Genomic DNA, 288,358 nt, shown 5'->3' on the forward strand with positions numbered 1-288,358 from the left:
TCTACATTTTTCTCTGTGGACAAAGGAAGTTAAGGCTGCTGACCATATCATGATGACACCTATGAGATTTCTGAGTCTTGATGGAGTGGCTAATGTTTTGTGTTAGTCTCTCAGTCATATTCGATTCTTTGAGACCACATGGACTATAGCCCTCCAGGCTCCTCTGTCCATGGGATTCTCCAGGCAAGAATACTGGAGTGGGTAGCCATTCCCTTCTCCAGAGAATCTTCCCAACCTAGGGATTGAACCTGGGTCTTCTGCATTGCAGGTTGATTCTTTACTGTCTGAGACAGCAGGGAAGCTGTCATAGTGACCTAGTATTTGGTTCTCAGCTTTCTATGTCAAAGATTTCAATATAGCACTGCTATAGTATGGTTTGGAGAAGTCAATGGCACCCCACTCCAGTACTCTTGCCTGGAAAATCCCATGGACGGAGGAGCCTGGTAGGCTGCAGTCCATGGGGTCGGTAAGAGTCGGACACAACTGAGTGACTTCACTGAGCGACTTTCACTTTTCACTTTCATGCATTGGAGAAGGAAATGGCAACCCACTCCAGTATTCTTGCCTAGAGAATCCCAGGGATGGGGGAGCCTGGTGGGCTGCTGTCTATGGGGTCACACAGAGTCGGACACAACTGAAGCGACTTAGCAGCAGCAGCAGCAGTGTGGTTTGGGAAATTTGTGAATTTTATTATATGTGTGTCAGAAGTACATTTACAGAGCAAATTTTAGATATACGTATTTATTTTAGAGCACATCTTTCCAGTAATCAAAAAGATTGTTTCTACTATACAAGAGACCCCACTCCCTATATCAAAGTACTCAGAATGAAATTAGCCAAGAGATTGTATGTAGGGGCTGTGCAGACTTGCAGAAGGACTGGAGTAGGAGCGAAGGTTTCTTTGAACACTGTTGCTCCACAGATTGTTTCTTTCTGAGGACCAGGATATTTTATTTAAATCTTTTCTACACAGTCAACCTCTCTTACATGCTCTCTTGTTCTCTCTTTTTTTTTTCTCTCTCTCTCTCTACCTTTCAAAAGTTGTTCTGATTAACCACTAGTAACTTTTTTCTCACAAGGTCTCTTTGTCTCACATTCCATTATAACTGCCTTTATTTCCACTGCAATAACACCTTTCTTCATGTCAACATACTTTCATACTATGTTACAATCCACAAGGGCATACATTTTTCTTAAAATTTCCCAGCAGGATTACTGTTCGCCATTTTAAAAAGGATTAGTCCTATCAATAAGCCATCTTAAACTACTTCTTTTTGTCTTGAATAATTTTGAGAAAGTATTCCCATCCACGCATGGTGTACATAGTCTTCTTAGCTTCTCTCACAATTACTGACATTTGATGGGGGATCCATCTATCTTGTAGACTTTGGGCTTTATGCATCTCCTAAACATATTTCCCCAAATGGCCCTTTTACAAGAGTCATTTAGATTAGAAGTGGTATCTGCAGTGAAACTGCATGAGAAAATAAACTAGCTTTGGCTCCCTTAGCCATAACCAACACTCATATCGAAGAAGGAATAGATTAGAGGGGCAGTATCGTGTCCACTTCAGAAATCGGATTTTCTTGTCAGAGATTAGGATTCAAACCCTAGCTCCACTGTTACTTCAGCTGTAGGACCATTGGTCAGTTCCTTCTCTTGGCTTTAGTTTTCTTATAAAATATAGAAATAAAACTCTCTCTCTCCCCCCTACTGCCTCCATCTCACACTGCCACTGGGATTGTTTAAGGGCTTCAGTGAGAAAACACATGTGAAATATGGAGCTCATTGCCTGCTGCAGTGGGTCATCAATGAATGTTGGCCAACATGCCTGTGTGTGAAACAAGGTAAGGATGCTGAAGTGGATTGTCTGCTATCAACTCAGCATTACACCCACACCCTCCTAAGGTCTGGGAAATTGCATCCCCCAAACTCCCCTTTCCTATTTCATCCTGGATAGAATTTCCCTTTGAGAGAAAGTTACATGAGGTTTGGACAGCAGAAGAGAAGTTAAGGTCATTATTTTCTGATGTGGTGGCAACCAGACCTGTAGGCAGGCATGAGAATCACAGCAGCATCTCAAGCGAGCACGTGAGAGCCATCCAAATCATTGCTGCAGATGGCAGACGTCTTCACAAACTTCCCTAGCTTAGCTTCAGTACCCTTGATTTTCCATGGCAATTCTCTGATCTTCCCTCCCCAATTTCTAAGTGAAATATAGAGACTATTTGGGGGGTAAATATAGTAGGCTTAATTTCCCCAAGTGATCCCAGGCTGACAAGGCTAGTTGTGGTCAGGTTCAGAGAGCTGCCTGAGAGTGGAACTCACCTGGAATAGGGCAACTGCTCCTGTCCTCCTTTGAGAGGGCTTATGTGTAGATGATTTGAATAATTCTCCTAGACTGTGGCACCAGTGCAGTGCTGGGCACATTGCAGGAACTCCATAGACGTTTACTGGAAAGCAGCATGCCTGTATGACTACTTCTGTTTGCCCACACCACTCATTCCCCTTCATCTCAAATATGTTCTTTCTTCCTCTCCCCCCACTGTATGTTTAAACAAGACCCACAATCATCTTAGACGCTACTCTTCTGATCACATTTCATGGTTCCTAGGTTCACCTGGCTAATCAAAGTCTTTCTGAAGAGATTGTCAAGTGAAAACAAATAGAAGAGCCTCTTACTGTATCATCATAGCCCGGAAGCTAGCTGTAGCCATTGTTTCAACACGGTGGAGGAAATCTGTCTGAAAGACTGTGATGAACATGGAAATAGCAGACCTGAGAGATGGTGATAGAATCCTCCTGCAGTAGTCTCCAATGAGTGGCACAATCCTTACCATTGCAGTTTGGTCATGAAGGATAATCCATCACCTTTCTTGCCTAATCAAGTTTGAGTTGAGTCTCTGTCATCACACTGAAAGAGTAATGTCTGATGTCTTTGCTTGTACCCCAGGAGTTTATGATGCCCCTACTCCTGCCTTCACTGCTGGTTACATCCTTAACCATCTGCTTTTGGGTGGAGAAAATGATAGAGGCAAAAGTTAAAGAACTGAATTAGGAGAGAAAATATGGACACCTATACAGGGAAGGCAGGAAGAGTGCTCCTGAGTGGTCTTCAAAGGCTTAGATGTGAGGCATCAAAATTACTATTAATTTTTACAAAGTGTTTAAAATAAAAACATCCTATTCTGGGTAAAAGAGCCAAGGGCTAATGTTAGGACAACCCTTCAATTTCACATAGTGATTAGTCACCTCATCCTCTGCGTTCATGCTAACTTATAATCCTGTTGAGTCACATGCTTACCTCGTTATATCACAATTTATAATCCTGTTGAGTCACATGCTTACCTCATTATATCACAATTTATCTACCTAGTAGTCATTGCACTTCATTACCCTGTAATCTTTAGGAAAGCAGAGGTCTTATTTTATCTATAGTCACATGTTCAGGATCTAGCATATAGCTTACCCCACAGTTGGTGGTTAATAATTTTATGTTCAGTGAATAAAATGTGTTCACACAAAGTATATAACCAAGCAGTATCGCTGTTTTGACACAATTTTTAAAAAGGCACCAAATGGAACATTCATTAAAGAAGTATTGGACACATTGTAGTTTAATGAAATAAGGAATTTGGACACTTCCTGGACATTTTGATTATGTGAGGAAAAATATATATGCATATACATATGTGTATGTATGAGGTGATTTCTTGGTGTCTCTTCCTTATCGCCTTCTCTTTCTCCTTTCTGAGTACCAGGTCATATGCTATCAGAGCTAGAGATAATAAGATGTAGAAGCTCTCAGTTCTTACCCTGATGATAAAACCTAGCAGTAGAAATAGACACACTGGCATCAATCTATCTAGCTGTCTATCTAACATGCTTAAGAGTTATGTTAAATTGTTAAATTTAATGACTTAAAAGTGGAACAAATATATTGAAAAGAGTACTCAAAGTGACTACTTTGGAATAAGAGTAATAGTGATAACAATAGTGTCTAATATCTGTAGTGTTTACCAAGTGCCACGAACTCTACTAATTACATAAGGTGGCCATACTAGTCTTTACCGACAATAGTCATATGAGGTAGATATAAATTATCATATATTTTGAAGATGAAGAAAATTATGCTTATAGGTGTTCAGTAGTTTCCCAGGTCATGTAGCTAACATGTGGTGCACCCAACAGTCAAATTCAGGTGTCTGTCTGCAGAGCCAGCGTTCTTCCCTAAAATAGAGAATTGGTATTCAAGAACCACACTTGACAATGAGGAAGACCATACAGTTATCACTGTATGGAAACATTAATGGAAAAATCATACTGTTACCATGGAGTGTAGGCCGTAAGGATGTAGCAGAAGCCTGGGATGGACACTATGCATTCAAGAGAGTTGCAGATGAGATTTAAATACAGTAAAGATGATCTTAGCAGGTAAGGCAAAGATTCACAAGGTCAGAGGTGGAAAAAGGCTTCAATAAATATTTAGCTGAAAAGCAGCATAAATATGCAACTGTAAAATGAATGATAATCTTCAATAGGTCAGATCTGAGAGCATCCAATGTTAAAATAGAAAAAACTCTTTTATCCACTTTGAAATTTGTAAAACTCTAGGGCAATAAACTTAGAAATATACATACTAGCAACACGGTTACTCCATTTAAGCTGTAACGGCTAAGAGTCAGGAAGATAGAATTCATTGAGCAAAATTGGAGTTCTGTTGTCAAAGACAGTGGTGCTAGAAAGGACACAATAAAAGCAGATGTTTACTTCGTGTAGCATTTGAAATATATATCTAAATTTTGTCCTGAATATTTAGCTCGAGTTTTGTGTCTACATTTGCTCCTCAGAACTTTGCCTCCACTACCCTTTTCTTTCTACCTTGGGTTTTGTGTGTGCTTTGTCACTACTGGCTTTAATACAGGAGATCAGTCTTTTATATAGGAGATCAGGTGTTGTGGTCCAAAGAATTCCAGATTGAGAGTCCTGAATTCCAAGCAAGACTCTACAGATGCTTTGATGTAGCTACAGTTTGTGAAACATCAATTGAATTTATTCTAAATCAAAAGAGATAGGTGACTCCAAGGACCCCTTCAGTTCTAATATTCTATTACCCTTTGCTGGTCCTCATCCCTTAAATTGTAAAATCTGTTTCTTAAGGCACTAGTCCTCCAAACCATCCTGAGTTGGTGCTTCTTTTTCATATACACATTGACATATAAACCTGTGGTCTCTGCCAATAGGTTTTGTCATGGTTGCAGCATTTTTTAAAATTTTAGCGTTAATGTGTCAAGTTGGCTCTGAATTATTTTTAAGTGCTTTGAACATTGTCAGTTCAGTTCAGGTGCTCAGTCATGTCCGACTCTTTGTGACCCCATGAACCATAGTGCGCCAGGCCTCCCTGTACACTGTGACAAATATGTATTAAAGATTCAATACATAATAGTTTAACTGATTAGAAACTGCTACACCACTTCATTTCTTTTATGATGACAAACAAAAGTAATCCACCTCTAAGAATTCTTTTGACGTTAGAAATTATTTCAGTTCAGTTCAGTCGCTCAGTCGTGTCCGACTCTTTGCAACCCCATGAATCGCAGCACGCCAGGCCTCCCTGTGCATCACCAACTCCCAGAGTTCACTCAGACTCACGTCCATCGAGTCGGTGATGCCATCCAGCCATCTCATCCTCTGTCGTCCCCTTCTCCTCCTGCCCCCAATCCCTCCCAGCATCAGAGTCTTTTCCAATGAGTCAACTCTTCGCATGAGGTGGCCAAAGTACTGGAGTTCCAGCTTTAGCATCATTCCTTCCAAAGAAATCCCAGGGCTGATTTCCTTCAGAATGGACTGGTTGGATCTCCTTGCAGTTCAAGGGACTCTCCAGAGTCTTCTCCAACACCACAGTTCAAAAGCATCAATTCTTCAGCACTCAGCTTTCTTCACAGTCCAACTCTCACATCCATACATGACCACTGGAAAAACCATAGCCTCGACTAGATGAACCTTTGTTGGCAAAGTAATGTCTCTCCTTTTCAATATGCTATCTAGATTGGTCATAACTTTTCTTCCAAGGAGTAAGCGTCTTTTAATTATTTAGTACACTTTTATTTTACAGAGGAGTAAACTGAAATAAGAGCAAGTTAAGATTCTTGCCCGGGCCACAACTCATTTCTTTCTGATTTTAAACCTGTGTTTCTTTGATATATGCCACATGACTGAAATTAGTGGTCGAGCAAGCTGATTTTTCTTCTAAGAGCCCATCCAATTTATTCATCTGTCATGTGTTTCATACTTACTATATATTAGGCTCTGTGCTTGACAAAGGCAATAGAAAAGTAGAATCCAGTGATTGCTATAAACTGGCTTATGAAGTGGTGGTGGAATGCATGAAACAGCAAAATGGCAATAACAATGTAGTGTGAGAAGTAGGAGATAGATGTCTCATACTTTTGGACAATAGCAGGTGGTCAGCTTGACCAGGACCAGGGGCCTCAAGAATAATCTACATAAGTTATTCTTTTATAAAATAATTAAACAGACATACTTAAAAAAAACTTACAGTTAATCACAAAGTAAAGATGGATTAAAAAAAAAAAAAAAGAGGTGACAATAATAAAAAGCCTGAAAGAACAGGATCAATCCCAGAAGGAAGGAAAATGAGGACGAGAACATGAAAATAGCTTGACCTCTGCTTGCTGGGAAGCAGAAGAAAGTCTCTCTGTGGTCCCCTGAGCACAAATCACGTCAGCCAAGGTGAAAGTCACCTGAAGAAACAGATATAAGTCACTGGGTACGTTTATTTTCCCTACCACAATCCAGAAGGAGGACCAAATACAGTCAGGATCCCAGAATCCGTGGCTTTGCCCGCATGAGTGATAGCAGGTCATTTTCAGTGGGCCAACTCCAGCACTGTATTTATTCAGTACTGAAATGTAGTGAGAGAACAGAAAATTGGTTGACTTCCAGAATTATGAAATAAAACATTTGATCACAAAATTAACCAAATGAACAAATGTCTTTTGAGGTTTGCTGTGGTAGCTGCATTTTGCATCAAGCCTACTTTGGGATATATAGCATTTTCATCTTATACTACATCAATGTGCCTCAGTCAATGAACATCATAAATGTCAGAATACATATGATATTGTATATTATGAAATCCCCATCTTTTCTCTGAAGCCCAACAGAAATCCATACCTGGATCCTTAATAAGGAAATTTGCTCTCAACACAGACCATCTAGCCAGGGAGATAAGTCTTTAATTTTTTTTTTTAATTCCCCCAAGCTAATACTAACACATACACTGAAGTTCTGTTCATTTAAATTATGCAAGTTTTCTTTGCAGCTGAGGTTGAAATTGGTTATCCAACTAGACATAATTAGGTTATATTCTCTCAGCTCTGGATTTTGTTGCTTTTCAATAAATGGTTGATAAAATGGAATGGGTCCACCAACTCTATCAAAATCTCCAAGTTTGGAAGGAATACAGTAAGTTAAGTATTCTTTGTCTGCCATTGTGAATTGCAAAGTATAGCTCTGAAGCACAATTTTGAATAAGAGCTATAAATTACCATTTCACAATGGCAAAAGTAACTTCTTGTTTTGTATAGTAGGAGTAATGCTGTAAGATCAGAAGACCTGTTTATTTGTCCCCTAGATCTGGAACTAACTATACTTTTTATATTAGACAAGTCAAACCTCCCTGTTTTTTAGATTCTTCCAGTGTAATACAATGTAATGGGCTAGATGGCCTCTATGAGTCTTTCCTATGATTTTCTGAATGTTGAAAACAAATTTAGTTCATTCAAGGCTTCTATTTAAAGAAAAATCTAGAGGCAAAACATGTCTTACCATGAAGTCACAGCATCAAATCATTTTTGAGTAGGCTTCATAATTGCTATAATAATGATAGCCACAACTATCATTATATAGCATTTATCAAATATCTGCATGCTCACATCACCATGCTAGACTAAAAAATATATATGTTAAAAAAAAAAAAAAAGCAGATGTGGTCCTGGCTAGACTCTTAGGAGCATAGTGAATAAAAAGAGAAAATGATTTCCCACATTCAACTGCTCCCTCAAAGGAATTATTCTTCAGGTTTTTCCTTCAACATTATTCATGATGTGTAGTATTCTGTTTACTTTCAAGTTACAAAAGAATAACCAAGAACAGAACTGACAAATTAAGTCAGTCAGTGCCACCTGTAGTTGGAACATTGACACAAATCCTACCACTTTTTACAGGAAAATTTAATGAAAACTGTTCAGAAGAAAATCAATGAAGCCATCAAATATTGGGTACCTGTTAGATATAGTTTTCAGAAACAGAGGGTGTGGAGTATAAGATGAAAATCAGTACCTTAGTGCATTTATATCCTTAATTCCAGAAATTAGTCATCATCTTCTTAAAATAGTTGTAGTCTATACACAGAAATATAAGTGAACACAAGACCTAATGGTTGGCATAAACAGAAAATAGTCTACAGGCTGAGCATAGAATGACTGCTATGATCTTTCTGAAGCTCAGCTGTGCCTTGAATGAGGTGGGGACATGGGATATCTTTCCATTTATCTGTATCTTCTTCAAATTCTTTCATCAGTGTCTTACAGTTTTTAGCTACAGAACTTTTACCTCTTCAGTTAAATTTATTTCCAAGTGTTTTATTATTGTTGATGCTTTTATAAGTTGGATTATTTTCTTAATTTCCTTTTCAGATAATTCACTGCTAGTATATAGAAATGAAACTGAGTTTGATTTTGTATCCTGCAACATACATGAATTTATTTGGTCTAGAAGCTTTTGATTAAGTCTTTAGAATTTTCTGTGTACAATATCATGTCATCTGCAAACAGAGACAGCTTTACTTCTTCCTTTATGATTTGGATGCTTTTTATTTTTCTTGCTTAAGTGCTCTAGCAAGACCTTTCAGTGCTAACTAGAATAAAAGTGATGAAAGTGGGCACCTTTGTCTTGCTCTTGATGGAAGGAAAACTTTCAGCATGTAACCATTAAGTATGATGTTAACTGTGGACTTGTCACAGATGGCCGTTATTATGCCATATGTGGCATAATTATGGTAAATTTCTTCTATTCCCAGTTTGTTGAGAGTTTTTATTATCAAAGGATGTTGAATTTTGTCAGATAATTCTTCTGTACCTATTTAATTGATTGTACGTTTTTCTCCTTTACCTTATTAATGTTGTGTATCACATTTATTGATTTGATTTATACTGAACCATCCTCTAAGCCTTCAAATAAATGTTACTTGATTGTATGTATGGTCCTTTTAATGTTGAATTTTGTTTGCTAGTATTTTGTTAAGCGTTGTTGCATCTGTGTTCACTGAGAATTTCACCTACAGTTTCCTTTTCTCATAATGTCCTTGTCTGCTTTGGTATCAGAGAAATGCTACTCTCTAAAGTGAGTTTGGAAGTATTCCCTCTGTCCTCTTTGATATTTTTGGAATAATTCGAGAAAAACTAGTATAAATTTTATTTTAAATGTTTGGTACAATTTACCAGTAAAGCCATATGGTTATGAAATTTTCTTTGTTAGGAGACTTTTTGATTACTGCTTCTATCTCTTAGTAATAATCAATCTATTCAGATTTTCTGTTTCTTCATCATTCAGTCTTGGTTGATTGTATGTTTATAGGAATTTATCTCTTCTTCCCAGGTTATCAAATTTGTTGAAGTACTGTTATTCTTAGTAACTTCTTGTGATACCTTTGTATTGGTATCAACTGTAATATTGCCCTTTCATTCATAACTTTGACTACTCTCTTTTTTCTTGTTTAGTGAGCTATAGGTGTGTCAATTATGTTTATCTTTAAAAAAAAAAGAAAACAACACTAGTTTCATTGATATTTTCCTTTGTTGTCTCTAGTTCATTTATTAATATATCAGCTCTAATCTCTATTATATCCTCCCTTCTGCTAATCTTGAGTTTAGTTTGTTCTTTTTCTAATTCCTTGAAGTGTAAAGTTGGGTTGTTGAGAACTGTCTTTTTCTTTTTCATAGGCATTTATTGCTATAAATTTGCTTAAAACGTTGGCTTTGCAGCTTTGGCTGCATCCCATATGGTTTGGTATATTGTATTTTTATTTTTGTTTATCTCAAGATACTTTCTGATTTCCTTTTTCATATCTTTTTTGACCCACTGGTTGTTCACTAATGTGCTTGATTTCCACATATTTGTAATTTTTAAAATTTTCCTATTTGATTTCCAGTTTTATATCATTGTGATCAGAAAATATGCATGGTATGATTTCAGTCTTCTGAAACTTGTTGAGTTGCTTTGTGGCCTAATATATGATCTATCCTGGAGAATGTTCTGTGGGCACTTGAGAAGAATGTGTATTCTGCTGTGGATGGGTGGCATGTTCTATATGTGTCTGTTGTATCCATTTGATCTATATTGTTATTCAAGTTTGAGGTTCCTTATTAGGTTTCTGTCTGAACGATAAAGCGTAGGGAAAACTGAATGTCCATTTGCAAAGGAATGAAATTGATTTGCAGTAGTGCCACACTGTGTTTTTGATTTATGTTCCCCTGTTCATTATTGAGGTTGAGCACCTTTTCATATATATGTTGACCATTTGTATGTCTTCTTTGGAAGAATGTCTGTTCGTGTCATTTGTCCATTTTTAATTTTTTTCTTTTTTTGCTGTTGACTTGTATGAATTTTTAATATATTTTGAATATTTGCCTCACCAGATAAGATTTGCAATTTTTTCTCCCATTTCATAAATTTCATTGTCATTTTGTTCTTTGTTGCCTTTGCTGTGAAGAGGTTTTTAGTTTTATGTAGCCCAACTTTTATTTTTTTGTTTTTGTTTCTTATACATTTATTCTCATATCTAAGAAATTATTGCCAAGATCATCTTGGTTAAAAAAAATTGTTAGTCACATATCTTCCCTATGATCTAGCAATCCCACTCTTACATATTCATTCCAGAGAAGATAAAGCATGCATCTGCATAAAAAACAATGAGAAACAAACAAACAAACAAAAATGTCAAAAGGATTTTTCCCTATCTTTTTTCTAGGAGTTTTATGGTTTTAGGGTTTAAATTTAAGTCCTTAACCAAGTTTGAGTTTTTTCCTGCATGTCTGGTGTCAGATTGAGAGTCCAGTTTCATTCTGTAGGGAAATGAAAAATGCTGCACAGAACATTTTGGCAGTTCCTCAAAAGGCTAAATATAGCATTACATAGGACCCAGTAATTTCACTTGGAATATACCTAAAAGAATTGAAAACAGGGGCTCAGATTTTTGTATGCCAGTTTCTATTGCATACATTCCATTCCATTCCATTGTTTGCAGTACCCAAAAGGTGGAAACAATTCAAGCGTGCATCAGTGGATGAAAGAATAAATAAAATGTTTCTAAATAAAATGTGGTAACATTTTATTTGATAACATTTTGGTTACCATATTGTTTATTTATATAAACATGATGAGATATTATCCAGCCATAAAAAGAATGACATTCTGATATATGGTGCAACATGCATGAACCTTCAAAGCATTATGCTAAGTAAAAGAAGCCAGACACAAAAGGTCACATATGATATGATGCCTTGTGTATGAAATATGCATAAAATAGGCAAACTCATATGCATAGAAAGCAAGTCAGCGATTTTCTCAGGACAGTGGGAGAAGACAATGGGAAATGATTACTTAATAGGTACAGGGTGCTCTGTGGTGATAGAATTTTTGAAACTGAGATAGATGGTAGTTGAACAACACTGAAAACATTAAATGCCACTAAATTTAAATTAAATGTAATATATGTTACATAAATTACACCACTGTAAAAAAAATCTGTTGGACTAAACATAAAATTCTTTAGTTCCTTACCACTCTGCAGTCATAAAAAGAAAAATTAACTCCAGTTATGAAAGAATTGCGTTCAATGTCATCTTTCTCTTCCCAAATTTGCTTTTGTCTACCATTAGTGTTTAATCTGGATCCATATACATACTGAGGGCTTCCCTAGTGGCTCAGATGATAAAGAATCCACCAGTAATGTGGGCGACCTGAATTCAATCCCTGGGTTGGGAAGATCCCCTGGAGGAGGACATGGCAACCCACTCTAGTATTCTTACCTGGAGAATCCCCATGGACAGAGGAACCTGGCAAGGTACAACCCATGGGGTCACAAAGAGTCAGACATGACTAAGCAAATAAACACACACACACAGTATACATACTGTAGATGAAGTGGGGAGCTAAAAAATGTCTTTTTTCTTTTTTATATCTAATGTTCAAAATTTGAAATATTTCAAAAACATAGATATGTCTGAATGGGGTTCTGAAGTATTTACACTCATCATTTCAAGTGGTCTCCTGATGTGAGACGTGAGCCACTGGATATTATTTAAGCATGCTTTCCTCATTTTCTTACATGTGTCATTTGTGTTTGTACTATATCTGTGTTGCTGCCCAATCAGAGCTCCTGCTATTACTATTGAGTAAAAAATAAGGGAGATCAGGCAGAGAGATTTCATAGAGATATAGTTTTATCACTGTCAAATCCATCAAAATTGCCCAAGGGGCCTCAGCTTTCAGATTCATTTTCTGTGCTTCCTCTGAGTTAAAAGCAGCATTGAGTTGATGAAAGGAGACTACTTTGTACTTCAGGTAGGAATTACTTGATGTCAGTAAATTAAGTTTGTTTTAGAAAGTCACAGCTCCAGCATGACGATTCTAAAGCAATTTAGTTGGACAGCCATATTTTCAAATTAGTACAACCTAATTCAGTATTTTGAACACAAACCATGTTGTTATTCAGTCACCCAGTCGTGTTCAACTCTTTGCAACCCCATAGACTACAGCACACCAGGCTTCACTGTCCTTCACCATCTCCCAGATCATGCTCAAGTTCACGTCCATTGAGTCAGTGATGCCATCCAACCATCTCATCCTCTTTGATCGCTTTCTTCTCCTGCCTTCCATCTTGCCCAGCATCAGGTACTTTTCTAATGAGTTGGTTTTTCAAACCACGTGGCCAAAGTACTGGAGCTTCAGTTTCAGCATTAATCCTCCAATGAATATTCAGGGTGGATTTCCTTTAGAAATGACTGGTTGATCTCCTTGTAGTCCAAAGGACTCTCAAGAGTCTTCTCCAACACCATAGTTCAAAAGCATCAGTTCTTTGGTGCTCAGCTTTCTTCACAGTCCAGCTTTCATATCCATACATGACTACTGGAAAAACCATAGCTTTGACCATATGGACCTTTGTTGAGGAAGTAATGTCTCTGCTTTTTTAATATGCTGTCTAGGTTTGTCGTAGCTTTTCTTCCAAAAAGCAAGCATCTTCATTTCATGGATGCTGTCACCATCTGCAGTGACTTAGGAGCCCAAGAAAATAAACTCTGTCACTGTTTCCTTTGTTTCCCCATCTGTTTGCCATAAAGTGATGGGACTGGATGTCATGATCTTAGTTTTTTGAATGTTGAGTTTTAAGCCAGCTTTTTCACCCTTTTCTTTCACCTTCTTAAAGAGGCTCTTTCAGTTCCTCATTGCTTTCTGCCATAACGGTGGTATCATCTGCATATATGAGGTTAATATTTCTCCTGGCAATCTTGATTCCAGCTTGTGCTTCATCGAGCCCGGCATTTCTCATGATGCACTCTGCATATAAGTTAAATAAGCAGGGCGACAACGTAGTCTTGACATACTGCTTTCCCAATTTGGACCCAGTACATTGTTCCATGTCCAGTTCTAACTGTTGCTTCTTGACCTGCATACAGGTTTCTCAGGAGGCAGGTAAGGTAGTCTGGTATTCCTATCTTTTTAAGAATTTCCCACAGTTTTTTGTGATCCACTCAAAGGCTTTAGCATAGTCAGTGAAGCAGAAGTAGGTATTTTTCTGGCATCTGCTTGCTTTTTCTATGATCCAATAGGTGTTGGCAACTTGATCTCTGGTTCCTCTGCCTTTTCTACATCCATATTCAACATCTGGAATTTCTTGTTTCACATACTATTGAAGCCTATCTTGGAGAATTTTGAGCATTACTTTGATAACATGCGAAATGAGTGAAATTGTGCCATAGTTTGAACATTCTTTAGCATTGCCTTTTTGGGGGATTGGAGTGAAAACTGACCTTTTCCAGTCCTGTGGCCACTGCTGAGTTTTCCACATTTGCTGGCATATTGAGTGAAATACTTTAACAGCATCATCTTTTAGGAATTGAAATAGGTCATCTTGAATTCCATCACCTCGACTAGCTTAGTTCATAGTGATGCTTCTTAAGGCCCACTTGACTTCACACTGCAAGACGTATGGCTCTAGTTGAGTGATCATACCATTGGGTTTACCTGGGTCAATAAGATCTTTTTTGTATAGTTATATGTATTCTTGCCACCTCTTCTTAATATCTTTTGCTTCTGTTATATCCATACCATTTCTGTCCCTTACTGTGCCCATCTTTGCATGAAATGTTCCCTTGCTATCTTTAATTTTCTTGAAGTGATCTCTAGTCTTTCCCATTTTATTGTTTCCCTCTGTTTCTTTGCATTGTTCACTTAGGACAACTTTCTTATCACTCCTTGATATTTTTGGAACTCTGCATTCAAATGGTTATATCTTTCCTTGTCTCCTTTCCCTTTTGCTTCACTTCTTTTCTCAGCTCTTTGTAAGGCCTCCTCAGCCAGCCATTTTGCCTTTTTGCATTTAGATGATCACAATTAATTCATATATGAAGTGAAGTGTTAGTGGCTCAGTTGTGTCAGACTCTTTGCAACCCCATGGACTATAGTTTGCCCAGCTCCTCTATCCATGGAATTCTCTAGGCAAGAATACTGGGGTAGGTTGCCATTCCCTTCTCCAGGGGATCTTCCTGACTCAGGGATTGAACCCAGGTCTCCCACATTGTAGGCAGTTTCTTTACCATCTGAGCCACCAGGGAAGCCCATACAATACTTATATACAACATATAAATCAGTCGTTGAAACAGTAGACTATGCCATGACTGCTACCTTTGAAGGAAAAGCATACACAATTACATGAAAATTAAATACCATTTCAAGACTTTGTGTCATAAAATCTCCACAGGATTGGAATAGATTTTTTTGCTTTCTTCTGTTGGGGACCACTGAATATTAATTTTTTCTTAATTATACCTGAGTAGCAATTCAAAGGAGTTGGATAGTGTTCAAATTTTAGAACCCCAATTTTACCTTCACTAAAACCCTACTTCATAGTTATCTACATAACAGAATGAATCTAGTTAGGAATGCATGGTAGTAAAAACAGGTCCCATATTTAAAGCGATACACCACCCTGTGGTAGAATATGAAAAATGCAGACAATTTTTCTACAACAAATAAATGATTATAAATTTATTGACTCTGAAATAAGCCTTTTTTTTTTTTTTTTTTTTTACTTTTTTTCTCTTTGGGAAAATACCAGAAGATATAGGGTTTTTTATTAGTGATTTCTCCAAAAGTGATCATTCAAAAGCAAATTTCAGGTTAATTTTGAGAAAACAGACCTTAGAGAAGAATAAAACACATTATGTGATATTATTGGCTAATTTTAATATACATATATTGATAAAAATATTTACATTTATATTTAGAATTGAAGTGCAGAGTTAGTGTTCTCTAATGGCAAAGCAAGGCCAAGAGTTTTAAGAATCATAAGAAATTCAAAACTAAAAACAAAAATCAATACCTATATATATTCTATATGTTTGTTATATATATGATTTTATAAATTATAGTTATACAATAAGGGAAAGCATACTTGATAACAAAAGCATAGTTTATGTTGAAAAGAAACCCAGTGTTTAAAGAACTCTGTAAAAAAAGATTAGTGTGAAAATTTTAAAGCCAATACAGTTTTTAATTTAAAATCTTATCCTTTTGAAGTTTAGTAGCAAAAGTATTTTATCTTGAGATTTTTAAGGGTATATTTTTCAATATGGCAATTTTTTGTTTGTTTTGCTTTTTAAGGAAGAAAATCTCTAAAATATGTAAATACATATTGCGAGAACAAACTTTTCTTTTATAATAGACCAAACAACATCTATTAAGAAGGCCAAGTTCTCTTTTGGGGAAAAGAAAAAAACAAATATCGGCAACAGAAGTCATTGATGTTTCTCATAGTCACTGTTAGTTGTGGACAAGCCATTGCCAACCAGTGGGCCAAGTTTTTTTCCTGTAACATCCCTGCAAGACAAATCTTATTATCCCCACCGGAAAGATGAGGAAACAGACATTCAGAGTTAAGTGATTGAACCAAATATTTGGACCTAAGTCTGCCAGGGTTCAAGCCCTTACACTGCCCGGAATAACCTTTCTGTTTGTATGCCAAGGGAAAAGTGTTCTTTTAAGAAGCAAAGTTTCACAAGTTATGTGAGAAGGGCTAACTTTTTCTTTTACAAACAAGTGAGAAACAGAATTAAACTTATATAATATAAACGATTATGAATATATTGCTCTTGTCAAAGAAGTTTTCAAAACTTGGGCTGTATTCATACATACATGATGATATGAGTCAAACATGAATGTATGTGTAAGTTAACAATTCAAGAATCCAAGGATAAATTTCACCTTTTGGTCAGAACAAATTAGCCTTTTATTAAAAAGTAAGATCTGTTTGGTTTTTTTTTAGTTTATTTATTTTAATTGGAGGCTAATTAGTTTACGACACTGTGGTGGTTTTTGCCATACATTGATATGAATCAGCTACGGGTATATCTGTGTCCTATATCATGTATGGAACATGTATTTAAGTATCATGATGAAAACCAAAGGAAGAGGTTAACAACATATTTATTGAATTGTCAAACCTATAAAAACTATGATAATAGAATAAAGAAAATATCCTCTGGGGATGGCATCATGATTCCTTGATTTCCCCAAAGCAGTTACTTGTAAGAAAACTGAAAGAAATATGCTTTGGGGATGTTCTTGGAGATTTCCTATACAGTTTGGAAAAAGCTACCTGAATTTATGTGCCATCTCTGCATTAAAGGTGTTTTTCCAAATAGAATCCTCTTATAAACAAAGAAATCAGCAATTTTGGGGTCTTCTTGGTTCTTCCTCAAAGAGCTGGTGTCCTAAGCCCTCTATTAATTAGCAATGTATTTGTATAGAATATAAAATCATTCATTTTCCTAGTAAAATGCCAATAACCAACAAGTCACTTGAATTAATAACATAAAAATCAGCCTTTAAAATTCAAAATGAAAGAGAATGTAAATATCTTTTTGTAAGAGTTCAAATTAAACATCAGGAAATAAATAAATTGTTTTGAAAATATGTTTTAAAAAATTTAACTCAAGTGAAAATTCTCCTAAATCTAGATAAATTTAATACAATGTTATACTTTGCTAAGTCTATTCAGTCACGTCCGACTCTGTGCGGACTCCATGGACTACAGCCTGCCAGGCTCCTCTATCTGTGGGATTCTCCAGCCAAGAATACTAAATTACTTTATTTAAGTGATTACAGGGGTTGGACCCATAGAATTAGGCAATAGATTTTAACCACATTTCTTTGAGCACACAGTGGTGCAGAAGAGTCACAGGAATTGCGAGAAGTTACCATATTTTATGTATTTTATACACAAACACAAGCAATGTATTCATTAATTCTTTCACTGATAGAGAATTTGGTTGTGTTAAAATACTGTATGTAATTTTCTAATTTAAAACAGTGCATGCAGAGAGGAAGAGAATAAAACTTATGAGAATGATATACTGCATTGTAATATTTCCAACCATAGAATTTTAGGACCTTTATATTTTCAAATTAAGTACCCTCTCTCCCCAATTTTTCTTTTTTTAAAAATATTTTTTAATGTTTAATTTTGTTTTTTTCTGATTGCAGTGGGTCTTTGTTTCTGTGTGGGCTTCCTCTAGCTGTAATGAGTCGAGGCTACTCTGCTGCAGTGTGCGGGTTTCTCACTGCAGGGGCTTCTCTTGCGGAGCACAGGCCCTAGGTGTGCAGGCTCAGTAGTTATGGTCTGTGGCTCTGGGGCGCATGGGCTTCAGTAGTTGTGGCCCACAGGCTCTAGGGTTCAGGTTTAGTAGTTGTGGTACACAGGCTTAGTTGCTCCACAGCATGTGAATCTTCCCGAACCAGTGATTAAACCTGTGTCCCCTGCATTGGCAGGCAGATTCCTATCCACTGCACCACCAGGGAAGTCTCCTAAATTTTTTCATGTTGTCTATTTGTAGTCAAACTGTCCCCTCATGACTCAGCCCTGGCCACCTCTGATCTTATCTTTGTCTCTATAGTTTTACCTTTTCCAGAAAGTCATATAAAGTCATATACAGTATGTAACTGTTGAGATTGCCTTCTTTCACTGAAAACAGTGCCTTGGACATTCATCCATATTGTTGCACATTCTAATGATGCATTTCTTTTTATGCCTGAGTAGCATTCCATTGTATGAATGTACTGCATTTGGTTTGATTGATTTATTGGTTGAGGAACATTTGGACTATTCAGTTTCAGGTGGTTTTAGTAAAGGCTGTCATAAACAAACGAGTTTGTGGTTTTTCAGTCGTTAAGTCTTATCTCACTCTTTGCAACCCCATTAACTACAGCACATTAGGCTCTTCTGTCCTGTAGCATCTACAGAGTTTTGCGCAAATTCATTTTCATTGAGTTGATGATGCTATCTAACCATCTCAACCTCTGCTGCCCCCTCCTCCTTTTGCCTTCAGTCTCTCCCATCATTAGAGTCTTTTCTAATAAATTAGCTCTTTGCATCAGGTAGTAAAGTATTGGAGAAGGAAATGGCAACCCACTCCAGTGTTCTTGCCTGGAGAGTCCCAGGGATCGGGGAGCCTGGTGGGCTGCCGTCTCTGTGATCGCACAAAGTCGAACACAACTGAAGCGACTTAGCAGAAGCAGTAGCAGCTAAAGTATTTGAGTTTCAGCATCAGTACTTCCAATCAACATTCATGATTGATTTCCTATAGGTCTTGGTTCGATCTCCTTGCTGTCCAAGGGACTCTCAAGAGTCTTATCCAGTAGCACAGAATGAAAGCATCAGTTATTCAGTGCTCAGCCTTTTTTGTGGTCCAACCCTAACATCTATACATGACTACTGAAAAAACCATAGCTTTGACTATACAGACCTTTGTTAGCAAGTGATGTCTCTGCTTTTTAATATGCTGTCTAGGTTTATCCACAGGACTGGAAAAGGTCAGTTTTCATTCCAGTCCCAAAGAAAGGCAATGCCAAAGAATGCTCAAACTACCACACAATTGCACTCATCTCACATGCTAGTAAAGTAATGCTCAAAATTCTCCAAGCCAGGCTTCGACAATACATGAAACGTGAACTTCCAGATGTTCAAGCTGGATTTAGAAAAGGCAGAGGAACCAGAGATCAAATTGCCAACATCCGCTGGATCATGGAAAAAGCAAGAGAGTTCCAGAAAAACATCTATTTCTGCTTTATTGACTATGCCAAAGCCTTCGACTGTGTGGATCACAAGAAACTGAAATACAAAAAACCTCGAATAGCCAAAGCAATCTTGAGAAAGAAAAATGGAACTGGAGGAATCAACCTACCTGACTTCAGGCTCTACTACAAAGCCACAGTTATCAAGACAGTATGGTACTGGCACAAAGACAGAAATAGATCAGTGGAACAAAATAGAAAGCCCAGAGATAAATCCACGCACATATGGACACCTTATCTTTGACAAAGGAGGCAAGAATATACAATGGATTAAAGACAATCTCTTTAACAAGTGGTGCTGGGAAATCTGGTTAACCACTTGTAAAAGAATGAAACTAGAACACTTTCTAACACCATATACAAAAATAAACTCAAAATGGATTAAAGATCTCAACATAAGACCAGAAACTATAAAACTCCTAGAGGAGAACATAGGCAAAACACTCTCTGACATACATCACAGCAGGATCCTCTATGACCCACTCCCAGAATATTGGAAATAAAAGCAAAAATAAACAAATGGGACCTAATTAAACTTAAAAGCTTCTGCATCAAAGGAAACTATTAGCAAGGTGAAAAGACAGCCTTCAGAATGGGAGAAAATAATAGCAAATGAAGCAACCGACAAACAACTAATCTCAAAATATACAAGCAACTCCTACAGCTCAACTCCAGAAAAATAAATGACCCAATCAAAAAATGGGCCAAAGATCTAAATAGACATTTCTCCAAAGAAGACATACAGATGGCTAACAAACACATGAAAAGATGCTCAACATCACTCATTATCAGAGAAATGCAAATCAAAACCACTATGAGATACCATTTCACACCAGTCAGAATGGCTGCGATCCAAAAGTCTACAAATAATAAATGCAGGAGAGGGTGTGGAGAAAAGGGAACCCTTACACTGTTGGTGGGAATGCAAACTAGTACAGCCACTATGGAGAACAGTGTGGAGACTCCTTAAAAAACTGGAAATAGAACTGCCTTATGATCCAGCAATTCCACCGCTGGGCATACACACTGAGGAAACCAGAAGGGAAAGAGACACGTGTACCCCAATGTTCATCGCAGCACTGTTTATAATAGCCAGGACATGGAAGCAACCTAGATGTCCATCAGCAGATGAATGGATAAGAAACTGTGGTACATATACACAATGGAGTATTACTCAGCCATTAAAAAGAATACATTTGAATCAGTTCTAATGAGGTGGATGAAACTGGAGCCTATTATACAGAGTGAAGTAAGCCAGAAGGAAAACACCAATACAGTATACTAATGCATATATATGGAATTTAGAAAGATGGTAACGATAACCCTGTATACGAGACAGCAAAAGAGACACTGATGTATAGAACAGGCTTATGGACTCTGTGGGAGAGGGAGAGGGTGGGAAGATTTGGGAGAATGGCATTGAAACATGTGAAATGTCATGTACGAAACGAGATGCCAGTCCAGGTTCAATGCACGATGCTGGATGCTTGGGGCTGGTGCACTGGGATGACCCAGAGGATGGTATGTTCAGGATGGGGAACACATGAGAAATAAAGGAATAAAAAATTAAAAAAAAAAAAAGAAACTGTCGAAAATTCTGAAAGACATGGGAATACGAGACCACCTGACCTGCCTCTTGAGAAACCTATATGCAGGTCAGGAAGCAACAGTTAGAACTGGACATGGAACAACAGACTGGATCCAAATAGGAAAAGGAGTACATCAAGGCTATATATTGTTACCCTGCTTATTTAACTTCTATGCAGAATACATCATGAGAAACGCTGGGCTGGAAGAAGCACAAGCTGGAATCAAGATTGCCAGGAGAAATATCAATAACCTTAGATATGCAGATGACACCACCCTTATGGCAGAAAGTGAAGAGGAACTCAAAAGCCTCTTGATGAAAGTGAAAGAGGAGAGTGAAAAAGTTGGCTTAAAGCTCAACATTCAGAAAACAAAGATCATGGCATCTGGTCCCATCACTTCATGGGAAATAGATGGGGAAACAGTGGAAACAGTGTCAGACTTTATTTTGGGGGGCTCCAAAATCATTGCAGATGGTGACTGCAGCCATGAAATTAAAAGATGCTTACTCCTTGGAAGGAAATTTATGACCAACCATCTAGGTAGCATATTGAAAAGCAGAGACATTACTTTGCCAACAAAGGTCCGTCTAGTCAAGGCTATGGTTTTTCCAGTGGTCATGTATGAATGTGAGAGTTGGACTGTGAATAAAACTGAGTGCTGAAGAATTGATGCTTTTGAACTGTGGTGTTGGAGAAGACTCTTGAGAGTCCCTTGGACTGCAAGGAGATCCAACCCGTCCATTCTAAAGGAGATCAGCCCTGGGTGTTCTTTGGAAGGACTGATGCTAAAGCTGAAACTCCAGTACTTTGGCCACCTCATGTGAAGAGCTGACTCATTGGAAAAGACTGATGCTGGGAGGGATTGGGGGCAGGAGGAGAAGGGAACAACAGAGGATGAGATGGCTGGATGGCATCACCGACTCGATGGACATGAGTTTGAGTGAACTCTGGGAGTTGGTGACGGACAGGGAGGCCTGGCGTGCTACAACTCATGGGGTCGCAAAGAGTCGGACACGACTGAGCAACTGAACTGAGGTTTGTCATAGCTTTCCTTCCAAGGAGCAAGCTATTTACATTTCAATATATCTAAGATAAATAACTAGGAATAGGATTACTGAGTTATACTGCAAGTACATTTTTAAGTTTATAGGAAACTGACAACCAGTTTTCCAGAGTAGCTGCATGTTTTTCTTTTCCACCTGCAATGTATGAGATATTTACTTCTACGTTCTTTGAAGCATTTGGTATCATCTATTTATTTTATAGCATTTGTTTTAGCTGTTCTAACAGATGTGTTCTGGTAGCTCATTGTGCTTTTAATTGTCATTTCTCTAGTGCTAATACAATGTCGAGTGTCTTTTCATGTGCTTATTTGCCATTCCTCTATCCTCTGATGGAATAGCTCTTCAAAACTCTTTCCTCCACTCCTTTTTAATCAAAATTTTGATTTTTTATTATTGAGTTTAGAGTTTCTTCTATAACTGGGATATAAGTCTTTCTCTGGATATGTGATTTTTAAAATCCTCATTATTTGTACATTTGTCTATTCACTTAAACTTAATTTGAACTTCCAAATCAATACATACCATCTTCTTATGTCACTTACAGACATTCAAAATGGTGAAAAATGTGAATTGCCTGACATACACATTCCCAGCTGAGGTCAAACACAGCAATGCTCTGGCTTTTGATGTCAGCTCTCATACTATAAAAACTGTCCTTTTCTCAGTATATAAAGTGCCACATATTTTCATTTGTGCCTATTTTTCAGTAATTTCACCCTTTAAAATGGCCCCCAAGCATAATGCTGAAGTGCCTGGAAGTAGATGCACACTCATAGAGTCAACTGGTTTTTGGAGAATATACAAAGCAATCCAAAAGGGAAAAAAAGATATCCCTTTTTTAAACAAGTGGTGATGAAATCATTGGATGTCCATAAGCAAAAAATACATACCTAGATATAGACTTTATACCTTACATAAAATTAACTCAAAATAGATCATTGACAGAAAGGTAAAACACAAAAGTATAAAATCTATAGGAAAAAACACAGAAGAAAATCTTTGAGCTTTAGTTTGGTGATGAGATTTCAGATGTATTACCAAAAGCATGATCAGCAGAGAAAAAAAACTGAATTGTATTAAAGCTAAAACTTTCTGCTCTGTGAAAAATAATTAAGACAATGAAAACATAAGCCACAAACTGGGAGAAAAATGCAAATTATATGCAGTTGATGACAAATTGAAATTATAGTGAAGTAATCATAGTTCAGTAGTGATGTCATGTTGACGATATGTACTATTGATATGATGATGAGAATGGCACTTTACTTTTTAGTCATCCTCAAAAAAAACCATTGCAATGGGCCAATATGGAAAAATCCCAGCTGAGGGATATCCCATAAACTCTCTAACCAGTACTCCTCAAAATTGTCAAGGTCATCAGAAATAAGGAAGATTTGAAAAATTGTCAACAAGTTGAAATGAGCATAAGGGGACATGATCACTATCCGGAAGGGAATCCTGGAACAGAAAAAGAATGTTATATAAAAACTAAGAAAATCTGAAGAAAGTGTGGACTTTAGTTGATAATAATGATTGATATTGGTTCATTAATTGTGACAACTATACCATAACATTAATGATGGGAAAAACAATGTGGGTTTATTTCTGCTCCTCCATTGTTACTGCACTGACCTGGACTTCCAGTACTATATTCACTAGGAGTGTTCACAGTGAATATCTTTATTCCCAAGCTTTGGAGAAAAGCATACTGCCTTTCATGGTTATATGAGATGTTCACTATGGGTATTTTGTAGATTCCATTTATCAGGAAAAGGAGACTTCCTTTTCCTAGTTTGCTGAGATTGTTTTTCAAATCATGCTGCTGCTGCTGCTAAGTTGCCTCAGTCGTATCTGACTCTTTGCAACCCCATAGACAGCAGCCCACCAGGCTCCACCATCCCTGGGATTCTCCAGGCAAGAACATTGGAGTGGGTTGCCATTTCCTTCTCCAATGCATGAAAGTGAAAAGTGAAAGTGAAGTCATTCAGTCGTGTCAGACTCTTCACGACCCCATGGGCTGAAGCTTGCCAGGCTCCTCCGTCCATGCGATTTTCCAGGCAAGAGTACTGCAGTGGGTTGCCATTGCCTTCTCCGTTTAAATCCTGAATGGAGTTTTAATTTTGTCAAATGATTTTTCTGTATCAGTTAATAAGATACTGTGTCTTTTCTTAGTGTGATGAATTACACTTTATTTTTTGAATACTGAAATCACCTTGCATTCCTGGTATCAACCCCACTTGATCATGGACTCAGACTTCCTATATATTGCTAGAGTCACTTTGTTTGTATGTTCAAACTAAACCAAACCAAAGAATGTTCAAAGTACCGCACAATTGCACTCATCTCACACACTAGTAAAGTAATGCTCAAAATTCTCCAAGCCAGGCTTCAACACTACATGAACCGTGAACTTCCAGATGTTCAAGCTGGATTTAGAAAAGGCAGAGGAACCAAAGATAAAATGCCAACATCTGCTGGATCATCAAAAAAGCAAGAGAGTTCCAGAAATACATCTACTTTTGCTGTATTGACTATGCCAAAGCCTTTGGGGGGATCACAACCAACTGTGGAAAATTCTGAAAGAGATGGGAATACCAGACCACCTGACCTGCCTCTTGAGAAATCTGTATGCAGGTCAAGAAGCAATAGTTAGAACTGGACATGGAACAACATATTGGTTCCAAATTGGGAAAGGAGTATGTCAAAGCTGTATTTTGGCACCCTGCTTATATAACTTATATGCAAGGTATACTATGCGAAATGTCGAGCTGGATAAAGCACAAGCTGGAATCAAAATTGCTGGGAGAAATATCAATAATCTCAGATATGCAGATGATACCACCCTTATGGCAGAAAGCAAAGAAGAACTAAAGAGCCTCTTGATGAAGGTGAAAGAGGAGAGTGAAAAAGTTAGTTTAAAGATCAACATTCAGAAAATTAGGGTCATGGCAACTGGTCCCATCACTTCATGGCAAATACATGGGGAAAAAATGGAAACAGTGACAGACTTTTGGGGGGGAGCTCCAAAATCACTGCAGATGGTGATTGCAGCCATGAAATTAAAAGATGCTTGCTCCTTGGAATAAAAGCTATGACCAACCTAAACAGCATATTCAAAAACAGAGACATTACTTTGCCAACAAAGGTCCATCTAGTCAAAGCTATGGTTTTTCCAGTAGTCATGTATGAATGTGAGAGTTGGACTGTAAAGGAAGTTGAGTGCTGAAGAATTGATGCTTTTGAACTGTGGTGTTGGAGAAGACTCTTGAGAGTCCCTTGGACTGCAAGGAGATCCAACCAGTCCATTCTGAAGGAGATCAGCCCTGGGTGTTCTTTGGAAGGAATGATGCTAAAGCTGAAACTCCAGTACTTTGGCCACCTCATGCGAAGAGTTGACTCATTGGAAAAGACTCTGATGCTGGGAGGGATTGGGGGCAGGAGGAGAAGGGGACGACAGAGGATGAGATGGCTGGATGGCATCACCGACTCGATGGACGTGAGTCTGAGTGAACTCCGGGAGTTGGTGATGGACAGGGAGGCCTGGTGTGCTGCAATTCATGGGGTCACAAAGAGTCGGACACGACTGAGTGACTGATCTGATCTGATGCTAATCTCAGTGCCAATCTCATCTGAAACATTAATAAATAAAGCAATGATAAGTTAATTCAGCTATGAATTTTAGGTGGAGAGCCTAATCCAAACAAAATAATATCAAAAATGAAGAACTGGAGTTGTTTTTCAATTCTCCAAGTGAGAACAGCAGAGGAAGGTAGAGAGCTCTCATCAAAATACATTATCACTTATGTTTAGTGACCTTCTTCCTTTACAAGTATTAATTTTTAAAGGGTCTTATTTTCCTAGTGAAGTTTAAGATCCACAGCAAAATTGAGGGGAAGTTATAGAGATTTCCCATATATTCCCCACCCATTATCTACATCATCTACTAAAATGGTACACTTGTTAAAACTAATGAACATACATTGATACATCATCACCCAAAGTCCATAGCTTACCTTAGAGTTCACTTTTGATATTGTACATTCTATGGTTGTGGACAAATGTATAATATGTATCCATTATCATGTTGTCATTGTTGTTCAGCCACTCAGTTGTGTCTGACTCCTTGCGACCCCATGCACTGCAGCACACTAGGCTTGCCTGTCCTTCACTGTCTCCCAGAGTTTGCTCAAACTCTTGTCCATTCAGTTCGTGATGCCATCCAACCATCCCATCCTCTGTCGCCCCCTTCTCCTCCTGCCCTCAGTCTTTCCCAGCATCAGGGTCTTTTCCAGTGAGTTGGCTCTTTGCACCACATGGCCAAAGTATTAAAACTTCAGCTTCAGCATCAGTCCTTCCAATGAATACTCAAGACTGATTTCCTTTAGGATGGACTGGTTGGATCTCCTTGCTGTCCATGGGACTCTGAAGAGTCTTCTGCTTCACCACAGTTCAAAAGCATCATTTTTTCAGTGCTCACCCTTCTTTATGGTCCAACTCTCACATCTGTACATGACTAATGGAAAATCCATAGCTTTGAGTGTATGGACCTTTGTTGGCAAAGTGATATGCTCCTTTTTATGATCCATCATCATAGTATCATGCAAAGTATTTTCACTGCTCTGAAAATTTCTGCTCCCATCTTAAACCTTGTCAACCACTGATCTTATTACTCTCTCCATAGTTTTTCTTTTTTCAAAATGTCATATAGTTGAAATCACACAAAAAAATGTGGCCTTTTCATGTTGAATTCTTTAGCTTAGTAATATGCATTTAAGGTTCCTTTGTGTCTTTTCATGGTTTGATAATTTATTTCTTTTTAGCACTGAATAATAAAGACATCATTATTTCTTCCATATTTTGACAATTATGAACAAAACTACTGTAAATGTCCATGTGCAAGTTTTGTGTGGATAATTTTCAGCTTCTTTGGATAATAAGTACCATGGAGCTTGATTGATATACCATATTGTAAAAGCATGTTTAGTTTGATAAGAAATCTTTTCTAGTTTATTTATTCCATGCTATAAATTTCCCTTAAGGAACACTTTTTACTGTATCCCACAAATTTTGATAAGTTGTGTTTCATTTAGTTCAAAATACTTTTAAATTGCTCTCAATATTTCTCCTTTGAGCCATGTGTACTTAGAAGGGTGTTGTTTAATCTCGGCATGTTTGGGGATTCTCCAGTTATCTTTTCTGTTAGTGATTTCTACTTTAATTCCACTGTGATCCGAGAGCAGACACTGAATGATTTGTGTTCCTTTAAATTTGTTAACATGTGTTTTATGGGTCAGAATGTGGTTGATCTTGGTGAATATGCTATGTGAGCCTAAGAAAAATGGGTATTTTGGTGTTGTTGAGTGAAATTGTCTATGGATGCCCATTATATCCCGTTGACTAACGGCATTGTTGAGTTCAACTATGTCCTTTTTTGTCTGTTTCAAATGGAGGCATGTTGAAGTTTCCAAGTATGATAAAGAGTTATTTATTTCTCTTTGGAGTCGTATTGGCTTTTGCCTCATATACTTTGATGCTGTGTTGTTTCGCACTGTTAAGTTTTATCTTGTTGGAGGATTGACCCCTTCATCATAATGTGCTGCTGCTAAGTGGCTTTAGTCGTGTCCGACTCTGTGCGACCCCATAGATGGCAGCCCACCAGGCTCCTAATGTAATCCCCTACTTTATATCTGATAACTTTTCTTGCTTTGAAGTCAGCTCTGTGTGAAATTAATTTAACTACTTCTGCTTTTTTTTTTTTTTGGTTGGCATTAGCATGGTATATTTTCCTCCATCCATTTACTTTTAATTGATATATGTCTTAATATTTTAAGTGTATTTGTTATAGACAATATACAGTTTGGTCTTGTTTTTGATACCCTCTGACAATCTCTGTTCTTGAATTGGTACTTTTAAACCATTGGCATTCACAGTGATTGGTGATGTAGTTGGATTAATATCTAGCATATTTGTTACTGTTTCCTCTTTGTTGCCCTTGCTCTTTGTTCCTGTCTTTGTCTTCTACTCTTTTTACGCTTTTTGTGCTTGTAACTGAGCATTTTATATGCTTTCATTTTTGCATCTGTATTAGATATTGGATAAACTTCTCTTTTTACTTTTCTTTAGTGGCTACTCTAGAATTTGCTTCCCTTGTGGCTCAGATGGTAAAGAATCTGCCTGCAATGCCAGAGACCCGGGTTCAATCCCTGAGTCAGGAAGATCCACTGGAGAAAGGACTGGCAGCCCACTACAGCAATCTAGCCTGGAGAACCCCATGGACAGAGGAGCCTGGCCGGCTACAGTCTATGGAGTCATAAAGAGTTGGACACTACTGAGTGACTAACACTAGAATTTGCAATATACACTTAGAACTAATTGAAATCCACTTTCAAATAACACTAGACAGGCACATGGATAAGTGCGTACCTTATAATAATAAAATAATTCTATAAATTCTACTTCCTATCTCTTGTATTATTATTTTCATTTTATTTGTATATAAGCATATGTATGTGTGTATATCAAATCGGATCAGATCAGTCGCTCAGTTGTGTCTGACTCTTTGTGACCCCATGAATCGCAGCACGCCAGGCCTCCCTGTCCATCACCAACTCCCGGAGTTCACTGAGACTCACGTCCATCGAGTCGATGATGCCATCCAGCCATCTCATCCTCTGTTGTCCCCTTCTCCTCCTGCCCCCAATCCCTCCCAGCATCAGAGTCTTTTCCAATGAGTCAACTCTTCGCATGAGGTGGCCAAAGTACTGGAGTTCCAGCTTTAGCATCATTCCTTCCAAAGAACACCCAGGGCTGATCTCCTTCAGAATGGACTGGTTGGATCTCCTTGCAGTCCAAGGGACTCTCAAGAGTCTTCTCCAACACCACAGTTCAAAAGCATCAATTCTTCGGCGCTCAGCCTTCTTCACAGTCCAACTCTCACATGCATACATGACCACAGGAAAAACCATAGCCTTGACTAGATGAACCTTTGTTGGCAAAGTAATGTCTCTGCTTTTGAATATGCTATCTAGGTTGGTCATAACGTTCCTTCCAAGGAGTAAGCATCTTTTAATTTCATGGCTGCAGTCACCATCTGTAGTGATTTTGGAGCCCAGAAAAATAAAGTCTGACACTGTTTCCACTGTTTCCCCATCTATTTCCCATGAAGTGATGGGACTAGATGCCATGATCTTCGTTTTCTGAATGTTGAGCTTTAAGCCAACTTTTTCACTCTCCACTTTCACTTTCATCAAGAGGCTTTTGAGTTCCTCTTCACTTTCTGCCATAAGGGTGGTGTCATCTGCATATCTGAGGTTATTGATATTTCTCCCGGCGATCTTGATTCCAGCTTGTGTTTCTTCCAGTCCAGCGTTTCTCATGATGTACTCTGCATATAAGTTAAATAAACAGGGTGACAATATACAGCCTTGACGAACTCCTTTTCCTATTTGGAACCAGTCTGTTGTTCCATGTCAAAAATAATAAAATAATAATGTATTCGATTAGGCATGCTTATGTATTATATATTGTGTATAGTACTTAAACATGTATATATATGCTTGTAAATATAATATCTAAAAATGTACATACATAATATACAATAATAATACCTAATCAGATACATTGTGGCTATTATTGTTTTGAACAATCTGTTAGATCAAATAAGAATAAGTAAAATAATAGTTTAATTTTACTTTCACTTATTCCTTCTTCAGTGTTCTTTTATTTATGTATATCTTAGTGTCTGTTATATATTATTTTCCTTTTTTCTGAAGAACTTTTCACATTTCTGTAAGACAGGTCTACTGACAATAAATTTCACCAATTTTTGTCTGAGAAAGTCATTATGTCTCCTTTACTTCTGAAAGATAATTCAACAGGGTACAAAATTCTAGACTGGTGGTATTTTTCTCTCAACACTTCAAATGTATAACTCCACTCTCTTCTCATTTGCATGGTTTCTTAGGAGAAATTGAATATAATTCTTCTATTTGTTCCCCCATAGGTAAGGTGTTTTTCCCTCTGGATTGTTTCAGGATGTTTTCTTTGTCTTTGACGTTCTGTAATTTCACAGTGATGGGCATAGGTGTTTTTTGGCATTTGCCCTGCTTTGTGTTCTCTGACTTTCCTGGATCTGTGATGGTGTCTGGTATTAATCTGGGCAAATTCTCAGTTACTATTGTTTCTAATAGTTCTATATTTTTTTTTCCTTCTTCTGGTATTCCCATTATGTGTATGGTACACCTTTTGTAACTGTCCCACAGTCCTGAGATATTTTGTTGTTTTGTTCAGTCTTTTTCTCTTTGATTTTCAGTTTTGGAAGTTTCTCCTGTGAGATCCTCAAGTTCAGAGATCCTTTTTTCATCCATGCATGATCTAATAAGCCCCTCAAAAGGCATTCTTCCTTTTTTTACAGTGTTCTTGATCTCCAGCAATTTTTTTGTTGTTGTTCTTCCTTTGGATTTCTATCTCTCTGCTCGCATTGCCCATCAGTTCTTGCATGCTATCTGCCTTACCATCAAAACTCTTAGCATAGTCCTATAGTTGTTTAAAATCCAAGTTCAATAATCCTTACATCCCTGCTGTGTCTGGTTCAGTCTCAGTTCTGGTGAATCTGTGCCTCTGTGAACCTTACAAGTTTCTCTAAATCTCCCCCTCCCTCCCTCCCACCCTCTTTCTTCCCCTCCCCCTATGTGGAACAAGATAACTAGAGTGGGCTGGACTTGGGTATTTCCCTTTTCTTACATGGAAGGTTATAGTGGACTACTGTTGGTTATTTTCCTTCCTGATCAGTTGGGTTCTGACTGTACTCCAGCAGGTTAGAGTCTGGTGATTTAGTTTCCCCTAAGGTCAGGCCTTGTTCAGAAGAACAAAGGTGCTCTGGCCTGTTTCAAAATGGCTCCTGTTTGCCTCCCTGTCAGAAGTGTGAGGGAGTTTTTCTCCAGTACTTCCTGTGGGAACATGGTCAAGCTCCTGAAGGTAAGTCTTACAGTTTTGTGGGCACCTCCCCATGACTGGGTCCCCCTGGAGCTTTTAAATTTCAGACTTGTATACACTAAGCCTCCAGTAACTTCTCAATTATAGTTGATGATTTTCTACTGGTTCCCTTCCTCTCGCCAGTGGTTTCCATGTGTGAGTTTAAGCTCTAGGAAGCCCTGTATTCCATTGTCTGTCTCTCCAGTCTTGAGGTCAACAGTTTGCCTGATGTCCTACCTTCCCTTATCAATCCAAGAAAAGTGGTGGATTTTTCAGTGTCTTCAGCTTTTTAATTATTGTTAGCATAGAATGGTGACTTCCAAGCTCCTCATATGTGGAACCAGTAAACATCCAAATGTTTACTGATTTTTAAGATTCTTTTGATTATTTAAGTTTCTCATAATTTTGGTACATTTATGAGAAGGAATAAATTAATGGGAAGGGTAATATGAAAACATAATTATATTGTAGGTTTAGTAACTGGAGGGAATTTGAAGGGATTATCAGCAACGGGAATATTTATTTCCAAATATACAAAGATCAAGTGAGGAAAAATGAAGGAAAATATGGGGAGAGGTGAGGAAGTTGACATGACAAGAGAGAGTAACAGTGAAAAGATATGATGAGAGAAGAGAGTAACGGTGAAAGGATATGATGAGAGAGGAGTTAATAGACACGAAAAATGAGAAAGATGTTATGATTGCTTTCTGGAAATTCTACAGTGTTTACTTAAATTCTCTACAAATTAAAACAAAAATAATGGGATGCATTCTCTCAAGTACAAATATGATAAGCTAAAGATCTCAATATTCTCTCATCTTCTCTTACTGATATTGTTGAGAGGGCTCAATATATAATTCTCTTTCCTTGGCCTCATTCTATTCACAGAAAACCTGAGCTGTTAGGATTTTTTTTTTTTTATGATTACTCAAGAAAAATTATATGGTGTTTATTAAGTTTATTTCAGATCTTAAAAGTGATAAAAATGCAATAGTCTTCATATAAATAAAATCACTTCTCCTAAAAGGATTATCAGTCTAGTTAAATTTATCATTGTATTTTTACCTAATATTACATATAAGATTTTTGTCCAAATTTATACTATTGTAATCAATTTGCTTCTGCCTTAATTTGTCATGTTTTTGTTATTTTAGTGAATATTTTGTCATCCACTTAAGTGTAATTAATTGCTATTTTTAAGTTATTAAATTATCATGCTGCTGCTACTGCTGCTAAGTCGCTTCAGTCATGTCCGACTCTGTGCGACCCCATAGACGCCAGCCCACCAAGCTCCCCCATCCCTGGGATTCTCCAGGCAAGAACACTGGAGTGGGTTGCCATTTCCTTCTCCAATGCATAAAAGTGAAAAGTGAAAATGAAGTCGATCAGTCATGTCTGACTCTTAGTGACCGCATGGACTGCAGCCTACCAGGCTCCTCCGTCCCTGGGATTTTCCAGGCAAGAGTACTGGAGTGGGGTGCCGTTGCCTTCTCCGATTAAATTATCATAATTTTGCATAAAATCTGTCTCATCTGTGACTACTTCTATTCTTCTCAAAATACCTTCAACTTGTTAGCTGTGTCCAAATATTTGATATATATGTGCATATCATAATATGTAAGGCTTTTTTTGAACCTCATCCTGGGGTATCATTTTTTTTTATTGCAATATAGTTGATTTACAGTCTTTTAGGTACACAGCAAAGTGATGTATTTATATACATGTATATATGTGTGAGTGAGTGTGTGTATATATACATACACACACACTTATATAAAGAATCTTTCTCAGATTCATTGCCATTATAGGTTATTACCAGATACTGAATATACATAAGTGTGCTATACAGTGTAGTGTTTATCTGTTTTGTACATAGTGGTGTGTAACTATTAATCCCAAATTCCTAATTTATCCCTCTCCCACTTTCCCCTTTGGTAACTAAATTTGTTTTCTGCATCTGTGAGTATATGTCTGTTTTGTAAATAAATTCATTTCTATCATTTTTTTTTAGATTCCACATATAGGTAATATTATATATTTGTCTTTCTGTCTCTGACTTTACTTGGTATGATAATCTCTAGGTTCATCCATGTGAGTACAAGTGGAGTCATTTCATTCTTTTTTATGGCTGAGTAATATTCCATTGTGTATATGCCCCACATTTCCTCTATATATCCCTCTGTCGATGGATATTTAAGGTGCTTCCATGGCCTGGCTGTTGTAAATGGTGACACTAAGAACACTGGGATGCATGTATCTTTGAGGTACAGTTTTCATCTTGGCCAGATATATGCCCAGAAGTGGTATTGTTGGGTCATATGGTGATTGTGTTTAATTTTTAAGAAACCTCAATACTGCTCTCCAAAGTGGCTACCCCAATTTACATTTCCAGTAACAGTGTATAAGGGTTCCCTTACCTCCACACCCTCTCCAGCATTTACTATTTGTAGACTTTTGATGATAGCCATTCTGACTGCTGTAAGGTGATACCTCATTGTAATTTTGGTGTGCATTTCTTTAATAACTAGCAGTGCTGAGCCACTTTTCATGGGCCAGGTGCCCATCTGTATGTCTTCTTGGTAGAAATGTCTGTTTAGGTCTTCTGCCCATTTTTTTTATTGGGTTGGTTGTGTTTTTGATATTGAGTTGTGTGAGCTATTTGTTGCTGTGGGTGATGTTGTCATTTTAACAATACTGATTCTTCCAATCCAAGAACATGGTATATCTTTCCATCTGTTTGTGTCATCCTCAGTTTCTTTCATCAGTGTCTTATAGTTTTCAGAATATAAGTCTTTTGCCTCTTGAGGCAGATTTGTTCCTGGCTACTTTATGACATGATGGTTAGATGGTTAATGGGATTTTTTCCTTAATCTCTCTGATCTTTTGTTGTTAGTGTGTATAAATGCAGTCAATTTCTGTATATTGATTTTGAATCCTGAAACTTTTCCATATTGATTGATGAACACAGTTTCCTGGTTGCATTTTTAGGATTTTCTATTTATGGTATCATGTCATCTGCAAACAATGACAATTTTGCTTCTTCCTTTCCAATTTCCATTTCTTTTCCTTTTTTCTTTCTCATTGCTATAGCTAGGACTTCCAAAACTATGTTGAATAGAAGTTGCAAGAGTGGACATCCTTGTCTTGTTCCTGATCTCACAGAAGATGCTTTCAGCTTTCACTACCAAGAATGATGTTAGCTGTGGGTTTGTCACATATAGCCTTTATTATGTCGAGGTATAGTCCCTCTATACCTGCTTTCTGGGGAGTTTTTACCATAAAGAGATGTAGGATTTTGTCAAAAGTTGTTTCTGGTTTTATTGACATGATCATATGGTTTTTACCCTTAAACTTGTTAATGTAGTGTATTACAGATTAGTGGATCTTAAAAACTCCTTGCATCTCTGGGATAAATCCTACTTGACCAGAGTGTGTGATCTTATTTTTTTTTAAATTCTTGCTGCACTGGAAAGCTTGTGGAATCCTGTTAATATATTGTTGGATTTGGTTTGTTAGTATTTTGCTAAGAATTTTTGCTCTAAGTTCATCACTGATATTAGCCTGTACTTTTCTTTTTCTGTGATATCTTTGTCTGATTTTGGTATCAGGTGGTGGCTTCATAGGATGCATTCAGAAGTGTTCCTTCCTCTGCAGCTTTTTGGAATAATTCCAGAAGGATAGATATTAAGTTTTCTCTATATGTTTAGTGGAATTCACCTATGAAGACATCTGGTCCCAGACTTTAGTTTGTTGGGATTTAAGATCCTTTTCATATTTTCTTTTAAAGTTGGACCTAAGTTATAACAGAAAAAAATCTATAGAGATATGCAGTATGGCACGTGGCTCCTTAGGTTCTGCATCCCCAGGGTCAACTATCTGTGGATCCATCCAGCTGTACATTCATCCCCAGAATCCATCCTCCTGGAACTAATCCCCTGCAGATCCCGAGAGCACTGCAGTTGCCAAAAAAATCTTCCCCTCCCACATTCACCATATCATAGATTTGCAACCTGAGCAGCAAAAATTGAGGACAGAATTTTAATAATGTCACAGGTAATAAAAAGTGAGAGTAACTATTAGTGTAAACATTGCTTTATCTTACAAAGTAACTCATTTATCCTTCGCTTCAGAAAACATACTGTATTTCTGCAATATTATTTACTAATAGTTGATTGATTGACTGACTGATCGATGAATAAGAATATTGTTAGTTTCCTCTCCCTGTCCCATATGCATGTTTTATGTTTTTTCAGCTTTGTTCTCTGAAAGACTATCCTATATCCTGCTATCAGGTGAAGAGTTTCTACAGTTCTTTAAGAAATGTATTAAATATTTTATAAAAATGATATTATGACTTTTGAATTTACTGTACACATCTTGCCCATTTTGTGAGAAAGGTGGCAAGATCAGCTTTCCATACCAAAAAAAAAGAAAATGGGTTACCACCATAAATGAATGTTAACTGATCTGCATTATTTGGCCATCATAGTGAACAAAGTTTGAATTACAGTCACACAAATCAGAATGAGGACCTTTCCTTTTCAGATTTCTTTAGTTCAAAAGTACTCTATAAGCAAAGGTACAATGTAGATACCACCTATTAATCACATTTGTAGTCCTGTTTGTACTTAAAGCTGCAAATATTAAGCTTTTAATACACTGCTTTTAAAGGTTTAAAAATGTAGCACAAACTTTTTCTCTCATCATTGTTTTCCCCATACTTTGGTCTCTCTGTTATCATACAATGGGGAAGAAAGGGGGAAGAGGAGGTAGTTTGAAGCAAAGTTGTTGTATTTTCAAATTACTGAAAAAATGTAACCCATTCACATCCAGATGAGGGTAGTTACAAGTCTAGATATTTCCCCTAAATAGTGACTGTACTACACACTCTCAAGTGTAGCTTTGCAGTGTCTAGACATAGCAAGGTAGTCAGTAAATTTTGTTCAAATGAAGAAGATGCCTTACTCATTTCTGTTATGGATATCTATAAGAAATCTGAGTATGTTTCTATTGTTGTCGATCAGGGTTCTTGACCTTCTTTGATCAATAAAAATTGATGAGACCAGATGAGACATTCAGGCAAGACTTTATTGGGGTCCCTGATGCAGCTGGGGGGAACAAAAACAAGTAACAAGTTCCCTTGCTTATTCCCCAAGAAGGGGCAAGTTGGTTCATTATAGGAAAGAGGGGGTCCAGGTGTTGGACTGGAGGGGTGGCTTAAGTGGTCTGCCCACCCTTTGATGGTGTTGGGTATAAGGGGCTTGTGCAAATACACTGCTTTTGTTTCCAATACCCTGTCTTTGCTCCCAGTTCTTCAGAAGTAACAGTTGGATTTGTTTTTTAAAGGATTTTGTTTTTTGGATTTTTTATATTGTATCCATAATTTGCTCCAACTGCACATGCACACAGTAATTTTTAGTCTCTTATACTTTCTTTATATTTGTTGCTTGAGGAGCCATGTGTCCAGGTGCAAGCACTGCAGCAAAGAGTCCCAAGTCCCCAGCCTGTCTCACTATCATACTTAGTATTTTAAAGGCCTGGTTAGACAATGCAACAAGCCTACTTAATTAATTTACATTCAGTCCTTACAGTAACCAGACCCTAACAATAGTAAAGGGCTCTTTGGTTGCAAGAAACAAAACCCCCTCAAAAGATTTCAAATTAAAAGGATGTTTATCATAAAGAGGATACTCTCATGGAAAGCCAACAGCAGGAAGTACAGCCAGGCCTTACATGAAATAGAAATTTGGCTGGCAGCCAGTCTGTTAAACTCTATCTTTCTGGGGACATACTATCTATCTTCTTCTCACAGAAACCCAGCTCTCTTTGCGAGGTTCTAATTTTTCTGGTCAGTTATTTTAGTTTGCACCAGAATCGACTGGTTCTTTTCCTGACATTATCTCTACTCTTCTAAGAATTTATGGCCCCAATCTCTGTGTGCTATGCTGATCCAGTCTCTGTTTCTCTGTCCACATTTCTTCAAAAAAAGAACGTGATTATTTCAGCTTGGATCACTGTCCATCGATTGTTAATGAAATTAACAAGGCTACAGAACTGCAGGTATATGATACAAAGGCTGCCTTTACTGGGGCTATGGGCCAGACTTGCTGGGGTTAAAGATGGGATACATGGAATAGAGCAACTTAATTTCTACCTATCCCTAAACTGCTTTTCTTGTAACACTTACTTATGATAAGAATATTAAATTACATACTCACTTCTTTAGGCTATTAAGTCATATGGTGACATTGCAATACTCTCTATCAGACTATGTATTTTATGTATTTTTAAGATATTTTATATATCCATACATATGAGGAAAGCATACCTGAATCAATTATTTAAACTTAGTGAAAGATAATATAGCCAAAATGACACCTGGAAGCTACTACATCATCTGTGAAACAGGAGTAATTCTGTTTGATCTAATTATGATAAACAAATTAAAAACCCGTGAGTATAGATTTTCTTAGTTTTACAATTTGAAGTCTTGTATACCATATACCTGGACAATCCCATGGACAGAGGAGCCTGGTGGGCTGCAGTCCATGGGATCGCTGAGAGTTGGCCACGACTGAGTGACTTCACTTTCACTTTTCACTTTCATGCATTGGAGAAGGAGATGGCAACCCACTCCAGTATTCTTGCCTGGAGAATCCCAGGGATGGGGGAGCTTGGTGGGATGCCATCTATGGGATCACACAGAGTCGGACACGACTGAAGCGACTTAGCAGCAGCAGCATACCATATACCATATAAGGTATATTTCATCTAACATTTTAAATACATATGTTTTTACAATTACCTTTTCCAGTTATCTTTGATATAATGGATGTTAGAATAATTATTTGGCAAACACCATTAATTCCTTCAAAGTAGCTTATTTAGACTGTTGGCCACATTTAAATGATGTCAAAAGTACAAAGACTTAAAGTGAAAAATTATCTTTCTCTGCACTCATTACGTCTCATTCTCTACCTTGTTCACTCTGGGATAGCCACTCAGGCATCTGTGGTTTGGAAATCTTCCAGAAATCTGCAACTCAGGACACTCACCCCATCTTGGGGCTCTTGTTTGGCTATGCCCTAACTCAAATTCTCTGCCTCCAGAGTCCATCTCCATTGGTAGTTGCTCTCATTTCATCTTCTAAGGAGTCCTGTATTCAATGTGCTATTTTAAATTGTCATTGTAACTCTCACCACACTGACATGGCTTCTGCTTTATTTGTCTCCATAATATTTCTCATCATCTGACATACTCCCTATTTACCTGTCAATGGAGGATACGTTAGAAATGCCCTCCTCCACTAACAAGTAATTTTGTCTGTTTTGTTCTCTGATATAATTCCAGTGCCTAAGTCAGTGTCTGTCACATAGTAGCATATACTAACTACCAGCTGTATGAATGAATGGCTCAGAGAGAAAAAAAATGATCTGAATATAACAAAGCAAATGGCCTTTTAAGGCGAGAGTATATTCAAATTCAGCCTCATCAAATAACTCGGGGCCCCCAGAGACTACTAAGTGTAGGCCTTGATGTATAACCTCTTATGGTATCAAATAGGATAAGTAGGCTGCAATTAACAGAAAATGGATTTGTTAGTTTAAAAATACATGTTTACACGATAAGTATAAAATTCTTCAGTTTTACTAGGATTATAAATATGCTTCTAAGAGAAATTGATACAAACTCTTCTCTGGTGATTTGTAGAACCATACTGATCTTTACTGAAGATTAGAGCAGTCACTTTAATGATTTGAGCTCTCTTGGTCAACAAATTCTTTTTGGAAAACATTCAAAGTCTACTTTAAAATGTAGGTGGAGGAGTCTTATTTATTACTCCCATCTTCTTTCTTCTCTTTAAATCCTAAGTGATGTTCTTATAGCCAGTGGAATGGATTGAGAATGCAATACATACACAGAAAATACATTTTAAAAACTTTTCTTGCTCCATTACAAAAAACTGTCCAAAAGAAAGTTGGTCAAAATCTTTACTTTTTTCTCTTTATTTTTTCCTTTTATTTATTTATTTATTTTTTTAGCTTTAGTTATGTCTACTCCAAGTTTGCCTCTAAAGTGTTCTTTGGACATTTTGGCGACCAAGAAGAAGTTTTTAGCATTTGCCTTTTAAATGTGTTGGCAGTACAGGTTTTCCAAGTTTTGAAATGAATCAAACTCAAATGTAGAGACAGTTAACAAAGGAACTTAAATCTAGGCTGTGAGCACATACGGTCTCTCTCCTTGTCACATGTGGATTGATTAAATACACAGAATATCCAACATTTGGCTTTTCCTGAATCTGCTGATACGCCCACAAAGGCACTTTGGCAGCCCTTTTTATGTTTTCATTTGTTTTCCTTGCAGAGAGCAATGAGCTCTGTGCCAGCGTCACAGACCGCAGCCTCCAGGGCAATGAAGGCGGATTCAGACAGTTGAATGGGAAGACGAATAAGTTGTTCCGCCCCAGAGCTGACTCTAATGAGTGATTTTAAAAATGGCTTCTTTCCCATTTTTAAAAAAATCATTGTTTTTGAAAGTAGGAAATGGATGAGCCATGTATTTCATACAGTAAAATACAAACTTCACTACTATAGCTTAATACATTTATAAATACCTCTCTTAATCCTCCCACCACTTATGGCCCCTTGTGATGACATAGGCATATTGCCTCTGGGTTATAACAGGACATACATCTTCTCCAAGCTGTTGGTTCCCAGCTTGACTGATTCAGTTAGCAATAGCCTGAAACTGCAATTTTCTGATTGACTCACATGCTAATAATGTATGATTAGAATGATTCTTCATGGCTCTATAATGTTGCCCCTTCCTTCTCATGTCTTTTTCACTGAACAGAAGATGCAGCTCAGTTAAGAACTTTATAGAAAAAGAAAAAACAGAAAGAAAATCTCACCATTTCAAAATGCTTATTAAGATGAAAATGCTTTTTGGATACCAGGTGTGGATGTCACCCTTGGGAGTATCTGCCAGATAACAATGACCAATCTTTTCGGGAGAGCTTGTTCTTTAAAGCCCACATCAGTTCAGTTCAGTTGCTCAGTCATGTCCGATTCTTTGTGACCCCATGGACTGCAGCACGCCAGGCATCCCTGTCCATCACCAACTCCTGGAGACTACTCAAACTCATGTCCATTGAGTCAGTGACGTCATCCAACCATCTCATTCTCTGTCATCCCCTTCTCCTCCTGCCTTCAATCTTTCCCAGCATCAGGGTCATTTCCAATGAGTCAGTTCTTTGCATCAGGTGGCCAAAATATTGGAGTTTCAGCTTCAGCATCAGTCCTTCCAATGAATATTCAGGACGGATTTCCTTTAGGATGGACTGGTTTGATCTCCTTTCAGTCCAAGGAGGCCTTCTGATCGCCAGCTACAAGAGGCTCAAAAAAAGACTCTGATAGGGCCGTAACTCCTGCAGCAGAGGCAGTGTATGTCCCTGCACACTTGGCTCCACCAGGGTCCCTGCAAGCCAAGCAGCTGCGCCATCTTCACGTTCAACCCTCACTGGGGCAGAGCTGCCATAGGCAAAAAAATTCTTGCGTCTATGCACACACGGTTGCTTCGGTTGTGTCCAACTCTTTGCGACCCTGTGGACTGTGGCCTGCCAGGCTTCTCTTTCAGAGAGGGGCTTCTCCAGGCAAGACTACTAGAGTGAACTGGCCAATACTGGTTGCCATGCTCTTCTAGAGCACTGTATTTCCTGCTGCCCTGGCTATCAGCCCCTCTGAAGTACCTGGTGCTGCCAGAATCCCTGAGACCCAAGCAGCTGCAACACCTCCACACCTGGCCCTCACAGGACTAAACCCAAGCCCTCAGGGAAGCCTCAGGAGTTAAACCCTAGTGGACAACTGACAAGTAGAGGTGGAAATAAAACCACAATTGAAACCCGGGGCAGTGTGGCTAAGGAAGAAGATCCAAAATCTTCCCATTGACTGTACAAGCTAAAGATTAAATCCACATGATCAACTAAGCAGACTCTGTGTCAATGGAAATATAAAAGGCCATTGAGAGCTCCCACAAAAGAAAACGCACAAGCTCTGATAGCTGTGGACCCTGGAGGCAAGACACATAGGAGTAGGAGCAGATTAGAATCTGAGCAGCCCCCACAGCAGGCCCAGAGATCAGCACAGTGTCAGAGGGCATCCTAGGGAGGTGAGGCGGACTGTGACTCCCAGCGAGGGAAAGGGCTCTGACAGCAGAGACTCAAGAAAAGCATTTGTTACTCTTATCTTTTGACTTATTCTGTAGATTCTTTTGTTTTTTCCGTTTTTCCCCCTTACCCGCTCACCTCTGTTGTAGTTGTCGATTTTATGGGCACTAAGAAATCCAGTTAAGCTTTTAAACTTTTTTTTTTTTTCCTCAGTCACATTTTTTTGTTGTTGCCATAAACCTCTGCCTCTACATTTGGCTTTTGCAATTCTTCGGCAGTTTCCGCTTTTTGTGTGTGTGTGTGTGTGCTTTTCTCTCTTTTTTTTAATTTTAATTTTTAAACCTGTTCCCCCCCCATTTATTCCTTTGTTTGCTTTTCCTACTGTTCTTTTCCCCTTGCAGTTAATTTTAATGTATATAAATCTTTTTTATCTACCTCCATTTAACTCTGTGTACCTATTCTTTCTTTTCTTCCTCTCCTTTCCTCTCAACATATTTGTTAGTTCTATTTTCATTGCTTTATTCCCCAATTGGCACCTTGCTTTAGTTTTTTTTCCAGTTTGTGCTTTAATTAGTTTTGTTCAGGTAGATATAACTTCTGGTTTCCTTTGTTCACCAGGTCAACATATTATACTTTATTTTTGCTGGACTGTTTTGATTTTGCTTATGGGTGTACATGTATACATGTATATTCAGTCACACTTCCTATTGTTGTTATAAACCTCTGCCTCTACATTGGGCTTTTGCAGTTCTGTGTTTTCCTGTTTTTCCTATTTTCTTTCTCCTCTGTTTTGCTTCTTTTCTCTTTTTTATAATTTTAATTTTTAATTTTTTTAAACTTATTATATTTTTTCTAAATTTATTCCTTTGTTTGATTTTCCCCTTGCAGTTAATCTTTAATGTATATAAATCTTCTTCATCTACCTCTGTTTAACTTTGTGTATCTATTCTTTCTTTCTTTTCTTTCTTTCCTTTCCTCTCAAAGTATTTGTTAGTTTTCTTTTCATTGCTTTATTCCCCACTTGGCACCTTGGTTTAGTTTTGTTTTCCAATTTGTGCTTAAGTTAGTTTTGTTATTAACTGTTATTATTAACTATCTTTGATTTCCTTTGTTTGCTAGGTCAATCTATGGCATTTTATTTTTGTTTGACTGTTTTCACTTTGCTCATGGGTGTCCCCTGATAGCTCAATTGGTAAAGAATCCACGTGCAATGCAGGAGACCCCAGTTCCTGGGTTGGGAAGATCTACTGGAGAAGGGAAAAAACTACCCAAACCAGTATTTTGGCCTGGAGAATTCCATGGACTGTATAGTCCATGGGATCGCAAAAAGTCGGACAGGACTGAGTGACTTTCACTTTCATGTTTTGGGCTTCCCTGGCAGCTCACATGGTAAAGAATCCACATGTAATGTAGGAGATCATGGTATGATTCCTGGGTCAGGAAGATTCCCCTGGAGAAGGGATAGACTACCCAACCCAGTTTTCATGGGTTTCCCTGGTGTCTCAGCTGGTAAAGAATCTGCCTGCAATGTGGAAGACCTGGGTTCGATCCCTGGGTTGGGAAGATCCCCTGGAGAAGGGAAAGGCTACCCAAGCCAGTATTCTGGCCTGGAGAACTGCATGGACTGTATAGACCATGGGGTCACAAAGAGTCGGACATGACTGAGCAACTTTCACTTTTCACATGTGTATATATGTATATGTGTATATTCCATTATTTTAATTATTATTTGCCTGATTTTGTAGCTGCCATTTGGGGTTCATCTTTGTTTTTTTTGTTTGTTTGTTTTTGGATGTTTGTTTTAATCTCACTTAAAACATAACAAACTACTTGAGGAATCTTCGTTCCTGACCAGAGATCAAGCCCTGAGCCTTTAGCGTGGGAGCACTGGCTCCAAGACCCTAGACTACCAGAGAACTAACCCTAGGGAGTATCAGATAGTGAGAAATCATACAAAGGAAACCACCTGAATACGAGACCTGGTGTCAGTCAACCACCAGTAGCACCCTGAGTAGCACCCTGTAAACAACAAACAAGACAAAAATACAAACCCAGTCATCAGCAGACAGGATTACTCCTCACTCAGCCTTGCCCATCAGAGGAAAAACAAACAAACAAAACTCAGCACAAATCTCACCCTATAGGAAGCTCACACAAACCACTTGACCAAACTTAGGAGGGCAGAATCCAAAAGGAAGAAAAAGAAATAAAAGGCATCAGATCAGAAAAGAGGAAGAAAAGCTCTCACTGTTTGCAGATGACATGATACTGTACATAGAAAACCCTAAAGATAGTATCAGAAAATTACTAGAGCTAATCAGTGAATTTAGCAAAGTTGTATGATACAAAATCAAAACAAAGAAATCACTTGACATTTCAATATACTAACAATGAAACATCAGAAAGAGAAATTAAGGAATCAATCCCATTCACCATTGCAACAACAACAACAACAAAATTAAATATCTAGGAATAAACTTACCTAAGGAGAGAAAATAACTGTACACAGAAAATTATAACACACTTATAAAAGAAATCAAAGATGACATAAACATGTCATCTTTGGAGAGATATTCTGTGTTCCTGGGTAGGAAGAATCAATACTGTGAAAATAACTATACTACCAAACGCAATCTACAGATTCAATGTGATCCCTATCAAATTACCAATGGCATTTTTCACAGAACTAGAATAAAAAATTTCACAATTCAGATGGAAACACAAAAGACCCCGAATAGCCAAAGCAGTCTTGAGAAAGAAGAATGGAGCTGGAGGAATCAACCTTCCTGACTTCAGACTATACTACAAAGCTATAGTTATCAAAACAGTATGGTGCTGGCACAAAAACAGAAATATAGACCAATGGATCAAGATGGAAAGCCCAGAAATAAACCCATGCACCTATGGGTACCTTATTTTTGACAAAGGAGGCAAGAATATACAATGGGACAAAGACAGCCTCTTCAGTAAATGGTGCTGGGAAAACTGGACAGCTGCATGTAAAGGAATTAAATTAGAACACTTCCTAACACCATACACAAAGATAAACTCAGAATGGATTAAAGACCTAAATGTAAGGCCTGAAACTATAAAACTCTTAGAGGAAAACATAAGCAGAACACTTGATGACATAAATCAAAGCAAGATCTTTTATGACCCTCCTCCTAGAGTAATGGAAATAAAAACAAAAGTAAACAAGTGGGACCTGATTAAACTTTAAAGCTTTTGAACAGCAAAGGAATCTATAAGCAAGGTGAAAAGACAATCCTCAGAATGGGAGAAAATAATAGCAAATGAAACTTCTGATAAAGGATTAATTTCCAAAATATACAAGCAGCTCATACCTCAATATCAGAAAAACAAACAATCCAATCAAAAAGTGGGAAAAAGACCTAAACAGACATTTTCCCAAAGAAGACATACAGCTGGCTAACAAACACACGAAAAGATGCTCAGTGTCACTCATTATTAGAGAAATGCAAATCAAAACTACAATGAGTTATCACCTCACACCAATCAGAACAGCCCTCATCAAAAAGTCTACAAACAATAAATGCTGGAGAGGGTGTGAGGAAAAGGGAACACTCTTGCACTGTTGGTGGGAATGTAAATTGATACAGCCAGTACGGAAGATGGTATGGAGATTCCTTTAAAAACTAGGAATAAAGCCACCTTATGACCCAACAATCCCACTCCTAGTCAAATAACCTGAGGAAACCAAAACTGAAAGAGACACATGTATCCCATTGTTCATTGCAGCACTATTTACAATAGCTAGAACATGGCAGCAACCTAGATGTCCATAGACAGATGAATGGATAAAGAAGTCATGGTACATATACACAATGGGATATTACTCAGCCATAGAAAGAAACTCATTTGAGTCAGTTCTAATGAGGTGGATGAACCTAAAACCTATTATACAGAGTGAAGTGAGTCAGAAAGAGAAGGATAAATACTGTATTCAAACACATGTGTATGGAATCTAGAAAAATGGGACTGAAGAGTTTATTTACAGGGCAACAGTGGAGAAGCAGACATAGAGAATAGACTTATGGACACGGGGAGCGGGGAGGAGAGCGGGAGATGTATCAAAAGAGTAACATGGGAACTTACATTACCATATGTAAAATAGATAGCCAACAGGAATTTGCTGTATGGCTTAGGAAACTCAATCAGGGGCTCTGTATCAACCTAGAGTGGTGGGATGGGGAGGGAGATGGGAGGGAGTTTAAAAAGGAAGGAGATATATGTATACCTATGGCTGATTCATATTGAGGTTTGACAGAAAACAGCAAAATTCTGTAAAACAAGTAAGTATCCTTCAATAAAAAATAAATTAATTTAAAAAATTTGAATGTAATGAATAAAGTGGCTATGAATATCTTAGAATATGAGGTATTGAAATATTTTTATATAATCATTCATTTTGGGTGATTAGTATTTTTTCAGGGTTCCTTGCACAAACATGTGAATACTCACCCAAAATATGCATTTGGCTGTCAGAATCTTGCTTGGTGATCTGGCCTGCAAGCAACCAAATTTGAAAGACACTGGACTGTAACAAAACATGATGGGATAGAGGATGAACAGGAACTTCCTTTAGTGTCCTAAAGACATTGTGTTTAGATTTCTTTCCTTTCTTGTTCATGATCTCATAAATATATAGGTAATTTTATTTACTAATACATTCTAATTTTAAATTCTAATTTATGGTCCTTTTTAATGGATGAATTACCTTGTATTTCCAATTGCTTACTAAGGCAAGAATTGGTAAAATATTTCATTTGTCCTGGTTTCTCCTTGAGTTAATAAGTACCAAAGCATATCTAATAATTACCTACAGCTATTGAGACTGCAGTTTATTTGCTATTGAAATCCTGGTTGCAAATTTATATTTGCTGATTTTGCTTCTTAATTATTGTCTTAATTCTTAATTATTGTCTCTTATGATGTACTAAATTTTTGCATTATAAAAACTTTCAAATAAGTTCAAGGCAAGTTCAAAAATTAATATAAATGGGAACGAGTTTATCAGTCTAATGTCTGAGAAAAAGCATGTGGGCTTTAAGATGATCCAGTGTACAAATTATTTATTTGAAAATAGAGGAAAAACAATACCATGAGGTCATTTACTGCTGCCAAGTCAAATGTTTGAGAGAGAAAACAGTTTAGATCAAATATTTGAGCATTTTTTTAGTGTCTGTTATTTTTATTTAAAAAATTTTAGAGATAAAATTCATATAACTAAAATCATCATTTAAAATAATACAAATAAGTGGGTATTTTTGTATGTTCATACATTGTGTAACCATGACATTGTCTAGAACATTTCCATTACCCCAAAAAGAAATTTTGCACCCATTAGCTGTCAGTGGCAGTTGCTTCCTCTTCCACATCCTGGCAACCACTAGGCTGCTTTCTGTCTCTGTGGCTTTGCCTACTGGGAACATTTTGCATAACTGGGATCATACAACATACACCTTTTTGTGTCTGGCTTCTTCCACTTAGTATAATGTTTTGAGGTTCATCCATGTTGTAGCCTGAATCGGTACATCATTCCTGTTAATGGCTGAACAATATTTTACTATATGAAGCACGACAGGTAGTGTTTCAGAAAACATAGAGCAAAAAACATCAGGATGATCTTATTGCAATTTCTAAAGATCTTATAATAAATGTGGACATTTATGATTTACAAATATTTCATTGTATGCATACACAACTCATCATTTGATAGACATCTGGATGGCTTCCACTTTTTGGCTATTGTGAATGGTGCTCCTGTTAGCATTCATGTACATTTTTGTATGGACATATGTTTTCACTTCTCTTGGGTATATATATATGTAAGAGTGGAATTGCAGGGACTTCGAGCAACTATGTTCCTCTGTCCATGAGATTTCCCAGGCAGGAATACTGAAGCGGGTTGCCATTTCCTTCTCCAGGGGCTCTTCCTGACCCAGGGATTGAACCTGGGTTTCCTGCATTGCAGGCAGATTCATTTCTATCATACTTCCACATGTAAATTATATCATCTGATATTTTCTTCTTTCTGACTTAATTCACTTATCTTGATAATCTCTAAGCCCCTCCATGTTGCTGCAGATGGCATTATTTCATTATTTTTATTGCTGAGTAGTATTCTATTATATATATATATGTATATATGTATACCACATCATTATCCATTCATCTGTCAACGGACACTTAGCTTGCTTCGATATCTTGGCTATTGTGAATGGTGCAGCAAAGAATGTTGGGGTGCAGGTGTCATTTACAGTTATAGCTTTCTCCAGATGCACATTCAGGAGTAGGATTTCTGGGTCATATGGTACCTGTGTTTTTAGGTTGAGGTACCTCCACAGTGGCTGTTACCCATTTATATTGCCCCAAGTGGCAAAGGAGGGTTCCCTTTTCTCCAGACCCTCTCCACCATTGACTATTTGTAGCCTTTCTGATGATGCTCACTCCGAGTGGTGGGAGCTGATCCCTCATTTAGTTTTGATTTGCATTCATCTAATAATGTGCTATGGTGAGGAACTTTGTATGTGCATTTTCCCCAAACAATCTGAGTAAAATGTACCTGTTGAAATTGGCTTCTTGAAAGCCTACCCTGTTTCCAGGTTCTATCCAGTTACCTACCCCAGGGCTTTTCTTAAAGGCAGGTGTCATTTACAGCCCCTCAGGCCTTGTCAGCATTGTTTCCATAAGCACTGGTTTTAAAATTGTTGTTATGGGAAATGGCCACAGGGAGCAGACTTCAATTCCAACTCTTATTCCAGCACCACAGCCTTCCTGAAAGCCCGGTTCCTAGATTGTCAGTGAGAGTGGAATAGGCATAACATCCAAGGGCTTGTGTACCATGCCTTCCTCCCCTTTACTATCACCGCCCCAAAGCAATCTCCCCACACAACAAAACCCAAGCCCTGCAAATCCGCAACGCGGAGGGTACTGTCTTCCACATGTGCAGGACTCTCAGGAAACAGGCTGGAGCTGGGAACCACATCACCTGGACAGGTGAAGACCAAGTGACTTTTCACCTCTTCCATCCCAAAGGTCCTGCATTTTTGATTGCAAGAGGGTTGGTATAGACCTGCACAGTTGAAGTGGATTTGGAGGTTGTGGTTTCATCCCGAGGGGAAAAACACTACAGTTCAGCAGGGGGTCAACAGACTGGTTCCAAATTGGGAAAGGAGTACGTCAAGGCTGTTTATTGTCAGCCTGCTTATTTAACTTATATGCAGAGTACATCTTGAAAAATGCCAGACTGGATGAAGCAGAAGCTGGAGAATGCCAGGAGAAATATAAATAACCTCAGATATGCAGATGACACCACCCTTATGGCAGAAAAGCAAAGAGGAACTTAAAGGGTCTCTTGATGAATGTAAAAGAGGAAAGTGAAAAAGCTGGCTTAAAATTCAACATTCAAAAAACTAAGATCATGTCATCTGGTCCCATTACTTCATGGCAAATATATGGGGAAACAATGGAAACACTGACAGACTTAATTTTCTTGGGCTCCAAAATCACTGCAGATGGCGACTGCAACCATGAAACTGAAAAATATGCTCCTTGGAAGGAAATCTATGACAAACCTAGACAGCATATTAAAAAAGCAGAGATGTTCCTTTCCCAACAAAGGTCCGTATAGTCAAAGCTATGGTTTTTCCAGCAGTCATGTACAGATGTGAGAGTTGGACCATAAAGAAGGCTGAGCACCGAAGAATTGATGCTTTTGAACTGTGGTGTTGGAGAAGACTCTTTAGAATCCCTTGGAAATCAACCCTGAATAGTCATTGGAAGTACTGATGCTGAAGCTCCAATACTTTGGCCACCTGATGTGAAGAGGCGACTCGTTAGGAAAGACCCTGATGCTGGAAAAGATTGAAGGTAGGAGAATAAGGGGATGACAGAGTGTGAGATGGTTGGATGGCATCCCTGACTCAATGGACATGAGTTTGAGCAAGCTCCGAGAGATGGCCAAGGACAGGGAAGCCTGGTGTGCTGCAGTCCACGGGGTCGCCAACAGTCACACACAACTGAGTGACTGAACACAGCAGCAGTGGTGTCTCATTTGTTGTACAACCTTCTCAACTCCCTCAAACCCAGGACAATCCAGACTTAGGCCCCAAGGCTCCTCAGGCTCCAGAGATGTGACAGGAGCCCGGGTCACCAAGGTCTGAAGGGAATATAACAGTTATTTAATTGGCAAATTAATGTTTAATTCTATTGGAGAATACTTGATTCCCAGTGTTGAGTTTGCCATAGGTGTCTAGCAATTTGATTCAGGTATATATAGATAATATCAAGTCTTTACTGGGGGCTTTGCCCCCATAGGGTTTTCGGGGTGTTGACTATGGTTCCCAGTGCTAGATGGTAGGTCCTTGTTGCTGGTCTAGGTTCATATACTGAAGACTGCATGTGTTAATCCCGTGCATGCTGCATGCTAAATTGCTTCAGTCCTGCCTAGCTCTGTGCAACTCTTTGGACTGTAGCCCACCAGGCTCTCTGTCAGTGGGATTCTCTAGGCAAGAATACTAGAGTGGGTCACCATGCCTTCCTCCAGAGCATCTTCCCCACCCAGGATTTAACCTGCATCTCTTACATCTCCTGCACTGGCAGGCAGGTTCTTTACCATTAGCACCAGCTGTTAATCCCAAGGTCCTTATTTAACCCTTCTTCCCAATGTGACCCCTTCCATAATACTAAGTGACTTTTCTTAGTCTGTATCTGCATTGGAAATAAGTCCTTGTATATCACTTTTTAAACTTTCACCTATTACTGATATTATATGGTATTTGATTCCTCTGTCTGAATTATGTCATGTACTATCATCATGGCTAGGTCCTTCTTTGCTGCTGAAAAGGCATAATTTCATACTTTTGGATGGCGGAGTAACATTCTCTTGAATATTTGTACCACATCCTCCTTTTCCTTTCATAACTCCAGGGACATTTTGGTTGCTTCTGTGTCTTAGCTCCTGGAAACAGAGCTGCAAAGAAAGCTGGGTGCATGTATCTTTTCCAACTACTGTTTGATCTGGATGTATACCCCAGTGTGGGAGTGCTGGATGATGGCATATCTGCATCTTTAGGTTTTTAAGAAACCTCCATGCTGTGCTCCACAGAGACTGTTAGCTATCTGCATCCCCCACATTGCAGGAGAAGGGTTCCTGTTTTGCAGGCCCTCTCCAGCACTGACTGTAGACTTTTTGATGATGGTCATTCTGGTGGATGGAAGGTGATACACCTCTTAGTTTTCATTTTCTTTTACTAATAATGTGCAGTATGAGCATTTTTTGTATGCACATTTTTTTTCTTTTTTAACAGTGTGAGTAAAATTTACCTGCTGAAATTGGCTTCTTAAAAGCCTGCCCAGTTTCAAATTCTTATTTGGTTACTCACCCCAGGCTGTTTCTAGATGGCAAGAGTCATTTACCACACTGAAGGCCCTGGGAACTTTATATGTATACCCATGAACTCTGATTTTACACTTGGTACAAGAAACAGCCGCAAGGCAGCAGCATTTCTGCATGCCACACACTGGTTTCTGGGCAAGGAAGCTGAGTGCAAGTCCTGTTCCTGAGTTGTAAATGGGCATGGGTTGTGCCAGAACAGACACCCATTGGTTTGTATTTCAGTACTTCTTCCTGATCATTCTTCACTTCCCCACCCCAGACAAATCCCAAGCCCTCCAAAACTGCCCTGCTAGGGTGCTGTCATCTGCAAGTGGGAAGGAGGCTGGTGGTATGAACCCCAACAATAGGAGATGTGCAGATTCAATGCCTTTTTAAGGTCTTTTAGCCCAAGGGAACACCCTCCTTTGTGTTCAGTAGGCTTGCTGTAGCTATGCAGGGCCAGCCCAGATCTGGAGAATGAGGTTTGATCCAGAGGGGACACACTTCAGGGCCAAAGGGGGCTCATTTGCTGGCACTTCCTTCTCAGCTCCCTCAGATGCAGGATGATCTAGCCTTGGGTTCCAAGGCTGCTCAGGCTCCAGGTTTGTGACAGCAGCCTGGGTGACCGAGGTCTGAGGTGAATACAGCAGTTATTTCATTTTATTTGTCAAATTATTTTTTTATTTTCTTTTTGAGTATAGTTGATGTCCAAGGTCGAGTTTGTTACAGGTGTCCAGCAACTTGATTCCGGTATATATAGATGATTATCCATTCTTTATTGGGGGCTTTGCCCCTATAGCATTTTACATTGCATTTTACAACAGCTTCCCCAGTGGCTCAGTGGAAAAGAATCCACCTGGCAATGCGGGAGACGCAGGAGATGTGGGCTCAATCCCTGGGTCAGGAAGATCCCCTGGAGTAGAAAATGTCAACCCACTCCAGTATTCTTGCCTGGAAAATGCCATGAACGGAGGATCCTGGTGCGCTACCGTCCATGGGGTCACAGAGAGTTGGACACGACTAAGCAACTGAACAGCATCGTGTTGAGTCAGGTTCCCTCTGCTATATAATAGGTTCTTGTCGATGCTCTAGGTTTCTGATAAAGAGTGTATATGTTAATCTCAGCTTCCTGATCCAACTCTTCCTCATGATGTGACCCCTTCTGTAGCCCTAAGTGACTTGTCAAAGTCTGTGAATCTATTTCCTTTTTGGAAATGAGTTCCTTTCTGGCACTCTTTAGATTCCACCTATCAGTGATACTATACGGTATTTGTCCTCCTCTGTCTGACTTAATTCACCTGCCATGATCATGGCTAGGTCCGTCTTTGTTGCTGCAAATGGCATTGTTCCCTTCTGTTCGGTGGCTGAGGAACATTCCTTTGCTTATGTGCACCACAGCTACTTTTCCCTTTCATCTCTCCAAGAACTTTATGGCTGCCTTCAAGTTTGGCTCTAAAATAGTGCTGCAGTGAAGGCTGGGGTTCACGTGGCTTCTCCAATTACAGTTTGATCCGGATGTAGCCCTAGTGTGGGATTGCTGGGTCACAGGATATCTGCATCTTCAGGATTTTAAGGAACCTCCATTCTGTGCTCCTCAGTGCCTGTAGCAATTTCCATCCCCAGCACTAGCAGAGGAGGCTTCCCTTTTCTGCAGGCCCTCTGCAGCATTGACTATTTGTAGACTTTTTGATGATGATCACTGTGGTGGGTAGGAGGGAACATAGCTTGTAGATTTCATTTTCCTGCCTGTAATAACGTACGATATGAGGAAACCTGAACGTGCAGTTTTTGTTTTTCACGAGTGTGAGTAAAATGTACCTGCCGAAACTGTCTTCTTGAAAGCCTGACCTTCTCCAATTCTTTTGCAATTCCTGCCCCCTCCCCCAGGACATTTCCTGAGGGCAGGAGATTTTACAGTCCACGGGCCTTGGGAGTTTTCAGCTTCCCCGAACCCTCCTAGTTTTATAGTTGTTACATAACATGGCCACAAGGCGGCAGCATTTCTTCGTGCCTCACTGTTTCTTGGGGAACCACAGCGGAGTGCAAGTCCTGTTCCTGGGCTGTAACTGGACATGGAACGTGAATCTGTTTGCTTTTTGGAAATGAGTTACTTCCTGGCACATTTTAGATTCCACCTATCAGGGATACTATAAATTTATCTTCCTCTGTCTGACTTAATTCACCTACTATGATCATGGCTATGTCTTTCTATGTTGCTACAAATGGCATTATTTCATGGTTTTGATGGCTGACTAACCTTCCATTGCATATGTGCACCACATCTACTTTTTCCTTTTAACTCTCCAAAACATTCTGGTTGCTTCCAAGTCTTGGATCTTGGAAACTGTGCTACAGAAGGTTTGGGTTCATGTGTCTTCTCCAACAATAGTCTGATCTGGATGTAGCCCTAGTGTGGGAATCCTGGGGCATAGGATATCTGCGTCTTCGGGGTTTTAAAGAACCTCCATGCTGTGCTCCACAGTGTCTGTAGTAACTTCTATTCTCAGTACTGTTGGGAGAGGATTCCCTTTTCTGAAGGCCCTCTCCATCATTGACTGTTTGCAGACCTTTTGGTGATGGCCACTGTGATGGGTGGAAGGGCATATGTCTCATTGTAGATTTCATTTTCCTTTCTCTAATAATGTGCAATATGAAGAATTTTGTATGTGCATTATTTGTTTTTAAAGAGTGTGTGTAAAATGTACCTGATGAAATGGCTCTCTGAAGGCCTGCTTGTTTTCATATTCTTATTCGATTTTCACCCCAAAATTGTTTCTTGAGGGCAGGAGTCATTTACAATCCCTAGGGCCTTGTGAGTGTGAAGTTCAGCCTCTGAGCCCTAGTTTTAGAGTTGTTACACAAAATGGCCACAAGGCGGCAGCATTTCTGCGTGCCCCACTGGCTCTTGGAGCAACAAAGCTGAGTGCAAGTCCTGTTCTTGGGTTGTAAATGGTCGTGGAATGTGCCAGAACAGACTCCTGGGGCTTGTGCCTCATTACCTCTCATCATTCTTCACTTCCCCACCTCAAACAAATCCCAAGCCTTCCAAATCAGCCCTTCCTGGGATGCTATTATCTGCAAGTGGGGTGACTCTAAGGAAGGAGGGTGAAGGTAAGCACCCAGCACCGGGAGATGCGCAAGCCCATGCCTATTCAAAGACCTTCCAGCCCACAGTGTCCACCCTCCTGTGTGCACTAGGCCTGCAGCAGCTGGACGGGGACAGCCAGGTTCTCAAGAATGTGGTTTCAACCAGAGGGGACAAACACTTCAGGTCCAGTGGGGGACCATCTGCTGGCACCTCCTTTGCAGCTCACTCATCCCAGGAGATTTCAGCCATGGGCTTCAAGACTGCTCAGGCTCCAGTTTGCAACAGGAGCTTGGGTCACTGAGAGCAGATGGTGATATAGCAGTTCTTTCACTTTATTTGAAAAATTAATGTTTATTTTCTAGTGGCATATAGTTGATTTCCAATGTTGAGTTTGTTGCATGGATCCAGCAACTTGGTTCAGGTATATATAGATGAATATCCAATCTTTATCGGGAGCTTTGCCCCTGTAGGATTTTACGGAGTTGAGTAGCGTTCCCTGTGCTCTGCACTAGGTCCTTGTTGATGGTGTAGGTTTATACTGAACAGTGCACATGTTAATCCCAGTGTTCTCATTGAACACTTCCTTCCTCCTGATATGACCTCTTTTGTAATACAAAGTGGCTTTTCATTGTCTGAGATTGTTTTGTTTTGGAAATGAGTTCCCTTGTGTCACTACCTGGATTCAAGTTATTGGTGATCCTATATTTCTCTTATTCTGTCTGACTTACTTCCCTTAGTATGATCATGGCTAGGTCCTTTTATCTTGCTACAAATGACATCATTTTATGCTTTTTGATGGCTGAGTAACATTCCCTTCAATATGTGTACCTTGTTTTCCTTTCATCTCTCCAGGGACATTCTGGTTGTTTCCATATCTTGGCTCTTAGAAACAGTGCTTCAGTGAAGGTTGGGGTGCATATGTCTTTCCCACTATTGTTTGATCTGGATGTGTGCCCTTGAGTGGGATTTCTGGATCACAGGGTAATGCATCTTCAGGTTTTAAAGGAATCTCCATGCTCAACTCCAGCTGGCTATTAGCAATTCCTTGACCAGCACCTGCACGGGACGATTTCCTTCTCTGTAGCATTGACTGTTTCTATACTTTTTGATTATGACCACTGTGATGGGTGGAGGATGCTATATCTTGTAGATTTCATTTTCCATTCTATAAAATGTACGATAAGAGTATCTTTGTAAGAAGGTTCTTGTTTTTAAAGAGTATGAGTAAAAGGTACCTTCTGAAATGGTTTTGTGGAAGTCTGTCTGTTTTCAGTTTCTTATTCTATTCCCCAGCCCAAGGCTATTTCCTGAGGGCAGAGGTCATCTACAGCCCCCCCTCCCACCCCAACCCGGCCTTGTGAGTGTTAATTTCTTCTGAGCCTGTTTTACAGTTGTTGTTACATGAAACAGCCAAAAAGCAGCAGCATTTCTGTATGCCCCACTCTGGTTCTTTGGGCAACAAAGCTAGGTGCAGTTCCTGTTCCTGGGTTGTAAATGGGCATGGTATGTGCCAGAATAGGCCCATGGACTTGTGTCTCAATACTTCTTCCCCAACATTCTTCCGTTTCCCACCGGAAAAAACCCCAAGCCCTCCATATCTGCCCTAACGAGGGTGCTCTCATCTGCAAGTGTTGTTCAGTCTCTAAGTCATACCCAACTCAATGTGACCTAATGAACCACAGCACACCAGGCTTCCCTGTCCTTCATTTCTCTCCCAGAGTTTGCTCAGGCTTATGTCCATTGAGTCAGTGCTGCCATCCAACTGTCTTATCCTGTTACCTGCTTCTCCTCCTGCCCTCAGTCTTTCCAGCATCAGGGTCTTTTCCAGTGAGTCAGCTCTTCACATCAGGTGGCCAAACTATTGGACCTTCAGCTTCAGCATCAGTCCTTCCAGTGAATATCCATGGTTGGTTTCCTTTAGGATGGACTGGTTTGATCTCCTTGAAGTCCAAGGGACTCTCAAGAGTCTTCTCCAGCACTACAGTTCAAAAGCATCAGTTCTGTACATGACTACTAGAAAAACCATAGAGTTGACTATATGGACCTTTGTCTGAAACGTGATGTCTCTGCTTTTTAATATGCCACCTAGGTTTGCCATAGCTTCCCTTCCAAGGAACGAGTATCTTTCAACTTGATGACTGCAGTCACTATAGTGATTTTGGAGCAAAGTAAAATCTGTCACTGCTTCCACTTTTTCCCTTCTATTTGCCACAAAGTGATGAAACGGATGCAATGATCTTAGTTTTTTGAATGTTGAGTTTTAGGCCAGCTGTTTCACTCTCCTCTTTCACCCTCATAAAAAGGCTCTTTGCTTCCTGCCATTGGAGTTGCATCAGCTGCATATCTGAGGTTGTTAATATTTCTCCCAGCAATCTTGACTATAGCTGGTGAGTCATCCAGCCTGGCATTTTGCATGATGCTCTCTGCATATAAGTTAAATTAGCAGAGTGACAATATACGACCTTGATATCCTACTTTCCAAATTTTGAACCAGTTCATTGTTCTATGTCTAGTTCTAACTGTTGCTTCTTATCCTGCATTCAGGTTTCTCAGGAGATAGGTAAGGTGGTCTGGTATTCCAATCTCTTTAAGAATTTTCCATAGTTTGTTGTGATCCAAACAGAGGCTTTAGCATAGTCAATGAAGCAGAAATAGATATATTTTTGGAATTCTCTTGCTTTTCTATGATCCAGCAGATGTTGGCACTTTGATCTCTGGTTCCTCTGCCTTTTCTAAATCCAGCTAAGGTTATATATTTGAAAGTTCTGGGTTCAGTCTTGAGGCTAGCCTGAAATATTTTGAACATTACCTTGTTGGCATGTGAAATGAGTGCAGTTGTACAGTAGTTTGAACATTCTTTGACATTGCCTTTCTTTGGGATTGTAACGCAAACTTAACCTTTTCCAGTCTTGTGCCACTACTGAGTTTTCCAAATTTGCTGGCATATTGAGTGCAACACTTTCACAGCATCATCTTTTAGGATTTTAAATAGATCAGCTGGAATTCCATTACCTGCACTAGCTTTATTCATAGTGATGCTTCCTAAGGCCCAGTTGACTTCACACTCCAGGATGTCTGGCTCTAGGTGAGTGACCACACCATCGTGGTTATCTGGGTCATGAAGACCTTTTTCATACAGCTCTTCTGTGTATTCTTGTGGCCACCTCTTCTTAGTCTCTTCTGCTTCTGTTGGGTTCTTGAACCCTGTTTATCCTTTATTGTGCACATCTTTATATGAAATACCTCTAATTTTCTTGGACAGATTTCTATCTTTCCAATTCTATTGTTTTCCTGTTTCTCTGCATTGTTCACTTAAGAACGCTTTCTTATCTCTCCTTGCTAATCTCAGAAAGTCTGCATTAGTTGGGTATATCTTTCCCTTTCTCCTTTTGCCTTTCACTTCTCCTCTTTTCTCAACTATTTGTAAGGCCCTCCTCAGACAACCACTTTGCCTTGCACTTATTTTTCTTGAGGATGGTTTTGGTCACCACCTCCTGTACAATGTTATGAATGTCTGTCCATAGTTCTTCAGGCACTCTGTCTACCAGATCTAATCCCTTGAATCTCTTCATCATCTCCACTATATAATCATAAGGGATTTGATTTAGGTCATATCTGAATGGTCTCATGGTTTTCCCTACTTTGTTCAATTTAAGCCTGAATTTTGCAATAAGGAGATCATGTTTGAGCCACAGTCAGCCCCAGGTCTTGTTTTTGTGACTGTATAGAGCTTCTCCATCTTTGGCTGCAAAAAATATAATCAATCTGATTTTGGTATTGACCATCTGGTGATGTCCATGTGTAGAGTCATCTCTTGTGTTGTTGGAAGAGGGTTTGACTGCTATGACCAGTGCATACTCTTGGCAACACTTTGTTAGCCTTTGCTCTGCTTCATTTTGTACTCAACGGCCAAACTTGCCTATTACTCCAGGTATTTCTTGACTTCCTATTTTTGCATCCAATCCAAGATGATGAAAAGGACATCTTTTTTGGTGTTAGTTCTAGCAGGTCTTGTAGGTCTTCATAGAATCCTTCAACTTCAGCTTCTTCAGCATTACTGGTTGGGGCATTGATTTGGATTACTGTGATAGTGAATGCTTTGCCTTGGAAACCAATGGAGATCATTCTGTTCCTTTTGAGATTGCACCCAAGTACTGCATGGCAACCCACTCCAGTATTCTTGCCTGGAGAATCCCTTGGACAGAGGTGCCTGGCAGGCTACAGTCCATGGGGTTGCAAGAGTTGGACATGACTTAGAGGGTAAACCACCACTGCATTTTAGAGTTTTTTGTTGACTATGAGGGCTACTCCATGTCTTCTAAGGGATTCTTGCCCACAGTAGTAGATATAATGGTCATCTGAATTAAATTCACCCACTGCCATACATTTAAGTTCACTGATTCCTAAAATGTCAATGTTCCCTCTTGCCATATCTTGCTTGACCACTTCCAATTTACCTTGATTCATGGACCTAACATTCCAGGTTCCTATGCAGTGTTGTCCTTTATAGCATCAGATTTTACTTTTACCACCAGATATATCCACAACTGGGCTTCATTTTCGTTTTGGCTCAACCTCTTCATTCCTTCTAGAGCTATTTCTCTGCTCTTCCCCAGTAGCATTTGGACACACTGACCTGGGGGGGGGGGTCATCTTTCAGTGTCATATCTTTTTGCCTTTTAATACTGTGCATGGGGTTTTTGAGGCAGGAATACTGAAGTGGTTTGTCATTCCCTTCTCCTGTGGATGTTTTGTCAGATGGGCAACTCTAAAAATCAGGTCTAGAGGTAAGCAACCCAGCACTGGGAGACATGCAGATATGATGGCTTTTCACAGGTCCTCCAGCCCAAAGGGAACCCCTCCTTGTGAGCACCAGGCTTGCTGTGGCTCTGCAGGGATGGCCAGGGTGTCAAGAATATGGTTGATCCACAGGGGACAAATACTCCAGGTCCCGTGGAGGCCCACCTGCTGGCACATCTTCTTAGCTCCCTCATCCCCATGACAATCCAGCTATGGGGCCCAAGGCTCCAGTTTGCAAGAGGAGTCCCAGTCACTGAGCACAGAAGGGAATATAGCAGTTATTTCATTTGGAAAATTAATGTTTGTTTTCTATTAGTGTAGAGCAGACTTCCAATGTTGAGTTTGTTACAGGTGTCCAGCTACTTGATTCAGGCATGTGTAGCTGAATATCCAGTCTTTATGGGGGCTTTACCTCTATAGGGCTTTACAGAGTGTTTAGTGGGTTTCCTATGCTATACAGAAGGTCCATTTTGATGCTCCAGTTTTCGGTATTGAGGAATGTATATGTAAGCTGCAGCTCCTGAGTTACCCATTTCTGTTGCTGTACCCCTTCTCTAACACCAAGTGGCTCTTCTAAATCCGTGAGTCTCTTACCGTTCTGGAAATGAGTTCCTTTGTGTCCCTTTTATTTTCCATCTAAAATCTGTGTTACTTTTTATATTCTACTTATCACTGATATTACATATTTGTCTTCTTCTGACTTACTTCACCTAATACAATCACGGCTAGGTCCCTCTATGTTCCTGCAAATGGAATCATTTGCTGCTTTTTGATGACTGAGTAACATTCTCTTCAATATTCCCTTCAAAAGGTGTACCTCATCTACTTTTTCCTCTCAGCTTTCTCTGGACATTCTGGTTTCTTCCATGTCTTGGCTCTTGGAAACTGTGATACATGTTTGTGTACCTGTGTCTTCTCCAACAATAGTCAGATTTGGGTGTAACCCTAGTGTGGGACTGCTGGGTCACAGGATATCTGCATCTTTAGGGTTTTAAGGAACCTCCATGCTGTGCTCCACAGTGTCTTCAGTAACTTCTATTCTCTACTGTTGGGGGAGGATTCCCTTTTCTGAATTTCATTGACTGTTTGTTGACCATTTGATGATGGCCATTGTGATGTGTGAGGGTGATACGCTGTAAATTTCATTTCCATTTCTCTAATAACATGTGATATGAGGCTCTTTGTATATGTATTTTTTTGTATTTTAAAGAATGTGTACACAATGTACCTGCTGAAACTGATGACTGGAAAGCTTGCCTGATTTCAAATTCATATTAAATTACCCACTCCAAGGTTATTTCTTGGAGGCAGGAGTCATTTCCAGACTAATGGGCCTTGTGAGTTTGAAGCTCCCCTGAACACCAGTTTTACAGCTGTTGTTACATAAACGGCCATGAGACAGCAGCATTTCCGTATATCCCACTCTGGTTTTGAGGGCAAAAAGCTGAGTGGAAGTCGTTTCCTTGGGTTGTAAATGGGCCTGGAATGTGCCAGAACAGACACCTGTAGGCTTGTCTCAATATTTCTTCCCCATCTTTCTTCACTTCTCCACCCCAGACAAATCCCAGGCAGCCCTCCAAATCAATCATGCCTTGGTCATCTGCAGGTAGGCGACTCTAAGGAAGGAGACGGGAAGTAAGCACCCCCGCATCAGGAGGCCTGCAGGATCCCAGGACTTTTCAAGGATCTTCCAGCCAAAAGGGAACCCCCTCCTCGTGTGCATGACGCTTGCAGTAGCTGTGCAGGAGCAGCCAGGCTCTCGAGACTGTGGTTTGATCCAGGGGGGACAGACACTTCAGGTCCAGTGGGGATCATCTGCTGGCACATCCTTCTCAGCTCCTCATCCCTCAGACAATCCAGCCATGGTCCCCAAGGCTGCTCAGTCTCCAGGTTTGCAACAGTAATGTCTCTGCTTTTGAATATGCTATCTAGGTTGGTCATTACTCTCCTTCCAAGGAGTAAGCGTCGTTTAATTTCATGGCTGCAGTCACCATCTGTAGTGATTTTGGAGCCCAGAAAAATAAAGTCTGACACTGTTTCCACTGTTTCCCCATCTATTTCCCATGAAGTGGTGGGACCGGATGCCATGATCTTCGTTTTCTGAATGTTGAGCTTTAAGCCAACTTTTTCACTCTCCACTTTCACTTTCATCAAGAGGCTTTTGAGTTCCTCTTCACTTTCTGCCATAAGGGTGGTGTCATCTGCATATCTGAGGTTATTGATATTTCTCCTGGCAATCTTGATTCCAGCTTGTGCTTCTTCCAGCCCAGCGTTTCTCATGATGTACTCTGCATATAAGTTAAATAAGCAGAGTGACGATATACAGCCTTGACGTACTCCTTTTCCTATTTGGAACCAGTCTGTTGTTCCATGTCCAGTTCTAACTGTTGCTTCATGACCTGCATACAGGTTTCTCAAGAGGCAGGTCAGGTGGTCTGGTATTCACATCTTCAGAATTATCCACAGTTTATTGTGATCCACACAGTCAAAGCCTTTGGCATAGTCAATAATGCAGAAATAGATGTTTTTCTGGAACTCTCTTGCTTTTTTTTGATGATCCAGCCGATGTTGGCAATTTGATCTCTGGTTCCTCTGCCTTTTCTGAAACCAGCTTGAACATCTGGAATTTCATGGTTCACGTATTACTGAAGCCTGGCTTGGATAATTTTGAGCATTACTTTACTAGCGTGTGAGATGACTGCAATTGTGCAGTAGTTTGAGCAATCTTTGGCATTGCCTTTCTTTGAGATTGGAATGAAAACTGACCTTTTCCAGTCCTCTCAGCTGTGTTCAACTCTTTGTGACCCCATGGACTATACAGTCCATGGAATTCTCCAGGCCAGAATACTAGAGTGGGTAGCCTTTCCCTTCTCTAGGGGATCTTCCCAACCCAGGGCTCAAACCTAGGTCTCCCACATTGCAGGAGGATTATTTACCAGCTGAGCCACAAGGGAAGCCCAAGAATACTGGAATGGGCAATCTTTCCCTTCTCCGACCCAGGAATCGAACCGGGGTCTCCTGCATTGCAGGTGGATTCTTGATTCCCTGAGCTATCACGGAAGCCCAAAGTTCCTCTGAACCCCAGTTTAAGAGTTGTTGTTACACAGAATGACCACAAGGCGGCAGCATTTCTGTATGCCCCACTCTGATTCTTGGGGCAACAAAGCTGAGTGCAAGTCCTGTGCCTGGATTGTAAATGGGTATGGAATCTGCCAGAACAGACACCCAGGGCTTGTGTCTCATTATTCCTTCATCATTCTTCACTTCCCCACCCCAAACAAATCCCAAGTCCTCCAAATCAGCCCTCCCTTGGGTGCTGTCATCTGCAAGTGGGTCAAATCTAAGGCAGGAGGCTGGAGGTAAGCGCCGCAGCACTGGGAGACCTGCAGGATCCCACGACTCTTCAAATGTCTTCCAGTCCATAGTGGCCATCCTCCTTGTGTGCACTAGACTTGCTGTAGCTGTGTGGGAATGGCCAGGGTCTCGAGAATGTGCTTTGATCCAGAGGGGACAAACACTTCAGGTCCTGTGGGGGCCCATCTGCTGGCACATCCTTCTCAATTCCCTAAGACTGAGGATAATCCAGCTGTGGGCTCCAAGGCTGCTTAGGCTCAGAATTTGCGACAGTAGCCCAGGTCACCAAGTGCAAAGGGGAATATAGCAGTTATTTCATTTTATTTGGAAAATTAATGTTTATTTTCTATTGATGTAGTTGGTTTCCAATGTTGAGTTTGTTGCAGGGGTCCAGGAACTTGTTTCAGGCATATTTAGGTGAATATCCAGTCTTTTGTGGGAGCTTTGCAGCTATAGGGTTTTACAGAGTGTTGAGTAGGCTTCCCTGTGCTATACACGAGGTCCTTGTTGATGCTATAGGTTCGTATATTCAAGACTGCTTAGTGCTCACTTCAGCAGCACATATACTAGATAAGTGTGCTTATGTCAATCTTGGAAAAAGCGTGTGAAAGTGTCAGTTGCTCAGTCATGTCCCATTTTTTGCAACTCCAAGGAAGACAGACCACGAGGCTGCTCTGTCCATGGGATTCTCCAGGCAAGAGTACTGGAGTGGGTTGCCATTTCCTCCTCCAGGGGATCTTCCCCAGGGATTGAACCCGGGTCTCCTGCACTGCAGTTGGGTTCTTTACTGTCTGCCCACCAGGGATGCCCATGTTAATCCCAGTGTCCTGATTTAATCCTTCTTTACAGTGTGACCCCTTTTGTAAAACCAGGTGCCTTTTCAAAGTCTGAGATTCTGTGTCTGTTATAGAAATGAGTTCCTTTGTGTCACTTTTTAGAATTAACTTATCAGTGATCTCATATGTCTTCCTCTGACTTACTTTCCCTAGTATAATCATGGTTAGTCCCTTCTATGTTGCTGTAAATGGCATTATTTCCTACTTTTTGATGGCTGAGTAACATTCCCTTCAATATGTGTACCATACCTTTTTCATCTCTCAATGAATATTCTGGTTTTTCCACATTTTGGCTCTTGGAAACAATGCTGCAGTGAAGGCTGGGCTGCGTGTGTCTTTCCCAACTACAGTTTAATCCGGATGCACGCCCAAGTGTGGCATTTCAGATCACGGACCTGCATCTTCAAGTTTTTAAGGAACCTCCATACTGAAGTCCAGTTGGCTGTCAGCAGTTTCCATTCCCAGCATCAGCGTAGGAGGATTCCCTTTTCTGCAGGCCCTCTGCAGCATTGACTGTACACTTTTTGATGATGGCCATTATGATGGGTGGAGGTGATACCTCTCATAGATTTCATTTTCCATTCTCTAATGTTTCATACCAGGATCTTTGTAGGTATGATTGTCTTTAAAGAGTGTGTATAAAGTATACTTGTCCTTTTTTGAATTCTTATTCGATTACCTACTCCAAGGCTACTTCTTGAGGGCAGGAGTCATTTACAGGCCCTCGCATCTTGTGAGCATGAAGTTTTTCTCAGACCCAGTTTTACAGTTGTTGTTAAACAAAATGGCCACAAGGCGGCAGCATTTCTGTGTGCCCCACTCTGGTTCTTAGGGCAAAAAAGCTGAGTGCAGGTTCTGCTCCTGGGTTATAAATGGACATGGAACGTAGCTGTGCACAGGTGGGAATGTGTCTGAGTTTGTGACAGGAGCCTGGATCACAGAGGGCAGAGGGGAATACAGCTGTTATTTTCACTTATTTGACAATTAACGTTTGTTTTCTATTGGGATATAGTTGATATCCAGTGTTGAGTTTGTTACAAGTGTCCAGCAACTTGATTCAGGTATACATAGGTGAATATCCAGTCTGTGTTAGGAGCTTTGCCCCTATAAGGTTTTATGCGATGTTGAATAGGGTTCCTGGTGCTATATACTAAGTACTTTTTGATGCTCTAGGTTCATATGTTAATCTCAGGGTCCTCGTCGACCCCTTCCTCCTGATGTGACCTCTTTTGTAACACACGGTGGCTTTTTACAGTCTGAGATTCTGTTGCTTTGGAAATGAGTTCGTGTCACATTTTAGATTCCACCTAACAGTGATCCCATATGATATTTCTCTTCCTCTCTGACTTACTTCCCCTAGTATCATCATGGCTAGGTCCTTCTGTGTTGCTGCAAATGGCATTCTTTTTTTTGGATGGCTGAGTAACATTCCTTTGAATATATGTACCATATCTTCTTTTTCATCTCTCCATGGACATTCTGATTGCTTCTGTCTTGGTTCGTGAAAACAGTACTGTAGTGTAGGTTGGGGTGGATGTCTTTTCCAACTATAGTTTGATCTGGATGTATGGCCAAGAGTAAGATTTCTGGATCACACAATATCTACATCTTCAGATTTTTAAGGAACCTCCATGCTCAATTCCATATGGCTGTTGGCAATTTCCATTCCCAGTCTGGCATAGGATTCCCTTCTCTGCAGGCCCTCTGCAGCACTGACTGTACACTTTTTGATGACCATCTGATGGGTGGAGGGGGATATATCTCCTTGTAGGCTTCCTTTCCCTTTCTCTAATAATGTGTGACAAGAGGATCTTTGTACCTTTTTTGTTAAAGTGTTGTGAGTAAATTTACCTGCCGCAATTGGCTTCTTGAAAGGCTGTCCGTTTTCTGATTCTTACTCAATTACCCATCCCAAGACTGTTTCTTAAGGACAAGAGTCATTTATAGCCCCTAGGGCCTTCTGAGTGCAAAGCCCTGGTGGCTCAGAGGTTAAAGCATCTGCCCGCAATGCGGGAGACCTGGGTTCAATCCCTGGGTTGGGAAGATCCCCTGGAGAAGGAAATGGCAACACGCTCCAGTATTCCTGCCTGGAGAATCCCATGGACGGAGCAGCCTGGTGGGCTACAGCCCACAGGGCTGCAAAGAGTCGGACACACTGAGCGACTTCACTTTCACTTTTCAGGGCCTTCTGTGTGCAAAGCCCTAGTTTTAGAGTTGTTACACAAAATGGCCACAAGGCGGCAGCATTTCTATATGCCCCACTCTGCTGCCTGGTGCAGCAAAGCTAAGGGCAAGTCCTGTTCCTGCACTGTAAGTGGGTGTGGAGTGTCAGAACACACACCCAGGGCTTGTGTCTCATTGCTTCATCATTCTTCACTTCCTCACCCAAGGCAGATCCCAAGCCTTCCCACATGTGCTCTGCCTAGAGTGCTATCATCTACAAATGGGTGACTCTACGATGCTGGAGTTAAGAACCCCAGCACCCGGAGGCATGGCTATCAGATGACCTTTCCAAGCTATTCAGCACAATTGGTCTCCCGTATCTGTGTGCTAGAATTGTTTTAGTCATGGATGACCGGCCCTCATCTGGAGAGGGCTGTTTCTTCTAGAACGGACAAACACTAGAGGACCTTAGGGGCCTCATTTCTTTGTCATCACCCTCAGCTCCCTCAGCCCCAAGAGGGTCCAGCCTTGGCAGGCAAGGCTGTTCAAACTCCGGCAATGTGTCACCATCCCGGGTCAATGAGGCCTGAGGGGACTATGGTAGGCATTTCCTCCAGTTGTCAGATTTATGTGTATTTCGTCTTGGAGTACAGTTGATGTACAATGCTTGTTGGAGGTGCACAACACCTTGAACTAGATGTATATAGAGGTACATGTCCACTCTGATCCTGGTGCTTTGGCCATACAGGTTTCTACAGTGTGCTGCTGAGTAGGGTTCCCTGTGCTGCACAGGAGCTCCTTGCTGGTGACCCAGTTTTATATATGTAAGTGTGTATACGTTAAGGCCAACCTCCTGACATATTCCCTCCCCTGGTGTCGTCCCTTCTGTAACACTCAGTGGGTTTCTGAAGTGAGTCTGTTCTTTTGTGAGTCCCTGCATCTCGGTTGCTGATCCCACCTATCAGCTATCAGTGATACCGGGGTCTTTCTCTGCTTCGTTCACTTAGTTGTCACTGGTTCATTCCCTGTTGCTGCAAACGGTATTATTTCAACCTTATCTATTGATCACTCAGTAACATTCCCTTGTGTACAGGTATAGCAGCTCCTTTATCCATTCACAGATGTGGATGGACGTCTAGGATGCTTCCCTATCTTGGGTATTGTGTACAATACTGCACTGAACGTGTTGCCTTTTTGATTTATGGTTTTCTCTGGGCATCTGCCCAGTAGCGGGATTCCTGGGTCATACGGTAGTTTCGGTTTTTTAAGGAATCTCCATACTGTTCTCCACAGCAGCTGCACCAATTTAAATCCTTACTAACAGTGCAGGGGTTTTCTTTTTTCTCCACACTTTCTCAGCATTTATCATTTCTAGACTTCTTAACGATGACCTCTATGAAGTGACACCTCACTGTCATTTTGATCTGCACTTCACCTGTATGCCTTGTTTGGAGAAATGTCTAGTAGGTCTTCTACCCATATTTTGATTATGTTGTTTGGCTTTTTTTCATATTGAGTTGTATGAAGTGTTTGTATGATGGCAGGTGTGACTGGGGTTGTGGGAAGCATAGCCCTAAATACATTTCAAACTTCTATTTCCAGTGATTATAAGGAACTGAAGCGAGGGTAAGAGGTTTAGGTTAGGCTAGAGGGTTTTAATGAGCAAATTCCAAGACAGAAAAGGAAAAAACCTAGATTGGTGTAGCATGTAAGAAAAGTTTTGAAGGATATATGGGTGAGACCATAATCAGAGGTTTCTGCATCAGGTACAGCCTGTCACTGTTGCTGTTAGAGGCAAGGCAAATGACCAGTTCTGCTGCTCTCACTGTGAGAAACCATGGGTAAATGCAGTTTCAAGTTCAGCATACTTTTTTCTTAACAAATGTAAAAATATGTGGGAATTTATTTTGGTAAGCCAGGATGTATTTTGATATGAATAGCATTAATTTAACAGCTTGCTTGGCCATTACCATCAGGAATTTAGAATTGTTTCACTAAACGTTAACTTTTAATATTAAGTCAGACATTATAATTATGTATTCAAATTTAAAAATTTTAAGGAAGCATTCAAAAAACATTTTCTAGGTATGGCACTACAGAAACCCTGTAGTTAACCCTGAGAACATGATTGGATTATTTTAAATTTTTTTCAACTCATCCTTCAAACCAGTGCACTACAAAACAAAGATAATACAGGCCTCAGATACAATTTTTAAATTAAAAAGCAAAAAAAAAAAAAACGAAAAAGCCAATTTAGTATTTACTCCACTATACCAAAATATTATAATCTCATCAATATACAAAACTGAGGTATTTCGCATTCTTTGTACATCTTCCAAGTCTGATGTGTGTTTTATACTGACACCTCATCTCAATTTGGACCAGCTTCATAGTGAGGACTAAATACCTACATGACCTTAATGATAAGGAAGGACACCGGCTCACCCGTTCCCACTGGCTGGCACACCTGTTTACAAACTCACACCATGAACGACCCTCCCATTCCATCTTCTGTCGGTGCAGACAGTGAACCGTAAGGGCAGTACTGCGTCTGACATGAGATAAATGGCAACTGACGGGCTGCCATGCATCACAGCAGTGGGGAAAGAGAACCTGCCTTTCCTTTTTAGAACTTTCAGGATCAGCCATTCTCTGTCTGTCTTTCTTGCGTCGTGTGTGCGCACCCGCTTCTCCAGTGGTGCTCCATGAGGGAGGAACACTTCTGCCTTGTCTGCCATTATGAGTGACGGTCTACCACGTGTGACACAAATACACGGAATTCTGTTGAACGAATGGACACAACCTTGCACTGATTATCAGGCCGAACTCGCTGGTCAGTTCATTCTTCAGTGTCTTCCAATAGTTAAGACATATTCCACATTTTCTCAGGGAAAGCAGTGTGTAACTGTTTTCATAATAGTTCCTAGTAGCTTAACTCAGTTACTAAAAATAGGGAAATTCCCCACTAGTCAGAATCACCTTTTCCTGTCTTCATCAGACTCTTCCTCCAACACACAACAAAAGCAGAATGGTTGAGACTGAGAGAGAAAAGAAACCACCACACATGCAGAGGAGGAAAGAACAGTCAGCACTGTTTCCTAACTCATGATGCACAGGGAGGGCTAGGTTCTAAAGAGCGCAGTTTCTAAAGAGCTCTGAAAACTTCAGAAATACCTCTGACAAACCATCCCAAGGTAAACAACAAAACTACTGCAGTGGCCATGATTAAAACAAACAAAAAACCTAAACTGGTAAATGACTTAAATTTTAAACAGCCTAATGGCATGGCATGTAACATTATGCCTAAATTTAAAACCTGTAACCACCACCCCCCAAGCTCAAAACTAGTTCTGTATGATATACATTATGTCACTGTATTACAGAAGTCCTTTTGTTAGTCTCAGGCCTGTGGAAACCATTTTATTTAGAACACATCCCCTGGAAGAATGAAGGCAGTTCTTACCTTTCTATTCTGTATACAGTAAGCGGCACTTTAATAATACTGGTATTTTCCACATTAATTTTAGTACCAAAAACTCAACTAATCAAAACGTTCCCTGTTATGCAAAATACTGCAATACAAAACATTTCTTAATTTAAACTTTCGTCATGTACTGTGTATAAATCTTTAAAAAACCAAATCCTGTTTAAAACGCACAAAAGAAAGTTACTTCTCCCTTTTCTTTTTAGGTGTGCGTTCCACAAGTGGCGTAAACTCAGCCTCCTCACTCTTTCGTTTCTTTTTTTTCTTTGTATGGTCACTTTGATAACCACTGGAGTCACTGCCTTGGAAAACAGGCTCTTGGTCCTGATGTTCCTGCTTCTTCTTCTTCTTCTTCTTCTTCGGCTCTTCCTCCCAGAGGCCATTCACACTGTTACTGACGTGCAGGTCTGCCTCGTCCTTCGTGGCAACTTCTGCAAAGTCTTCCGGCTCTGTGGCACCGCCTTCCACTTCACATGGCTCTCGGTCTTTCTTCTTTTTCTTTTTCTTCTTGGGAGGTTTTTCGACAGGTTCATCAGCGCCAGTTTCTGGTGCTTCTTCAGGAACTGCGGAGCACTTGGTTTGTAAACTGTAAGAATTAAAAACATTTATAGGCCATTAAGCAAAAATAAAAGAACAAAGTAAGATCAAGAATATTCCAACATGGTAAGGTCTTTCTAAATTATGACAGCAGTACAAAATAACACGACTGTGACACAGATTATCTCCCAGAACATTGACAGTCTTAGAAATGTTAAATTTTTTGTTTCCTGAGTATTTTTCCCAGACTGTTTCACACATTAAAAATGACATAAAAGTTTTGTCAAAACAGGGTTTCTGAATTTTAATATGGTTCAGAAAATGCTGAACCCTAAACATCACCATTCAGCTTTATTAGCCAAACCAGTAACATCTGATAGGAAGAAAACATACTTCTGGTATTTATCACAATGTTGGAGTTCCCCATCTACTCTCCCAATCCTTGTTCCATTGTTTTTCTGAAACTGCTGAAGCCGTATTAGCTTCCCAGGCGGCACTAGTTGTAAAGACTCCGCCTGCCAACGCAGGAGGCCGTAAGGGACCTAGATTTGATCCCCGGGTCGGGAAGCTCCCCTGGAGGAGGGCCTAGCAGCCCACTCCAGGATTCTTGCCTGGAGAACCCCACGGACAGAGGAGTTTCATGGGCCAAGTCTGTGGGGTTGCAAAGAGTCGACACGACTGAGTGAGCACGCACGAAGCAGTATGATGCTGCAAAGCTCTAATAAAAACAAAGATCAGTGAAGTAGCTCTCTATAGAACTGCTGTCCCTTGAATTAGCAATAGCCACACAGAACTATTTAAATTTAAGTAATTTCAATAAGGTAACGTTAAAAACCCACTTCCTCAGTGACATACTAGTCACACATTTCAATTCCTCAAGAGTGAGGCTACTATTCTGCACGCACACAGCACACTTCTATCATTACAGAAAGTTCTGTTGGACAGCTGCTCTAAAACTTTAACCCATATTCTCATTTCTTAGCAACTTTTTCTAGATTCTGCCTTGATAACAGAGGAAGTATGACCCCTCAACCAGGCCCTGCCATAAAACCAGGGTCAGGATCAGAGTATTTCCTAAAAGAATTCCAAACAAGAAAAATACAAAAATTAAATGATCTACCTGGTATAATGACAATAATCAAATAATTTTTGTTTCAACTGGGTAAAAACAAAACACTAATGGTTATGTTAATAAAATTACGCTTCTAGTAGTCCCGAGTTCAAGGATTAACTTTGATTAGCAACATACTAGTTGTTAATGTTAACATTAACAACAACATGACAAGACTTTGAAAAACTGAATTATTACGATGTAGACCACTGAGATGCAAAGCTTTAGAATATTCAATGCACTGCCATAATACTTAAGATTCATATTTACATTGACTCTGTGGTTTGGAAGTACAAACAGTCTAATAAATTAACTTTTAAAAGAGGGACTTAGGTTTCCTAAATTTAGAATTAAGTAGAAATGATTAAGTATCAAAATGGTAATAATGTGCTTAGGAACTGACCTAGCGATACTTAGTTTTCCCCGAATGCAGAATACTCCAGCAGCATCTGAGTCTAAACGAAATACTTCAAATTCCAGTTCATCACCCACGTTTATCTGTAGCGTCTGCCACTGGTCAGCTGGCATCTGCTCAGGTTTAGGGATGGAGGCGTTGAAGCACCCATGAACCAAGCAGCCAATGTGGCTCGAGGACACTTTATTCACTGTGCCCTGAGAAGAGGAAAAATGAGTATTACATCAAGAAGAGCGCCAAAAAGATGAAATGAACCTTACAGTCTTTAAACTGATCTTCAGAGAACACACCAAAATAATGGTACGATGTGACACCAAAAAAGCTGATCTTCATTTAAAGCTTGCCACACGTTACACTAAAATATCAATGTAGGAACGCTAGAATGTTTTAGAAAGCTCACCTTGAGCATGCTATTTTAACTAAATCATAACGCTATTAGAAGCTTTAAAAGTAAAATAACAATACATTCTATATGATTTTAATGTTAAAATTAAAATTTCCAAGTTTCCTGTTCCCTTAAGAATCAACAAATATAAACTAGATGAATGAAAACCTGAAGCTTTTTTAAAAAATCACCTTTTGAATTACAGAACTATAAATAACATATATATACACAATGTGGTTTAATATCAGCACCTCCTTCCACATGTGACAGTAAAACCTGTCTGTCAACATAAGGAGTCCGGAGTCCAGAATGGTACCTTCCAGGTGGTCGGTACAAACTGGTACATCTATACAAGGGACTACTATTCCGCAACAAAAATGAGCATCAAGAAAAAGACACGGAGGAGCCTTAAACATACAGTGCCAAGTAAAGGGACCATTCTGGAAAAGTTCCACACTCTGTGATTCCACCACATGATATTCTGGAAAAGGCAAAACTATGCAGACAATTAAAAAAAAAGTAGTTGCCATGGTTTCCAGGGGAGAGAGGGAGCAACGAATAGGCAGAACACACAGGATTTTTAGAGCAGTGACCAGTTATTCCATAGGGATACTATAATGTTGGATTCATGTCATTATACCTTTGTCAAAACCCATAGAAGGCACAACAGAAGCAGTGAACTCTACTATAAACCACAGACTTTACTTAATGTATCAATATTGGCTCAACAATTAAAATGCACCACATCTTATCAATAATAAGAGAAACATTATGTGTGGTTTTTTGGGGGTGGGTAGAGTGAGATGTGTATGAGAACACTATACTTTCCATTCAATTTTTCTCTAAAACTGCTGTAAAAGACAAAGTTTATGAATTAAATATTCAATGAGGAAAGGAAAACTATCAAAATTTTAGAATCATCTAGAATAATATCTTCACAACCAAGAGGGAGCCAAGTTTCTTCGGTGGGATCTAGAAAGCAGTAAGTATGAGAGTATATTATGATAAATTAGAGAAAAGTACCAATACAAAATAGCAGCAATGCTTTTGCAATGAAAAGACCAGTAACCTAAAACAATGTTGCACATATATAGACATACAGAAGTCAAAAGGCCCACGAAAAGACGCTCAACGTGGCTTATTACTAGAAAAATGCACAGACGCCAAGGCGACTGTCACTGCACAGGTATCAGAACAGCCCTCACCAAGAAGTCCACAAACAACAAATGCTGGAGAGGACATGGAGAAAAGGGAACCCTCCTACCCTGTCGCTGGGAATATAAACTGGTGCAACCACTATGGAGAACAGTATGCAGGTTCCTTAAAAAATTAAAAACAGAGTCCCACATGATCCAGCAATTCCACTCCTGGGCATCTATCTAGGAAAGACAAAAACTCTACTTGAAAAAGATACAAGCTTCCAATGTTCACAGCAGCATAATAACCAAGACATGGAAGCAACTGAAGTGTCCATCCACAGATGAATGGATAAAGATGTGTGATACATGCTGAAATATCACTCAGCCATGAAATGCCATTGACAGCCACATGCCTGGACCTAGAGATTATCATCCTACGTGAAGTTAAGTGAGACAGAGAAGAACGGATAAACATACGATATCACTTACATGTGGAATTTAAAAACACGATACAAATAAGCTTATTTATAAAACAGAAATAGATTCACAAAGGACAAACTTATGGTTACCAAAGGGGAAGGGGACAGGGGATAAATTAGGAGGTTAGGATTAACAGAATAACAACCAGGATCTACTATGTAGCAAAGGGAACTATATTCAGTATCTTGTAATAATCTATAACAGAAAAGAAATTGAAAAATATATATACACACGTATCTAAACTGAATCACTTTCCACTTGAAACAGAACAATGCAAATCAACTACACTTCAATAAAAATTAAAAACCTAAACTGAAAAATTTTCTTTAAAAATGATTTTTAGTTACCTGAAATAACAATCCTTGTAAAATCCCAAAGTGTACAGTCTCTTAAATTTTTCCAAATTACATAATTTAATAATTGTACAAAGAACAATAGGAAAAAAGATACATACCATAAGTTTTTGCCCTGGTTCAGGGCAGAAAATAACAAAATCTGCTTCAATGTTAAGATGAATGTGTCCTTGATCATCATAAATATCTCCTAATTCACCCACTACTTTGATGTTATCATAAGCAATGGGTACACCTAAAAGGCTATTAAAAAAAAAAAAAAGGAAAGGAAGATGTTATTTATCCTCTTTTCCAACTAGGCCATTATACGGATTCCGAGTCCAGAAAGTATACATCTCCTAATATAATCACACCCATGTGAAAATATATACATATACAATAATATATGATTAGCCTGTAACAACTTTAGTGGTTCAATTTCATGCAAGGGTTCCAAAATAATGGTTAACTTAAAAATAATTATTCAAGGTGAATACCCAGAAACAAAATGTCCATTATACAAGAGCAATAAGTTGATCCTTCTTCCCTATTTGCTATCCATTTGAATTCTAGTTATGCTAGAATGAGAGGTAAAAAATGAGACTTAGTAAGAAAAATGTCATTCTGTGACTATTACTGAATCAAGGCAATTTTGGTATTACCCACCATCACTGAGTATCTGTACTAGATGGCAGGTAGCAGAAGTGTTAGGATTCAAGTGAAGCCCTGAATATTAAGGCCAATAACTTGAGGGAGAAAAATCCCCGAACTGCCACTGTGGCTAGTGTAAGGAAGTAAGAAATACACTCATATTAGCTTTTGAGAACTGACTCTGACGCTGTAATCTGTAGCTTGACAGTCAGGATTAGGGGGCAACTACTATTTCCAAAGACAGGGAGGCCTGATGTGCTGCAGTCCACGGGCTCGCAGGGAGTCTGACACGACTGAGGGACTGAACAACTATTTCCAAATGTCATTTCCAAGTTATTAAAAATTATAACTAATTAAGGAGCCAAAGCCTTTGACTGTGTGGATCACAATAAACTGTGGGAAATTCTGAAAGAGATGGGAATACCAGACCACCTGATCTGCCTCTTGAGAAATTTGCATGCAGGTCAGGAAGCAACAGTTAGAACTGGACATGGAACAACAGACTGGTTCCAAATCGGAAAAGGAGTATGTCAAGGCTGTATATTGTCACCCTGTTTATTTAACTTATATGCAGAGTACATCATGAGAAATGCTGGGCTGGAAGAAACACAAGCTGGAATCAAGACTGCCGGGAGAAATATCAATAACCTCAGATATGCAGATGACACCACCCTTATGGCAGAAAGTGAAGAGGAACTCAAAAGCCTCTTGATGAAAGTGAAAGAGGAGAGTGAAAAAGTTGGCTTAAAACTCAACATTCAGAAAACAAAGATCATGGCATCTGGTCCCATCACTTCATGGGAAATAGATGGGGAAACAGTGTCAGACTTTATTTTTGGGGGCTCCAAAATCACTGCAGATGGTGACTGCAGCCATGAAATTAAAAGACACTTACTCCTTGGAAGGAAAGTTATAACTAACCTAGATAGCATATTCAAAAGCAGAGACATTACTTTGCCAACAAAGGTTCGTCTAGTCAAGGCTATGGTTTTTCCTGTGGTCATGTATGGATGTGAGAGTTGGACTGTGAAGAAAGCTGAGTGCCGAAGAATTGATGCTTTTGAACTGTGGTGTTGGAGAAGTCCCTTGGACTGCAAGGAGATCCAACCAGTCCATTCTAAAGGAGATCAGTCCTGGGTGTTCTTTGGAAGGACTGATGCTAAAGCTGAAACTCCAGTACTTTGGCCACCTCATGCGAAGGCTTGACTCACTGGAAAAGACCCTGATGCTGGGAGGGACTGGGGACAGGAGGAGAAGGGGATGACAGAGGATGAGATGGCTGGATGGCATCACCGACTCGATGGATGTGAGTTTGAGTGAACTCTGGGAGTTGGTGATGGATAGGGAGGCCTGGCGTGCTGCGATTCATGGGGTTGCAAAGAGTCAGACACGACTGAAGGACTGATCTGAACTGAAGGAGGCTGAGCTGGTGGCTTCACCGCCACAGCCATTACCTGTTTCGGCAAGCTTCCCTGACTCCCAGGCAAAGCTGAAGCCATGCTGCCTCTACTCCTACAGGGCTCTGAGGAATGCGTGCATGCCAAGTCACTTCAGTCATGTCGGACTCTGCGACCCCATGGACAGTAGCCTACCAGGCCTATAACAGTCTGTCCATGGGATTCTCCAGGCAAGAATACTGCAGGGGGTTGCCATACACTCCTCCAGGGCATCTGTCCTGACCCAGGGGTCAAACTTGCATCTCTGTCTACTGCATTGGCAGGTGGGTTCTTTGCCACTAGAGCCACCTGGGAAGCCTGAGAAAGCTTATCACTGTGCTTATTTATCTTTGCCTATGTGTTTGGATTCTAGAGAGGACTCTTAGGCTTTTGAGAGCAGAGAACATTTTTGGTCAACTCCAACTTCTTGAATGGTTCACCCAGAATAAAAGAAAGAATTTATACCTAGGAGCAGTTGTTTTAAAACAGCCAGGAGTCACTAGAATGCAACTTAATTACCCAATTAGGAAATCCATAAACACTGAGATTTACTCCAGAAAGCCTTTCTTTGAATAACTAATTTCTGCATGTAGCTTTCCTAAACAGAACTATACCATCACTAAGACAATATTAGAGGCCCAGAAAACAGAGAGCAAGGAGGGGTTAAAAATAACTGCCATATCAGTTAAAAAACAAAAACAAGATTTTGTTTACCCAAATCAACTTTGTTTCCCCAAATCAGTTTCCAGTGGGGGGATACTGCTGTCCCGTTGGTGGCATTTGGGAGTTTGTGGGATAAATCATAGTTGTCACACCTGTGAAAGCCAGGGATGGGAGACATCCTGCCAGGTAAAAACAGCCCTACGCAATGAAAACTGTCCCCGGATCTGCATGATTTAAATGAGCGGACAAGCGTCATTTTATAAATATTTATAAATAGTGGATTATAGTACCTAACTTAATGTGTGCACATATGAACATAAAATGATCTTTGCATGGTTTCAATATCAATTAAAATTTTCAGAAATACAATATATAAATTCAAGAGTAGATTGTTTTGTGTGGCACTTTACTGAGAATTACATGATTTCTGAAGAGCATTTTACCACCATAGACACTGTATGTGATGTGAGTTGTCAACTCAAAACCCCGGCATCACTCTATATTTGCAGCTAATACTTTCACAATGATTCCAGATATAGCTTCAGGAGGCATCTAACTACTTTCTTCTTTCCGGGTAGCCATGCTTGAACGCTGCTGAAATACATTTTATTGTTTTAGAGTTCTAAATGAATTTTTCCCCCCTATTGTGTTGGTAGATCACTACTGGGTTGACCAGAAGGTTCGTTTGGGTTTTTACATGAATCTTGTGGTCAATCCAATATTATCTTTAAGTTTAATTTCAGAATAGTAAAATATGTTTCAAGAGAGCGAATGGAGTTCTGCAGGGTTCAGAACTGCTACCTACGGCTTGGGGTTTTTGGGAAACACCTCATTGCATAAAATATAGTAAAAATCATCAGAGAGACAAATACCTCAACAGTATATCTTTTCCTCTTTTGCTTTTCTGAAACCATCCTAAGTATGTTTCCAGGCAGAGTGGTAGCCTCACTTGAGGTATTGAGAGAACAATCATATCAAGTTTAAGGGCTCAGTAGATTGCATGCACGCTTAAGACTTTTATATATTATACATGAGAATAAAGGTTGCCTCTGTACTGAAGATGGAGAAGGAAATGGTAACCCTCTCCAGTATTCTTGCCTGGAGAATCCCACGGACAGAGGAACCTGGCAGGCTACAGGCCATGGGGTCACAAGAGTCAGACATGACTTAGCAACTAAACTACCACCTATGCTGAAAAAGTTGAGTAAACACTGACTCTTCATGGAAACTGGTAGTTCATTTGTTCTTTGAGACATTTTGAATTAATAAACTGGAACTACTGGGAGGGAACATATTTGCCATTTTCAAATAACTCATGAGCTGTCATTAATGACCTCTCAAAGATAGAAATTTTAATGTGATTTTTAGAAAACTACTTTCTCTAAGCAGATTTTTCAAAACTGAAATGCGATCATCTTTTAAAAAATTGTCACTGGGGAAAAAAAGGTGGACAATCTGTCAAAATAGGGCGCTGCTGAGATGACTAATGTAAGAGCCATTCTCAACTCTTTCCTTTCCTCATTTCTTAAACGGAGAGGCAGGTCCTCTCTGATGGTACAAGATGGCCCCAAAGTCTGGAAACAAACTATATATGATAAATGGTTGATCAGTATTACAATTACTGATATGTTCAAATGTTTTGTCCCTCATTATTAATCTATGATACCCCTTTTGCACAGAATAAACTGGAGTTTTCAGCACACCCCAAAAATAATGGGGTCAGGAGGGGAGTTCAGATCTGTTCAGAGTGCAATTGAGGCCACAGGGTCACACTATGCCAATTCTGTTACAGAAATTATCATTATCCAATCAGCTCTTCATCTCTCTGGGGGTAATGGCTCCTATTTCCCTAACCTGTCAAGTGGAGCCATTAATTGGTTACAGATCAAAGATTTGTTTATGTTTCCAGATTTTATGACTACCTTACATATCCTTAAGTCTCCCAAATGCAAACTCTCTCATCAGTTTTCTCTACACTTTATTACAGTCTCTTAATTATAAACATGTTCTCCATGCTTACTGTCTCACTCTCCTTAAACCACCACCTAACTCTATCAAGTGGTTTCTTAAACTACAAATCTGATTATATGCCAGAGATACCACTGTCTCAAGAGTGTGTCAAGTCTTTTCTGAATTGAAGGCTACCTAGAGGATGAAGTCGGAGAAGGCAATGGCAACCCACTCCAGTACTCTTGCCTGGAAAATCCCACGGACGGAGGAGCCTGGTAGGCTGCCGTCCATGGGGTCGCTAAGAGTCAGGCATGACTAAGCAACTTCACTTTCACTTTTCACTTTCATGCACTGGAGAAGGAAATGGCAACCCACTCCAGTATTCTTGCCTGGAGAATCCCAGGGACAGAGGAGCCTAGTGAGCTGCCGTCTATGGGGTCGCACAGAGTCGGACAGGACTGAAGCGACTTAGCAGCAGCAAGCAGCAGCAGAGGATGAAGTGGTAACCCGGTTTCTGGCTTAAGCAAACAGAAAAACAAGCAAAAAACCCAAAACACCTGGCAAAGGCAGGAAAGAAAGAACAAAATACATCCTCTGAATTATCCCCCACCCCATCTCTGATCCATTCCACCCCTAACTGCCCAGCTTTTCAGCTGTATCCAATGTTTTTCTCCTGATATATAAACTTGAGTTACAAAGTGCCCACAATTATCTGGTCAAAGTATTTTATTTCACAACCAGTATCCGTTTGTTTATGCCACTCTTTTTGCCCAGAATGCTACTATCTCAGAAGTACCCTCCTATCAAGTTGTTCTCAAAGGTCCGAAGATCCAATTCACCACTCTTGACTATAACTTAGATTTGTCAGATTTTAACATTTCATTGGATTTATCTGGCCTACATCTCTTTTACTAGCGCGTATAGCTCCTGAAATAAGGGTCTTGTTTGTTTCTTTGGTTTTATTCCGCAGTTCTCCAGTATTCAAAATAGACCCACAAGTGCAAGTGTGTGCCCCTGCCTGGAGGAAGCTGTAAATTCTAAATCCTTAATCTATGTAGGATTCAGGATCCCTTGAGAAACTTTGCCCAAGTCATTTTCCAATATCTTACTTTAAATGCACTAGGTTTTTTGTTTTTTTTTTTTTTCAACTTCAAAAGCAACAGGCTTTCCTATTCTTAAAAAGGAAACAAGGTTAATAGTATTTCTTCATCCCTGACCAGGTCCAAGAGAAAAAAACACTGGGAAAGAACAAGGATCAAAACAAAACCTTTCCCGAGGTGGACTGCGACTCCAGAATGCCCCGGGGCTAAACTCGGGGCAGCTGGTGCGACCTCGTTCTGTTGCCACTAAACGTCCCCCTGTTGCCCCATCCCGTGCCCCAAAGGAGCAGCAGGCAACGTTAAGATTATTAACGTTAATATTATGTCCGCCCTGGTAACAAAAAACATAAGAGACCAGTACCTCTCGGAATAGCGCAGGAGCTCTGCATTGAGCTGTTCTCGAATACCGGTGCGTTTCTTGTTAAGATAGCGCGGCGACAGAGCGATGTGTCTTCGGTGCGGCCCCGCCACCAGGCAGGAGTAGCGGCTATTCACAAGCGCACAAGCAGCCGCGTAGGTAGGCAATTCTAGGCAAGGCAAGACGCCGGCTGGCCCTTCTGAGGCCGCCTTCGGCCGCGGAGCCACTGAGCAACCCGCAGCCATGCGGCTAGCTAGGTTCCCCACGGCGCGCACTAATGACGCAGTCAATAACCGCCTATCTCCGGACGCCTCCTTTTACGTCATCCACCAGCTACCACGCCCCTAGGAAGTTTCCTCTCCTGGGGCTGCAGTATTCAGTTTTTACCAGCAGGGGGCAACCATTCCCCCCAACTTGAACCACTGTGAAGCTAGGAATCTGTGGTTAAGGATTGAGTATTCTCTGAAGCCAACCATCACCTCATCTCTTCAGGGAGCACAAGCCTATGTTTTAGCTAACGCCCCTACTAGATTTAGAATGTAGATTTAATAGGGGTTCACACTTTGATCATATCCAGTAGTGAGGCGGTTTGGTAGATTTACAAGGTTAGACTGTACAATTATAAATTTAAAAATATTTATGGAATGTATTTCTTGCAGAGAATCCAATCCTAAAAAACAGTCCAGATGTCTCAAATGCAACCCTTCTGAAAACGAACCCTCTGTCTCTCTCCAGATCAGTTTCTCTCCTCATTCTGTAATCACTAATTCGGGAAATAATACATACCCCTCTTTTCAAAGGGCTCTGTCCAGCTGTCATCCTTGGGCCTCTCTGGCCTCTCCAAACATCACATCAGCCCGAACACCTGTGGGACCCAAAGATGAAACGTCCCTCTATTCGGACATTTCTCTCAGTCCGTGCTTCCAAAACTACAGAGTTGCGTGTGGAAGCTTACTTTCATGGCCAAGAAGTTTAACCAGATCTCTGAAACACAAATATGACCATGACTTGCCTTATTTAAAGCCCCACACAGGCGCCTCGTTTTCCAGAGGATAACCCAAACTCCTTAATCTGGCTATTAAATTACCAAGCCATTTTATGATTTGCACCCAGCATTTTCATTACCCACTCCTCGCTTTACACACTCAGCTAGCCACACCCATGTTCAGTGACCCACTTTCAAACCACCTCGGCCTCTCCCGACTACCTCTCTCATCCCCCCCCCACTACCTCTCTCATCTCCCCCGCCCCCCCCCCCCCCTTCCTCTCCTGCTCTTCAGACTGATGCTGCTCCTTCTATCTGAGAATAGGGTAGCTTCTCTCATATGGGAAATTTCAGCTTAGATTTTACATTCATTTCCTCTGCATAGTTTTTTGTTTTTGTTGTGTTGCTAACCGCATGGACTGTAGCCCTTCAGGCTCCTCTCTCCATGGGATTTCCCAGGCAAGAATACTGGAGTGGGTTGCCATTCCCTTCTCCAGGGAATCTTCCCAACTTCCCAACCCAGGGATCCAACTGGAGTCGCCAACATTGGCAGGAGATTTCCTTAACCACTGAGCCACCAGGGAAACAGCAACACCCCACCCCACCCCACCCCCAACCCCCTGCATAGTTAACTACCACGCTATTTCTCTTCCCCACCTAAAGATAAGGTAGCTCTCCATCTTTGTAAATTACCGCCTTCTTGTTTTATGTTAATTTTATGTTAATTGCCTGGTCTTCCTCCTGTGCCTTCCACGGACCCCAGCTCACTAAGATTGGGACCCTGATATCAGTCTAGTTCACCACTGCAGCCCGTTATGACTCAAAAAAAAAAAAAAAAAAACCGAAAGAAAATTCATACTTTATTGGCAAGACAAGAAAAATTTAAACATAAGGATTTTGTCTGCTGGTCCCCCTCCCCTTTAGTGTGTATTGTGCCTGCACAGTAACCAGACCTCTTTAGGAGATAACCTTCCACCGCAATCCTGTAAGGGGCCACGATGACTCCCTACTCACTTTGAAAGCGCATATCTGGACTGTATAAACTGTCAATGCATCATTTGATGTATAACCCTTTGTCTCAAAAACGTATAGTATATAACTGTGCTTTGCCCTCAACAGGGAGACCACTCCTCATGTTGTGGAATCCAGAGTCGCAAAACACAGTGGAGTACAGTTTATTACGCCAGTGAGTCCAAGGGGAATCAGTTCCCAACAAGGACCCTGATGTTTCTGAGGGGCCCAGTTTTATACACCCCCACCCTGCCCACGTGACTTGTTACTTGTTAGCAACCTCTTTGTTGTATAGGACTGAGTTTTACAACAAGTAGGTGCTAGGAGAACAAACAATTAAGGTTAAAGAGAGGGGAACAATGATTATACATCAAAGGGGGATGTCTCCATGATGAATCTAACAGGGGCAGCCTGACCTCAACTACAATCTCCCTTTGCCATCTGCAGGGAAGGAAGTCTCCAGGAGACCTGGTTTTCACTAGCAAGTTTCCTCACTCCTGGGCAGGGTTCAGGCCCAGTTCACATCCTGTCTGTAAGACGCATGACACGATTCAGTATGGAGTCTCTCCTGCTTCCCTCTCATTGGCCCCAACACTCAGAGCTTTCCCCAGGTTTATAAACCTCAAATTGGCCTGAAAACAATTTTCCATTTCTTCCTTAGATTGACTATTAATTTCTTGTCGACACGATACATGAATGAATGTATAAATACATAAACGAATGATTAAAATAACAGGTGATGAAGAGCTTACAGTCTAAGTGATGAAATATGCATCTAATAGATGTTTATGCCTAGATCCTAAGTGCCAAGAGAAATGTATATCAATTAGTGGTATGAGTATAACACCCTCCCATGTGCCCTAGGTACTGTGAAAATGCCTAATCTCTCTATACCTGTTTTCCACTTGTAAAATCAGTGTACTATAGACATTATAGAAGGTTTAAATAAGGTAAATAAAAAGCGTTTTCTTTAGTACTTTTTAACTGACTCCAAATTTAGCATGAGATGAGAATGGGATAAAACTGCTCCCAAAGCCCAATGGTAAATATGTTACGTTTACAAATGATTACCTTGCCTTTACCTTGATTTTGCTGCAAAGCCCTGTAGCCTCTCAGTGTTAGACTCTGTAGTCCAGTATTCTCAACCTGGCAGAACCTTAAAATCCCCTGATGCCTAGGGGGCATTCCAGAGCAATTTGGTCAAAATCTATCTTTGAAGTGAAGATGTATCTAGATTGTCTGCAGATGATAAAACATGAATAAAAACAATTTTTCCAAACACAATTTAGTGAAACAATAACAATAACCAAAAACAAACAAACAAAAACAACAGTTGGACATCAGAACAATTAAGTTAAAACAAAACTTACCTGAAATCAACTAACTCAGGTAATGATTTTACACAAATGTAAAATATGAAGTAATTTTGTAACTCTTTGGATTTTTAAAGGCAATTTTCTTGTTTGACTTTGAAAACTTTTTAAGTTTTTAGTGCCTTACATCTGCTTTGACTGTTAGCCACTAACCACATGTGCCATGATTTCAAGGGATAAAAGAGTGATTCAGCCTGCATGTAAATGATGACCATCATGGAGTGACTTACCCAATACCCAGGGAAGAAAAAAAAAACAAGTACCATGAGATCCCTCCTGTTGTTGAAGATTTTGGTTATTACAGTTCAGTTCAGTTGCTCAGTCGTGTCCGACTCTTTGTGACCCCATGAATCGCAGCACGCCAGGCCTCCCTGTCCATCACCAACTCCCTGAGTTCACCCAAACTCATGTGCATCCAGTCAGTGATGCCATCCAGCCATCTCATCCTCTGTCATCCCCTTCTCCTCCTGCCCCCAGTCCTTCCTAGCATCAGGGTCTTTTCCAATGAGTCAACTCTTCACATGAAGTGGCCAAAGTATTGGAGTTTCAGGCTCAGCATCAGTCCTTCCAATGAACACCCAGGACTGATCTCCTTTAGGATAGACTGGTTGGATCTCCTTGCAGTCCAAGGGACGTTCAAGAGTCTTCTCCAACACCACAGTTCAAAAGCATCAATTCTTCAGTGCTCAGCTTTCTTCACAGTCCAACTCTCGCATCCATACATGACCACTGGAAAAAACATAGCCTTGACTAGACAGACCTTTGTTGGCAAAGTAATGTCTCTGCTTTTTAATATGCTGTCTAGGTTGGTCATAACTTTCCTTCCAAAGAGTAAGCATCTTTTAATTTCATGGCTGAAATCACCATCTGCAGTGATTTTGGAGCCCAGAAAAATAAAGTCTGACACTGTTTCCACTGTTTCCCCATCTATTTCCCATGAAGTGATGGGACCAGATGCCACGATCTTTATTTTCTGAACGTTGAGCTTTAAGCCAACTTTTTCACTCTCCTCTTTCACTTTCGTCAAGAGGCTCTTTAGTGCCTCTTCACTTTCTGCCATAAGGGTTGTGTCATCTGCATATCTGAGGTTATTGATATTTCTTCCGGCAATCTTGATTCCAGCTTGTGCTTCTTCCAGCCCAATGTTTCTCATGATGCCCTCTGCATATAAATTAAATAAGCAGGGTGACAATATACAGCCTTGACTTACTCCTTTTCCTATTTGGAAGCAGTCTGTTGTTCCATGTCCAGTTCTAACTGTTGCTTCCTGACCTGCATACAGGTTTCTCAAGAGGCAGGTCAGGTGGTCTGGTATTCCCATCTCCTTCAGAATTTTCCACAGTTTATAGTGATCCACACAGCCAAAGGCTTTGGCATAGTCAATAAAGCAGAAATAGATGTTTTTCTGGAACTCTCTTGCTTTTTCGATGATCCAGTGGATGTTGGCAATTTGACCTCTGGTTCCTCTGCCTTTTCTAAAACCAGCTTGACCATCTGGAAGTTCACAGTTTACGTATTGCTGAAGCCTGTCTTGGAGAATTTTGAGCATTACTTTACTAGCGTGTGAGATGAGTGCAACTGTGCAGTAGTTTGAGCATTCTTTGGTTATTACAAGAAACCCTTTATTTTTAGATGTTTTAATATAGTGCAAGGTGAAAAGCCTGGGTGCTAAATGTTTCTTTCTTTTTTAAAGGAAGTCGGACTGACTGCTTAGAATGTATTTCTTGAGTGAATGATTCACTTTACTAAGGAGACAGAAATGTTAATCAGTTAAGGACTCTAACTGAAGCATGACTTATTTCACAACTCATGTTTTGAATTACTAAAAATCCTCACTTTTCGTAGACACATGACCAATGCTGATAAAGGAAGAAATTGTGAGTCAGTAAAATGGGTTGCTTATTTTACTTATCCTCTGCCTGAAACCATCAAAGTGGTAAACACTACCATTTTAACAGACCTGGGAAGATGTCAAAGGGGCACTGGTCTTGGCCAAAGTATTGGGACTGGTAGTCTGGCAGAAAATAATTCAGGCAAAACGGTCTGGCTTGCAGGAGCCAGATGCCACAGTCGGGCTGTTTTAGATATCAGTCTTCCCTCTGAGACCTTTGACAACTTGTCTAGCTTTCGTAAACTTCAGCTTCATAATTTGTACTGTTCTGTTCGGTTCAGTCACTCAGTCATGTCCGACTCTTTGCATGAATTCCCATGAATTGCAGCACACCAGGCCTCCCTGTCCATCACCAACTCCTGGAGTTCACTCAAACTCAGGTCCATCGAGTCGGTGATGCCATCCAGCCATCTCATCCTCTGTTGTCCCCTTCTCCTCCTGCCCCCAATCCCTCCCAGCATCAGAGTCTTTTCCAATGAGTCAACTCGTTGCATGAGGTAGCCAAAGTTTTATACTGTAAAGGTACAGAAAGTTGTGCGGATTAAAGGAGATGACAGTGAAGCACAAAAAGTGTTTATACTAAGTGATTCTTTCTTGAGTCCTTGACTGACACTTCAGTTTAATATGCTTGATTCAGTTTCATTAAGATTGTAAAGTTGAACATGGGAGCAGAAGCTTATGATCTTTTTGAATGAATAGCAATGCAAAGCCCAGCACTAAAGAGGAAAATTTGGAAAAGATTATGACTAAAAACTGGAAAATGCCTTGGCTCCACTGATAGGAATACATATATATATATTATATATATATATAGGTGTTAGCATGATTAATTTCAGCTCCTCTTCAATTTACTGCCATTGTAAGCAATCTAATTACATAAACATTTGATTCAGGGTAAAGCAATTAAAGATTTAAATATATCCTCTTAAAATAAAAAATCTATTGATAAAATTCACTCTAGATATGAACTATGTATACTGAGATGACAAATTTATAATTTCACTTTGTTAATAGGAAAAATTAAAATAGTTTCAGTACAGACTAGCTGTTTGAAATAAATGTGTTCAATTTGTTAAACAGTTTTATTTTAGTTGTTCAATAAATTGTGAAATACATTACTTTTAGGGAAAATACATGTATAAAGTCAGACATAAAATTTACCTAATGGGTTTTGGAAAGGAAGATACAAAACCCCCAAATCTGAACACAATATATACCAACCATGCAAACTACTTGTAATTCACAAATGTGCCAGCAGATGTCAATCATGAGCTTTAAATTTATAAAGTTTTGCTTTAGCCCAAAGTACTGTAGGAATGGCAAAACCAAGGCAACTATTTATTGACAGCTGGTTTTTATGTGTAATCCTTCAATAAAGGATGTAAGGTCAAGTTTTGACTCTGAAAGCCCTTCCTACTGGCTTCTTAGATTGTTGAACTAACCAATCTACACTGTGCTTGCAGTGAAGAAAAAGAAATAAAGCACATTTCATTACTTTTTATTGAATATAATAGATTTTATATTTTGCAAGCTATAGCTATTACTGAAATATATAGAAATACAATGACTCAAATACACCTGCCTAAAAGGTAAGACCTGACTGTTTTAATGAGGTTACATTTTATTGGTGGCCCTCAAAGTTAGGTCCCTGGCCCAGCAACAGCTCCATCCCCTGAGAGGTAGGTGTGCAGGTTCTTAGGCCGCATGCAGGCCTACGTAATATCACAATTCTGGGATGAAGCCCAGGTGATCAAATACCTGCTGAAGTATGAGAAGCAAAGCCTCTAAAGCAGCTTGAAATACAGAAGAGAGGCTCTGAATCTATGACTTTTGTTCAGGTATAACTGATGTAAATACAGTAATAATCAACAATGTAGTTGATGATTTCTTTATTATTATTTAGTGCTCAAACACAGTATAGTCTGTCAAATAAAGAACATGACTCAGAAGGTTAGAAGCCATGACTTAATTTCCAAGCATTTCTTATACCAAAAGAATTTCAGGTTTATGTTCCCCTTTGCATTATACTGAAAGGGATAACATTATGGTACATTTTGCATTACAACCTAATGAAACAAATACAAACTAAGTCAAGACAGGATTATTTCCAAGGAGTAAAGAACAATCTTCATGAAGGAAAATAATTTTCTACAAAACATGTATTATTCTTATTTGCATCAATACATGTGTATGTTCTATTTTCTCTAAGGCAAAGCCAAATTTTCCTGCAATTTTGTCCCTGAGATAAGAGTCATTTTAAATTAACAACAAATATACCCAGGCACAATTTTTTTTTTAAAAAGAGAAGATATACAAAATTGTTTATTGGTGTGATAATTTTATCCTAAACACTACTATTACTACTATGTTTCAATTCTCTTACTATTTGAATTTTTATTAATTCAAAATTTCTCAAAGAATACATAAACTACCAGTTTCCATGAAGAATCAGCGTTTACTCAACTCCTTCAGTACAGAGACAACTTTTTTCTCATCTGTAATATATAAATACAGATATATTTATAGTTTTAATAAATAGACTATTTGTAAATCATATTAGGTGCTTATGAGGGTAATAAAAAGAGCAAAAATCATAAGTATTCATTGTATTTTCACTCTCTAGAAAATGTAATTATTTGTGTCTGACTTTTGTGGTAACAGATATAATAGTGTTGAAACATCCTGATCTTTATGCTTAATCTCCTGGCCATAGTTCAGATATTCTGACTATTATCTAGGGACATGTGTGTTAGAATTTCCTCTCTGTATACATGTGTGTAATATGTACGTGTGTATTTGTTTAAATGTGAACTTTAAAATATGGACTTGGATAAAATGATAAAATCAAGTAAATCTTTTAGCTTCACCTACCTGAGGTTGCAAGTATCTATCTAGGTATCTATCAGTGATTACCAGGAAGGCTAGATGAAACATTCTAGTTGAAAAGGATTGGCTTAAATAATTAACTCGGGGCATGCGTTTGTGCATGTGGGTGTACACGTGTAGCTGTGTGCACTGCTGACCACTGGGAAGAGGTTACAAAGGTATCAGAAAGGCTGGGTTACCTACTGAGGATTTGGTGCCTTCTTTCTATAACTTACTATCCTTTGATGAAAAGGAGAGTCAGTACTTCTCTTAAGGCTCTATTTCCTTCTTAATTAGATGTTACCGTGACAGTTTCAACACCCCTCTTTCAAGGCTTTCAAATCTGAGGAATCTGGCCAATAAAATTAATCATGGTGACTGCAAGGGTGTCCATGGAAATTATCTACTTCCATCTGTCTTTAGCTCCCTGCAGAACATAAAGAAAACAGTTTCCCTTTCTGTTTTGTGAGTGGTACCTTAAAGCTGTAGTTTAATAAACCACTTGCTGGCTGCAGAGTTTGTGTAGGTGAGAACTTGCAGATCTTAGACATTAAATATATTCCAAAGAACATGGTGTGGAAGTTTGAGAGTGGAATGTAGATAAAATGAAATTTAAACACAGTGCATTTTAATGTAGAATATACTCTCAAGTCATTACCCAAAATGCATACTAACGGATCATATTCTCTACTTCCTCTTATGACTACAAGATGCTCTTGATACTTTTGTGCTCTTTACAGATTATTAAAGTAGTGAATCTATCTTTATCCAGTGACAAAGTGGACTTTCCCACTTGTGGAAAAATGCAACAGTGTGCAGAATTTACAAGGGAATACAGTACATAAAAGCCACATTTGTCAGTAAAATAAAACTCTGAAACTCCAAAATTCACACTGAAATGGGTATTTTCAGGTGAGGAGGATAAAGGACTTACTGAAAGCAACTCTCTCCCCTTGTGTCTCACTTTGCTTTGACATTGCTTTTTGTGATTCCTATTGTCATGCACCATATTGGCTTTAGAATGATACTTGCTGATAGTGTTAGCTCTGCTTGAATAAAACTTCTTGATATTTTTTGGTGCAGATGAGTAGGCCAAACTAGAGACTGAAAAAGAAAAAGAAAGTACAAGAAATGAACAGAACTAACATATAAAAGCAGACTTTTGTTCATTTTCAAATTCGTTTTCCTTATAGACTACTGGTCCAATGCCCTTACGAAGCTTGGGGATGGTGGGGCGGAGCAGAAATGATCTCGCCTTGGTTTCTCACTTACAGCTAGCTCCCTGCCTGTCTCTGATGACCACCTAGATTTTTCAACCTTTTTACATTCAAGGTATAGAGAACTCAAGCTTTCCCTTTATTTACCTGAGATCCTTCCTCTGAATTCCTGTTTTCAGTTTGAGCACATGCTTGTTTGCCAGGAACCTAGTTTGTTGAAGGCCTGTTTGCTGAGAGTGAAGTCAAAGCTTGACAACCAGAGAGAGAAAGTCTCGAGGCCTAGGGCAGGAGCCAGAAACTGAAATCACCACAGCACCACAGAGCAGATACTTGGATCGAAGCAGCAGAACAAGTCAAGGGGAGTGGTTCATATGGGGTGGACTTGTGGTTTGGATTTTAGACCTCAGTGTATATAAGTTGCATGATTTGGTTGAATGACTACGATTCATGGGTATAGCCAGATATGACCTCACCTTTCAGGTGAAATATTGATGTCTTCCCACCTTTTCCTTATTTTAAATAGAATAAATACTGCTAGGACGATAGAGGAATATTCACATTTATAGACAATGGACAGTATAATAGCACTTCAGAAATGCTGCAGCACCACAGGTTTTACTCACAGACAGCAATATGCTAACATCGCCTATTAGGACTTCAAAACTTTCCTGCAATTTGTTGTACTATAAAGGACACAGCGCCTTTCTTTCATTCTTTTCTATTTTTCTCAGATATTTATGTGAAAGTATGAATATACCTAGGACAGAAAAAAGACATGTCCCAATCATAAAAAACGTTGGGATGGTGATGGGGGCAGGGGACCTCTAGCAGCTTGGAGCACTTCGAGTTCATTGAAGGGAACAAGATTCAGTGTTACCTCTTTCCTTGGCTGACTGACCATTACGGACAGAGTGAGGCACAGCGCTGGCTGATCCAGCCACCCACAGAGGAAACTGTGGTTCTTCTTTCCTGGGCAGCAAGCTTGGAGGCCCCAAGGGATTTCTTCCAGCCCCAGCTCCAGATGTTGTTGAAGGACAATTGAGGTCCTCTGTCTTAGTGAGTAGGTGGGGACAAATATCCTGATGGATTAATAAGAATAAAATAATCAACAAGAGACAATGCAAATTTGACAAGATTTGGGGTTTTTCTGTGAAGCTCCCCGAGTCTCTCTAGCAATTTTTAGTAACACAATACATTTTGGCTTCGGGGGGCAGGATTTGCAGCACCTTGTGTGGCAAAAGAAGCAGAGTCTTTGGATGTTAAGGTAGGAAAACCTTTGAAATCACTAAGTCTTCAACTCATGAAAAGGAAAGTGAAAAATGTTCCTAGTTTTAAAGATTCCTAATTAAATGAATGTGACCTACCTACAATTAGTTGATGCAGATAATTCTAAACTATTAAAATAGTGCAACACATTTTTTTAGATCTAGAATTTGACTTTTCACAATATATTTCTTGGGAAATACATCCCTAATAAGAGATTATGTATTCAGTAGATAATTTTCCTGGCAAAAAAGAGTTTTAAAAAATACTTTACTAGGCATCCACATTTCCAGCAATTTCTGAATTAGTTTCCTCTGCTATGAGTAACTGACAACCTGTGATTTATGGACTTGGAATAATTGAATTTCTTGGCTGTCAGATACTTTGAGTAAGAAATATTACATATGTTTCCAGAAAAATGATTTAAGGGAGAAAAAGAGTGAAGTGATGCCAAGTTCTGAAACTGTATTTGGAAACTGTGTTCTAACCAAATGGTACTTAAGATGCTCTCTCTAAGTTTCTGAAATGTGTTCGCTAAATAATGTTTGAAAATGCAGTTCTAATCATGCTGCTTTCCAGTGAAGTCAATGAAAACAGTGGAGAGCAACTTATTGTTCTCACCTTCTCAAGCCCAAGAAATGCAGAATTTGTCAGTGACGCATGGTGAGGAGCTGAGTCAATTTCTTCAAGAACAGGAGTTACACAATATTTTATCTGTCAAATATAAAATATTGACTGATTTAGTGGCATCATTGCACAAACAGATTTTTTTTAAATGTTACATCTCTACCACAACTTCTCAACTTGACTATGTGTTTGACTTACACTGGAGTCCGTATGTAGCTGTTCAGCACTTGGACCGTGACTAGCTCAACTGAGAAAATGAATATTTGATTCTGTTTTAACTAATTTATATTTAAATTTAAATACTCATGTGGATAGGATTGTGGCTACTGTATCAGATAACACAGTAGACCTTAGAACAGTGCATTTATGACCCTGAGCAATTCAAGTCTACACTTGTGGGTAGCACTAACATTGGTTGCTTGGGATCATATTCATGGTGTTCCTCAGTGGTTCTAAATTAAGGGGTAATACTTCCCTAATTTGGGGCTTCCCTGGTGGCTCAGAGGGTAAAGCATCTGCCTGCAATGCAGGAGACCCAGGTTCGATCCCTGGGTTGGAAAGACCCCCTGGAGAAGGCAATGGCAACCCATTCCAGTATTCTTGCTTGCAAAATCCATGGACTGAGGAGCCTGGTAGGCTACAGACCATTGTGTCACAAAGAGTCAGACACGACTGAGTGACTTCACTTTCACTTCCCTGATTTAGAGAGGTGTAAATTTGTTAGGCTATTTTTTATTGTTACAATTGAAGTGTCCTCCTGGGTGGTGGCCCAAGATGCTTAATGGCTTGAAATGTATAGCACAGTCTGCACCATGAATTACTGCTGCTGCTGCTGCTAAGTCGCTTCAGTCGTGTCTGACTCTGTGCGACCCCATAGACGGCAGCCCACCAGGCTCGCCCGTCCCTGGGATTCTCCAGGCAAGAACACTGGAGTGGGTGGCCATTTCCTTCTCCAATGCATGAAAGTGAAAAGTGAAAGTGAAGACGCTCAGTCGTGTCTGACTCTTAGCGACCCCTTGGACCGCAGCCCACCAGGCTGCTCCATCCATGGGATTGTCCAGGCAAGAGCACTGGAGTGGGGTGCCATTGCCTTCTCCGACAATGAATTACTGTCCACCCCAAATGCCAGTAGGAACCAATGTGACAAATCCAAATAGGTCAGCCAATTCTCTGAATATTTCAGCTGAAGGATTCATTTGTGAGATCTGCAATTTCAGTGCTATCTATAGTTAATTCTATCTCCTATGATCTGTATCTTATTTCCTCCTGCCTCCTCAAGGTTCTTTTATCATGCTCATTTTGTTCTGTATCCTCAACCACTTCCTGTTTATATTTGAACATACTTTAATCTTTCCAAATTATGTCAACTAGGAAAAACTAAATACCATTTCTTATTTCACGTCCTCTAGCTGGGACTCTGCCTCATTCACAGCATCCTGTCCCCTGCCAGTCTGAGAACTGTACATTTATTCATCTAGCTATAGGGAGAAGGGACTATTTCTTGTATTGTGATGGAAAGAATGTTCACACCATATGTAAGTTTCAAAACACACCATTTATTACACAGACAAATCAATAGAGTTTTCATACCATGTTCCACTTCTAAACAACTATATATATGTATGTGTAGAGACACACACATATGCTGAAAAATTTTAAACAGAGTTCACTTCTTTTATGCTTATAATTACTGGACCTTTTAGTATCTAGTCTCCATGGCACACTACCATATTAGTGTCACATTTTTTTTTTTCTAATTTAGTATCACATTACTTTTTCCCAAGGGTAGGCTCATACTAAAACTGTAATGTAGTCACTTAAAATATTCTAGTTCAAAGTTTTTTGAAAATTTAGTTTTCAAATACTTGACAAATATCTTCCTAACTTCCCCTACTTACCTCAAAAAGAATCACTGCACATCCCAAATAAATGATTCTAAATAACTGAGTCCTGAAAATGCTGGGCTAGATATTAAAATAATTAAAGATCTATCTATACTTGGTTAAATACATTGTAGATTACTTGGATAACTGTGATGATGGCATCTCTTCTTAACTCTATGTCAAAGCAGTCATGTGCCTGCTTTTGTCCTTTATGGGTGATTTCTTTATTATTTCAAAAGGCATTAAAACATCTTACTGATATATTATAACTCTGTATTGTGCAAACATGTCTACAAAGAAATGCCACCTAAAATGAGAGTTGGTAGTTATTCTTTCAGTACAAAACTACATCCTTGCATAAATTCAGCAGAACCGTATATACACAAAATACCTGTATTATATAATTCAGATTTTCAGTGTTTAAAAATCATTCATAATTATGGCATCAAATAAACAGAAATGAATTGCCACAAGTTATATTCTCATAAATATTTTCAAAGACCATGCTGTTTTCTCTCCGATATATAGTATCATAGGTTAGTATTTTAACATTCCTTTATGGAAGTGAAGGACTGAATCTAGCTATTTAAACATAAGCCTATCCTTTGGCTTCCTTCTACAGAGATCTCTTTCAGGTTCTTTGGGTATAGGCATTCTTGAGAATGATCTGTCTGTATTTTTCCATGTGAATTGTAAAACAAAACAAAAATCCTAAATTAAATTCTAACAAAGCTAACTGTAACTTCATCTTTTGGGCATACATCATCTGTCCTTTTATATAACTTTAATTGGGCTATAATGTATTTGAAATATAAGTGTTGTAATTGCAAGTAATTCTATCTGTATTTAGAAACATGGAAGTATCTGAATTAAAACTGTTATGTTTATAAATCAATAATAATTGTCCTTTTATATAATTTTAATTGGGCTATAATGTATTTGAAATATAAGTGTCGTAATTGCAAGTAATTCTATCTATATTTATAAACATGGAAGTATCTGAATTAAATTATGTTTATAAATCAATACTAATTGTTCTTACATAAATACCAAAATAATAGATTGCCAAATATTTAAGCAGTTTGTCTTGATACTATTCAGACCACTCCACCCCATAAATTTCAGCCACAGTGATATTTACACATAACAGACATAATGAAAGAAATAAAACTAAGAAAATTTAGTAGAAATTAAATGTGACTCTGTGGGCAGAGAAAAGTCTTGAAAAACCACTTTCCCATTTCTATGGGAATAGAATCTTGATAATACTCCCACAGTATCACAATTTCTTTTCTACTACATATTTACATCCATGAATGTTATAAATATGAGCTATATAATATTTTCTATATTTACAAATATACACATACACACAAAGATACTTTATTCTTAGGCTCATTCACGAACATGCATGTCAATCTGCACAGTATAATCAAAAGTTACTTCTTTTCCTTAAGTGATATTCATTTATAACTCTCTGTTCTTTTGTGCAAAAATACCATACAGATTAGTATTCTCTCTCTCTCTAAAAAAAAACCCTCTTTTTATGTTTTGTGTTTTGTTAATTTACAAGAAAATTATGAAACATAGTTCATTCATAAATTGAAAGTAATTACAATGTTTTTACAACAAGGCATTGCTGAGGTTTTAAATTGTGGCATTCTTTGAAGCCATCGTCTTTCAGAACAAAGACATTGGTAAGTTATTGTTATTTCTTGATATTTATACTTTTTAATTACTTATATGAAATATGTCATTACAAATCTAACATTCATGCTAGTCAAATAGTGTTTGTGTAGAATATGAATCTTTCTATTTTATCTATTTTTTCTTTCCTGGAAAGTCTTTTATAGAATGGTGTGGAAAGTTGATTGAAATTACTGTATTAGAATATTTCTGGAAAGTTTTTCACCAGTAAGAAAAAAAAAAAAAGCTGAAGAAATAAAGTGAGGCAAAATTGAAGAAGAATTTCAGCGAGTACTCAGGAGAGAGAACAGCAAATGCAAGAACTATTTTAACTTATCTCCTAGTCCTTTGGTTTTTCTTTGCCTCATGAAAAATGTTCAGTTCTTTAAAATATTGATTATATTCTTCCATTAAATATCAGCTGTGGTCCTCCATTGCTCATGTTGTCTGTCATTTCCTGTTAGGAAAATAAAATTAATTAAAATTCACTTTCAGAATAAGACATTAATTAGGTTAATTGGTTTACAAAACAGAAATTTCAAGCCATTGAAAAACTTGCTGAGTTTGGGGGGAGGACAAGGATTAATATTGCTGATTTTAAGAAAATGAAATCTCAAGCCATCTTGGAACCCATGAAAATGCTCAAGTGACAGTCTCTTAGACCAAAGTCTTCTACCCACAACAAGAATTTAATCTCTCCCCAGTCCCCTCAGTCTCCCCTAACATTCTTCATCTCTGTTTTGGAAAGACCTCGCCTAGAAAAAAGATGCTTAAATACCCAAGATGTTCCGAGGTATAGGTTTGTCTGTTGAGCATATCAACAAAATGCCAACAGATGCTAGGGGTTACCTTTACGGTGTAGAAAACTCTGTGGCCTTTTCTGAAGAACTGAGAAAGGCAACAAATGGACTGCCTGTCTGTAACTGAGCAACCCTACTAATTCACAGCAGGACACACTGCTTTCCTGGCATTGTCACTCATACCCTAAAAAAACAAACTGTAAAAGCTCTTAACATGTTTTTTAAGAGATCAATTACTCAATAGTTAAAAAGGAAAGCTACATGAGGAGGCAACAGAAATTTTAGTAAAAAGGATGAACTTACTCAAGTTTCATTTGTGATTTTAGAAAATATGTTGAGAAAAATTCAGATGCTTTGAATTCATATGTTTTGTTGAACATTAAACTCTTCCCTATACAATGAAAGGTAATAAGGAGATGTGAGGCCCATTCACACTTATAATGGTTAGTGGATCATATAAATAGCATTTAGGCAGAACTATCTAAAAATAGATGAAAACATCATTCCACTCTTGAACAAACCTATTTGCAAAAGTGCTGTAGCAAAGACTCCAGTGGAAAGAGGTTTTCTCAATGATCTCAAGCCTATCAGGTATGTCTAATGTCTGTCTGGGTGAAATAAAAAAAAAAAAGAAAAAAGAAAGTAATGTGTTTGCTTTTGTAAACTTTAGAAATTCTTCCAAATCTTTATTTCAAAAATGAAAAGATATCTATGCCTCATTTTTATTCCCTTTTTGAAAATTCAGTACAGGAGAGAGAAAATAAAGATGTTTACTTCTTGTCTTTGGCGGTTCTGGAAGTTGCTTAGGAGAGTCAGGGAGGGACTGGAAGGTAGAAATTGGTTTGGTTTTGGAACTATGCTTTTGAAAACTTTGGTGTCTTTTAGAACAGGAGGTAGCGTGTCATCCAAAAAAATTCTGAGAAAGAAGACAATGTACAAAGAAGACCCTTCCTCTCCTCACATCAAATCCATCCCCATGCAAAGTGCCTGGCCCCTTACAGGCCACAGGGGTCGTCTTAATATGTCTTAATACATACATTATGTGTACCCTGATTTAGTGCTGAGGAATTGCCTGAAGCCTAAAAACTTAACCAGTTTAGGGTTAAGTCTCCAACAGAAAGTGAAGTCCTTTTGGTGCCCACAGTCTGCCTTTATGTCTGGCGGTGGTTCAGTCTCACTGAGAGGCTGGCTTTTGCTAGAGATATGCTCACAGAAGTAGGTCTACAAAAACACTGGGGTTGCTGGGATGAGGCTAAGTTTATTGATAAGATACCTGATTTGCAGTTCATTTTAGAACTCACTATTGGTGGCAAGAAAAATGGAACTGTCTCTCCAAAATGGTCTTTAACAAAATCTACTCATCCACCTGTAGCTCTTCCTTCTAGCAGGAAAAAAACCTTTTTCTAAGGAATTTATAGAAGTAGGATTCTTAGATGCCGTTTCCTCTCCTAAAATAGGTTTGCATTCAAAAAGTGTCTTAAAAATAATAAAAACTTAATCTAAGGTATAATCTTTTATTGCAGGATTAAGAAAAAAAATCAGTTTTTAAAAATCTTACAGAAAGAAAGAATTTTCTTAACTAAATTCACCCTGATATGGACACAGTGAAATCACTGATAGGGAAAAACAGTTAAAATTGGTTTTTAAATGGATGAGTATCTTCAGTTTATTTGCAAATAGGCATGTCCAATTTGGCAAAAGATTGTATTTTAAATCTGGCAGGATTAAATGACTGTTGGCATATGGATATACTTTCTGCAGTTGGGCCACGTTATCTGTGTAACTTCTTATATTTCTTATTATATTATTTAACCAAAGCAAGAATGGTAACTATTTTAAGAAATCTGAAATATATGAAATAAATATGAACTGTCTCATATCATGTAAGTTCACAGGAATAAAGCTTCTACACATAAGGTTAACTGTGTTAGTGTCAAACTTAGGTTATCTACTCATGCAGCTTTGGCATGAGAGCGATACAAAGTTTGCCTTTATCAGACACATCTATTATTAAAAGCAAAACTGTTGTCTGTGAACGATGATACGGAGTCAGTCATGACATGGCAGAGAATAAAGGACTCATGGATCATCCAAGCAGAAATGTGTTTGGATGCTTAGAGGCAGGCTGAATATTTTAAATACTCAGCCAACTTGCACGTTGCAAGACTCTACAGGTCCTCAAAGTAGCTCTCACAGAAGCAATACTTTGAGGAGCAATATCACAGTATCAGTCCAGGCTGATCTGCTGGCATCATGGCTTCCTTGAAGAGGCAGTGCTTCCTGCAGTGACATTACAACATGGTAACTCCCTAGAAGTCAGCGTACCTTGTAGGTAACTCTGGTGTCGGGGGCACCACCGGGCAGCTGGGCAAGTCGGTTATTTCAATAGCCCTCAATCTCTAATGTAAATATAACAATCATACAATAAATATTGCACAAACATACATACAAAAACCTAAATCACACTAGTATAAAAATAGACACACAAAAGAACCATTATCCAAATATATAATGATAACCTCTTTTTAACAATGCATTGCTTTAAATTACCAGTACTATTTGTACCATACTATTTGTACTATTAACTCTTTTTGATGGGCACGTGTAGATCTGTTTAAAACCGCCTTCTTGGAACAATTCAAGAGCATCTATCCTCCTTATTCGAGTGTACAGATTGTATATGAAAGGGAAACACATAAACTACAGAGTACTTTTTTTCTCTAAAATCACACTATAATTGTATAGTGGGTGGTATACAAGCAGTAGTAGTATACAAGCAGTAGTATACAAACAGTATACAAGTTGTATACTACTTGTAACTCTTGCTACTCTTCCTTCTATTCTGTTGTTATGCAGTTTTATTTCCATGATATCAAGTAAAATATGATGTGGCCATTAGCTTAGTGAGTTTATCTTATAGTTGTTCTATCCTTTCCTTAACAGATCTGTAGGCAGGAACTGAATAAAGAAGTATGGGCAAAATGTAGAAGAAATATAGCATGTGTGCATACTCAGTCGTGTCGGACTCTCTGTGACCTCATGGACTTCCATGGGATTTCCCAGGCAAGAATACTGGAGTGGGTTGTCATTTCCTACTCCAGGGCATCTCCCTGACCCAGGGATCAAACCTGTGTCTCCTGCATTGGCAGGTGGGTTCTTTACCACTGAGCCCCCTGGGAAGCCTCAGAAGAAACATAGACAGCTCACTGCATCATTTGTCCTTTGATGCAATAATTATAACTCCTTGTTTGAATGAGTTTTATGAAACAGTTATGCAGGGGATACAACAGTTATGAAACAGTTATTTAAATGTTCATATACAGGCAAAGCTACCCAAATATGCATGAAATTTAGATGAGAATTAAATGAAGCTTTATGTGTGTTATAATATCTGCACTGATAGGCAGGGCTTTTTGTTGCCTTATTACAAGATCCCTTTATGCTTGCAAACCTAATTTACATAATCAAATGCATCTACTTACAGGCACAAGGGGTGAGTTAGAAAGGAAAACTCATTGGATTTCTAAATCTGGGATTATTCAGAGTGTTTTTTTAATTTATGTTTTTCCTCAGTACAATACATAAAAATCCATATTTATAAGACATTCAATACTTTATGAGTTCTATTTTAGGAGCTTGTTTTTACCTAGAGGCTACAAAATTATGTTGAAAACAGGTGTACCCAGAATTACAGGGAAAAAATAATAAACTCCTATTCTTGATCCAACAGGGCCAAACTTTTACAAAATCCAATACCTCAAGTTCTCATCTAAAGCTGCAAGTTGATCACCTAGATGTGACTGCAGTCTTCATCACTTGCTAGCAGTGAGAGGAAAAAGTACAAAACTCACTTTCTCAGCCATTTCATGAGAGTGATGCAGAGAATGCTCCCTTTCTGAGAACATCCTCCTCTGTTCATAGCTGGCTAGTCGACAAGTGAGCCACGAAGAGAGGGTGCAGCCTCCGATCCCAATGCATGCGAGAGACATGGAGGCGAGATGCAGCGGGTAGAGGGAGGAGGTCTTCTTCGTCACTGCCCGGAGGAACTGAAAATTCAGGATGCCCCCAATGAGCCCGCAGATGCAGCAGGCAGAAAAGAGGATCATCTGGTGAGAAAAAGAGGGGCCAGGGGGGTTTAAAGTGGAGGAGGTGAAGCTGATGAGCACACACTGCACATCAGGGATGGCTGGGCTACAATAGAGAGAAGGTGCTCTCGGTGCTTCTTGGAGCACAGAGGCCATCTTTTTGCCCAGCTTCTCTGCACTCTGACTCAGTGGAGAGGGCCTGCACTGCAGTGTCTCAGGCATTCATAGCCAACTATATAAAGACCAGGGATACAGCTTATGAAAATTCTGAAGTAAAATTTATCTGATAGTAGATTCAGATTTAAGTAATACTTGATATCTATAGTGTGCCGCTATGCCAGGAATGTGAAAAGGTAGAATCTCAATTAACTTACCCACTAATCCTCTGAGAGGTAACATACATATGGAAAACGAATGGTAAGCAGTTAACACTGTAGTTCAGGGACTGAAAATCCAGATTTTCAGACTCAAAATCCAAACATCTTCTCACTGAATTGTTATTAGTTCCACTTAGCTTCAAAACTTTGTACTCCTCTAACTGTGTGAGCTTAGGGAATTTAGTTAACTCCTTTTTTTTTTTTCATTTATAAGAATTTGATTGGTTTAGTATCTGTTTTCTCAACAGGCAAATTAGGGAGCCCACCCCTCTGAACTGGCTCTTTATTTTTCAAATCTTGTTACTCTGTGACACCACCCAGTAGATGTAACAAAATACTGTTTGGTGGATTGCTATGGAGAAACGCAGGATGTGGCTTCGCTTTTGATCCTACTCTTGATTTGCTCTGGGTCTCTATTAATAGAGCTTGGGGGATTTTATTCAACTTAAATATCGCAGGATCCCTGGCAGAACCAAGCACGATGCCTTCTGTGTGGTAAATGTTCTGTGCATATTTAATAAATTCAATTGAATATTTTAATAGCTTTAATGGCTTTATTATGTAATTTTTATCTGGGTTCAATTCTCCTATGGGCTTTCATGATACTTTTCAGTGCAATGCTAATTTAACAACCAACCTTATTTCCATCTTTCTCTGGAATACAGTCTCTATTCCGGTCACCTCCCTGGTCCCTCGATAGAGCTTGTTCATTCCTGCCTCAGTGGTATTTTCATTTCCTGGAAAGTATTTTGCTTCTTGCTTGGCTCCTTAAATGGAAGACTAACTCTTACTTCCTCAGAAAACATTCCTGGACACCTCCTCTGGCATAAGTCCACAGGGCAAACAGCTATATAACTTTAGATCATTAGATATTATTTTCTGTCGAGAGTTAGTGGAATTTAGCAAACACTTACTGAGCACCTAGCATCTATTAGGCCATGAGTGACGCAGCAGCTGTCATTACAAGAAAGAACAGCTCACAGTTGTTCCTCTTGAGTACACTGCCATCCAGTCTAAGGGAAGAGCCAGCATTGCCACGCGGTATGACAAATATTAAGAAAGAAGGATGAAAGGCTGCCCTTGGAGCAGGGAGGAGGGGAATTCAGCCCCGTCGGGGGTTTCAGACAAGGCTGCCTTGACAACTTATCATCTAGGCTAAGTGCATGGAGTTCCCAGCAAAGGGTAAGACCGTGGATGTGTGACAGCATGATGGGCAGAAAGAACGGCTAGCTTGTTTTGTTTCTCTAACTTAATTCAGCATTTCTGATTGTGTCAGTCTTACAGTACTTATCACCAAAACTGAAAACCTAGTGATGGATGAGTATAATCTTTTAATAATTGATTAAATATAACACTAAACGTCAAGTACCAAATAAATGAATCATCCCCTGTGGGAAATTGAGCTCCCAATTTCAAATAGAATCAATCAGTTCTATTTCCTTTTAAAGTATATTCAAATGGCATGCTGTTTCCTGGGAATATATTTTGGTGTTTACTCATTCTCAGAAAATATGGAAAGATATTACATTCTAGCCTCTTAATAATTACTGTTAATTAATAAAATAAACAACAAACTTAAAGGATTAATACAGAAAAACACTCTCTCCTATGTTATTGCCATTAATTTCCTTAAGGACATGACACTTCATTAACAAGTACAGATAAAACATTCTTACTCAAGAATTAAAATGTTAAAATCTGTACCAAGTTTTTAACCATATACTACTTTCAATCTTACCAGACTAGAGATATGTGGAGTGGAGAAATTCTCACATATTTTGATTAAAGGGTAGAGAATCTTTGACAGTTAACGTCCTCTATAGAAACCCCAGATGGTACAGGAAGATAAAGTAGATGGTAGTTTCTAAAAAACTCAGATCTTATAATTTTTTTTATAACTTATATGAGAATTAGAAAAACAGAAGATCTGTTTAAAAAAAAAAAAAACAAACACCCGTTTTTCAAAAAACAAACAAACAAAATAAAACAACTTCCTTTTTCTTCTTCTATGAATTGAGTGCTTGTGTCCCTTCAGAATTTACTATGCTGAAGCCCAATCCCTAGTATTAAACAGTACTTGGAGGCAGGACCTTTGGGAGATAATTAGGTCAAGACAGTGGAGCTTCAGGAACCAGGTCCATGTTTTTCTAAGAGATTCTAGAGAGCTCTATTCCAGGAGAACACAGCCAGAAATTTGTAGCCCAGAAGAGAGTCTTATTAGAACCCAACTGTGCTGGCACGTTTATCTGAGACTTCCAGCCTCCAGAACTGTGAGAAATGAATATTTGTTCTTTGTGAGCCTCCCAATCCATGGTGCTTTGTCAGAACAGGCCAGGCTGACCTACACGTCTCTCCCCCACGCCCCCCCACCCCCACCGCTGTAAAGGGCTTCCCTCCCCGCCCCCCCCCGCACTTTCTTTCCTTCTTTCTTTTGTTCCTTCTCTCCTTCCTTTCTTTCTTTCATTTTCTTTTATCCATGTTCCAAGAAATTGTTAGTATATAGCCATGGAGAGACTTGATAGAGAAAAAGTGTAGAAAGTAAGAAAACCATGGGAAAGAGTGATGGGGGAATCACAAATGCAAATTACAAGCCTCCAAAAAATGTCTATCTAAACATTTCCTTAAGATAATGTTTAAAAATCACACCTCACATTTCTGAAGCAATGGGGGCTTCATCCTTTCTGTTACAATAGGTACCATCACTAAGAGAGCTATAATTAGAAAAAGGAGTTAAACAAAGGACTGCATAGTCCCCCTTCCCTGGCCTTCTCCTTTTTTTAGTCTCAAAGACTACTTTCTAGGGTCCATGTACAATATTAATTTTGCCAACTTATAAAAGCCTATGTTATTTCCTATAGTCCTCAATAAAATAATTGATTTTTTTCTACTTTCTAATTCTCAAAAAAATGTCATGAAAGACAGGGGGAATCCATACTTCAGCATGCTGGAATCCTTCTCTAGTCTACATGAGAGTGACCTGGGAGCACCCCCCAAGACGCAAGACAGTACCATAAAGCTTCTGAGAATTCTGACATTTGCATTCATAGTCAGAAGATAAAATTAAATTTAAAAAATCTTTGGGAATTAACTGCAACTATAACAACACAGCTGTTTTGCTGCTTTGCACAATGAACTTCACAGTCAAAGCCAGCAATCTTTAGGCTCACGTCCATATCTAAACAGTTAAATTTCCCATGAATTCAAGCTCTGTCTTTTTTAGCTCGATGAAGGATTCCTGTGTCTGGAAGTCTATAAATGAAAAGTGGAGACTTCCATCCACAGCAGTCATTAAAGGTTGCAGATTCATGTATTTAAAGAGTATATCAAAGCTTTTCTTTTTCTTTTGTCACAGTCTGTAATAATCTTGATGGTTTTCTTTGAAAAGAAAAAAAGAATTTATTTGTCAGTCTTCTTTTTATCCTAGATGAGCAACACTCAGGATATGAAAGTTGGCTAGTCCTTATTTCCCTTTTTGAGTTCTTACATTTCAAACAGTTCAGTGCACAATACAAACATGGCAAAAACTTACGACAAGTCCAGATTTTTTTTTGGCGCACAATATTCCACATATGCCACAAAGAAGAAACTGAAAAGGAAAAGAAGAACAATTATTTCACATCCAAAGATAAAGAGGACTTCTAGTTTTCAGCTTATAGTTCACTCATTCACTTGTTTCAAGGAAGCTTGAAAATTTTACATTCCCATCAAAAGCTGAAAAGAAAAATACCTCATTCTAGAAAAGTAATGGATAAAAATGCAAACTCTAATGGGAAGTTTTGTGCAAATTTGATATAGGTGATTGTGGAATTTAAGAAAAACTTGAATCTGCTTTACCGCCAGGCAAAATGATGATGTAGATGAGTTTAGAGTTTTGCTCCTCCTGTCTGCTTTCACTGTCTTCTTATCCCTTTTTGTTTTCTCAGGGAAAAGTGAGATGGGACATTCATTCACACTAAGTTATGAGAAATCAGTGGGCTCTGCTATAGGAAGGGAATGCATCACACATAAAAGGACAAGGCCCCGGACAGGAGATATTTTTCTATAGAAATCTTCTTCATACATCTTAAACTATGTCGGGTAAAATAGCTGCCTCCTCATTCTAACAGAAATACAGTCCTTGTGGATATGTCAGAAGAACACAGGGGATGAAGCTGTCAGTGGGATGTAATTTCTTGTAAATAAGCACTTGATGACATAATTGCTCTGCAAAAGCAGCTGCATCAAATAGCCTACCAGTGACACACTAGTATACATTTGGGTTATCAGAAAGTGGTAAACTGTTTAGTTTGTAGAGAAACGTTTAGGGCAATTTGTGCATACTTTTGCTGGAAGTAAACCATAGAAGTAAAACAATACATTCATTAATACATAATAAGGGCTTTCAGATCAGCAAAGGAAACACTGAATATGGTTACACCTGTCTTCATTTGATTTTTTTTTAAATGTTATTATTTCAAGTCAGAACTAATAATATGAGTGGTTTTAACTGAGTTAAACTCTGAACATATTTTAAAATATACACATCAAAATACTCTAAGGATTATCTGAAATATGTAATATGTTTGAGGGAAACACCAACAAAATTTGATGAAAAATAATCGGTAAGAAAAATTTACCTTTGCAGAGAAATTTCCATGTAAGAGAACAAATGATTATAAAGCAGGCAAAGATGCAGCAAGATAGTTAGATCAGGGAACACAAGGATATATAAGAATCTGGTATATAACTAAACACAGCAGCAAAGTCACAGACCGAAATAGAAAATACAAATACTAATATGTAATATTATAATTTTGATAGTAAAAGACAGTTTGTTTTGTGCCTTTGCTCTCAAAGGCACAGAATAAACTGGGATTATATTCAGAAAGCATATAATAGGCAAAGGGTCATCATACTATATAAATAAATCTAATAAAAATTTTAATTCCATTAAACCATGAACCGAAAGAAACTCACAACTTTATAAACATTGCATACTTGCAGAATTTTCAGAAGCCTTATAAAGCAACTTCTGAGTAACAATTTCTAACCTCCTCTATGTTCTAGGTCTTGATGATCTTGTCCTCACATGGACTCTTTCTTACTGATCTCATCTCTGACCTTTAAAGGTTATGCTCAAGTCATTCCAGTTTGGACCAATTCTGTTCCTCTCAGTGCTTCCAAGCTTCAAATCAGAGCTTCAGATGTCTTACGTCTGCTCCCCTGACTAACCCATTATTACCCTGAAAGTGCATCAAGGAGAACTCATTCTTGAAATAATTTGAAAGCACTGCAGTTTTGTGTTCCTTTGATCTTTTTGAAATCTATAAACATTGCCATGATTTATCCACAGCAAAGCCCAAGGGGACCTCAGGACCCTAAGCAGAGCTCAACCTAACTCTCCATTCACTTGCTTGGGACAATTTAAGTGGCAATAAAATTGCTTCTTCCTGGTGTACCTCTAAGAAACGGAAGGTCAAATTTGGGAGGGAGAAGGTAGAGAAGGAAGGGAACCCAACAACATTTCTCCACTCTCATGCAAGCCTGCAGCGTAAATACTGCTGGTAGAGAATCCAAAATCCACTCTCCTTAGAGGAAACTGTAACCTGAGAAAAAATAGACCCATGTAATGGGAAGGAAAATAGATCATGCAATTCTGAGGCGGGTTTAAGGGACCCTGGCTTAGGTTTAGCCATCACAGAGTATAGAAAAGAGTAGAAGAAGCACAAAAAGCAGTGAATAATCTTTTCTTTTATTGCCTAGCTTTATCCCAAGTCATAGCACCAGAAAGGATCTTAAAAGATGACTTAATTGAACCCTTGCAGTCTGCACATAGGAAATGATAGGTCCAGACAGGTTAAGTCATTTACTCAGGGTCACACATCAAGGTCACAAATCGCACATAAAATCAAAGGCTGGATTAAGTGTCTAAGTTAACTTATTTCTAATAATGTAGCAGGAAGTGAAAGTGAGTCGCTCAGTCATGTCCGACTCTTTGCGACCCCATGGACTATAGCCCACAAGGCTTCTCTGTCCGTGGAACTCTCCAGGCAAGAATACTGGAGTGGGTAGTCATTCCCTTCTCCAGGGGATCTTCTTGATCCAGGACCTAACCCGGGTCTCCTGCACTGCAGATGGATTCTTTGCATCTGAGCCACCAGGGAAGCCATGTGATATAAAGGGAATGCATTTCAAAAGGACTTTTCAGTGTTAGTGCAGACTATATTATCCTAGAAGATCTAACCAGAAGCATTCAATGACACCTCATCATCTATAATTGCACTCTTTACCCTTGCCATTTGTTAATTTTTATTGTAATAAAAATAATTATAAGATTAGTTGATTGTACCACAGTCTAAAATTAAGTGTACCTTACTATATAAAGAGTCTGTTATAATATTTTAAGGTACTATTTTTAGTCCACATAACTTTATCCAGGATGCAAAACATTGACCTATATTGTAGAAATTATGAAACAAGTGAAAAACAGAGTAGTTTTTTAAAAAAGTAAAACTGATGGTTAGATATTTATATCTATATCATATCTTCATCCTGATTTAGATATATAATTTTACATGAGAATATATAATTTTATTTCTGAGAAGTTAGGCTATTTAAATCCAGGGAGAATTATTTGCTTTGCTCTGACTAGGAAGTTATGTAAATGAAGCAATCTAATGGCAGGACATCAAGGGCAACTATGTAATAAAACTTGTTGTCCTCCAAGTGAAATTTGTTTGATTTCAATTAAGATTAAATTCAGTAGGTAACTAAGGCTGTGAATCATTGTAGGATGAAATGGAGCTGTTATGCAATAGCATTCTATATTTTGAGTGATTTTCTTAATGAAGGTCCATGGAGCCTTCTGCTATTGCTTAGGATGTAGAAATGCTAAAGAAATACTGGTTTAACAGTAAGAAAAAGTGAATAAACTGCAGACTGAGAACTTTTCCATAAGTGAGCTGGAAGGATGGAAAGCTGAGGGTGAGGCACTGACATGGAGAAGTTCAGGTGAGCACACCCCTCCATTAATGGAATCTGAAAACATGCACCAAAGACAATCATTGTAACAGTGAAATCAATTCCTCATCAGAATGGCTCCACTTTTCACAGTAACTTCCTAAAAGAAGATAATAAGATAAAATACAAGATTTTGAAAGAGTATCTTTTGAAATTGTGCTGAACATTCAGCCAATCTCTCATTTACAAAAGAGATTACAAAAAAAGATGTGCTCATTAGGGCAAAAGAACTATTAAGCTGAATAATGGCCACCACACTACATACATCCTAATCCCCACCATCCATAATGTTTCCTTATAGGCACAAAAGCCTTGTGCAGATGTGATTAAACAAAAAAATCTAAAGATGAGGGGATTATGGTGGATTATTCAAGTAGGTGTTAAATATAATCCCAAGGTCCCTTAAGAGGAACACAAGAAGGTCAAAAGAAAATTATCTGAAGATGCAGAGACATAGATACTTGAAGAGGCTACACTGCTGCCTCTGAAGATGGAAGAGAGCCATGAGGCAAAGGATGTGGATGCACTCTGTGATGGAAAGGGTAAGGAAATGGGATTCTCTCCTGGAACCTGTAGAAGCAGTGTAGCCCTGTAGGCCCATTTTAGACTTCTCCCTTCCAGCATTGTGAGATAATAAAGTTCTGTTATTTTAAGTCACTAAGTTTATGATAATTTGTTCTAGCAGCAAGAGGAAACTAATATAGGCTCCAAAGCATTATTTCATCTGACAGTCTCAAAAGAATTAGACACTTTGAAAGAACTAGAAGCTGTTCTTAGGGAAAACAAACAGAGAAAGACATGAGTTAAGACAGAAATACAGAGCAAGAGCACAAAATAAAACAAAACAGTAAATTTTAAAAATAGAAACTATTGATTAGAAATGGAAGCAGTGAGAAACTTCATTTTTTGGGGCTCCAAAAACACTGCAGATGGTGATTGCAGGCATGAAATTAAAAGAAGCTTGCTCCTTGGAAGAAAAACTATGACCAACCTAGACAGCATATTAAAAAGCAGAGACATTACTTTGCCAACAAAGGTCAGTCTGGTCAAGCTATGGTTTTTCCAGTAGTCATGTATGGATGTGAGAATTGGACCGTAAAGAAAGCTGAGCACTGAAGAATTGATGCTTTTGAACTGTGGTGTTGAAGACTCTTGAAAGTCCCTTGGACTGCAAGGAGATTAAACCAGTCCATCCTAAAGGAAATCAGTCCTGAATATTCATTGGAAGGACTGATGCTGAAGCTGAACCTCCAATACTTTGGCCATCTGATGCAAAGAACTGATTCATTGAAAAAGACCCTGATGCTGGGAAAGATTGAGGGCAGGAGGAGAAGTGGATGACAGAGGATAAGATGGTTAGATGGCATCACCGACTCAATGGATATGAGTTTGAGTAAACTCCAGGAGTTGGTGATGGACAGGGAAGCCTGGTATGTTGCAGTCCATGGGGTTGCAAAGAGTTGGATATGACTGAGCGACTGAACTGATAGATTAGAAAAACTAATATCTCTTTAGAATGAATATGCCAGATGATGCTGGCATGAGAGATGGCAGGTTGGACATAAAGAAGATGTACGTAAATATTCTAAGATTCTTGTATCATTTAGCAGAATAATAGAGGAGCTAATGTGCCAGATATTAATGAAAAAGTAGATGTTTAAATGTGTGCATTAAAATATCAAAGACTAGAAAATAAAAACAAACAGAAAAAATACAGCAACAACAATAAAAATTGAACCAACAGATGTCAGGCAAGTTTGAAAAAGGTAAGGAAACAGAGTGATAGTAAAACAATAAAATAAGTTGATGTAATTTCAGTAATGTAAGCAATCAGAACATGTGTGAATGTGTTCAATTTCTCTAGTAATAGGGAAAATAGAGGGAAACAGTCTGCTAGGTAAAGAAGAGATATGTCAAAACTTTACTAAAATGAATGAAAACCTCTTTCCTTACTGATTTTCTCTCTCTCTCTCAGCCTTGATCTAGATACTAGTTAATAACTTCCTTATTACTATTTCTTTGTGTCCAAGAAAGATTATTTTGATAAAGGACTAAGAGTTAACAAGGCTACTGAAGAATTTCTATTTAAATTATGTAATAGAAAATTTGGGAACCATAGTTGCCATGGAAGCACATCAAGCAGTGGTTCTATCGGCTGGCTAGGAGAAGAAGCAAGTGCTGGGCAGATGGGATTATGAAAGACAGTGGGCCAATCATATTTTAAGACAGTTTGTTAAAATTTTTCTCACATAACATTTAACCACGTCAAGTGAATTAATTTTCACTGAAATTCACTAGCCATTAAGGAAGATACATTCAAAAATAGAAATGGTACTTTTTTCCGGCTTCAAGATAATGAGATGAACCATAAATTGAACTTAATGGTTTGGTAACAGTCAATGATTTATACAGTTTCATCAAAATTCAGTTCTTTAAAACATGCAGAAAAACAGAACACACAAAAATGTTGATAAATGGATTCAAAGAAATCCATCTCTAATAAAAAGGGTATATGTCTCCCTGTATCTGGATTAAAAACTTGATGATTTGTTACCTCCAGTTCTTGAATATTTTCACTCTACTTCAATCATCTGCTAAAGAATAATAACTGAAGTTTCTAAAAGGATTATTTTGTAGTTTAGCTCACAAAATGCTAGTATGCCACAGTAGTTCATATTCTTCTTGATACTGTGCCAATATGATTTTTACTTTCTTATATGACACCTGGCTAGACTCCTAAGGATGTCCTCTCTGTTATGGGCTTATTTTCCTTTGGGATCATCCCATTTCTTTTTTTTTTTTTTAATAATAATTTATTTTGAAAGGTGAGTAGTTTTCACCATTTGCCAATTAGATAGTGTTTCTCTATTTTTTTAAATATAAATTTATTTAATTGGAGGCTAATTACTTTACAATATTGTACTAGTTTTGCCATACATCAACATGAATCTGCCACGGGTGTACACGTGTTCCCCATTTCTTTAGTGAGTCCAGTACCAATTATGTGTTGAATGAAGAAAGTTTATCAGGTTGGAAAGCCTGTCTGAAAGCAGTGACTCCCAAACCTGGCTGCGTATTAACTTTTACAATTCCTGCTACCTTGACTAAGTAAGAATCAGAATCTCTGGGCTGGGACTCGGGCATCAGTATTTCACATCTTCCCAGATGACTCTAAAGTGCTTTCATGGTCTGGAACTGCATGTGAGGTGCGCACCTGTGCTTTGCTGGTAGGCCCACTCATCTTAGAGCTCTTCAGTGAAGCACTGATATTCTTCTTAATCACTCTCAGTGAAATAGCAACAAATATGAGGCCAAAAAAATGCTCTTCAAGGGAGAAAGGCAAAGTCCTCATTTGTAACAGAAGTTCAGAGTGTCAGAGCTGTTTGGTCTCTAGTGGCTCTTAGAAACAGAGACATTATTTCATAATTTTTAAGCTTATTCTACTCAGCACCTTTCATCATTGCTAAAAGATTTTTCTCTTAGACTCCTAATCTTCCCTAAATTTTCTGTGTTTTGTTTTAGTTAACTAGATCTAGAATTGGGCCTGATAACACTATTATCTGGAAGAATCTGACTAATTTTGTCAGATTCTAATGATGATCATTAGAATGATCATTCTAGATGATCTAATGACCATTCTAAAAATGATCTAACGATCATTTTTAATGATCATTGTAAAAATTATTGGGAGGAAATATGTTGAAATAAGAATATGGTCAACAATAAAAACAAACAAGCAACTGAATTAACACTTGGGCAAATATCTGAACAGACGTCTGTCCAAAGAAGATATAAGGACGGCATGTATGAAAGATATTCAGTGTCATTTGTCATTAAAAAATCATGAATTTTAACAACAATGAAATACCACTATGCAGCTATTAGAATAGCTAGACAAACAAACAGAAACATAACTGAAAATACTAGTTGTTGGTATGTGGAAAAACAGAAATTTTCATTCATTGCTTAATAGGTGTGGAAAACGATACAGCTACTTTGAAAGATCTAATGGCAGCTCTTACAAAGCTAAACATAGTCTTTACATGTAATCCAGCAATTGTACTTTTAGGTATTTACTTATCTAACTTGCAGTTGTTCATCAATGACAAAAACTGGAAGCACTCAAGATGTCCTTCAATAGGTGAATGGATAAGCCAGATACATCCATGCAATGAAGTACTATTCAGTGATAAAAATAAATGAGGTATCAACATACTCAAAGATATGTATGAAATTTAAATGTATATTGCTAAATGAAAAAACCCAATCTAAAAAGACTGCATACTATATGATTCCAATTATATTAAATTCTTTTTTTTTTTTATTAAATTCTTTAAAAAGTAAACAAAAGAGATACTGAAAAGTTCAGTAGTTTCCAGGGTCTGGGAGAAGGTAGAGGAAGTTGAATCGGTGACTAGGGGATATTTTTAAAGCAATGAAACTATTCTTTATTACATTGTGATTATGGTTACAAGACACTACATATTTGTCAAAACACATAGCACTTCATAGCATAAAAGAATAAACCTTAATGTATGCAATCAAAAAATCACTTAGAGGCTCATGAAATCAGGAGATGGAATGCAGAATATGACAAAGCGATCTACTATGTAACACATTTATGAAACAGTTTCACTGAAGGAAGTGAGGGAAAAGATACTAACATGAGTAACTTTGGAAATGAATGGAGTCTATAACCTAAAGGCAAAATAAACTGTATGTAAGCATCATGATCTGTTTGACAAAGTGACTTCCTATAAGGTTACTGGTTAATAATTCTGATCCTACCAAAATGCAACAGTGGATTAAATGGATGAGGGATGGTGGGAAGTAGGTTTCTTAGTATTGGAGTGAGAGTTTACTTATAACCACAGGGAACAGCCTAGAATGATCTTTATGGTAATGGATTAGAGTTGTAGATATTTAGCTTAATATCTATAAATATAGTTGCATAATAGAACTATTTATAGGTCTGTGCATATACACATTAGTATTAGCTTTCTTGCTCTGTCAACTGAGAGGGCCAAATGCAATGATACTAATAGCAAGAAATGCAATCACTCAGCTCTTGGTTTCTAAAACTGTTCTCCAGTAAAAGGAATCATAAATCCTGAGAGATATGTCTGTCCTTGGAATGCGACAGGGAAAATATGATATGAGCCAGGAGCATACTATTGTGTCAGAAAGTATGGAAGTGCTCAAAAAACAAACAGAAACCCACATTAATTGAGGTTTGTCAGAGGGATGCAGAAGCCAACTTAAGGAGCACCCAATGATTAAAGCTGGAACAATCTGAGCTACACAATAAAGTAATATTGGAATATGAACAATGAGTAGAATAAATACTCATGGGGCCAACTGGAAAAAAGGAGATAAAACTATCATTGTTTGCAGACAGTATGATTAACACATGAAATTTTCAAGAGAATTAACTAACATTACAAAAAATAAGAGGATTTAGTAAAGTAGTAAGGCACAAATCAATATATTGAAACTATACACATGTTATTTAATGTATACAAATAACATCTTACTGGAATCTGTAAGGGAAGAAATCCCATTTTCAATAAGAAACAGTAAAATTTTTAAAAATACATTTATAATCAAGTGTTAACTGATAACTGGAGGAAGAAATGGCAATCCACTCCAGGACTATTGCCTGGAAAATCCCATGGACAGAGGAACCTGGTAGGCTACAGCCCATGGGGTCGCAAAGAGTTGGACTTGACTGAGCAACTTCAAAAACCCTAAGAACATTAATAAATAATAGAATATTTTTATAAATGGAAAAATACATGATCTTGGATAAAAAGTTTTAACCTAAAAATTATGCTTATACTTCATAATATAATTTGTAAATTTAACATAATTCAATAAAAACAACAAAAATATCAATTTTTAATTGGAAACATGATGTTAAAATTAATGTAAAAGAATAAATACCTAAATTTTGTCAGTAAAACTCTGGCAAAGATGAGAAATGAGGGCACATGTTAACATCAAATATCAAAACATATTATAAAGCCTCAATAATACAGAATGACACTGACACATGAGTAGAAAAATTGAACAGTAGAATTATAAAGCTAAGTGACAGAATGTATATGAAATATACTATGTAATAAAATGGTATCTCTAAACATTTATGAAAAACAGACATCTGTGTATCCATCTGAAAAAATAAATGAAACTAGATATATACTTTATACCACATAACAGGGTAATTGCCTAATGTCAGTTCAGTTCAGTCACTCAGTCATGTTCAACTCTGCGACCCCATGGACTGCAGCATGCCTAATGTACTTAAACTAACAGCCTAATGTACTTAAATTTAAAACAAAATCATAAAAAAGTAGAAGTATAATTATTTTATTATTTTGAAGTTACAAAGATCTTTTAATTATGATTAAAGTCCATGAAATGAAAGACTGATTTGTTCAAAAATTAAAGCAAGAAAATAAGCAAAAAAATTGCTGCATGGCAGAAAATTGTCATGAACAGGATTGGAAGAATCAATATAGTGAAAATGAGTATACTACCCAAAGCAATCTATAGATTCAATGCAATCCCTATCAAGCTACCAACAGTATTCTTCACAGAGCTAGAACAAATAATTTCACAATTTGTATGGAAATACAAAAAACCTCGAATAGCCAAAGCGATCTTGAGAAAGAAGAATGGAACTGGAGGAATCAACCTACCTGACTTCAGGCTCTACTACAAAGCCACAGTTATCAAGACAGTATGGTACTGGCACAAAGACAGAAATATTGATCAATGGAACAAAATAGAAAGCCCAGAGATAAATCCACGCACATATGGACACCTTATCTTTGACAAAGGAGGCAAGAATATACAATGGATTAAAGACAATCTCTTTAACAAGTGGTGCTGGGAAATCTGGTTAACCACTTGTAAAAGAATGAAACTAGACCACTTTCTAACACCATACACAAAAATAAACTCAAAATGGATTAAAGATCTAAACATAAGACCAGAAACTATAAAACTCCTAGAGGAGAACATAGGCAAAACACTCTCTGACATACATCACAGCAGGATCCTCTATGACCCACCTCCCAGAATATCGGAAATAAAAGCAAAAATAAACAAATGGGACCTAATTAACCTTAAAAGCTTCTGCACATCAAAGGAAACTATCAGCAAGGTGAAAAGACAGCCTTCAGAATGGGAGAAAATAATAGCAAATGAAGCAACTGACAAACAACTAATCTCAAAAATATACAAGCAACTCCTCCAGCTCAACTCCAGAAAAATAAATGACCCAATCAAAAAATGGGCCAAAGAACTAAATAGACATTTCTCCAAAGAAGACATACAGATGGCTAACAAACACATGAAAAGATGCTCAACATCACTCATTATCAGAGAAATGCAAATCAAGACCACTATGAGGTACCATTTCACACCAGTCAGAATGGCTGCAGTCCAAAAGTCTACAAATAATAAATGTTGGAGAGGGTGTGGAGGAAAGGGAACCCTCTTACACTGTTGGTGGGAATGCAAACTAGTACAGCCACTATGGAGAACAGTGTGGAGATTCCTTAAAAAACTGGAAATAGAACTGCCATACGACCCAGCAATCCCACTGCTGGGGATACACACTGAGGAAACCAGAAGGGAAAGAGACACGTGTACCCCAATGTTCATCGCAGCACTGTTTATAATAGCCAGGACATGGAAGCAACCTAGATGTCCATCAGCAGATGAATGGATAAGAAAGCTATGGTACATATACACAATGGAGTATTACTCAGCCTTTAAAAAGAATACATTTGAATCAGTTCTAATGAGGTGGATGAAACTGGAGCCTATTATACAGAGTGAAGTAAGCCAGAAGGAAAAACACCAATACAGTATACTAATGCATATATATAGAATTTAGAAAGATGATAACAATAACCCTGTGTATGAGCCAGCAAAAGTGACGCTGATGTATGGAACAGTCTTATGGACTCTGTGGGAGAGGGAGAGGGTGGGAAGATTTGGGAGAATGGCATTGAAACATGTAAAATATCATGTATGAAACGAGATGCCAGTCCAGGTTCGATGCACGATACTGGATGCTTGGGGCTAGTGCACTGGGACGACCCAGAGGGATGGTATGGGGAGGGAGGAGGGAGGAGGGTTCAGGATGGGGAGCACATGTATACCTGTGAAGGATTCATTTTGATATTTGGAAAAACTAATACAATTATGTAAAGTTTAAAAATAAAATAAAATTAAAAAAAAAAGAAAGATAATCTTTAAATTAAAAAAAAAAAGAAAAGAAAATTGTCATGAACAAGCTCAAAATGATGAACTGGGGGAAATATTTGCAATTTATAAACAAAAGACTAATCTCCCCAAAATAAAGTGAACTCCTGGAAATCAACAAGGAAAAGGCTAGCAATCTGACAGAAAAATAGGCAAAGGATATGAACAGATACTTCCCTGAAATACAAATGACTGCTAAACTTGAAAATGCTCAACTTCATCGATAGTGAGACAAATGTAATTTCAAATGAAATCAGATACATTTTTTTAATCTATCAGATTGGCAGGAATCCTAAAACTTGATAACTATGGCAAGGATATGGGGAACCAGATTGTCATATATTGCTTGTGGAAAGATAGCCTCCACTAAGAGGAATTTAGCAAAGATTATTAAAATTACTTATATGTGTATTCACATAGTCACACACACACATATATACCAGGGCTTCCCTGGTAGTGCAGCTGGTAAAAAATCTACCAGGAGACCCCTGGTTCAGTTCCTGGGTTGGGAAGATCCCATGCAGAAGGGATAGGCTACCCACTCCAGTACTCTTGGGCCTCCGTGGTGGCTCAGATGGTAAAGAATCCACCTGCAGTGTGGGAGACCTGGATTTGATCCGTGGGTTGGGAAGATTCCCCTGGAGGAGGGCATGGCAACCCACTCCAGTATTCTTGCCTGGAGAATCCCCATCGACAGAGGAGCCTGGTGGGTAGTAGTCCATGGAATCACAAAGAATCGGGTATGACTGAGCGACTAAACACACATATATACATGTACACATATAGACATGCATATAATACACTTGCATTAGGGCACGTTAAGTTGCTTCAGTCATGTCCAACTCTATGCGAACCCTATGGACTGTCGTCTGCCAGGGTCTTCTGTCCATAGGGTTCTCTAGGCAAGTATACTGGAGTGCGTTGACATGCCCTTCTCCAATATAATACACACACACACACACACACACACACACACACACACACATATATATATATATATATATACACACACAAACACTTGCATGTAGTATATACACATACACACACATATATGCTGCTAAGTCACTTCAGTCGTGTCTGACTCTGCAACCCCATAGACAGCAGCCCACCAGGCTCCCCTGTCCCTGGGATTCTCCAGGCAAGAACACTGGAGTGGGTTGCCATTTCCTTTTCCAATGCAGGAAAGTGAAAAGTGAAAGTGAAGTCGCTCAGTCGTGCCCGACCCTCAGCGACCCCATGGACTGCAGCCTTCCAGGCTCCTCCGTCCATGGGATTTTCCAGGCAAGAGTACTGGAGTGGGGTGCCATTGCCTTCTCTGACACATATATATACATGCAAATTATATATATATATATATATAATTTGCCCCAAAACCCGCATTTAAGAATTTATCCAACTGTTATAGCTGCAAGTGTGCAAAACGATCTATGCGTCAAATTATTTATTCTAGCAGTGTTAGTAATAATACAGGAGGAGCAATCTCAACTCTTAGTAGAGAACTGATTAAATTCAGTGGGAATGACTCAAAGTTCAGACTCCTTATGGGTATTAAAAAAAAAAAAAAACTAACAAAACTCCCCAGTCTATGTGTTTTCAGAATGTATATTGGAAAGGAGGATGGCAGCACATATTCTGAAGTCAAGGAGCTGTGCTAAAATCTCTTCAGTCACAACACTAAGGCCATCATCTTGTCTGCTTTTACACAAGGCTGCTTTTGCAGGTTGAATTGAGTTTGGAACCTGCTACACTCAGAGCTTTCAGGCACAGATCCAGAAATGCCACAGAGCAGTTTATAAGGATTGAGTTCAGTCCTTTTGAAATAAATGAAACCTCTCATGGAGAATTGTGATTGAAGGCTGGATGTGGTTTTATTCTCAGTTAAATATGATGAATCAAACCACTGCGTATTAAAGTAAATGTAGCTTCACCTTCAATGACCACCACATCTCATCTTTATTTAGGAAAAGGTTTTGTAGTTCTACTTAATCATAATAGTAGCTGAAATAAGATTTGTATTTTGAAAAGCATTTTGATATCTCTTAATCCTCTAGAAAAATAGTGGATTGAAAAAGGGAATTTTGCTCTGTAATGGGCAAGTCAATGAAGAAAAGAAATAACAGAGCAGAAAAACAGCTTTGAGCCTCATATTACTACACAAATGGAATTGGATGTATTATTTCATTTGCCATTATGGGTACTCAGGGTGAGTGAGTGAAAGTTGCTCAGTTGTACCCGACTCTTTGCAACCCAATGGACTCTACAGTCCACGGAATCCTCCAGGCCACAATACTGGAGTGGGTAGCCTTTCCCTTCTCCAGGGGATCTTCCCAACCCAGAGATTGAACCCAGGTCTTCCACAATGCAGGCAGATTCTTTACCAGCTGAGCCACCAGGGAAGCAAAAAAATACTAGAATGGGTTGCCATCCCCTCCTCCAGGGGATCTTTTTAACCCAGGACCATCTATTTTTATATTTGACTTTGCCAGCTCCTCAGACAAAGCTGTGCTATTGAAATAAAGTTTCTAGATGACATAATGGAATTTCAAACTGAATGAATGAATTAGTATGGATGCATGAATATATTTACAGTATGCCGAGGAGGGACAAAAATTTAGCCAATGCCAAGATGTAGAATCCTATAAAAAGTATGAAAAGGCAAAAAGATATGAAACTGAAAGATGAACTCCTCACGTCGGTACGTGTCCGATATGCTACTAGAGAAAAGCAGAGAAATAACTCCAGAAGGAATGAAGAGGTTGAGCCAAGTGGAAACAACACCCAGTTGTGGACATATCTAGTGGTGAAAGTACAGTCTGATGCTGTAAAGAGCAATACTGCATAGGAACTTGGAATGTTATGTCCATGAATCAGGATAAACAGGCAGTCATCAAACAGGAGATGGCAAGAGTCAGCATCACATTTTAGGAATCAGTGAACTAAAATGGACTGGAATGGGCGAATTTAATTCAGATGATCTATATATCTACTACTGTGGGTAAGACTCCCTTGGGAAAAATGGATTAGCTAGCATAGTCAAGAAAAGAGTCCAAAATGCAGTTCAGTTCAGTTCAGTCGCTCAGTCTCGTCCGACTCTTCGCGACCCCATCAATTGCAGCACGCGAGGCCTCCCTGTCCATCACCAACTCCCAGAGTTCACTCAGACTCACGTCCATCGAGTCAGTGATGCCATCCAGCCATCTCATCCTGTCGTCCCCTTCTCCTCCTGCCCCCAATCCCTCCCAGCATCAGAGTCTTCTCCAATGAGTCAACGCTTCGCATGAGGTGGCCAAAGTACTGGAGTTTCAGCTTCAGCATCATTCCTCCCAAAGAAATCCCAGGGCTGATCTCCTTCAGAATGGACTGGTTGGATATCCTTGCAGTCCAAGGGACTCTCAAGAGTCTTCTCCAACACCACAGTTCAAAAGCATCAATTCTTCGGTGCTCAGACTTCTTCACAGTCCAACTCTCACATCCATACATGACCACAGGAAAAACCATAGCCTTGACTAGATGGACCTTTGTTGGCAAAGTAATGTCTCTGCTTTTGCATATGCTATCTAGGTTGGTCATAACTTTCCTTCCAAGGAGTAAGCGTCTTTTAATTTCATGGCTGAAATCACCATCTGCAGTGATTTTGGAGCCCCCAAAAATAAAGTCTGACACTGTTTCCACTGTTTCCCCATCTATTTCCCAGGAACTGATGGGACTGGATGCCATGATCTTCATTTTCTGAATGTTGAGTTTTAAGCCAACTTTTTCACTCTCCACTTTCACCTTCATCAAGAGGCTTTTTAGTTCCTCTTCACTTTCGGCCATAAGGGTAGTATCATCTGCATATCTGAGGTTATTGATATTTCTCCCGGGAATCTTGATTCCAGCTTGTGTTTCTTCCAGTCCAGTGTTTCTCATGATGTACTCTGCATATAAGTTAAATAAGCAGGGTGATAATATACAGCCTCGACGTACTCCTTTTCCTATTTGGAACCAGTCTGTTGTTCCATATCCAGTTCTAACTGTTGCTTCCTGACCTGCATACAGATTTCTCAAGAGGCAGGTCAGGTGGTCTGGTATTCTCATCTCTTTCAGAATTTTCCACAGTCTATTGTGATCCACACAGTTAAAGGCTTTGGCAAAGTCAATAAAGCAGAAATAGATGTTTTTCTGGAACTCTCTTGCTTTTTTGATGATCCAGCGTATGTTGGCAACTTGATATCTGGTTCCTCTACCTTTTCTAAAACCAGCTTGAACATCAGGAAGTTCACGGTTCATGTATTGCTGAAGCCTGGCTTGGAGAATTTTGAGCATTACGTGGGTGCAATCTCAAAAATGACAATGATCTCGGTTCATTTCCAAGGCTAACCATTCGGTATCACGGTAATCCAAGTCAATACCCCAACCACTAATGCCTAAGAATTTGAATGGTTCTATGAGGACCCTATAAGACCTTCTAGAACTAACACCAAAAAAGGATGTCCTTTTTATCACAGGGGAGTGGAATGCAAAAGTAGCAAATCAAAAGATATCTGGAGTAACAAGCAAGTTTGGTTTCAGTGTACAAAATGAAGAAGGGCAAAGGTTAACAGAGTTTTGCTAATAGTACACACTGGTCATAGCAAACACCCTCTTCTGATAACACAAGAGACTGCTCTACACATGGACATCACCAGATGGTCAATACTGAAATCAGATTAATTATATTTGCAGCTGAAGATGGAGAAACTCTATACAGTCGGCAAAAACAAGACCAGGAGCTGACTGTGGCTCAGATCATGAACTCCTTATTGCAAAATTCAGACTTAAAGTGAAGAACATAGGGAAAACCATTAGGCCTTTTCATATGACCTTAATCAAATCCCTTATGATTATATGGTGGGAGTGAAAAATAGACTCAAGGGATTAGATCTGAGACAGAGTATGTGAAAACTATGGATGGAGGTTCTTGACACTGTACAAGAGGCAGTGATCAAAACCATCCCTAGGAAAAATAAATGCAAAAGGGCAAAATGGTTGTCTGAGAGGCCTTAAAATAGCTGAGAAAAGGAGAGAAACTAAAGGCAAAGGAGAAAAGGAAAGATATACCCATTTGAATACAGAGTTCCAAAGAAGAGCTAGGAGAGATAAGAAAGCCTTCCTAAGTGAACAGTGCATAAAAATATAGGAAAATTATAGAATGGGAGAGACTAGAGATCTCTTCAAGAAAATTAGAGATACCAAGGGAACATTTCATGCAAGGATGGGCACAGTAAAGGTCAGAAACAGTATGGACCTAATAGAAGCAGAAGATACTAAGAAGAGGTGGCAAGAGTACACAGAAGAACTATACAAAAAAGATCTTAATAACCCAGATAACCATGATGGTGTGATCACTCACCAAGACCCTGACATCTTGGAGTGTGAAGTCAAGTGGGCCTTATGAAGAATCACTATGAACAAAGCTAGTGGAGGTGATAGAATTCTAGTTGAGCTATTTTAAATCCTAAAAAATGATGCTGTTAAAGTGTTCCACTCAATATGCCAGCAAGTGTGGAAAACTGGGCAGTGGCCACAAAACTGGAAAAGCTCAGTTTTCATTCCAGTCCACAAGAAGGACAATGTCAAAAAACATTCAAACTACCACACAGTTGCACTCATTTCACATGCATATCTCCAGGCCATGCTTCAACAGTACATGAACTGAGAATTTCTAGACGTTGCTGGATTTAGAAAAGGCAGAGGAACCAGAGATTAAATTGCCAACATCCTTTGGATCACTGAAAAAGCAAGAGAATTCCAGAAAAACATCTACTTCTGTTTCACTGACTACACGAAAGTCTTTGACTATGTGGATCACAACAAACTGTGGAAAATTCTTACAGAGATGGGAATACCAGATTACCTTACCTACCTACTGATAAATCTGTATGCAGGTCAAGAAGCGACAGTAAGAACTGGACATGGAACAACAGACTGGTTCCAAATGGGAAAAGGAGTATGCCAAGCTGTATATTGTCACCCTGCTTATTTAACTTATGTGCAGAGTACATCATGCAAAATGCAGGGCTGGATGAAGCACAAGCTGGAATCAAGATTCCCGGGAGAAATATCAATAACCTCAGATATGCAGATGACACCAGCCTTATGGCAGAAAGTGAAGAGGAACTAAGACCTCTTGATGAAGGTGAAAGAGGAGAGTGAAAAAGCTGGTTTAAAACTCATCATTCAAAATACGCACACTGTGGCATCTGGTCCCATCACTTCATGGCATATAGATGGCGATAAAATGGAAATAGTGATAAACTTTATTTTCTTGGGCTGCAAAATCACTGCAGATGGCTACTGCAGCCATGAAATTAAAATATGCTTGCTCCTTGGAAGAAAAGCTATGACAAACGTAGACAGTGTACATAAACACAGACATTACTCTGCTGACAATCATCTGTCTAGTCAAAATTATGGTTTTCCAGTAGTCATGTATGGATGTGGAAGTTGGACCATAAAGAAAACTGAGCACTGAAGAATTGATGCTTTTGAACGATGGCATTGGAGAAGACTCTTGGGAGTCCCTTTGACTGCAAGGAGATTAAACCAGTCCATCCTAAAGGAAATCAGCCCTGAATATTCATTGGAAGGACTGATGCTGAAGCTGAAACTCCAGTACTTTGGCCATCTGATGTGAAGAATCGACTAATTAGAAAAGACCCTGATGCTGGGAAAGATTGAAGGTAGGAGGAGAAGGGGAAGACAGTGGATGAGATGGTTGGACGGTATCACCAACTCAATGGAGATGAATTTGAAGAAGCTCCAGGAGATGGTGAAAGACAGGGATGCCTGGCATGCTGCAGTCCATGGGGTCACAAAGAGTCAGACACAACTGAGCAACAGAACAACATCAACAACTGCAAGATGTATACCAGGGTGCAATTAGTTTTTTACTGAATAAATTCCAATTAAATTTATAATTTCCAATTAAATTTATTTGAAAATATTCATGTTTGATCAGATTAGGTTAATTGTCTAAAAAATAATTTAGAGGTGTGGACCTTTTAAATGTCACAACTTAGCTTTGTGGGTTTCAAAAATTTCCTTCTCAAGCCTCAGAGAGTCTGGAGATGTCAGTATAAGTAGACCTTTCTACAAAAATAAAAATAAAAACTGAAAAAGAAAATACCTTGGAACTGAGTGATAATTACCAGAAGATTCTTTTTAAAGATGATAAGGTGCTTCTGGAATTAAAAAACATTGTGCTCTTTAAAAATGTTTGATTAACTTTTAATTGCACGATAATTTATGTACAACATTACATGAATTTGTACTTTTGATTCTGTAAGAGAAAACAGATTTAGGAAAGTTACCAGTGAGTGTATATCCTAGCTGTTGATTCATTTTCTCTCAGAACACCAAGCTTGCTTCGGTATAGACCCAGAATAGTTTTTTCCCCTTTGGTGAATTTAGAATTTGGACAGTGTCTCAGTGCTATTATCCATATCCGCTGGTCTGATCAATAGTAAACTATTCTAGGTGATGATGGTCTAATCTCCCCTTTCAGTTCAGTTCAGTCACTCAGTCGTGTCCAACTCTTTGCGACCCCATGAATCACAGCACGCCAGGCCTCCCTGTCCATCACCAACTCCCGGAGTTCACAAAAACTCACATCCATTGAGTAGGTGATGCCATCCAGCCATTTAATCCTCTGTCGTCCCCTTCTCCTCCTGCCCCCAATCCCTCCCAGCATCAGGGTCTTTTCCAATGAGTCAACTCTTTGCATGAGGTGGCCAAAGTATTGGAGTTTCAGACTCAGCATCAGTCCTTCCAATGAACACCCAGGACTGATCTCCTTCAGAATGGACTGGTTGGATATCCTTGCAGTCCAAGGGACTCTCAAGAGTCTTCTCCAACACCACAGTTCAAAAGCATCAATTCTTCAGTGCTCAGCTTTCTTCACAGTCCAACTTTCACATCTATACCTGACCACTGGAAAAACCAGAGCCTTGACTAGATGGACCTTTGTTGGCAAGGTAATATCTCTGCTTTTGAATATGCTATCTAGGTTGGTCATAACTTTCCTTCCAAGGAGTAAGCGTCTTTTAATTTCATGGCTGAAATCACCATCTGCAGTGATTTTGGAGCCCCAAAAAATAAAGTCTGACACTGTTTCCACTGTTTCCCCATCTATTTCCCAGGAAGTGATGGGACCAGATGCCATGATCTTCGTTTTCTAAATGTTGAGTTTTAAGCCAACTTTTTCACTCTCCTCTTTCACTTTCATCAAGAGGCTTTTTAGTTCCTCTTCACTTTCTGCCATAAGGGTGGTGTCATCTGCATATCTGAGGTTATTGATATTTCTCCCGGCAATCCTGATTCCAGCTTGTGCTTCTTCCAGCCCAGCATTTCTCATGATGTACCCTGCATATGAATTAAATAAGCAGGGTGACAATATACAGCCTTGACGTACTCCTTTTCCTATTTGGAACCAGTCTGTTGTCCCATGTCCATTTCTAGCTGTTGCTTCCTGACCTGCATGTAGGTTTCTCAAGAGGCAGGTCAGGTGGTCTGGTATTCCCATCTCCTTCAGAATTTTCCATTTTATTGTGATCCACATAGTCAAAAGCTTTGGCGTAGTCAATAAAGCAGAAATAGATGTTTTTCTGGAACTCTCTTGCTTTTTCAATGATCCAGTGGATGTTGGCAATTTGATCTCTGGTTCCTCTGCCTTTTCTAAAACCAGCTTGAACACCAGGAAGTTCACAGTTCACGTATTGCTGAAGCCTGGCTTGGAGAATTTTGAGCATTACTTTACTAGCGTGTGAGATGAGTGCAATTGTGCGGTAGTTTGAGCATTCTTTGGCATTGCCTTTCTTTGGGATTGGAATGAAAACTGATCTTTTCCAGTCCTGTGACCACTGCTGAATTTTCCAAATTTGCTGGCATATTGAGTGCAGCACTTTCACAGAAGAAGATATTAAGAAGAGGTGGCAAGAATACACAGAAAAACTGTACAAAAAAGATCTTCATGACCCAGATAATCACGTTGGTGTGATCACTCACCTAGAGGCGGACATCCTGGAATGTGAAGTCAAGTGGGCCTTAGAAAGCATCACCATGAACAAAGCTAGCAGAGGTGATGGAATTCCAGTTGAGCTATTTCAATCTCCCTTTTAACTATCCTTTAATCTTAATGCACTCTATCTCAATCCCATTCAGAAATTTGTTCCTACAAGAAGTCCAGACACTTTTCAGTCAGTCAAGATCAAATAATGAAAAACAATCAAAGGACATCACAGAAAGCTTCGGAACACCAAATAATAAGAACACAATTTTTTAAACCATCATCAGGTCAGTTGCTCTGTTATTCTGTGGTTAAGCCATCAGGTACTATACCAGGCAAGCCAAGCATGTCTGAAAGCAGAGATTCTAAAGCTTAAAGAGTATCTCACTTTCCAATTATAAGCAACAGGCCATTGTGAAATGCCTATGACTAAAGATATGTAATTATCAAGACTATCTTTTTGTGTTTCTTTTGGGGAAAAAGAGAATACAATATAATACATCAAACCCTTAGGGCTTATCATATTTAAAACAATCTTGACTTTATGTAGTCTACTTAAAATTCTTTGTTAAGATCTCAATGAGAACACTCCCCAGTTTAGGACATATGTTTCACATAAAAGTCCCATCTGAAATGTATCTATCTAGAAGGCAATGGCACCCCACTCCAGTACTCTTGCCTGGAAAATCCCATGGACGGAGGAGCCTGGAAGGCTGCAGTCCATGGGGTTGCTGAGGTTCGGACATGACTGAGCGACTTAACTTTCACTTTTCACTTTCATGCATTGGAGAAGGAAATGGCAACCCACTCCAGTGTTCTTGCCTGGAGAATCCCAGCGACAGGGGAGCCTGGTACGCTGCCGTCTATGGGGTCGCATAGAGTCGGACACGCCTGAAGCGACTTAGCAGCAGCAGCTTGAAGTAACAAGGTTTCCCCAACACTCTTTGGATTTAGGCACTATATAAAGCTGCTCACAACACACCCTTTTTCTTCTCCAAGGACAGTCTTTGAGAATATGCTTTTGGCTGTCTTAGCAACTGGACACCCTTTAGCCCAAATGATCTGAGTTACAAAGCACTGGTAAGAATTTTCCCAAGAATGAGAACCATAAACCATTTTTATCATAATGACATGGATATACTTGTTATAAATGCAGTCATGAGCCCCTCTTGAATCAAATTTTGGTGGTATAAGATTTTAAAAATCCATATCTTGGATAAATTCCAAGGTAACTGTTAACCCTTCCTATAATTTGAGAACCTTAGCTGTAAAATCAAAGGAATGGTTTAACGCTCTAGTTTGGCTTAGATGAGCAGACCCAACCAGGAACTGGCCAGCTGTGGAACCTAGAACAGGAGTAACAGCCCTGGAGGGAGCAGGAATGGATGTCTAATAGCAGACTCTGAAGACTCTCTAGGCTTATAAGGTAGAGCAAGCTGCTTCTCTTTGCTGAAGGGTTTAAACCCTCAGAGAGAACACTTTTCTCTCCATTCCCAGGTGTTAGGCCAGTTGACAGAAGAATTCTAGCAGAGGTAAGAGTGTCTTGTCCATGCATATCATCAGCCATTGGGAGAGGAAGGTGATGTTGCTTTCTCTAGAGCCTACTGTAGATACTTTATGCCTTTGCATGAAAAGCTTGAAGTGGTTTATCTTTGCAAGATTCATTTTTCCCATCAAGAAATGGTGGTATATTGGGGCTTGTAAGGGCTTTTAAGCTTTTCCCCCCGTTGTGTTGCCCTTAAAGATGAATCATTTCTAGTGATCAGAACACTTAGACTGAAGCGAAGGTAGGGCTATCAGTATTCCACAAAGAGCCTCAAAGAAGTGAGGGAATTGCTTCTCTACAGGGCATTAACAAAAGGGAAGTTTTCTTGCTCAACTTCCTCTGTTCACCTCTTTGTCTGTTTCCCCCTCTCTTTGGAGAGAGTCTGGATCAGTTGATTAATCTTGTGCAATAAACACAGAGAATGCTATTCCACTCTGCGGTTCAGTATTATAGTTTATATTACTTAGCCAGGCATTCTGTTTGACACAGATCTCATAATGAATATTTTGGATCATGTAGGAAATTACAGTTTTCTTCCTCAATATATTTATGCCAGAATGTTTCAGTATACATAAAAGGACTATGAACTTTGCAAGCCTGGAAAGAGTGAACTAGAATAAGGTGTTTCCATAAACTATGGGTAACCAATGAGTTGCAGAGCACTATCAATAAGTTGCTATTAATAAGTTCAGAAGGTGAAGTGTCCCTTCTCTCCACACACCTATTTAGTTAACTTCAAACAGGTTTTAACTGATGGCAATCATGCATTACATCTTTCCTATACCTGGTTCATTTTGATTCCCAGAGAGCCCTAAAACCTTGACAAGGTAAATAGGGAGACTTGTACATCAATTGTACAGCAATTCTCAAAAGAGGTCATTAGGAAACTTATAAAATTGATAAAACTATACATTTTTCATTGCCTAAAAATTTTTAAGTGCAAGATCACATAAGAATACGAATCAGGTTGTTCAGGGATTCTGGGAAATGAATCTGGAGAGTGAGGTTTTTGAAGACCACAATTTGGAAGGAATCATTGTAATTGAAGTGTAATATGGTAGAGAAGATTTATTAACTTAAGCTAATAGAAAACCCAGGGAAGATGCCGAGTTTCTGAATGGTTTCAGAATGGTTCTGAATTGTGGTTTCTGAGCTTCATTGATTTATGCTATAAATGGGATAGCTTTCAGCTTTTTCTGGATAAAGAAGACCATCATAAAATAATTTTGAATTATTTTAATTCAAGTCATCTACTGATTCATTTATTTATTACTCAGCAAATTTATTATGCCAGCAGTGGCAGGGACACTTACATGTCTTTGTGGTATTATGATACCACTGTGAGTAAAAATATAACCTAAACTCTCAATACAGCCAGACAACCAGGTAATGGCTCTTCAAGTAGCAGAAAAGTTAAGCCTGATAGATTTGCTATTTCCTGGAGTTAAGGTATGCTTTTACTGAAAACCCCACAAAGATTACAGGAAGAAATAATAATGTGGCAAAGAAATAATTTTGGAGCACTAAAAAAAAAAAAAATGGGTTATAGGCTTTGGAGAAGATACTAAATGCTGCACTGCCCATCAATAGCCTTCAGCTCAAAGACCGAGCCTTACTGGAAGACAGTTTCCAAGCAGATGAACCTTTACCCTCATCATCCAGTCTCTTTATTTTGATTCCTGTTAGAGAACCCCAAATGGAAACAGTTTCTTAAGTATTCTGTTGGTATAAATCCTCAAATTTCCACAGTTTACTTTTTCAAAAGTTTGCAACACTTACTATTTGGGTTCTCTCTCCCAGTATTTCTGGGAAGGCTGAAAAAATTCCTTAATATTTCCATTTTGTGGATAGAGGAATAAGATGCCAAAAAAACAAAAATTATACAGGAAGTCAGTGGCAGAAGTTCAATGAAAACCAAAAATTGGGGTACCCAAATCATCTCTTCTTGTACACTCCACCCCATTTCACATTTGCTTCGAGTATATTAGAAACACCTTGTCAAAAAAAGATTATTTTTCATAGACAAGTCATAAAATGTTCCCAGGGGAAAGTTTTTAAAGAGAAATCTCCATGATAGGGAGGACAGCTATACAAATATGACTACCACTTCAGCTTTACCCTTCTCCTTGAAATTTCTTCTCTTTCCCTCAAAGGCACTATCATCCTTAGCTTGAAGTTTTCAGCTGTATCTCCAGCCCAGTTGTAAACAAACCCTAGCATAAAACAAATTCCTTTGTATTTTATCCCCTCAACACAACTAAAATAAGCTGATGTTTTCAAAGGAACTTGATAAAAACAAAAGAAAACAAAGGGATACAAGAGCAAAATTAGGCAAGAAATTATAAGATGCATGGAAACAGCCCCCTTGTTTGTACATAACTCATTTAATATGTAGGCTTGATTCCATCCCACATCCTGTTTGAAGGACCCCATACTGGTGATTCCAAAAGCAGATCCAGTCTTAGGAGACAAAGGGCCAGAGGCCACTTCTGTGGTCATCTGCTCCCAATTGAAGTCATCCTTTGGATTACTCTGTGAATTGATTTAATAAAAATGATGACTCTTTTGCATTTCATTTGATTCTAGTCAGAGTTTTTAAAAATCAGATAACTCAGAGGATCTTAATTTTTATTTCTTTTAAACTGCTGAGACCATTAAAATCCCCATCCATGACATTGCATGGTTGTTGAAAGGTAAGTTACACAGAACAGGTACCTTCTTACTGTAGGATATGCGTATTTATATGGTGAAGCTAGTACTATTCAAAATTCTGATCTTTAGCCTCTCTGGGAGATAACCATAGCCTAAAATGTTGCCTATTATTTTTAGATTTCAATTCTAGAGCCAAGAATAATGGATATGAGTTATATGGATGGAGATTTCCATGCATTACCAGGAAATATTTTCTAATGAACAGACCTGTCCACAGAGTAAGCTTAGGCTTCCTCATAACATTAATGAGGTCCCTCTAGAAATGTCTGGTGGAGTGACTGTATGACCACCTCTTGGGTGGCAGAGAACTAGTGGGTACAGCTTTGACAAGAGTTTGAAGTAGGATTACATTTTAGGTGAAAGAAATATACTGCATGACTAGATGATCAACTTTCAAAGAATTGGAGTTCAGTGACAAGCATGTGACACCATGCTGTCTTTCTTTAAGGAAAGAGAAGACATTTTAGGCTCCTCAGTGCCTTGACCTATTTATTGTCATAACCATAAGTTACTGAAGACAATGTATAAATGTATAAACTGACTGATTATTTGAGGTTACTGAATATAGAATGCCAGACAACCATTTACTGTAACTGGAAAAACAGCCATGCTATTTTTACCATTTTATTTAAGCTTAATAATAGATGACTATGGTTTCTAGTGTATAAAATTATAATTGGCATCAAATAGGGATTTTGTATCTTAGGCCACTTTCTTAAAAATTAATAAAACCTCCAATCCATTAATATCTACCCAAAAATGTAATAGAACCTCAGCAGGAAGGACAAACCACCAGATCTAGACTGAATGAATATTTCTTCATTCCTGTATTTTCACCCTTGTTCTCTTTGAAAGTGTTAGTCAGTCAAGTCCAACTCTTTGCGATCCCATGGAGTGTAGCCCACCAGGCGCCTCCGTCCGTGGGATTTTCCAGGTAAGAATGCTGAAGTGGGTTGTCATTTCCTTCTCCAGGGGATCTTCCAAACTGACCCAGGGATAGAACCCACATCCCTTATGTCTCCTGCATTGGCAGGTGAGTTCTTTACTACTAGTACCATCTGGGAACCCTTTATCTTCTTAACCGAAAACTTTTTAGGGCTGGGTTGAATTATATTATTACTAATTGTCATGACAATAAATATTTATTTAGGATTAGGGAAAGGAGATAGTATAGGATAATACCATACTATAATGTACTTATATGCAGAATACATCATGAGAAACGCTGGGCTGGAAGAAGCACAAGCTGGAATCAAGATTGCCAGGAGAAATATTAATAACCTCATAATGCAGATGATACTACTCTTATGGCAGAAAGTGAAGAGGAACTAAAAAGCCTCTTGATGAAGGTGAAAGAGGAGAGTGAAAAAGTTGGCTTAAAACTCAACATTCAGAAAATGAAGATCATGGCATCTGGTCCCATCACTTCCTGGGAAATAGATGGGGAAACAGTGGAAACAGTGTCAGACTTTATTTTTGGGGCTCCAAAATCACTGCAGATGGTGACTGCAGCCATGAAATTAAGACACGCTGGAAGAAAAGTTATGACCAACCTAGATAGCATATTCAAAAGCAGAGACATTACTTTGCCAACAAAGGTCCATCTAGTCAAGGCTATGGTTTTTCCTGTGGTCATGTATGGATGTGAGAGTTGGACTGTGAAGAAGGCTGAGCGCCGAAGAATTGATGCTTTTGAACTGTGGTGTTGGAGAAGATTCTTGAGAGTCCCTTGGACTGCAAGGAGATCCAACCAGTCCATTCTGAAGGAGATCAGCCCTGGGATTTCTTTGGAAGGAATGATGCTGAAGCTGAAACTCCAGTACTTTGGCCACCTCATGCGAAGAGTTGACTCATTGGAAAAGACTCTGATGCTGGGAGGGATTGGGGGCAGGAGGAGAAGGGGATGACAGAGGATGAGATGGCTGGATGGCATCACTGACTCAATGGACGTGAGTCTGGGTGAACTCCGGGAGTTGGTGATGGACAGGGAGGCCTGGTGTGCTGCAATTCATGGGGTCCCAAAGAGTCAGACACAACTGAGCAACTGAACTGAACAATGTAGTATAGTGTAGTGTTAGTTGCTCGGTTGTGTCCGACTTTTTGGGATCCCATGGAGAGTAGCCCCCCAGGCTTTTCTGTCCATGGAATTTTTCAGGCAACAATAACTGGAGTGGGTTGCCATTCCCTTCTCCAGGGGATCTTCCCAACCAAGGGGTCAAAGTCAGGACTCCTGCATTGCAGGAAAATTCTTTACCATCTGAACTGCCAGGGAAGCCCATAAATGTTGTATATAGTCATAATTGTATGACTATATACAACATTTATGTGCGGCCTGGCGTGCTGCAATTCATGGGGTCGCAAAGAGTCGGACACGACTGAGCAACTGATCTGATAATGTAGTATAACAGTCATAGTAATAAAAAGAACTGGTTATCATTTATTGAGCACTGGAGGATATCAGGCTCTAGGCTAAACATTTTACATATATATCATGTAATTGAATCCTCATAGTCAATTAAGAAAACAAATCCTATGACCAATTTTTTTCACATCCTGTATCTGGTAAGTGGCAAAGTTCAAGCATCCATCTTTCTGAACTACATTAGGATTTTCCCATCGTGATTTTATCCCAACTCTCTCCGTGTTCATTGTATTTATATTTCTTTTTTCTTTCTGTATTGGAGAAAGCTCCTGGGACAGACATCAAAATAAGCCTTAAGTTTTCTCTTTGAACAGAAAGATACTTTGGTAGTGTGGTAATATAAATCAAAGACATATGAGCATCTAATGAAGATCAGGTTCTGGGTGGTTATTATGCAATAGGAAGGGATGAAATAAATTCAGGTCCACAGTTAATTACTAAATTGTGATAAGGAAGCTTTTCCCCCTAAAGGCTATTGGATCTTATCTTTGAAGAAATATTTTCCTACCACTTGGTGGCAGCAGCTACCAATTAATTTACAGGATTGTTTTTCAATTTACAACAGAAATACTGGTCTTTAGCTAGGAGTGACTTTAAAAAAAAAAAAAAAACTTTCTCCCTTCAATTAATTAATCTTCTCATGGAATGAATTTATTTCTATCAGTTATTCTCTCATGTAGCTTTATGATAATTATAATGATATTTTGGACATTATTTGGATGTCCTTCTGCCTTCCTAAAAGTCCTTTGATTTCCCTTTAGAATAAAGACTATATTTACATAATTACTACATAGAGAAGTTTCCTCTGTTCAGCCTTATAATTTTCAAAGTACTTATTGTGTAGCTGACCAAAACAGGATGATGACAGAGTTAGGTAAGAATAGACAGGAGGTTTTATCAAACATAAGTGGAAGGAAACTTATTAATACAAACATTGACTTAATAACTTATTCACATTGGTTTAAAGTAATAAAGAAATATTAAACATGTTTCAGTTCACAAAACCAGTCTATTTTACATAAGAAGAACCTGAAGTTGAGAAAAATATGTGATCTTTTCCAAGATATGTTTGGATGGTATATAAAGTTAACAAATGGCAGAAATGTATAAAACTTATGTGCTGTGCTTAGTCACTCAGTCGTGTCTGACTCTTTGTGACCCCCTGAACTGCAGCCCACCATGCTCCTCTGACCATGGAATTCTCCAGGCAAGAATACTGGAGTGGGTTGCCATTCCTTCCTCCAGGGAATCTTTCTGACCTAGGATTGAACCCAGGTCTCCCACATTGCCAGATCAGGATTCAAATACAGAACTGGAAGCCTCTATGTCATGCACACTCTCCACTGTCTCATGCTGACTCTGGTAACAGTACTAGCATGTCTAAGGAAAGAAACAGTTATGAAAGACTTTTAATTTTCAAGATTAAAAAGGAAACTCAAAATTCTAAGGATGCTTAATTCTCTGATGTAGAGATAAGAAGATATCTGTTTATTAGTTAAAGAAGACATTTTGAAGTCAGATAGAAAGTTGGAATGCTCTACTAAGATCTCCAAAGAAGGCTTCAACAGTACTTGAACTGTGAACTTGCAGATGTTCAAGCTGGATTTAGAAAAGGCAGAGGAACAAGAGATCAAATGGTCAACATCCATTGGATAATAGAGAAAGCAAGAGAGTTCCAGAAAAACATCTATTTCTGCTTCATTGACTATTTCAAAGCCTTTGATTGTATGGATCACAACCAACTGTGGAAAATTCTGAAGGAGATGGGGAATACCAGACCACCTGACCTGCCTCCTGCAAAATCTGTTTACAGGTCAGGAAGTAACAGCTGGAACTGGAATGGAACAACAAACTGGTTCCAAATCAGGAAAGGAGTACGTCAAAGCTGTATATTGTAATTCTGCTTATTTAACTTATATGCAGAGTGCATCATGAGAAATGCTGGGCTGGATGAAGCACAAGCTGGAATCAAGATTGCCAGGAGAAATATCAATAACCTAAGATATGCAGATGATACCACCCTTATGGCAGAAAGTGAAGAAGAACTAAAGAGCCTGTTGGTGAAAGTGAAAGAGGAGAGTGAAAAAGTTGGCTTAACACTCAACATTCAAAAAACTAAGATCATGGCATCTGGCCCCATCACTTCATGGCAAATAGATAGGGAAACAGTTGAAACAGTGATGGATTTTATTTTTGGGGGGCTCCAAAATCACTGCAGATGGTGATTGCAGCCACAAAATAAAAAGATGCTTACTCCTTGGAGGAAAAGTTATGACCAACGTAGACAGTATATTAAAAAGCAGAGACATTACTTTGCCAACAGATGTCCATCTAGTCAAGGCTATGGTTTTTCCAGTGGTCATGTATGGATGTGAGGGGTGGACTATAAAGAAAGCTGAGCGCTGAAGAATTGATGCTTTTGAACTGTGTTGTTGGAGAAAACACTTGAGAGTCCCTTGGACTGCCAGGAGATCCAACCAGTCCATCCTAAAGGAAATCAGTCCTGAATATTCATTGCAAGGACTGATGCTGAAGCTGAAACGCCAATCCTTTGGCCACCTGATGTGAAAAACTGACTCATTTGAAAAGACCTGGATGCTGGGAAAGATTGAAGGTGGGAGAAGGGGACAACTGAGGATGAGATGGTTGGATGGCATCACCGACTCAAGGGACATGAGTTTGAGTAAACTCTGGGAGTTGGTGATGGACAGGGAGGCCCAGCATGCTGCAGTCCATGGGGTCACAAAGAGTAGGACATGACTAAGGGACTGAACTAAACTGAACTAAAGGCAAATATATTTTAGAAGGTATAGATAATATTAGTCTTAAGTAAATGTATGAAACCATCTGGAAGCAGAACAGTGGACCAAAGAACTAAACTTTAGTCTTTGAAACTGTGTTTACTTTGAATAGATTAGGTCATGATGAAATGGTTATAACATTATTTAAAGATTAACAAACAGTGGAAAGCAAAAAATTTATGCACATTGTTTATACTGCAAAAATTATTATTTTCATACAAAGGTAAGGGCAATATGTCACAATAAAAACAGTGAATAATCTCTGAGTGGGCTTCCCTTGTCGCTTAGTTGGTAAAGAATCTGCCTACAATGCAGGATACCTGGATTCAATGCTGGGGTTGGGAAGATACCCTGGAGAAGGAAATGGCAACCCACTCCAGTATTCTTGCCTGGAGAATCCCATGGACTTTAGCCTGCCAGGCTCCTCTGTCCATGGGGTTGCAAGACTCGGATAAGACTTAGAGACTAAACCACTACCACCAATCTCTGAGTGGTGGACTCTGGTGATTTCAATGTTAGTTTTCCTCTTCTGCATTTTCCCGATTCTCTACAGTGTGTGTGTGCTCAGTCGTGTCCGACTCTGCAACGCTCTGGACTGTAGCCTGCCAGGCTCCTCTGTCCATGGGATTTCCCAGGCAAGGATACTGGAATGGGTTGCCATTTCCTTCTCCAGGACATCTTCCTGACCCAGAAATCGAACCTGTGTCTCCTGCATCTCTTGCATTGGCTGGCAGATTCTTTGCAACTGCACCACCTGGGAAGCCCCTGTGTACAGTAAAGTCATACAAAATAATATAATACTTTAGCATTCAGAGGAATTAATGAATAGGAAAAACATGGAAAATAAGATGGGAGAGCTTCTTAAAGACAGAGAAAGATCTACTGATAAAGTGTAATACAGTTCAGTTCAGTTGCTCAGTCGTGTCCAACTCTTGTGACCGCATGGACTGCAGCATTTCAGGCCTCCCTGTCCATCACCAACTCCCAGAGTTTACTCAAACTCATGTCCATTGAGTCGGTGATGCCATCCAATCATCTCATCCTCTGTTGTCCCCTTCTCCTCCTGCCTTCAATCTTTCCCAGCATCAGGGTCTTTTCCAATGAGTCAGTTCTTCGCATCAGGTGGCCAAAGTATTGGAGCTTCAGCTTCAGCATCAGTCCTTGCAATGAATATTCAGGACTGATTTCCTTTAGGATGGACTGGTTATGGAAGGAACTAATCAAAACATTTCCCTCCTTTACTTTAAGTCCCCACCAACTGAATGATATATTTGAATTAGGTCACAAAATCCTGAAGGGCAACAATTTAAATTCCCAGTTACAACTTGGGTGGGTTTTACATGCAAAAAAAAAAAAAAATATATATATATATATATATATATAACCCATATAGGAAAACACCATTTTCTTGTTATATTTTATATATATATATGTTAGAACCCTTGATGATAATCCAGAACAGTACTCAGTGTCCTGGAGAGCTCTGTTTCCAGTGAAAGAGGAGGTCACGGCGTTTTGTTAGCCTTGTGTTCCTGAACAGCTCCTCCAGATCTTCTCTTGTTTATCTTTCTGCTTCCAAGTAAACAATGCTCACAAACAGTCCTCCTATTTACTGGGTCTAAACTCAATCTGTTGCTCTGAAACCTAGGATGTTAGTGAATCATATGGACAGAACATGCCCAACCAACATCATTCTAGTATCTGCATCCCTTGCTTGACAAAAGTGTTTACAGTTTTGGATCAATCTGCTCCATCAAGAGTCAGCCTTTTTCATCATTAAGTGACTCAAATTGTCAGAGTTCTTTCTTTCAGTAAGCCTGAGGGCTTTATCTCTGTGGTATCTTCCCACAATCCACATTTTAAGACAAAGACACCATTAACTCTGTTTTCTCTAGGGGCAAACAAGCCCTGGCTCCTCAGCCCTGCTCCTGGTCGCTCTCTCCTGAATGTTCTGAAAACTCTCTACAGAATGTTCCTTCTCTGATAGCAATGGAACTGCCTTAAAAACAATCAATAAATTGGCAGATCTTATTTTATCCAGGAGAGGATTTCTTTTTGCAGATTTTCAGATCATTGGTGTCTTTCATCATTATTAGGGCTTCCCAGGTGGTACCTGTTGGCCTAAGTACTTTTTAAGGAGGCTGCCATTACCACCATTACCCCTATCATAGTTTGGCCTGAGGCCAAAGTACAGGGAGGGAACACAGTCCCACCCATCAACAGAAATTTGGATTAAAGATTTATTGAGCATGGCCATGCCCACCAGAGCAAGAAGACCCTATTTTCCCCTAAGTCAGTCCCTCCCATCAAGAAGCTTCCACAAGCCTCTTCTCCTCATCCATCAGAGGGCAGAAAGAATGAAAACCACAATCACAGGAAACTAACCAAACTGATCACATGGATCACAGCCTTGTCTAGCTCAATGAAACTGTGAGCCACGCTGCATAGGGGCCCCCAAGATGGATGGGACATGGTGGAAAGTTCTGACAAAACATTGTCTGCTGAAGAAGGGAATGGCAAACCACTTTAGTATTCTTTCCTTGAGAATGCCAAGAACAGTATGAAAAGGCAAAAAGATATGACACAGAAATATGAACTCCCCAGGTCGGTAGATGCCCAATATGCTACTGAATAAGAGTAGAGAAACAGCTACAGAAGCAATGAAGAAGCCAAGCCAAAGTAAAAACAACACCCAGTTGTGGATGTGTCTGGTGACAGAAGTAAAGTCCACGGCTGTAAAGAACAATATTGCATAGGAACCTGGAATGTTAGGTGCATGAATCAAGGTAAATTGGAAGTGGTCAAACAGGAGATGGCAAGAGTGAACATCGACATTTTAGGGAGCAGTGAACTAAAATGGAGTAGAATGGGCGAATTTAATTCAGATGACAATTGTATCTACTATTGTGGGCAAAAATCCCCACAAGAAATGGAGTAACCCTTGTAGTCAACAAAAGCATCTGAAATGCAGTAAATGGGTGCAATCTCAAAAACAACAGAATGATTTCTGTTTGTTTCCAGAATTATCTCTGTTTGTTTCCATTCAATATCACAGTAATCCAAGTCTATGCCCCAACCACTAATGTCAAAGAAGCTGAAGTTGAATGGTTCTATGAAGACCTACAAGACCTTCTAGAACTAAGAGCAAAGAAAGATGTTCTTTCATCATAGGAGACTGGAATGCAAAAATAGCAAGTCAAGAGCTACCTGGAGTAACAGGCGGGTTTGGCCTTGGAGTAAAACATGAAGCAGGGCAAAGGCTAACAAGAGTTTTGCCAAGAGAACACACTGGTCATAGCAAACACCATTTTCCAACAACACAAGAGACACCTCTACACATGGATGTCACCAGATGGTCAACACCGAAATCAGATTGATTATATTCTTTGCAGCCAAAGATGGAGAAGGTCTATGCAGTCAGCGAAAACAAGACAGGAAACTGACTATGGCTCAGAATGTCAACTCCTTATCACAAAATTCAGACTTGAACTGAGGAAAGTAGGGAAAACCACTAGGTCATTCAGGTATGACCTAAATCAAATCCCTTATGATTATACAGTGGAAGTGGCAGATAGATTCAAGGAATCAGATGTGATAGATTGCCTGAAGAACTATGGATGGAGGTTTGTAACACTGTACAGGTGATGGTGATCAAAACATCCTTAAGAAAAAGAAATGCTAAGGCAAAATGGTTGTCTGAGGAGGCTTTACAAATAGCTGAGAAAAAAAGAGAAGTGAAAGGTAAAGGAAAAAGGGAAAGATAAACCCATTTGAATGCAGAGTTCCAAAGAAGAGCTTGGAGAGATAAGAAAGCCTTCCTCAGTGCACAATGCAAAGAAATAGAGGAAAACAACAGAATGGGAAAGACTAGAGGTCTCTTCAAGAAAATTAGAGATACCAAGGGAGAATTTCATGCAAGGATGGGCACAGTAAAGGACAGAAATGGTACGGATCTAACAGAAGCAGAAGATATTGAGAAGAGGTGGCAAGGATACACAGAAGAACTATACAAAAAAGATCTTAATGACTCAGATAATCACGATGGTGTGATCACTCACCTAGAGCCAGACATCTTTGAGTGCAAAGTCAAGTGGGCCTTAGGAAGCATCTCTACAAACAAAGCTAGTGGAGGTGATGGAATTCCAGTTGAGCTATTTTAAATCTTAAAAGATGATGCTGTGAAAATGCTGCATTCAATACGCCAGCAAACGTGGAAAACTGGGCAGTGGCCACAGGACTGGAAAAGGTCAGTTTTCATTCCAGTCCCATAGAAGAGCAATGCCAAAGAATGCTCAAACTACTGCACAGGTGCATGCCTTTTACATGTTAGCAAAGTAATACTCACTATTCTCCAAGCCAGGCTTCAACAGCACATGAATGGAGAACTTCCAGATGTTCAAGCTGGATTTAGAAAAGGCAAAGGAACCAGATATCAAATTGCCAACATCCATTGGATCATAGGAAAAAGGAAGAGAATTCCAGAAAAAACATCTACTTCTGCTTCATTGACTACACAAAAGCCTTTGACAGTGTGGATCACATCACACTTTGGAAAACTCTTAGAGAGATGGGAATACCATACTACTTTGGCCTCCTAAGAAACCTATATGCAGATCAACAGTTAGAACTGGACATGGAACAACAGACTGGTTCCAAATTGGGAAAGGAGTACATCAAGGCTGTAAATTCTCACCCTGCTTATTTAACTTACATGCAGAATATGTCATGCAATGTGCCAGGCTGTATGAAGTACAAGCTGGAATCAAGATGGCCAGGAGAAATATCAATAGCTTCCGATATGCAAATATCACCAGCTTTATGGCAGAAACGGAAGAGGAACTAAGACCTCTTGATGAAGGTGAAAGAGAAGAGTGAAAAAGCTGGCTGAAAACTCAATATTCAAAAAACGAAGATCATGACATCCAGTCCCATTACTTCATGGCAAATAGATGGGAAAACAATGGAAACAGTGACACTTTATTTTCTTGGGCTTCAAAATCACTGCAGATTATGATTGCAAGCATGAAATTAAAGGAAAGCTCTGACAAACCTGCTGCTGCTGCTAAGTCACTTCAGTCGTGTCTGACTCTGTGCGACCCCATAGATGGCAGTCCACTAGGCTCTTCTGTCCCTGGGATTCTCCAGGCAAGAATATTGGAGTGGGTTGCCATTTCCTTCTCCAATGCATGAAAGTGTAAAGTGAAAGTGAAGTCACTCAGTCGTGCCCAACTCTTAGCGACCCCATGGACTGGAGCCTACCAGGCTCCTCCGTCCATGGGATTTTCCAGGCAAGAATACTGGAGTGGGGTGCCATTGCCTTCTTCCTGACAAACCTAGACAGCATATTGAAAAGCAGAGGCATTATTTTGCCAACAAAGGTCCGTCTAGTCAAAGCTACAGCTTTTCCAGTAGTTACGTATGGATGTGAGAGTTGGGCCATAAAGAAAACTGAGCACCGAAGAATTAATGCTTTTGAACTGTTTTGTTAGAGAAGACTCTTGAGAGTCCCTTGAACTGCAAGGAGATCAAACCAGTCAATCCTAAAGATCAATCCTGAATATTCATTGGAAAGACTGATGCTGAAGCTGAAGCTCTGATACTTTGGCCACCTGATGCGAAGTGTCGACTCGTTAGAAAAGACCCTGATGCTGGGAAAGATTGAAGGCGGGAGGAGAAGGCGGTTGCATGGCATCACTGACTCAATGGACATGAATTTAAGCAAACTCCTGGAGATGGTGAAGGATGGGAAAGCCTGGAGTGTTGCAGTCCATAGGGTCACAAAGAGTCAGGCAGGACACAGTGGCTGAACAACAGCAGCAAAGGTGTGGCTAGTAATAAGGAACCTGCCTGCCAGTGTAGGAGATACAAGAGATGAGGGTTTGATCCCTGGGTTGGGGAGATCCCCTGGAGGAGGGCATGGCAACCCACTCCAGTATTTTTGCCTGGAAGATCCTCATAGACAGAGGAGCCTGGGGGGCTTCTGTCTAGTCCATAATTTTACCCTACCTATTGTTATTTGTATTGCAGAATAATTAACATTTAGCAATCTTAAATGGATGGAAATTTGCTGTTGGGTGATAGATACTTTCCAACAGTGGCCTTCTGGCCTTCTTTTTCTATTTCAGGCCATTCTGTACTCAAATAGGATAACAGATGAAAATATATGGGGTCTTCAATGCTTGTGCGGGCTCAGTCTGTCTGCCTCTTTGTGACCCCATGGAATGTAGTCCACCAGGCTCCTCTGTCCATGGAATTTTCCTGGCAAGATACTGGAGTGGGCTGCCATGTCCTTCTCCTGGGAATACTCTTGACCCAGGGATCAAACCCATGTCTCCAGTGTCTCCTGCTTTGGCAGGCAGATTCTTTACCTCTGAGCTACCTGGGAATCCCTACAGTGTTTCAAAGTTTTTAAACAAACACTATCCATAATCTAATAATTTTAAAGTTTTATACTTTACACAGCTCAATAAAAGTAACATTAATCTCTCAGAAGTAAAGTGGGGCTTCCACAATTTATCAAGATAAAGCTTCAGAAGCTCTGAGGGAGAAATGTGTTTTATGCTCTTTTTAAATATTTGTTTTAGACGTTATTATTTCCAAATGCTCATCTCCTTGAATAGTGTTTTGTTTCCAAAAGTGTCTGTGAGAACTAACTGTAATACTTGGGAGAAACTGAGGGGGATTGTGAAAAATGGAATGCAATTTTACGTTTGATTTCTGAAGGAAAAAAATAACAACATCTAATTTGAGGAAAAAGATATCATGGCTATTATTACTGTTCATTTTTAATGTGAAGAACTAGGAAAATGCAGGTTTCATGGTTTCTCTGTTAAATGACATGAAGAAACACAAATATTGGAAGAAAAAATAATCTAGTTCTCTTGACAAGACAGCATGATGGCTGTCTGCCAGCTCACAGAATAGAATTACAAGTGGAAGAAAGGTATCCGCAATGCCTTTTCAAGCTGAGCTGCTGGGTACCCTGAAGAATTGTTGGAGCTGTATTTATGTTTCAGCACATTTCTCATTCTAGGAAATGAGAAATGGGTGCTGTTCACTAAGGTCTGGGGTATAGAGCCAGAGCTGCTTTATATAGCCAGAGCTTGAAAAAAATGGATGGAGTAGTGTTAAGGGTATAGACTTTGGAGTCAGGAAAACATGGGTTTTAAATCTGATTATGCCACATATTAGTGGGACTTATAGCAGCCACCTTAACTCTGAATCTCAGTTTCCCCATCTGTAAAATTGATGGGCTTCCCAGGTGGCACAGCAGTAAAGAATCCACCCACAGTGTCAGAGACACAGGAGATCTGGGTTCAATCCCTGGGTTGGGAAGATACCCCTGTAGGAAGAATTGGCAACCCACTCCAGTATTCTTGCCTGGAGAACCCCATGTACAGAGGAGCCTAATGGGCTACGATCCACGTGGTCACAAAGAGTTGGACATGACTGAGTGACTATGCATGCACACACTTATTAATAAAATGGATACACTACTACAGATATCCTTGTACTTATCTTACAGTGATATTAAAATTATTAATAAAATAAAAAGTTACAGTGATATTAAAATTAATTATTAATGCTTTATTAATTATAAAGCAGAGATACTGCTAATGGTGTGCTTGGCACTTAGTGTAATTTCTAATACCCAATAAACCATAAGCAATTGGAGCTATTCATAATTGCTAAAATTATAATACTTTTGAGTATTATAATTGATGAGTATAGTCCAGTGTCTGAATTCCTGACAGGAACTATAAAAAAATTTTATACATCCATTCTTTGATATTATTTCCTTATCATAAAATCTTGTCTTATGCCAAAACTGTATGTATAGTTGCCCCTTTGTGGATGTGGGTTCAGTTCAGTCCAGTTCAGTTGCTCAGTCATGTCAGACTATTTGCAACCCCATGGACTGCAGCACTCCAGGCTTCCCTGTCCATCACCAACTCCCAGAGTTTACTCAAACTCATGTCCAAGGAGTCAGTGATGCCATGCAACCATCTCATCCTCTGTTGTCCCCTTCTCCTCCCGCCTTCAATCTTTCCCAGCATCTGGATCTTTTCCAATGAGTCAGTTCTTTGCATCAGGTGGCCAAAATATTGGAGCTTCAGCTTCAGCATCAGTCCTTCCAATGAATATTCAGGACTGATTTCCTATAGGATGGACTGGTTTAATCTCCTTGCAGTCCAAGGGACTCTCAAGAATCTTCTCCAACATCACAGCTCAAAAGCATCAATTATTCGGTGCTCAGCTTTCTTTGTAGTCCAACTCTCACATCCATACCTGACTACTGGAAAAACCATAGCTTTGACTAGATGGACCTTTGTTGGCAAAGTAATGTCTCTGCTTTTTAATATGCTGTCTAGGTTGGTCATAACTTTTCTTCCAAGGAGCAAGCATCTTTTATTTTCATGGTTGCAGTCACCATCTGCAGTGATTTTGGAGCTCAAAAAAATAAAGTCTGTCACTGTTTCCATTGTTTCCCCATCTGTTTGCCATGAAGTGATGGGACTGGATGCCATGATCTTAGTTTTCTGAATGTTGAGCTTTAAGCCAACTTTTTCACTCTCCACTTTCACTTTCATCAAGAGGCTTTTTAGTTCTTCTCTGTTTTCTGCCATAAGGGTGGTGTTATCTGCATATCTGAGCTTATTGATATTTCCCCCAGCAATCTTGATTGCAGCTTGTGCTTCATCCAGCCCAGCCTTTCTCATGATGCACTCTAAATATAAGTTAAATAAACACGGTGACAATATACAGCTTTGATGTACTCCTTTCCCGATTTGGAACCAGTCTGTTGTTCCATGTCCAGTTCTAATTGTTGCTTCCTGACCTGCATACACATTTCTCAAGAGACAGGTCAGGTGGTCTGGTATTCCCCTTTCTTTAAGAATTTTCCACAGTTTGTTGTGATCCTCACAGTCGAAGGCTATGGCATAGTCAATAAAACAGAAATAGATGTTTTTCTGGAACTTTCTTATTTTTTTGATGATCCAAAAGATGTCGGCCATTTGATCTCTGGTTCCTCTGGCTTTTATAAATCCAGCTTGAACATGTGCAAGTTCATGGTTCATGTACTGTTGAAGCCTGTCTTGGAGAATTTTGAGCATTACTTTGCTAGTGTGTGAGATGAGTGCAATTGTGCGGTGGTTTGAGCATTCTTTGGCATTGCCTTTCTTTGGGATTGGAATGAAAACACACATCAAATCATTAATGTACTCAGGGCACTATTATTCTCTCAGAGTTCTAGTCCTGATATGCTGAGCTGAGATGAACAAGACTTCAGAGTTTGTCAGTGGACTACATTCTAGTAAGTAATTATCAAAAGTACTAATTTCTATTTGATGCAAGGGCAGTATTCTAAGTGTTGCCAACAATACTCCCTTCTGAACATGATGTTTTGAAATAAAATGTCATGTGTAAAATGGGCTCATGTTCCAAGAGACCAGAGAATAACTTATGACGTTGGTCATCATGAAAGCTTCATCTGTTTTTCACTCAGCTTGCAATCACTGTGCAATTCAGTTCGCTCACAACCAGATACATGGACATCAAAGAGATCAGCAGAGATACTCACAAAACGAGTCGTCAGTCTGCTTTCATTCATCACTTTACTATTTTTATCACTCTTAATACTATTCTTTAAAACTCAGAGGCACTTTTGATTTTTCCTCCTTTCCATATCACTTTTATCAAATCAATGACCATGTGCTATTAATTCTGCATCCACAATGAACCTCTGATTTTGTTCAAGTCCTCACCAGCCTCCCCTGGATTATCTATGAGCTTTCTGGAGAGTCCCTTTGTCTTCTGTTTCTCCAATGTCATCTGAAGTTCTTTCTAAGCACAATTTTTAGTACCTCACACTTTTTTTTTCCTTACAGTGGCTCCACAAAATTCTTGCCTGTCTTGAGGCCCCAGATGGATAGTTCCAACCTAATTTGTGAGCTGATCTCCTACTGATATCCTAACAACCAAAGCAGAGTTAATAATCCCTGGAAACTCTCAGTTTATCGTTTTTGCCTGTATTGACTTCTCTGCTAACAAAATTTTCTCATTCTTACCTATTCTCCAGCGTCCATCTCTAATCACAGCAGCTGTGATTCCACCTTCTTTCCCCCTGAATTCTCACAGTTACTTTATGTGCCTCTTTTTATGGCCCTTATTATATTTCTCTTGTATTATATGTTTGTTATCTATATCACTAGACAGTAAGCTCTTTAAGGAAGAGACTATTTTTTATTCTGGTTTATAACTACCACCAGCACCTTACTAGAAAAGACCCTGATGCTGGGAAAGATTGAAGGAAGGAGGAGAAGGGGGTGGCAGAGGATAAGATGGTTGGATGAAATCATCAACTCAATGGACATGAGTTTGAGCAAACTCTGGGATATAGAGAAGGCCAGCTTAGCATGCTGCAGTCCATGGGGTCACAACTGAACGACAACAAAGTACCTTACTCCCACCAGAAACCTGGTTTACATTACACACACACTAAATTTTTGGAATGGAAGAGCAAGGTCCTTGACTATAGTACTTAACAATCAGTGTGTGCTCAGTCATTTCAGCCATGTCTGACTCTTTTTAAGACTCCATAGACCACAGCCTGAAAGACCCCTCTGTCCATGGGATTCTCCAGGCAAAAATACTGGAGTGGATTGCCATGTCCTCCTTGAGGGGATTTTCCTGAGATGGGGATAGAAACTGTATCTCCTGCACTGCAGGTGGATTCTTTACCACTGAGCCACTGGGGAAGCCCAACAATCAGTAAGTTCTTAGTAATTATTTGTTGTATAAATAAAGTACTAGATATAGTTTTTACTCCCACACTTCACTAAAATTGCCCATTCAAACATTATCAGTGCCACTTAACTGGTCATTCCTTTATTTTTAAAATGGTCTCTCCTCACTGGGTTCCATGACATCGAATTCACCGGCTGTCCTCTTACTTTTCTATCCATCCCTCCTCAGTCTCTATAGTTGGACTCTTTTTCCCCCTCATGTATCAGCTGCTATTCCCAAAGTTTCAGTTCTCATCTCACTCAGTGCTCTGTGTAGAAGAACCATTACTTCTCTGCCAACAATGTCTCTCAACTGTATATCAAGTACACATCTATATCTGAGCTCAGAAATAAGAGTTCCCACCATCTTGCTCATGATGTCCTCTCTGAATTCCAAACTATACATTTTTATCTTTCTTCGCTACTATGGCATTGCTTGGAGAAGGCAATGGCACCCCACTCCAGTACTCTTGCCTGGAAAATACCATGGATGGAGGAGCCTGGTGGGCTGCAGTCCATGGGGTCGCTGGGAGTCAGACACGACTGAGCGACTTCACTTTCACTTTTCACTTTCATGCATTGGAGAAGGAAATGGCAACCCACTCCAGTATTCTTGCCTGGAGAATCCCAGGGACAGGGGAGCCTGGTGGGCTGCCGCCTATGGGGTCACACAGAGTTGGACACGACTGGAGTGACTTAGCAGCAGCAGCAGCAGCAGCATGGCATTACTTATTATGTGTGGCGGTAGAAAGTTGCTATTTTGTTCTTCGGAATGTATTTATCCACCTTCCGGCAATTACACTTCATTTTTCTGCTAGAAAACCATCCACCCCTCACTGTTAGGCATGTGCGTCTCATCCCCCACAGACCTGTGATCCAGGTTTAATAAATTAGCAGGTTCTGTCCTCTTGTCACAGTGATTGCTTCAGATGTGACCACAAGATACAAGTAAGGTCAACTGAGAAAAAGAGAATGAAGTTTAGACATTTTGTTTCATCAGCCAGGAAGCAGACCATCTTTTCTACTGGCCTACGTCTGACGATGATATGACCTGAGAAACTGTTGGGGGCCACAATGTGAAAACTAAGAATGATGACGACTAGAAGAACTAGGTGCTAAGGTGTCTCACGAAAATGCTTTACACTCAGAATGTCCTAATCATCTTCCCCTGAAAATACTGTGAGGCTGTGAGCATATTCTCCTGAAAGCTCTGTCATCTTCACCCTGAAAATATTTTTCTCTTCCAATATTTCTCACTTCTGGAAATAGCACAGCCATGCACTCAGTTCTCATTCTTGACATCTGGGAAGGCTTTATTGACACCTCCTTCCTACCTTCACGAACCACGAGTCAGTGAGCCACGCAGTTTTTTTTTTTTTTGTCTCCAGAATATACTTCTACTCTCTGTCAAGCCACTATCATCTCTCATCAGTATTACAGCAAAAACTTTTAAATTGTCTTTTTCACCTTGCCTTCATAAATCCACTCGTCTGAACTTGTTTCTTTCACATTTCACATCGTTTAATGCTATCACATTGCCTTTTTAAGAAAAAAAAATCTTTATATAGTTTACAGAGTGTTTCATGATCTGCCTTCTTCTACAGCGTCAACCTTCACTGGTATCTCTCTTAACTTCTTGGAATTCATCAGATCCCTTCCCACTCGAGGAAATGGCTTGAAATATGCTGTTTCCTTAGCCTGAAATCAGGCCATTCTTCTCAGACTGGCTTAAGACTATTCCTGATTTAAATATTACCTAAATATGACTGCCTAAATTACTACTTGATGGAAGGATTCCTGAATTTTCTGGATTCCGCTCCCATGAAGGTCTGATGGCATCCTTCCTTTGTAGCACTGTAATTAAATACCTATTTCTATATTTATGTGTTTACTGTCTGTCTCCCTACTGTAGACTGTAAGTGTCCTGAAGGTAGGGACCTTATCTTCTTGTTCTTTACTGTATTTCGAGGACATAACACAAAGTCTATTGTAAACTGATGCATGCGTATTTCATGAATAAACGACTTAACAAAGCACAACTTGTCTAAACTTAATTTTGTTTTCTTGCCTTCCGCACATGCCTCCATTATTGTTTTCCAGACCTCAGGGAAACTCTCTCATTCTCTTCAACTCAGGCAGAAAAGAAGCCTTAATTTCCAATCTCTTCCACCCTCATTTTTTTATAACCTGCTTCCCACCAAGTTTTGTTATCATTTAACTCCATAAAGCTCACATATGCCCTTTTAATTTCCATTCCTACTGGTCTTATCTTCATTTTGATTCCAAATTTTAACACAAAAGATTGTCATAATCTCCAGGCTTTAATTCTTCAAACTGCTTCTAAGGTGATTATTCCTAAAATACATTGGTTCCTGTTGCTTCCTTCCTCAAAACCTTTAAAATGTTTTTAGTACCTGTCCATTTCTTTAAAACTGTAAGTTCACATCCTATAGTATAATACTGAGGTTTCTAACAGCTCAAGCCAACCTCTTCAGACCCTCTTCTTTCTGAACATTCTGGGCTCTGAAACCAACATCCTCTACCACTCTCAAGCTCTCCACAGATCATGTCTCCACCAACCTGAAATGCTTTTCTTTCCTCACCTCCCATCAAGCTCTCCCTACTTTATTTTTTCCCAGACTTGGCCACCAAAACACATCCTCCTTGAGGTCATCTGTCTCCCAGTTCACTTTTGCATCCACAGAATATTCATACTCTGCATTCTGTATTTATTTGGATTAGTAGGAGTCAGTTAGTTTAGAGATTAAGAAAGACTGCTTTAGAATCAAATTGGCTGGGTTTGCATCATGGCACCATCATTTTCCAGCAGTGAGACTTTGAGAAAGTTATTTAAATAATTTGCCACAGTTTTCCCTTTAATTAGATACATAAGAGAATATACTTCATAGAATTGCTATAAATATTAGATAATATAGTAGGGGTAATGCACTTAGATGAATATGTGTTCAATATTTGTTATTATTAATATTTACATACATTTTCCCACCAGCTATAAAGCCCCTGAATCCAGAGTCCAGATAATTATCTATCTTCAGATTCTCAGCAAAGCACTTCATTTAAAGTAAGACCAGTAGTTATGTGTCAAGCTGATTTCCTGGGAAGCTCTAGGGTCCTGTGTATATCTTAAAGCCCTATATTAGTATTAGCACAACTATCTCAGTAAGACCAGTTCTGTTCTGTTAAAGGAACAAGTATTCAGGAAAGCAAGGAAAGAGGAGAGAAAACCATCAGGATTTCAAAACTGGAGAAATTAGTGAAAAAGTATCAATAATATTGTAACTGCGACTCTAAAGAGTAGAATACAGAAAGGAATTGTGTACAAACAAGCTGAAAAATTGCAGTGTACAATGAGCAGTAAATGATGCATTGTTATCAAAGCTTGCTCCTGAGAGAACTGTTTTCTGTAGTCATGGGTTTAACAAGCTGTCAAAGTGTTAGTCGCTCAGTTGTAGTCCTACTCTTTGTGACCCCATGGACTGTAGCCCGCCAGAATCCTCTCTCCACGGAATTCTCCAGGCAAGAACACTCGAGTGAGTAGCCATTCCCTTCTTCAGGGGATCTTTCTGACCCAGAGATCAAACCCAGGTCTCCTGCACTGCATGAGGGTTCTTTATCACTGAGCCGGCAGGGAAGCTGTGGCCATCCACTATGGGGGGTGGGGCGGGGGAAGGTGTGCACTTCAGAACAGAAGCCCTAGGCTCTCATTCAGTCTTCCTTTGTCATTTAATTATATTAGGTGAGTCAACTGAATTCTCTGGGCGTCATCTTTAAAAGGAAAGAGTTTAATTGGATGGGCTTTGTGCTGTTCTCCCTGCTCTGACATTCTGTGATCAGTAATATCAGCAACCTTGTTTTTCCTCCACTCATTTTAAGCAGATACTTCTCCAGTGTTGACCGTATGTACCAGCTGTTTCTCCAGCATGCACCATGACACATATCACAGCTCTCTGACACTGAAAATACCATTTATAATAAAAAGACATTCTCCACTCCTTCTATAAGAATGAGGAGACTAATATAACATGAATTAAGAACATGTGGAATTAAGAGACAACCCACATGATAGTGCTTAGTCTTGACTGTGGCACGTGGAAAGTGCCAATAAATATTTTCTCCCTTCAGAAAATTATTTTTTTAAATATAAAGATCTATTATTTGTGAAGCCTTTCAACCCATCTATGTACTCCTAGCTAGGATCTAACAAAAATATTATATTCATGTCTGTTATAACACACTGATGCACTGATCATATTTTATGGTAATTATTCACTATATATCTGTCATTCTAAAAGTTCTTGAACTCCTTCTTGAATTCAGATGTTATGTTTTAATCTTTAAAACTTCAGCACTAAAACAGGACCTCACACATACAAAAAGTTCACTGAATATTTCTTGATGAATAGATAAATGAAGAAATGGATTTCGGGTTATTAAAGGAAGTGGGAAAATCCTCTCCTCTCCAAAAACATATTTAAAATCCCTTTAACAAAAAGTCACAGAGTCTTTGATTTCACCATTTAAAAACCCGAGGCCAAAAGGCCTGTGTCATAGGAGCAGGCAATTTAAGTGTCCATTTTGGAAAATGCTGTGCTATAACACTTAGCTGTTTCTAATATCTGTACCAGACAACTAAGCCAACTCAGCCTTCCCAATTCACTAATAACTCAAATTATCTTAAAGACTTTCCTCATCTATAGTTCATGTTTTAGGCAGACAAAGCATGACGCTTCTCTTGACCAGCTAATGACCTTTTTTTTTTAATGAGAAAAATGTATCTAGATGAGAACTAATAGAAATCTAATGTAAGCCACAGATGTGGGTCGATACATAATTGCATTTTCTAATAGTAACATTCCCTGGAGTAGGAAATTGCAACCCACTCCTGTATTCTTGCCTGGAGAATTCCAAGGACAGAGAAGCCTGGTGGGCTACAGTCCACGGGGTCACAAAGAGTCAGACATGACTGAGCACAATAGTCACATTAAAAAGGTGAAAATTTTAATGATTTGACTCAGTATATTCATGCTATTATTTCTCCATGAAATCAAACTTCTAAGAAACTTGAGATACTTCATGTTCTTTCATATTCAGTCCTTGAAATCCAGTGTGTACTTTATACTTATTAATATATCTAAAGTCAGACTAGTTACATTTAAAGTTCTCAGTAGCAACATGTGGCTAGTAGCTACTCTCTAAATCTAGAGAACATCTAATTCTTGCTATGGTCCCAAGTAAAAGAAAAACAAGTCCCCCCCACTCTGCCCCACCCCAAATATCACCCAGGAGGTACAATGATTTCCTAAATTAGTTCATTTCCATATGTGAGAGCTCTAGAGACTATTTGCTCTCTATTGGGCCACTTTTCCTGGTAACCCATTGCATGATGTCTGCCAAACTCGAATCTTCAATGCAGTAGATACTTTCAACTTAATATTTCATAAACTCCTAAGTAGCCCTCTAAGACACTATTTTGAAAGTCTGAGAGGTCGAAGACACCCCTTTGGCTAGAGCTGAAAAGACATCAGCAAAAAATCACCAGTTAAAGTTACACCTCTTTCTTCAAAAGAACTGTTCCTTTGAGAAAAATCTTTTTCTTCAACTACTAGTAATGGGGGTGTAAAGGTGGCAAAAATTGCTAATATTTCATAATATTTTAATTTCTTAATGTCACACTAGAAAACACAGCTCATCCTATCACTAGTAAGTACACTGTACTATATTCACGGCCAAGGATATATTTACAAAAAAGAGCCCCTTTTTATGTGTGTGTGTGTCCCTTTAAATGAATTTATCATTACAAAATACTTTGACAATTCTTACAACAGTGTTAGATCAAGACATTATATGTGTGTGCGCATACACACACATTGTTTCTAGCCGCTTCAGGCAAACTGTGTACTAAATCTTAATTTCAATTTCTAAATGTTTGAATTAAAAAGAAAAGCATCAGACAGAAAATATTAGAACTATAGGACTTTGGCTTTCCCTTTCCAAGCTCTTCAAATGTGTAAAGCTTGAAAAATGAGCAAATGAGCTTTGGATTTTGTTTTTAAAGTCTTCTTAAAGGTACTCTGCTTACTTACCTAAATTGATCACTAGCTTTTGTGGGTTTGGAAATGCTAGTAACTTCTAAAAATTAGCTTCAATTAATTTCCCAGTTACTTTGGAAAAGCACCAGGGAGAACACGTTACAATTTCTATGGAAAGTAGTTTCCTTGGAACTCCAAACTGGGAGGGAACTCCTGAAATCTGTTAAAGTAATTATTACATCTCCATGATAGTTAGCAGTGCCAATGATCTGAGATCATTCCTGTTCAGTTTGGGGCAGTAGCCAGATAACTTTATTATCCTTTTGGCTGAACACTTATTTTAAGGATACTTAATGTCTTGAGGTGTCTGTGGAAATAGTGTTAGACCAAGAATTAGATGACCTGACTCTTGTCCTGATTCTACAGTTAGCCACCAGTGCTAACCCTGTGGGCTTCAGTTTAATTACCTGTAAAATCATAAGTCTGGGATAAATTATTTTTATGTCCCTTTTCTGTTCATATTGTGACTTAACTATAATTCTCAACCAAGAGAAAGGCATTTTAATCATGTTCTCAGAGTCAACCAGATTTTTGTTTATTCTTTACCTTTAGCTATTGACAGGTCTCAAATTAGAAAACACAGAAGCCATCAGAGAATCCTTTCTCCATTTGCCATTAGGTGTGACAAACTCTGCATCTTCACTCATATTATCTTGCCTTATTACAAGAAACAAAGATAAAACTTACCAACACAAAGCCTCCATTTTAGCTCTTAGTTTCATCACCCTTCATTTACTCAGTCTTTTCTCTCCCTTTATATCTCTCTCATTCTACTCCATTATTCACATCAGCGTGCCAAAGTGTTCCAAAATCTTCCTTAAAAAATGAAAACCTCCTTGACTCCAAATCTTTTTCCATTGATTGCTGTATCTCTCTACTCCATTTTCCCTTTACTGCCAAGCTTCTACACTTAACTGTTTCCATATTCTTACGTCCTTTTCTCTCTCGGACTCCAGATTGGCTTCTAAACCCTCTGTTTTTACTTCATCAACTCTTGCTAAAATAAGTAACGACTTCCACATTTCAGTCCTCATCCTACAAGAAACCCTCTCCTTTGGGCTTCTCTGATACCATACTTTCCTGGACTTCAACTTATTTTTTCCCATCACATCTTCTCAGTCTCTTTTTTCTACTCCTGAGTATTATGGTTAATTCTGAATGTCCAGCTTCTGAATATAATAGTGATTAAAGGCATTGTTTTGGATGTTTCAACAAGTCATGTGGCTTTAAATACCTTTAAATGTATTTAATACATTTTTAGATTTCCAGCATTGATCTCTAGACCCATCTAATAGCCCCTCGCATCTCCATTTAGATAACTCACAGGCCCCTCCAACATAACAAATCACAAACAAATCCTTGATCTCTTCCCAGGCTATACCAGTTGCTCCCTAAACACACACACACACACACACACAGGTTTCCTCCTCTAATCCTCTAGTCTCAAAGAGTAAATAGGATCCTCTTAGATGCTCAGTTCTGAAATCTGAAACTCATTCTTAATGTTTTACAGTGGCATCTCATGAAACAAAACCTTGTTAACTCTGTATCTCAAGTATCTGTTCTTCTGTTTTTATTTTATTCCTTAACTCTCATCCATGTAACCACTGTATCATACAGCCCTGCTGCTGCTGCTAAGTCACTTCAGTCATGTCCGACTCTGTGTGACCCCATAGACATCAGCCCACCAGGCTCTCCCTTCCCTGGGATTCTCCAGGCAAGAACACTGGAGTGGGTTACCATTTCCTTCTCCAAAGCATCAAAGTGAAAAGTGAAAGTGAAGTCGCTCAGTCATGTCTGACTCTTAGCGACCCCATGTACTGCAGCCTACCAGGCTCCTCCATCCATGGGATTTTCCAGGCAAGAGTACTGGAGTGGGGTGCCATTGCCTTCTCCGATCAGTAGCCTCCTAAATAGACCTGTGACTTGATTTGTGACAAGAACTTGTCTGACTCCAAAGTACATTTTAAACTGCAGCCCCAAATGAGCTTCTTTAAATGCAGATATAATCTTGTCATTGTTCCACTTAAAATCTTTTGGTGGCTCCTATAATAATTAGGAGAAAGTAAAACCACTGTATCATGTCTATAAAACCTTAAGTGATTTTTACCCCGTTTGTTTCTTCACCTCACCCAGAGCTTTCTATCTCCTCCTGCCCACTGGTCATCCTCCAGTCACCTGGCCTTCTTTCAGTTGCTCAAGCATATGAAACATTTTCTATCTCAGAGTCTTTAGACAAGATGTTCCCCCTGGTTGGGACAATGCTTTTTTCTCTCTTCATCTGGGAAATACCTCATCTTCCTTCAGAAATGTTAGAGATGCATTTTCTGATTCTCCCATTATTGATAACTGTTATAGTCTGCATAAGCCTATATTTCTCCTATTTACCAGGTACAAACTTCAATTGTTAATTTGTGCATTATTTGTTCATTTTCTATATTCCTTTTTATTTTTTTAAATTATTTGTAGTTGAAGGATAATTACTTTACGATACTGTGTTGGTTTCTTCCATACATCAACATGAATCAGCTATTGGTATACATATGTCCTCTCCATCTTGAAACTTCCTCCTACCTCCCACCCTTTCCCACCTCTCCAGGTTGTTACAGAGGCCCAGTTTGAGTTCCCTGAGTCATACAGTAAATTCCCATTGGCTATCTATTTTGTATAGGGAAGTGTATATGTTTTCATGCTACTTTCTCCATTCATCCCACTGTCTCCATCCTCATATTCCTTTTAAAATTGAGCTTCAGAAGATCAGGGACCATTATAGATTCATTTACTGCTAAGTTCCCAGAACCTAACTCAGAGTGTAGAATGTTGTAACTGTGGAATCAATAGTTATTAACTAAATCTAATAGGGAAGTGAACTGAGGAAAATAAGCATCTGGCTTATGAGAACAGGAACAGGAACTCGACTCTCCCGATTTTCCACAGCTCATTCCTATTCTTGACTCATCCTAACCCAGTGTAGACCATACAGCAATCTGTCATTTACCTCAACGTCGATTTGGCCCCATTTTCATAAGCCTAACCCCTGGGGGTCCTAGGACTTGACTGTGCTATCTGACAATTTGGTTTCCTGGACTTTTTCAGCCTTTATTAGATTTATAGATCTCATCAATGGCCTCTCTTTCCCCTTTCCCAGTTCTTTTGCATTTTTAGCAAAGTGTTCATTTTAAAAATAAATCACTTTTCCCTGTTTATAGTTCTTTTTTTTTCTTAGTCAATGGAAAACCCTGCTAATTATGCAGTGTTCTTTTTTCCCCTTAAGCTAGATCTAATTTCTTATTTTCCATCCCAAAACAGAACACTGAAATAAAGCATGGCATTTTATATATATTGATCCATATACTATGTTTCTTCCACTCCAGGAAAATTTGAAACTTAAAAAAAAAATTAAAGTTTAACTGAGAAAGGATAAATGTACATATTTTTTTCAATAGAACCATGAGCTCTCACAATTATAATCAACTTTATAGGAAATACCTAGAGGATAAAATGTACAAGAGATATGTTGATGTGATGAGCAACCAGTCCTCCATTAGCACAGGCCCTCTTGGTAGCTTAACAGACAGCATGGAATAGGAGGTAACTATAACAAATAAAGAAATTAAACCAAAGCACTCAAGGGAGAAATGGAAAGAAAACCCCGACAGTGGCAAATCCAGATGCACAACAAGCAGTGAGGAAGCCTTTGCAGAGACTGTAAAGTGAATGAAACCAACAACACACAAGACTGAATTTCAGAAGAAAGCATTAAACATAGCATGTCACTGACTGGCAGGTCAGGCTCTTCTAAACGAACCTAAGTCCAAAACTCTCAGGAACTTTCCAATGGCCACCCAGATCCTTCAGTGTGGAATTCTTTCTTCAGAATGAATCAGCCTGGATTCTCAGAATGCCATTCATCCCTTCACTCCCCAGCTCAGTTCCTGTGATGCAATCCCTCTGGGATTTAACGAATTATGCACTGTATTCTGTTCCAATTACGCTTTGTGATAGTTATTCTTTTCAAAAAATAATCTGTTGAATATTTTGAGTGTGCTAAGTAAATCAGGCTTTTTGATGTCTGAGCCATTTCTGCTCCCTAAGTAGCAAGGAAAATGTTAACTAAACTTGTAAATTTTCATCAAGAAGAACTCTGAATCTGCAGTATATTTAAGTGGCAATTGTCCAACTAAATCTTAGGTACAGGGACTCCAGAGGAATAAAGAGTAGAAGTTATGCTCTTCCTAAGAATTGTCAACACCATGCACAAATATCCATCCAATGTGCCTGGCAGTTTTCGAAAACCAGCCAGTTATGGAAATAAGAGGCAGCTGACAGAGGGCTCACAACATTTTGAATTGCCCCCAAACAGGTCAATAGAAGCCTGAATGTAGCTTATATTGCATATCAGCAACAGTTATCAACTTCCTTCTAGGCATTACTTATTTTTTCATCTCCACTGCACAAGTATGAGCACCTGCATGGGTGCGCACGTGCACACACACACACACACACACACACACATATTCTTTCTTCAAGTGATTTAGGTTTCTATCTTGCTCCTGTAACTGATTTCACTTTCTGATCTTAAGTCACTAAATCCTAAATCCTTTAGGTTCTTATACCTTAGGTGAAGAAACTCACCTGCTAATGTAAGTGGATAACAAAAGCAGGTGGAATTCTTAGGCAACATAGAATACTGTAAATATAAACTCCTACTGCCATTATTATGTCATCATTATTATCATTAATTATTTTAATTCCCCAGAGTTATCCATGTAGGAAATTGGCAGAAAAAAGTCATGAAAGAACTAAAAATTCCAATAATCCAGCAAAAATAATGAGAAAATCAAGAACACATCTGTATTTGGTAGAACAAACAAAAAACACACCTCTTTATCCCAATATTGACCTAGATAATATTCCTGTGATCCTGGAATAAGCACACTAAATCACAACTGTTACTATGCCTAAAAGTAGGTATGACAAGTACATGTTTTCTAAGACCGGATATATGACCTAAATGTTACTTAGTTTTGACTCCAAGGTCAATTTCATCACCAGTCTTACAATAAACCTCCCCTTTAGGAATGTGTAAAAACAGAATGTCTGTAATACACAAGAGAAGCCACATACAAAAAATGAATTTTCCAGAAATATAGCAAAAGCATGTGGTCATTATTGTGGGACAGTCACAGTTACTGAATACCTAACGTTTATCAAGCCCTTTATATAAATACTACATTTAATTTTTAGAAAACTCCATGAAATAGTTAGTAGGATTGCTATTTTATGGATGAGTTAGCTGACTGCTCAGTGAGATAATTTAACTCATTCAAACTTAAACAACTAGAAACTGCTAGAGCTAGAATTTGACCCCAAGTCTCAATACTTCCAAAACATGTTTTCATTTATTTGTATCATGCCAATACTACCAATGTGTTGGACAAGACTCTTGAGACTCCCTTGGACTGCAAGGAGATCCAACCAGTCCATTCTAAAGGAGATCAGCCCTGGGTGTTCTTTGGAAGGACTGATGCTAAAGCTGAAACTCCAGTACTTTGGCCACCTCATGCGAAGAGCTGACTCATTGGAAAAGACTCTGATGCTGGGAGGGATTGGGGGCAAGAGGAGAAGGGGACGACAGAAGATGAAATGGCTGGATGGCATCACTGACTCGATGGACGTGAGTTTGGGTGAACTCCGGGAGTTGGTGATGGACAGGGAGGCCTGGCGTGCTGCAATTCATGGGGTCGCAAAGAGTCGGACACGACTGAGTGACTGAACTGAACTGAACTGAATACTACCAATTATACAAATGAACTCTTGTACATCAGGCAGTTGTAAGAATAATTGAGCATAAGGAACTTATGATATTACAAATCTACCATCAACAATAGGAAAGCCAGTTGAAGTTGGAGTTCGGTTTGTGATGTAAGATTTTCACTTCTCTCGAGTCTCAAAGGGGCTTTCCGGGTGATGCTAGTGGTAAAGAACCAGCCTGCCAATGCAGGTAGATAAGAGATGTGGATTCAATCCCTGGGTCTGGAAGATTCCCTAGAGAAGGAAATGGCAATCTACTCCAGTATTCTTGCCTGGAAAATTCCATGGACAGAGGAGCCTGGTGAGCAACAGTCCATGGGGTTGCAAAGAGTCAGACACAACTGAGTGACTAACACACACACACACATCTCAAGATTTCTCTCAAGTCTTTCTTTTGATCCCACGTACACATGTGGGAACAAAGGGCTGGTGTTTCACCTTGAAATTGAGCAGCAATACATTGGCCTCAAGCCCATCAAATTCTAAAAAGCAGAACTTAAAAAGTTTAGCTGGGAATTAAGAGCAGACTAGTCTTGCGATTCTTTCAGGACCCTTTTGAAGCTGGCCACATCCTATTCAGGTGAGGTAGAGCTTCATTTACCAGTTTTTCTTTGAACATATCTTTGCTCTAACAAGTTTGGTCTCCTCAATCCCTGCCCCTCCCCCGCCCCGCCCCCCACCAAACTCTCCATTTTGCTGTCCCTTCCATGACTTGACACATGTTAATAACTGTGCTTAGCATATCATCTTCTTCCCTCTGCCCACTGGAAATCTGCCTCATCTGCAAGGCCTGGGTAAAGTTCTTCCTCCACGAGGATGGATATCCTTGATTATTGATACCTCTCCCTTTGAATGTATTTAAACAAATATGTCATTTTGTGTCTTCCTGATTGGGCTTATAATATTTAATGATTATTTGAGATGCATTATTTAGCTTTTTTTTTTAAGGCTAAGATTTATGGGTAGGAACAATTTAATCTAGTATCTCACACTGTTTTGAAAACATGGGAGCTTGCACAGTTGATCAGGTGGCTTTCTCAGTCTCTTCTGGAAAACAAACAGTGATCAGGACTTGGCCTTTATGCCATCCTGCCTGGCTCACAGATTGAGAGTTGGGAGCAAATAATGAGGTCAGGCCTCAGTGAATGACTTTTTCATTTCATGAAAATTTCCCATGTTTCACACAAAGAAATTTTCTCTATTGATTATGAAATAAGACTGCCCTGGCTTTAAATACTAACTCAGCTGATTAAATAATGGTGTACCATCCTAGTTAAGCTCTTTTTCCTACATAAATTTTACAAAACAAAACATTGTTCATGAAGTTGTTAATATTAGAAATAAAATGTATATGAAAGCATATGTACCATAGTTAACTATTAATAAATCATGCTTAGTATTATTTCTGCAGGACAAGTAGCTCAAGGCTCCCTGTCCTCCATGGTACTATGCTTAACCACTGATTTTATTTCTGCCTTATTTTTTCCCAGTATTTAATAACAGATCATGAACTCATGGAAGTTTCAATTGCTTCTTGAGTTGCATTACTGCTAAAAATCATGGTCACTAATTAACATGAGAGTTAGTTATGCTTTAAAAGCTATTTGGGTAGTTCAGACAAAACCATACAAATTTCCAAGTTATTGAGTATCTTTGTCAGACGTGTTAATTTTCACTTTTATTCTGACTTTATAACAATAACATTATTTTACATATGTGTTTTGAGGACTTCATGGTACAAAAGTAGTTATCATATCCTCCCTGTTTGACATGCCTGATTTAGATAACTGTCTAATTTATCTGATTATCAAATATCTTTATCATAGAGCTTCCACTACCCTCTCCACCTCCAACAGAAAAACAGACAGAGACAAGTGTCTTACAATGGCAGCAGTTCCCCCATTCAGTTTTAAGCTGAATATCTACATGACTTTTCCAAATATATTTTGGTATATTTTTGTAGTTGCTAATGTATAATGTTGCTAATAATATAATGTATAATGTATATAATGTAAGTCAAAAATTAACTAGATGCTATACATGAACATGTGGGGTCTGTAGCTAAGTTGGTAAAGAATCTGCCTGTTATGTAGGAGACCCAGGTTCAATCCCTGAGACAGGAAGATCCCCTGGAGAAGGAAATGGCAACCCACTCCAGTATTCTTGCCTGGAAAGTCCTGTGGACAAGAGGAGCCTAGAGGGCTACAGTCCATGGGGTCACAAGAGTCAGACACAACTTAGTGACTAAACCAACCAACCAACAATACATGGAAAGAAAAACAAAAGCAAAAATGATGAGTCAAACTAGAGCTGGTTAAGGATGTTGGAGACATGTTGAGAACCAGTGTATCACTAGCAGGTTATAGGTCCTGGTTGTCATGGAGCTGAATAGGGCAGTAGAAGGAGCAGCTAATGTTCACTGTGCACTTACTTCTGGCCAGGCTCAGTACTGACAGCTTTATAAGCATTGCCTTAGCTTCACAACAACTTCACAGTAACCCATATAATAGGTACAATTATTTCTCTCCCTGACTTGGTGAAGAAGCATAAGTTATCCAGGGCCACAGTAATATAGAGTGAGATGTATGAATCCCATCTACCATTTACTATGAGTACAGTATACATATAGATTAGATCTGCATTCATGAGAAGGATCGCAAGGCTTTATACATCACAGAGCAAAGTAATAGCATAACTTTTTTTTCCCTCTTTCTCTTTTTCTGCTAGAAAGATGCTCAATGAGTCTTTCTATACTATTACCTAATTATTCTTCCATTGTCCATGTACTTCAACATGGACATCTATCTGCAGAGTGGTGCTCTGTGTTCAGTCATGTCCAACTCTTTGCAACCCTATGGACTATAGCTCGCCAGGCTCCTCTGTCCATGGAATTTCCCAGGCAAGAATACTGGAGTGGGTTGCCATTTCCTTCTCCAGGGGATCTTCCCAATTCAGGGATTTAACACACCTCTCCTGTGTCTCCTGCCTTGGCAGACAGATTCTTTACCACTGAGCCACCCGGGAAGCATCTTCAGTGTAACCACCTTGTATGTAATTTGACGAAATTACATTAGGAAAATAAAGTTAAATATTTTGAAGAACTCTGGGATTGGTTATTTAGGTATAGAAATGCCATTTGAATGAACAGAATTATATATAAATATATATAGTACAGTAGGTTGAATTTTTGTTCACTTCATAAATGAATGACCCAGCATTGTTTGAACAGAGAATGGTTGGAGTTTTCCCCCTTTGGTGTGTGTGAATCTATTCTAGTTTTTACTGAATTTTAAAGACAGGCATTTCAGTTTGGATGGCTGGGTTATATCTCCCATCTACTAATATAATTAAGTATGATCTGAGGGCTGAGTGAATATTCAGGAAGGTTAAATTGCTTAGCTATATTCAAAGCACATAATGTATGACCTGGCTAACAATTAAGTCAATATAGAGATCTAACTTGAACATTTTATGCAAAAATATCCAAATTAAAGATATGATTTTGTCTGATGATGTTTGTATGAAGCACACTGTCAACAAATAGGTGATTGATGCCATTATTATCATTTTTTCCCTAATATGTCTATGGCAAATTCTTCAAGACCACTTTTACCCTTGAATAAGGGCCAAAATCCTGAAACAGAATTTGTCATGTGTTCTGGATAGAAATTTCAATGCATGTCACTTACATATGGGTGAAATATTGACTAAAACAAAAAAAAAAACCTATTGTCAGATAATGACAAAATTCACTGATTTCCTCCCATCATGTCATTATCAATCAACACTAGAAATAGGCATTTTACTTCTTTTTTGGACAGAGTATGTTTCCTTGAATAATAACTACATATTCCAACTGTTAAGACTCTTGAGAGTCCCTTGGACTGCAAGGAGGGCCAACCAGTCCATTCTGAAGGAGATCAGCCCTGGGATTTCTTTGGAAGGAATGATGCTAAAGCTGAAACTCCAGTACTTTGGCCACCTCATGCGAAGAGTTGACTCACTGGAAAAGACTCTGATGCTGGGAGGGATTGGGGGCAGGAGCAGAAGGGGACGACAGAGGATGAGATGGCTGGATGGCATCACTGACTCGATGGACGTGAGTCTGGGTGAACTCCGGGAGTTGGTGATGGACAGGGAGGCCTGGCATGCTGCAATTCATGGGGTCGCAAAGAGTCGGACACAATTGAGCAACTGAACTGAACTGAACTGAACTTATCTAATTGCCACTTATTTAACTGCCCTGATTCCAGTAAATAACAAGTAGCACTTGAGAATAAGAGTATGACTCAGATAAAGAAAATATTCTTTACCTGGGCTCTAGATAGCCATGAAGGGGCTTTATTATATCCAGAAACTTGATATAAAAATTAGTCTATATGTTCAAACAATAATATGTATGTATGGAGAAATATCTGTGAGGTTATACACTAAATTTATAATGTTGGCTAATTTTGATGATGTGGTAGGGAAGAGAACTTCAGTTTTGATTTTTTTAACCCTTTGCAACAGGAATTATAAATTACTTACATAATTAAAATTCATTTAAAAATTGGATATAAATGTACAGTTGTGGTCTTTTCTGAGGATAGGGCACTGTTTTCATCTCATGATAAATAATATGAGTCCTTTATGTTATATATTTTAACTTTGGAAAAAATGATGCATTATCTAGCATTTGTAAATCTGAAGTAACTGTTTGAGGGGTTTCTTTCACTTTGTCTTGTTTTTCCTTAAACGAACTGAATAGACTTAAATATTAGAAATAACATTTTGGAGCAAGTATCATTTATATACAGCACTTCATTTCTTTTGCTTTGGTATGGATTAGGATGTACAGTAGGTGAATTTCAACACAGTCTTACAGTTGGCTGAGTTGTTGCCATGGTGAATCAGGAATCCACAATCAGAAATCCACATACTGAGTATATGACTTGACTAGGCTATAAATTTCATTAAAATATCAGATTTTTGAAGCAGATAAAGTTATGGTGTACAAATTAAGAATGCTCCAGAAGCAATAAAAATCATTCAAACTTTATGATTTTGTTAAGAAAATTGTGAATATTTTAAAAGATTATTTTACATGTGGGGTAAAGGAGCTTAAGGAAAGTTCTTTTAATACATCTATAGAATGAATATCAGATATAGATGGATGGAATTTACCATGGTATGTATAAAATAAAACTCTATCAGATGTTTTTCTGGAGACCACCATTTGAATCTTTAGATTTCAAAGTGCCAATTTAGAGCAACAAAATAAAATTTCCTTGGATCTCTGTACCACTGAATACAATCCACTCACATTATAGATGGTGTACTGGAGACTGAGAAAAATGACGATCCTACAGCCGCTTGGAGACACAGTCCTGTCTAACTCCCTGCCAATGTATCTTACACATCGATTATATTTCACATGCCTATGTCTTCTCCAAAGCAGTTTACTCAATGGTTCATTTATTGTTATCTAGTAGTGTTATTTCATGTTTTCAATGAGGTATCTATATAAACTACTACAAAGAATCAAGAAGAGGCCAAAATCTTATAAGGCATTTATAGCTTTCTTTTGCTATGAAATTATAGTTAAAATTTTTTTTCCTTCTAATTGCCCACATCTTTTAGACTGGTCCCAGGTCCCATAACAACCATTTACCTTACTATGAAATAGTGACTGGAAATAACCTGTATAAACATCCATCTTATGGATTTTAAGCCCTTTTTCTTCATACTGTTTTATTTTTAAGCCACTTAAAATTTTGGTCCAGTAATTTTCCAATAATCCAAAAATATTCAACAATAATTTAAGTCCAAATAATCAAAATAGTTGCCTAAATTCTTAGTGCATTTGACCTAGATAAAAACTTATGATGTTGAGGTCCATATATAATAAGCAATCCCTCCATAGTAGTTTTTATTTCCATTGGCTTCTAAAATTGAAAGCAAAATCTGGTAATAATGATATTTATGTATTGAAAAAAACTTCATGGCACCAATCAAAATACACTCTGATTATGGATTATGACCTGGAAAGTTAATTATTATACAATCCCATCTAGTGTTTATAAATAACATAAGATTTTTAATTTATAATACCAGAGAGATGAGTAGTTATCAGTCTAGTGTTCTGCTGCATATTCCTGGGGTCTCTTTGGAAATTAAGAATTGTTATTATTATTATTTTATTAAAACTATGAGGAAATAATCTGAGACTGGCACACAGCCTCTCATGGTCTGGTCCCTACCATTCTTTCCATCCTTATCTCTCCCTCACACACCTAAGCCTCAGAAAAACATAAGAGCTTATTATTCCTGAAACACAACCCAACCTGTCTGTTTTTTTGTTTTCAACCTTGCCGCCTAGAAAGTTTTCTTTCTCAGGCATTCACTGCCATTCTATGCACCCAATACTAGCCATGTGCATTTATTCAGTGCGTACTACATAGCATACATTTTACTAAGAACATGATTTTATTTGTGCCGTCTAACAACCCTACTTGACAGAGTATGAGGAAACTTTGGCTAGTCAACCAGATAGTAAATGGCTAGAGGCTGACCTGGAAGCTACTCCCAAGCAGACTCCAGATTTCATACTATGATACATTCCTTCTAAGTTTCAATAAACTTTAAAGATCAAGAGAAAAATAATACTTATCTCAAGGATATTTCTTCTCTCCCCTGTATCTGTAACTCCCTGAAGTCAAACTCTAATTTCTCACCACTGGTAAAGGAAGTGACATATCTATCCATCTTACTTCCACAGCTCGGCATTCTGATTCATCTTAATAGTCTTTGTGTTAAATAGTAAAATGCTTTGCATGTGGTAAGCCCTCTATAAATATTGGTCACATGAATTCATCATTGCCAGAATTGTGATAATCCAAACTGTATTACAAATGACCTCTGAAAAATTATCTTAAAAATCAAGTTAGCAAGACTATAATTTGGTAAACAATGGTCAAATTTAGACATTTGTTTCTTTGCCAATTTGATTTATTGAGTTTATAAAAGTTATCAACTCTTTTGGCACTCAAATTTCAAATCGGTTCATTCAATCACATGGATTTATTTTTTACTGAATCAGAAAACAGAATTTGAACCTATTATTTCAGAATCATAGGTGAATTTGTTTACTCTAAGAAGCAAAATGTTTAAAAAGGAAATAATTATTTATAATAATGCCTGTGCTTTATTATTTTGCTTTTCACTGAGCTGCTTCAAAATTTTCATTTTTTTTGTACATACACGTCAACTCACCTAGATAATTAGTAAATAGCTGAGAAAGAGAGAAAAAAAAACATTTTAAAATAATTTTTCTTACATGACACGAAGCAAATGCAACCACCTTTTTATTCATGAAGGTAAACTGGATACTTCAATGCTATTTTGAGACAACCTACATTCACTTACTCAATTTTCTGAACTACAGAGGGAAATTAATTTGAAGAGTATTTAAGCGTTCTTCCTCATAAGCCACCAAAAGATCACATTTTCTTTCGCTTGATTTAAATGTTGACATTACATTTCATTTTGAATACTGGTAGAGGTTTTCAAGTTAATTTATGTTTAATCATAATAATGCTAACTACAACTCTCAAAATAATCACTACTACATATAAGATGTAAAATAACTAGCTTTAAGATTTGCCTTTTATTTAGTCTTTCATACTTATATTTAAAATAATACAGCAAAAGGTAATTATTTATGGTTGCTGGGACTTACTGAATTTAGAACAAGGATACTTAGAAGAATCCAATGTTAGAACTGAATACCATTTTTCTTTTAATTTCTGCAATTTAAAAACATTCTCACTTAGAAAAGTTAAATTATAAAAACTAATTTTCTAAAGCATAATTATGCCAGTTTTAAGAATGCTAGAACTTCACTTAAAAATAAATTGCTTCAGAATTACTCTTGAACTCATAAATTATCATTTTTTCCCTCAGACACCTAAAGCACAAATAACTAAGCCATGATTGTTAATTATACTAATTATCAGTGACAGAATAACATCTTATTAAATTATCTTAGAAAATAGAATCAAGCTAAAGATCCAGAAGGATATGGATAGAAGAGCTATATAACTTAAAGGAGAAGAAAAACTGATTTTCACAAGTAGGTTCGCACTAGGAATAGTGCTGAGTTATTTTATTGATCCTGGGTGGAAGGAATGGGTCTCTAAGGTTTTCCTGGAGATTCATCCACAGTAAATAAACTAGAAGCTGGCTGGGTCTGCCCTCTGACCTAATGAAAATTATGACATTTTCTCTGAGCATTAGGTACTCTTTAAGCTGAGTTATTCTTGAGTTAGAATGTTGCTACATATCATTTGTTGTTTACCTTATTCCCTAGAACTTAGGAAAGAGTTTTAAAAACGGAAAATTAAGAGCAGTGTTTTCTGGGATGAAATCCTCCTTTCATACTCACATCATATTTCTCTTTGTGACATCTGTGTTGTCTTTAGTGTACTTTGGGCACTGTTACCGAGAAATAAATGCATAACTCTATCCTTGCTTGTTGCTGGTGTAAGAAAATGATGTAACACTTTCATTTTGATTTTCCTTGTAAAAGTATGGAGGCTGAGCCTGCCCTTGACAGGTGTGACCCCCACCCCCGCCACCCCAATCAGCCCCACTGGGCAACCTTTTGCAGATTCACCCAGTGGAAACTGCCCTCCCCCAACTTTAAACAAAGCCATTTAATTTGGTATCAAGTCAAGGTAAGGGAAAAAAAATACTACTAATTAAAGGAAAACATACAGAGGCATAGCCTGCGACATGAACCTACATGCAAGCCAGAGGAGATTCATGATTTTCAACCCCAGGGAGGGAGTGACTAACGCGCGCACACTGACCATCACCGTAAAGAGGTAAAGAGAGAGTGAAATGGCTCAACGTACACACACCCCGCTCCATACCGGGGACGAGTCTCCAAGCTGCGGCTTGTGCTCTCGGAGGGCCAGGCTGAAGCTGACCGCCCCCACTGCCACGCTGGACGCCCCCAGCCCTATCTCCAGCACGGAGAGCACCAGGAGGCTCCCAATAATCTGGCCGCTGGTGCACATCCTTCTTCGGTCATCATTCCTTCCAGGTCAGAGAGGGAAGCCGACCATCCACCTTCTTCCTTCCACTCTCCTCCTTATCCCCTCTGCCCGCTACCAGACCCCAAAACTTTTCTTTCTTCACCAGAGAAGCATTATCCACAAGGACTGGATTTCCAGAACCGGAGACCCTCTTCCCTGACTGGGTCAGAAGCAGAGTTGCTCCACCCCTGGCACGTTCAGACAGGGATCATAGAAGGATTTTCCCAGTCGGTGGTCGGAGTCCAGGAGAGGAGAGCACACTGGTAGAAAGGGCTTTCAATAAGGAGCCAGAAGCCTGGGGGAGCCAGGGAGCTGGGAGCTCTGCTCCGGAGTCGAGGCGCTGTCCAGAGTTCTGCCGCGTCCCAAGTCTCCGCAGGGAAATCCCGTTCTCTCCTCTGCTTCCGGGACCCTTTCAGGCTCCCTTTTCTTTCCCCGCAAGTACAGGAGCTTTGCTTCCCCAGATCCTAAGCGGGACCGCTCAAAGCATCTCTCACCCTCTCGCTCGGTCTCCTTTCCTTTGTTTTCGTGGTAACACGAAGTGCTTCTACGAGTCCCTCGGTCCCCAGGCTGAGAGGATGATATTCAGCACCACGCTCCTCACAGTTGCTGTGTCGCCAGAAAAAGCGACCTTGTCTGATGGCCTTTTTCTGTCTGGGTTTGTTCTTCCTCGTCGTCGTCCTCTTCCTCTCCCCCTCTCTGGATCTGATTCTCTCTCATTGCAGTGACCTCATTGGGATTTAAGAGGCTGATGGAGGAGGGAAAAGCTTGATGTATTTGTGGGTGCAGGACCAATACTCTTGAATGACCCTTGCTCGGCCCCACTTGGGGACCCTTACCACAGAGATCCAAGCGATACCTTCCTTCGCACTCTCCCACCAACCCCCACCACCTCCATCCTTGTTTGCTCCTTCCTGGGCTTCTGTCCAGATGGGAGGGGAGGTGATGCCTGCGTCAACACGGGGCTCATTCTGTGTGAAACTTTCTTTTTCGTGTACACGGGGTGATGTGGGAGCGCAGTGAGTGAAGAATGGCAGAGAGAGCACAGGGGATGGAGAAGGTACAGACTCCGAAATTCAACAGGACTCCAAAGGACCTTCAGGGAGGAACTCCCCTCTCAAGAAGAGTTACTCTCCAGCATGTTTTAAGGAGCTGCCATGACCTGTCATCCTCCCTGTTGAACGTGGGGAAGATGCAGTTGACTGGGCCACACTTCTCCAGGGAAGTGTCTGTGGTTCCTCCTCAGCTGGCAGACCCTAGCTCTCTCTGAGCACGTTCTGGGTTGCATCACCAGACCACACGCCTGGGACCAGGCGTTCTCACTCAAATTCAAGAGATGTGTACATTTAAGTACTAAATAGAAACAACATTGCTTTAAAAAAAAAAATCTGCCTCATTGCACACTTTATGACAGTTTGCACTCATCAGAATCCTTAGAGCAAGGGCCAGCCATGGTTCAGGTATTTTGGGGTTGTAATCCGATGCACATGGGACTCTAGAAGTCTGGGAATCACTGAGTCTGGGCTCAGTTTCACGTCCCTGATTTGATTTCATGAAAAATCCCAAGGTGTTCCATCAGGAAGATGCAGAGTGGGGATTGGGGGTGATAAGTGTTTGTGGGTCATCTTTCTCAAAAACTGGTTTCTGGGGAACTTGGAAATGGAGTGAAGGAAAACAGAAGAAAAGAGGACTTAGAACACACTGCACAAGATCAGGGAATCTCTGAATGCATGTAGACTAGAGCAGTAGTTACTGCTGATTAGAAGTTTTTTCCTTTTTTTTTGTTAAACCCCAGTGCTGAGAACACTAAAGTTGAGTGATATACAATCTATACAAAAAGTGCCAGTTCTACATTTCTTAAATTTCAGAACTTGTTTCATTGATTACATTCAACTGTACAGTATAATTTACTTTCCTTATGATATATTTATATTTCATATTTTTTAAAAACTGGAATCTTCTTCCCTTAAAAAAAGCAAGGAAGGAAGAATTATACAGTATTAGAAACTTAATAAGTCTTAAAGAGTCTTCAGTTATTGTGGTATTTGGAAAAGAACTCAAGCATTTATTTTCAATAATTGGTGAATTTATTTTCCATTTCTTAAAACAGTCCACTAACAATCATTCATATAGTTTTTTATTTTAGTGAAGAATAGTTGATTTTATTTAAATCTTATAAAAGTCATTTAATGACCCAATTCATATGTAGAAATAATGGAACATCGAGGTTCTCTTAGTTTTTGTGTATCTTTAGTCATTGCTTTCCTTTTTTCCTTCTTCCCCATCAAAAAGAGAAATTTATAGTCATTGCTAAAATAGATTGGTTAATGCAGCCATATAAAAAGAAGTGTAACTTACAGGAAGGGAAATTAATTCTTAGAGGTAGTGTTAACAATGGGTGAATTTCCCAGAGAGAAAGGAAGGGATGTTATGTATTATGATTGAATTTTCATCTTTGAATGTAATAGGTAGAAATGTGTTTTCTTATAACCCCAAAGCCTAATCATATGTTTGAATATATTTTCATTTTTTGAAAGTCAAATATACATATATAATATCATTTATATATAGAATCTTTTTTAAAAAAGGGGTACAAATGAACTTATCTACAAAACAGAAGTACAGTCACAGATGTAGAAAACAAACATGCTTATCAGTAGGTAAGAGGGAAGAGGGATAAACTGGAAGATTGGGATTGACATATACATACTACTCTATATAATATAGATAACTAATAAGGATCTACTGTATAGCACAGGGAACTCGACTCAGTACTCTGTAATGGCCAATATGGGGAAACAATCTAAAAAAAAGTGGATATATGTATAGCTGATTCTCTTTGCTGTATACCTGACACAACTGTAAATCAACTATATTCCAATAAAAAAAGAAATAAATTAAATCCACCCTCACTTATATATGACTAACAAAATCCACCCCAAAATGGAAATATTTATAGAAATAAAATAAAAACAATCACCACCACAAATTACTGTTTTATATTTAAAAACATGAAGATCAATGTTATTAGAACTTTAAAAAAAATCTTATATTACTTATTCTGGAAGACAAAATATATTTTGCATGCCCTTTTAAATGTTGGAAAGATCCCCGCCTCCAAGTAAATGCAGGACCGTTACATTTTGCTCTTATTTGTGGAAATCATAGCAAAAAATAGGTTCAGTTGGCATCCTCTCTCAAAATTATTTATTAGGGAAAGAATTATAGGAAAAACAATAAATCTAGAGAAAAACAAGCAGACAAAAAATACATTGGTATCCTAACACCAGTAGCTCTACAATTAGAGGTTTTAATTTTTCTTATTCTATGGTACACCAAAAAAGCTATTCATAAGATCCATTGATACATATATGAAAGAAAGTGAAAGTGAAGTCGCTCAGTCCTGTCCGACTCTTTGTAACCCAATGGACTGTAGCCTACCAGGTTGCTCCATCCATGGGATTTTCCAGACAAGAATACTGGAGTGGGTTGCCATTTCCTTCTCCAGATCTCCCCAACCCAAGGATTGAACCTGGGTCTCCTGCATTGTAGGCAGATGCTTTACCGTCTGAGCCACCAGAGAAGTCTACATATATAATATAGTATAGAAACATATATAGTTCATTCAATACTTATGCTTCCTCAATAGGAACAATAGTACAAAAACTCTCAAGTTTGCCACCTGCTGGCTCATATAGGACACAATGAATATGAATTCGTAGGGCAACTCAAAATAATTCTTATTAAATTTACTAGCTAATCAGAAAAAAATCCTCCATAATTGCTTTCTTTAAGGACCTAAGCTCTGCCAAAAAGTATTTAAGTGTTCTGAGATCTTCACATACCCATTTACCCAAATTAGATTTATCTGTCAGTTCAGTTGCTCAGTCGTGTCTGACTCTTTGTGACCCCATGGACTGCAGTACTCCAGGCCTCCCTGTCCATCACCAACTCCCAGAGTTCACTCAAACTCATGTACTTTGAGTCGGTGATGCCATCCAACCATCTCATCCTCTGTCGTCCCCTTCTCCTCATGTCTTCAATCTTTCCCAGCATCAGGGTCTTTTCCAATGAGTCAGTTCTTCGCATCAGGTAGCCAAAGAATTGGAGTTTCAGTTTCAGCATCAGTCCTTGCAATGAATATTCAGGACTGATTTCCTCTAGGGTGGACTGGTTGGATCTCCTTGCTGTCAAAGGGATTCTCAAATGTCTTCTCCAACACCACAGCTCAAAAGCATCAATTATTTAGCGCTCAGCTTTCTTTATAGTCCAACTCACATCCATACATGTCTACTGGAAAAGCCATACCTTTGACTAGATGGACCTTTGTTGGCAAAGTAATGTCTCTGTTTTTTAATAAGCTGTCTAGGTTTATAAATAAGTTAGATTTATAGAATTGTTTTATTAAATTATAGTTAACATACAACATTATATTAGATTCAGGTAGACTACATAGTGACTTGACATTTATCTACATTATGAATTGACTACCACAAGTCTAGTAATCATCTTTCACCATACAAAGTTATTATAATATTATTGACTATATTCCCTGTGCCATATATAGAAATTTTAGTACATGGATAAAAGAAAATCCAGGAGCTGGGAAATAAATTCCACCTGTCTTAATATGGTCAAGTTAAGTTGCTGAAATAATCAATTTAGTCTTAATACAAGGTTAGTAAATGAAAAGGTCAAAATTTAAACTGATTAATTTTGAAAATTGGGTTAAAGTGTTCAAGCTATCATAAATTTTTTAGTTTTGTGATCTAAAGTCACAAAAGTTACAAGATCTTTGATCTAAAGATTAAAGATTAAAAACTATAGTTTGTACTACTGTGATCTTAGACCTGTACTGAATGACCAAAGCAGTACAGACGATTAAGAAAAAAAAAAAATCACAAAATTATTACAAACCATTTAGCAGTTCTTAAAGTGCTACAAGTCTATATAATATTTCCATACTCTAGTCAGTGTGGCTAAAAATAATGGTACCTAAGACTTAGTTAGGATTTTATAGAGTAATTCTGCTGTAAAAGGGGAAAAAATGTTGAGGATTTTTTCCCTTATTTAAATCTCAAGAAGAAGAGATAATTAAACCTAAATTTATCTTCTGTCTTTTGTCTTCTAGTGGTAATATCTACTAGTAACATCAGTGTTTATGAAAATTAGAGAAATTATAGTACTTAGCATTGTATTTATCACAATTTTCCATTTATGTCTGAAATATCTTTTGATTATTTTTTTTTATCTTTTGATTATAATGACTTTTAAGCATGTACAAAACCTCAATTGTGTATTTTATACTGATACCTACTTTTTAATAAAGAATGTGAGTATTTATACTCCTAACCTGTATGGAGTAATTGGTCCTGGATTTACTCTCCTACCACATACATTTAAATAAATAGTGCACGAGAGACAGTGCAGAAGTGTAATCCCTGTGAGAAGACAAGCAAGGTGAGAAGACAAGCAAGGTTTTCTCTTGTGGTCTTTTTGACTATAGACATCTAACAAGCTGTTTCACAAGAAGAGTATAAAGCAGAGCATAGTTATCTTTTTTTTTTTAACTTTACAATATTGTATTGGTTTTGCCATATATCAACATGAATCCATCACAGGTATACACGTGTTCCCCATCCTGAACCCTCCTCCCTCCTCCCTCCCTGTACCATCCCTCTGGGTCTGCAAAAATCCTTAACAAAATTCTAGCAATCAGAATCCAACAACACAGTAATCTTAACAGAATTCATGGGACAAACAGCAGAGTTCTTGGAGGCTGATGTCGCCAGTATTTTCAGGACAGAGTACTAGAGAAGAGGATCTTTCATAAAGAGATCCATAAATCTCCATATGGTTTCCTTGTGTCTTTGTTAAATCTAAGCCACAAAATCATGGAGTGCAATGCACAAGGTTAGAAATGAAATTTCATTTCCAGTGAACTGAAATCTGAAGCTTACGTGATCCTGGGAAATTTTTCACTTTCATAATAACCAATGAGAGTGCTTACTGAATACTCAGCCTTTGGTGGAGATAACACGAAGAGCACATATATGAAGTGGAGCTAAATATGCCTGTAGTAAAGGCATAGTTTATTCTATATAAAAAAGGATTTTTTATAATCCTTTTTATATAATTCTATATAAAAAATATACTCTATTTCAGACCTAAAAATGCTTTAAAACGAGCTTTTAAAGTATCAGTCTGTTTTATAAGTAACAAACTCTAACACATCTTAAAGAAAATGACAAAACCTATCTCTCAACAATGTAATGCTCACAGTCTCTACTATCCAATTAATACCTGAAATATGAAAAACCAGGAAAATGTGATCCCTAACTAGGATTTCAGAGATAATGGACTTTATTAACACTTAAATATTTCTATTGTAAATATTAGAAATATGTTCAAAGGTGAAGAGAAAAAAATTAATGTAATAAAGATATAAATTGAATTTGTAACAAAGAACAAAATATAATTTCTATAGATGAAAAAACTATATATATAAAATGAAAGATAGTACATCTGAAATTATTAGGTTAGACACTGAAGAAGAAAGTTAGTGAACATTAAGCCATAACAATAGAAATTAAAATTACAGAGAAAATCACAACACAAACTAAATCACAGAAGAAAAAAAGACTGAAAAAAATTAACAGATTCAGTGACCTGCAGAAAAATTCAAAAAGTGTTATATGGACATAATATAAGTTGTAGAAGAATAGGTATGCAAAAATAAATTTAAGTAAAAATGACCAATTATTTTCTAGATTTGATGAAAACTACAAACACATATATCCAAGAGGCTCAATAAACTGTAAATAGAATAAATACAACAAGGCATACCACAATCAAATTTCTGGAAAACAGTGGTAAGAATTAAAAATTAAAAGCAGCCAGAGAAAAAAGGATGCACTATATATAGAGAAAAAGAGGCAAGGATGCCAGACTTCTCATCTAAAGTTCTTCAATCCAGATGACAAGTGAATGATAATTTAAAGTACTGAAACTTAAAAACAATAAAAAACCTATTAATCTAGAATTATATTCCCAGCAAAAATACCATAAAAAGTGAAAGAGAAACAGATTTTCAGACCAACAAAAACTGAGACAATTTGCTTAATAAATTTACCCAGTGAAGACATGAGATCTTCACTTTAAGAAGTATTAAAAGAAATATTCTTCAAACAGAATTAAAATATATTAGAAGGAAACTCAGACCTACACAGACAAATGCTGAGCATCATAATGCAACACAGAAAAGTATCCATGAACAGTATTTTTTCTCAGTTTTAGTCTCAAATAGAGTAAGAAATATGTACTGAAAACAGAGCTGCCATGCAAGAAACAGAATCTGCAGTTCCAGCACAGCCAAAAAAAATTAACAGTTGAAACAAAGGATATAATGTTTACAGAAAAAAAATCACAGAATCTAGAATCTTTACAAATTAATATTCTTATCCTAGATACGATAAAAACATTATCCAAAATATGAAGGACCCCCAAATAAATTTCCTTCTCTCAACAGAGAGAGGAAAAAACAAGTCAGACCAGAAAATAAAGCAGATGTTGAAACTAACAGATAAGGATTTTAAGACAGTACTTACAATTATCTGCAATGAACTAAAAGAAAACATTTTCAACCAATGAATATTTCAGTAGAGAAATGGGAAATCTTAGCAAAGGTAATATAAATTTAAATAAGGAAATTCTAGAAGTAAAAACTACAATATTTGAAATAAAACTGGAAGGACTAAGCTCAATGGACATGACATAGAAGAGTAAGTTAGTTTGAATAAGGATAAATAAATATTAATAATTTTAGTAAATAATGTAGTAATAATTATTGTAATTATAGTGATTAATAATTACAGTATTTGATACAATATAGTAGTAATTATAGTAAATAATATAATACTTAGAGCAAATAATGATAATTATATAAATAATACATTACAGTAAGTAAGACTTGCCTGGTAACTCAGCCAGTAAAGAATCTGCCTGCAATGTGGGAGACCTGGGTTGGGAAGATCCCCTGGAAAAGGAAATGGCTACCCACTCCAGTATTCTTGCCTGGAGAATTCCATGGACAGAGGAGGCTGACAGGCTACAGTTCATGGAGTCATGGAGTGTCAGACACAACTGAGCAACTTTCATTTTCATAAATAATAGAAACTTAAAAATAAATGGTGGTGCAGGACCTTGCTAAATGATAGCAAATGGTCAAAAACATGTAAAACTGGACTAGAAGAAGAAGGGGTAAGAGGATTGAACAGAAAAGTCTTTCAAAATACACTGGCTAAAATTTTACAAAGTTATGAGAGGGAGAAAATCACATATTTGAGATGCTAAATCAATATGCAGAGAAAACGTAAAAACGTTAACAACAAAGCACAACAAGGCAAAGTCAAATAGCTGAAATCCAAAGATAAAGAGCATTTCTTAAAAGCAATACGAGAAAAAAGTCATATGTATCAGAATCAGGAACAGACATAATAAAAGAATAGAGTTACATTAACAAATAGACTGTGGTAGTTAGCTTCTGACAATGTCTCACAATGATTTCTGCCTAGTAGCATTCCAATGCTTGTATACTCCACTCCCCTTGAATGTATACTCCCCTTCCCTAGACCTAGTGACTTACTTCTAACGAATAGAATTTGATAAAATGATGGGATGGCACCTCTGTGACTAGGTTATAAGAGACTCTGACTACCACCTGATGATAATCTCTATTGCCTTCTCTGAGTATATATTTTTAAGAAAACATACTGATACGTTGGGAGGCTCACAAGACAAGGAATTGAGGGCAGCCTCAGAGCAATGGTCAATGAGGAATTAACACTTTCAGTCCAACAACAGGAGGAGGGAATGAACCCTGCCAACAAAGTGAGTGATCCTGGAAGCTGATCCTTGACCACGTAAATCTTGAGAGACTGCATACCTAGCCAATACCATGACTACAAGAGAGGAACCACCAGGATACATACACATTTCTAATTTCCAGAACTGTGAGATAATAAGGTTGTTTCAAGCCATTGAGTTTTGGCATTATTTTGTTTTTACAGAGCAACAGACTAATACAAAGGTATAACAATCATAAAAGTAAAAACTCCCAAGAGACTGCCAAATCATGTAAGACAAACTGATGGAATTTAAAAGATAAATGGAAAATTCTACCACATTTGGAGATTTTAAATACCCAGTTGATAGAACAATTTGAGGAAAAACTCAGCAAATACGTAGAAGAAATAAACAAAACTATCACTTAACTGTCGTAATCAATAAACCAGGGATAATAATATCTGCTGAGATTTGTTCTACCATATAAAGAACCAGCTGCTTCACTATTGAAGTTCAATGAAATGCAATTCTCCACAAACTTTGCTGCCAGAAACAGTTTTCACACCTATTTCTGATTTCTGTTACTCTTAAACAACTTCTGAGTGTTCAGATATCTAATAATCATTTTGTTATGCATTCATTAACTGAGCAACTATTTACATAATGATTTCAGAGACAAACTGATGAGACCGAGCTATTAGGTTACATTAACAAATACAAAACGTAGGCTAGGGCTTTCCTGGTGGTTCAGTGGTACAGAATCCACCTGCCAATGCAGGAGACTCCTTGGTCCAGGAAGATCGCACGTGCCACCAAGCAACTAAGCCAATGGGCCACAACTATTGAGCCTGCTCGAGACACTGGGAACTCCACCTGAGCACACGTGCTGCAGCTACTGGAGCCTGTGAGCCTTGAGCCTGTGCTCTATAACAACATAAGCCAGCAGCACGGAGAAGCCTGCACACTGCAACTGGAGGGTAGCCCCAGTTCACTGTAACTAGAGACAAGCCCGTGCAGCAATGAAGACCCAACACAGCCAAAAATAAAAATAAAATAAAATAATTATTTTTTTAAATAGGCTAGCACAGAATGATAGATTTGATAGGGCCATAAGAATCCCTCTTGTTAGATTACATCCTATATTTAAATCCTTTCTACCACATTTCTGACCTCTTCTTAATTTTCCTGGTGACTAGGAACACACTGCATTAAAAAGTCTAAGTATTTTTTTTTTTATTTATATTTTTGTGAATTCCATCCATGGCACTCAGTTCTATCTTTTGGAAAACAGAGAACATGTAAAACCTATTTTTGTTATCACAGGTATTCAAATAGTTTACAATTTTCATGCCTTGTGAAAATTTGTTCAACATTTACAAGAGAAATTTCTAAGTTCCTTAAAGATCATAGAAAGTGGTCCAGATCATTGATACTGAGTCCTTTATTAAATTGATTTTATTTGGAGGATAGTTGCTTTATAATGTTGTGTGAGTGTCTGCTTTACAGCAACATGAATTAGATCTCAGTATTCATATGTCCCCTCCCCTTTGAGCCTCCCTCCTCCTCCATCTATCCCACCCATGTGGGTCATCACAGAGCACCGAGCTGAGCTCCCTATGCTATACAGCGGCGTCCCACTAGCTATCTTATTTTAAACATGGCAGTGTATAATACATACGGCAAAGCTTCTCTCTCGATGCATCGCTGCCTCCTTCCCCCACTGTGTCTACAAGTCCGTTCTCTACCTATACTAGTGAGTCTTAACTTGTCCCTGTTTCTCTAGAGTAAAAACACTTATATCTATGTTAAAAAAGAAAAGAAAAGAAAAAACACAGGTGTGTTATAAGGGCTAAGTACTGGAGGATAATTATCTCTGTGATTCTGTATTTTTGTAAATGTGCCCTACAATGATTGTGGCCACTTTCTGGCTGCATTCTAAATGACCAATTCATACTTAATTTTCAATCAATGAAAATCCCAGAATATTTTTCCTGTAGACTCTCCTGTTTCCCTAATCTTACACTTGTACAGTTGATTTTTTTAACCTAAGGACAGGTTGATTTGTTTATCACTATCTAATTTCATCCTGTTTGCTCCAGTCCTTTGTTCTTCCCTGTAGAGATCATTTTGAATCCTCTGTCATCCCATGCGCTAGCTATTCCTTCCAGTACTATGTATGTCATATCCCCAAGCAATGGGCCTATTCTGGCCTCATTTTTCTTGTTCTGAACATTCCTAAAGATGTTATTTTTATTGTCTTTGGCATTTTTAACAAGGCTCTGCTCATTTGTGTCTCTTGCTTCTGCTTCTGTATTTCCAGATTCCTGTCACTCGATTTATCATCATGTATATGATCCTTCTTTTAGCTTTTTGCATTTCCCTCAAAATACATGCCTATCTGAGTAGTTCCTGGGCAGACACAAGACTTAATAGTTTTTAATCTTTTTATTTTCCCCTAAATGAGGAATTTATAGTTATAATCACAATGTTGGTTTTAAGAGAATCCTGTCCAGTTTAGCTATCTTACAACTAGAGTATCTGACCAGTGCCTCATCTTATGTGTTCTAGCAATTTGGGTATATATTTTACTATATCAATGCTTGTTTGCTGTATTTTGAGTTGATACTAACTTGTAAATGTACTGAACAAATAATAAATACCTGTTTAACAAATATGTGATAACTTAAAGAACTGATGAAGAACTGAGAAAAAATGTTATTTTTCCAAGACTATCCACTTCAACTTCTTCAACTACTTATAGTTAGTTGTAAAAAAATAATCTGATCATCATGGTGACTGCTGGCTCTCCTTGCTTCCTTAACTGATTCATTTAGGATAAAATAAAATAATTTCTTGGGGAAAAAAGTGAAACATTTATGATAAAATCTTCATTTTCACATATAAATACCCATTTCAAATAGAAAAGAAAACAACCTGATTAAAAAGATCACAGTGTATGAACAGGCACTTTTCACACTAAAATGAAATACCACAAATGGCTAGTTACCATCTTTACAAATGTTCAGCCTCAGTAGCAAACAAAATGTGCAACTGGTCATTAATTCTCCTATTAGACTGGCAAAAATTTATTTTAAAGTAGTAATTAATGTTACTGGGGTAAAGTTAAATGGTTAGTCTCATAAATAATATGGAGATATAAATGGATACAATATTTTGAAAAGACATTTAATAATACATATTAAGTACTGGAAATGCTTATAAACTTGACCTCAGTGATAACCTTTGCATTTTTACCCTAATAAAAAACTCATTGATGATCAAAAAGATTTACACATAAAAATGTTAACAACAGTGTTACTGTAGAAAAAAGATAAAATTAGCTTAATCTTTAAACTAAAAACTAACAATGAAATAAAGAATCATAAAATTATAAGAATAATTCATAGTGATTAAGATCATATATTAAAATCATATATTATCTATTAGTTATTAATATGATTTGAAGTATACTTTAAAATCATATAAGTAAACAAACCTAATTTTCCTTAAAAATATGAATATAAAGAACACTATAAGGAATTACACAATAATTTTATTAGTTCAGTTCAGTTGCTCAGTCATGTCCAACACTTTGTGACCCCATGGACTGCAGCAGGCCAGGCCTCCCTGTCCATCACCAACTCCTGGAGTTTACTTAAACTCATGTCCATTGAGTTGGTGATGCCATCCAGCCATCTCATCCTCTGTTGTCCCCTTCTTCTCCTGCCTTCAATCTTTTCGAGCATTAGGGTCTTTTCAAATGAGTCAGCTCTTCGCATCAGATGGCCGAAGTACGGCAGTTTCAGCTTCAGTATCAGTCCTTCCAATGAATATTCAAGACTGATTTCCTTTAGGATGGACTGGTTGGATATCCTTGCAGTTCAAGGGACTCTCAAGAGTCTTTTCCAACACCACAGTTCAAAGGCATCAATTCTTTGGTGCTCAGCTTACTTGATAGTCCAACTCTCACATCCATACATGACTACTGGAAAAACCATAGCTTTGACTAGATGGACCTTTGTTGGAAAAGTAATGTCTCTGCTTTTTTTTTTATTAGTTTTATTAATTTTATTACTACTCTAATGTTTTAGATGTTATGCTTTTCTCCTTAAGCTTTCTGTACTTTTCAGTTTTGGAACAAAAACTTGCATTAATTTTTAATCAGGAAAGCTATCAGATCAGATCAGATCAGTCGCTCAGTTGTGTCCGACTCTTTGCGACCCCATGAATCGCAGCACGCCAGGCCTCCCTGTCCATCACCAACTCCCGGAGTTCACTGACACTCACGTCCATCGAGTCAGCAATGCCATCCAGCCATCTCATCCTCTGTCGTCCCCTTCTCCTCCTGCCCCCAATCCCTCCCAGCATCAGAGTCTTTTCCAATGAGTCAACTCTTCGCATGAGGTGGCCAAAGTACTGGAGTTTCAGCTTTAGCATCATTCCTTCCAAAGAAATCCCAGGGCTGATCTCCTTCAGAATGGACTGGTTGGATCTCCTTGCAGTCCAAGGGACTCTCAAGAGTCTTTTCCAACACCACAGTTCAAAAGCATCAATTCTTTGGTGCTCAGCCTTCTTCACAGTCCAACTCTCACATCCATACATGACCACAGGAAAAACCATAGCCTTGACTAGATGAACCTTTGTTGGTAAAGTAATGTCTCTGCTTCAGGAAAGCTATACAAATAAGAAATAGGAACTAAAGAGCACAGGAGCCTGTGGTCACTTAACATTGGTAAGAAAATGCATGTGAATCTCAAAACCTCCAGAGGACATCGGTTTATGAAACTTTCACTTAGAAATTTAAGTTAATAATGATAATGTTTGGAAACTGAAGTCATGTTAAAAATTCCCAGCTTATGAAGCCAGGGGAATGAATTACAAATTTTAAAAAGATCTTTTTTTTTTTTTTAATCAGAAATTTTAAAGCTTGACAAAATGTATTCTTCAACCCTTAAGGGATTATAAGGAAAAATGGAAAATCCAATAATATGGCAGAGTTTATTCCTCCATTGATAGACTTTAACTGTAGTAGATTATAGCTGCAGGGGTTGAATAAGCATAAAGTTTCTGAGGTTGCAAAGGAAACTTTCTTCTCAGTCAACACTATATTTCTCAGCAAAGATGTCAATTATTGGAGTAAACAAGGAAACACTGAAAGTTCTATTCATTTTTCAGGCCATTTAGACCTGAATAAAATTAATATTTTATTTCCTGTATCTTCATTAAGAAAATCTTGAGGAATAAAAGTAGCCTTTACATTTCCTTGCTAACTTAGGAATGGTTCTTAGTTCAGAACTCTGTACATAGCCAACAGTAACTAAACATTTGAGTTTTACTGATTGGTGAGATAGTCACACTGGCATTGTCTATAACAAAAGAAAGTTTAAAGAAGTAGGTCAAACTTTAATTTGAGGGCCTTGAATTAGAAATATATTGCTGCTGCTGCTGCTGCTAAGTCGCTTCAGTCGTGTCCGACTCTGTGCGACCCCATAGACGGCAGCCCACCAGGCTCCCCCGTCCCTGGGATTCTCCAGGCAAGAACACTGGAGCGGGTTGCCATTTCCTTCTCCAATGCATAAAAGTGAAAAGTGAAACTGAAGTCGCTCAGTAGTGTCCGACTCTTAGCGACCCCATGGACTGCAGCCTACCAGGCTTCTCCGTCCATGGGATTTTCCAGGCAAGAGTACTGGAGTGGGGTGCCATTCCGTTTGATTAATTTTTATTCTGAATTTTTCTAATTAGTTTACCATCACCCACACCCACACCCGATTTTGACTTGGGGTTCTATGTATGGGCTCAGATTCCGGAAACATTTTCTGAGCAAAAGGACAGAGTAGTACTTACTGGTCCATGAGTTACTAGTTAAAGATGAACAATAGCTGATATTTATGGAGTGCTCACCATGTACCAGGCACTATTTTAGCCACTGAGGGTATTCCATAAATAATACAGAAACATCAACCCTAAAACAGTTACATTCTGTTGGGATTTAACCAACCAAATCAACACATAATTATATAATTTCCGATAGTGAAAAATAAATTTAATTTCATATAAATTAAGTCAAGTTATGGGAATGAAATGATAAATGGGTAGTTTAGATAGTCTTCACAAGGCCACACATGATCAGAGATATAAAGTGAGCATGTGAACTCAAGAAAGAACTGGAGAAAAAGTATAATAGACAAAGGGGAGAAAGGAGCATTAAGCATTAGAACAGATAACACCTAGTGAGTTAGAGGGGAAAGTGGCTGGAAACGAAGTTGAAGAGATAGCCAGGGACTAGATTATTTAAACCTTCCTGGCTGTGGTAATATTTTGCATTTCATTCTAAGTGGATAGATTGAGCATTCTTGAGAAAAGAAGTGACATAATATGATTTATATTGTAATAAAATCAGCTTCCTAATCTGCTGACTAGATACAATCCACTGAGGGATGGGGTAGAGATGGAAGCAACTGGAATCTACTGAAATTGTAAATAAAACCTTGAACTAGAAAGGTAGTGTTGGAGGTGGTGAGAAGTACATTTTGACAATATAATACAAAGAAGAAATCTGAATTTGTTTTTAAAGTAGAACATTCAGCTGCAATTTTATTTTATAGTGCTGGTCTGAGAAACTGAAGCCAGGCCAAGGAATAAAAGACGAGACAGGAAGAGTGACTCTTGTAAAACTGCCTAAGGCAGAGGTTGGTACTGGTATTTCACCACTTTGCAGCATGGTAAATGTATTACATATGTGCCAGGAAATATCTGAATTCTCAGTCTTTTTTTTTTTTTTAAACTTTACAAATTGTATGAGTTTTGCCAAGTATCAAAATGAATCCACCACAGGTATACATGTGTTCCCCATCCTGAACCCTCCTCCCTCCTCCCTCCCCATACCCTCCCTCTGGGTCGTCCCAGTGCACTAGCCCCAAGCATCCAGTATCGTGCATCGAACCTGGACTGGCAACTTGTTTCATACATGATATTACACATGTTTCAATGCCATTCTCCCAAATCTTCCCACCCTCTCCCTCTGAATTCTCAGTCTTTAGAGTGCTTGTTAGGCTGGGGTGTTGGGTAGAAATCCTTCCTCCATTCGCTCATCACCTTCCATACCCACTGCTGGATACTTCTCACTGCTGAGTGAATCTGTAGTCGCTGCAGCAGCAGAATATACAGTAAGTCCAGTACTTGCTGGTATGGCATGCGATAGTGAGCGTTGCCAAGGAGGAGCTCTGTCTTTTGGACATCTATTTAATTGGCCAGGTGCAAACATATTCCCTCGGAGCCCTTATTCTAGGTACCTAAGGATCAATGAAATACTATAAGGTGACAGTCAGGGAAAAGGAACGGTGGCCAATGGAAGCTTTGAAGGGTGCAGTTTTAGGTCATAGTGTGTTCACGTTTACTGGAAAATTCCTTTGGTGGCACTTGTGCCCCTTGAGTGCCATGTAAGCCAGTTGAAAGCAGTTTTACAATTACAGATAATTATTAGGAAATACTTGATATAAAAAAATCTACTTGAATTTGAGAAGCAGTCACATTATTGTAAGAAATTTCAAAAGTACACTTGCAAATTATAGAAATTAATGCAGAATTTTTACATTACAAATGTTATCATTTATGATTATTTATAGTAATGATTTAAAATCTCTTTTGTTTTATATCTAGTAGTTTATGCTTCTTAATTCCCTTCCCCTACTTTTCCTCCTGCTACCCTTCTCCCATCTGATAACTGCTAGTATGTTCTCTATGTCTGTGAATCTGATTCTATCTTGTTATATTCATTTGTTTTACTTTTTGGATTTTACAAATAAGTTAAAACAAACAGTATTTATTTTTCTCTGTCTGACTTATTTCACTAAGCATAATACCCTCTTAGTACTATCCTTGTTACAAATGGCAAAATTTCATTCTTTTCTGGGGGTGTGTGTAATATTGCATTGTGTGTGTGTGTGTGTGTGTGTGTGTGTGTGTGTGTGTGTATACACACAAATACATACATACCACATCTTCTTTATTCATTCATCTACTGATGAACACTTAGGTTGCTTCCATATATTGACTATTATAAATAATGCTGCTATAAACATTGGGATGCATATATATTTTCAATATATAAGATATATAGTATAGAGAATATAGCCAATATTTTATGATAACTTTATATGGACTATAATCTGTAAAAATGCAAATCACTACATTGTACACCTGAAACTAATATATTTTAAATCAACTATACTTCAATAAAAATTAGAAGCACATAAAAATAAAACACAAAATTATTACTAACAGCAGATGGTTACTGCAGCCATAAAATTAAAAGACGCTTACTCCTTGGAAGGAAAGTTATGACCAACCGAGATAGCATATTAAAAAGCAGACATTACTTTGCCAACAAAGGTCCGTCTCGTCAAGCCTATGGTTTTTCCAGTAGTCATGTATGGATGTGAGAGTTGGGCTATAAAGAAAGCTGAGTGCCGAAGAATTGATGCTTTTGAACTGTGGTCTTGGAGAAGACTCGTGAGAATCCCTTGGACTGCAAGGAGATCCAACCAGTCCATCCTAAAGGATATCAGTCCTGAGTGTTCATTGGAAGGACTGATGTTGAAGCTGAAACTCCAATTCTTTGGCCACTTGATGTGAAGAGCTGACTCATTTGAAAAGACTCTGATGCTGGGAAAGATTGAAGGCAGGAGGAGAAGGGAATGACAGAGGATGAGATGGCTGGATGGCATCACCAACTCAATGGACATGAGTTTGAGTAAAGTCCGGGAGTTGGTGATAGACAGGAAGGCCTGGCATGCTGTGGTCCATGGGGTCACACAGAAGAGTTGGACACAACTGAGCAGCTGAACTGAACTGATTCAAATAAAGTTACTTGTCAAGAAATTGAATTTCAGCAAAATTTTGATCAGGGATTATGTATACATATCATGGGGAAAAAATGGTACAATATTATTTTTCATAAAATTTTTGTCAGATATCTAGAAATTTTACATAAATTCAAAGTGTAGTATTTTCTCTAATACTTTAAATGGTTTTTAATCATAATTAAGCCATATAATAAGAATTCCATGGGGTTGCAAAGAGTTGGACACGACTCAGTGACTGAATTGAACTGAAGCCATATAAATGAAATGCAATGAGTTTTAAAATAAATCCTATGGAGATGGCCCCAAATTCTCTCATTTTCCTCCAATGGGCCATACATCTTCCATAATTTTCTCTATGTGCCATGACTTGAAGAAGGTCTTGAAACTTAAGAATACTGGAAGGAATAGTTAGGAGCATGAAGCCAGTTCAGATATTCATGTCTATTCAGAGTAACTGAGAAATAATCTTGCCCTATTGCTCCTTAGGTACTTCAAGAAAGAATAAGAGGCAACGTCTATTTCTTCTCTCAAAAGAGCCAATTGATCTTAAGACTCCCTTTGCTCCAACAGAGCCAAGAGGCTTTGTTGTGATAGCAGGGAGAACTGAGAACCCATGAAAGGGTTGAAAAAAGACTGGGGAAGACTGGATTTGCAAGGGTGAAGAATAAAGGAGGAGTGATTTCTGAGTTATGAAACCTGGGCCTTATGCTCACTAACAGGCCTGAGAGGTGGAAAGAGGTAGATCTGATGGAACTGTTATATACGATTGCTGGTACAGAGGCCTTGGAAATGTTGAAAAGTCCCAGTGGCTGAGAGAGGACTGGATGCTGTAAATAGTCAAGGAATAGGCTTAAAATAGACCACATGGATTCAGATCACTTTTTTCCCAGCCAAGGCTCAACAAGAAAGTTATGCTTAACAGGACATGAATTTTTTGTCAGTCCTCCCAGGGATGAATTATAGGTAGTCCTATTCTTGGAGCAAAGAAACAGTTAAATCATTACATACAATGAAATATTAATATTTAGGGCTTTGGACATAACTTTTATGAAACCCTTGGTTGGGAAGGGTTGATTTGGATAATGACCTTCTGAGGGTGGATAATGATGAATGAGGGACAAAATGATTTTTCAATTTTCTGAATTGTGTATGGTCTCTAAACTCTTATACAACAATTTTTGGAAAAAACAAAATCTCTCCCTAGCTCTCCATCATAATGAGTGTTATTAGAAACTCTGGAAATAGTGATGTAAGTCAGAGTTTATGAATTAAAACACATTGTGATATTTCTTACATATAAGTTTTGAGGACAATGATCATACCTATTTATAAATCAGAAAGCAGTAAAAGAGTAAACTAATGCTTCTTTTATGAGAATTTAATTGTCCCATAAGGTATTAATTGGTCTTAGAGTGTTACCATGATACTTTGCATTATATATGTATAATGCAAATGCATTATAAGCATTTGCTTACAGAAGGAGATTCAGAAAAATCCTGGCAAAACAGGTTTCCTTCATGAGGTATCCCAGCAAAAACAGTAACTTGTCTATTTTACCTAGCATGGTTTTGTTTATACATTTATGTAAACAATAATATTCACAAAAAAGGTTTGGTAAGTAGAGCTTAGTAGAATCAGAAATTCTTGTTATCTTTTTATTTCTAAACAGGAAATCTAATACTGTACTACTCTTTGACCTTAAAGAGATTTAAGGAAAAGGAAAAGACTAAATAATTGATTTCCAAATATATAAGGATTGAACTTATTCCATGGCACTTAAATACCCTAATAGAATCTAGGGTTCAATATGGTGTGGAAAATTGGATTTGGCATGGCCTAATAATTTGTCCATTTTCTATTTAAATACTGAACCTAATTTAGGTATACGTATTACCTTCTATGTTCAATCTTATCATCATTTATCCAAAAAATATTTACTGCCTTCCTACAACACACTGTTTTATGAGCTGAGAACAGAACAGAAAGACCTATGCTTTCCCACCCCTCCCCAAACTTTAAAAAAAAAATCATTAGTTTTAATGCCACAACAGAGATACATTAACATATTCCATAATACAGATATTTTATCTTTCTTATCTTCCCACTCAGAGACCAATAACTGGAAACAGGACAAATTAAAGGCAAAATAAATATATCCAAACTCAGGCATCTCTTAGTATATGTTTAAATTAGACCAATTTCAGATGCCAGACCCAAACTATGGTTATCGGGGGATGGGGTTGGGGGGCGCAAATTGGGAGATTGGGATTGACATATACATACTACAGTATATAAAATAGACAATTAATGTATAGGACAGGGAACTTGTCTTAATACTCGGTAAAGACATATACAGGAAATAAGAAAGGATATATGTGCATGTATAACTGATTTACTTCGCTGCCCAGCAGAAATTAACATAACATTTTAAATCAACTATACTCCAATATAATTGTTTAAAAATTTTTAAAATGACCTACACTCCATAAATATTTTCATAAATAATCATTTGATAAGAAAAAAAAAAAAACTATTCTAGATCAAACTAAGTTCTTGTCAGGAAGTTACTCCCCATAACATCCCTTGTCTGCTTAGGCTGCTTCTGTTGGCACTGTCTTGAGCAATGGGGCTCACATTTCTCTCTTAAATGTATGTTCAGCTGAATTGCTGTTGCTGTATGAAGACTTTTCTTTCTGATGTTAAACCTAAATTGTTCTTTAAAAAAATTATATCCTACTTCTCAAAGATAGGGGGCTTCCCAGGTGGCATTAGTAATAAAGAACCCACCTGCTGATGCAGAAGACATGAGAGACTCGGGTTCAATGTCTGGGTCAGGAAGATCCCCTGGAGGAGGGAATGGCAACCCAGTCCAGTATTCTTGCCTGGAGAATCCCATGGACAGAGGAGCCTGGTGGGCTACAGTCCATAGGGTTGCAAAGAATCAGACATGACTGAAGCGACTTAGCATGCACTCATAGACAGAACTTTTTACACTTGATTTTAATTATTTATCCTTATCTTGGTGGTGGTTTAGTTGCTAAGTGGTGTTTGACTCTTGCGACCCTATGGACTGTAGCCTGCCAGGTTCCTCTGTCCATGGGATTCTCCAGGCAAGAATACTGGAGTGGGTTGCCATTTCCTTCTCCAGGGGATCTTCCCGACCCAGGAATTGAACCCAGATCTCCTGCACTGCAGGCAGATTCTTTACCAACTGAGCTACAAGGGAAGCCCTTATCCTTATTTTACTTTATCTTTTGGAATTTATACCTTTCCCATATTTATGAGCTACTATGTTCATTCTCACTGAAAAAGCAAAACTATATGCATTTTAATTCATCATCTTTCTTTTTTTCTTTTTCTTACAGACATGGAACTTCATATTTCCTAGGCTTCCTACCACTTGCTCTACTTCTGGAGGCTCCTGAGGTACAAAAAGAAAAAGAAAATAGTTTTCAGGTGCAATCTTACACAGTCATGTTGAAAGTGATAATAATCCTCTCACCATGACACAGTGCCCAAAATATTGCTGGCATTCTTTGACACCATGAGAAAGCATATTTTATTTTATTTCATTTTATGACCACTTGGCAGTCATGCCAAGTGACACAAACTCATGAAAACAGAACTTTCTTGATGACTGAGCCTGAGATAATCATTGTCTGGATAAAGACTATAGGAAGTAATTGAAAATGAGCAATATACTACTCATTTTGCCACCACATCGCTCATACTGACAGTTCAGCAGTCTGAAGCCTATTACAAAGGTAGCCATGGTTAATACTGATACTTTTTTTGTGATACTTTCATATATTTCATTTACTCTTTATAATAACCCTGTAATATACTGTAAATGGGTATATTCCCTTTCAGAAGTCAAGTAGCTCAGGTTTTTATAGCTAGATACTGAAAGCTTCCATATATGCAATGACCTTTATATGACTTCATAGTATCTTTTATGTTTTTAACATTTTTTGTAGTGTGATATACAAAGAGAAAAGTGCACTTAAATGTACAGACCAATAGGGTTTTGCCAATTGAACACCCAGACCAGGAGCCTCAGAGCTCCTCCATGCCCATTTCTAGTAACAATTCAAAGTAACCAGAACCCTGACTTCTAACAACACACATTTTTGCCTACTGTTGTACTTCACATCAGCAGAATCATATATTATACTCTTTTATATTTTACTTCTTTAACTTAACATTATATTCATGAAATTCATCCATACACTTACATGTAGTTCTATATCATTATTCTAATTGCTATATGCTATTCCATAAATTATAAATACATCACAATTTATTTATCCACTCCACTCTTGATGGGTACTTGGGAAATTCTAAGTTTGGGCTATTACAAATAGCACTATTATGAACATTTTAGTATATGCCATTTGCTGAAATATGTACCCATTTCAGAGATACACCCATATACACACATACACACATCTTCTGGAATGGGATTAATGAGGGATAGCTTGTACAAATATTCATCTGTGAAAGATACTACCCAACAGGTTGCCAAAAGGTTCTATACTGCCTGTCGTTGTTATTAAATAATTACTGTTACTGATTATGTGTTCAATTATGATTCCCATCACCATCACTATCATTCTCTGAGTAATGATTATCAGCCAGGCACCATGCTAAGCATTATATATTAAAAGTTATAAACATATTACCTGTAAGTATCAGTTCAGTTCAGTTCAGTCACTCAGTCGTGTCCAACTCTTTGATACCCCATGAATCGGAGCATGCCAGGCCTCCCTGTCCATCACCAACTCCCAGAGTTCACTCAGACTCACGTCCATCGAGTTAGTGATGCCATCCAGCCATCTCACCCTCTGTCGTCCCCTTCTCCTCCTGCCCCCAATCCCTCCCAGCATCAGAGTCTTTTCCAATGAGTCAACTCTTTGCATGAGGTGGCCAAAGTACTGGAGTTTCAGCTTTAGCATCATTCCTTCCAAAGAAATCCCAGGGCTGATCTCCTTCAGAATGGACTGGTTAGATCTCCTTGCATGTAAGTATATAATACATAATATTCTCAGTACACATTGTCACATATTAATTTTTCTTAAAGAACCTTTAAGATGTACTCTCTTAGCAAATTAAATTTAAGAAAGTAGGGAAAACCACTAGGTCATTCAGGAAGGACCTAAATCAAATCCCTTATGATTATACAGTGGAGGTGACAGATTCAAGGGATTAGACCTGGTAGACAGAGTGCCTGAAGAACTGTGGACGGAGGTTCATAACACTGTACAGCAGGCAGTGACCAAAGCCACCCCAAAGGAAAAGAAACAAAAGTAGGCAGAGTGGACGTCTGAGGAGGCTTTACAAATAGCTGAGGAAAGAAGACAAGCAAAAGAAGGGAGAAAGGGAAAGATAAATCCAACTGAATGCAAAGTTCTAGAGACTAGCAAGGAGAGATAAGTCCTTCCTAAATGAACCACGCAAACAACAGAGGAAGACAACAGAATGGGAAAGACTAGAGATCTCTTCTGGCGATATTAAGAGAGCATTTCATGCAAGGATGGGTACAACAAAGGACAGAAACAGTAAGGACTTAATAAAAGCTGAAGAGATTAAGAAGAGGTGGCAAGAATACACAGAAGAACAATACAAGAAAAGTCTTAATGACCTGGATAACCATGATGGCATGGTCACTCACTGTGCTAGACATCCTGGAGTGTGAAGTCAAGTGGGCCTTAGGAAGCTTTGCTATAAACAAAGCTAGTGGAGGTGATGGAATTCCAACTGAGTTATCTCAAATCCTAAAAGATGATGCTTTAAAGTGATGCACTCAATATGCCAGCAAGTTTGGAAAACTCAGCAGTGGCCATAGGACTGGAAGATGTCAGTTTTTATTCCAAGCCCAAAGAAGGGCAATGCCAAAGAATGTTCCAACTCTCTTCCTGGCATGGTTATGCTCAAAATACTTCAAGCAAGGCTTCAACAGTACATGAACCAAGAACCTCCAGATGTTTTTCAAAAGCAGGGTTTTGAAAAGGCAGAGGAACCAAAGATCAAATTGCCAGCTTTCATGGGATAATGGAAAAAGCAAGGGAACTCCAGAAAAACATCTGCTTTATTGACTACACTAAAACCTTTGACTGTGTGGATCACAACAAACTGTGGAAAATTCTTCAGGAGCTGGGAATACCAGACCACCTTACCTGTCTCCTGAGAAGCCTGTATGCAGGTCAAGAAGCAACAGTTAGAACCAGACATGGAACAATGGATAGGTTCAAAATTGGGAAAGGAGTATGACAAAGCTGTATATTGTCACCCTGCTTATTTAACTTCTATGCAGAGCACATCAAGTGAAATCCTGGGCTGGATGAATCACAAACTGGGATCAGGATTGCTGGGGGAAATAACAACTCCAGATACACAAGTATCACTCTAATGGCAGAAAACAAAATGGAACTAAAGAGCCTCTTGAAGAAGGTGAAAGAGGAGAGTGAAAAAGCTGGCTTAAAACTCAACATTAAAAAAACTGTGATGATGGCATTTCGTCCTACCACTTCATGGCAAATAGAAGTGGGGAAAGGGAAAGCAGTGACAGATTTTCTTTTCTTGGGCTTCAAAATCACTGTGGATGGTGACTGCAGCCATGAATTTAAAAAACCCTTGCTCCTTAAAAGGAAACCTATGACAAACCTTCCAAGGTTTAATATGCTTTCTAATCAGCATATTAAAAAGTAGAGAAATGACTTTGCCAACAAAGGTCCATTTTGTTAAAGCTATGGTTTTTCCAGTAGTCATGTATGGATGTGAGAGTTGGATCATAAAGAAGGCTGAGTGCCAAAGAATTGATGTTTTTGAATTGTGAATGTGAAGAAGACTCTTGAGAGTCCCTTGGGCTGCAAGGAGATTTCCTTTAGTCAGCCCTAAAGGAAATAACTCTGAATATTCATTTGAAAGACTGATGTGGAAGCCAAAGCTCTAATACTCTGGCCACCTGATGCGAAGAGCTGACTCATTGGAAAAGACCCTGGTGCTCGGAAAGACTGAAAGTGAAAGGAGAAGCAGGGCCAGAGGATGAGATGGTTTGATAGCATTACCAACTCAATGGTCATCAATTTGAGCAAACTCTGGGAGACAGTGGAAGAAAGAGAAGCCTGGTATGCTACAGTCCATGTGATCAGAAAGAGTCGGACATGACTAAGTAACCAAACAGCAATAGCAGTTGTTAACTACAATCGCCATGCTGTACACACAACCCCAGGACTTGTTTATCTTATAACTGGAAGTTTATATATTTTGACCATCTTCACTCATTTTGCCCACCCCGTTTCCAAGGCTTCTGCCTCTGGCAACCACTAACCTGTTTTCTGTATCTACGAGTTTATTTAAGATTCCACATGTGAGATCATACAGTATGTGTCTTGCCATGTCTGACACATTTCACTATGCATGTTTTTTAAAACAAGTTTTACTTAAGCCATTTCTCTTTGGAGGGAGCACAGATGAGCATATTATCTCCTTAATAAGCAATTACAAGTAAAGTTTCTAGGTGTAGTAGAAGAAAGAGTAGTGGACAAATATCTAATCAAAGTAGCGTTACTACATATCAAGGGAGCAGATATGGATGAATCAGAAATACTCTATGAAATGAATGAGCAAGTTCATTTTAGAAATATCAATGCAGATGTTTTCTGTTTGTGGCAAACTCCCATGAACATAAGCAAAGTCAATAAAGGAGGCACACATTTAAAAATGGCTCTCATAAAATGTGAATTAGGGAAGAGAAGAAATATCACATTATTTGTTGAGCTGAAGTTTGCACGGCAAACATTTCATCACTCGTTCTATTCCCTTCACTCTCACTAAGCTCCTCCAGTATCCTTAGGAGGGAAAGCGCACTGAACATACTATTTTTGTAACAGTCCAGAAAGCAATAAGCAGGTTACAGAAGAGTTTACAAATCAGCAGTGATCCGAAATGGAACACACATATTATTTTTTTTTCCTTCAGCATTATTTCAACTCTTTGTCCTTACTGATAAAATACTGATATTTTAAAACACAAGAATAATATATCCTGTCAGGTGCAAAGAATGGAGAAGTAATTCTTTTATCTCATTAGTTATTCTTCCCTGCAGCCAGACATGAGCCTTATGCTTAGGCAAATAATAATTGTGCTACCCTGTTGCGACCACAAACAAAGCAGATTTTTTCCGTTGTCTGGGAAGCCATGTGTCTAGAAGGCTGTTATTGTGGGATCTACAGACGTCATGCCTTGCTCTCAGCTGCTTGATGACTATGATACCTTTCTACCACAGGGGAGAAGGCCCATTAAAAATAACCCAGTTAGGGAACTGTTGGAATACTGAAAGGGAGTATTTCACTCTTTCTGAAACCAGGTGGTGATTCGAGGAATATTTCAGCTCACCTTCCTTGACTTTTGCTCCATGAAATATTAAACCCTTGAATCACCCCATTCATGGATGCTTCAAATTACAGCAGAATGGACTATTAATAACTTATATTTACTTTTAAATGCTTGAAGTGGAAAATTTGTGTATGTGTATCTCAAGGGAGATTATTTATCATATCTGGTCATTTTTTTTTCACTTCAGAATTCATTCCATCTCGCTATTTTAATTCAGTAAATATTTCTTCATCATGGAGTAGGTCACGGACACTCTCCTGAGATGATACAAGGTTCCTTTACTTATAATCTGGAGGGGAAAAGACACATACATGACAAACTACAATGAAAGGCAGAATAGAGTACTGCACAATTTTTATGTTTGTCTTGTTTGAGCCTCATAAAAATCATCAGGCAAGCAAAAATGGCTAAAAACAGATCCTTGGGGAACGATTGTTTAAGGATTGGGAATTACAAGAAAAGGTCCTTCAAGAGAATTCCTCTGCAAGCTAAATTTTATAGGACATAGTATCCTGAACCATTGTCTAAAGAAATTTTAACCCATTTTTTCCTCAAGATTTTACATACATAAGCATGATGAAAATCAGCCGCGATTATAAATTTGAGAGTAAAAAAAAAAATAGAATGTAGAATAAGGTTAATAAAAAAGAATTATAGAGAAAATATATTGCTCATCTGTTTATTTTAAAACCAATTTTCCCCACTTTGGACTATCTCTCTAGACCAGTCCATTGAAGAAGTAGAGCCTGGAGAAACGGGGAGAAGAGAACCAACACAGGGACCACAAGGAGCCAAGAGCAGCATCCAGGGTTGTGCGTCCGTGCCAGCAGTTGTGAGTCCCTAGGCATACATTCAGGGAAGGCGATGGCACCCCACTCCAGTGCTCTTGCCTGGAGAATCCCATGGACGCAGGAGCCTGGTAGGCTGCAGTCCGTGGGGGCGCAAAGAGTCGGACACGACTGAGCGACTTCACTTTCACTTTTCTCTTTCATGCATTGGAGAGGGAAATGGCAACCCACTCCAGTATTCTTGCCTGGAGAATCCCAGGGGCGGTAGAGCCTGGTGGGCTGCCGTCTATGGGGTCGCACAGAGTCAGACACGACTGAAGCAACTTAGCAGCAGCAGCAGCAGCAGGCATACATTAATTTCATCCTTATAAACACCCAAAGAGCAGGTGTTGTGATCTCTGCTTCCACAGGAGGCAACTATGAGAGCCGAGGGATTACCTGAGGACTTGTAGCTCTAAGCAGAGAGCATAAAGTATAGGTCTCTCCAAAGTCCCTCCAGTACTCACTGAATGCATCTTTCAAGATTCAAAATTTGTTATGACAATTCAGTATAATTGTATACACTCAATTGGGAATTTGGATGGCAGGACTGTTTATAAATTCTAGTGGAATACCGACAAGAGATTTATTTCAGCTGGTCTGTATCAGAGCTGCCATTATGTTAGTTTATGGCTGAGCCTGATTGTTCAATGGCCTGTTCTGACTGCTCCCAAGCCATATCAGTATGTATTTTGAACATTTCTTCTAGAACTCAGGAATACCATACAAGGTACTGAGTCTGGAGCAATGGATCTTCATAGAAGATCCATGTTACATGTAGAGATGAAAGAAATTTTGTCTAAGATCTCTATAATGGAAAAATGACAACTGATTGGATGATGCACTCCAGACTAATAAAATTTTATGAAAGAAAAACCGGAGGTTGAATTTACTGCATTTTCAATCACTGTCAGAGTGGATAGACTATGCTTATTTTGCAGTCAGAGTACCCTGTGTTCAAATCTTATCTTTCTTAACATGTTAGTTTTAAGACAGAGAAACACTGATTTTGTCCCTCAGATCCTTGGTTTCATTATGTGTAAAATTATTACAATAATACCATGCTTGTATTAGACTTGTTATAAGAAATAAATGAAATGATATATGATAATAGGCTAGTAATTGTGTCTGGGATATTACAGACAATGAATCATGCTTTTTGTAATATTATTAAAGTTGAAATTACTTTTTTGATAGCAGATATTTGGCATGAGCATGTAAACAAATTCCTCCTACAAGAGAAGAAATGTCAAATAATTGAAGGTGATACATTCTTCTTTTAGTAAACTAAGATAAATAGGAAGTGAGTGAAGTGAAAGTCACTCAGTCATGTTCAACTCTTTGCAACCGCATGGACTATACAGTCCATGGAATTCTCCAGGTCACAAACTGGAGAGGGTAGCCTTTCCCTTCTCCAGGGGATCTTCCCAACCTGGGGATTGGACCCAGATCATTGCAGGTGGATTCTTTACCAGCTGAGCCACAAGGGAAGCCCAAGAATGCTTGAGTGGGTAGCCTATCCCTTCTCTAGCGGATCTTTCTGACCCAGGAAATGAACCGGGGTCTCATGCATTGCAGGATTAATAGGAAATGAAAATAAAGGATTGTGCAAATATTGCTTACCCTTTCTAATGCTGGCTTGAGAAGCATTCATCTTTGACACTCCTCTGAAGAGGACTGCTACATATTTAAAAGAGAACTGGACCATATACTGATGTACTCTTTAGGGTAGTTGAGTGCATGCTCAGTTGTGTCCAACTCTGCCACCCCATGGACTGTAGCCCGTCAGGCTCCTCTGTCCATAGGTTTCTCCAGGCAAGAATACTGGAGTAGGTTGCCATTTCCTACTCCAGAGGATCTTCCTGACCCAGAATAGAACCCAGGTCTCCTGCACTGTAGGCAGATTCTTTACTGCTGAGCCATCTGGGAAGCCCATTCTTTAGGGTAGCTCTCAATCAAATTTCTTACATGATTCATATTTTAGTCACTGTTCCTGAATTACAGAACTAGACTTACAATGCTACTCAAGGTCCTCTAAAGACTGGACCCAATACATATTTCCAAATATTATCTACTATTGCATTTCAATCATCCCATGCTCTAAATTAACTGAAGTGTTTGCTCTTTTCTCTCTACATCCACACTTGCCCACTTTTATTCCTTTTCCTTTGCTCAAGTTGTTTCTTTCCTTTAATATAACTTTTTCATAACCCATACTTAAAGGTCTTGCTCAGGAGTCCTGATCTACAAAGACTTCCTGCAAGCAGAAGTAATCCTCCCTGCTCTAAATTAATCTAATACTTTCCCTTTATCCCTCTGATGACATTTGCCACATCCTTTATTAGATTACATTTTAGTATTTTTTAGCTTCTCTGTGAGACATTATTAGCACCTAGACGGGAAGAGTTGTAGCTGATTCACTTTTGCACTCCTCCAATGTTTACCACAGTGCCTGGATGCAAGAGAGCAAATAGAAACTTTTTTAAAAGATGGAAGAAATAATTTATCTAGGTTTCATTTTATATGTTGTATCCATTACCATTTGAACTTTATTTCTAGGACTTTGAGGTTACCTGTCACTCTTAGGACATGCAACAATTGCTGACTCTGTCTTTTTGGACACTGTATGCAATTTTTAAGCTTACAGAATCTTAAAGAGGCATATTGACTTTTCAGCTATCACTTATGTTATACTGATATTGAGGGATTTTCAAGACCTTGATTACAATGGCTGATATGTGGTTTTGCTTTTGTAATATTGGGAGTAAGAACTTTCTCAGTATTATAAGAAATAACTTACAATTTTGAAAATTTTAAGTTTTCTTTAAAAAATTTTCTTTCAAAATGTGTTAATATTTCCTGTATTTTTCTTTTCCCCACATTTTCAGTATTGTCCGATAAAAAACCCAATGTTTGAATATGTTATAGATGTATTTTAAAATACAGTCCTATGTGTTTCAAATGGACTAGTGGTTCATTATCCCTCTAATGCAATCAAATCACACTTTTATATCTGATGTTTCCATCTGAAATATAGAATACTACACTGATATGGTGGAGTAAAAGGACATGCACTCGTCTTCTCCTGCGAGAACTCCAAAATTGCAACTCACTGCTGAACAACCGTTGACAGGAGAATGTTGGATCACACCAAAAAAAAGATATCCTATGTCCAAGCGCAAAGAAGAAATCCCAACAAGATGGAAGAAGGGGTGAAATCTCATTTAGAATCAAACCCCATACCCACCCAGAAACCCCACAGAAACTGAGCCAGACCTGCCTTTGAGTATTTGAGTGTCTCCCACAGAGGCACGAGTCAGCAGTGGCCTGCCACAGGGACAGGGGCTCTGGCTGCAGCAGACTTGAAACATACAGCATGTGGCATTAAGTCCTTATAGAGGAGGTCACCATTAGCCCCACCATAGAGCCACAGAGCAGACGACCCACAAATTGAACAATTATACCAAAGAAATTCTCACACTGTTAAGAAAGTTCTAGGACCCGCAATAGATTTCCCAACCTGGGAATTGGGCAAAGCCATTGAGAACCCCCAAGGAATTTGACTTTGGAGGCCAGTGGGATTTGATTACAGAACTTCCAACAGGACTGGGGAAACTGACTCTTGGAGGCACAAATAAAACCTGGAACACACCAGGACTGAGGAGAAAGGAGCAGTGGCCCCACAAGAGACCGAGTCAGACTTGCCTGTGAGTGTCAAGGAGTCTCTGGCGGTGGCGTGAGTCAACAGTGGCCTGCCACAGGGTCAGGGGCACTGAATACAACGGTGCTGGGATAAGTGCTTTTGAAGGAGGTGGCCATAACTACCATTAAAACTACCACAGTTTGGCCACAGGCCGAAAAACATGGAGGGAGCACAGCACCACCCATGAGAACAAGACCCATATTCCCTACAGCCAGTCCCTCCTATCAGGAATCTTCCACAAGCTTATTATCCTTATATGTGAGAGGGCAGACAGAATGAACATCATAATCACAGAAAACTAACCAAACTGATCACATGGATCCCAGCCCTGTCAATGAAACTATGAGCCATGCCTGTGTAAGACCACCCAAGATGGACGGGTCATGGTGGAGAGTTCTGACAAAATGTGGTCCACTGGAGAAGGGAATGGCAAACCACTTCAGTATTCTTGCTACCAGGCTCCTCAGCCCATGGAATTTTCCAGGCAAGAGTACTGGAGTGGGTTGCCATTTCCTTCTCCAGGGATCTTCCCAACCCAGGGATTGCACCCAGGTCTCCCGCACTGCAGGCAGACGCTTTACTGTCTGAGCTACCAGGGAAACTTAAATGCATAGTAGATCATGCGAGATGCCAAGGTGGATGAAGCCCAAGCTTGATCAAGATTGCTGGGGGAAACATCAGTAACCTCAGATATGCAGATAACACCATCCTTATGGCAGAAAGTGAAAACGAACTAAAGAACCTCTTGATGAAAGTGAAACAGGAGAGTGAAATAGCTGGCTTAAAGCTCAACATTCAGAAAACTAAGATCATGGCATATGGTCCCATTGTTTCATGTTAAATAGATGTGGAAACAATGGAAACAGTGACAGATTTTATTTTGGGGGGCTCCAAAATCACTTCAGATGGTGACTGCAGCCATTAAATTAAAAAATGCTTGTTCCTTAGAAAAACTATGACAGATGACAGACCGAGATAGCATATTAAGAAGCAGAGACATTACTTTGCCAACAAATGTCCATCTAGTCAAGGCTATGTTTTTTCCAGTAGTCATGTACGGATGTGAGCATTGAAACATAAAGAAGGCTGATAGGTGAAGAATTGATGCTTTTGAACTGTGGTGTTAGAGAAGACTCTTGAGAGTCCCAGGACTGCAAGGATATCAAACCAGTCAATCCTAAAGGAAATCAGTCATGAATATTCATTGGAAGGACTGATGCTGAAGCTGAATCTCCAATACTTTGACCATCTGATGCAAAGAACTGACTCTTTAGAAAAGACCCTGATGCTGGGAAAGACTGAAGTTGGGAGGAGAAGGGGATGACAGAGGATGAGATGGTTGGATGGCATCACTGACTTGATGGACATGAGACTGAGCAAGCTCCAGGATTTGGTGATGGACAGGGAAGCCTGGATTGCTTCAGTCCATGGGGTTGCAATGAGTCAGAGATGACTGAGGTACTGAACTGAGCACAGACATATTTAAAATGGATAACCAACATGGACCTATTGTATAGCACATGGAACTCTGCTTACTCTTACATGATTGCCTGCATGGGAGGGTAGTTTGGGAAAGAATGGATACATGTATATGTATGGTTGAGTCCCTGCACTGTTCACCTGAAACTATCATGACATTGTTGATCGGTGTACCCCAATATGATATAAAAAGTTCCAAAGAAAAATATAAAGTATTCATAGTAACATATACTCTATGTTCAATAGCATAGGGCATTTTGATTTATTTAGTAATCTGAAGTCTTATTTAAGACAGAATTATATTTGTTTCTATTTATACATTTAGTGTCGGAGAAGGCAACGGCACCCCACTCCAGTACTCTTGCCTGGAAAATCCCATGGACAGAGGAGCCTGGAGGGCTGCAGTCCATGGGGTCACTAAGAGTCAGACATGACTCAGCGACTTCACTTTCGCTTTTCACTTTCATGCATTGGAGAAGGAAATGGCAACCCGTTCCAGTGTTCTTGCCTGGAGAATCCCAGGGATGGGGGAGCCTGGTGGGCTGCCGTCTATGGGGTCGCAGAGTCGGACACAACTGAAGCAACTTAGCAGCAGCAGCAGCATACACTTAGTGTATAACCCATTCATTATTATCAAATGAGAAGAGGCAAGTTTTATAAACTCTAAATTGATACTTAACATGAGCCATTCCACTCCACACCTATTATAATGGTCAAAATCCAGAACACCAACGTACCAAGTGCTGGCTAGAATGTAGACCAATAGGGAATCTCATTTGTTGCTGGTAGGTATGCAAAATGGTACAGCCACTTAGGAAGGCACTCTGGCAGGTGCTTACACAGCTATGCATATTTTTGCCATACATATGACCCAGCAATTGTGCTCTTTGATATTTACCCAAAGGAGACGAAAGTTTATGTCCACAGAAAAGCTTGTGTATGACTGTCTACAGCAGCTTTATTCATAATTGCCCAAACTTGGAAGCCAGCCAAGATGTCCTCCAGCAACTGAATGGATTCATAAACTGTAGAACATAGAGACAAGGGAATGTTATTCAGCACTAAAAATAAATGAGCAATCAAGCCATGGATGGACCCTGAAGGCATTTTTTTTTTCCTAAGTGAAATAAGTCAGAGGAAGACAAATTCTCAGTTATGTATGGAACCTTTAAAAAAAGGAGGCGGGGTGGGGTGGGGGGCGTTCAGACTCAGAGAAATAGATAGTAGAAGAATGATTACCAGAGACTCGGATGGAGGAAATGGAGAGATGTTGATCCAAGGGCACAAACTGAATAAGATGAATAAGTTCTGGGGATCTAGTGTTTAGCATGGGGACTAGGGTTATTAATAGTGTATTATATACTTGCTGCTGTGTTAGTCACTAAGACGTGTCTGACTCATTTGCAACTCCATGGACTGCAGCCCGCTAGGCTCCTCTGTCCAGGGGATTTCCCAGGCAAGAATACTGGAGTGGGTGGCCATTCCCTTTTCCAGGGGATCTTCCACATCCATGGATCAAACCTGTGTCTTCTGCATTGGCAGGCAGATTCTTTACCACTGGGCCACCAGGGAAGCCCCATTATATACTTGGATGTTGCTAAAAGAGTAGATCCTAAGTATTCTCACCATAAATGCAAAATATGATTATCTGAGGAGATAAATGTGTTAAGTGACCTTATTGTGTAATAATTTCAGTGAAAGTGAAGTGAAAGTCACTCCGTCATGTCCCCATGGACTTTGTGACCCCATGGACTGGAATTCTCTAGGCCAGAATACTTGAATGGGTAGCCTTTCCATTCTCCAGGGGATCTTCCCAACCCAGGGATTGAACCGGGATCTCCTGCATTGCAGGTGGATTCTTTACCAGCTGAGCTAACAGGGAAGCCCGTGTAATAATTTTGCTATATAGCAAATCATGTTGTACACATCCTTACACAATTTTTATGTCAATTATATCTCAATAAATATGGAAAAATTTACATAAACAAACAATGAACTAGGAAGTAAACAAAGCCAGAGAATAAGCTGAGTTGAGATCATGGAGGCCCTTAGACCTCAGGACTCTATGTGAAGGTAGTTAAAGTGGCTCAAGAAGAAGAGTGACAGGATGAGATTCCTATTTAGAGAGCTTTCAGAAATATGGAATTAATATAATTTTGAGAGATCATATTGGATGCAGGGAGCTTATTCAGGAGGATACTATGGAAACACTGTGGAGAAATACTGGCTTCTTAGGACTAAGAAGGTATCCTTGAGAATGGAAAGAGGGAAAAGATACTTATGTTTAGATGTTGGAATTGATATATTTTGGAAATTATTGATGTGTGAGGTGAAAGAGAGGAAATAAATATAATGCCTATGTCAGTGTCTTGATCCTTATAAAATGGAGTACAGGATTGGCTGGTTTGGAACACGGAGAGTTTGAGTTGCTATGGACCACTCAGGTAAGTTGATGGATGGACAGTTGGGTAGTCAGACTTACATTTTGGGTAGGAATTTTGATTTGGGAGTCATATAGATAACAGCTGAAGACTTAAGAAATGGATAAAACAGCCAATGAGAGAAGAGGACCCCAGACAGAAAGAACCCACAGAATCGTTGTTGTTCAGTTGCTATGTCATGCCGGACTCTTTGCGACACCATGGACTGCAGCATGCCGTGTTTCCCACTGTCCTCCACTATCTTCCAGGGTTTGCTCAGATCCATGTCCACTGAGTCAGTCATACTATCTAACAATCTCATCCTCTGCCACCCCCTGCTCCTTTTGCCTTCAGTCTTTCCCAGCACTGGGGTCTTTTCCAATGAGTCGACTCTCTGCATCAGGTGGCCAAAGTATTGGAGCTTTACTATCAGTCCTTCCAATGAATATCCAAGGGTTAATTTCCTTTAGGATGGACTGGTTGGATCTCCTTGCTGTCCAAGGGACTCTCAAGAGTCTTCTCCAACACCACAATTTAAAACCATCACTTCTTTGCCACTCAGCCTTCTTTATGGTCCATCTCTCACACCCGTACATGACTACTAGAAAAACCACAGCTTTGACTATATGGACCTTTATGGGTAAGGCAATGTCTTTGCTTTTTAATGCACTGTCTTGGCTTGCCATAGCTTTCCTTCCAAGGAGCAAGCGTCTTTTAATTTCACGGCTGCAGTCACTATCCACGGTTACTTTGGATAGAACAGCCAATATGTGATGAACTGACAGAGGAAGCAGTGGCTATAGTGAATACTGAGTAGTAGTAACCAGAAATTCAAGGAAAAGAAAAGCAGGATGATGCAGGATTCTATAAAGCAAGATAAATTATACTTTAAGAAGGATGGAGTGGAGATAAGTACTGAGAGGTTAAATAAAATGTGATCTGCAAGATATGCATTATATTTGGCATCTTATTTGTTAAATTTGATCACCAATAAAAACAGTAGGTGATTCTAATAATGCTAAATTATCATTATTGTTTTTATTATCAATACCATTATGTTACTATTACATTCCAACTAGAGATATCACTTTATTTTCAGCTGTTTTATAATTTCAATTATATAAACATTTTTGTCCATTTATCCTCTTGCAGTAGAATAAACTCCTTATAACTGAACTAAAACTGATAATCATACATCAAAATCTAAATAATAATATTCAGTTAATTACCTGATAATAATCTGAAGATGCCTCTTGTGACACTTAAATTTTAAAATATCAAATAGCTCTTGTTCTACAATTTATATTTAATTAATTGATGTTCTTGGGATTGTTATTTATATATTGATTTATTTTAAAATACTTCAGAATAAACGGTGTGCTGTGTCTAATTTACTTTAATCTAAACTTGGTTTTTAGAGTGTTAAATTCCTAATTAAGAGTGATTTTTAGAGTCTTAGATTCCTAATTAAGAGTGAATGCTCTGAAGGTGGCCCTATAATACTATAAATATTAGTATCAAAACTGTCATCAGGAATATATTAATTAGCATCATAGATGCTAGAAATATATCAAGATGTATTGTTAGCTGTAAAACTCTGTGAAATATAAAAACCTTACTTTTAAACTAAGGGAAAAAATCCACTATTAACTTTTTAAAATACAAAGTGAAAAGTGAAGTTACTCAGTTGTGTCTGACTCTTTGCAATCCCATGGACTCCTCTGTCCCTGGAATTCTCTAGCCATTCCCTTCTCCAGATCTTCCCAACTCAGAGATCGAACCTGGATCTCCTGCATTGCAGGCAGATTCTTTACCATCTGAGTCACAAGGGAAGTTCTCCAATATACAAAAGTTGATATTATAAAACACATCTAGAAATAAATTTTCTGTGTAAACAAAATGCACAGATATTTTTAGAGGTAATTGACAACATTCTTTAGAGGGATGAATTTAAAAAATCAATTTCAGATTATGACTTTGTTGAATTCAGTGGTGCTATAATTCAAATAATAAATGACAAATTACATGCCCTAAAAACGTACAGTATACCTGTGGTGGATTCATTTTGATATTTGGCAAAACATACAATTATGTAAAGTTTAAAAATAAAATTAAATTAAAAAAAAAAGAAAGTATAAACTTTTTCCAATTTGAATGCAGCACTGTGTATATCTTGGAGCATGCACTATACTGTTTTTAATCTTGAAGATCAGTGGGGATGTCTGATAAAGTTTTGGAGTTAAGCAACCACATTCCTCATTTCCTCTCTTTCCCTGATCCTAACTCTCACTCTAAGGAATCCAAAGATGTTTCAGTTTTATTGATAAGCAACTGAATCATTCTCAGTTGGTAAAAGGAAATAAGAAAACCTAACTCTTAACTTCTCTCTATGACATCCAGCAAAATTTCATGTTTTACCCTAGAGACTTCTGGAGAAAGCTATTAAACAATCAGGGTTTTATGATCCTTATTGTCAAAGTTATTCTACATCTAATGCAAGTGCTTAACTTATAAAAATCATTAGAGCTACTTTCTCTTTTTTCACCTCCAGTCAACATGGTATCCTGAGGAAGATGGTGTATACTCAGTAGCTACTGTCTAGCTGCTCCCCTGCTTATTAGTCAATGGACAGTGGTCACTGTTCATAATTCTGGAAACTCCAAATAAGAAGGCAGGGATAGGGCAAGCTGGGGTAGAGGTAATCCATCTGTGGAGCTAAAGAAGAAGGCCAGGCAGAGGGCAGGTAGCAAAAATCATAGAGAACAGCAGTCCGTGTGGGATTACCAGCTAGGTCTAGAAGTTTTCTGGCAAAGAGGAAAGAGGCAACTAGCAAGCTAGCAAGAAGTAGCATACCATAGTCTATAACATAAATGACTACACTGCGGATTTTTTTAGAAAGATAAACTTTTAACCATTCATAGATCCAGGCAAATGTTGCCTTTGAAGGTTGTTAACAAGGGGGACCATATGCACTTATTGGAATGGTGTCAGTGCTCAAAACCATTTGGGAATTTCTTTGGAAAAGTCTTCAGAACCTTTGGCATGACCATCTAGCTTTCTTTAATGGAAGCAGATTTCTACCCATTAATGGAATAATTACCAAAATTTCCCATAAATTACCTGAGAATCATCTAAAATACCTTGATGAATAGGAATTTCTCAGGTTAGTGATAGTCACTCAGTCACATCCAACTCATTGCAACACCTTAGACTGTAGCCTACCAGGCTCCCCTGTCCATGGAATTCTCCAGGCAAGAATACTGGAGTGGGTTGCCATTCCCTTCTCCAGGGGATCTTCCTAACCAAGGGATCAAACACAGGTCTTCTGCATTGCAGGCAGATTCTTTACCATCTGAGCCACCAGGGAAGATGAATAGGAATTTCTCAGGTTAGGGCACAGTGGTTTGCATTTCATAGGCTTATCAAGTTCTTAATAAACTACTGTACTAAAAAAAAAAAAAAGATGATTTGGTAAACAGAGGATGCTGTGGGGACAAATCAATGACTGCAAAGTTTTACAAAAATGGACTATAGATATATGTGGCTATGAAGCAAAGAGATTTTCTTATCTTGCGTTAGACTTTTTCAGAAAAAGAGTTTCCAAATATTTTGAGCAACACTGAAATGGTAACATTCAGGTCATAGTCCTTTGAAAACTTTGAAAGCCCTTGAAAATATGTAAAATGTGATATGTCTTTTTAAAAGAGAGTGCTATTTAAAAACACTCACACTTGCAGTAAAATTACTTTAAACTCTTTTAAGCCTTGGTTGTACATTATTATTATAATATAAAAAATATCATGTTTTTCTCCCAGGAGATTTTGATGTATTCCCTTGTGAAGGGCATAGGGCTTGTTTTGTTGAGTATTACTATTTGTTTCACTTAAAAGAGCAAGAATTATTTTTTCCAAATTTATAATAGTTTAATTTGAATGTACTTTATCAAACAGGCTATACTTACTTCCCTTCAAGATTCTGATACTTCCTTGAAGTAATATTTTTTCCTGATTGGAAACACTGTCATACAGAGAATATAGGAGGGAAACTGGAAAGTAAACAGTAATTTATATATACATTCTTTTTTTTTCTCCAGGCAAGTGTTGTCAGGAAACTTAAAATATGCATCAAGAACAATATTACTGCCCAACTCCTTGGAAGTGCTGTTTAGTTAGAATTTTTCACATCTACTATGATCAAATACATAAGATGATTATTTAATTTTCATTTTATTAAAGACTTTATTTATTAAAGAGAATGGTAGAAACCACCTCCTCTAACTGAATTAAAAGTCTTATCAGTTAAGTGGTGGCAACAGGCAGTGTTCATTTACTCCTTATGTGTAAAGATAGTGGTATAAACTTAGAGAACAAAATTTACTTTTGCAGCAATGTTATCCCAGGTGCTTGCGAAAGCATGAACGTCCAAGGTCAGCTCAGGTTCCATTTTGGCACAGGTGACGATATGATGTTTAATGACATCAGGTGTGGAGACAGTCACTACTCTTCTGGGAGCTGGAGTCCTGATTGGCAAGTCTGAAAATTAGTTTCTGAGTTCCACACATCCGCATTCTCTTCTTTCTGTTCAGCACAACACTTCTGCTGCGCTAAGGAGACGTTGTTAAATATCTAATTTAAGAAGAGCTTGTAAATGGTGTTCATAGGGTGAGCAAGATAAATTGAAATCTTCGTGGGACAGCAGCCATATCTCAGGAAAAAAAAATTGCCTAAGAATTCAAGCTTGTGCCCTTGAATGACTGGGGTGGGCCCTTGGGGAAAACTCATACCATGAGCATGTTGACTATGGAATCACGTGTAGCTCATCAAGATATGGCTAGCATTTTGGGGCATAGTTCTGAGGATTCTAGGTTGTCAGTTTAGTCTCTGGCATTCTAATTGTTAATATGGATTGATTTTTCATTTTTTAAAAGACATAGTTCATAATACTATGTTCCTTGCAGCAGTTTCTGGTTAAGGCAATAATTTCTCATGCATTATTTTTCATCCTGAGGCATCTAATTAATTAATTAGATGCCATATGTCATATCATCTAATTAATGAATGAAGTTCTTTTATATCTGTTTTAATAAAGCAGAGAGCCTCTCCCCTATGCCACCCCTCAAAAAGAGAAATATAAACCACAGATGAAGGTGTTACTACGTCCATGAGGCTTTAGTTGTACGTCTGTTTCTAAATAATGGCAGTGGCTAGCATCATGGATTTGGCTTGCACTTCATAGGGAAAAGGCCAGAAATATGGAATGAATATGAACTACCTAGTTTCTAGTTATTCGGCAGGTTCCCTAACTCCTGAGTAGCAAAGTTCTTACTTTCTCAGATGGGGCAGTGGGAATATGGAAATAATCACCTCATGAGTTCTACAGGATAAGGCTGAATAGACAGTGAGCAAAGACACTTTGCATTCCACCTTGTTTCTGATAATCTGAATGTAAAAGCTTGAAGGGAGTTGAGAAGGAAGAATAACTGCCTCTGTCTCGTATGGTAAGAGGCCTAAGCTTCATCCCTAAGTGATAACACAAAACCGTACAGCCTGAGACTATTATGTCTCTAATGATTTTCCTCTGTGAATTTGTGTGAGGCTCCCATAAGAATTCACATCTCAGTTATTTCTTGAGAATAGGAAAAGATTAAAATTTATTTGAGGCTTAAAGTGAAACTCTGAGGCGGTATGATTTCCCCACTAAAGTATTTAAGATGATGCATTTCTGACCCATGGTCACAGTTTTCACTGTTACAATATCTAAATGGCTTCTCTATGTATCATCAGTCACCTAAACAGACCATGAGTATGAATCAGCAGAAAAGGCCTTTTCTCCTCCTGTAGGACCAATACATCACGTCCTTCGCCTACTGTGATGCCTGACTTTGCTTGACATGGAATTACTGTTCCCTATGTTCACTGGGGATAATAACATTGTAGAAATGTTGAACAAACCACCAGGGGATAAGCAGCTGCATTATTTGGGCCTTGGACCAGAACTCTCATCCTTGGAAAAAATTATTCCCATAAAGTTATTGTCAACAAGTCCATTGAGATCTCAGTACTGTTTCTTCTTGGCTGCTCCAAACTATTATAATCCTGGAAACTGGGAAGTTAACCATTTAAAAATATGTTGTGAAAACACCCAAAGACAGAAACTGAATGTGTAACATGACATATATTTACATGTTATATGTATTCAAAATATACAAAAAACTCAAAATTCAGCAATAAGGAAACAAGGAAAAGATCCCACCAAAGAAGAAGGAAAGATACCAAATAGGTATATGGAAAAAATAGTCAATACAATTTGTATTTGCAAGGAGAGATAAGAAAGCCTTCCTCAGTGATCAGTGCAAAGAAATAGAGGAAAACAACAGAATGGGAAAGACTAGAGATCTCTTCAAGAAAATTAGAGATACCAAGAGAATAGTTCATGCAAAGATGGGCTTGATAAAGGACAGAAATGGTATGGACCTAACAGAAGCAGAAGATATTAAGAAGAGGTGGCAAGAATACACAGAAGAACTGTACAAAAAAGAACATCACAACCTAGATAATCATGATGGTATGATCACTCACCTAGAGCCAGAAATCCTGGAATATGAAGTCAAGTGGGCCTTAGGAAGCATCACTATAAACAAAGCTAGTGGAGGTGATGGAATTCCAGTTGAGCTATTCCAAATCCTAAAAGCTGGTGCTGTGAAAGTGCTGCACTCAATATGCCAGCAAATTTGCAAAACTCAGCAGTGGCCACAGGACTGGAAAAGGTCAGCTTTCATTCCTATCCCAAAGAAAGGCAATGCCAAAGAATACTGCACAATTGCACTCATCTCACATGCTAGTAAAGTAATACTCAAAATTCTCCAAGCCAGGCCTCAGCAATATGTGAACCGTGAACTTCCTGATGTTCAAGCTGGTTTTATAAAAGGCAGAGGAACCAGAGATCAAATTGCCAACATCCGCTGGATCATCGAAAAAGCAAGAGAGTTCCAGAAAAACATCTATTTCTGCTTTATTGACAATGCCAAAGCCTTTGACTGTGTGGATCACAATAAACTTTGGGAAATTCTGAAAGAGATGGGAATACCAGACCACCTGACCTGCCTCTTGAGAAATCTGTATGCAGGTCAGGAAGCAACAGTTAGAACTGGACATGGAACAATAGACTGGTTCCAAATAGGAAAAGGAGTATGTCAAGTCTGTATATTGTCACCCTGTTTATTTAACTTATATGCAGAGTACATCATGAGAAACGCTGGGCTGGAAGAAGCACAAGCTGGAATCAAGATTGCCAGGAGAAATATCAATAACCTCAGATATGCAGATGACACCACCCTTATGGCAGAAAGTGAAGAGGAACTAGAAGCCTCTTGATGAAAGTGAAAGTGGAGAGTGAAAAAGTTGGCTTAAAGCTCAACATTCAGAAAACGAAGATCATGGCATCTGGTCCCATCACTTCCTGGGAAATAGATGGGGAAACAGTGGAAACAGTGTCAGACTTTATATTTTTGGGCTACAAAATCACTGCAGATGGTGATTGCAGCCAGGAAATTAAACGATGCTCACTCCTGGGAAGTTATGACCAACCTAGACAGCATATTAAAAAGCAGAGACAGATGTGGCTAGTGCAACTGAGAAAAAAAAAAAAAAAGCAGAGACATTACTTTGCCAACAAAGGTCTGTCTAGTCAAGGCTATGGTTTTTCCAGTAGTCATGTATGGAATGTGAGAGTTGGACTGTGAAGAGAGCTGAGCGCCAAAGAATTGATGCTTTTGAACTGTGGTATTGGAGAAGACTCTTGAGAGTCCCTGGGACTGCAAGGAGATCCAATCAGTCCATCCTAAAGGAGATCAGTCCTGGGTGTTCATTGAAAGGACTGATGGTAAAGCTGAAACTCTAATACTTTGGCCACCTGATGTTAAGAGCTGACTCTTTGAAAAGACCCTGATGCTGGGAAAGATTGAAGGCAGGAGAAGAAGGGGATGACAGAGGATGAAATGGTTGGATGGCATCACCAAGTCAATGGAGATGAGTTTGAGTAAACTCTGGGAGATGGTGATGGACAGGGAAGCCTGGCATGCTGCAGTCCATGGGGTCACAAAGAGTCGGAAACGACTGAGTGACTGAACTGAACTGAAGTCAAAACAACAATGAGACACCATTACACAACTACTGAGATGACTAAATTTAAACAATTGATACCAAATGCCACGAGGATGCAGAGAGCTGATCCATTGCTTGTGGGAATGAAAAACTAGATAGCCTCTTCAGAAGAAATCCTCTTAGGAAGTTAAACAAAGTCTTAGCATGCGATCCAGCAATCGTGCTCCTGGGCATTTACTCAGATGAGTTGAAAACCTCTGTCCACATGAAAAGCCACACATGAATGTTTACAGCAGCTTTATTCATAATGGCCGAAAACTAGAAGCAACCAAGATTTTTTTTTTTAAATAAATGAATGGATAAACAAATGGGTACATCCATACAATATAAATCCCCAAATAAACAAGCTATTGTATTAGCAGTTAGGGTTCTCCAGATAAAAGTAGTATATTAATAGGAGATATGTGTATACATATATATATATTTAGAAGAATATACAACAGAAGGTAGAATTGGTTCAAACAGTTATGAAAGCTGATATATCCCCAGATCTGCAGTGGGCAAGCTAAAGAAAATTAAAGTTTAGGTCAAGTCTGAGTCCAAAGACGTGAAACTACAAAAAGCAATGATATAGTTGCAGTCTGAAACCTAACAGGCTTAAGACGGAAGAAGAGTCCATGCATTAAAGGGATGTGGTTGGGTCCTGCTGACTGCATTCCAAATTCCAGCAGGAAGCCTGCCCATAGCTGTAGGGGAAATTTATATTGTATGATACTGCAGTGATGTCTACATGACATCATCCATTTGTCAAAACCTATAGAACTTTTTAGCACAAAAGTGTACCTTGGTGTAAAAATTTTGTTTTAAATAAAAATGGCTTAGGAAATCAGATTACGGGATGGAATGCAGGCTGTGATTTTAAAAATCTAATTAGACACAATATATGGCATAACCGCCCTGAATGGGGTTGGAGAAAGGATGCTAACATGAGTAACTCTGGAAATGAGTGAAGACTGTAAGACTTCATTTTATGTTATCTGTATAGACTGTACATAAGTACTGTTGTCTGCTTCATAAAGTTGTTACTCAGAGAGGTTATTGTGCTGCTGTGCTTGGTCACTTAGTCATGCCTGACTCTTTGTGACCCCATGGACTGTAGCCTACCAGGCTCCTCTGTTCATGGAATTTTGCAGGCAAGAATGGAGTAGGTTGTCATTTCCTACTCCAGGGGATCTTCCCGGCTTAGGAATCAAACCTGCATCACCTGTGTCTCCTGTATTGCTGGTGGATTCTTTACCTCCTGAGCCATCAGGGAATACATTCAAAAAGGATATGGGTTAACAACTAAGAAACAAATAAAAAATAATCCATTCCCAAATATTAAAATGTCTCCCTTACATCTGCTTTTCCATTTTGTTTTCTATTTTTCTTCCATATGTGCTTACAGTCTTCTAAAAGAGTAGATTACCTATTTATTAAGTTAACTGTCTGTTGTTTCTCCCTATTTAAATATGAGCTCTACTGAGTTAGGAAACAGCAACTCACTCCAGTATTCTTACCTGGAGGATCCTGTGGACCGAGGAGCCTGGCAGGCTACAGTCCATGGGGTCACAAGAGTCAGACACGACGTAGTAACCAAACCACTACCACCACAGATTTAGGCATCTTGGGCCTAGATCATAGTAGGGGCTCAGTAAATTATTTTGAATCATTTTGAATTGAACATGCTTTGTTAAGTATCAATGTAATGTCCACTGGCACCACTACAGCAAAAAATAGTTAATGTGGAGACTCCAGGAGAAGGCAATGGCACCCCACTCCAGTACTCTTGCCTGGAAAATCCCATGGGTGGAGGAGCCTGGTAGGCTGCAGTCCATGGGGTCGCTAAGAGTTGGACACAACTGAGCGACTTCACTTTCACTTTTCACTTTCATGCACTGGAGAAGGAAATGGCAACCCACTCCAGTGTTCTTCCCAGGAGAATCCCAGGGACGGGGGAGTCTGGTGGGCTGCCACCTATGGGGTCACACAGAGTCGGAAACGACTGAAGCGACTTAGCAGCAGCAGCAGGACTAGCTCACCTTGAAGTGAATCCCACTTCCAACACTTACTTGCTCTACGACCCTGGGAAAGTCACTGAAAATTCAGCCAGGAAAACTGCTATGACATATGGTTACAAAGCAGGTTCAAATATTACAACATATTAAATAATCCTCCTACCTATTTGCTTAAATTTCATTTTCTTCTGGGAGTAAGACTAATTTTTTTCTCTACCAGTAATTTTTGTGCTATTAAATTTAACATTGAAGCACAGAGGGGAAAAAACATTCTACCACAAATGTAAAATATGTATCTCTACAGATTTTGAAAAAATATATTTTTTTACAATAAAAACTATATAGCCTGGAGTCTTTGAGGGTCTAAGAAATAATGTTTGATTTGACTTTACTTTCATCAGAGTTCAGTCACAACAGTATTTATGCAAGAGCAGTGTAATGAGTAGATCAGTCAGTAAGGTTATTTGTTGAGTAAGATTCCAAATTAAATTTTTTGATTTCCTGATTTACCATAAAGAGAGGACACCAATAGTGTTGTGGAAATAATGGGTTGCTCTCAAAATTGGGCCACTGTGATAGTGATTATCATAGATCAGAATGGGGGAAATCAAATATCTAATTCTAATAAGTACAGCTTTATTAGAAAATCATTGCTTTCCTACTAACCAATAAATTCTGAAGATTGAATGCCAAAGATTTTATCCAATAAACTTATTCCTCTTAAAGTAATTTTTAAAAATGTGTCTGATAAGGGAACTGCAACTATTTCAGAACAGTAAAGCTTATTTTAAGTATTTTCTACACATGTGGAGACATTTAAGTATATTAAGAATAGCTAAATTTGTTTAATTTCAAAAAAAAGAAATGGTGGGCCTCAATGATAATATAACCACAACCAAATGATATGAAGAAGAAATAAACCTATGAAAACAAGACTCAATGATAAATTCTCTTCAATGAAGCTTGATAGATAAGAATTTTAGGAAAATATTAATCCATAGTTAACCTGTTCTATTTCCTTGCAAAGTTGCTGGCTGTCATTCACAGTAGAAAAACGGTCTTGATATCATTACACCACTATCTGTTTTACTTCTAACTTTCAAAGATCCTTGCTTTCTTTGAGTAGCCAACCATGACAGTAGCTTAGCATGAGATAATCCCAATGGTCATTTAATGTGGCTAATAATCCTGAATGATTTTGGCTTCTATTAGGATGACCCACGAAGCCATCAACTCCTGAAGGTCTGTCAACTAACAATATCCTATAAAGGAGCCACAGTACAATTCAAATTCCTCAAATACTTCCTGGGTGGCTGGTACAACTATTCCCCAGGCACCAAGACAGAAATGGGAGGGACCAAGTATGAAAATGAGCAATACACCCCATCTTTCCTTAGATTGTCCATAAGTCTTGTAAATGAAATAGGCATCTAAAAATAATAATGGTACAATGTGATATGCAACAATATGCAGAATTGTGTACAATTTTACAGAGTGAAGACTATGTTTAACAAGTCAGGGAGGCATGAAATCTTCAAAGAGAATCTTAAACATGTTTTAAATCGATGAATAAGAGTTTTGTAACCAACAGCCTGACAAAAGCTATTTAGAGAATAAGCAGCATTGACAAGGAATTGAAGAGGTGAGTATTCAGTTAACTAGCAATGTTTCAGTATTTCTAGAGTGTAAGAATAGAGACAAAGCCAATACTCAAGATTCATACTTTTTTGGCACACTAAAGAAATTACCTGGTTGGAAATTAGTCACTGAAGGTATATGAACCTGAAGGGGAGCAGAGAGGATTATGATCAGATCATCTTTTCTGGCAGCAGTTGGGATGATACACCCTAGGGAAGTGAGGCTGAAAGAAGATGAGCTGGAGTCCACTGCAATGCTGTGGTGTCGGATGACAAGTGTTTGAAGTAAAGCTATAAAAGTGGGGATGTAGAAAAAGCACAAAATTTGAAATAAATTTAAGAAATTAAACTGTCAGGACTCAGTGATTAATTGGCTGTTGGAGTGGATTACAAAGGAGACAAATTCTAGAAAAACTCTTGGGAACTCTGTGTACTGTGTTAACAAGGAATTACTTTCTCCTGCTAGTAACAGATACCAGAAATAACTGTGGTTAAAGTAAGTAACAATTTATTTCTCTCTGCCTTGGGCCAAGTGTGAAGAAAGCACTCTCGGTCTAGACGATAGCTGTGCAGTGCTCACAGAGACCCAGGCTCCTTTCACCTGCCACTCCACGGTCTGTTTTGTTTCTTCATTACAATTTGCATTGTCCAACACGGATGCCGGAGCTCAAGTACAATTTCCATATATTAAGCAAGGAGCAGAAAGTGCAAGACCCAGAATGAGCACAGCACAGCCTTTCCACTTCCTTTTAAGAGGCCCATAGAACACTCAACTAACAATGTCCACATTTATCTCTTTGGCCAGAACTTAGTGCATGGCCACACCATGTACTTAGTACATGGAAGTGTACTTTGTCTGAATACTTTGCCACTCTGACTGTTTTTAGTGTTCAGTGACCAAACAAGGAGGAGAAATAGGTGCTAGAAGGACAATTATTTTCTTTACAAATACCTTGTAATCAATAAGAAAAATTATAGTGAAAGAATATCAGGTGTGGGATACCGTTGGGGAGAGGAAGAGTTAATGCATTTACTTTTGGATATACTGAACATGGCACACTGTTGGTATTAAGGAATAGATGATTAATATTGGTCAGGTGTACAAATATCCAATGGAAAATCAATTCAATTTAAAAGTAGAAATAGCTATGGAGAAGGCAATGGCAACCCACTCCAGTACTCTTGCCTGGAGAATCCCATAGATGGAGGAACCTGGTAGGCCATGGTCCATGGGGTCACGAAGAGTCTGACACGACTGAGTGACTTCGCTTTCACTTTTCACTTTCACGCATTGGGAAGGAAATGGCAACCCACTCCAGTGTTCTTGCCTGGAGAATCCCAGGGACGGGGAGCCTGGTGGGCTGCCGTCTATGGGGTCACACAGAGTCGGACACGACTGAAGCGACTTAGCCGCAGCAGAGAGAGCTATAATGACTTGAGAGTCATCTGACAGTATGAAAATATGGAACATAAGCCAAGTATTCCTAACCTCATCAATAGTACTGAAGTCAAAGACAGAAATAAACTGCAATTATGGAACTGGGTAAAAAAGCCACATTCTGGTATATTGCTATACCTCCCTAGAGCAGTGTTTTGTTTTGTTTTTTAATTGAATTTGAGGTGTCATAAGGAATATATAGAATATTCTCAAATACAAACCAGGCTGAGGTCAGTAATGTCTTGTGCTCTTACAAAGGTATCATCACCATGAGCTTGGTTGAAATAGGATGCCCCTGACCCCCTTTTTAGATTGTGTTATTCCCAAAGATTAATAAGATTGATAGTCTTTGTACCTTTTTAAAAATGTCAATATGTATTTTTACAGCACCTATTACTAAGCTCATGGACTGAAGAAAAGGAAAATCAAAAGAGGATCTATGTTACTTGACAAACGTGACTCAACTTTTATCTTTATATCTGTCAGTACAGAAATGAAAATTAGTAGTCTGGTTCTTTGATATCTACACTCTTGTCAGAAACTTTTCCAAATCTATGGCATGTAACAACAAAGCAGACTTAAATCCCTCTCAGATATTGGAATTTCTGTTTAAAAAAAAAAATCCCTACTATTTCAAAGAGCCAAAGCACTCTTTTTTCCCAAGTTGCATATTGAAGATACATGAATATATATTGTATATTTACATCTAATGAAAGAACAAGCCTATAATTATAGAGATGATTTTCCAGTGGAAACTATAAGATATAAAATTATAAACAGGTTTAATTGAGTCTGCTCCTTAATGGAACATTAAGCTTTGTATTATTTGAAAATTTTACAATAAAAATGCTTTGCATGTTAATTTTTTTGATAAGCTTCTTCAATGGACTAAATACAGTTTGTTCTCCTTATAATGTCCTAATTTTCAATTATGTTGCTTATTTTCTATAAATAAGTCTGATATAACAAATCCAAAAATCAGTACTTGGGGGCAATCTCAAAAACAACATACTGATCTCAGTTTGTATTCAAGGCAAACCATTCAGCATCACAGTAATCCAAGTCTATGCCCTAACTACTAATGCTGAAGAAGCTGAAGTTGAATGGTTCTATGAAGATCTACAAGAACTTCTAGAACTAAATCTGCCCCAAAATGTCCTTTTCAACATAAGGGATTGGAATGCTAAAGTAGGAAGTCAAGAGACACCTGGAGTAACAGACAAGTTTGGCCTTGGAGTACAAAATGAAGCAGGGCAAAGGCTAACAGTTGTGCCAGGAGAACACACTGGTCATAACAAACGCCATCTTCAAACAATACAAGAGATGACTCTACACATGGAGATCACCAGATGGTCAATACCAAAATCAGACTGATTATATTCTTTGTAGCTGAAAATGGAGAATCTCTGTACAGTAGCAAAACCAAGACCTGGAGCTGACTGCAGCTCAGAACATGAACCCCTTATTACCAAATTCAGGCTTAAGTAGAAGAAAGTAGGGGAAAACACCAGACCATCCAGGTATGACCTGTCAAATCCCTTATAATTTTACACTGGAGGTGATAAATAGATTCAAGGGATTATTAGATCTGGCAGACAGAGTGTCTAAAACTTTATGGACAGAGCTTCATAACACTGTACAGGAGGAGAGGACCAAAAGCATACCTAAGAAAAAGAAATACATGAAGGCAGAGTGCTTATCTGAAGACACCTTACAAATATCTGGGAAAAGAAAAGACATGAAAGGCATAAGAGAAACGGAAAGATATACCCATTTGAATGCAGGTCAGTTCAGTTCAGTTGCTCAGTCATGTCTAACTCTTTGCGATCCCATGGACCACAGCCTTCCAGGCCTCCCTATCCATCACCAACTGCCAGAAGTTGCTCAAACTCATCTCCATTGAGTTGGTAATGCCATCTACCATCTCATCCTCTGCCGTCTCCTTCTCCTCCTGCCCCCAATCTTTCCCAGCATCAGGGTCTTTTCAAATAAGTCAGCTCTTTGCATCAGGTAGGCACAGTATTGGAGTTTCAGCTTCAACATCAGTCCCTCCAATCCACACTCAGGACTGATCTCCTTTAGGATGGACTGGTTGGACCTTCTTGTAGTCCAAGGGACTCTCAAGAGTGTTCTTCAACACCACAGGTCAAAAGCATCAACTCTTCGCACTCAGCTTTCTTTATAATCCAACTCTCACATCCATACATGTCTAATGGAAAAACCACAGCTTTGACTAGATGGACCTTGTTGGCAAAGTAATGTCTCTGCTTTTTAATATGCTGTCCAGGTTGGTCATAACATTCCTTCCAGGAGTAAGTGTCTTTTAATTTCATGGCTGCAGTCACTATCTGCAGTGATTTTGGAGCCCAGAAAAATAAAGTCAGCCGCTGTTTTCACTGTTTCTCCACGTATTTGCCATGAAGTGATGGGACCAGATGCCATGATCTTTGTTTTCTGAATGTTGAGCTTTAAGCCAACTTTTTCACTCTCCTCTTTCACTTTCATCAAGAGGCCCTTTAGTTCTTCTTCACTTTTTGCCATAAGGGTGGTGTCATCTGAGGTTATTTATATTTCTCCTGGCACTCTTGATTCCAGCTTGTGCTTCTTCCAGCCTAGCATTTCTCATGATGTACTCTTCATAGAAGTTAAATAAGCAGGGTGACAATATACAGCCTTGACGTACTCCTTTTCCTATTTGGAACCAGTCTGTTATTCCATGTCCAGTTCTAACTGTTGCTTCCTGACCTGCATACAGGTTTCTCAAGAGGAGGTCAGGTGGTCTGGTATTCCCATCTCTTTCAGAATTTTACACAGTTTATTGTAATCCACACAGTCAAAGGCTTTGGCATAGTCAATAAAGCAGAAATAGATGTTTTTCTGGAACTCTTGCTTTTTCGATGATCCAGTGGATTTTGGCAATTTGATCTCTGGTTCCTCTGCCTTTTCTAAAACCAGCTTGAACATCTGGAAGTTCACAGTTCGCGTATTACTGAAGCCTGGCTTGGAGAATTCTGAGCATTAGTTTATTAACGTTTGAGATGAGTGCAATTGTGTGGTAGTTTAAGCATTCTTTGCATTGCCTTTGTTTGGGATTGGAATGAAAACTGACCTTTTCCAGTTCTGTGGCCACGGCTGAGTTTTCCAAATTTGCTGGCTTATTGAGTGCAGCACTTTCACAGCACCATCTTTTAGGATTTGAAATAGCTCAACTGGAATTCCACCATCTCCACTAGCTTTGTTCATAATGATACTTCCTTAGGCCCAGTTGACTTCACATTCCAGGATGTCTGGCTCTAGGTGAGTGATGACACCATCATGATTATCTGGGTCATGAAGATCTTTTTTGTACAGTTCTTCTGTGTATTCTTGCCACCTCTTCTTAACATATTTTGCTTCTGTTAGGTGCATACCATTTCTGTCCCTTATTGAGCCCACCTTTGCATGAAATATTCCCTTGGTATCTCTAATTTTCTTGAAGAGATCTCTAGTCTTTCCCATTTTACTGTTTTCCTCTATTTCTTTGCACTGATTACTGAGGAAGGCTTTCTTATCTCTCCTTGCTGCTCTTTGGAACTCTGCATTCAAATGGGTATGTCTTTGCTTTTCTCTTTTGCTTTTCACTTCTCTCTTTTTTTTTCACAGCTATTTGTAAGGCCTCCTCAGACAACCATTTTGCTCTTTTGTATTTCTTTTTCTTGAGGATGTTCTTGCTCCATGCCTCCTGTACAATGTCATGAACCTCCGCCCATAGTTCATCAGGCACTTTGTCTACCAGATCTAGTCCCTTAAGTCTATTTCTCACTTCCATTGTATAATCATAAGGGATATGATTTAGGGCATACCTGAATGGTCTAGTGGTTTTCCCTACTTTCTTCAATTTAAGTCTAAATTTGGCAATAAGGAGTTCGTGATCTGAGCCACAGTCAGCTCCTGGTCTTGTTTTTGCTGACTATATAGAGCTTCTCCATCTTTGGCTGCAAAGAATATAATCAGTCTGATTTCGGTGTTGACCATCTGGTGATGCCCATGTGTAGAGTCTTCTCTTGTGTTGTTGGAAGAGGATGTCTGCTATGCCCAGTGTGTTTTTGGCAAAACTCTGTTAACCTTTGCCCTGCTTCATTCTGTACTCCAAGGCCAAACTACCTGTTACTCCAGGTGTTTCTTGACTTCCTACTTTTGCATTCCAGTCTCCTATAATGAAAAGGACATCTTTTTTGGGTGTTAGTTCTAGAAGGCTTGTAGGTCTTCCTAGAACCGTTCAACTTCAGCTTCTTCAGCATTACTGGTCGAGGCATAGACTTAGATTACCATGATATTGAATGGTTTGCCTTGAAAACGAACAGAGATCATTCTGTCATTTTTGAGACTGCATCTAAGTACTGCATTTTGGGACTCTTTTGTTGACAATGATGCCAAAGAATAGCAGAGAGAGATAGAAAGCCATCTTAAGTGAACAATGCAAAGAAATAGAAGCAAACAATAAAATGGGAGACTAGAGATTTCCTCAAGGAAACTGGAGATACCCAGGGAACATATCATACAAAGATGGGCACTATAAATGACAGAAATGGCAAGGACCTTAGGAGCAGAACAGATTAAGAAGACATGGCAAGAATATATAGAACAACTGTACAAAAAAGGTCTTAATGATGCAGATAACCATGATGATGAGGTCACTCACCTAGAATCAGACATCTTGGAGTGTGAAGTCAAGTGGGTCTTGGGAAGCATTACTATGATCAAAGCTAGTGGAGGTGATGGAATTCTAGCTCATGTATTTTACATCCTAAAAGATGCTGCTACCAAAGTGCTGTTCTCAATATGGCAGCAAATTTAGAAAACTTGGCTTCCCTGGAGGCTCAGACGGTAAAAAAAAAAAAAAAAAAAAAAATCCTCCTGCAATGCAGGAGACCTGGCTTCGATCCCTGGGTTGGGAAGGTCCCCTGGAGGAGGGCATGGCAACCTACTCCAGTTTTCTTGCATGGAGAATCCCCAAGGACAGAGGAGCCTGGCAGGCTGGAGTCCATGGGCTCTGGAAAGAGCTGGACACAACTGAGCAACTAAACACAGCACATACACAGCAGTGGCACAGAACTGGAAAAGGTAAGTTATCATTCCAATCCCAAAGAAAAGCAATGCCACAGAATGGTCAAACTATCTTACAATTGCACTCACTTCACATGCTCAGGGCTTCCCTTGTGGCTCAGATGGTAAAGAATCTGCCTGCAGTGCCGGAGACCTGGGCATGATCCCTGGGTTGGGAAGATCCCCTGGAGAAGGGAAAGGTTACCCACTCCAGTATTCTGGCCTGGAGGATTCCATGGACTGTATAGTCTATGCAGTCGCAAAGAGACGGACACGACTGAACGACTTTCACTTCACTTCATTTCACATGCTCAAGGTAATGCTAGGGTTCAATAGTACATGAACTGAGAACTTCCAAATGTACAATCTGGAACTAGAAAAGGCTGAGGAACCAGAGATAAAATTTATAAAACCTACTGGGTCATACAGAAAGCAAGAGAATTCCAGAAAAAACATCTATGTCTTCTTCATCGATTATGCTAACGACTATGCTGTGTGGATCACAATAAAATGTGGAAAATTTTGAAAGAGATGGGAATACCAGACCACCTTACCTGCCTCCTGAGAAACCTGTGTGCAGGTCAAGAAGCTACAGTTAGCACTGGAGTGTGGAACAACAGACTGGTTCAAAATTGAGAAAGGAGTATGTCAAGGGTGTATATTGTCACCCTACTTATTTAACTTATAGGCTGAGTAAATCATGCGAAATGCCAGGCTGGATGAAGCACTAGTTGAAATCAGTATTGCCAGGAGAGTTATCAGATATGTAGATGATATCACTCTAAGGGCAGAAACTGAAGAGGAACTAAAGAATCTCTTGATGAGAATGAAAGAAAAGAGTTTAAAATAGCTGGTTTAAAATTCAACATTAAAGAAAAAATATGAAGATCATGGCATCAAGTCCCATCACTTCATGCAAATAAATGAGGAAAATTGGAAATAGTGACAGATTTTATTTTCTTGGTTCTCAAAAATCACTGTAGACAGAAACTACAGCCACAAAATTAAGACACTTGCTCCTTGGAAGAAAACCTATGACAAACCTAGACAGTGTATTAAAAAGCAGATGAATGGATAAGAAAGCTGTGGTACATATACACAATGGAGTATTACTCAGCCATTAAAAAGAATATATTTGAATCAGTTCTAATGAGGTGGATGAAACTGGAGCCTATTATACAGAGTGAAGTAAGCAGGAAAGAAAAACACCAATACAGTGTACTAATGCATATATATGGAATTTAGAAAGATGGTAATGACAACCCTGTATGCAAGACAGCAAAAGAGACACAGATGTATAGAACAGTCTTTTGGACTCTGTGGGAGAGGGAGGTGGGGGGATGATTTGGGAGAATGGCATTGAAACATGTATAATATCATATAAGAAATGAATCGCCAGTCCAGGTTCGTTGCAGGATATAGGAAGCTTGGGGCTGGTGCACTGGGATGACCCAGAGGGGTGGTATGGGGAGGGAGGTGGGAGGGCGGTTCAGGATGGGGAACACATGTACACCCGTGGTGGATGCATGTTGATATATGGCAAAACCAATACAATATTGTAAAGTAAAAAAAAATAATAATAATAATTAAAAAAAACTATAAAAAAAAAAAAAAACAGAGATGTCACTTTGTCAACAAGGATCCATATAGTCAAAGCTATGGCTTTTCCAGTAGTCATGTATGGATGTGAGATTTGGACCAAACAAAGCTGAGTGCCAAAGAATTGATGCTTTGGGTTGTGGTGCTAGAGAGGACTCTTGAGAGTCCCTCAGACAGCAAGGAGATATCCAGCCACTCAATCCTAAAGGAAATCAACCCTGAATATTCATTGGAAGGACTGATGCTGGAGCTCCAGTACTTCGGCCGCCTGATGTGAAGAGCTGACTCCCTGAAAACACCCTGATGCTGGGAAATATTGAAGGCAGGGAAAGAAGGGGATGACAGAGGATGAGATGGTTGGATGGCATCACCGACTCATGAGTTTGAGCAAACTCTGGGAAGTAGTGAAGGACAAGGAAACCTGGCCTGCAGCAGTTTATGGGCTTGTAAAGAGTCAGAGATGACTTAGCAACGGAACAACATCGAGAACAGGAAGTTTCAGATATGAAAGGTCAAAATTTGTTTAGGTTGGCTCTTAGACTTAAATAATTTAGTCTTTCAAAGATGTTTTGGTTTATCTGAATAAGCTAAATAACGGAAGAATCCAAATTCCATCTAAAGGCTTATTAAACATTGAAAATGCAAGAAATTTATTTTAAAATATTATTTTTCCCTGGTAATGATTCCTCGTTATGCTAGGATTAAAATTTATAGAGCTGAGTTACTGATAGTATAACTAGTGTTAATTTTCAAATATATTGAACTGGTCTCTGTGAATGAGTTAATAAAAAGGATATGTGTTTATATGTGTATAAATTCCATAACTTGGGAATTCAAACTATAAAGATATTTTTCCAGTTGTACAAGATAAATGCATTCCTTTGCTTACTTTCTATTCTGTTTACTATTGACTTTAATAATATTGGATAATCTGGTTATCCTTTAAAACGTTAGTGTCATTCTCTTATACTGGTAACTGGGTTTTACCACTCTTTTTAATAATAGAATCTCTTTGGTAACATCATACTCCAAGTTTTAATACTGCAGTATTTAGGGAATTAAATAGAATCCCTTTTTAAAACCCCACATAGAATTTGTAGTGGTTGAGTGCTTTAATTGCTGTATAATTTCCCTCCTAAGTAGATTCTTTCTAATCCTCAGTACCACATCCTAAATCCTTAGGACTGTGCATTTTGGAAAGGGATACTCTATTATTTATTAAATGGCTTTTTAGGAGCTTTTCCTCAAATAGATGGTGAAACTAGATAAAATAGAAAAGGTCAAGAGAAAAATATTTTATTATACTCATCAGTTATGAGCCCATGTGTTTACCCTTTACATAATTTTGGCTGAAAAAAATTCATATTCTGAAATACATAGTTAACTTCATGTAATTCAATGAAAATAACCTTAAAAGATAATAAAATAAGTCTCAATGTCCAGTACCATTTTAAACCTCAACTGAGTAGCATGCTTAGTTTAATTTTGTTGATAAATTCTGTGCTACCCTTTGGTTTCAAACCTTCTGACTAAAATTCAGTTCAGTTCAGTCACTCAGTCATGTCCGACTCTTTGCGACCCCATGAACTGCAGCATGCCAGGCCTCCCTGTCCATCACCAACTCCCAGAGTTTACCCAAACTCATGTCCATTGAGTCGGTGATGCCATTGAATCATCTCATCCTCTGTTGTCCCCTTCTCCTCCTGTCCTCAATCTTTCCCAGCATCAGGGTATTTTCAGATGAGTCAGCTCTTGGGATGAGGTGGCCAAAGTATTGGAGTTTCAGCTTTAACATCAATCCTTCCAATGAACACCCAGGACTGATCTCCTTTAGGATGGACTGGTTGGATCTCTTATCTATCAGCTATTTTATTGCTTTATTGTCATAGTAACAAAGAATAAATATTAAGCATAGTTAACTTTTATTAACTAATCAAGGACTTAGTGTCATCATGCTATATTTTTACGTAGTCAGTCTCATGTGTTGTTGAAGGGCAAATGTAAAGTTTCACTACACTTACAAATGCCTATATTTAAAAAAAGAATTCTTGGATTAATTTGTTTCTTTTACTTTTGTCCCCTTGCCCGAAAATTAGAGATAAGAAACATTTCAATAAAATTCCGTGGGACTTTCCTCGTGACCCAGTGGTTAAGAATCTGCCTGCCAATGGAGTGGGCATGGGTTCAATTCCTGGTCCGGGAAGATTTCACAGGCTGTAAAGCAACTAAGCCCATGCACCACAACTACTGAACCCGCACACTGTAGAGCCCATGCTCTGCAGTTGAGAGAAGCCACTGCAAGAAGAAGCCAGCATACTGCAGCAAAGAGCAGCCCCTGCCCACTGCAACTAGAGGAAGCCAGCTGCAGCAATGAAGACCCCACGTGGCCAAAGAGAAAATAAATTTTTTAATTAAAAAAATAATTTCCTTTATCACTGAGTTTTACTACACTGGCATATATAACTGCAAATGAAATAATAGCATATAGTTTAAATACCTACAGTTATAGAATAATTATATACTTAAATTGAAGGGAAAATATTCACCTTCTGCTGAGCTTTATCTTAATGGCTTTTCCTTTGGTTTAGTAGAGTGGAATATTAATGGTATTTGCTGATCTATTTCTGCATCTTAATAGATGATGATCTATTAAGATTCATCATCCTTTAGATAGTCTTATGTATATTTCTCATATTTCAAGCTTGTTTGGAAGTTATAGGAAATGTAACAAACAGCAAGGCATTTAATATTGAATGTCCAGAATCCTACTTTGTCATACAAAACAAACTCAAGGGAAAAATTAGTTTGTCACATATAATAACACACTGCAAAGAAGGAAAATCAACATGCATAAATGCAAGACTTTTTACACAACAGATAGGTCCTGGAAGGACTAATTTGCTACAAGAGAAAGCAACACAAGAATAGCTGTCAGCTGAATATAGCACTTGAATTTCATTGCAGCCTTTTCTTGATACTCAATCTGTACTGTAATTGAAAGTGAGAACTATCAGGGTTGAGAATTTTCCTCCTGACAGAAGCCTTTTTTTGACATCCCTGTTCATTCCACCTGAACTCTACACTTAGGCTTCTGTTGCTGCAATCCTCACAAACAGCTTTCAACCAGCTCTTCTTTCAATGGGCCTCAAATACAACGCTTTAAAATATTTTGAGCAAAAAATAGCATCATGTTTTGTTTTTATCTTCATTTAGAATATAAAGTATAATCTTGGAGTCATTTAGGTAAACAGTTTCAGGAATTCTTTTTAACATATTTTCAGAGACTCCCATTTGTTTTGAATCAATTACTCCTCCAATTACACAGCATCCTCATTAAAAGATCATCACAAGGGAAAACAATTTGATCCTATTAGAATCCACAGATTCAAAACAGGAAACTCTGTGTTGAGTAAATAAAAGATTATGTGTCAGGCTATTTTTCATGCATAGGGAATATACATTTTCAGCATTTTACAAATGAAACCACAGATCTGAGAAGATGAAATCAGTTTCTTTTCTGAGTTCAGTCTTTTAGTAATCAAGCAGTTTTCATATTATTAAATGCATGCCTGAAGAAAACACCAACACCTTGAAAGAATTCTGCGTGTTGGGCATACAATGAGACTGTGCATTTTCTGAGAATCAATTGAAAGAGAGAATACAAGACTTCATTATATTAAAATATTTCCAGCCTTTCTCTCAAGGCAGAGAAAAGGAAGAGTAAAGTTATCATGAAACCAATATTTGAAATTGGAGCTGATGAAAAAGTCAAGAATTGTGCTCTTTAGCATGTTTTTCAACTTAGGATTTTCATTCCATTTAACACTAAACTTTCCTCCTTTCTAAATTCCTTTACATTATTATATAAATACAAAATAAAAGAATAACTATCATATTTGAAAATGTAGAAGACTATTAGTTAAAACTTCGAAGGCTAAAATAATGAAGATAAAGTATTGATTATAGGATGCTTACACTTAAAATATAATTGGTATGAATTAGCAAACATGTAAATTCAAGTGCAAAATTTAAATCCTTTGGGCTTTTTTTTTTTTTTTTTTTGTAAAGGACTGATCTAATTTGCCAACATGTTTTTAAGATGAATATTTTCTGTGAATGGGAAAACATTTGTTTAATGACTTTTGCTTATTGGAAGCTAGTAAACATTTTAGAGTATTTCTGCCATCTCAGTTACACCTATGAAGGTAGCAGGAATGCAGTTACAGATGTTTCATTTATGACTTCCTGCAGGAACACATCCCCTGGGATCTATAGGATCAATGTAATCCAAGGTCATCTCAAATATAATGCTGTACTTGTGGTCCAAGGATGGAGACTGCAGAGGAACCAGATAACAGGACATTTATACACCTTTGACCTTATTTAATGGAATCTTGTTGGATTGCAATATGATAGGAAGAATCACCACTGAAATGACACCAGGAAGCATTTTGTAATATCAAGGCTTTAAAAATCTTTTCTTGCCTTTCCCTCATGGAATGGAAATTTACCATTTGGTCAATGAAAACCCTTAGAGTTTACTTGTCTGTGTCTGGTTCATAATGTTGTGGAACACCGGGCAGTCACTGCTACATGGAGAGGACCCCACGACGGGTAGGAGACAACAGCCAAAGCAGAAACAGTGAGCATCTATTGCAGGATGTGGTGGAGACAGACAATCGTGACCATATCTAAGCTGTGGTGATTCAACCAGTCCTGGAAGAGGAACAGCCATCTGCCTCAGGCACACCTCCCGCACAGTCAGGCAAACCAATCAGAGACTGGGAGACTCCTCAGCCTGCTTCTTAGACTTAGCATCTAGTTAGTTAGTATCTAGTCCTAACTAGATACTTCCTCTCCACACCGCGCAAGTAACATAAACCACCAAATAAAACAAAAGAGAAACATTCTTTTTTCCCTTTTGATAAGAACTATTCTTAACAGAAAACCACATAACATCTAATAGGTACTTACATGACGGTAACAAAATTGCAGACTTTCCTTCATAAGGATTCAGAAAGCAGTGGGCAAAAAGACCAAACCAATCATTTTAAACTGACCTGATCCAGTTGGCTGTTCATCAACTGGTGACTTTCAGAGATCACAGTTAAGTGGTCGCTGAACAGCATCTGGTTATCTGGTTTACCAGGTGGTCTGTTAAAATAAAAATTTAGACCAAATATACCACATTTATTAATAAGAAGATACAAAACACACAACATGCTTTTGCAAAGTTGGGGATGTTATTTTCTGTCCTTAGGCACACTGACAAGAATGTACACATCTGACAGCAGAGTCAGCCTAGTTTTCATTGGGTTTGATTACAGTCTTCTTTATAACAAAGACCTTGCACTATGTAGAGTTCTAGTATCATGGTTTACTCTAAAGATGTTCAGCACTTGAGACAATGGGGCATTTACATATTGTTCATGTCAGAGATATGTTGCCACTCTGATGACCTCCACACATGTACTCCATATTTGTGCCACAGCACTGTGAAACAAATTACCAATCAAATATTATACAAAGATTACACAGTATTAAAGAAGGGAAATGTATTCTAAGTAATCAAATGAAATAAGTCCAATATATAATGAACATTTTATAATATCAGGGAGATTGAAGTGTTAATTTACTCTATAAATCTATCAAAGAATCATCTGAGCTCAAGAAACAGTGCCTCAGTAAAAAAAAAAAAAAAAAAAAAAAATCAAATTTAAATATGCAATAGATACCTTGAAGAATTTATTACATACTATGGAAATTAAGCCAATGAACTAAAAGGGAAGTTAGAGGAATTCTCTCAGATACGGCAGAAAAGAAGAAAGAGACAAATAAAAGCAAAAGAGAAGAAACACAAGAAATTCAATATACATGCAATATGAAATCCAGAATATAAATATAGAGTGATTTCTAATATTTAGGGAATAAAAATTGCCAGTTGTTTTATTTATTCAAAGTTATTCATGCTTATAATTAGATTAAAGTAGTTTAATTTTAATGCAGAATTTAAATGGTTATCACTCTAGATCCATGTTGTCCAATGTGGGAGCCACATGGCACAATTATCTACTGAGCACTTGAAATAAGTCTAGTCTAAATGTATACATGCTATAAATATAAAATCCACACTGATTTCAAAGACTGAGTATGAATACAAGACTATAAAATATTGTTAATTTTTTACCATTTATTACGTGTTGAAATAATTATGTTTGATATATTGAGTTACACACATGATTACTAAAATTTATTCATCTGTTTCTTTTTACTTTTTCAATGTATCTATTAGAAAATATTTTTACTGGATAGTGTTGCTCTAGACAGTGCTGACTTGCCTTGGAAACATTCTGTTACTTTTATTTAGAATTACTTTCAAAATCTTGAGGCACATTCCCAGGAAACTTTAGAAGCAAATCTCACTTGAATGTGAACTGGATATTGGAAAATAGTCAGAAGGCATTTTGAACAAAGCTTGTTAAGTAAGGTGGCGATGAATTTAGACAACACATTAGCAATCAAAAACAAGGGCCCGGAACTAAACACTGGGTCTTCTAATTTGGGATGACTCATCATTTGGATTGTAGTATATCACTTCAGACTTCAACTTTCTTTTTTATAAAATGAGAAGTCTCACAAGCATATTTTGAAGGCTGTGTCACTTCTCTTTGTACTTTTATAAATAATTTACATTGGCCTTAACTGTATAATACTGTGGAATTGGTTTTGGAATCTGCTGAAATACCTAAAGAATTATGTTAACTCTGTTCGCATCTATTAATGGCAGTATTCTCCACTGAGAACAGAGACTTTAACTATGGTAACACAAGCCAACTAAGGAAAATATTTTCTACTATTCCTTTACCCTTACACGTTTGATTTTGCTGGGTCCTTTCTTTGTTTAAAAAAAAAAAAAAGAATGTTTAAAGCTTACGTATAATCAAACACTAAACCTAAATTCACTCCTATAATGACTCTTTACATTTCACAAAATAGTTACTGCAAATTCCTTTTTTTAATAATCTGCATTAAAAGGCATTTCTTTGCATATAATTTATTGAACTTATATAATTATACTCTTCTTTGTCTTATATTTTGATAATTGTTTCTTTGATGACTTTAATTATAGGCACTTCAGTAAGAACTGAAAGTAACAACATCATTTCAACTGGTATTTTGAGAAAATCTTTCAAAACTAGATGAATGGATTTTAAAGGTAATAAATCCTTTGGTCTTTTTCCATGTGGTTCTGGCAGACTTTGTAATATGAAAATAAATAAAATTCTTTTACTGCAAATATATCTGTTATGTCTCTGAGCAGGAATGTGCCTTTTAATGAAACACTGAATGTGCATATGCTGGTCTAGTCAAATAACCTAAGGGTAAAAATACATATTAGGTCATAACCTCAAATGTTCTAGAGTTTTCTCCTGCATTTTCAATGAAGTCTACTACAATCACATTTTTTCCCCAAGCACCCTTGGGAAAATGCTATATTCTTTAGTTGCTCTGGGTGTGTTTTACATATTTGGGGCCGGTCCAAGGTATTTTCATAATCCACTGGGTAACACGGTCAGTTCACACTGAATAAAAATTGTCCAAGCCATTTCTTAATGAATTAATTCATTTATTAAATATTAAAGACATGTTAGTTGTGGATACAGTAACAGGTATTGTACCTGTTACCTAGGCTTCTTAAATGTTGAAGACAAATTTAAGTTCTATCTCTATGTGATCATTCAGCAATTTGGGAAAACAAGTCTTAGCACACAGTAAGGACTCAAGAAATATTTCTTGAATGAATGAGTCATTGAACCATGTTGTAATAACATAAATAATTAATGTTTATTAAGTTCCTGTTCTGCACCAATGTGTAAGAACATGTAATTAAATACTCATAACAACTCCATAATACACACACACACACACAACTCTAATTTTCTAAATGAGGAAAGGTGGCTCAGAGCAGCTGGACAACTGACTATGGCCACTAAGCCAGTAAATTATGGTGCTGGGATTTGAACCCAGGTCCAAAAAAACTACAAAGACTGTAACACTCTCATTCGAACACCACTGTGTTTTGAATTTGCAGTTCATTTTCAAGACAAAGCCATGTATGATCCTGCTGGCTATAAATCACACTGTCAACATTCAGGGTTGAGAATAAAGTGTGATCACCAGATGGGCAGACAGGGAAGAATGGACGCAGAGCAAGTTCAGTTCCCCAGGCAGGCCGTTTTACCCAGTGTTAGTGACCACGAAATAATGATGCTAGTTTTATAGTTTACACAACTGAACATGCATAGGAAATATACTGTGGCATTTGCTATTGCTGTTCTAACAAAAGACCACAGACTTCATGGCTTAAAAGAACACAAAGATATTACTTTACAGTTCTTTGGGATCGAATTCCTAAAATCAAAGTGTCAGGTGCATTTCTTTCTGGAGGCTGGAGGCTCTGACTTCTCAGTTTCTAGAGGCTGCCCTGCATTCCTTGGCTTTTGGCTTCCTTTCTCTATCTTAAAAGCCAGCAACAATGGTTTGAGACCTTCTCGTATTTATGATTCTGACTTTGTTTCCATTGTCACATATCTTTCTCTGATTTATTCTGCCTCCTTTCTCCACTTTAAAGCCCCTTGACATTATTGGATTTGTGTGGATAATCCAGTATAATTTACCTATTTGGAGATCCTAATGATAATCACATCTCCAAAGTCCCTTTGACATGGAAGGCAGCATATTCACAGGTTTCAGGGATCAGCACATAGACATCTTTGGGGAGATCATTATTTTATCTAACATATATATTAGATCAAGTATCAGAGTCCTTCACTATCAGTATTTAGTATTACTACCAGTATTCACTATCACTACTCAGTATCCTTGACTATTTATATCATGTTGCTTTAATTTATAAGCAGTTGAAACTTGGTTACCTGAAAAACACACTGAGATTCTGAGATTTTTGCTGGAAGCATTCCTAGGATCAACATCATTTAGTGAGTGAAGAACACAGGATGCATGGTGAACTGTGATCCAGTTACAACCAAGGTCTTGGACCATCCCCACAGGGAGCTGGGGATTCAGGGTTGTCTCACTTTGAGGCAGAGAGTTTGGGACCTGATGCCCTACATTGACCAGTCACTGGATAGAGGCTGCCTCTCCAACCCTCCCGAGAGCAGGTGTGGCCTTGGATGCGTCAACTTCAACAGAAGGACTTGGTTGACAGCCCCAAGCAGCCAAGATTCCCAGTGCCTGAAAGGCAGAGAGCCTCCATCCTGAACGGGTGCTGCGCAGCATCTACTTCAGAAGCTAAACCGATTCAGGTGCCATGCTTAGGCCGCCATTCATTATTATAGGAAAATCCAGGGCAAAATGCTTTGAGTTAAATATAGTCACCAAAGATCAATAGAAAGAACCCAATATCCATAAATTAAGTTGAATTTAGTTTCTTGTTCTTCCTTGGCATAATCTATTCCCACAGGCACAGTTTATTATTTTTCCTCTTTTTTTTCCCTAGCTGCAAAGTGCCACTTGAAATAAAATGATGTCTTTTACCAGTGCTTATGTGTTCAATTAGAAAAGTATTTAATGATAGGCACTTTTCCAAAACAATAAGAACAACAAATATCGATTTCATTGTTGCAATTAATCACTTGTATTTAAATTATGAAAATGTGTTATCATGTTCCCTCCAGGATGGTTATTTGGATATTAAAAGGAAAAATGTTCTTAATGCTATATTACCTTGGATTTCTTATTTAATTCCACCAAATGTCCCCCTTTTTATAGAGAAAAGGACAATAGTTGTTTTCCATGCAACTGAGAGAAGAAAAATTATTTCATCCTTCTTTGCCTACACAGCTATACCTCTGTGAAAGCACCAGGAAACAGCAGGAATAGAACAAGAATAGAGAGTTTCAGTGAACTGATGTCTGTTTGATTCACTACCAAAAAGGGGAAAAAATATACTCAATATCTTTATAATTTTTGAATCAGAAAAATTAAGGCCTGATTTCTTAAAAGCATAACTATATCAGCAGTTTTGTAGCGATGGGGCAGTTTTAGGTCATTCTGCTATTATCAGTGCAAAGGGGGTAGTTGGGTAGAAAACAAAGTAAATTGTTATGTCAGAAAAAAAAAATCCCCATAAAGACTTCTCATGCTCAACTTTCATGATGAAGTCAAACATTCTTGACATTCTAGGTAATCAATGATTCACTGACTTAAAAAAAAATTGTGTGGGTGATAAGATATGAATCATTTTAAATCCCTTTACTATTTACAAAGAAAAGGAAAAAAATATTCATCTGTCTTCTTCCATTCTCTCATGGGTAAGTTTTATGCTAAATATCATAGCAATATGACATTACAACATACAAAAGTATATTCATTTCCTAGGTCTTTTGCAACAAAGTATTTCAGGCTTAAAACCACAGAAATTTGTCACACAGTTCTGAAAGCTAGAAGTCCAAAACAATGGTGTCGGTTGGGTTGGTTCCATCATAGAACCCTGAGACTTTGCCCCATGCCTCTCTCTCAGCTTCTAGGGACATCCAGTGATCCTTGGCACTCCATGTTTTGCAGATGCGTGACTCCAATCTCTACCTCAGTTTTCACGTGGTGTTCTCCCTTTGAGTTTTTATGTTCAAATTCCCCTCTTCTCATCAGGGCACCAGTTGTGTCGATTGAGGTGCATCCTAATGACCTCATCTTAACTTGATTACATCTGTAAGGACCCTATTTTCCTATACTGTCACACTCACAGCTACTGAGAGCTAGGTCAGCAACATCTCTTTTGGAGGGGACACAATTCAATTCATAACAAAACAGAAAACTTGACCAGTAGAGTTAAACATGTAGAGAAGACTAGAGGTTTCAAATCCAGTAAGGGGAAGAGGATGCTCTAGTTAAAGCCTTGCTCCTTATATATAGTGTAGCTTGCAGACCAGCAGTTTGGGGGACACCAGAGAACTTATCAGACATGCAGACTCTCAGTCCTCATCCCAGACCTACCAAATCAGAATTTGATTTTAACAAAATCCTTCATTTGTTCAAATGCACATATTTGGTTTGAGATACATACTCTAAGGCCCACAGTTTAGAACTTTATTAGATGCATAATAGAATTAACCAATGCCTCTAGTACACCATTTACGACTTTTCATCTAGCTGCAAAATCATCTCTAGGTTACTTACGATACATAATGCAATGAAAACGCTACATAAATAGTTGCCAGCACACAGAAATTTGTAATTTTGCTTTTTGGAACTTTCTGGTTTCATGGTTGGTTGAATCTATGGATGTGTAACCTGTGAATATGAAGGGCAAAGTGTACCTGCTTTGGGAGTTGGGGGAAAAGCTTTTTCTGCATGACTCCATTGTGAACTCTGATACTCATGCTATGGACCTATTTTATTCTGTGTGCTTCCCATATGCACTGCGGGCACGATCTGAAGGCATTGCACTCATGCTTCCACACAGTTTTGTGTACTTGGAGGTAACAGCCAAAAACAAGACTCTGCTGCTGCTGCTAAGTTGCTTCAGTCATGCCCGACTCTGTGTGACCCCATAGATGGCAGCCCACCAGGCTCCCCCGTGCCTGGGATTCTCCAGGCAAGAACACTGGAGTGGGTTGCCATTTCCTTCTCCAGTGCATAAAAGTGAAAAGTGAAGCAAATTGTTTTGCTTATATTTTTCTCTTCATATAGGCATAAGAGTGATACATGATTAAAAATTCATGTCTAAATACATTCAAAATATTTTTTAAGGATAATACAAAATGCTAAGAGATACCGAATTATAGCTGAACCAGCAGTGCCTTTTTTTAAGGAATATATAAAATGATAATTTGTCTATAGTCAATAATATATTAATTTGATAAAATAAACATTATCAACTGTATAATTAAGATCTATTTAAATATCATACCACCGATAATAAAAAATGTTATTTCATATGAACAAAAATGTATAATTATAAGACATAAATTGTACCAATTATCATAGTAAACATATTAAGGCTATATGAAACATGGACTCGTACACTTACAAAAGCAAAATTTAGAGGCTAGATTAATGTCATTTTAATGTTAGATTAAGCTGTTTTCAAATCATGGTTTAAAAAAAAAAGGAATCTAGAAAATCTTCTCATCAGTCCTTGAAATTATTTTTTTCTTTCTAGTTGCTTATAGAGTCATTCCCTTTATAAACATAGGAGTTATTTTAGGTGCCTGGAGATAGAGGCTTAACTAATCATCTGTAATTGTTTCCTGCTAATACTGAACACCAAGAACTGACAGCAAAAGAAAATAAAAGCGTTAATATGTTCAAAGAGCCATGATTTAGCTACAGTTTGCAAATACATTTGTGGAGCAAAGTTGTGCCATTAGTATTTAATTTCCAGAAGCTGAAATTCCAGGGTTGCCTCACTGGTTCATTATAGATTTACATATGTTACATACTTGGGCCCATTTGAAAGGCATTTGATTATTATTCAGAACTTTGCTTTTTAAGGCATAATTTGTTGGTAAAAATATGGAATAGCTAAAATGTTACGTTTCTAACATTCCTATTGCCTTTTTAAATGTTCAAACCTAAACATAATACTACATCTATTTATGCTTTCCCCTTACCTTCCCCAATGTGTCAATTCAAAACCAAAATGTTCTCCTTATAAAACTTTTATTAGTGATTCTTACAGACAGAAAGTCCCTCACACCTAGCTAAGAGTTTAGAAATGGACCAATCTGAATTTCACTCCAAGATTAAGCATTCAGTTCGTTGTAAAGTCTTAGATATGTTATTTAGTGGGGTTTCCCAAGTGGTGCTAGTGGTAAAGAACCCACTTTCCAATGCAGGAGTCATAAGAGACACAGGTTCGATCCTTAGGTCAGGTAAATGCCCTGGAGGAGGGCATTGTAACACTCCAGTATTCTTGACTGGGAAATCCCATGGACAGAGAAACCCGTCAGGCTATAGTCCACGTGGTCAGCGAGAGTCGGATGCAACTGCAGAATAACACACATGCACACGACCCTCTAAGCGCCTGTAAAATGGAAACATTAACTATCTTATAGAATAATAAGTATGTATATCTTATACATCTAATATAGCTTGATACAAAACCTAACTTTCAAAAAATAGTAGCTATTTTTTATTATAGCTCAAATGAAAAACATGTATGCCTTCAAGTACATATACAGATAATTTTAGGTATCAGTTTATCAGTAAAATGTAAGCTTTATAAACGTAGAGATTATATTATTTTTTCTCTCATATTCATGACTTCAACATTAGGTGCATGGTATATACATGATCAACTTTTTGTAAGGAATGAATGAGTGAGTATTTAGACCTAATGAAGTGAGTATGTGATGGAAGCTGAACAGGTAACAAGAGCAATTTCTGCCTCTGCAGTGAGCACATTACCTAAATGAACAATTTTGTCTTTTCTTTAGTCTACCTATTTATACAGAGATCTGTGCCCCAGAAAGTTCTTATGATTCAGTTCAATTACTGAGTGAGCAAGCTTTTCTTCAGTGATGGAAGGTATAGAATGAACTTTAAATAGTAGCATTACCCTGGGACAGTCACAGCCCTGTGGCTACCTCTGTCTGTAAAATGACAGATCTGAACTAAATCATTGGCGCTAAAATATTTTCTTAGAAGAAATGTTCTAAAAAATAATCCCTTTGGGCACTATGCTAGATAAAACTGATAAAACCAGAACCAGTGCATGAAATGGGTGTATGTTTCTACATGTGTATGGGAGTGGGCCTTTGTGCCCCCAGGAGAGGTAGAAAGTACAGTCTATTAAGCATCCTTTAAGTCACACTTCCCACCTCCTACTCCCACCCACCTTGAACACACACACAAACCTATTAGCCTCTGAGATAACTCCAGGAAAATGCTAGAAATTCACTGACCAAACTTTGGAAATGGATAGGCTAAACACCAGCTTCTACTCCTGCCTTATTGTTCCGTAATACTGTGATTCTGAAGTTCAGAAGACCCTGCATTCTTATCTTCACCCATCACTTTTTGAAACTGAGACAAATAAAAGAAAAGAATAGCGTTGCAGAATCCCCCTCAGCTTCAGGGCATTGTGGTAGAGGTAAATCAGGAAACATTGAAACAGGACAATGAACGGAGCCTGGAACTGGGCTCATTGGTGTCTAACAGGTCTGTGCTCCTAACTGGCTCAAGCCTGGGCTAACAGTCTGTGCTCCTAAATGGCTCAAGCTCAGACTGAGTCAGACTGTTTATATCTATTCCGTGTTACCACTTTTACAACTTCATCTTATGTAACCAATCAATAGATTTAGAACAGACATCTTTTAAACTCATGGTGTGACTGAATTGACCAGATGTTCAGCTGAATTGACAGAGCTGTTTCTAGTATAATGTGGACGCAGCCTGAGAGTCAGTGAAAGGTGACAGAACTTTGACTTTTCCTTGTCCAGAGATAGAAAAGGCAAAAGGAGGAGGAGGCAGGGAAAATGCAAGAGAAGGATAGGTAGATGAAGAATCAGCAAGGGAGCAATCAGCAGCCTACACAGGAGTCCCAGATACAATACTTGATTTCAAGGGAACCTCTCTCTAGTTTAACCTTTCTCTATTTTAAAACTTATTTTAAAATGAAGAATTGTTGAACAGAGATTATATGAGGCAGATAGAAGGAGAGGCTAATTTAAGACTAAAACATGAAAACTACAGCAATTAATATGTTGTTCATCACTAAGAATAAGATAATCTTCCTTGTCACTATGTATAATTAATTTTGATTCTCTGATGTTTCATGTATATATCAATACTAACTTTTAACATAAAGCAAAAAGAAAGCCAAATTGTTGGGAAATGTGCTAATATCACACATGCATGCATATATATATACATGTGTAAACATGTAGTCTATTCCAAAGCCAAGGAAAATTGCTTCATGGCATTTTTTCAGCGTGCTATCTGACCAATATAGTTCATGCATCAGTGGGTCCTGGTAACTCTGGAAGGAGTTGTTTCTACTTGGTTTTAAATTCCACTTTGTTTCACTGTAAATGAACAAAACCACCTTATTTGTTTTTCTAAAAAGGCTGACTTTTTTTTAGCACAGTAAAAAAAATGTAGATTCAAGCATGGGGATTTTCTTGAAGAAAAACTGATGAATATTCATGCAAAGACTGAAGAATATAAAATATGAAATGTCAACTTTCCTAAAAGTCATGGGATAATTTTTGTGGAAGGATATTATATTACTTAAAAAAAAAAAAAAAAACCTCCAGAAAAACCCCAACACCACCACAGAAGCGAGTGATATATTTAATGCCACTGATAAATTATGATTCTTCTAGATAAACATGAGGAGGGAACTGGTATGCTACTTTGAATTATTATCAGTTATGGTATATTTATAAAGTGATAGTGATAGTAAGAAAGAAATTTAAAAAAAAACACTAAAACATAGTCTAAAATATCCTTCTCCACTTTGTTTTCCCTCATAGCACTTATAACCCTTGTGCCTTATTATTTCTAAGATCATTTAAACATTTTTGTTTTGTTTTCTCTCTTTTAACTATAAAATAGGTCTATTATAATATTAATAAAAATTTATTGTTTTGTTCACTGCTGTATCCCTGACAATCTTTTTAAGAGCTGGCACTAATAGGTTATAAATATTGGCAGAATGAATGAACTGGTATGTGGCAACATGTGCCAAGAGATATCGAGTCAGTTTACTTGAGTATAAAGAGAAAATCTTTTTGAAATCACAGCAAAAAGACGAAGCTAACCATGATAGTGAACAAAAATTCATCTGGATTCAAATCCAAAGGAACTTTCAATGCTGGAAGGCTATGGAGAGATGCCATTGGAGAAAAAATGAGTTCGGAATGTGATAAAGATATATAGCTTATATAAGGCTAACTCTCCTACAAATAATTATAAAATAATATATAAACCAAGTTGAAGGCACTTTAGAATGTCCAAAGGCAGGGAGCGTCATGGAATATTTCAACTTTTGAAAGAATAAATGGCCACTGGGTCAGATCCATATTTATTTGCCTTTGCCCCAAAGGCACTTCCCACTTCATATGGCACAGGGGAAGAATTATTCAAGCAGAAACCTGCTATTTCATTAGGTTGAGTTATCAGAGAATACATGAGCTATACATTGAAGGGGGAAATCCTAAGAAGAAAGGCACCAGAGGCAATGAGTTTCCAACCCAGGATATACACTTTCCTCAAATCCTCGCTTGACCTTTGAATCACAAGGAAAACTCCAAGAAGTCTAGTGGAAAACAACAGCTGGAAAAGGTGAAAAACCTGAGTAGTTCTCTTAGCTCCTGAGTAGATCTCTTAGCTCCTGTTATCTTGGTATTTGTATGGCTGGCACTTGAGTTCTAAAATTAACAAAAGGTAGAGTCAGTTAAGAACTCAGTGGCTATTTATAAATGGCGTGTGCCAACGTTTTCTAATAGAGAGTATCAGACTATTAAGTGAATCCATTTTTTTGCTTCAAAAAACCAAATGGACAATATAGTTCAAGCCTGAATCCTAACAGTCACAGCTATGAAGACCAGGATCCATTCTTACTTAAGGTTACATCCTTTAATTTAAAGTCATTATACTTCAGTGCAGGGATCAGAGGTAGAGAAATTGTAACATATGCTTGACTCTGTAATATTCTTTCATCCTTTTTTTATGCATTTAAAATGTTGAGATTTTCTTATTAACCTATATAAGGATCCCCAAGTAAGAAGTTATTTTTATAACAACAGATGATACAACTTCAAGTTCCTTTAATCTTTTAGAAAAGTCATTTCCATTGTTTTCTGCTTAACAGATGAGGATATTTTTCCTTTCTTGAGCAATCATATTCTTCTTAAGAAATGTATTGAGATTTCTGCCTATTGTACTTTTTCCCCTGCTAAAGACCATTGCCCACAATGTTTCTCATGATCATGAAAATTATACAGAAGTTATGAAAAATTATATGGACGTTATATGGAAGCAGCAGTTCACATACTGCTGAAGCCTAGCTTATAGGATTTTGAACATAACCTTACTAGCATGTCAAATGAGTACAACTGGACAGGAGTTTGAAAATTCTTTGGCAATATCCTTTTTTGGGGATTGGAATGCAAACTGACCCTTTCCAGTCCCTGTGGTCACTGCTGAGTTTTCCAAATTTTCTCACATATTAAGTGCAGCAGTTTAAGAGCATTATCTTTTAGGATTTTATTTTATTTTATTTTATTTTTTTTGTGTGGGCATATGTTTTATTTCTCTTGGGTATATGTATACTTGGGAATAGAATTACTGAATCGTAAGGTGAAGTCTATGTTTAACTTTTTGAGGAGACGCCAGAACTGGTTTCCATAGCAGCTCTGCCGTTTCCCATTCCCACTAGCAGTGTATGAGGCTTCTTTTCTCACATCCTTGTCAACACTTGGCGTTGTCTGTCCTTTTAAATAGATCAGCTGGAATTCCATCACCTCTGCTGGCTTTGTTCATAGTAATGCTTCCTAAAGCCCACTAGACTTCACACTTTAGGATGTCTGGCTCTAGCTGAGTGAGCACACCACCATGGTTATCCAGTTCATTAAGACATTTTAGAAAAGGCAGAGGAGCCAGAGATCAAATTGCCTTCCTTGAATCATAGAGAAAGCAAGGGAATTCCAGAAAAACATCTACTTCTGCTTCATTGACTATGCTAAAGCCTTTGACTGTGTGGATCACAACGAACTGGAAAATTCTTAAAGAGATAAGAATACCAGATCACCTTACCTGTCTCCTGAGAAACCTGTATGCAGGTCAAGAAGCAAGAAATTAGAATTGAATGTAGAACAGCAGATTGGTTCAAAACTGGGAAAGGAATATGTCAGGACTATATATTGTCACCCTGCTTATTTAACTTCCATGCAGAGTACATCATGCACAATGCTGGACTGGACAAATCACAAGCTAGAATCTAGATTGTCAGGAGAAGTATCAAAAACCTCAGATATGCAGATGATGCCACTCTAATAGCAGAAAGTAAAGGGAAACTAAAGAGTCTCTTGAGGAGGATAAAAGAGGAGAGTGGAAAAGGTGCCTTAAAACTCAACATTAAAGAAACCAAGATCATGGCATCTGGTCTCAACACTTCATAGCAAATAGATGGTGGGGGAGGAGTGGCAACAATGACAGATTTTATTTTCTTGGGCTCCAGAATCACTATGGATGGTGACTGCACCCATGAAATTAAAAGAGGCTTGCTTCTTGGAAGAAAAGCTATGATCAAACCTAAAAGGCATATTAAAAAACAGAGACATCAGCTTCCAACAAAAGTCTATATAGTCAAAGCTATGGTTTTCCTGTTATCATGTATGGATGTGAGAGTTGGACCATAAAGAAGGTTGGTCACCCAAGAATTGATGCTTTTGAACTGTGGTGCTGGAGAAGACTCTTGAGAGTCCCTTGGACTGCAAGGAGATCCAACTAGTCAATCCTAAAGAAAATCAACCCTGAATATTCACTGGAAGGACAGATGCTAAACTTGAAGCTCCAGTACTTTGGCCACTTGATGGGAAGAATCAGTTCATTGGAAAAAACCCTGATGCTGGTAGATTGAAGGCAAAAGGAGAAGGGAACAGCAGAAAACGAGAAGGCTAGATAGTATCACTCAGTGGACATGAATCTTAGCAAACTCTAGGAGATAGTGAAAGACAGGGAAGCCTGGTGTGCTGCAGTCCATGGGGTCACAAAGAGTTGGACACAACTTAGTGACTGAATAACAAAGTGTATTACAGTAAGTACCTTGTTAAAATTACTAACATTTTATCAATATGAGTTATGAACTATTACTGAGTTATTAATAATCTCAGTTCAATCTAGTAAAGATATTATATGCTCCTTTTTATTACAGATACTTCCAACCCTGCTCTGCTTGGTTCGTGAGGTTCTTCCCAATGACTAAATTCACCTATGATTACTGGACATCTTTTATCTATTGAATCTATACATTTGGGAATTTTAAAAAGATGATTAGTGTGTTTATATACAAATGATCAGTACAGAAGAGCTGCAGTTGTCCCTCTCATGACTTTAACCTGGTGACTGCCCTATTCATATAACTCAGGTGGTTTCTCATCTGGAAATCCTGGTTATTCTGAGGAGTACTCATCTTCTTTCTCCTCCACTTCATCACCATTATAATTGGTCTACATTCACATCTATTTATTTAGTTTTTGGCCAGTGTGGCTCTGGAGACAGCATTTCTAGTTGGGTGTGGTCTTTCTGTATCATCCTCCTCTTTTTAATCACTGTTATTTCTTTATCATTTTCTATGTTTAATTTTTCTTAATGCTTAGTAATTCTGATATTGCTAGTGATGGTAGGCCATCTAGTTTATCTTTGGATACAATTTTTCATTTATTATTTCTGGATCAATATATCTGAGATGTAATATTTTTTTCTTTGATTCAAAATTATATTCTTTACTTTGGACAATCTAAAGTATCATTCTTAGAATTTTTAAAAAATAGTCATTTGTGTTACTACTGCAGCTATGCCCACTGGTCAGAAAATTTTTTCTCTAAGAGCCAAATGTTAAATGTTTATGTCTTTGGGTCACAAGAAGCAAAACTAAACAACTGTTATTGCCAAAGAGCTAATAGTCCTTTTACATTTTATATTTTAATTCTTCATTTATAGGCCACACAAAAGTAGGTAGAATCCTAGGTTAAGTCCCTGGGCTATATTTTCCAACCCTTCCTCTTTAATACACCTTTACCAGGTGATGGGATGACTTTCATTAGAATCTTTTAATTTCTGTAGCCTTCATTTCTATTAGTCCCACTTGATATTTCCTTATGAAATTAAACGTATACCAACTTTGTGATTCAGAAATTCTCTCCTAGGTATTTACTCCAATAAAGGAAACAATTCATGGAAGAGTTACATTAAAATGTTTATCTCCTTTATTTATAATAGTGCCAAACTGGAAACAATACAAATGTCCATCAGGATAAAAGACTTAAAAATATTCATTCAATAAAATACCACTCAGGAATAAAAATGAATGAACCACTTATGTAAGCAACAACATAGATAAATATCAAAAACTACGTGTTGGGCAAAAGAAGCCAGACATAGAAGAATGCTGTATTATCTATAAGGAGATCAAGAGGTGGAATGCCTTTAGCTTAACAGAAATTGATTATGACAGGGTTATCTATAGGGAGTAGGAATTAGGTAATAGGGGGCATAAGTAAATTTTATAGAGTTATAGAAATGTTCTATTTCTTTATTGGAGTGTGGGCTACACAGGTATAATCATATATAAAAATTCATTTACTTTTGTCTAAATCTATGGACATCACCATATGTAAAGTTTACTTCAATAAAACCACAAAAAAGCATTTAAAAATATGAAAAGATACCCCTCATTAATATAAACAAATACAATATTTACCTCAATATATATACTTGACAAAATATTACCATATGAAGTTCAAGAATACATGAGGGATGATAAACCCAAGTTGTGTTTTTTCCAGGATTGCAAGGTTGGCTTACCATTTGAAAATCAAAAATTTAATTCACAAAGTTCACAGGAAAAAGGAAAAATCCCATATTATAATGGATTTAATGGATGCATAAAAATGTTTAGCAACACATCATAAATTAAGAATAGTAGAGAGATTTCTCAATCTAAAAAAATGTCTCTAACAAAAAGTCAAAGCTAATATTAAACTTACTCAGGAAAGACTATTCACCCTCTCCCACACTCGGATCAAGGAAAAGGCAGTGATGTCTACTTCTGCAACATCTATGCAATATTGTATTTGAAGTTTTAGCCACTGTTAGTAAATCAAGAAAAAGAAAGTACATAAAAATCAGGAAGAAAAAAATCATAATGGTAAAATGGGCATTTGTATGTAGTTCTATAAATATTAATACAAAAGTCAACTCTCTGAGAGTGCTACTCACAATGAATCAATCAAATCAACCCTTACCTCTGATACCACTCTCCTGACCCAAGGGATGGGCACTATGCTATACTCTTTGACCAGTTTATACCATTTCAATAGATACTCTCTGAGATTATAATGGTAATACTGCTGTCAAGAACACTGGAGGATGATTAGCATAAAATATTGGCAAGACAGGGTAACAATGACACCAAAAGCCTCAGAAAATTACATTACATGTCCTACGTGCAGAAAGACGATTGTTCAATCTTTCTGCTTAATTCATATTCTACAGGACATACTGGTTATGTGAAACACATCTGCTTGAATGATCAACACAATTGCATAGAAACTCCTATATTCTATTTGAATAATATCTTAAATGCCAACAATAAGTGAAATCATGTATTTAATGCTTGATCTATGGAGGAGACACCTGCCTTTGGAAAAATAGTATCTTTAACTTATGAGCTGAATTATCACGTTTCTCAGATTACAGGGTCAGCTGATTGCTGATTGCCCTGGGAGCAACTCCATCAAATTAATTTCTTTGCAATTTTAATTTCATAGTGAAGGAATACAACTGTGGGTTTGAACTTGCCTTTAACTTTTCATCATATGCCCCCTAATATTCTTCTTATTTATGTATAATTGGATTCCATTCATCCCTTTAATGTTTGTGGTGTGCACAGTCCTATGTCTAAGTATTGAGCTACCTTGAAGTGCATCATTTAGTAGAATTAAGCAAGAGACTAAAGCCTATGGCTATGAGACATGGTCAGGAGCTGGCAGCCAACAGATGACAGAATGAAGAAAATCTGGCCTCTAACCCAATTTTTCTGCCTCAGAATTTATTATTGGAAAACAACTTGCCCCCTCCCTGGTTTATGAGAGACTGGCATGGAAGCCTTGAAGCTATGGCCATGCATAATGGAAATCTTGCTTCCAGTCCTGTATTTTGGCACTCAGGATTTATGGATGAAGACCAGATCTTCCTCCAGCATGTTAGAAATAATGAGGCCTGATTCTGTAGAGAGCAACTGTATGGCACAGGGGGCCAGCAGCCTCTGTTTCTGACCAACCATCTCCACATTTGACCAGGACTGCTCAACTTCCCTACTTAACTGGTATGCATTTGTATGGAGCTTCTAGAAGTCTAGTACCTTTCTGAGAGGGAAGCTTGCAAACAATGGTCCTCAAAGTACCAGCTGCATAAGCATTACCTGGGAAATTGATGAGTTCAAATCTAGTTTATATTGATGATTTCCTTGATGTTAGTGTGTTAGGTGGCAGTTCCCAAATGCATTTCACCACAGAAACTTTTTACATGGGCACTCTTCAGGTTTGTGTTCAATGAAGTACTCCTGATAAATAAAACAGAGCTTTGGAGAATGCTATTTGAACTGGGATATAGTTCAAAATTACACCTAATGATATTTCCTTTCCTTTAGTCAAACAAAAGGCATACATTTGAAAACCACATGAAGAAATAAGGTCATTACTTTTAAAAATACATTCATATTAAATGGATAAATTAATTCCTTAAAGTAATTATTGCTGAAATCTAGTTTTTCAAAAAAATTATCTTGTGGTTAAATAACTCTAAGTTTCTAAAATGTGCCAACATATGCTGATTTATCCTCTATTTTCTTCATTTTGTAAAACGCTTAGCAAATATGGCTATAATCAAGACAAATTAGATTTTTAATTAAAGAAGTAAGGATAGAATGTGCCAATGTACTCAGTCATGTCTGACTCTTTGCAACCCTATGGATTGTAGCCCACCAGGACTACAGGAGCAGACAGGCTCCTCTGTCCATGGGATTTCCCAGGCAAGAATACTGGAGTGGGTCACCATTTCCTCCTCCAGGGGATTTTCTTTATCCGGGGATCAAACTCACATCTCCTGCATTGGCAGGTGGATTCCTTACCAATGCACTACCTATGGATAGAACAGCTAACTGAAATCCCCAGTTAATCCAAAGCTTTATTTTAACCAAGATTCAACTAAGCAATAGAGTCAACTTAGCAATAGAGTCAATAAGCATATAGCTGGATCCTATTCATGGATAAATCATTAAGAATCTAGAAAATGAGAAACAGATCAACCGTTACTGTGCATGTTTCCATAGTTTCAATGCCTATGAGACCCAATCTTCCGGAGTTGTCAGTATTCCAGGTTTTAAATTAGAAGATGTCTGCATACTTGCTCTAAATGGTATTCCAGGAAGCTCTCAAACTGATTTTAACTGCTATGTCATATAAAAGTCACTTAATTTGAGCTGAGAACTAAATGAGTTTCTATCCAAAATAAGTTCTGAACCTGTGTCTTTGTACTGTCACTGGTGACCCATTTTCCACATTTCATGAGCTATGAAAATTCACAGTTCTACCTCCATGCAAAGCTGGCTTACCAGTTGAAAAATTAGTACCAAATGGAGACGGTAATTCAAATGAGAAATGTTTTTAAATATTAGTTATCTATCCATGGAGAACGAAATGAAGACAATTGATTATCTCATTTCTTAAGTAGAAAAACTTGATATTAATAATAATCATAATATCTTGTTATTAATTGCTTAAATAGTAAAAATATCACACAAGACAGGTTAAATTAATTCTTAATTAATTTAGACTAAGCTCTCTTTCTCAGAAATATCTACTGATACATTTCTACATACGTTAAATGATTTATTTAATAGCAAGAGAAAAGTCTAAATGCTCAACAGGACCTTGTTTAAATAAAAATTAACACACATTTACAATGAAATCCCATGAATGCTCATGATTGGTTATAAATTTCAACTAAACCCATAAACTTGAAACTTCAGCTTTTTGACAGAGTACCTTCAAGGAATGGAAAGTTATGAACACAAGGCTTTCAGAGTGTTTCTCAGACATTTTCCACAAAGGCACAAAACGTGTTGACATTAAAAGAACTTTTAGGAGTACTGATTTCAGTTAGGAGATACTGTTGTAGCAATAGTGGAATTTGCTTTAATTAAAAGAACATTTGGTTGAAGAAGCCTTGCCTTCTGGTCTCAGTGTTGTTATGATTTTGCACAAGTCCCTGAATTTCTTCAAGTGACATTTTTCTCATTAGAAAAAATCTTTAAGAACCTATTGCTATCAAAAGTTCTATAACCTCTTGTATCATTGCACTTAAATTGTTTTCATTAATATCTTTGGGAGAGCATGTCTTTAGCAAGCTGAGAAAGATTCACAAAGAATTCCTTCAGAATCAAATACTATACAGCACTATGTTCTTACTCCCAAATCCTGATGGAGAGGTTCCATGTTTATTAGGTAGACTATACAGCACATAGTGGGTCATTCCCATGGATAGGCTCAATAACCAGTCTTAAGTATTCTTAAATATCAAGCCTAGCTAGACATATCAACTTACAGCAGGAAGGATGGGAGATGTGGTAAGAACAGAGATTTAGAAAGGACAGTTTTGTCCTAGAAAATATTTTAGACTTGCTGAAGCTACTTCTTTATTCTTTTTATGTAATACTGTGTCTTTCTTTTGAAAATGTGATTATAAAACTGAGTCAAGTGTGGTAGGTGATTGGTAAATATTAGATAAATAAATATTAACCCAGTGAGAGGCAATTATATTTTAAATTTAAAAATGCCAAATAACTGCTGAAATTTACATAAGTGCCAGAAAATTGTATACAGTCTCCCACATAATTTTCGAGGCATCTACCCATGTGACTTTACATGGAGAAGAGGCTCCTGACAGAGCTGGGAAGATTTCTAATGACTCCTGGGGATTTAAACAGTGTTGGTTAGATCACATGACTGGCAGATTAGTTAGTCTCTTCTGAAAATCTTTGAAACCAAGATTTCTAACTCAGGATTTGTCAGAAGCATAATAAAAAACAAACTTTTTGGGTTAGAAGCTCTTTCTGAGGAGCTCCATAAAACACTGAATTATTAATACAAAAGTTTTAAGGGATTCTTTAATAAGAACTGCAAGCCTCCTGCAGTTATCTTCTTACAGCTTTTGCACAATCTCTCTCACTTTGAATGGAAGAGCAACAACAAAAAATATCATTGCCTTACAATACTACCTAATACCTACACAGAAAGCACAAGAAAAATACTTGGTGGGCCTAAAAACAATTTTCAGAAGAACAGAAGTATGAAACCGATATTATCTTTCTAGTTTATGTTTTTATGAATGCAACACCTTTCTTCCCAGTAGCTTAGTCCCATTTCATTGATTAATTCATCTGACTACCATGATCACTTTAATCAAATTCAGAATTGGAGCTAAGTACCTATACACACTGCATGAACTAGGAGATACAGGTAGGGCCGCAAATGGTCTCATTAAACTACACATTACACACGTGCCCCTAGAAAGTTTACAGAGATATCAATCTATATTCACTGATGATGTTATTACATTGGTAGATTCTAGGATTAGGAGATTTAGCCAACAAAAATTCAGCATACACAGTTAAATTTTAATTTCAGATGAACAATGGATAATATTTCAGAATAGGCAAAACACACGTATTTTGTGTGTTTTGCATGAGACATACTTATACTAAAACAATTTCTGTCATCTGAAATTCAAAGTTAATTAAGTATCTTGTATTTTACCCAGCAAACACAGCAATGGCTCCCGACAAAACATCTCTTCCAATCCACACACTCGTAGAGCCCTCATCCCTTTCATCTGGGCTGCACCTGCAGCTTGCAAACTGAAAGAGCATGGTAGAAGCGATAACCGCCAGTTTCAGGCCCAAGGCTTGACGGTACCTGCAGCTTCTGCTTTTGTGGTTTGTGGTGCTAAGCCATCATATAAGAACTCCAGCCACCCTGATGAGATTACATAGAAGTTCACTTAGCTGACACCAAGAACTGAGGCCCTAGGCAAATAACCCAGGTGAAATGCTCCAGTCAGCTCTAAAGCACTTGAACCATTCTAGCAGAAGCACCAGATATGTGAGCTAAAAAGTCACTTTAGGTTTTAGGGCCCCAGTAGACATCATGTGGAACAAAGACTTAGCATGCCCGTAGTGTCTGTTTGATTCCTGATTTTGAATCACGAGAAATACCAAAAAAGACTGCTGTTTTAATAGATGATCATGACAGCCAAGGACCAGCCCTGACTCTACCTAGTTCCTTTAAGGAAGTTGTCTGACCGCTCCAGACCTTTTGAAATGAAGAGGAAAATATTTGCCTACTTCATAGGTATATCAAGAGAATTGATGAATTCCCTTGTCTACTGTGTTTGAGAATATTAAAAGTTGTATAAATGTTAAACAGATATATGTGAAGGTTTTGTAAAATCAAGGTAAATATCTAAAAGGGAGCAAATGCAATGTTAAGGAGTAAGTTTGAACATGAGAGGTGGAATACTCAAGAGAAATTTATTTTTTTAGAAAAAAACCTTCATTTCTATTGTTTTTTCCTTTTCTAATTAGCTTCCCAGAGCTTAAATTTGAAAGGACTCTACAGTGGATTCTATAATTTTAACTTTTGTCTCAAACATAAGAATGGTTGTGTACAGTTGTGAAAGCTGGAGAGGGCAGAGTCCTAAAGAATTTATGCCTTCAAACTGTGGTGCTGGAGAAGACTTTTGAGAGTCTCTTGGACAGAAACAAGATCAAATCAGTCAATCTTAAAGGAAATCAACCCTGAATACTCATTGGAAGAACTGATGCTGAAGCTCCAGTTACTTTGGTCACCAGATGTGAACAGCTGATTCATCGGAAAGGTCCCTGGTGCTGGGAAAGATTGAGAGCAGGAGAAGAGGGTGTCAGAGGATGAGATGGCTGGATGGCATCAGTGACGATGCAATGGACATGAACTTGGGCAAACTCCAGGAGAAGGTGAGAGACAGGAGGTCTGGTGTGTAGTAGTCCATGAGGTCACAAAGAGTCGGACATGACTGGGCGACTGAACAGCAACACATTAAGAATGAAAACTCTAAAAGGAGTAAGTTACATTGCAGTACTTTTTCACATCAGCAAGAGGGAAGTAACTCTTCAAAGATGTTGCAAAAAGAAACAAAGTCATACACTGTGTGCAATCTTGATGAAAATTTATACAGATTAGCCTGAAAATTGATTTTTATATAAAACTACACTTAAGCTAGATAAACCAAAAGATATCCATAATGTCAATCAGGATGATATTTGGCTACAAGTAACATGATGTGGCGGAGAAGGCAATGGCACCCCACTCCAGTACTCTTGTTTGGAAAATCCCATGGACAGAGGAGCCTGGTGGGCTGCAATCCATGGGGTTGCTAAGAGTCAGACAAGACTGAGCGACTTCACTTTCACTTTTCACTTCCATGCATTGGAGAAGGAAATGGCAACCCACTCCGGTGTTCTTGCCTGGAGAATCCCAGGGATGGCTGAGCCTGGCGGGCTGCCATCTATGGGGTCGCACAGAGTCGGACACGACTGAAGCAACTTAGCAGCAGCAGCAGCAACATGATGTGGAAATAGTGGCAGACTTTATTTTGGGGGGCTCCAAAATTACCGCAGATGGTGACTCCAGCCATGAAATTAAAAGAGGCATACTCCTTGGAAGGAAAGTTATGACCAACCTAGACAGCATATTAAAAAGCAAAGACATTACTTTGCCAACAAAGGTCCGTCTAGTCAAGGCTATGGGTTTTCCTGTAGTCATGTATGGATGTGAAAGTTGGACTATAAAGAAAGCTGAGTGCCAAAGAATTGATGCTTCTGAACTGTGGTGTTGGAGAAGACTCTTGAGAGTCCCTTGGACTGCAAGAAGATCCAACCAGTCCATCCTAAAGGAGATCAGTTCTGAGTGTTGGACTGATGTTGAAGCTGACACACTGGAGGAATGACGTTGAAGCTGGAACTCCAATACTTTGGCCACCTGATGTTAAGAGCTGACTCTTTGAAAAGACCCTGATGCTGGGAAAGATTGAAGGCAGGAGAAGAAGGGGATGACAGAGGATGAAATGGTTGGATGGCATCACCAAGTCAATGGAGATGAGTTTGAGTAAACTCTGAGTTGGTGATGGACAGGGAGGCCTGGCATGCTGGGGTCCATGGGGTCGCGAAGAGTCGGACATGACTGACCAACTGAACTGAACTGAACATAAGAAAATTTCTGAGGTACACAGAAGGAGTAGAGTGGCAGTTCCACAAAGCGTTACTCTTTCTCCTGGGTTCTCACACAGTTTATATACATTACCTTGTCATCCCTAAAGCCTGCTAGAGTGGTAGTCATCACATTCATCCCTTCCAAGCAGGAGGAAGGGGCAGAGAAGGGCATACCCTCTCCTTTTAAGGGCACTTCCTAGAATTTTCACAAGAAGACTTTTGCTTGATTTGTTTTGGCCACAACTTAATCACATGGTTATATGGTTGGGAAAAGTAGTAGCTGTTCTGCATGGCCAGATTTCCATTCTAAATAGAGATGACTATTTCTAAGGAAGACTATTTAAGGATGACTATTTCTATTCTATTTTCATATTGTTTTCTTCTTTTTAAAATTTTCAAGCCTTGGTAAATTTAAGAAAATTGAAATCTTATCCAGCATCTTTTCTGACCACAATGCTATCAATTACAGAAGGAAAAAAAAAACAAAACTATAAAAAACACAAACACAAGAAGGCTAAACAATACACTTCTAAATAATCAAGGGATCACTGAAAAAAATCAGAGGAAATTTTTAAAAATACCTAGAAACAAATAACAAAAACATTACAACCCAAAACCTATGTGATGCAGCAAAAGCAGTTCTAAGAGGAAAATTTATGACAATAAAATCCTACCTCAAGAAACAAGAAACATCCCAAATAAACAACCTAACCTTATACCTAAAGAAATTAAAAAGAGAAGAACCAAAACCCCTCAAAGTTAGTAGAAGGAAAGAAATAATAAAGATCAAAGCAGAAATAATTGAAAAAGAAATGAAGAAAACAATAGCAAAGATCAATAAAACTAAAAGCTAGTTCTTTGAGAAAATTAAAAAAAATAGATATACCATTAGTCAGAGTCATTAAGAAAAAAAGGGAGAAGACTCAAATTAATAAAATTAGACATGAAAAAGGAAAAGTTACAACTGACACTATAGAAATACAAAGGATCATAAGGGATCACAACAAGCAACTGTATGCCAATAAAATGGATAATCTGGAAGGAATGGACAAAGTCTTAGAAAAGTAAAACCTTCCAAGACTGAACCAGGAAGAAACAGAAAATATGAACAGAACAATCACAAGCACTGAAATTGAAACTGTGTTCAAAAGTCTTCCAACAGGGACTTCCCTGGTGGTCCAGTAGTTAAGATAAAGGTAAGGACACTGCACCTTGCAATGCAGGGGACACAGGTTCGATCCGTGGTCAGGTAACCAAGATCGCATATGCTTCAGAGCAACTAAGCCCGTATACGGCAACTACTGAGCTTGTGCATCAGAACTGGAGACTCCGTGCTCTGCAATGAAGGCTCTCAAAATGTACATGCCACAACAGATCCAATGCAGCCAAATAAATAAATATTTAAAAAAAGAAATCCTCCAACAAACAAAAGACCAGGGCCAGATAGCTTCACAGGCAAATTCTAGCAAATGCTTAGAGAAGAGTTAATACCTGTCCTGCTCAAACTCTTCCAAAAAATTGCAGAAGCAGGAACACTCCAAAACTCTTTCTATAAGGCCACCATCACCCTGATACCAAAACCAGATAGATACCACACACACAAAAAAGAAAACTGCAGGTCAATATCACTGGTGAATATAGATGTAAAAATCCTCAAAATTCTACCAAACCGAATCCTGCATTGGACTTCCCTGGTGGCTCAGCAGTAAAGAATCTGCCTGCCAATGCAGGGGATGCAGGTTTGTTCGATTCCTGTGTTGGGAAGATCCCCTGAAGAAGGAAAAGGCAACCCACTCCAGTATTCTTGCCTGGAAAATCCCATGGACAGAAGAGTCTGGAGGACTATAGTCCATGGGGTTGCAAGAGTTGGACATGACTTAGCAACTAAACCATCATAGTTGATGTAGAATGCAGTGATCCACAATTTTAAAAGAGCATATTCATTCATAGTTGATACACATGATTGGCTATAGTCCCTGTGTTGTACAATATATCCTTGTAGCTTATTTTATACATAAAATTCTGTACCTCTGAAGCCCCTATACCTAAATCGCCCCCTCCTTCTCTCTCCCCACTTGGTAACCACTAGTTTGTTCTCTGCATCTATGATTCTGCTTCTTTTTCCTTATGTTCACTCGTTTGTTGTATTTTTTAGATTCCACATAAAAGTGTATCACACAGTATTTGTCTTTGACTCATTGCACTTAGCATAATACCTTCCAAGTCCATCCATGTTGCTACAAATGGCAAAATGTTATTCTTTTTTGTGGTTTAGTATTTCATTGTGTGTGTGTAGATATTATTACTATACATATACACATATACATATAGATAACTTCCCTGGTGGCTCAGATGGTAAAGTGTCTGCCTGCGATGCAGGAGACCTGGGTTCAATCCCTGGGTTGGGAAGATCCCCTGGAGAAGGAAATGGCAACCTACTCCAGTACTCTTGCCTGGAAAATCCCATGGACCAAGGAGCCTGGTAGGCTACAGCCCATGGGGTCGCAAAGAGTCAGACATGACTAAGCGAGTTCACTTTCATTTTCATACATATATATAGATATGATATACGTGTGTGTGTATATATATATATATATATATATATGTGTGTGTATGTATGTCACATCTGCTTTATCCATTTATCTGTTCATGGACACTTAGGTTGCTTCAATACGTTTGCGATAGTAAATAATGCTGCTATGAATACTGGGGTGCGTGTATCTTTTCAAATTAGTGTTTCTCTTTTTTCAGAAATAAACCCAGAATTGGAACTGCTGAGTCATATGTTAGGTCTATTTTTAGTTTTTTGAGAAACTGTTTTCCACAATAGCTGTATCGATTTACATTCCCACCAACAGTATACAAAGATTCCGTTTTCTCCACATCAGTGTCAACATTTTTGTTTGTGTCGTTTTAATGACAGATATTCTGATGAGTCAGAGGTAGTATCACTGTGATGTCGATTTGCATTTTCCTGATGGTTAGTGGCATTGAGCATCTTTTCACACTCCTCTTGGCCCCACACATTTCCACTGAATGGAAAAATGTCCATTCAGTCCTTCTGCTCATTTTTTAATTAATACTTAACATACACAAAAAGCTCATACAACTCAATATCAAAAAACAAACAACTTAATCAAGTTAATCAAGTTGTTTGTTTTTTGATATTGAGTTGTATGAGCTTTTTGTGTATGTTGAGTATTATCCATTTTATCATTTGCAAATATTTTCTCGCATTCAGTAATTAGTCTTTTCATTTTGTTAATGGTTTCTTTTGCTGTGCAAAACTTTCAAGTTTAACTAGGGACAGATACTTGTTAATAACTGACTCTGTATGTATTCTAAAATTATTTGTATATGTGTACTTTCAACTAAAATTATTAAGGAATTATTGAGTACCTACTGCAATTCAGGGAACTCTGTTAAGTGTTGTCTGGGATGTAAAGGTGAATAAGCTAGTTTTGACATTAAGGAGCAAACATCTATTTAAGAGTTTTATACAATAAAATACATGATTGAAGAATCCTAATACAATATTTTATTAATAAAATAAGACCCCCCCCCCAAAATGTTGAGATACTACCAAATAGGGAAAGATTACAAAGATTTTAAACAAAATGGCAATGGGTAAAACCCCACTCCCACCAAAAGAGAATTAGTGAGAACGTATGTGTTTGCTGATTTCCCTTCCAACCTCTATGCCCCAGATATCCTCATACCATTATAAATATTGGCAAAACAATGTACAAACAAAAATAAAAATTTTATTCCTGGCCTCTTTACTCCATCCATTTCCTTGCCTTGTTCAAACCTAGCTCTTCCTCTACCCTAAGGCCCTATCAGAGCCAACTCATTTCCTACGAAGCCCAGATGCTGTATTGTCTTCTGCCTCCCACCCTTTTGTTAGCACTTCCAGCTCAATAATCTTTCTCCCTCATGCAAAGCCCCTCCTCTTTGAGAGACTGATCCCCTAAACAATACCTCTGTCTCTACTCTTTCCTACCATTGCCATTTATGGCATTCCCATGCTCTCTACTCCCTGCGGACTTTGATATCTGCCTCATGTTCTACCTCTCCATTCTTCTGTAGGTGGTTTTGGGCAATTTCAGTGTCCAAGCACTTGACCCACCTGAAACCTTAGCCTCAAAGCTTCTTAACCTCCTGGATTACAAATATTTTTACCTGTATGGAATTTTATCCACTCTCATAACATCAACATCTTCAACCTTGATATCATTATGAACTGAGTAATTTCCAATGTTTTATACCTTCAGTTCAGTTCAGTCACTCAGTCATGTCCGACTCTGCAACCCCATGTATTGCAGCACACCAGGCCTCCCTGTCCATCACCAACTCCCGGAGTTCACTCAGACTCACATCCATCGAGTCAGTGATGCCATCCAGCCATCTCATCCTCTGTCATCCCCTTCTCCTCCTGCCCACAATCCCTCCCAGCATCAGAGTCTTTTCCAGTGAGTCAACTCTTCGCATGAGGTGGCCAAAGTACTGGAGTTTTAGCTTCAGCATCATTCACTCCAAAGAAATCCCAGGGCTGATCTCCTTCAGAATGGACTGGTTGGATCTCCTTGCAGTCCAAGGGACTCTGAAGAGTCTTCTCCAACACCACAGTTCAAAGGCATCAATTCACCGGTGCTCAGCTTTCTTCACAGTTCAACTCTCACATCCATACATGAGCACTGGAAAAACCATAGCCTTGACTAGATGGACCTTTGTTGGCAAAGTAATGTCTCTGCTTTTGAATATGCTATCTAGGTTGGTCATAACTTTTATACCTTAGGGGCTAATATTTACTACCTGTCTTACAGCTTTTCAACATTAACTATGCCTTCAATTTCTTCTTTCATTTGTTACTGTTACTCACTTCCATTTCAAAGTTAGTGTCTATGGGGTATGGGTACACTTCAATCATAAGTAATATTTTCAATCTTCCATTCACAAACAATGTCAGTTGGGCACTCGGGGCAAATAGTAGATCAACAGACAGACATACAGGAAGGCAGATAAATAGATTCTTTTATTGTCTGTAACATGTATGAAACATATGTAACTTCAATTTAGTTATCAGTTCCTTTCTGCTTTCATTAATTGGGTGATCTTATTTTTCTTTCCCCAAATTTGAAATGCTTATGTTTGACCTTACTTAACTTCTTTTCAAGGAGAAGGCAATGGCACCCCACTCCAGTACTCTTGCCTGGAAAATCCCATGGACGGAGGAGCTTGGTAGGTTGCAGTCCATGAGGTCACTAAGAGTTGGACACGCCTGAGCGACTTCACTTTCACTTATCACTTTCATGCTTTGGAGAAGGAAATGGCTACCCACTCCAGTGTTCTTGCCTGGAGAATCCCAGGGACGGCGGAGCCTGGTGGGCTGCCGTCTATGGGGTTGCACAGAGTCAGACACGACTGAAGCGACTTAGCAGCAGCAGCAGCAACTTCTTTTCAAATTCTCACAAATTTATGCATCTGCCCTCATTCTTGCTTTCTTTTCCTCCTCCTCTGTGAAAAAAGACCCCCTTTCCCCACTTCAGCTTAGGTCCTCCTCCCGTCCTCTATGCCTTTGCCCTACTGCCTCAGCATCCTCATGATTGTTATCATCCTCTTTGTTCTCCCATTGTCCCCCATGTTATAAGATGAACATCCCTCATGCTTATACTCCCTTCCAGAGTCTGCTCTCTTATTTCCCTTCTGTTCATGCCAAGATACTAAAGACATCAGAATTCATATTCACTGTTTCACTTTGCTCAGTCCTCTGAAATTGAGCTGCAATCCTACTTGCCCTCACTCATCTACCGCCACTGTCCTTCTCTCCCAAGATACCACACCACGTACCTCTCAGTTGTTAATTGCAGTAGACACAGTTTAGTTCTCATTAGCTTTCTCTTCAGCATTGTTTACAATTCACCACATCTGACTACAAGAAATTCCTTCACTGTGTTTCCCTGATACGTCTCTTTTAGGGATTCCCTTCCACCTCTCTGGCTGCCCCTTCTTGGTCTCTGAAGAAAGCACCTTGAGTGGGTTAACCTTCCATGTTTCTGGTGGTTTTTTTGCTCCCTTCTTTTCAATCTACAAAATCTCCCTTGATATTTCATCTACTCCCATCATTTCAATTGCTATCAATACGCTCATAGGTCTCAAATTTCTCATTCCGGACTTGACAATAGCAACGAAAATAAAGCAGAATATCATGTTTGTTCTTTTTATCCAGGAAGCTTATAAACTTCCAGTGTAGTAATTATACACAGGAAAAAACCCACAATGTTTTACATGCTGAGGCCAATTAGTCAATGATTAAATTGGCAGGAAACTGTATTTTGACTCTTTGTGTTTGGGTAGGGCTATAGAGAAGTAGCAACACTATGTTTAGAAAAGTACTATTTTAAAAGTCAAGATAGCAAGATTTAGAATCAATTTATCTTATAAAACTACAAAATAATTCCAAAAGTACAGGCTACAGTACCCTGTAAACCACGATCTGTCATTTTGTACTTCTATCTGAAAAAGTCAAACACAAACACCTACATATGAATGGATTCGTGTTAAAATATTTTCATTTTTGGACTGTGCCTTACTTCTGCAAGAGATGAACTGAAACCTATACTCCTTATGCTAGAGGAATATGCTTGAACTCCATTCTGCTTAATGATCTATCTCTCAGTAAGCCGCAGCTTACATATGATTCCTCAACATTTCTATTACTAGGCTGTGCTAAATATGGGCTTTCTCCAATGCCATTATTAACCTTATCTACCTGATCTCTCCTCTACCCTCCCCTTTTCTTCTCTTTCACCTTATTCCTATCATTCATCTGTCCCTCTCTCACACAATCACTGATATGTGCACAGATATTTACATCTGGACAGACAGAATTTCCCCAAGTTTCTAATACTTGGTTTATTAGGTTTGTTCTAACTCATCTTTAAAAAACTTTTTGATATGCATGGGGCATTATCCACATACAGAACATGATAACCTGTGGTGGATATTATCACTTTCCCACCCTCCTTCTTCTGAGAAATGTTTCTGCTAACAAGATGGTTCAAGAGTGTGTGGTCCCATTTTCAGACCCTGCAGCGATGGTCACCATTGATTGATCCAAGTATGGATACCTGTTTGGAGTTAGCCTAGTCAGATTCTTTCCTAAGCATGTTTTAGCTTGGAAACAAAGTGAGTAGTCATTCTCTGTGGAGAATAAATGAATCTGGAGTTGTTGTTGGCTATTTCAACAATGTGAGAAAAATTGAAGAAAACAAAAGCAACCCACAAAGATCAGAAATTAAAGGCTGCAGAGAGAATCCTTCTGGACTCTAGGCCCTGGTACTGACAGACTTTGAGATTAGCTGTAGCCAGCAATTCCTGAAGCTTGGTTGCAAGAAGCAATATATTTTTCTATTTCTATTTAGTTTGAGCTAACTTTCTGCCAACTGCAACCAGAGTCCTGACTAAAAGTATATTCTGTAAGTCTAAAGTTGGATTTGTTCATTTGTTTTTATGTACCTTTTATGTTTCTCATAAGGAGAAATAAGTATTCTATTTAGTTAGCTAAGAGTATTAAAATTGGGACATACAAATTGATTATTTTTATTCTGTGGCAAAGGAGGGAATTGTTCTCCTAGGAAACTCTTGTATCTCCTTGCTTCCTCACTGCTCCCTGCAATCCCCAAATTAAAGTTTGTTCCTTCAGCTCCTGTGTCTATAATGAGGAGCTATTTAGAAGTAAATGTTTGCCTAGCTGCCCATTCTGGATACTAGAACTTTGGTAGCATTAGTAAATCTGAGACACACTCAACTGGAAAACAATGACAAAAGCAGAAAGCAAAACAAAGTAAGACTATCAATAATAATATCTGAAAGTTTCCACAACTTGGAATTTTGTAAAATAGCAAGAAGATTCATTTATTCCGCTTGTTCCTCTAAGTCCAGTAGATTTAGAACTGCATAGCTTACCATGCTATAAAGATAACACTTACGTACAAGAACAATACAATGGACATTTAGAAGTGCTCTGATGCAAATATTTCATTCTTCTTGTCCACGTATTGGTTAAGAAATTAGCTGGATAGAATAAGGACATATTTATAGATGGCTCAGTCCAAAATTTTCATCTTTTTTGCTCCCTGTCTTAGTGCCCCTTGAGTTCTGACCTGTCCTGGTTGTCAATGGAATGTCTGCGTGTTAAAAACTACAGGGCATCATCATTCTTGGCTGGTCCTATAATTTCACCCCAAATGCAGAGACATTATAAGCCCTCAAAGACCAATGAAACAGAAATTCTTGAAATCTAGGAAGAAGAACTAATATTATCACTCATGCATATGCACTTCTTGGCATAAGAAATTCATATTGTTTTGGGGAAATGGGTTTTACGAAAAGGAGAATGAACCTACTGTTAAAGACTTTGGCCTTTTACGTTAATGGATAAAGGCTCTAAAAAAAAATCACAAGAAGTGGGAAGAAAAGAGAGAGGGCTCCTCCTTCATTATTGTTCTAGGACAAGAAAAGTAATGTGTCCAGTGGGCCATACTCTTTTTACTTCTGCACTGAATCCATATAATTCTGTTAAACCGAATGTAGAGTTTGCTAACTATTCTAACAAACTTAAAACTGACACTCTTGGACTTAAAATAACCATAAAAAGGAAATAGGGAAAATTTTCAATTATATATAGGGGTCCTATGAGTGTACTGACATACCATTTTAGCAAGGCCATGTCTTCAACTACTGCTGAAAAACCTGCATTTTGCATATCTTTATCTAGTACCCCTGGTCCAAGGCAATGGGACTCTCTAGAAGCTCTGGGTCTTCTGAATCAGCTGATAGATGATTAAAGGTCTGGAGCCATGGCATATTCAAAAGGGAACATACAAAGTTTATCATGGAAACTCTCAGTGGTTCTATATTTTAGTAATTTGGAACTGAGCTCTAGAAAGTGGCCTGGCAAAAGTTTCATAGAGAATTGGGCAACAGTTTGTCCCATTAAGCTAAAGTTAAGCAGAAGTGTTATATTTGATGAAACAAACAAAGCTCATATATGCCTATGCTTTATACATCTGCTTAACAATAGGATTTCCTTAGACACACATATTTTATAGATGTAATATTGGAGATGACCACCGCAGAGCTTTTTTCTGGTTCCTGGCCAATGGCTATTTTACTCAATGTTCTATGTAAGTTACAAGAACAGATTTTTCATGGTCAACGAACTCTAAAAAAGATGTTATATAATGTGAATACATAATCTTGGATACTAATATTTTAGTCAAGGCTTCCTTATTATCGTCTTTAAGGATCTAGTTAATATAATTATTTATACTAATCCACCCACCATATTCTCCCTTATAATTTCTTTACTGAAGTTGGCTCTTAAAAAAAAAAAAAACTAGATATTTTTGTGCTATATGAAAATCTTGAATAACCTCATTCTCTTTTTCTAGTTATTAACAAGTCATGGTTACTGAAAAACTGTCTTCAATTATATATTTTTATAAAAAGCATAAAGGACTACAGTTTTGTGACTTGCAATATTTCAGAAATCAACCTCATGTTTCTTTCTATAATATTATCTTTGAACTAGAGGAAAAAGTAAATACTGTGAAAGCATTTTTTTTTTTCCACAAATATAAATAAGTGTTTAGCTATCAGGCTCTTTAACACATTATCTCCTCCACTGAGGGTACATTAAGAAAAGCAGTATAGATTTCCGTGGTGGCTCAGAGGTAAAGACTCCATCTGCCAATGCAGGAGACACTGGTTTGGTCTCTGATCTGGGAAGATCCCACATGTCATGGAGCAACTAAGCCCATGCACCACAAGTACTAAGACTGTGCTCTAGAGTCTAGGAGCCACAGCTACTGAAGCCTGTGTGTCCCCAGAGCCCGTGCTCTGCAACGGGAGAAGCCACCACAATCAGAAGCCCATGCACAGCAGCTAGAGAGCAGTGCCCACTTGCCACTACTGGAGAAAAGCCCAAGCAGCAGTGAAGAGCCAGAACAGTCAAAAAAGAAGATAAAAATTTAAAAGAGAAAAGCAGGATATCTGTTTCCCTTTTGCTTATGACACTGGTCATTTTTGCTAGAATTTTTGGGTTCTGATTTCCTAAAACTTAGCTTCAGTAACTATTCTGGCTTCATAACCCACAATGAAATTAACACCAATACCAGAGTTAGGCACTACAGAGAACACAGCAACAACTATAATTGCTGTTGACAATAATCTTATACGGTGTTTCATGTCTAGGTGAATTTCTAGGAATAACCTCTTGTTTAGTATTCACATTATATAGAACCCAGAAAAAAATCTATGAAGATAGTTCTAAGTGATTTGGGGGTAGTTTATGGAATATATGCATTTAAATAATAATGTATTTAAATTTCTAGAAGTGAGCCAAACTGCAATTTTGTTATTTTCATTTAAATGCACTGCAAAAGTTGTTTGGGTTGCATGTGTGTGTGATTTTTCTTTTTGCTTTTGCCAAGTATAAACTAGGAACTATAAACAGTCTGACTACCCATAATGTTTTGCCTTTAAAAATGTGTTTTTCCATCATTGAAACCTTTTAGGCAATTAGGAACTGAGTTAACATATGTGACAAAAGCAATTAGGAATTGCTTGACAAACCTGAACTATATATATGTGTATACATATATATGTATATATATATGTGTGTGTGTGTGTGTGTGTGTATATATACATTAAACAGGGACTAAAAAACATATATACATATGGCAGACTAAAATAGGGTGTAAAAAACACTGGGAGAGTTATCTGGAGAAATCATTCATATATAGCTCATAAAACTTTCAGTTGATAAAAATAAAATAAAACTGCACTGGTTTTATTTGCTATACTATTAATTATTTCTGTGAAATACATACATCATGGCAAAAGCATATGTTGAAAGTGAAGTCACTGCTTCCTCAACCTATGTATGTGGAGATCTTAAAGGGGAAAGTGTAAAACCAAGGGATTCAAATGTCATTTTGTGACAAAGAAGACAAGTATATACAATAAGGAAAGGACAGTCTCTTCAATAAATGGTTCTGGGGAAATTGGACAGCCACATGCAAAGAAACTAGACCCCTATCTTACAACATATAGAAATTTTACTTCAAAGTGGATTAAAGACTCGAATGTAGGACCTGAAACCTTAAAACTCCTAGAAAAAAATAGGGAAAAAGCTCCTTGACATTGGTCTTGGTAATGATTTTTCTTTGTTTTTTGTTATGACGCCAAAAGCAAAAGCAACTAAAGCAAAAATAAGCTACTTCAGAACAGAAAATGAAAAAGCAACCTATGGAATGGGAGAAAATATTTCCCAATTATATGTCCGATAAGGGATAATATACAAAATGCATAAAGAATTCATACAACTAAATACCAAAAAGTAAAAAATAAAACAAACAAAAACAAAACCAGACTATCTGATTAAATAATGGAAAGAGGAAATGAGTAAGCATTTTTCTGAAGAAGATGAACAAATGATCAACAGGTATATTAAAAAGCATTTAATATCACGAACTGGACATGGAACAACAGACTGGTTCCAAATTGGGAAAGGAGTACGTCAAGGCTGTATATTGACACCCTACTTATTTAACTTATATGCAGATTACATCATGAGAAATGATGGACTGGATGAAGCACAAGCTAGAATCAAGATCGCCAAGAAAAATATCAATAACCTCATATATGCAGATGACACCATTATTATGCCAAAAAGTGAAGAGCAACTAAAAAGCTTCTTGATAAGAGTGAAAGAAGAGAGTGAAAAAGCTGGCTTAAAACTCAACATTCAAAAAACTAAGATCATGACATCAGTACCTATCACTTCATGGCAAATAGATGTGGAAACAATGGAAACAGTGACAGACTATTTTTTCAGGCTCCAAAATCACTGCAGATGTTAACTGCATCTATGAAATTAAAAGAGACTTGCTCCTTGGAAGAAAAGCTATGACCAACCTAGACAGCATATTAAAAAGCAGAGATGTTACCTTGCCAACAAAGGTCCATCTAGTCAAAGCTATGGTTTTTCCAGTAGTCATGTATGGATGTGAGAGTTGGACTATAAGGGAGGCTGAGCACCAAAGAATTGATGCTTTTAACTGTGGTGTTGGAGAAGACTCTTGAGAGTCCCTTGGACTGCAAGGAGATCCAACCAGTCCATCCTAAAGGAGATCAGTCCTGAATATTCACTGGAAGGACTGATTTTGAGCTGAAGCTCAATACTTCGACTACCTGATAGGAAGGGCTGACTCATTGGGAAAGGCCCTGAGAAAGATTGAAGTCAGGAGAAGAAGGGGATGATAGAGGATGAAATGGTTGGATGGCATCACTGATTCAATGGACACAAGCTTGAGCAAGCTCTGGGAGTTGGTGATGGACAAGGAGGCCTGGCACGCTGCAGTCCATGGGGTCACAGAGTCAAACACGACTGAGCGACTGAACTGAAGATGTGGAAACAACCTTAGTGTCTATCAGCAGATAAATGTGCATATGTATGTGTATGTTGTTATTTTTGTTATTCAGTTGTTAAGTCATGTTGAACTGTTTGCGAACCCATGGACTGTAACTTGCCAGGTTCCTCTGTCCCTGGGATTTCCTAGTCAAAAAAATAGGAGTGGGTTGTCATTTCCTTCTCCGTAGGATCTTCCCAACCTAGGGATCTAACCCGCATGACTTGCATGGCAGGCAGATTGTTTACTGCTGAGCCACCAGGGATACCCTATGTAAGCATTGTATACACGTATGTATGTTTACACACACATATATATCTCCATATCCATATACATACATACACACACAATGGGGTATTATTCAGTAGTTACAAAGAAGGAAATTCTGCCCTTTGAAACAACCCAGATGAAACTTGAGGCATTATGCTAAGTGACATAAACCAGACAGAGAAGGACAAATACATGGTATCACTTACACGTTAAATCTAAAAAACAAAACAACAAAGACAATCAAACTCAAACAAACAGAGGAGAAAAGCAATTGCCAGGTGCTGGAGGGTAGGGGAAATAGTAAGAGATTGGTAAAAGTTCAGAGACTTTTATCTGTAAGATGAATAAGGTCTGAGGTTCTAAAAAAATGTTGTCCTTTGTCCTTTCAACTCCTCTAGCCCTGATTTCCCAGGTATTCCAGTCACAGGTAAAAAAATTATTAAACAGAAACCTTAATCAAATAGGATTGGGAAACCAGAAGGGGGAGCTCTCATGCTCTGCGATGTTACCAGAGTCCAACAGGAACAAGAAAGACGCCTTTTCTGGCAACAACTCAGCCAATGAAAAGCCAAGGACTGTTTACTATCCATACCCCACCCCCATTTCCTCTTCCCACTCTGTAACAGACTTCTTCCCTTGCTTATGAAGACTTATATATGACTTGCTCTAGTTGCAGCCCTAGAGTGCAATTCTTTGCTGACTATTTGTTTTTTTCTCAGTGAAGTACAGCTGATCATGAATATCCTGCTTTTACACATGCTATTCCCCTTCCTAGAATGTCATTCCTTACTTAAGAGAGTTACTACTCAATTTTATTTTTTTTTCCCTACTCTATTTTCTAACATGCAGTTCACGTATTACCTCCTCCAAAGTAGAGTAATTACTATTTCTGGAGTCCTCCCAGTACTCTGCTCATATTTCTTGTTCTTAAATCATTACACATTTGTGTTCTTACCATGTGAATGAAATATATGCACAAGTATAGACAAAGAATTTGTTCTTAACGTCTTATCATACGGCATCATGCTGGCTCTATGGTTCAGTAGTTTAAAACACATCAGTGTTTCTTATTCATGTCAGTTTCCTCAGTGTCTAACATTGTTTGCACATGGAAATACAAAATAAAAGTTATTTCAACGATATATCCAAGAAGTATATACAAAAACGTAAGGCTTCCTAACAAAAACACCTTAGCAAAATAATACCAGCCACAATATATATAAGAATCATTAGAAATTCAAATATTCAAATGTTTATTTGTAATAGGTAATCAGTTCATACACTGATATATACATATTTTAAAACTCATATTATACTAAGTTGCTTCAGTCATGTCTGACTCTTTGCAACCCCATGGACTATAGCCTGCCAGGCTCCTCTGTCCATGGGATTCTCCAGGAAAGAATACTGGAGTGGGTTGCCATGACCTTCTCCAGGGGATCTTCCTGACCCAGGGATTGAGCCCAGGTCTTTTTATGTCTTCTGCAAATATAGGCAGGTTCTTTACCACTAGCAGGGCTTCCCTGGTAGTTCAGCTGATTAAGAACCCACCTGCAATGTGGGAGACCTGGGTTTGAACCCTGGGTTGGGAAGATCCCCTAGAGAAGGGAAAGGCTACCCACTCCAGTATTCTGGCCTGGAGAATTCCATGGATTATATAATCCATGGGGTTGCAAAGAGTTGGACATGACTGAGTGACTTTCACTTACCACTAATGCCACCTGGGAAGCCCCATATTAATTACATAAAATAACATATGACTACAATTCCTCTTCTGTATATCCAAATTTCATAAGGACATGAGAACTAAGATTTTTATAACTCATTTGCTATGACTAGCCATAAATTTATTTCCATCAACACTGATTATTAGACTAGAGACTGTTTCCCCAGACCCTGATGCAGGTGACACAAAAAGTATATAAACTTTCTAAAGTCCGAATTCCAAAATATTTCTCATCTTGAAAGATTTGGGAAAAGGGGTTAGAAACATTAATTTATTAATTCATCAATTAAAATATCAATTATCTACCCTTTGCTTTCATAAACCAACTTTCAAGCCTCTCTAATGCATCTTCATCTTTGAAATGTTCATAATCAGTGAATTCATTTCTGAATTCACCTAAAACCTTTCTAAAGAGACGATCATGGGCCATTCTAAGTTGTTTGAAATTCAGAGGCTTTTAAGTACATACTTGATGTTTTCACTGCATATTTTATATTTCAAGTGCCTAACTACACCACAATCATCATTGTTATTTAACTGTCTATAGCTAAAAGCTATTTCAAAATATTTACCAACTGGGATTTCATGTTCCTTAAGGACAGAAATGACCACAGTGCTGCAGTGGAGTTCTGGACCCTGTGCTGGGCACTGTCTTTTGCTTTGTTTCTGGGTCATGTGGTGGTCCATGGGGATCCAGGAGAGGAAACGGGGCAGGACTGGGACTCTGAGAAAGAGCTGTTTATTAATCACAGACTTTTTTCCATATTTGGACCACTGCTTTATCTTCATGGTCCATGTAGGTAAAAAGTCAGCCGGGTCTGTAGCTACATTGTCTATGCTCTCATAATCAAGGTATGTCTTCTACTGCTTCTGAAAATGATCTTTAAAAGGTTAGTTTACAGGAACATTGAACACATGCAGTTGTGAGGTCATCCTTCAGGAAGAAGGATTCAATATTGAAAACAAAAAAAAAGGTATGGAGGAGAGGGTTTTAAGACTAAAAAAACAAGTCTTATTAAGTGAACTCTGTGACAACAAAATTAGCATTAATCCAACCGTCCAAATGGGAACTTTGCTGTTCAAACTAAATGCAGAGAAAGGGCAAGACTTCACAGTGAGTTAAGTATGTTTAACCCATTGGAGAAGGAAATGGCAACTCACTCCAGCGTTCTTGCCTGGAGAACCCCAGGGACGGGGGAGCCTCATGGGCTGCCGTCTATGGGGTTGCACAGAGTCGGACACGACTGAAGTGACTTAGCAGCAGCAGCGTGTTTAACCCAGGAGGCATATTTTTGAAAAAATATATATAATATATTTTATATTAAGGCATATATAATGCATGACTCTTCATGCTTTAAGCATGTTAAGTAAAATAAATTCTACGTAAAATTTTCTACAACAGGGAAAAATGTGAAGTCTTTTCTACTGTCTTAAGACATCCCACTAATATGAACTTAAGATCTGATCTTATCACCATTAGGTTTTCTGTCTTTGGACTTTTCTTCTAAATCCTGCAACCTGTTCTAACTTAATTAATTATACCCCTAATATTTTTACTTCTATTGCATATTACGTGTATAAAAAAGTCATTTTCTTTTCTGAAAGAAAAGGAGCAATTTTAAAGATACAAGGAGTATCGATCCCCTTTTGCTCTGAACATTATTGTATTGTAGAAACTGGGAAATTATTATCTGAGGGTGACAAGAGGTCCAGATCATTGGTTATTGGCTAGGAAATGCAGCCTCTGCCATAATGAATGGCATGAGGAAAATTTGGGTAACAGATGATTTATTTTCAGACTCTCAATAATTAGATTTGGCTTTTATTCCAAACTTACATGAGTCTGATAGCAAATCACAGAATGCTTATGTAAGCCAACTATGTTTTGGGAAAGCAGGTCAGGGACGAAGTGGACATTGGTACTGACACATTATATGACCTCTACTTTGTTCTATAATTTAGGGTTGCAGAGGCTTACAAAAATGCAGGCTTGTAGTTAATGACTGTCAGCTGGTTTTCCCCAATCCTTGTTTTTCTGAATCTCCCTCAAAAAAAAAAAAAAAACAATGGCTTGATGGAAATTTGACAAACTTCTGACTCAATGATATGGTCTTCAACAGGGATTTTGGTTTCATTTTAAAGTAAGGGATCTATTCCAGTCTGGGGATATAATTGTTTACCTTTTAAAAATGTCTTTTGTTACAATTATCTTCTAATTTTGCTCCAAAAAACCGTTTTCTCTCAAGAGAATAAAAATCATGCAGACATTGCTGTGTCTTGTGCCAAGAGAGCGTAATTTGAATCTTTGAATTTGTATACATCTTGGGGGCATGTGTGAACTATAAAAGGTAAGGCTACAATGAGCAATTTTTATTGTCCTTCCTCAGACATTCTTCTCTGGAACAGAAAAATTTCCTCAGTAACAGCAAATAGTGTTAGGATTAGTCACACAGCAGTAGAACAGCCGGTCTTATTCTCTCTCAAAGTCTGTCCTTTCCCAGAAGGGACAGCAATTAAAAAGCAAAACAAACCTGGTTTTGAATTTTCAAATGGGATAAAACACATGAGGAGGTATTTGGTCCAAATCCAGCTGTGGCTTTAACACTTTATACTAAGCAAGATGCCTGAACATTTTTGGATTAGAATCACTTTGAAGAAATCCAAATGACTTTAAATCTTGCCATATGCCCCGATAGGCCATATAATATTGGCTAAGACTTCAAAAAAACTATTTCAGAATCCCTAGAGGCATGAAAAGAGATCATTTAAGCCAATGGACACTTAATAAAAAAAAATGCTGATAAGAAATCTGAAGCCCAGAGAAGACGAATAGCTTCTTAAAGCAAGTTATGAGCAATTCTTTAACCAAGACCAAGACTGTTGACTTTCAGTTCTGCTGTTTTTCCTTTGCTCCTGGTGACTTCTCAGGACCGGGAATCCTGAGAAGTAGGAGTTGGCTACCTCAACAGTCCCATGGGAGGAAGAGTGGGTGTATAGTTAGTCTGGTGTATTGACATTTCCCTAGTCCTCAGTTCAAAACACATGACTGCCATGGCAACCATAGCCAAAGCCATCAGCTTGCGCACTTAGTTCACTAAAACAAAGACCCTACTTGAATCAACCAATGGAAATAAAGAAGAAAACATATGGACGAGAAAGTCAGGGGCTCCTAAGATCAGTAGGAACTGAGTGACTGGACACTATACATTGTGTCTGCTTTTATTCAGTGAATCTGTGCAGTGTCTAAGACACTTCATAATTTCTGATGCAGTAATAGTATTGCTTCTTAGTTCTTATTTTCAAGAGGCTTCAGAGTTAAGATCTTTTAAATGTGTATTACCTCCTTGCAAGATGAAATGTTTATGGGGTGTCCCAGATGGCGCTAGTGATAAAGAACACACTTGCCAATGCCAAGACAGAAGAGACACAGGTTCAATCCCTGGGTCAGGAAGATCTCCTGAAGGAGAGCATGGCAACCCACTCCAGTAGTCTTGCCTGGAAAATCCCATAGGCAGAGGAGCCTAGCAGGCTACAGTCCATGGGGTTGCAAAGAGTTGGACATGACCCAAGCAACTTAGGACACACATTTCCTTGCATGCTGAAATGTTTATGGGTCAGTGATGCGATTACTTAGGCCTTCTTGGGATCTTCAAAATGATAGGCATTTTACTAGTATGTCAAAGTCTTTGAAGTTAATTTTTGTTTTTTTCAATTAAATATGGCCTGAAGAATATATAAATCATGTAAAAACTAAAATAATAAAGACAGACATCTATGTATCCACCAGCTGAGTGAAGAAACAGAACATTCCTATAAGCTGAGAAGTCCTCTTGGGTTCTTCCTTCATCATATGCCTCTTCTTTTCCCTCTACCAACCAGTGACTCTCCACAAGTTTTATTAATCTTTTCCTTGCTTTTTTGAAAACAATGCATAGTTTCACTATTGACGTAGCTTTCCTTAAGTAATATATTGTTTTATTTTGATTGTTCATTAGTTTTCTATAAATGGAATTGGACTTTATCATTCCACTGAGACTTAATACTTCTTTGGCACAATACTAGTTTTTTTAGTATTCTAAAGGCATTCTGAGGCATGACGTTTATTTCACCATTACATAGTATTTTGTTGTATCAACATACTAGTATTTATCTAGTAGTGATAATTAGGGTGGTTACATTGATTTAGTCTTCTACTAGCCAATATATGGGAACTCCTATCACATTGTGACCAACCCTCCATATAGACACACAATTTTAAAATCAATATAGTGTGCGTATGGAGAAGGCAATGGCACCCCACTCTAGTACTCTTGCCTGGAAAATCCCATGGACGGAGGAGCCTGGTAGGCTGCAGTCCATGGGGTCACAAGAGTAGGACACGACTGAGCAACTTCACTTTCACTTTTCACTTCCATGCGTTGGAGAAGGAAATGGCAACCCACTCCAGTGTTCTTGCCTGGAGAATCCCAGGGACGGGGGAGCCTGGTGGGCTGCCGTCTATGGGGTCGCACAGAGTCAGACAGACTGAAGTGACTTAGCAGCAGCAGCAGCAGTGTGCGTAAACAACTCATTTTGCTTAAACATGCAATCTCGTGATGATTAATGAGGTTGAGCAACTTCTCATACCTATACTGACTACTGGGTTTCCCTTTCCATCACTTTCAAGTCTTTGCTCAATTTTTTATTGCACTTCAATGATTTGTAGCAATTCTGTATACATTCTGGATTTTTGCCAACTTTGTTCGTATATGTGTAACAAATATTTGCTCCCAGTTTATAGTTTGTTTTTAATTCTCTATATGGTAGATACTAAGAAACAAAACTTATTTTATTGTAGTCAAATTTATCAATCTTTTTCGTTTATATTAGTTTAAATTCCAAATTATATTTTCTGTTTTTAAGAACCACAGTTTTCATGTTCCTTATTCAAAAAATATTGAATATCTATAATTTAATAAAGTTCAGCATAATAATTTCCAGATTTTTGCATCTTAAGACAGTCTTTACATTTGAGATCATCATATATTGTCTCTAAAATTTTAAGAATTTTACTCTTCACATTCAGTTCTTTAAAGTAATTATATTAATGTTTTTGTGAGTTAAGGGTCCAATCGTATTTCTCTGCATGTGGTTAGTGAGTTGTTCAAGAATCACTCATTTCCCTTTGTTGGGAGACCGTTCTCCATAGGTCTGTTTCTGTACATATTCTGAAAGCTATGGAACAGACTTTCTTTTCAAGGATGTTGAATATTGAACAGCCTTAGAGAAATGCAAAAAGAATCTTTCTTCAGTTTGCACATGCGCGCACACACATGCATATGAAACTTGTTCAAGAGCACTGGCAACTTTATATTACTGAGCTGTCAATACATGAACATTGTACTTCTCTGTATTTATTTTTATCTTTTATAATGTGTTTCATAAAGTCTTATACCTTTCTCCCTTAAGGTCCTACTCACAAAATTATACTTTACATTTTGATTTTTTGGGGTAACAGTTATATCTTTTAAAATATTTTAATATTTGATAAGATACTTTATCACTGTTAGTAAAGAAACATTAATTTTTATACTGATTTTCATCTAGAAAATTTGCTACATCCTTGTAATAAATCTAATAATACTTAAAATATAGTTATGTCATTATGAATACTGGTTTTGTCTTTCTTTCCTAGTTCAGACCTTTTTGTTTCTTTTTGCTGCCTTTGTTAGCTGCACTCTCCAATTTGGAAGAGAAATAATGATAAACAGTATCTTAAATTGTCCCTTAAAGAAAATTACTTGTAATTTACTTTGATGTTTATTGCAGAGTTTTTGCAAATAAGTTTTATAAAGTTTTTAAAGGCATTTACCAATGTTGAATGACAGCAAATATTTTTTTCATCATTATCAAGACAATCATATTCTTTTTCTCTTTAGTCTATTAATATTTTATCTTAATTATTTCAATGTTAAGAAAAACTTGAATTTCTGTAATAACTCACTGAACTTATTAGTTTTTTCTATTTTTCTTAGGTTTATTTTTTTTAAACTTTAAGGTAGATACTGAGCTCACTAATAATTAAATGTTCTTACTAAAAATATTTACAATTATATATTTCATGGAAGAAATGTTTTTATTGTATTTACAATTTTGGCATATGTTATTTGCATTATCTCTCAATTCAGAATAATTCAAAATTTCAATATTACTTAATTTTTGACCACAGGTTACTTATAACTTCTTTATTAATTTCCAACTATATGTTTCCCACCCCTCTGAGATTTCAAAATCTAGCTTAAATCATTATAATAGAGAAAATGCCTTCCCTGATATCAGTTCTTTACTTCTGTTGACATTTTCTCTACCCCCTAGAATAGACTGAATTTGTGTTTGTATGTGTGAAAATTTTGCGGTTACCAAAGGGGAAACAGTGAGAGGTGGAGAGATAAATTAGAACTTTGGGATTAGCAGAAATAAAGTACTATATATAAAACAGGTAAACCTCAAGGACCTACTATAGCACAAAGAATTATATTCAATATCTTATAATTAATAATCTATAATGCAAACGAAGCCACAAGGGAATATATATATATTTTACTTATATAATATACATATATATATAACTGAATCATTTTGCATTACACCAGACACTAATACAACATTGTATACCAACTTCAATAAAAAAGATTTTTGAAAGGTATATATATTCTTCAATTTATTATTGTTTACTGTGCTCCAAATAGTCTTTCAGGCCCAAGGAAGACATGAGTGGAGTTTCTAGATGAAAAAAGCCTGGTTAGCTGAATGTCTATGTGGAGCTAAGCATCTACCACTAAAAAACATTAACTGCAAAATAAAAAAGAAATAAAACTTTATTTTTAAACCATTATGATTGGGGGGATTGTTATAGCCATTAGCATGCCCTTACTGATACAATATTCTGCCAAAGCCAATGGTATTCCAAAATTTTCTTTGAAGGAATACATATTTTTTTTTGAAGGAATACATATTACTTCAAATGTATTTTAATTTTTAAAGGCCAAATAAAAGAATTTGTTCTAATCTTAAAATGTCAGAAAAACTACCAAATAAGCCAAAAGCAATCAAAAAAGCAATGGATTTAGTCCTAATCTTTTATCTTACTGTCCTTGAGAAGTTAAGTTTCACAATTTCTCTGAGATCTTGTTTATTATTCATACAATATGTTTAATAATGAGTATATAATAGAGTTTTAGAAAGATTAAATTTGTCTCCTGGCTTACAGATAGTGCTCAGTAAGAGAATATATTAACTAAGGAAATCGATGATAAGTATTAAACATTTTATTAATATTTACTGCTAGTTTTATTAAGAGTATGTCCATGACTATGCTAATTCTGTGACCCCTGTTTTTCATGGAGTTAAGGCTGGGCTGGATGAATCACAAGCTGGAATCAAGATTGCTGGAAGAAATATCAATAACCTCTGATTTGCAAATGATACCACCCTAATGACATGACACCACTCTAATGGCATAAAGTAAACAGGAACTAAAGAGACTCTTGATGAAAGTGGAAGAGGAGAGTGAAAAAACTGGCTTAAAACTCAACATTCAAAAAACTAAGACCATGGCCTCTTGTCCCATCACTTCATGGCAAATAGATAGGGAAAAAAAGGAAACAGTGACAGACTTTATTTTCTTGGGTTCTAGAATCAGTGAGGATGGTGATTCAGCCATGAAATCAAGTGACACTTGCTCTTTGGAAGAAAAGCTATGGCAAACCTACACAGCATATTAAAAAGCAGAGACATCACTTTGCCAAGAAAGGTCCATATAGTCAAAGCTAAGGTTTTTCAAGTAGTCATATAAGGATGTGGGAGTTGGACCATAAAGAAGGCTGAGCGCCGAAGAATTGATGCTTTGGAACTGTGGTGCTGGAGAAGACTTCTGAGGGTCCCTGGGACAGCAAGAAAATCAAACCAGTCAATCCGAAAGGAAATCAGTCCTAAATATTCATTGGAAGGACTGATTAAAGCTTGGGCTCCAATATTTTGGCCAATTGATATGAGAAGCTGACTCATTGGAAAAGACCCTGATGCTGGGAAAGATTAAGTAAGGGCAGAGAGAAGTGGGTGACAGAGCATGAGATGACTGGATGGCATCACTGCCTCAATGGACATGAGTTTGAGCAAACTCAGGGAGACAGTGAAGGGCAGGGAATCTTGGTGTGCTGCAGTCTATGGGGGTGTAAAGAGTTGGACACCTACTAAGTGACTGAACAACAACAGCTAAATATTTTTCAGAGGCATATCTGTTTTTAAAATGCAGAGGGCATTGAACAATTAACACACAATCAAATACAGAAAAACCCAAGGTATATTTAGCACTGAAAATATGAAATAATCTAACAAAAACTTACTCTTATATATATATATATATATCCCATATATATATATATATATCCCATATATATATATATATATAAATAGGAGAGAGAGAACTGAGGAACACTGATTAACAGGTCTTGCTGGCAACATATCCTGGGCCAGATGGTATTGTCAGCAGAAGGTATTTGAGGAGACTTGTTGCTAAGCACTGCCAACAAGTTGGTCCCTTATGAGCAGCTACATTCACAAAAGGCTTCTGTCATGGAGTCTATACTGAAATGCCAAAAACAATTTGTGGAAGCTATGTTTAGTACATTAAATGCTCTCTTACGGGCTCCGCAGGTGGCTCAGTGGTAAATAACCTGCTTGCAATGCAGGAGATGCCAGAGATATGGGTTTAGTTTCTGGGTCAGGAAAATCCCTTGGAGGAGGGTGCAGCAACTCACTCCAGTATTCTTGCCTGGAGAATCCCATGGACAGAGGAGCCTGGCAGGCTACAGTCCATAGGTTGCAAAGACTCAGACATGACTGAAGCGACTGAGCACATATACTATAGCTCAAGATAGATCTACTTGTGAGCATATGTGTCCAACTCTCCCCGTTAAATAATGGTTTTTGCTTACTATCAATCAGTTTGATTGATATTTTTCTCTGTGGTACTATTTTTCAGCATTCCATAGACTCTTTTAGAAATATGAATGTAATTCTACCATGAACTTGAAGAGATAAAGGCAGTTTGTTATTTTTCTGTTAATTCAATTTGTATATCTACTTACTGACAACAGCTAAAATATTATGTTAAATGTTTATATAAACACACACATATAATCTCCCCTAGTTTTTACTAGCTGGGTACCTGACTGCCAGTTCATATGAACCTCTTTTGTCACTTCCTCTCCATTCTTTTGCCCAAACAAGCATGAGCATAAATATCAAAAATCCCAGAGATAAGAGTTTGGTTGGGCCAAAAGCTTCAACCCTTAAATAATCTTACATTTTTTTTTACACAGTAATATTCTTCCTTCTCATAATCCTCTTTTCTCTGCTCCCATAATAAGCACTGACTCTAATGTTGACACATTTAATTCAATCTGAAAACTGATTTTTCTTTCCAGTTTTATTGAGATGTAATTGACATACAGCACTGTTTAAGGTGTACAGCATAGTCATATGACTTACACAATCATGAGATTATCACAATAAGTTTAGTGAGCACACATCATCTTATATAACTGTAAAATTAAAGAAGTAGGAAAAAATGTACTTCCTTTGTGAAGAGTTAAGTACTTAGGATTTACTGTTAACCTTAACATGTAACATACAGGAGTGTCGGTCATCTGATAATGTTATACATTGTATCACTAGTGGTGATTTATGGTTATAACTGAAAGTTTGTGTCTCTTGACAGTCTTCATCCAGTTCCCTCTCCTTTCATCCCCAGCCTCTGTTAACAACAATCTGATCTTTTTTTCTATGAGTTTGTTTGGTTGGTTTTGAAGTAAACTAACCTACAACCCTATGTTAGTGTCTGTTATACCACATTGTGATTCAGTATTTCTGTACATTTTGAAATGATCACAATAATTCTAGTTACCATGTCACCATACAAAAATATTACGTAATTGACTATATTCCCCACATTATACATTTCATACCAATGACTCATTTACTTTGTAACTGGAAGTTTGTACATCTTAATCTCCCTCATCTATCTCTCTCCTCCCTTGATTCCCCTCCCCTCTGGCAACTACCCACTTTTTCTCTATATTTATGATCCTGTTTTATTTGTTCATTTGTTTTTAAAATTCTACCTATAACTGAAATCATGTAGTTTGTATCGCTCCCTGTCTGAATTATTTCACTTAGCATGATATCCTTTATTCCATCCATGTTTTCCCAAATGGCATAAATTCATTCTTTTTTATGGCTGAGTAATATTCAACTGTGTGAAATGAATACATATATATATGCTATTAGTATGTATCAGTATTAGTGTGTGTGTGTATATATATATATCCATTCATCCATGATGAGTACTTAGCTTCTTTGTCCATTCTTCTATGATGAGCATTTAGGTTGCTTCCATATATTGACTACTGTAAACAATGCTACAGTAAACCTAAGGGTTCATATAATTCTTATTTGGTGTTTTCATTTCCTTTAGATAAATATCCATGAGTGGAATTGTTGGATCATGTGGTAGTTCTATTTTTAGTGTTTTGAGGAATTTTCATACTGTGTTCTATAGTGGCAGCACTAACAGTGAATAAGACCTCCCTTTGCTCTACATCCTTGCCAACATTTCTTGTTTTCTGTTTGATAATAGCCATTCTGCTAAGTGAGAGGTGATAATTGCATTGTGGGTTTGGTTTATGTTTCTCCGATGATTGGTGATGTTGAGTATCTTTTATATGCCTGTCGGCCATTTGTAGGTCTTCTTTGGGAAAATGTCTATTCATGTCTTCTGGTTGCCCATTTTTTAAAATATGGTTGTCAGTTTTGTTGATGTTCAGTTGTATGAGTTCTTTGTATATTTTAGATATTAACAGGTATTATTCTGTATATTATTTGCAAATATCTTCTCCTATTCAGTTCATGGCCTTTTCATTTACTGATAGCTTCCTTCACTGTGGAAAAGCTTTTTAGTTTGATGTAGTCATGGTTTTTTTTTTTTTCCCCCTTGGAGACATATTTAAAAAATATTGCTAAGACAGATGTTAAAGAAGGTTCCACTTATGTTTTCTTCTACAAGTGCTATGGCTTCATCTGTTACATTTAAGTCTTTAATCCATTTTGAGTTTATTTTTGTAAATGGTATGAGAAAGCAGCCTAGTTTGATTCTCTTGCTATACCTGTCCAGTTTTTCCAGCACCATTTATTGAAGAGGTTAATTTTTTCCTGTTATATATTCTTGCCTCTTTTGTTATAGATTAATTGATCATATGAGGGTAGATTCCTGTCTGGGCTCTCTATTCTGTTCCATTGATCTATGTGTCTACTTTGGGCCAGTACATATTATTTGGATTGCTGTAGCTTTGTAGTATAGTTTTAAATAGAGTCGTGGCTGGCACACCTTTGTAATTGTGTATGCTCTTATTCTGCATCAGTTTGTTGCTGTTATTCAGGAGCTAAGTCCTGTCTGACTCTGCGTCAGTTAGTAAACAACCATTAGGTTTATTAATTGTCAGGTATTATTCCAAAATGTGTAGGAGACTCAAAGTATAAAATGGCTCTCGCCCTCTTGCCCACAAAACCTCAGTTTAGTTGAGAAGAGAGGCCCATATATTTAGGGGGAGAGGGGAATGTTCAACCTTGGGTATTTTTACATGCTATTTCTTCTACCTGGGTTGTTCTCCTTAGCCCTCTGCCTTCCTCCTCCTAGCTGACTCCTTTCATTTCAGATTCTACCTTAAACCTTCATTTCTTCCGGGAGGTGTTTCTGATCCCACAGACCACCTGGGAACCTCCTGATGAGGCAATTAGCAGTACCCTGCACTTTTCCTTTTACCATCACCCTTTTCTTCAATAAGTTGCTTTTTGACTGCCTTCTCCACTAGACCACAAGCAGTGGGACAGCAGGGGGCTTTCTGCTTGATTCACTACTATAGCTTCCAAATTGAGAAGAAAACTGATAAATATGTGTTGACTAAGTGAAAAATGTATCATAAACTTTTGAGGAAGGGTAAAAAAAGTTTTAATTGCCCTTTGCATTTCTAGGAGGAAAGTTATGACTTCAGGTGATCAGGAAAGACTTCATTCGATAGAGTTGGGTCTGGGGTTTTTATTAGTACTAAAAACTAAGGTGGGAAGCAGAAATCTGTCAGTGGTGATTGAAAAACAAAACTGATTGAAAGTGTGGCTTGACACTGAAGGGAAAGTAAAAACTGCCATTCACCTCTGGCCTGTTCATTTCTAGAGAGTCTATCAAACTGGCTGACATTACATTCTTCAACAGCTAACATCTCTGATAGGCTCTGTACACAGAGCATCAAATAATTTGTCATTGCTAGATAAGAATGAAAAAGCTTTTTAAAAAGATGAAGGCTAATGGTAGAAACAACTTTCAGCTTTGTTAGTTCCAAGTGGTTTGACTATGAAAGCAGTGGCTATACAAAGATCAAAAGATTCTGGGGGCGGGGCAGGGGGAAACCTCTTCAGTATTATTTAGATGGGCAAAATATACGTATGGATGGGATGATGGGAACTATTTTTATGGGGCTTTTGATCAATTTTGTAAAATTGTCTTAAGAAAAGTTCTAGGACCAAGAGATTTTAATATCCAAAGAATAATCTTGGGCTCCTAAATCTAGTATTGTTTCATTATTATTTTGCTACTCCATTCATTAGGTCTCATTTTTCCCTTTTATAAAACTTTCAGTGGTAATTTGTTCCTTTCATTTACCAGAGAACCATGAAAGGACTGACTGTACTAAACACATGAGAGTGCCCATTACCAAATAAGAGAGCCACAGAGCACATCCATGCAGTTTTTATCTTTAGAGTGATGCTGCCAGTGATGAGTAAAATGTAATTTTATAAGCCTCTCCTTTTATTCTGTAGGATATGTAAAGTTTCCTACTGGGTTTTGAATTGCTGTTTGTTTTTTACTCTGCCATTGTCTATTAGACCTTAGAGAAAGAATTATCATTTTTCTAATATGATTACAGTATTGTTTAGTACATGAATCTCAAAATGACCAAAATTGAGACTGTCATAAAACTCAACAAGGCAAACAAATAAAGGGGTAACTTCTCATAAATAATGAGATTTTCAAGGGATGATCTCTATCGAACAAACACAGTTCTTCAAATTTCCATCTGTCACTACTCCTTGTAATAATCTGATTTGGGGAATTCATAACTGTTTTGGTTAGGATCTAGGTATTAAGAATCCAGAGTCTGCTAATACTTCATTTCATCACGGGGTTGTTCAGTGATAAGAATTTCCTAAACTAACATGAGAGAGATACAAGAATCAGCTCAGTTTGAAATAATAATTCCTTAATTCTGTATTTCTACTACTTTTACAAGTTATTGAAGGCCTTTGGTTAACAAAAAATGATTTGATGGCACTTGAAACATACTATCAGTCAAAGTGTCTATTTGAAATCTCTTTTTCCAGAGTCATATTTTATTAAAAACAAAGAGTAATCATTTTATTTCTCTCCTTTTTTAGTTGAAGAGTATATACTTCATTTTTAGTTCAGTACAATATGGCTTGTGTTCCTTCCACTCTTACAGTTTTTATTATAATTACTAATAATCAAATCCAAAGATAATTTCCCATCCTATTTCCTTTTATTATCCAGTGGCATAAAACTGTCTATCAGATACTTCTGTGACCTAAATGATAATTTATAATTTAATAACTCCCATTACTGTATCTTCAAACCTGATGTTTTCTCCTGAGGTTCTCTCTCTTATTTCAGACTGCCTATTAGATGCCTCCAGAAGATCCCTTGGAGGAGGGCATGGCCACTTGTGCCAATATTCTTGCCTGGAGAATCCCATGGACAGAGGAGCCTGGCGGGCTACAGTCTATGAGGTTGTAAAGAGTCAGACACAAACGAGCAACTAAGCACGCACACACACACACATCTGGATCCCTTATAGGAACTTACAGGGTTTCTCCGTGACTCAGCAGTTAAGAATTCATCTGCAATTTAGGAGACGTGGGCTCCCTGGGTCGGGAAAATCCCCTGGAGGAGGACATGGCAAGCCACTGTAATATTCTTGCCTGGAGAATCTCATGGACAGAGGGCACTAGCAGGCCACAGTCCATGGGGTCACAAAGAGTCAGACGTGACTGACCACAGCACAGCACATAAGAACTTAAACCCTAAAAGTTCAAACCTAAGTACATGCTACAACTTAGTTCTTTTCTGTATAAAGTTTGGATAGTGAAAAAGGAACTAATTTGTAGAATGTGTGGTGATAATTCGATAACTTAGTGCAGTACCTAGCACAGACAATGTAGTCAATAATGCTGTTTTTGTTTTTTAGTCACTAAGTTGTGTTTGACTCTTAATGTGCAGCCCCAGGGACTGTAGTCCACCAGGCTTCTCTTCCACGGGATTTCTCAGGCAAGAATACTTGAGCGGGTTGCCATTTCCTCCTCCAGGGGATCTTCCCAGCCCAAGGATTGAAACCAAGTTTCTTGCATTGGCAGGTGGGTTCTGTACTACTGAACCACCAGGGCAGTCCAGCCAGTAATATTAGCTATTTAGTATTATTAATGATGTCAATACTATTATTTTTAGTTGCTTATTTGATTCCAACCTATGCTTTATCTCTTGAATATCTTGGTTTTCCTCACAAAGTGCAATTCACTATCCTTGCTCTCAATCCTGCAGCCTAAGCAGTGTCCAAACGAGTCATATTCTTAGTCATTATTAGTTATACTCCAAGCCAATATGGTATAGTCAGTCTTAAAACAGAATTTCTGACTAAGCATTCCCCCCCAAACCACTAATGGTTAGTGGATTCTCCTGAGAAGAGTGCTTTTATTCAGTTAGTTTATGACTCAAAACTCATAAAAGGTTGCAATTATCTGTGCAAACTCTGCAAATGCTTCTCTTTGAAAAATTAGCCATATCACGTTCTACTTGAAAGTTTAGCATCCTCTATATTTCATATTTCCTTCATTTATTTAAGTTTTTCTTACCATATGAATCAACTGTAATTTTATTAAATGCTGGAAAAATAGGCCACTACAATGAAAAATAGGTCAAAATTGGTTTTAGGACAACCATGAACAACCAGATCAATTTAAGCATGTATTATAAGAAAATGTGTGAAATAACTAAGAAAAGTGGACATAACCAGAAAAGTCACCCATTTTCAGGATCTCTAGTGGCACAGAAATTCAGAAATGCCTTGTAAACAAATTATCTATTTTAAGTATGAGGAATAGAATATCATTTATACTCATACATTATCTTTGTCCCTTAAAAATGCAAGTTCTATTTTTTTTTAAATTTTTATTAGAGTATAAATTCTCAAGGTAGTTCCTGTTTCCAAACAAGAAACCCAACAGACCAGCAGATGGCTTTTTTTTTTTTTTTTTTCATTTTGTTATTCCACTCCTAGTTTTACAATGGTCCTCCTCAGATCATTCCCAAGTTTGGAGTTTTTCCTTTTCAAAACCCGTTGGTGATTACTGGTGACTGGGTCCCACTACCTCATTCCATGAGATCCAGTAATACTTAGTAGCTAGTTAGGAGATGACCACAACTCACAGATTGAGATGCTATGACGACCCAGAGGGAGGGGATGGGAGGGAGGAGGGTGGAGGGTTCAGGATGGGGAACGCGGGTATACCTGTGGTGGATTCATTTCAATATTTGGCAAAACTAATACAATATTGTAAAGTTTAAAAATAAAATAAAATTAAAAAAAAAAAAAGTAAAACAGAAAAAAAAAAAAAAGAAATGTGTTTTCAAAGACATAGGGCTATGGCCTAATGTTATCTCCTGAGAAGTAGAGAAGGAATCCAGAGGGAGAGTTTAGTAATTTAAAAAACTGACACCCAACAGCTACCCTTAGAACAGCCATGTCCTTTTGGACAGATGCCAGAATGTTCTCTGAAATAATTTTTATAAAGCTCCCAAATTCCTAGTCCATAAGCTCTATTCACTGGTTATCATAGATAATTTCCCTCAAACAGTGCTGTTCTCTGCATATTACTTAAGCATAAGCTGCTTTATGACTCTGCAAAGCAAAATAAAATCCTTTATTTCCTGAGTTCAAAACTCATATAAAATTATTTTATAAAATTATATATAAACTCTAATATAAAATTAAAAAACAGTATGGTCACATTATGAACTTGTCCAATCATAAGTACACAGTTACAGAGTTTCCCAAGCCATTGGCAAAGTTTGTGGCTCTATACTTATAATAAATTGTGGAATACACAAGAGGGACCAAAAATATACAGGAACATTCTTTTGAAAGAAAAAGAGTTGATGTGATGGCTTTTACATTTTCTAAGGTAAATCACTGAGACTTAACTTGGACATTGAAACTGAAATTCTGAACTAAAAACAGAATTACCATATAGACCAGCAATCCGACTTCTGGGCATATATCCGGACAAAACTATAATTCAAAAAGACACATGCACCCCCTAAGTCCAAAACAGTACTATTCACAATAGCCAAGACATGAAAACAACCTAAACATCCATGGACAGAGGAATGGATAAAGATGTGGTGCATACATACCATGGGATACTACTCAGCCATAAAAAAGGACAAAATAATGCCATTTGCAGAAACATGGACACAACTAGAGAGTATAACACCAAGTGAAATAACTTAGAAAGAAAGAGAGAAATACCATGTGATAGCATTTACATGTAGAATCTAAAACATGACAGAAACGAGCCTATCTATAAAGCAGAATCAGAGTCACAGATACAGAGAATAGACTAGCGGTTGCCAAGGGGGAGAGTTTGGCAGAGGGATGGAGTGGGAGGTTGCAGTTAGCAGACGTAACCTTTTATATATGGAATAGTTAAACCACAAGCTCCTACTGTATAGCACAGGGAACTATTTTCAGTGTCCTGCGGTAAACCATAATGGAGAAAATATTAAAAAGGATACTATATATATATATACACACACACACACACACACACACATACACACACACATACACACACACACACACACACACACATATATATACTGACATACATTGCTGTATGTACAGCAGTAATTAACAGGGCAAGGTAAATCAACTATACTTCAATTTTCAAAAAAATATTGAAATTCTAGCCAATCAGCTATTGCTGGAATTTACAGAACAGATTTGAAGTTACCAATTTAAACTTCATAGTTGACTGAGAATCCAGCTGTGTTAGCTCAGCCAGCGTATAATAGAAGGTTAGACATGTAGCATCATCTGACACCACGGGGGAAGGGATCTAGAGAGTGGGGTGGGGAGGACCTTTAACAGAGAAGAGTTGCTCTGCAAATAGTGATTGTCAGAGAAGGGGTGATTGTTTTTTTTCACATTGGACATGGACTATTGATATGAAAGGAAAACAATTACAGCATCAATTGCAGAAATAATTACCTTAGTCTCCAATTTGTGTGGTTTGGAGCAGCCAGCAGAGGACCATAACCCCCATGTCCCAGAGGTGTGAAAATCTGTCTGCTTTGTACAGTGAGCCAAATGGCCAATTAAAGTGAATGTGAAAAGGCATGATGCCAAATACAAACACATTTTCTGCGATGGCTATTTTTAACTATATGCACTATCTTTTGACCTATTTCCCCTTGCTTGTTTGACTTCACTGATCACATTCCTAAAGATGACTCATCTGAATACTATGCAGATATTTCATTACCAAACTGGGTAAAAGAAGGTGGGTGACAATCCTAAAATAAAGGCTTAGCCTCTTGGCAAGCTCAGACATGACTTGTGGGGTTTACTTTTCCTGCTTTGCTAGTGGTGGCGCCTCAGTCTCTTGAGTGGAGAAGTCTGATTCCACTTTATATGGCAGTTGTTCTAGGAGGCACTTCTCAAACATCATTCACATGAAAACAGAAGTCACCTTTTCCTCTTTCTTTTTTTAAATAAAATCACCTATGTGTTCTAGGAAGGCTTGATCTGGTTTCTGCAGTTCCCAAATGCCTAAACGAATTTCAGTTCTGAGTGTGCCAATATATAAGTAGATGTGGAAGCACACACACACACACACACACATCACGCACAGGGGTCTAGTGGAACAGCTATAAAGGCTAGGGGTGAGGATGTGGCGACTCCCTCAAGAGGGAAATACATTATGTCCACTTAGGAAGCCATCACACAAACATGTGTTGGAATAAGCCCCATGATGCTTTACTAAGCATTTATCATTTTATATCCCATCATCAGGATAAGAAATAGGAGCATCCCTCCATGTTTAGAGGCCGAGGGAGTTAAGAAGACAAGAGAGAGGGGTTTGCAGTCATTTAAAATCCAGCACTGAGTATGGAGCTCACACTTCTTTGGGAGAGCTATATGGGCACCCAAAAGAGTTTTCTCCCTGATGTGGTCCACAAATCCTGTTTGACCTTGGTACCTGGGTTGGTAAGTTGAATTTTGCCAGATCAGCTTAGCACTGCCATAGCAGTAAAACAGAAACTCCTCAACTTCCATTCTATAAAATTTTAGCAAACTATCACAATGTGAGAAAAGATGGGAGCAAGTTCATGTCCACTTTAAAATGTATATTGCTATAGCAGAATGTTTGAGAGCCACCAGTTCATCTGCCTTTACCTTGCTGTAAGCTTCCATGGAGTAAGGAACATTGCTACCATTACACTCAGTTGTATTTGCAGAAAAAGTTTATTTTTTTTTAATCTTTCCAAAGCACTTTAATATTGGCTATCTTATCTAGAATTTGTAAACCTTTGAGGCAATTAGAATGGAAATTCTAATGGAAATTCCTTTCTGAAGATAAATTCTGTGGGCCTCAATTTATTAATTGACATAAAGTAATATTGAAACAATAAGCTAATAACCAGCTGAAACTAGAAGTGAGGTCAGCAGCAATTAGATCAGTTTCCTTCCAGAGGGTTATATAGTGTGCCTTCAGTATCTCAAGCAGATCGGTTAGAGACACAAATCAGGAAAGGCCACACTAAGGACAGGTCCTGCAAATGTACCTGTTGGTTAAATCTTGAGGAAAAGGTGATCAGTTAAGGTCGTTTAAGGCAGGCAATATCAGTACACAAGTCCAAAACTGAGTCTAAGGTCAAATGATTAAAGAAAAGACGTTTTCAGGTCCAAGAGAATAACATGGGGTTGAGAACAGATGAAGCTTAAAAGGTCAAGATCCAGGTAAAGACAGGAAAAGAGTAGGCTTTGATGTCCTAACTTTATTCCTCATTGGGTCTCCACTGGGGGTGATTTTGACCTGTGGCGATATCTGGCAGTATCTGGAGATGTTTTTGGTAATCACACTGGAAGTTAGAGGGTGGCTGCTATTCACATCTGTTAGGGAGAGTCTACTGCTACTGCTAGACACCCTACCATGCACAGGACAGCCCTTCACAACAAAAAATTATCCATTCCAAGTTGTCAGTAGTGCTGAGGTTGAGAAACACTGCCTAATGTAGGGTAGTCATCTGGTAAATGCTAGATCAGCTTGATTTAAAAGGAGAAAGTTAGGATATCTGACAATTTACTCTATTACTCTGGGACAGCTTCTGATTTGTTTCTTCAGAAGGCAGATCAGGCTGTAGGAGGTTGGATGGAAAAAGAGGACTTAAAGAGAAGCATGTGTCTTTTCTCTCCCCTGTGTTCACTCTATATAAAAATAATTTATATAGATATTGTTTTCTCCTTTTCCATTCATTGTACATGTTTTTAAGATTGTTTTTTAATTTATTTTTTATCAGGGGATGGAGTGGAACTATTTGTGATGTAATTATTAGCCCCTAGTTGTAAGGGTCATATATTTTAAATTATATTGTGTCAAATTTTGGAAACTGTGTACTATTATAAGGGAGATGTTAAATAAATATTCAGTTTTGTATATTCTTTTCTGGCTGCTCAGTAAATGCAGGCATATCCACAGATTCAAATCAGCACTGGCTGTAGAGGAAGAAAGCAATGTATAATTAAGTGGGAATCTACAAAAACCCATGGCTTTGCTGACTGGCTCCACTGAAAGCAACTGTGCCCTGTGTTTTCTTGCTTAATCCACATTTGCAAGGAAGCCTTCTGCCAACAGCATCTTTCTCATGCTGGGGAATTGGCCTTCTGCTCTGAGCACATTTAAAAAGAGATATTTTCCATTTTCTCCTTTTGTATTGAGAGTATGAGCTAAACACACACAAGCTGCAAAGAATAAGAAAATGGAACCACAAAATTTAGGTTCATTTAACATCTACTGAAAAAGACCTAGCTCAAGGTTGTTTAAGGCAGGATATCACTTGCCTCCTATTATCTAGACCTGCACTATCCAATTTAGTAGTCAAATATGGTTATTTAAATTTGAAAAATTAAAATTAATTAAAAATTCACTTCATCAGCTGTACTGGCCATATTTCAAGTGCGAAAACAATGGCTTTGTTGTTGGTGATGGTGTTTAGTCACTAACTTGTGTCCCACTCTGGTTACTCCATGGACTACAAGCCACCAGGCTCCTCTGTGCATGAGATTTCCCAGGCAAGAATTCTGGAATGGGTTGCCATTTCCTTCTCCAGGGGATCTTCCCAATGCAGGGATCAAACCCATGTCTCCTGCATTGGCAGGTGGGTTCTTTAACCCTTGAGCCACTAGGAAAGCCCCTGAAAGTGAAAGTGAAGTGGCTCAGTCGTGTCCGACTCTCTGCGACCTCATGGACCATAGCCTACCAGGCTCCTCCATCCATGGGATTTTCCAAGCAAGAGTACTGGAGTGGGTTGCCATTTCCTTCTCCAGGGTATCTTCCCAACCCAGGGATTGAACCCAGGTCTCCCGCATCGTAGGCAGCCGCTTTACAGTCTGAGCCACCAGGAAAGTCCCTAGTGGTTACTATAATTGGTAGAATAAAACATTTACATTATCACAGGAAGTTTCTTTAGACAATGCTCCTCCAGGTAGGTAGATTCAACAGTTGGTAACAATGTGAAAACTCTGCTAAAGGCCAGAGGGCACTTTCCTCAGCATGAAAAGTACCTCTGCACGGTCACTTGAAGGCTCTGCCTAGTAGACAATAACTGTAGTGGTGTCAACTGCATGTTTTTGCATTTCATTCATTCAATGATTACTTATTCAGTGTCTGCTATAGGTCAGGCACAATTCTTGGTACTGGGGATAGAAATGAACAGAAACGATAATATCCTTGGACTTTCCTGGTGGCTCAGTAGGAAAGAATCTGTCTGCCAATGCAGGAGAAACAGGTTTGATTACTGGGTCAGGAAGATCCCCTAGAGAAAGAAATGGCAACTCACTCCTATATTTTTGCCTGGGAAATCCCATGGACAGAGGAGCCTGGCAGGGAGTCCATGGAGTCACAAAAGATGGTCACTCGGTAGTGTCTGACTCTGAGACCCCAAGGACTGACTATACAGTCCACGAAATTCTCCAGGCCAGACTACTGGAGTGGGTAGCCTTTCCCTTCTCCAGGGAGATCTTCCCAACCCAGGGATCAAACCCAGGTCTCCCACATTGCGGACAGATTCTTTACCAGCTGAGCCACCAGGGAAGCCCAAGAATACTGGAGTGGGTAGCCTATCCCTTCTCCAGGAGATCCTCCTGTCCCAGGAACCAAACCAGGGTCTCCTGCATTGCAGGCAGATTCTTTACCAACTGAGCTATAAGGGAAGCCCAAAGACTCGGACACAAGTTAGCAACTAAAACCACACTGGTGATAATGTCCTTGCCTTCAAAAATGTTAAATTCTAGCAAGGAAATCCAATAATACATACATAAATGATATAATACCTACAATATGTACCTATGTAAATATACAAAAAATATACTAGGAAATGACTATTGTTAAGAAAAAATATAAGGGAATGAGAGGGATAATGTGATGGGGTGGTAGATTATTTCAAATAGAGTTTCAAGGCAGACTCTTCTGAGGAGAAGAATACTTGAGTACCTACCTCAAGGCAATGAGGAATGACCCATGATTATATGTGAGGCAATACATTCTAGACAAAGGAAATAGAGAAAACAAAGGCTTTCAGGTGGAGACTTTCTGAAGTCCAAGGAGACACATGTCTAGCACAGATAAAGAAAGAAGAAGGTTTGTAAGAAATGAGGTTGGTTATGGGTAATGTCCAGTGTATGTGTGCATGTATGTATGTGTGTGTGTGTATTAAAAGCATGGTGAATTTGAGTTTTCTTCTAAGAAATATTGGAAGACTTTTTAGTGTTTGAGTAGTGAAATGACAGGATCAGATTTACATTATTTAAAATTTCCTCTGGCTGCTGTCTGGAGAATTGGTGGGCAAGAATGCAAGTAGTGTGACCATGGTAAACTGGGAAGGAAATAGTGGTAGTTTCCATTAGAGTGTTAACACTGAAGGAAATGAGAAAGTCATTCAATACAAAGAAAAACTGGAACCAAAGAACTAACAAGGATTAACTGATTATTTGAACGTACGCTCTAAAATTAAAGAGGTCAAGAGTGATTTCAAGACTTTGTTTCAATAACTAAGTAAATGGCAATGTGACATTTATTGAGATTAGGGAGTCTAAGAGATTAGCAGATTCAAGGTAAGTGTGGTGATCACGAGTTCACTATGGGAAAGATTTAATATGAGATACTTATTGAACATCTAAGAAGAAGTTTTTAGTAAGTAACTTAATAAAAAAGCCTGAAGGTCATAAAAGAGGTTCATAAAAGAAATCTGAATGTTGTCAACACACATATGTAATTCACAACTGAATATTTAATAGAGATCAAAAAAGGGAGTAAGTATAGACAGGAAAGAGACACCCAAGGGCTGAATCCTGGATACTTGAATTGGTAGAAGTTGAGAAGAAAAGGAAAAACAAGTGCAGAAGACTAACAAGTAACCGTTCAATCAGCATAATGGTGTCTAAGAGGCCAAGGGAAGAATTCACGTTAGAAAGGAGAGTGGGCAGCTGCATCAAATAATGATAAGCTGATTGAGAGGCAAACTGAAAATTTTCCATTTATGGAATGAATACAATTTTCCTCATTAATCTTTGATTTTGATAGTGATACATTTTTAGTACTAAATCTTTTCTTTTTTAAATCATTCTATAAGAGGTCATCTATACAACTTTGTATGAAAGACCTATAGCACATTAAGACAGATGTTCTACCATGATAGAGACAGCATTCTAATAGCATTTCCTGAACTTTTTGGCATAATCCTTCCATATCCACTCTGCTGTTGTCCTTAGAAGAAAATCGTTAAATATAAACTTGTTAGAAACATTCCAAAGACACAAACTATGGGGCTTTGCCAACTCTAGACATAAACATCCTCTCATTCGAGAAGAATTCATGTCCTCATTGTTTTTTTTTTTTAAAAGCAACAGATCACCAATGTGATTACAGACCAATGCAGGTACCATGTGGTCCTCATTCACTTCAAGTAAGTACAAAAACACCAAAATAAAACCTTAAATAGAAATTACACTGCTTACTTTATTGGTGACTGATTAGATTGATAATACACCCCGATTAGTGCCTGTTATAATTAAGAATGAGGGAAGAGGTGAAGTTACAATGTATTTTTCTTTTGCTCACTAAGAACACTGACTGTGCAAACAGTATGGTGTACATCAGGTATATATTTATTATAGAAATATTCACACCCTCTAGATTGCATTGCAGCACAGAAAATCTGTCCCTATCTCCAAAGAGTTATGAAATGGTGCTGTCAGGACATGGATAAAAATACAAATCTTGTAAGTGGAAGGATATCCAGTCCATACAGCTACACTCCTACACTAAATTAATTTCTAATCGAATATCAGCAATAAGAAAGCTAAAGGTGAGATTATCTTGGTGAACACAATCAGAGTGAAATCATACTACCACAGCCTGCAAAGGTAGTGCAAAACAATTGCAAGGAAAGGGAGTCCCAGGGGTCTCCTGGTTGATAAATTTCAGTTAAATGAGCTTTCATTGCATCTGCCTAGGATAAGTAGAGTGACTTTAAATCAGGAACAGAACTGAGTTAATGGTTTGCTTTAGTTTTGAAGCTGATACTGTCCAGTAGATTTTGATATCCATGATTGTTGATCATATGTTCCCAAAGGCTCCCAAGCACAAACAGTTAAGATTTAACTGGTAAACACTGCTAAATGCTTTGAGGGCCTTTCCATCCAGCTGAGGTGAGAATTCACCATCTGCTTTGAAACCATATGAGCAGACAAAACTGCTTGTAGCTAACTTACATAATTTTTGAAAAGAGAAAAGAAGCCTTAGGCCTCTAAATGTCAAAGAAGCTTATTTCTCAGCACAGTTTGAATGCAGAGTCAGCAGTGCTGCAATGGAGGTTTGAAGGTGAATAACCACATGGGTCTGGAGCCAAGAGTCTGAGCAGGAGACAATGATTAAAAAAAATTATATCTATCATTTGTTAAAACCAAACCCTCAGGAGGATAATGGTTTTCTTCCTAAACTGGCTTTGTTTACACCTACAGGGTACAAAAGATGGTGATGATAGATTGAAGATTTTGAAATGCCACTTAAATTTTTGAAAGCAGAAAATGGGATGGTGAAAAAGAATTCAAAGACTATTGCCACTGCTTCTTCCAGTTTAAACAAAGAAATCAAGTCATAAACACAATGTCCAAATGCTTTATTACTTTTTGGCTTCATTTGACAATTCTTCCTTTTTTATTTTTTTCAAAAATTAAGTTATTCACCCGAATTCTTCCCCAATGTTTTAAATTGTCCCTTCCTTGTTAATTGATTATTGATGTCCCTTGTATCAGGAATATTTTTGGCTTGTTCATAGAGTCTGAGCACCTACCATTTGCAGACACTTCACTAAACACTAAAACCAAAACTGAATTGGTGCTTAATAATTCTTTATCCACACCACAAAACAGAACTGAAATTCTTACAAAAAATAATTAATGCTGGTATCTATGAATGTGCAAGTTGAGGGAATTTGGCAATTCATTGTTAACTACTGAAGTGTTGGTTCTAAATAATGTTTTCTTTAAGGTAAACTGTTATGAGAATCAGGGTGCTTCTGTTGAGAATAATAGAGGCAAACTCTAAAATGGAAAGTATTAGAAGGATGTGGTGGTCTGGCGAGCTTCATGGAACAGAAGGGACTGGAGAACAAGACTCAGAGCAAACAAACATCAGGCAGCCCTAAGAGGTCTCAGCAGCTCTGCAGTTGTATCTAGGCAACACCTCTGTCCCTACAGCAGTAGTGAATTTCTACTGTTCTAGAGCTGTGTGGTAGACACAGTTGCTTCATTGATTTTTATCCTCAAACTACTTATTGGCATAGTTTAATCTCTTTAAGACCTGTAATATTTCTGGATATCTTTGCTTAAATCTACTTTTTGAATGTATAATTTACATACAATAAAATTCACCAATCTGTAAGTGTACATTCAGTGGATTAACAAATTTATACACCTCTGTAATCCCAACCTAATGAGAATAAGCACTTTTCCATCACTGCATAGGCACACCTTCACCTTTCCCTGGCATAACACCACCTAACCTCTAGTCCCAACCACCGATGTCCTCTCCCAACTGCAGATTAGATTTATTTGAGGGGACCCTGGAAGATCCTTCTACTTATTTGTTTCTCTCTCTGCAATGATATATAACCTGATTGGAACAAATAAGTATAGATTCAGGGTGTGTCAGCACATCCTTAGGCCAGTTGGTCTAAGGACAGTCGTTGTACCTGGGGCACAAGGACAGTGGTGGCACCCAGGGCACAAGTAATCCAGAACAACTTTACTGTTAGGAGTAATCATAATACCCATGCCTAGAAGTACTACAAGTGTGGGAAATTGCTGAGAAAGAACAAACTTAAAAATAAAGACAGACAATGAATAAGATCATTTAGATATATTAGAGAAAGGTAAACTCAAGAGAAAATCCGCTTTGTAGTGGCTTGATCAAATCAGAGCCTCTAAGAACATTGACCAGAGAAGTTTCAAGGAGAGAAGCTATAGCTCTAAATCTATTAGAAAACAAATCACAATGCAAAAATCACTTCAGAATTTGTTCGTTACATTAAATGAGCTAATTCCAATTTTACATGTTTGAAAATTAGACATTCCAAGTGCTCTAGTGTTTGAGAGAAAACCTCTAGGGCACTAGTGCAATTGCAATAGTCATCTCTTTCTATGCATTAGAAGTAACAGAAATACAAATGAGAGAGATCCCTAAGCAAAGAGATACAAACTTGATAGAGACCAGACACAAGGATAAACTCCAGACAAGATGACTTCTCTTTAAAGTTTTTCATCTGATAGAACTCTTAGTACACTGTGTTAAAAAAAAAAAAAAATAGGTCAACATAATGTCGACCATATATGGCAAACCCACAGCTAGCTGTGGGTGAAAAACTGAAGGAATTTCCTCTAAGATCAGGATGTTCACTCTCTATTCAATATTCTGTAATAACCTATATGGGAAAAGAAAAGTTTTATATACTACATAAATAACTGATTTACTTCGCTGTATACCTGAAACTAACACATTGTAAATCAACTATATTCCAATAAAAAATTTTAAAAAGAAGGCCAAAGGTAAAGTTCAAACCAATGTAAACACTCCCTAAATGTCTTGCTAATTCCTGATCTGTGCATACACAGAACAGGATCCAGATAAAGGAATGGGATCTGAAATGAGATGTGAGCTGCCATTTAAGAGCTAGATTTTGCTATTTGAGTCCAATCAAATAAAACCTGCTGAATTCAAAACTTGACTGAAAAATAATACTCTTCGAAGAAGTATATGAAAATCTGACCTCGACCCAATATGCCAGTATGTTGTTGTCCTTCAGCATAGAAATCACACAGTGCGTATTCTACATC

The 288,358-nt window shown here is 38.2% G+C and overlaps 2 protein-coding genes and 1 non-coding gene across 8 annotated transcripts; 1 reads left to right on the forward strand and 2 right to left on the reverse strand.

The window, feature by feature from the left end:
- Positions 1 to 66,500: 66,500 nt before the first annotated feature.
- POLR1F (RNA polymerase I subunit F) lies at positions 66,501 to 79,196 on the reverse strand. The gene is given in 5 exon segments (XM_061413661.1): positions 66,501 to 68,553; positions 68,555 to 68,936; positions 70,402 to 70,610; positions 72,872 to 73,013; positions 78,911 to 79,196. Coding segments are annotated over 5 exon segments (1,071 nt in total). The 5' UTR covers positions 79,153 to 79,196; the 3' UTR covers positions 66,501 to 68,457.
- Positions 79,197 to 80,739: 1,543 nt separating this feature from the next.
- Positions 80,740 to 224,148, reverse strand: TMEM196 (transmembrane protein 196). Of its 6 annotated transcripts, XR_009735814.1 has the most exons (9): positions 164,361 to 165,803; positions 102,500 to 102,556; positions 98,360 to 98,614; positions 96,834 to 96,907; positions 90,134 to 94,165; positions 89,127 to 89,328; positions 88,397 to 88,528; positions 87,967 to 88,136; positions 80,740 to 82,142 (listed from the first exon to the last, which is right to left on the reverse strand). XR_009735814.1 is itself a non-coding variant. In XM_061413662.1 (5 exons), the coding sequence occupies exons 1-5, from the start codon at positions 164,523 to 164,525 to the stop codon at positions 94,159 to 94,161; spliced, it is 540 nt and encodes a 179-aa protein (XP_061269646.1). In that variant the 5' UTR covers positions 164,526 to 165,691; the 3' UTR covers positions 91,676 to 94,158. The 6 variants fall into 6 exon arrangements, 5 of the variants coding, with proteins under 5 accessions (XP_061269646.1, XP_061269647.1, XP_061269648.1 ...); XM_061413662.1 differs by lacking the exons at positions 80,740 to 82,142; positions 87,967 to 88,136; positions 88,397 to 88,528; positions 89,127 to 89,328 and having other exon boundaries at positions 91,676 to 94,165; positions 164,379 to 165,691; XM_061413665.1 differs by lacking the exons at positions 80,740 to 82,142; positions 87,967 to 88,136; positions 88,397 to 88,528; positions 89,127 to 89,328; positions 164,361 to 165,803 and adding an exon at positions 224,053 to 224,148 and having other exon boundaries at positions 94,084 to 94,165.
- Positions 224,149 to 249,386: 25,238 nt separating this feature from the next.
- On the forward strand, positions 249,387 to 249,458 carry TRNAR-GCG (transfer RNA arginine (anticodon GCG)). The gene has a single exon. It is a non-coding gene; the product is annotated as a tRNA-Arg (tRNA).
- The last annotated feature ends 38,900 nt before the right edge of the window (positions 249,459 to 288,358 follow it).

This window comes from Bos javanicus, chromosome 4 (assembly GCF_032452875.1).
Source record: "Bos javanicus breed banteng chromosome 4, ARS-OSU_banteng_1.0, whole genome shotgun sequence".
NCBI lineage: Eukaryota > Metazoa > Chordata > Mammalia > Artiodactyla > Bovidae > Bos > Bos javanicus.

What these genes read in the sequence shown, in the direction of transcription:
- TMEM196 (XM_061413662.1), bottom strand. Translation starts at nt 164,525, where the DNA reads ATGTGCACCAGCGGCCAGATTATTGGGAGCCTCCTGGTGCTCTCCGTG. An exon ending in AGCTTGGAGACTCGTCCCCG is followed by an intron (nt 102,557 to 164,378) that starts GTATGGAGCGGG and finishes TTTCCTTTTCAG; the next exon opens with TTTCTTCTTTGTGGCATATG. An exon ending in AAAAAAAATCTGGACTTGTC is followed by an intron (nt 98,615 to 102,499) that starts GTAAGTTTTTGC and finishes TTTTCTCACCAG; the next exon opens with ATGATCCTCTTTTCTGCCTG.